The 288,358-nt window shown below is 41.7% G+C and overlaps 2 protein-coding genes and 3 long non-coding RNA genes across 8 annotated transcripts; 2 read left to right on the top strand and 3 right to left on the bottom strand.

Annotated features, from left to right (window-relative positions):
* Positions 1 to 12,570: 12,570 nt before the first annotated feature.
* Positions 12,571 to 17,240, bottom strand: LOC106048036 (uncharacterized). Its single transcript, XR_001214043.3, has 4 exons — positions 17,101 to 17,240; positions 15,987 to 16,040; positions 15,468 to 15,533; positions 12,571 to 13,900 (listed from the first exon to the last, which is right to left on the bottom strand). It is a non-coding gene; the product is annotated as an uncharacterized lncRNA (long non-coding RNA).
* A 57,962-nt stretch (positions 17,241 to 75,202) lies between these two features.
* FZD4 (frizzled class receptor 4) lies at positions 75,203 to 77,727 on the bottom strand. The gene is made up of 2 exons (XM_048076515.2): positions 77,407 to 77,727; positions 75,203 to 76,537 (listed from the first exon to the last, which is right to left on the bottom strand). The coding sequence occupies exons 1-2, from the start codon at positions 77,683 to 77,685 to the stop codon at positions 75,209 to 75,211; spliced, it is 1,608 nt and encodes a 535-aa protein (XP_047932472.2). The 5' UTR covers positions 77,686 to 77,727; the 3' UTR covers positions 75,203 to 75,208.
* Positions 77,728 to 83,835: 6,108 nt separating this feature from the next.
* LOC106048037 (uncharacterized) lies at positions 83,836 to 90,208 on the top strand. Its single transcript, XR_001214044.3, has 3 exons — positions 83,836 to 84,081; positions 86,358 to 86,548; positions 90,071 to 90,208. It is a non-coding gene; the product is annotated as an uncharacterized lncRNA (long non-coding RNA).
* LOC106048033 (uncharacterized) lies at positions 89,498 to 95,128 on the bottom strand. Of its 2 annotated transcripts, XR_010828427.1 has the most exons (3): positions 93,912 to 95,128; positions 93,346 to 93,459; positions 89,498 to 91,984 (listed from the first exon to the last, which is right to left on the bottom strand). It is a non-coding gene; the product is annotated as an uncharacterized lncRNA (long non-coding RNA). The 2 variants fall into 2 exon arrangements; XR_010828426.1 differs by having other exon boundaries at positions 93,346 to 95,128.
* Positions 95,129 to 97,030: 1,902 nt separating this feature from the next.
* On the top strand, positions 97,031 to 278,628 carry TMEM135 (transmembrane protein 135). Of its 3 annotated transcripts, XM_066989912.1 has the most exons (16): positions 97,032 to 97,207; positions 113,682 to 113,809; positions 118,088 to 118,180; positions 139,608 to 139,641; positions 175,606 to 175,671; positions 215,134 to 215,180; positions 250,961 to 250,993; positions 257,730 to 257,771; positions 259,268 to 259,414; positions 261,592 to 261,661; positions 267,185 to 267,352; positions 270,474 to 270,537; positions 271,299 to 271,375; positions 273,026 to 273,124; positions 274,570 to 274,637; positions 276,208 to 278,628. In XM_066989912.1, the coding sequence occupies exons 1-16, from the start codon at positions 97,067 to 97,069 to the stop codon at positions 276,338 to 276,340; spliced, it is 1,410 nt and encodes a 469-aa protein (XP_066846013.1). In that variant the 5' UTR covers positions 97,032 to 97,066; the 3' UTR covers positions 276,341 to 278,628. The 3 variants fall into 3 exon arrangements, with proteins under 3 accessions (XP_066846015.1, XP_066846013.1, XP_066846014.1); XM_066989914.1 differs by lacking the exon at positions 118,088 to 118,180 and having other exon boundaries at positions 97,031 to 97,207; XM_066989913.1 differs by lacking the exon at positions 250,961 to 250,993 and having other exon boundaries at positions 97,033 to 97,207.
* Positions 278,629 to 288,358: the final 9,730 nt, after the last annotated feature.

Genomic DNA, 288,358 nt, shown 5'->3' with positions numbered 1-288,358 from the left:
TCCTTCCTTCCTTCCTTCCTTCTCTTTCTTTCTTCCTTCCTTTCTTTCTTTCTTTCTTTCTTTCTTTCTTTCTTTTTCTTTCTTTCTTTCTTTCTTTCTTTCTTTCTTTCTTTCTTTCTTTCTTTCTTTCTTTCTTTCTTTCTTTCTTTCTTTCTTTCTTTCTTTCTTTCTTTCTTTCTTTCTTTTCTTTCTTTCTTTCTTTTAATTAATATATATATTAAAATAATGTTCTTTGTGGCAAAGGATGAGGATACTTGGTAATGCTCTGGGACACATTGAATAAAGTACATGATACTCTGCAGTTAAGGGGATATCAATGAGCATCAACCTTGAATTAAAGCCATGTGGACCAAGAGGATGCTCACATTTCTGAACTTTGGAATAGGCTGGAAATTGCAAACTGTTCTACAGGGATCCAGCTGGTACCCACACTGGTCAGTGGCACACGTGGAGCATGGCTTTATACCACAGATGATCCATCACATAAACTAAATCAGAAAATTTGTCACTAGTTAGTTGGGTGATTTTTTGAGGATGGGCCAACAGTCTCAGCCGGGATGGAAGTTATCTTTGTCCGTAAGCTACTCAGACACTTCCTGACAACAAAGGAATGGTTAAATTTAGCACTTTCAGATTCCAATCTCTGTCCTAATGAACAGAAATTCCTCTATATTTTCCTGCCAAGTTTTATCTTGTCTGCTCCACTCTTCTTTCTTCCTCATCACTACCATCTGGTGCTGGAGACATTCCACTTTTTGTTGTCTAAACTGATTTTCTAAGAGTTAATGAGTACCTGGGTAACACGGGATGGAGTCATGTTCTATCCTTCCCACACATCCTGTTTAGTCAGTGGGATTTCCCCCTCTTCACAGCTTTATTTGTGATGCAGTAAAAATAGATCAGCAAAGTTCCATGTAGTGTTGTGAGTGGAGTTTATTTTTAATCCAACTATATGGTCTTTTCACAAAATCAGTGATAAAGTTCCTAACCTTTGAAGTTCTTCGTACCCTTCAACCTCAAATGGTCTAGCTGAACAGATCCATTAAAGCTTTTAACTAAGAGATAAAGAAGAGGGGTAATAGGAGCTTGGAAACAAAGCTGGCTCTATTTCTTTTGGAGTGTTGAACAACTCTTCGAAGGCCAATAGGCATGAGCAAGCACAGCCTTGCAAGGGAAAGAAGATAAGGACATATCTGGATACAATCCATTCTCAAGAAGAAGGAAATGATGGGGGAGCAACCTTCTCAGAAACAAAATCATAGCTTTGTATCAAACACAGTGTCAAGCCCAAGGACTATCTTTATACAAAAAATGGAAATATCCACCAGCTGCTGTGAGGTCTCAATACTAGCAGGTTGAAAACAGGTCTCTTAAATTGTATGGGATTTACGTCTAGTGGGGTCCAACTGCGAGATCATGTTCCACAAAGGTAATACATGACATTCAGTATTTCCTTTGACTGATTGTGCAAACACCAAGAGCTTTTTCTAGTAAGGTCAAAGTTGCGAGATGTCTATAAAAGTGCTGGGCCAGGAGGCTGGGAAGAGTGGACCTCTGCCAGGAGGGGGACCACATGGAGGAGCTGATCTATAAACAAGTGAAAAGCCCATCCAGTCATAAAATAGACTTCATTAGAGATTAAAATAATGAGGTTAAGGTACACAGGTTTGCTGTGAATGATCCAACCAGAACCCTTCTCCATCCCTGCACCATTTCAATGTGAAATATTCCTCCCCTGCCTGAGTGAAACAATTAACCAAGGCTGCAAGTTCCCTGAGCACAGTCAATACAAAAACTTCTTGCTCCCATGCTCACTCACCAGGCTTCTCAGTCCAGTGCCATTCTCCTTCCCCAGCTGATCACCATTTTAACGGCTTTTTTCCCTCTTTTTAACCTTGCTGCTTCACCTGGGCTGGTTTCTTTCACCAGTGGTCTGAGATGTCTCCTCATCTCCCCACAGACACTGAAGAAAATACTGTGCTTGCCATGCATTCCCTTCTTCAGCTTGTATGTCACCTCTGCATTGATTCCAATGATTCTGTATCTTTGGCTACCTGTCCTGATACATATCCCCCATGTCATGGAGCCACACGAAAATTTAGATTCTTTTCAACTTCCTTGTCACATCTGCTAATCCTTCATAATCCTAAATTTTGAGCTCTCTGTTGATCCGTTCCCTTTTCCCACTCCTATTTTAATCATTTCCATGACAAAATCAAACACTTTCCTGGTGCTCCTGGGGGGCATCTGCCAGAAGCAGTCATTCAGAGCAGAACAGATACCAACTTACAACCCTTGGTTCCAGCACCAATGACAGCTTCCCGTTGTTGGGAAAACCCACATTTGTCCCTGTTGTCTTCAACTGGAACAATCTTAGAGGTCTGGTGGATTTGCTGCCCTTGCAGGCAGGTTAGGGCCGGGCCATGGTTAGCACCACACTCTCATGAGTGTGAATGGTTTGAGCACATGTGGAAAAAGAAGTAAAAAGTTAGAGCATGTGCAGTAAGGATGGGCTCTTCAAAGACTGTAGCTATTTGTACAGAAGAAACATCTGTAGAGCATATTTACATTTTTTTCTGAGAGCCTAGAGATTGATCAGATCTTGGGCAGACTACAGAAAACAAGACGCGACATATAACTGCTGCACATCCCTGATCTGCTAAAATATAAGCTCCCCTTCCAAAACCAGCAGCACTAGAGCAGCCTCTTTTATCCAAAATGTAACTAGCGTTTTTGTTCTATGCAACAATCTCTTTCAAACCGTTATTTCAACCCAGAAAAGAGTGAAGTCTCCAGAAATGTGTAAACAGAAAGCTGAACATCAGGAGCATCACTACCTTACAGCTTGAGTTTGCCAACTACAAGTTGGGTAGGAGTGGGTAGAAGCTCCTTCTATTCCCCACATGAATGGGAAAAGTTGCTCTACTAAAAGTGGGAAAAAAATGACATGAAGTGAAAGAGATATATATAAAGGGAAGAGAAATGCAAAATAACATTTTCCCTGGGAAATATAGTATTTTAGTTGAGAAAGAAGGAAAAATAAAAAGAAAAAACGTGAAAAAAAAAGAGAGAAAAAAAAATTACTGCAAACCTATTACCTGAGTGATGTCACCACAAAGAAATCCTATAAATTGTTTTCACCCTTCAACTAACCAACAGCAGAGCATGACACCTCAAACAGCTATACAGCTCCCGACCAGATTCAAATGTAAATACTCGGAAGCAAAGTAATCTGGGCACAGGTCATTTTAGAGAGATTTGGTGTGGTTCAAATTTGATACAAATTAGAGTTACGATTAAGCTTTCCATGATGGGACAAGTAATACAAGTCTGAGCAAGAATTCTAACGTAGAAGAATTACTGAGATTTGGCCTACTGGTAATATTTATGCTCTGTTGAACAGAAGAACTCCAACCATACTGGGCTGTCTGGAAAATTTAGTTGTAACTGAAAGAGAAGCTGAAAACAAACCATTTCTGATTTTGTATCAGGCTGTAAGAATAATCTAGCGATCATCGGTTAGCCTGGAATTCAGACCTAGATTTACTTCTCCTCTCTGTGTTCCCATGCACAGATTTGGAAGAAGATTAAATGTCATGTGCCAATGAAACAAAAGAAAATTAGGTCTCGGCTTTAGTTTCTCTGGTTGCAATTTGGGCTGAGTAAATGCAGATGTCTACAAAGTGATAAACACTTTGCCGTCAATGGAGAGAAGAAGCCATCTTGTAGGCCATGATTCAAGTTTCCCGAAAGCTGATGTATAAAGTAGGTCAGATGAATCACTGAATAAAATTGTTTCTCTCTATTGTCTCTCAGAGGAGCTGAAGGCTCCTAGTTTAGTTACAGGAGAGCAGAACTTTCCTGTTTTGGAAAGGTAGCTGACAGCTAAAAGTGTTAAATTTGGAAGGTACTCAGAAGCTGGTCTAGCAACATCAAAGTACTATAGATAGGTTTAATGGGTCAGCCTGGAACATTCTACATTTCCTCTTAAAATTCAAAGGGCTTTGAGTTAAATGTGTACTCTACAGCACATCTTTGGGGATTCTGCCCATCTTTGAGAATTGTTCTTTTTTTCTGGGATTCAGTGAAAATCATCAATACAAGGGAAGGCCTCAAAGGAAGACACAAGCCAGTTCTTCCCTCACCACACTCCATAGTCACCAGAAAGACAGGGGATAGGCCCCAGCACAGCCTTTCTTTTCTTTTGCCACTTGACTTACCTTGCCATGGGCTCAATAAATTAAGAAAAACTATAAATTCCGTACTGAAAAAAAATAAAATTCAAGTCATCCCTGATGAGTTTAGTTCTTAGCTCTGCATAATTCACAGGGCTTTGCATCATTTCATTGTACTTTGTAAGTGTACTTTCTATTCCCTCTTTCAATGCCTTCTTCCATTCCTTTCTTTCCAAGGTATGCTTGTTTTGTGCTGGTTATGTCACTCTGGATACGTGGCCCAGCGTCAAGGCAAACGCTCTGGAAACCACCCTGAAGTCAGGAAAACCATGCTTCATATCTAATTCCACATTTGGTGTTGTTCTGATCTTCTGAACACATCAAACCTAAGCAGAAACAACCTTATTCACCAAAAAGGCATGCCTACTTCCATCATATCCCCTCTGCATTGGTTCAGGAACAGGAAAATTGCTTTGACCTTCAGACAGGTTTTCCTGCTTTTGTGGCACCATTTTTAGGTGGCTGATTCTATTGCGAATCCATGGGATTTTTACAAGAAAGGCTCCATCTCTTCCTGCCTTGTTTCCTCCCAGCTGCTTTCTGCAGCATTTAGCCCCTAACCGTTTTCTCCCTCCCTCTCAGGTTCATATGTGACCTCTCCAAAGCCATGCCACATATTACAGCACAAATCTCCAAGCCACAGTATGTTCCGCTTTGTCCAGACAGCTCACAGCCCCTTTTTTTTTCCCTCCGTTGTTTCTTTTCTTATCTTCTCCTTTCGAAGTTGCTGCATGTGCTGTCATACAGGCTTCTCCAGAGCTGATGCTATGCACTATTTTAATATGTTGTGAAACCAAACATTATGGACGTATTGCAGGGTAGCGCTGTATCAGTAAGCATGATTTAATGCTGTGTTAGTGGTGGAGAAATTTACCCCCCAGCTTAAAAAAAAAAAAAAAAGGAGACATAGAAGGTTGTTTGTGATGTTCTTCATAGGATTGCAAGACTATTTGGGGAGGAAGTATGGGGCCTTTTTTTTTTTTTTTGCAGGTAGTTTGCCTCTTCTTACCCATGAAACACTGAGACATCTCGCCTTGCTTATCATAAGAAAGGAAGGTGACACCAAGATGCTCTGGTACATCCTGAGCAGGGATCCTAAGGCAGCCAGAGCTAGAACATAGGACTTCAAAGCTGTTCCAAATTTTCCTATAATAAGCTCAAGAAAAGGGCATTTGAATACAAGTTTTATTAGAGCACGAACAGCAGACAATGAAACAAGACTTATACATGTCTGCTGGGTCCTCATGACATGTCTGGAAGCAAGGTTTTGGCTAACTCTGAGATGTTTTGAGCTGCAGCAAACCACACAGAGTCCTTGATCAATGCTTTCCCTTTCCATCCCTCTTTTCTTTGCTCCTACCCCTCTCAGCTCCCTCACAGCCTCCCCACAGAGCTGCAAGACCCCAGTGCCGAGCTGTGACCCCAGCTCTCCCTGCCCATGCCATCTGGAGACATTCGGCTGCCTCCAGAGAACGGGTGGTTTTCCATCCCTTTGAAGGGATTACCTGCTCTGGCCACTGCAAATATGACATGACCTGGAGCAAGCAGACCTGAGAGGTCCTGCCCTTCACAAGCACGCTGGGTGGTTTTGTCCTCTAGGCAGGAGATGGTTTTCCACCACCTCTGTTGCTCCTGGTTCCTATTTCAACATTCTCTCCAGTAGCTCCTAAGCCTTTTTTTTTTTTTTCCTAGCAGTTTTGGGGAATTCTAAAAATTCACAGAATTACAATTTTGCCTGGGCTGCACAGTGTATCAGCAGGCCTGGCAGTTCCTTTGGCTTTTACAGCTGCACTTTTCTTCTTTTTTTTTTTTTTTTTTTCCATCGCAAGTCTTACGAGAGTCTTAAACGTCTCTTCTGCTATCATGTCCTTAGCAGCACTTTAATAAGTTTAGCATCACAGACAGTAATGGCAAAAAAGATTTATTTCATTATCTAGTTCATCCCTCTGCTGTTGCACAATTATTCCCCGGGGAGCACTTCAGGCTTCCGTCCAAGAAGTTTTTATGCTTAGCTTCAATCTCAAAAGCAGCTCTGCAAGCATGATAGTGCAAGGCTCATTGTCTGCCTTTCAGCCATTTCAAAAATTAATTTGCCCAAAGTACAAATAAAAGGTTATTTTTTTCCCCTCCCAACAGTCAGGCCCATAAACTGTTTAAAACATCAAAGCCAAACTGGATTTCTTCCGGCTCTAACTTCATTAACCAGAAAGAATCCTCAACTGGAAATGAATCTGCAGCTGTGTTGATGGTTTGCAACCCAGAATTAAAAAGAACCTCACTTTCTTATAGCTCCGTTAGCACTTTAGAGCAATCAGGAGGGGAAGATAAGGAAATCATACTGCAATTAATAAAGTCAGTAATTTTAGAAGAGCGCTCTTTATTGAGTGATATTTGTATATACCAGTATTTCAAGGAACTCCATTTTTTTTATAGGGTGCTTATCTCTGGCTGTCACTTCAGGTAAGAAATGCATCATAATTCATTCAGGTCAGGCTTGATTAGACATGCTGACTTTGTTACTGGTAAGCGGGAGCAGGGACAGGTGATTAACACGGCGCTGTAAGGCAGGAGACAGGCCTCTTGTCTCCAGTTCCCATAGGAGAAGCTACTTTATCGTGTCTTCATAAAGGGATATGAGGAGCCACAAGGACACAGGTAACCTCTAAAACCTCTTTTGGTTGAATATGCAGAAAATGAACGGTACAGCCACTCACCCCTGGGGGACACCTACCCTCAAAGAGCTCGTGAGCTGTTTTATGGGATTCTCCCCACACCCACTGTCGGGCCAGTGTGAGGATTAGCTCATGGGTGCTGAGTGCCGGACATCAGCAGCAGCAAAACTCACACAGCCAGAAATGGTAAAAACTACTGCAGAGACAAGATAAGTTTGAGACCTTTAAGATAGATTAATCTAGAGATAAATAAATACTGTGTGGAGGCTTTCCCGTTGCTTTGATCGAAGTACAGTTTCCTTATTGCTTAATTTAAGCCCACAGGACTGTTACCCACCCATCACCCACAGTTCAGCTGAAAATGTGCCGAGCCTGGAAGGTCACCAGATATCCCACTTTCCTTCTGTTCACCCCCCAGGGCATCTCACTGTGGCTGTTGCTTTGCTCAGAGGGTTTTATTCTGGGAAAGCCCCTTGTTATGGCTTGGCTTTGGGAGCAAGGCTGGCACGGTGAAGGGCTGGCAGGGCTGGGCATCTGTACCAAGGCTGGGAGGACTAGCTGGTGAGCCCTTGGTCACAGCCCTGTGATGGAGTTGCACAGACAGGTCCTTAATGCCATGGTCCCTTTTGTTGTTAGAGGTGTGGTGTGGTCAGCCTGGGAGTCCTCTCCTGGGAGACCCACACTGAATTTGCTGATGATGGCTCGAGTTTCACGGGGTGGAAGAGGTCTTGGATGGCATCTCTGACTGCTCCATCAAGAGCTACGCTCGAGCAGCTGTGCCCAGGGCTCCAACATGTTGTTATGGAGCCCTTTGTTGTGCTAGGAACTGGTGAACTACCTGTGCTGAGGGCTGGATTTGTCCTGCAAGCTATAAACCCCCTTTGTAAACGCTGTGCTGAGTGCTGCTCCAGTCCTGACGGTGCAGAAGGTGGGAACCTGAAGCTTAAAATACAATTTTCTCTTTAAACAGACTGTGCCCTTTGGAATGTACTCTCTCCTTCTGGACTGAGTGTTTGCAAAATGTTACTTAATAGAGACATAATGTAAAATCCCAGCTCCAGACGCACCCTCTGCTTGGTCCAAATATAATCAAAATCCGAGGCTGGAACCACATGCCAGTTTTGCAACTGGCTGCTTGACAGCAGTTGAACTAAAACCACAGAATCAATCAACCAAGCACTTTGGGAGGTTGAAATCCAGGCCAGATTTTGAAATCTGGGACCTCTCTTTAGTAATTTACAGCATACAAAAAAGAAATTCAATAATAAGCCTGGTTTAGCTTCCATAAAACCTTTGGGTCAACAGAGAAGCACTTCCACATGTTCAGATCTGTCGGGTCCCTACGCTTTCTCTGCTTTCTCTCCTTGCACAGCATGAACTCAGATGAGTTAGTATTTTCAAAGATTTTTTTGCTTGGATTTTGAGCTATTTCCGCTCCCCAAAGTTGGGGGGCATTGCTGAGCAAGGGGGCAGCTCTAAACAGGGACTGTATGTGCCACAGTCGAGCAAAGGACATTTCTTTGCTGAGCTGGTCGATGAGTTGTTTGGCTCTGCATTTGCTCTTGCAGCAGTGGCTCTTTCTTCTCTCCTGGGACTTCTGGGACCTTTGTCCTGCAAATATTTCAGAATAGTAAAATGCTTCAAAAACAAGAGTTACTACAGGATATTAAATGCTTGTTGCTTTTAAATGAGCAGATGGTACTTTTACCGAGTGCTATCCTTTTGACCATATCTTTATTGTGCTGTCATTTTTCATAGCTTATTTTTAGTGCAGAAAAGGCCTGTGAAGCAGCTGCCAGCAACGTCTGTACACCTGAATATCTCCTTAAATGATATGTAACATAAATCTATTAAAAAACATTTGTCTGGAGTTCAGAGGGTATTTCATGGAGGATTTATTCTACTGGAGCCTACATCTGCTTTCTTTATTAAAAGACAAAACTAAATTATTGTTAAAAAGAATACTTAAGAAGTTATTGGAACAAATGATCACCAGCTATCCTGAGTGATGTGGTAATTGTGCGGAGACCTGCATGTGCTGCCCACCTCCACCTGTAAAAAATGGGTTGCTTTAAAGCTGGGAGTCCTCTCACGTACACGTGTCCGCTAATGAAATGAAGTTGTGACGAACTTTTATATCTGCATGGGATAAAAACAATGAGAAGGAATAGCTTTTGGAGGTCAAAAGAGGCTCCATGTGGAAACACAAAGGATGCCATATGGAATATTTCATTTCAGATATCCTCAGCAGCAACCACTTCTCGGTGCAATGTCTCAGTGCATTGTCTGGAGGCAAGAGCTAGGATGTTCCTCTGCAGCTTCTATGAGAGGTTGTAAATCTTTCAGATTTGTTTCAGCAAAGAACAGCTACTGTGAGTTTTCCACCTTTATTATTATTATTATTATTATTATTATTATTATTATTACCACTAGCTCCTTCTCATTTTTTTTTTCACCCTCATCAAAGCACAGGTGATCATTGCATCATGCTCTGCTGCTCACATATGCTTTTCAGATGGCAATCTAAGTGCACGTCATACGAAGAGAGCACCCATCTGTGTTGCACACGTTCTTTGTAAACAGTAATGTGTTAAGACTGAGAGCAATTCTGTGAAATGATAAGGGACATTACAACCTTATCTTATTGCTGGGTAAATTAGGCTATAAATAGCATTGCCAAAGTTCCCAAATCTGATTTTGTGACTACGTGATAAGAATGTCTGGGTCCTTTTTTCCAAGCTGAGCTAGAAGAAGCCATGAATGTGCATGGATGTGTGTATATGAAGGTTTTTTTTTGTTTGTTTTTTCTTAGTTTGGATATAACATACAGCTTACCAGAACATAACTTCGTACCTTTAACCTGCTTATATCTATGTTCAAATCCAAGCTTTCACTTAACCCCTTTCTTCAGAGTCTAAAATTGGATGGAGAATTGTGTTGGCTGGCCTGCAACAGGCCGTGGGTGCTGTCACATAAATCTCTGCCTGACCTTCACACCTGCTCTGCTTTTATGCCATCTAGCCCTGTCATCTTGGCCTGAAGTCTCAAAAGCCCTGAGCCAACATCCTCGAAAGTATTTTGGATTCTTTCCACTGGCTCTGGTTTTGTCCAAGCCAGCCAGTTCATGGGCTCTTCCGAGTCTTCCAGCACTGCTGCCGAGCATTTTCCATCCACCAAGAAGGCCATCATCAGGGAGAGGTCCATGTCGGGTGACAGCCACGGATGTCTGCTCACAAACAACTGTGAGGAGCTCAATTATTAGAAATTAAAACCACACCAGGGAGAGATGCAAACAGTTCTTGCTGTAAGTGCAATGGGGTCTGGTAGCCAGAAGGCACTGATCTGCTTTCAGCCAATTCTTGCTCTTCGTTTAATCCTTTCAATTTATTATCCTTCTTGGAACACTTCTGGAATGACAAAATGATGAATCTGGCCAATGGAGCAATGTTTTCCTAGGGCTGAACCTGCATCTGATTGTGTTTGCCTTTTCCTGGCTCCAGGGAGGGCAGGAGCAGCAGTGTCCCCACGTCCCTTTAGCTGCCAGGGATCACTTTGTGCAGTTCTTTGGCTGAGGAAACTCCCCTCCCTGTCCTTGACCTAGATAAGGACAGGGGCTTTTATTTTAACAGGAAAAAGCCACTTGGCTCTATTTGTCATTCTTCATTAACCTTATCTCGGTCCTTCTTTATCCTCCTTTCTCCCATGTTGCCTGGTCACTGTAGCCCTTATTACTTCCTCTCTTGATAAAGATGTCCTGTTCAAAGTGTATTTATATCATTAGTTTCGACTGCCTTACTTGGCATTGTGATCCTTTGTGATCGGCTTGTTTGTTGTTTTCTTAATCTCAGTCTGAGGAGCAGGGTTATAAAAATACACTGGATATTTGGTGAGGCCCACCCCTTCCAAGGAGGCTTTTTCAGGCTTTCATCTGTGTGTTCTCCTATCACCCCCGTGGGATCACATGAGGTCTGCGTGGCTGGGCTGCACGATGGGGCACTCACCACTTAGTGCTCAACACTTCTTCAGCCCTGGCCCTTCAAGAAGCTTAACCCCAGGAGAAAAGCAAAGCACTCGTCATTTTATACACTTCTGAGCTCCATGATGCCTTTCCCAGTGAGCGCGAAGCCGAGTGCCGTGGGTGTTTCTGATTACCAGCCCTGCTCCAGCGCAGTTGCAGCATCTCAGCTGGCTGGGCTGCACGCACACGCCTCCCCCCGCGGCGGCATTCCTCACCCTCTCGGACGTTTAACTCTGAGGACCTCGGGGCTGATTTTCTGTCCCTTCCTGTCCTTTGTTATATAGATTAGATATTGCTGGGGGAGCTTTATGAAGACCTTAATTTCCAGCGTCACCCTGCAGAAACGTGTAGGTCCATGTAGCAGGAGCCAGCAGATTATAATTTCCCTACGGAAAAATGGATAAAACAAGGGAAGAAAAAAAGAAAAGGAAAAGAAAAATCCCTGAAGATTTCTTAAAATATTTGGAAGCTTGGGCCAGTTCTCAGATGTGCCAGGGGAGTTTGCAAGGGCTGGTAGTACACTGTTTGTATATGTTTGGTTTCTAAGACTGACTTTCATGGAAACAGCATGATAGAAAGTGGGTTTGGTCAGAAATCTCAATATCTTTAATGACAGCACAGTCCAAAGTAGATAGTCCAGGCTGTCAGGGCTAGTGCTGACTCCATTCAAGGTTACAGGCTTGGGGTAGAGTGGCTGGAAAGCTGTGCAGCAGAAAAGGATCTAGGGGTGCTGGTTGATGCTAGCCTGAACATGAGCAGGCAGTGTGCCCAGGTGGCCAAGAAGGCCAACGGCATCCTGGCTTGGATCAGGAATGGTGTAGCCAGCAGGACCAAGGAGGTGATCGTCCCCCTGTACTCGGCTCTGGTGAGGCCGCACCTCGAGTACTGTGTTCAGTTTTGGGCCCCTCACTACCAGAAGGACATCGAGGCCCTGGAGCGTGTCCAGAGAAGAGCTACGAAGCTGGTGAAGGGCCTGGAGCACAAGTCCTGTGAGGAGCGGCTGAGGGAACTGGGGGTGTTTAGTCTGGAGAAGAGGAGGCTCAGGGGAGACCTTATGGCTCTCTACAAATACCTGAAAGGAAGCTGTGGGGAGCTGGGGGTTGGTCTCTCCTCGCAGGTAACTAGCGATAGGACTAGAGGGAATGGCCTCAAGTTGTGCCAGGGGAAGTTTAGGTTGGAAATTAGGAGACATTTATCCTCAGAAAGAGTAGTTAGGCATTGGAACGGGTTGCCCAGGGAGGTGGTGGAGTCACTGTCCCTGGGGATGTTGAAGAAAAGCTTGGACCTAGCGCTTAGGGACATGGTTTAATGGGTGATATTGGTGGTAGGGGGATGGTTGGACTAGATGATCTTGGAGGCGTTTTCCAACCTCAGTGATTCTAGGATTCTATGATTCCCTCATGGTCAGAATCCAAACTTCAGGCTCACATTATAAGTGAGGAGATCCTGTTACCTGTAGGTACAGAGCATGGTGTAGCATTTCTTGCAGTTTGAGACTGGGTTGTATTTTTCATAAGGACAAAGCTAGAAACCCTTCTGTCACTTTCCTTTGAGATACGGTGTTCGCCTCTGGGGTTTGGTTCAGGGGTGCTTTGAGAACTGCAGTTTCCTTGCTGTGAAGAAATAAATGTACTGGGGGAAAAAAGCAGTGTGTACAAAGGAGCAACCTCTATACAGAGTGGGTGCACTTGGGATATGCTGCTGGTTAGACATAGCTTGAGACACGTCAACTACAGTTACACAAATGGTTCTTATTTTAGCGTTTGGTGTGGGATTTAGACAATAAAACACGTAAGTGTAGGTGGAGGACATGAGGACCCTCTATGCTCCCATTACAGTCAGTGGAGATCCAACCAACACAGACCATGGAGCCCCCAGCACAAATCAGTTCACCCTGAAGGAGTCACCTGGCAGTTACCCAATTGACTCATTTCCAAACTCCATGGACTACGAAGTTATTGGAGACTACATCCTTCTTCAGTATAATGAGAGCTTAGTCCCTAGTTCACATGCAGACACCTACAAGTAGATTCCCAAATCCCACCCCAGTTTCCTTTGTGGTACAAACCTTGCCTATTCATATATATTCATATATATATGCATGCCTCTGCCTGTTCATATATTTTATAGGAGTCAAAAGACATTAGCTTTTATTGTAATCCCACCACATGGATTTATCTCTTATGCACCTGAGTTTGAAAATCTTGACCGCTGTTGTTATTCTTGGATTTCACCCTTTGGACCGGTCAGTTTGTCTGGTTCTGGATATGGAACAGAAATCTAACACCAAAATATTTCTCCAACATCTGCTGGCTTCTCTGTGAATTCCATCATGTGTGACTCACACTCTTTGGCATGGTTAAGAAGCTAGATTTAAAATATGGTTTTGTACTTTTGATTCCCAAATAAAGTCTAGTGGAAAAATATTATTTATCCCTGCATTTTATGTATTAAAAATACACTGACTTTGTTGCAATAACAAAACTGTTTAATACCCTACATTAAAAAATGAAAAAAAAGGGGGGGGGGGGGAGTGCCAACCATTTTTAAGTCAAAACAAATCTGCGTAATTTTCCCATTAGTGCAACCTTTTCCCGTTAATCCCAGCCAGTGGAAGACTTCCCTGCTGTCCCAATGTCCTACAGCTAGTCTTGTGCTACCTGAGAGGCTGTTTGGGAAGCATCTCTGTGGAGATTAGGAGGAGCTGTAAAGCTTCTGACCTTTTAAACACTAAAGCAAAATCTGAAATCTCCTCTTGCAAGTATTCACAACATTAATCTCAAACCATGTTTAACCTTGTCTTTAATTGGACACTCGGGTAATATCATGGCAGAAATAACCCAGTGTGTCAGCACCAATGTAGCCTTCAGCAGCAGATGCAGACTCTGTCCAGCAGCCCGGCTTCCTCCAACACTTGAATTCCTTCTGTGTGCACTCAACTTCCCCACTGCTATCTAACACTTCACCCTGGGCTCCTGTGGTGGAATAGAGAAAGTCAGAGAGAAATTAGTGAAGAAAAATTTGAGCTTGATAAAGTTGCAGCCAGCACAGTAAGAAAGAGAAGACGAATGCCTTGTCTGCACTGTGTCAGGCTGGTCATTGCTGCTCTTCGCCAGTGTGCCCTGCTGCAACCCCAGCCATGGCCTCACAAGCTCCGGGTGACCTTAGGCAAGCCCTTTACGTGCTTTCTTCTTCAACTCTTGCTATCTGTTGAGTCATCCTTTCCCCTGCTCTTTGCTCTCTCCCTCAGCTACGTCAGCAAGGCAGAGGAACGCAACCTCAGCACCATGCCAAGGCTGTTGCTCAGCCTTCAGATCAAAGCTGGCTTCCATCCCACCTGCTCTGAGTTCTTGTCTGCCCGACGTCTCCCATGCAGATTTAGCCAAAGTGACCTAGCCTGGGTACTGGAAGTCATTAGTGAACCGTGCAGGTTAATTTATCCTCCTTCATTAAAGGTAAATGGTGTGTGAAAAGAAGGCTTATTATCCAGCTTCACTGACAGGACATTCAGCTATGAAATGCTTCAATCTCTTTAACATTAATCTCCTTGCAATTACAGGGATTGCCTCTTACTATAAGTACTTCACACAATGCTTATCTCAGGGGGGTTCTCATCTGAATTGCTTTATGTAGGTGCTATTGTAAGACTAACTATAATAAGACAAAGCTTTGGAAAAAATAATAAATGTCCTTCTTTTCCATGTGTAATGGCATTTCCCTCATTTCCTAGTGTTTAGAGAAATTCATTTTGTTCCTAGTAGCTGGTTTTAGCTTTATTTAGGAAGTTCAGCTTCATGTAAGTGACATTGGCCTGGAGGAAGGGATGGTTAGATCTGTGTAAATGACAGTGTTTTGGAGGAAAATGAAATGCCTTCGTCATTTGCCTTCAGACGGTGAATATTCATCAAAAGTAAGTATTTTCAGAGATGACCTTGCAGCTGAGACAGAAACAATAATTGCTTGCACTCACAGAGACTGAGTCACATCTTGACAGAGCTGATCTGGGCAGGAAGGGTTTACCTAATTTCCTAAAGATTCTCGGGGACTGAATTCGTCTGATCTCCTCTAATAGCGAGGGGAAAAAAAAAAAAAAAGTCTCTTTGTTTCATCTTGAGCTTTATCCTAGCTTTTCATTATTCCTGGGATAGCACCATGGTTCCAAAACCAAAATGGGCTTGGTTACCAGTACCAGGAGCTGCCTGGCAGCCAGTGGAGAGACTTGTGCTTGGAAGGTGGAACCAGAGTGAATGTTTCCCTGACACACCACCCAGGCAGAGGCCAAACGACCGCTCTGCTGGGCACCCCCTGCAGCACCGCTGCTGCAGTGCCGGGCGCTGGGGCATCCCAGAGTGGCAGAGGAGCCCCTCAGAAAGGAAATGCACCTCTTAGCAGAAGCCACAGCTATAAAAAAATGTCATTTTTCATGCTATTAGGACAGTACTTTATTTCCTTGTGAAGTGTTTTCATTAGTTTTGCTACTCTCAGAAGTCAATGACTTCCAAACATAGCAGAGGAATTAATAAAACTAGAAACTATATCTACCTGTTAAGTTTCTGAAGATGTTTTAAGAGGCTTTTTGGTTTCCTGGAAGAGATGCTGTGGTCCCAGCTGCAGAGAGAAAGGAAATATCAGCAAAAAGGCCCATAGCAGCTTGTAAACAGGAATTAGCCATTCTCCTTAGAGCAAGGAAGGGCAAAGAGGAGCAAATCACTTTAAAAATGTGGACAGGCTATCTTACAATGTTTATGAGAATTAGAGGTACAGATAGAAACAGCCAGCCAAACAAGTAGCCAGAACTGAGTAAAAATTTATTATTTCACATCCGGGCAAAGCGTAGACAACCATTTTGCTGAGCCCCAAAATATCAGCTAAAGCTAGGGAAGGCTTAATGGGAACAGGATGGAGTCTAAGATCCAGGTACAATTTTGTTCATCTGAAAGCATGCAGAACGTGGGGATTCTGTATATGGTGGTGGCTATGAAGTGACTATGGAAAAATGTAAACATGTCTGACCCTGGCTTATACAGCAGACTGAACTGCTGCATACAGACAGAACCTTACCAACTGACTTGGTTGGCTAAAATAAACTTGCACTGCTGCTTCTCCTTGCGAGCTCTGTAGAGACAACAAAGTTCACAACATTAAAGTGGGTTTCTGGTTTGTGGATTATAAACATTATGGATTATAAACATTAATGTTTACAAAATTCCAAACAGATTATTGCTGATGGAAAAGTAGGAAAGAGCCAAACCTGACTTCAGATTTGGATTCAGGTTCAGTTTACAGACTGCAGGAAGAACATTTGGGGTGAAATTTTGAAACCACCATTGCAAATGAAGATACATCGTTGGGTTCAATGGATCCATTTTCGATTTTCTCATAAACTTGGCTTTCTTGCTTCAGAGATAACCAAGGAACAAATAGCCCTGACTTCTATTCCCTGGCAGTAGCAGTGCACAGCACAGCTGACTTTTCAGGCTGAAATTTGTGACTTAAACAAGTTTGAAACAAACAAAATTAATCAGGAAGAAAAAAAAAAGTTTTCCATGGTCTCACCTGGTGAAATGTATGGAGACCAAACTGTAACAGAAATGTGGAGAATCAAGGAAAGAAGACCTTTTATTATTATTATTATTATTATTATTATTATTATTATTATTCCTATTATTATTATTATTTTGTATCATGTATATGAATAACCTTTTCCATATTCAGAGCATCTGTTTTATGCCAACACCTCAATCTGCAAGATGGTCCAAAAGGGGTGTTTATTTTCTTCAAGATGTTGGCTTTGATTTCTCTGAAACTTACTGTTATGAAGCCATCTGGAACTAATAAATTCCTCCTTTATTTACAGCAATCTCATTTTGGACTGCATTTGGACTTTGATTATATTAAGACTGATTCTTTGCAAAGACTCATCTCCATGTGACGCCTGGCCCTGCTTCCATCACAGGCTTCAGCAGCATTGCGGCTGCCCTAGGATGCTCCTGCACAAACTTCTCTGACTTTTCCCCGGTTTATGTGGCTTCAGTTCTATGCTGTTTTGCACTGGTTTCACTGCAACAATTAAATGTTCCTTGTGCCACTTGTGTCTCCATCAGGAATGCCTTCCCTGTTCCAGAGAAAAAGGGGACAAGGGAGCAGAAGGGAACAAAGGGAGGGGAGTACTTACCGACAGATGAACGTCTTCCTGGCTTCAGCTTGGCTCTTCCTCACACATGCTTTGATTTTGTCAGTGTTCTTCCTCCAGAAACATGATGCTTTTTGGAACCTGATCTGCCTGTATGGAGCAAAACAGACCTCCAACAGGATGACTGGGGAGCTGGGAGATGTCTCTCCTTTGGGATGATTGCTTCACGCTCTTTTGGAGGTCAGGGTGTGTAGAATAGCAAGGACTACCACAAGAACATATATTTATTGTCAGAGTTCCATGGAATTAAATGAATAATGCTTCAGACAAGGTTTGTTGGCATTTTCCCCAAGTATGATAGAGTCTCAGTCTTGGCATTTCACTTTGTGCTTTTCTAGTGTTGCAAAGGGGACAAAAGCTTGCCGTAAGAAGTTGGGTGCATGTGTTGGGAGCAGGAGGGAAGAGGCATAAATGCAGCAGAGCTGAAGCACTGTGTCACTACAAGAGCAGGCCCTGCTTTCACCACTGCAGCTTGAGCATCCTTTTAAGTGTCATATTTTATGCACAGCGGAAGGAAAGCAGAGAGGTGACTTGGATCCACGTTGACTCCCCACCTCCTTGTGACCCAGCCTCCTGGCAAGCACAGCATGGCTGGTATTGGGGCTTTAACCTGCCTGGATGCTAACAGAGAAGCTAGTGTCTTGTGTGAGACTCATGGAGACACAGAGAGGCAGTGCAAATATTTAGATTTCTAATAATATCAGTGGTGCTTCAAAGGACTCGCCTTTTCCCTCGACGACAAATGACAGCAGAAGAAAGGTGACTGGCAAACAGTATTGAGAACCCACTTGGCATTCTCTATTTCACTCTTAATGTTGCCTCTCTATCACAAAAATATTTTTAAAACAAATATGTTAGATTTGCAAAGGACATTCTTACTAAGGTCCAAACAAGCCTCAGGTACCTGACCTACTCATCTCCTGTTGCAGGACCCAGGTTACCTGCCAGACATTTTCTCCAGTGCAGCAGAGAAGGCTGGACCCATTGTGGTCGCTGTGGACCAGTGTGGTGTGGTGCCTGGTGGCTGTGCCCCAGCTGGCTGTCCCCAAAATGGGAGTGCAGCAGGCATGGGGCACTGCACACAAGCTCATCAGCTGTGCTTACAGCAGGGGTCGTTAGGTAAGAAATTGCACTGATGTGGATGTCCTGCTTTGCTGAACGAGCATTGTGTGCTGCTCTGCACCCCACTGATGTGTGGGCTCAGTGAGACTTAAATTATGGTCTTTTTGCAGTATTTCATTGTACCAAAACCTGCAGCCTCAGCTAGGACATCCCAGACTCCACAGCGAGGGAAACCTCGTTGGAAATGGCCTGTCAGCAGATACCTTTCAGATATGCTTCAAAAAAAAAAATATGAAAAGAGGAAAACGAGGAAAGAAACATTAGTTTAAATATGAACAGATTGTTAACACCCCATAAAAGAGACTGGGGATACTTACACTCAGAGATCATAGATGTTTAAGCCAACATTACCAACCCAGAAGGTCAGGGCGGCGAAGCAAAGGCCAGCTGAAGGTAACCGTCTGGTGGTGCAATGCGCAGCCACCTCCTGCAGCAGCTGAGGGGATGGTGACGGATAACCTGGGGGGGGCATTTCACACCCTAATCTGCCAGCGAGGGACATCAGACACGGACACCCCCGTTTGCCAAATTCAGGCTGACTGATGCTTCCCTGGCCTTGTCTCCTGTTACCATACGAATCCTCCCAGCACAGGAGAACTGGCGGCGTGACAGCCACACAGGCACTTCATCTTCAAGGCATTTCGTTCAGCATTCCTGTGAAAAGTGGGGGTACTGAGAGGCTGGGTTCACAGAGGAGGAGAGGTGACAAAGGGCTGTGCTCCGGGTCGGCCGCTTCTGGGGCTGGAATTTGGGCTCAGGAATGTCCTAACCCGCCAAGCCTCTCCTGTTCCTCTGACGGCTCCTGCACAGAAACAACCTGCTTCTTTTCTAATATTGTGGTGCCTTTTTTTTTTTTTTTTCTTATTAGAAAATAATCTCATCAGGGCAAGAATACCACCTTCATTTAATAACTTCTCCCAGCCTCTGCTAGCTTTGAGCTAGGAGTTGTGTCGAAGTACATAAATGGGATTAACTCTTTGTGCTCCTTTATTCTAATATAAATCAGAATTTGGACTGAGACGTCCAGAAGGGTGGAGTAAGAACATTTCTGCTTTTTATCTTTATTATTATTATTATTATTTAGGTTCATTATTGTTTTGTTATGGTTATTATTCTTATTTAAAGATTGCATTCTTCTTATTTAAAGATTGTATTCTTCTTATTATTGCTATTATTATTATTATCATTTAAAGCTTGTTCAAGACCCAGGAGATGCACTAAACAAAAGCTCTAGGTATTTTTAATCTGGGACATTTCCCTGATGCATTTCCATCCTTTGCCTGCTTTTTGGTGGCGGGGGGCACAGGAAGGGTTGGCAGCTTTTGTGGTAAAGGGATGTGAAGTGCCGTCCCTCTGGGAATAGCATTAAGGAGAAGTGGACAAAAAGGGTGCTTTGGCTGAAGGTGGATGGGTCCCAGAGGCGAGCTTCGTGCCAAACAAGGGATTTCTCCTGCGCTGGAGGGCGGCTGCGATCACCTCAGCCTTTTCTCTAGGGCAGAGCCGCAGGCCTCAGCCCCTGTCGGAAGCAGCCTGGAAAAAACCTCTGTCGGGTTTTGCCTCCAAACCTTCCCCAGGCCTCTCCCCAGCCCCAGCCCCGGCCCTGCGGCCCTCGGCGCCCCAAACCCCGCCGTGTGCCCGCGTCTCCCCCTGCTGGCTGCCGCCGCTGCTGGGAGGGGAGGGCTTCTGAGAGGAAAAATGCAGAGTTCTGCAAAATGGGCTTTAAAAGTCAGGATTAAGGGCAAGATGCCCCTGTGCGACACTGGTTCCTTTCCTTCCAGCCCTTGTGATGCCCGGTGCTGCTGCCTGTCACAGAAGCCCAGAAAGCCAGCTGTACCCTGGGCTGCACCAAAAGCAGCGTGGCCAGCAGGGCGAGGGAGGGGATTGTCCCCCTCCATTCTGCTCTCGTGAGACCCCACCTGGAGCCCTGCGTTCAGCTCTGGGGCCCCCAGCACAAGGAGGACATGGAATTATTAGAGCGAGTCCAGAGGAGGGCCACACAAGGATGATCAGAGGGCTGGAGCACCTCTCCTGTGCAGACGGGCTGAGGGAGTTGGGGTTGTTCAGCCTGGGAAGAGAAGGCTCCAGGGAGCCCTCACAGCGGCCTGCCAGTACCTAAAGGGGGCTACAGGAAAGCTGGGGAGGGACTCTTTGTCATGGGTGCAGTGATAGGACAAGTGGGAGTGGCTTTAAACTAGAAGAGGAGAGACTTAGATTAGATATTTGGAAGAAATTCTTTACTCAGAGGGTGGTGAGGCCCTGGCACAGGCTGCCCAGAGAAGCTGTGGATGCCCCATCCCTGGAGGTGTTCAAGGCCAGGCTGGATGGGGCTTTGGGCAACCTGGGCTGGTGGGAGGTGTCCCTGCCCATGGCAGGGGGGTGGAGCTGGGTGGGCTTTAAGGTCCCAGCCCAAACCATTCTGCGATGCTATGAATCAATGAGGCCCACACCTCTCCAGCTCACGTGGCAGCTGACCTGGGAGAGCAGCGCTTGCTGGTCTGCTCCCAGCACCAGTTTTGTGCTCTTCTCCAAAAGTTAATGGCAAATACAGGAACAAGTCCTGGGGAAAGGGAGCACTGCCTGTGCCTCCTGGGGCAGAACCCCACCCACCGAGCTGTTTCTGTTTCTTCTTTGGTGAACTTAATTAAGTTATTTGCCCAACGGAGCAGGTCCCGGTGGAGGAAAGGAAGGAAACTGCAGCCAAGTGGGTGGGCGTTGGGTGGGAAACGTTGGTGCAGGTCCTCCCAAACTGCAGAGGTGCTGAGCTGACACACAGCACTCCCTGGGAGGTGTTAGAACTGCTTTGAGGTGTTCGCCTAGAAGATCCATGGAAGAGTAAGAAATCTGGATGCAGCTGATGCAGGGGGACATCTTTGTTCATGGCCAGCTGTGCCCCAGAACAGGGTGATTGTGTGTCAGAATGAACTGGGGAAGAACAACCCCTCCATGTTTCCTGAACAGGAACATAGAATGGAAGCAACCAACCCAAACACATCAGTAACCAAAACTGTTTGGGGTTATGTATTTGTTTAGAAGTATTAGCCAGAAATGCTCAATATGTGAGAGAAGGTTTTAATGAAAACAGTCCAATCAAAGCACTAAGTACTGTGTTGTCAATATAGTTGTCAAAATACTGACAACTACCAGCATATATTCATAGCTGCCAGCAGAGCTCATGAGCTTTTCTTGGACTTCTGAGGCTTGCTGGATGATATTCGCAAATAGCTATCTGGTATGGAATGAAGCGCCATGGAAACTTTTACAGATAAAAATACAGTGGTCATTTTATACAAAGAAAGAGAAATCAAGATTTATTTTGTTTTCTTCACCAATATGCACAGCTGTGAAGTAGATTTCTCGAGGCTGGTCTTCATCTGACACAAAACCATTCTTACTTATTATTGACGCAGCTACATATTGCTAATGAGATACTTGGAGATTTAAGAGGCAAAACACAATATAGGGTGTTGACATGGCATGGTAAACATTTTAGTTTTGAGCATAAACGCTACTGATCAATTGCAGGTGAAATCTGAATAAAAATAACAAATTTTATCCACACAATGATATCCAGATCTGAATGCAGATCTGCATTGCTTTTTGTTGGCCCTCTCCCACAATAACATTGGTTCTGGTTCTTGTATTTCATCTCCACAGCTGGGATTAGGAGCTCTGGATGCCCAGGGGACACAGACCAGGCCCAAACCTGCCTGGCATCCAGTGTTGGCAACTCAGCTCTTCCAAAAATGTGAATTGGCTCAGCCTGCACATGCAGATTTGTAAAAATAAGAGCTAGTTTCTTTTTCAAATTTTCCTCTTGGGTGTTTCAAATTTCCCAATTTCAAGCTTTTTACTGTAAAAACAAAGACCAGAAGTGTTTAGGTTTTGTTTTAAAGGGGAGGGGGAAGGGGAGAGGCTAACATTAAGCAGTGTCTCCTGGAGACATACCATTGAAAGAGAGCAAATATAGCTGTAGTTTGCCTCAATGAACATATTAGTGATAAACAACACACATTTTGAAGGCGTGATGCAGTAGGTCTCAAACAGGGCATCTCTGGATATTTAAATTTATTTATCTGTACTTCTTTTGCTTTAGGAGCTGCATGGCAAATACCACAGTTTTGTTTTTCTTCCAAAACATCTTTTCAGTACTTTCCTGCTCAACTGAAGCTGAAGTGCCCCAAGAAGAGCATCTTTATTTATTTATTTTAATTTTATTTTTTTCCCCACAGCTAACGTGATTCAAACATGTTTCACTCACTGGATAGGACATGTAATTGGAGGAATAGCACTTGCATGGCCAGAATGCTATCCACTGAGAATTTTATAAAAAGGCCAATATAGTTGTAGTGCTGGCAGATGCCCATTAACAGCTTGGTTACATGGCAAATCAGGGATGTTTAAACAGCACAAAAGAAGCAACATATGGACTTTTAAAGATCTGCTAGTAACAGAAATGTATTTGTTCACATAGATTTAAGGTCAGAAGATCATTAGATCATCTATTTTGCCCTCTGACATAATGCAAGCTGTAGTGTATCTGTTACCTGATCAGATACCTGTTTATGGAGACCAAAGCCTCATCTCTGGAGCTCCAGAAATTTGCCCAGTTTGTCTTTACAGTTTCAAAAGATAGCAAATTCAGGTACTTCCCAAGGTGTCCAATCCTGCTCTCTCCTCCTCTCTCTCCCCCAGCTTAAGAAAGAATAAGAGAATATTTGGTAGCAATGGCAGATCTCTGGAACCGAGTCCATTATCGAGTATGAAGGCAGAGGGGTATCAAGAAAAATGCATTAAACCAGGTGTTATCCAGATTGAAAGACATTTTCAAAGAGAGACGAATAGTACTGGAAGGTGTATCCTATATTAGCAACTCATGAGAAAACTTCTGAAGATTAGCTATACGTGGGAAGAATCAATCACAGATACAAAGCAAATGGTGTGGCAAATCCCTGATATTAAGTAGGGATCTGTTAGTTGTTATTCACTGAACAGCATGCCTCCTCTGCTCTCTGATATTTCTTTTTAGTTCTAGGTATGCTTTACAGATATGCTCAATAAATCACCTGAGAAAATGCTGAGGTGGGATTAGACTTGTTCTTCAGACCTGCCAGGATCATGCCTTCTGGCTGGTACCACTTGGGTAGCTTTCAGCATCCGGAGCAGACGTATTTCAGGAAACATAAGTAGATATGATATGACGATTGTGACAATGATAATGACTGTGGCACTAAGATCTGGTGACAGCGTATTCTCCAGGACTGAGTGGTATCCTTCTGCTGCAGAGAAGGGAGGCAACTCCATGTTCTCACCTGGTAATAACAGAGCAGTCACACATCAGAAATCACATCATGAATTGAGCAAAAAACCATAACCTTTCACAAAGGTTGCTTAAACAAAGTTACTACTTCACAGAGGTACTTAAAGAAAGAAAGAAAAAAAAATAGGGCACATTGGCATTCATCTCAGTTAAGTTCAGATGTTTTCAGTGTACATGTGAACATCTGAGCTGGTTTCTCTTAGCTTCCTTGCGATGAAAACCAAGAAATGTGCTCTTTGGAGACACAGCTAATGTGCCTAATTCTAGCTGTCTCTAGCATGAGACAAATTTCTCCCTCAAAGTGCTTTTTCTCTGCAATGATACTAAAGGAAGTCAGAGGCTGACTAGCTTGGAAACAGATGGCTATATTTGGTCAAATGAATCCCACACATGATGTTTTTCATTCTTGGAAAAAGAAAATATAAAACAGCTATTAAACCTGGCTCTGTGGAAACATCCTTATGGGTGGCATGGGAATTAAAAACAAAATCAGTGCGGTGACTACAAGGATAGGCTGCTATAGTACCTGGAAATGTTGTTGGAGTCATTCCTGCTATTGAAAGGTAAGATGCTGTCTGATACCCTTTGACCTTGAATTAGCTTAATCAATCCATTTGGACTGTCCTTGGCACTGACACTTACCCGGGGGTTAGATGCTCTCTGCATGCAAGCAGTGACCTCTAGAACCACGAACACCCAGGATCTGTCACTTGGCTGATGCTCTGCTGACCAGCAGTAATATTTGGCTGCGTTTTTTTTTTATTTTTTTTTATTTTTTTTGCCAGTCAATATACCAGTTTCTCCTCAGAATCCTGCTTAAAAAAAAAAAAAGATGCACTTGTCCAGCAGCACAGACCACATCATTCTTGTCCACGGAGTTGCTGTTCAATGTCCAGACCAATGCCAATGCCCCCTGGTCCAAATCAGAGCTCTGCAATCCTGTCCCTGTATGGTCCTCGGTCAAGAGAGTGGGGAGTGTATGTGCTTACCATAAAATACTGTGCTTGGGTTAAGAATGTGATAAGACTGGTCAAAAATCTGTGTCTAAGCCTACTTTCTGTTTTCCTTTCCAGTTCCTGGCTCATCAACATTCCTGTATAATTCTGTACTTTATAGCATAGACATTCCTGCCTGTACTTTATAGAGAATATCTTATATACTGGTGTTATTTTTAAAGCTACTTGTTCACTGTCACAAAGAGTGACAGCCTATTTATCCCTCTGCATAGACAGTGATAGGTCTGATTTCTGCACAGAGACACTTTCTCATAGCACAGGTAGGACAATTTTGCAGGACCTGGCTGCAGAATCTTGCTCTCAAAGTCAGAGCAGAAACAAAACTCACTATTTTTGGTCATCTCCTTTAACCCTGAGCTTGTTTTCTTTCTTTTGGCCCAAATGATTTATTTTTCTATATATTTGTTGTGCATTCAGCATACCTATATTTCTCTGCCGACTGTTAGTGAAAAGAGGACCAAGCTGTTAGATTTTCCATCTGCAATTTCATCTAAGTTCAAAGGACAGCATGCTGTGTTTTCTAAAGGAGTTATGTACATTTCCCAGGGGAATCTATCAAAATGAGGAAACAGGAGCTTTAAATAGGATTCTCCTTTGAAAGCTGCACTAAAATCACCATTTTAATCAAGAGCTTTTCTTCAATAGGGGCCAGATTTTTCCATCCTTCATCTTGTGAGCAGAACAGTGATTCTGGTTAAAGTTTCAGAAGTCTGAAATAAACTGTGGCTTATATTTATGTTTCTCATCTATGACTTCTCTCTCCAGCACTTCAGCTACTTTAAATGGGAGGTCTCGAAGTGCAGCCACTGCTCCTACTGTGCTGATATCCCACTGATTTCAGGATCATACTAATTAAACACTCACCTCTGTTAGGATGCCAGACAAAACACTCCCCAGCAGAGTCAGGCTGTGGGAATGCCAGGCTTGATTCTGGCTACATCCAGTATGGTTGTAACTAGCTAAATATATAATTTCACTCTTACTTTCTCCTTTTCACCTTTATGTTTTCCCCTGTCCTTTGTCTTGCCCTGCGTACAGACCGTAAGCTGTGTTGTGCAGGGACTCATTAAATGGGTGCCCAGTGCTTGCTAACGAGGAAGGTGGGTCTGTGAGCAGGGCGACTTCTTGCTCCTGTCATACAAACATACAACAAGAGCAGCCCTTGCGTGCCATCAGCAGAGAAAGCAAAGTCAGTGCAAAACGTGCAGCACTGCCAAAGAATTCAGATCGTGACACAAGGACGCCTGGCATCTGTGAATGCCACAGACAGGTCTCCTTTTTCCTTTGCACTGTTCTCAGCTGCTCCAAGTATGGGTTCATTTTTCACCTAACCCATCTCTTTGCTTCTGCATCCGAGCAACTGTAGAAACGGATGCATGGCAACGCCGCAGAAAGAGGGAATGCAGCTGGCCCAGGATCATGTCCATCGGAGCTGCTGCTGGCATACAAGCCCTCTCTTTCAGCGAATAAATGATATGCTAATTGCATGCACAGATACAAGAAGTGGCTGGGCCATTCCCCCTGTTCAGGGAGAACACAGAGGGCTGTTCAGGCTTGTTCTTTCTCTGCAGTGTTGACTTTTCCTATGAAGTTTCTCTGCCCCCTGATTTAATGATGGAGTGATTGCCAGCTTGGCTACCCACAGGGCAGACCTTGCAGTTCTTTGTCAGCAGGCTGCTCCACCGAGGAAGGGAAAATAACAAGTCTCACCCTTACAGACCAGGATGGGGAGCAAGGCTGCGTGGGAGAGAGGAAGAGGTTGACCTCAGATTTCACTTCTCTGTTGCATCAACTACAAGTTACATGTCCTCACACCCAAGGACCCACATAGCTCTGTTGGACAGCTTTTGTCCTCTTCAAGTTGCTCCCAATAAAGCCAATTTTATACCATGTTCATAGAATCACAGCTTAATTTAGGTTGGAAAAGGCGCCTTAGATCATCAGGCCCAACCACCAACCTATCACTACCAAGTGCACCACTAAGCCGCGTCCCTAAGCTCTACACCCACACATCTCTCACATACCTCCAGGGACAGGGACTCCACCACTTCCCTGGGCAGCCTGTTCCTTTGCTTGACCACCCTTTCCATGAAGAAATTTTTCCTGATGTCTAATCTAAACCTTCCCTGGTGCAATTTGACACCTTTTAGTCGTATCCTATCACTTGGCACCTGAGGAAAGAGACCGACACCCTCCTCACTGCAGCCTCCTTTCAGGTAGCTGTACAGAGCAATGAGGCCTCCCCTGAGCCTCCTCTTCTCCAGACTAAACAACCCCAGTTCCTTCAGCTGCTCCTCATAACTCATGTTTCCAGTCTTTTCATAAGTTTCGTTGAACTTCCCTGCACACGGGTGATCAACTCCACGTCCTTCTTGTGGTGAGGGGCCCAAAACCGAACACAGTACTCGAGGTGTGGCCTCACCAGTGCCATGTACAAGGGGACAATCACCTCCCTGGTCCTGCTGATTCAAGCCAGGATGCCATTGGCCTTCTTACACACCTGGGCACACCACTGGCTGTTGACCAGCACCCCCAGGTCCTTTTCTGCCAGGCAGCTTTCCAGCCTCTCTTTCCCAAGCCCATACCACTGCACGGGGTTGTTGTGCCCCAGGTGCAGGACCCAGCACTTACCTTGTTGGGTGTCACACAGCTGGATATGGCCCATCGGTCCACGTATCCAAATCCCTCTGCAGAGCCTTCCTACCCTCCAGAAGATCAACACTCCTGCCCAACATGAAATCATCTGCAAGCTAACTGAGGGTGCACTCGATCCCCTCATCAAGATCGTTGACAAAAATATTAAACAAAACTAGCCTCACGCCGAGACCTGGAGAACACCACTTATACATTTGTTTATACTTTCCCATGTTCCTATTTACATTTTAAATCTCTCTCTGAGCTCATCTTGAAGGTTACAATCTTTCTCTCTTTGAAATTCCTCTTGAAGACCTAATTCTCTCTTCTTGTGAAAGAAATCAGCCAGCATATCCTGGGTGGAGTGGAGAACAGTCCTGCTCTGCTTGCACCATTTAAAACTGAAGAGTCCATAAGTGTCCTGATTTACCAATATTTTCCTATAGCTGAATAAAACCAGACAGCTCTTAGACTGTTGAAAAAAACAGGCTATTCACATAAGTAGAATTGTGTGTGCTTTGACTGTCTCTTCACCTATTCAAATTCTTCTGTGCGCCTTCTAATGCTGGAAAAATTTCCAGGACAAGACTGCCTTAATATATTTAATGTGTTACTGACTAAGATAAAGGCTTTGGTCATAGAAGGACACATCTACAGAATTGCAGGAATCTTGCTTTTTTATTTTATTTTATTTTTTTATATAAACCAATGCACTAAAACTGACCTCATCTATGAGTATGTTAAGTGATTTGGAAAGAATTTGAGATCAGCTTTTTAAGCTTTTTTTTTACAACTCCTTCCTTCACTGTGAGTACTGTCTACAATGAGTGGGATCAAAAAGTCTGAGTGCAGTAGAGTTGAAATCAGGCTAAGATTAAGCAATCATCCTCTTAAGGGATGTCCCTTCTCTTGGGACAAATTTTCTCGAAAGACCCAAGTTCTGTACTTAGCTCTTGGCAAAGTGGAAAAGACCAACACTGCAATCACCCTGCAGAGGCGTGCTGGTGGAGCAAAGCTAGCAAGTATGCAACCACTCTGCGCTCCTAAGGATTTGTCTCTTCTCTAGTGGCTTTCAGCACCAGTCACACCTAATATTTAGATCTTCCTGAATGCAAACCTCTCGTGAAGTCAAAGCCTGCACGTCGGCTTTGTGAGAACTGGCTCTTAGCATCAGGACTTTGTTGAAATATCCACGTGGTAACAAACACAGAGTTCATAGCCCAGCACTCGGGGAAAGTCTCTGGGATGTTGTCTTGAAAATAAACTAGTGGTGAATCACTACTTCAGTTCTGAGTCACTGGTTCTATTAACATATGCTTTCACTTGGATCCTGTTCATATCGGTATGACCCATGAAACAGAATTCAGTAATCATGAAGGGAATCATCAAATTTTGGGCATGGTCAGAATTCATTAGTCCAGCTAATTCCACTCCCTGCAGGGACCAGCCGGCGGGAAGAGGAGGTGGAGGCCAGGAAAAGATTGTGCAAATTCATCCTGAAATGTAAAAGACAGTATCAGCCCTACACCACAGAAATGCAAGCTGCTCCTTATTTATTACATCAAATGAGCCTAACTTTGTGAACTTCTATAAGAGTTTGTCAGACAATTCAGTCATTTTCACACTTAGAGTTTCACTGATTTGGCAGTTTTCATAGTTCTTTACCTTGTTCTGTGATTCTTTGATTCTATGATACTGTGTGTGCAAGGTCTTGCAGTCGTACTGCACTGAACCTGTAGTGCAGGGCTTACATGCCCAAAGGAATGAGATGTGTGTCAAGTGAAGCCTGACAACCACATTTTACCACACAATTAATTTAACTTTTCATTCCTAGGATAATGATACCTACCTTCAGGAGACTTTTAAAGATTCACAAAGTCCTTTCAAGATTCCTCAAGTGATAAGGGGAAAGACAAGTTTTTTGCTCAAATGTGATGATATGAAGAGGAGGAATTATTTCCCCCTTGAATGGACAAAAGGTATATGGCCCTGGGGAGTGCTCACTGAGTTCATGCGGTTCCTTGCAAATAATTCCCCCTAAACCTCTTCCCATGCAGAGGGCCAGCCATTTTCCCATCTCCTTGCACAAGGTGGATTTGATGCTCAGGTATTTCTGGCCAGCAGTCAGACACTGTAATTCCTTCTGTCACAAAGCTCGATGCCAGGAACACCTCACTAGAGATGCGATTAGCAGTAAAGTCTCCAGCTGTTCTCCAAGGTCCCTGCCTGCCATTTTCTCTCTCCAGCCCCACAATTTACCCTGCAGCTTGCCAGAGCCAAAGTCAGCCACCTGTTCATCAAATCCTGAATAACAGCGTGAGGCCACTTCTGGTCCTGTGGAGATGACTGTCCTCAGCAAGTCACTTGCTGTCTGCCACCTCCAGTCTATAGCAGTGATTTCACAATGCCTGTGATGTGTAAGGATGTACTAGGGGAGCAAAACACAGTAACTTTAGGTAGTCGATTGCTCAAAAATCATGCTATCCGGCTACCTGAAGAATGCTCTCCATGTATCTCCTTTACCTGTGACATGTTCTGCAAGCATAAAGACACACACACAAAAAGATTTCAGTCCTATCTGTAAATCAGCTGGACCTGGGAGAATTAACCTAACCGGTCAGAAGGCAGGAGATATGATCAGTTGAGAGTGGAAACAAAAAAGGGGAAGAAAATTCTGGAGATACTTGAGGTAGGAGTATCAAGAACATTTTGTGGAACACATATAAGAATAGGACCCATGCACCATCAGGCTGGTGGCACTAATAATAAGAAAATACAAAGGGATTTTGGGGTACTATGCTGTCATTAGTGATTGGTATCTAAGCAAATTACTGCAGAAATAGAACACGGATTCATAACTCCACTTAGCACTGAAACGCAAAGGATTCTCACCCTGGCTTGTCTACAAATCTTTTGCCTTTTACTCAAGAGAGTGAAATCCAAAGCATTTGTGAAAAACATTAAATTGTATCCTAATTTCTTATTTCTCTCAGTGTTGCTATTGTGCTAGAAAATCTGTGAAGCATCTTATGGTGGAGCCTGATAATGTTGTTTTGCAAACGGTATTGTATAAGAATGAGACTCTGCAGCTGCTAAAGAAATAACAGGAAAAATAGAAGTCCCCTCCTTGTATTTATCCAAAGCGGAATTTAACCACAACATGAAACAAGTTGCCACAGCTTTGTACTCATGAAAAGCATTATTGCATTTCAATGACTGGTAGGCAAACAGCAAAGATGCCAGGACAAACAGTGGGCAGCAATAGTGATTTTCCTGCCCTTCCTCTTCTGCCTTCTGTGATACAATAGCTTTCATTCCTGTGGAGTCAGTCCACAGTATTCAAAAACCCAGAAATATGGCTTAATGCTTTATTTTTCAAATCTGAACCAAGTAAAATGTGAAAACTCTCAGGAAGTGACTATGCTTTTGAATAAAGCTCCATAGATTTCTTGCCATTTGTGACCATCTTCAACAATTGAAGAAAATAACAAGTTTTTTTCAAAGCAACACTAATTTCCATGAAAAATCCCTTGAAACTCACTATTACTAACTGGAGGAATGAATCTGCCTTCTTTTAAGAAAAAAAAATATCTTTCTGATGGAGGACTGGATACAAAAGAAATGAAAAATGGGATTCTTGTGTTGGAATATCCATTATCTTATTTACTAAAAATGTTAGTCTAAGAATTAAAGAAAGAACAAGGGTTTCTGTAAATTGAGTAAGAATTTGATGTTGGAGCAGAGCAGTTGTCTTTGAAGGGTATTATAAGGCTGCTTTTTGCCTTTTAAGTTTCCTCTTCAGTTTTAAGGTAAAATTTTACTTATGATAAAATTATGTAGGCTCAGATAGCCTGCAACTGTAGAATCAACTTTTGGAGATATAAGCATCAGGTAGAATTACCAAGTTCAAAAGACCATGGAGCACTGGAAAAGTGTAAGCTCTGCAGATCCACTCATGGGCCAGTGAGTGAGCAAGAACTTGCAAAAATGAGGAAATCAGGAGCACTTTTCCAGCTTGTGTGCCCCCAAGCTCCTACTAACAGTACTGAAGAGTGGAAGAGGAAGCCCACCAAGCCTCCAACAGTAGCTTACTTCACCCTGGTGTAAGAGAACTGTAAAAGGCATGGCTACATAGATGAGAAATGATAGCCAGTTGTTCATTTTTTTGTAGTCTTCTCATGGTGCAGCTTAATTAGTAAGTATCATAAGATAATTGTGCAGCCATCTGGATTCAGGCTTTATTAAAACACCACTAACTACAAACGTTTGAGGTCTATGACACCAGTCCAAAATACTATGATGTTTTAACAGTATACATTTAAAATTTTTTAAATTATTATTATTTTGCTTTACAGGCTATTTTTGCTTGTCCATGAAACTGAAGGTCCAGTGTATTCGAGTTTCTCTTTGCAAACCCAAGGACACAGATATGAACAGGAAAGGTCAGGCTGTCACATAGACATATTGCTCCAGCACTTGGGACTTCAGAAAGGCACCATATTTCGCAAGACACTTAGAGCAAAGCTGACTGCTGTCCTTCTTGACTCTTGCCTTACATTTTTGGTTTGCTACCAAAGCAAACAGTAAGTGCCTGGAAAAGTCTTATTTCTCATTTCTAGTAACAATGTTTTTGTTTATTTGTCCTCAGTGCTTAGTTGAAACCCTATAATTCAACATATTAATATGATGGCTGATGAATCAACTATATCCATTTTTTCCAAAGGATGTGTAAAGTAGTAGTTTCAGGGTCTTATCCACGGGGCATTTGTCGCTGGAGTTAGCCACACTGGCAGCAAAAAGGCACACAGTGTTCTACAGGTGACGTGAGGCCGACCTGGCTCACTCCTTCACTCACCGTGTCAAGTGCTACAGTCTACAGATGCACAGAAGTACCAGGCTGATGTCTTGCACTGTGCTGGAGGGCTCACCGAATGAGGACGATAACCAGAAGGCATGTTATAACCACCAGATTTGACATTATTCTACCCTTAACACAGAGATGTTCATATCTCTAGGAATGTAGAGTTGCCTCAGGAAGAAAGCCACTTAGAGACACAGCCATAGAGCACGCGTCCATTACGTCCTGTACTTGGGACTTCTTTCAGCTGTTCAGTCTAGTTACCAAACATTTTTGATAATCCAGTCCAAAAAATATTCACTGTGCTTAGCCTAGCATGACAAGTAGTTCACTAATAGAGTTCCTTTTTCCTTGTCTACCATTCAGAGCACCTAAATTTTTGCCCCAAAGCATCCAATACTAGCAATGAAGAAACTCTCTTTGTGTTGCATTTTTTCCTCTTCCTGACAGTGGTACAGACCAAGAGTGCCCCTTTTTTGTTCAGTGCCAGACAAGCCAGACCCAGTTTGTGATTTCAGATGCAGATTGAAGAGCATATGGCACATGAGCAGGTGGCGGTGTCCCAACATTTCTCCTGGCCCTGTGGACCTCCCTGCTCCATGCCCATGAAAGATGTAGCCATGAGCAGCTAAGTCCTTGTGGCTTTTGTCTTGATCCTAAGGTTGATGTTAATGAGTGGAGGAATAGGCAACAGTCCAAACTCACCACTTGAAGAAGATATAGGCCAAAGCTCGTTCAATCCCTCTGTTGGGCTGCTAAGGTTTTATTTTTTTTATTTTGTTCATAATAATTAATGTGCTCAGCACAAAGGAAATAAAGAAAGAACTCAGGCATATTTCTTGGTCACTATAGCAGTTTGCCCCTGGTTCATTGTGTCCTGTACCTTTTTCTAGACTCCCTACCCTGGGAGTTTCTCCTAGAATTTAAGGAACTTGTTAATATGGAGACGTGTTTCCTAACCTGAGACTATGGTCTCCTGAGAAACCACATTTACTGACTCTGCCCTGGTACAGACATCATATCCAATACATGCTCCAGCCTGGAGCAGGGCAGGTATTTTGCTGCCTTCTGCACAGCCTCCCTGTATTTTAGATATGAGTAGTCACTGCTGAAGTGACTGACTAAGCTGTTGAGCTGGCCATCAAATTCGCTTTCATTTTTTAAGTCTGTCTTATCTCAGATACTCCCGACTTGACTTGGAGTGCACCAGGGTGTGAATTTAACACTGGCTTGGCTTCTCATCCTGCGTAAGGACTTGCATCTGTCTTCGTCTTGCCCATGTTATAAAGTTTGGATCCAAAGCGAAATCTTTTTTTAGGTAAGGCTTCAGACCTCCCCTAGAGCTTTGGGTCTGGGTCAGATACAAAATGGCCAGAGACTGTGCTCTGGATCTGGTTTATTTGTCCCAGAAAACTGTAGAAATTATCATGGATAATCTAATTTAGCAGGATGAGTGCAATTGAAAATGACTGACATCCTGCAGAAAACTTTATGAAATCATGAAATCTATGAATGGATTTTATTGTCTTGACTATCAACTTCCAAAAGAAGTTTGGTTCTTTACATTTGTTTGAGTTGCAGTAACCCAAGTTACTGGGTTAAAGGACAAAAATAAGACATTTTAAAAAGGTAACTTTAATCTTGGGGATGTCCCCTGTGATTACAGTTTTCTGTAAATTTACTCTGCTTGTTTTTTATGATTAAGAAGTTTTGTAGTACACTGGAATGGAAAGTATTTGATAAAAAATAAAGTAAAACAAAACAAAACAAAAGTAAAATTAAATTAAATTAAATTAAATTAAAAATATACAATAAAGTAAAATAAAATAAAATAAAATAAAATAAATAAATGCATGTAGTGGAATTTCTAATGGCTCTAATGGCTTCTAATGGAATAATTCCCCTTGATTTATCATCTCCATCGCTATCCCTTCTTGTAAAACAAGTTGCATTAGTCTTTCCTTCAAGTCACTGGTGAAGAATTCATCCTGAATCAAAAGGCAACACAGTAGATGGAGGATTTAGTCAGAACACTTAGCTGCATTCAAAATGGTAAGAGTCCCAAGACACATCTCTGCTTGCACATTTTTGGACAGTCACTGCAAATGTCCCAAGAGCTAACAGTTAACAGTCCTCCAGAGAGTAGGAAACAGAGGCTTTTGTTCCTCTTACTGTAAAGTTAACAAAATAAGTGGCTTAGTTGATAAACACTGCCTTCGTCTCTTAACAAAGTTTACAGTCCTGAGATTGATACCACCAAAATCTGCAGAGCACGTTTCCTGGCTGCTCTGCTGAGGGAGGCTCTAGGGCTGTTCTCTGCATGCTGATGTTGGCGGTGCTGGACATGCAATTGTCACAGCCTGGGTTGTAAATGAACCTTCCTCTGCAAAAAGACTTGGAAATGCAAAGTGACCGGAGACAAAGGTGCAGAAAACAGCTGGGAAATATAAAGATGCAATGGTTTATCTTTAAAAAAAGTTCTCGTGATGGTGATGGGGTAGCTTTGTCCTGCAGGGAAACACCTCTGCAGCAGCTCTCCTCCTTGCACATACACTGGTGCCACACTGAGCGAGTGGCCCAAGTTGGTTCACTTGTCTGTGATCCCTGCAGAGAGTCTTGAATCCTACTGCAGGAAGAGCTGCAGCAGTGGCTTCCATCTCCTGCCATTACAGAAGTGTCACCTGCTGAGCATGATTTTGGAGTTGAGGTGAGGGGGAAGGAAAGGCTGTGCTTTAGCTTCGGGACTTTAATGGCTTAGAAAGAGCTCCAGAGGTAGGTGAGTTAGCCCTGCTGTATGGTACTGAAAGTGCCAATCCCATGAAAAATAAACTTGTAAAGTTCTTCACACGTCAAATGTAGCTCTCCTGCTGTCCCCCTGGGTCCCACCTGCAGAACCTCTCAGGGCACTTTTTTTTCCTGGGTATTATCTCCTCTGCCCTCTTCATTGAAAAAAGATGTTCTGTTCTCTGTGTGTCCCTCAATACCAAATGTAGAGACTTCTAAAGACAGATAGATGGCTTCTGCCATTTTTATAAAAACCTGCAGACTTTCTTACTCTCAGTGAAGATTCCCCTTCTATTTCACATTTTATACAGTTGCAAAGGGAAGAAATGCCATGGAAAAAAAAAAAAAAAGGTAATGTCCTCATGCTAGAAGATTAAGGCAAATGGAGTGTAGGAAGGGGAATGTGTCGACTAGCCCCTTTTAAACACTATATCAGACCACCTACATGGTGGTTTTTTTTTGTTGGTTTGTTTAGAATTGTGTGGATTTATATCACAGCTTGGTTGCAATACTGACTTAGCAGTCCAGGTTAATACACTGTTCAGACGGGTGCCAATAGAGAAACAGAAAGACATTAATAAACTTGATTTCATTTGGAGCTCTTTCTTATCTTCTCTTATCAGATATTTGCAATACTTCAGCAATTAATTGCATATTAGTGACACAATAATGTTTATGTAAAAAAAAAAAAAGATTTTCAAAATTTAGCCACATATATCATAATTTAATGGCACTTCTAGGGAACATAGAAAGTTGCTATCATACAGGCGCATGTAAGTTTAAATTTCAGAGGGACGGTAGGCCATGAGGTAAGACTATGAGTAACAGGATGAAGTTATGCAAAGGAAACTTTAGGATGAATTACAGGAAAAAATGATTAGTTTCACTGAGGTAGTTCAGACTCATAGATTCCCAAAGGAAGCAGGAAAATCCCGACATTTGTCACCTGAAAACAATCCCTTAGCTATTCTAGCTAGAAGATGTTTGAGACCAGTCCCCTAGCAGCCTCTGGGGGTGACAGTAGATATGTAGTAGCACGTTTTAATCAACTAAAGTTTCCATGAGCCTATTTTTCTAAAGGCTCAACCCAGATTTTCTAATGTATCTGCATGCCTAAAGAAACATGGAGTTGCCTAGCAGGATTTTTAAAAGCACCTTGGAAGAAAGATTTTATGTCCTTCCTATCTGCCTTTTAAGTTCCTAAATATCTTTGGAGTGTAATCCCTAGTGCAAAGATAAAAAGTAATTGTGAGTATCGTTAAATCAAACTTGCAGGGGAGAAATTTACAATGGTAAAGGTAAAAGAACTGTTAGAGAGCAGATGAACAAAACACTACAGTTCAAAAATAACTTTGGAATTTCTGGTAATTTCTGGTATGACCAGTCATTGCTGTCCTATGCAAGAGTAAACAGAGCGTTTTAAATTGAAAAAGGTTTTCCAATTTATCTCCTCAAGTATGTAAGATTAAGAAGTGGCCAGTTATTGCTTTGGAGATATTTCCAGGCATCACCTGTTTTGTGGTCTGTGAATGATGAAAAAGACAGAATTTTCCACGGAACGGGATGAGGAAATCTGCTTGGCATCAGAAATCAGAAAGCCATTTTTTCAGAACCAGTAGAAAAATCATGTTGAGTCTAAAATGATCAGCAAAAAAACACCTCCAGCAGCTGCCAGTACATTACATTCTTCCCTTAACAGTTCTCAGAAACCACGTCCAAATTGCAGCTTATGATGAGGGCACTGAGAGATGTGAAATTACTACTGAGGGAGCCCTTCCTTTCCCACCCCAGTGCCAGGAAAGAAAGAGCAGCTGACTTCCAACACCAGGGACATTTAAAGAGTCTCTTCTTATTTCCATTTGTGTTGGCATCTATTTCTTCTGTGGTGCCTTCGCCCTTTGGCATGGCTTGGAGAGTTTTTCTGCTGGGAGCTCAGACACCATCGATGATTCTATGACCTCGGGGGCTGCAAGGCTGGTTCACACCCCTCTCTCCCAGCTGCTGTTGCACAGCAGTTCTTTTCCCTTTCTTAAATCTGCTCTCCCAGAGGCACAAACAACACTTATTGGCTCAGCTCTGGCCAGCAGCGGGTCCCTTTTGGAGCTGTCTGGAGCTGGCTCTGATCTGACATGCGGCAGCTGCTGGGCTCTGCTCACAGAGGCCACCCCTGAAGCCCCCCTGCTACCAAGCCCTTGCCACGTAAACCCAGTACACCGTGGAACTCAGTGTATGGTCACACAATCATAACTACCCAAGCTATTCTGCCTTTGGTGTTTTATGGCAACGTGTTCTCTGTGGGTTGGTCAAGTGCATGGGGGCTTTCTGGGCTCAGCTCAGATGCGGTAAGGTGTGCAGCACCAGAAACTCTGCTACTTTCTGTCTGTTTTACGCTCCTAAGAGTATGAACTTTTGAGAATGTAATTTGGAAGATGAAGTCAGTCAAGTGCTTTGAAAAGCTCTCTTTTTCTCTGTATATTTCTGGGGAGCTTTGAAAGTTTCAAATACCTATAAAATTACTCTTTAAATTCTTTGCAGGTCACATGAGTTTACAAGATCACTGGGGTACATTGTAAAAATGTAAAGGGAATGGATTTGATTTAGAGACTTATAATTATTTGTAGGTTCTAACAATTTAATTTTTCCAAGACCCACAGGAGGTTATTATCATCTTGATCCTATCAAACCTACTCCAAGCTGTATCCTGGTTTATATTGATTGAGAGCCCTTTGGGCTGTTAATAATTGAGTTTAATTCCTAAATGACTGAGAATAAAAATTGCAAACTGATCAAGAATAATTCCTCCTCCCCTCATATTCTGTGTTCAGCTACATTCTGTAACTTTCAATGTCGGAAATCAAGGTTATGTTATTTTGTACTACTGTCAATTAAAATAAGGGAATAAGTAATGCTGAACACGCATTATGTTCTGATATCAGTTTTAATTAGGAAAACAAATTACATATAGTGGTAGGTGTGATATCTTTAGCTGGTATAGATCAGCATAATTGCACCGAGTCCAGTGGAATTACATCTATGACATCAGTTCGTGTCAGCTGAGGATCTGACCCAAGCTTGTAGGGTGATTAATCTTTCCAAAGTTTATGGAAATTATATTTTTGTGTATATATCTCCCTTCAGCACCTGCCAGAAAGGTTAGCAAATACATTCACTGTGCTATAACCTTAAAGCTTCCTTTTCCTTACATACATAAAACATCTGCTGTAATATGTCATTCTTAACATCTGTCACCCGTATTTACTAAATCCTAACCAAAGATACACTTTTCCAGTAATCTGTGTTTCCAAATATTTCCTTTCACATGCTTCTTCTAAACTACTCTTTCCAGGTACAGCACCAGATATGACAGTAAAATTAGCCAAACAGGATTAAAGCTGTGGCATGTCCAGCATAACCCCAAAGGCACCGTGCTAATGAGGAAAATAAAACTGAGGCAAAGGGTCCCTTTGCTCCTACATGGAATTTGTGGAAGCAAAATATCTGAAGAGTGTTATTATCACAGCTTGTACTTCTACATCAACTGCTTTATTGCTCTTTTTATGATCTTTGTGAGTGTGGTTCCCCACTGCCTGGAGTTTGTACAAGCCTACGTGTCTATCTACCTCACCTCTTTGCATACGGATAAGGGCTCACCTCTGGCAGGATGAATAGTAAAGAATCCACACTGCAGGAAAAGCTTGGAACAAAACTCATGTTCATGGTTGCAGAGTCATCCAAACAGGAGATGAAAGGTCACAGGAGAGCAGCTGCCATCACTTCTCCCGCTCGTTGAATTACTTGTTTATGTCTAATTTCCAGGTGAGGCAGGAAACATTGAGATATCATCCCCAAACGGATTCTTCCTTTGGCATTTCAAAGCAGAAGTGGGAAACGAAGTAGCTGGCATCCTCCATCCCAGTTTCACACATCCCACAGGGATGTATCCAATGTGCAGCACTGGGAAAGGAAATGGGGAGAGATGGAACCACCATGGAGGTTCTGCGGTGACTCTAGTCCCTTAACCTTGCTCACATAACCTGGGATGTTTCTGCACTCTCAGGCCTTCAGTTTAAGACTTAGATTTCAGTCTGCTCCAGTGCAGGGAAATTGCCTCCTTTGTTAAGGCTGAGTGCAGCCAGATTGCTTCTTCTGCTTGTTCTTGTTTGATTTCCCTGCAGCTCCTCAAAGAGAAGTGCAGGGCCCTGCCCGGGGCGGGGGGAGGGTAGGAAGAGCCCCAGGCCCCAGGACATGCTGGGGGCCACCCGGCTGCGCAGCAGCGCTCAGAAAAGGACCTGGGGGTCCTGGTGGGCTCCAGGCTGAACGCGAGCCAGCAATGGGCCCTGCTGCTAAGCAGGCCGATGGTGTTCTGGGCTACATGAGGCAAAGCGTGGCGAGCAGGCCGAGGGAGGTGATCCTGCCCCTCTGCTCAGCACTGGTGAGGCTGCAGCTGGAGTGCTGGGTCCAGTGCTGGGCCTCCAGTACAAGAGAGACCTGGGCATACTGGAGAGAGCCCAGCAGAGGGTCATCAAGGTGATCAAGGGCCTGGAGCATCTCTGCTGTGAGGCTGAGAGAGCTGGGGTTATTCAGCCTGGAGAAGAGGAGGCTCGGGGGGGGTCTCATCCTTGTCTGTAAACACTTGAAGGGAGGATGCAATGAGGACAGGCCCAGGCTCTGTTCAGTGGTGCCCAGTGCCAGGACAAGAGGCAATGGGCACAAACTGTAACACAGGAGGTTCCCTCTGGACATCAGGAAGCACTTCTGTGCCGTGTGGGTGATGGAACACAGGCACAGGTTGCCCAGAGAGGCTCTGGAGTCTCCTCTTTGGAGATCTCCAAAAGCCACCTGGACGTGGTGCTGGGCAGCCTGCTCTGGGTGTCCCTGCTTGAGCAGGGGTTGGACCAGATGGACCCAGAGGTGCCTTCCTACCTCAGCCATTCTGTGATTCCGTAATTTTGTGATTTGGTTGGTACAAGAGTCAGGCAGGTCCCTGCTCCTCACAAACTGGAGAAATATTATTTACAAAAGAGTAGTGTGGACCTGCAGAATTCTCATATGCAGAGATGTCTGGTTCATCTGACGATTCTGATGGAGCAGAGATTAGTAGTGTTTGCTTCTCTGAGACTGGAAGCTGTGAATAAATGGTAAAGTAAGCCGAGGATGATCAGAGGCTTTGCAGTTTTCTCAAGGTAATTTGTGCAGTCCGACTGTGCAAATTTGTTCCACAGAAGTCTCTGGTGTCATCTAGTTAGATTTCTTCCTAGCCAATTAAATCATCTGCTACTACTTGCTTTTTTTTTTTTTTAATTTATTTACTCAGCCTTTTTGTTTAATTTTAGCCTAGCCCAGTATTTAGTTTATTTGATAGCTTCTTCATCTAAAATCAGATTTTTCCTACCTCCTCTGCAAACAAACTCAAGAAAAGAGTAAGTCTATGGCTGAGTCTGAATGTTTGTGTTTGTTTGTTTTTTTCGTACAAGATATGTGGAACATAACAGATAATTCTACTTAATTAATCTCCAATACTATATGAAACTTTAATCTATGCTTTCATTATTTTTTAAAAATATTGAATTTATTTCTGAATCTACAGTGGTCATCGAAATAGACATCACACATGTCTTTATGATGAAAGCAAGCTATACTGCTGCAATTCTTTCTGTGGGAGACATTCTTGAAAAGCAAAGATAAGGTTGTTAGGGGAACATTGCACTTATTAACAGACAACTAGTCCTCCACATATTAAGCAAGTAATTCAGATTGCAAAAGCTTATTAGGTATGAGGAAATATAATGTGTTATCTTGAATTTGTTACCTTGGTAGACTGGTGGTACAAGGGGAGCAGATGTTTTAGACACATAAGACAGAAAATAAGCTTGGATGTTAAATATTTATCATTAGAAATGAGACACTGTGGGGTGAACACCTACACACGCAGTTTTAAGCAGCTAACAATGTTAAGATGTGTTTTTAGTAATAAAAATTAAGACATGAAACCATATCCCTGTGCATTAGCGTTTTGCCAGTGTGCAGGATCACAGTGCTTATAGTGATAACTCTGAGAGTATTTGTGGCACTGTTCAGAAGAGAAAACTTTTCAGATCTACAAAATTCTAAAAATAAATCCATGTAAATGAAGGAGGGACAGCTTATGGCTTTGCCACTAACTTAGGACTTGGGAGAGCTAACATTGAGCCTCAAAAGCTAACAAATGAAGTGCCAGGGACAGAGCCACGGCCCTAGGACCACACGAACATTTGGGCTCCTATGCATGCTGTTAGGACAGGCTGCCTATATCCTAAAGGTGTGTGTCCCTGATGGACGCAGGCCACAGGGTCCAAAGGATGTTTCTCCATTGACCAGCCTCCGAAAGCACTTTTTCCATGGCAGCTGATTTCTTCCTGCCCAAATCACAATGCTCTGACAGACCTGTTGATATAAAAAACACACAAAGTGCTTTTTACAATAGGCAGCAGAAGGGACAGTAAAGAGCTAAACCAACACTGTTACACTCGGTTTATTAGGTGAATTGCACTGAGTTGTTATGGTGTCCAGAGGACCTATGATCTGTTCTACTAGGACTTGACAGGCTGATAACGATGTATAGCAGATATTGCTTGTGTGTGTACGATGCTTATAGCAGCTGTCAATGGTGTATTTATTTCATTCAAATTCTTGGCAGCGAAACATTAATTCAGGATATGATCAACAGAAATAAGTCCACAAGCATTCTCAAAACTGGGTTGTTACTTTAAAGCACGAAAGCTCTCCATGGCAATGTGTTTCATGCAAAAATATTTCTTCTTTCTCTCTCTCTCTCTCTCTCTCTCTTTTATATTTACTCTTTTTTTCTATCCTGTTTCTGCTATATTCTAGTATGTCACTGTTGGTGGTCTTGTCCTGGATTCTCATGGTGTTACTCCAGCTATTTCATTTAGCAGAAATGCTTCTAATCCACAGCCGTGGCTTAACAGGCAGCAGGATGGACCAAAACTTGTTCTTTTTTCATATTAGTTCTCTTATTTCCGTCAGCATTAACACTTCTGGTAGGCTTCAGTGCTATTTCTTGTAACAGTGTATATTGTGTATATTTTATGCCCTTTTCCAGTTGGAATGGTAGCTATAATTACTTGCCCTGAGAGTCCGCAATTAAACCTACTAGGGAGACATTTCACTTTCAGGCTACTGAAATCTTAATCCTGGAAATAAGTATATGGCTCTTATCTGTCTGTATGCTTCCTAAATTATGAGTAAGAATGTCTCCAACCACCACAGCTATATTTTACAATAATTATGCTATTTTATTCCCATCTCTTTCTAGGCATACAAGGACCATAAAGACATTTCAGCTGTGCTTTCCTCACCAAAGATCACATAACATTTCTTGCTTCCTTAAAAGAAGAAAACCAAACTGATTGGAGAGAGAGATTGAACTCTAAACTAGCACAGATGCCTGTTTGTGAGGTCCTGACAGTTTGAGTACCTGCAGCTGAGGGGGATCAGAAGGAGAAAGAATTGGGACTGTGGAGATCCATGACACTGCTCCCCTACCCTCAAAGCAGAACCTATGTGGCCGGGAGAGAAATGCATGGCTATAGCAATGCTTCCATCTTTTGCAAGTGGCTTATGGGGACAGAAGAGGAGATGAGGATGGAGAAGTTAACGCTGAATGAGGGAGGAAAAAACTAGACACCCCAGGCCTCTTGCTAAAGGCATCTCTCTAGATAAAACTATAACAGCAGTGCTGTAATTAAGCAGCTGAGGAGGGTGGTGATGGAGATCAAGGCTGCTGGATAGGGGGTTCAGGCAGGTTCAGAGGAGTCAGGGCAGGTTCACCCACTCTGGTGATTTTCTCATCAGCTTTTACCTCAGCAGTTGCCCATGCTCTTTGTGGGGTAATGTTAGGAAGAATTTCTTCACAAGAGGGTGGCCGAGCATTGCAAAGGGCTGCCCAGGTAAGTGGTGGAGTCCCTGGAGGGCATAAATCCTGCCCTATCCCCATAAATCCCTGGAGGTATTTATGAGACATGTGGACGTGGCTCCAAGGGACACGGCTTAGTGATGGGACTCAGGAGGGCAGGCTGATGGTTGGACTTGGTGATCTTGAAGGTCTTTTCCAAGTTAAATGATTCTGTGATTCTATGAATGCATGGGGAGAGGGCAGCAGAGGCAGCCGAGGGCGCCTGCTCTTATCCTCTTGCACTAATGCAGCACTCAGTGAATATGTAAGTATGCCAAGGCCCAACGATGAAAAAAGGGAAAACGAATACGAGGCATCTAGCTCTTGCCAAAGGACATGCTAGCATTTCCCAACAACAAGCAAATCAAAACCAATTTGCTCCCATCCAAATTTCTGTCTCAAGCAGATTTTTTTACAAAAATACAGAAAAGGCTTTGATTTAAAAAAAAAAAAAGAAAAGAAAAGAAACACCCAAAAGGAATAAATAATTAATTATTCTGTTGATTGTTATTTTTTAATCTCTTTTAATCTTCTAATTGCTGCCTTGGACACACCGCACAGGCAGGGGTGTCCACCTCAGCCCCCACCAGGTCAGGACTGGGGCTAGGACTTCACCCGGGGCTTTTTCCCCAGCTCTGTGACCCCGGGACATCCCCCAGCAGCAGCAGCAGGGGCAGTGTCTCAGCCCTGGCCTGCTCCATGGGACTGTGTCCCATCCTGTGTACCTGCCTGGCACTACATCCCCTCCCTGCCACCAGCACTGAGGGGGCCGTGTCCTCACAGCCACCCCACAGGTCTGGGGGTGCACTCAGTGCCACTGCCCCACAGGTGTGACAGAGGGGGGTGGCTGGGGTGTTCGTTCCAGCTGCCTGCCACACAGATGGAGGTCCTCACCTCCGTCCTGTCCTCAGGACAGCGTCCCATGGGAGGGACCCCACGGGGAGCAGGGGCAGGGAGTGACCGTGAAGGAGCAGCGGAGACGAAGTGTCAGGGACTGACCGCAGCCCCCATTCCTCATTCCCCTGCACCACTCAGGGGTAGGAGGTGGAAGAGGGTGGATGGGGGGAAGGTGTTTTTAGTTTGCATTTAGTTCTCATTACTCTAGTCTTATCAGTAGGCAATAAATTGCATTAATCTCCCTACGTTTAGTCTGTTTTGCCCATGATGGTAATTGGTGAGTGATCTCCCTGTCTTTATCTCAACCAATGAGTCTTTTTTTCATTATATTTTCTCCCCGTGTTTTTTTGGGGAGGGGAGCGAGAGAGTGGCATGGTGGAGTTCAGCTGCCCATTGGTGTGAAACCACCAAATCCCACAGTTGCTGCTGAGGACTGATTATAGTCTCATCCCTCTTCTCCTGCCCCAGGCTCCCCAGTGCTTTAGGGTCTCCTAGGCCTACTGTAGGTGGCACTGCTTGAGCAGGGAGGTTGGCCTAGATGACTTCCAGGGATCCTTTCCAACCCCAACCACTCTGTGACATCTCCCATGCTCCAGACCTTTCTTTCATCCTCACCCATCTAATTGCATGTAATGGGTTGGAAAGTCATGAATTCCTGACATCTATTTACAATCTCATTCTAAGAAATTCACTGTGGTTTTGCTTTTGGATATTTTTTTTTCTCTTGAAAAGCACTGCGAACAATAATAAGCCACTGTTAGCTGAAGGGAGGAAAGAAAAAGTCTGAAATGTCACAGGAAAGTAACTTGACATTTCCTAAGAGATTTGTGAGCACTTTTAACACAAGCCAAGAAATGACTGAGGCTAGTGACACATAAACAACTCTCTTTGCAGCGAGGTCAAGACTCACTGTTCAAAAACCTGAGCAACATTTCCTCCCCAGCACGAAAAGCATAGCCCAGACCCACAAACAGGTGCGTCTAAATCCTCTTCCACCCTTCACCTAGAGGCCAGGGCTTCTGCAGATTTTGTGGAAGAGACCTAAGGAGTGTTTGCCTCATGTTGAGGGCTGTGTGCTCTTGTTCCTTTCTGCAAAGCCGGCAGACGAGGTGTGTTTGCAGCCCCTGGCAGCACCGTGCCCGGCAGAGCCCCACGGCAGCCACGCGTGGTACGGCCGCTGGTCGCCCACGGCCGGGTGCTGGCCAGGGTGCTGAAGCACAACAGCCCTCGGACGGCCATGGGATCACAGAGTGGTCGAGGTTGGAAGGGACCTCTGGAGATCATCTCGTCCAACCCCCTGCCAAGCAGGATCACCTAGAGCACGTTGCGCAGGATGGCATCCAGGTGGGTTTTGAGTATCTCCAGAGACGGAGACTCCACAACCTCTCTGGGTGTGCTCCTGCCCTGCCACCAGCTCGCTGGTTAATCACAAGTTTTCTGTTTCAATGGTTTCTGTCAACCCAGAGCATGGCCAGTTCAATCAGCCCTCCTTTCTGTTAATGAGGGTCTAGTTCTGCTGAGGACCCCAGAGCAAAAGGGAGAAGGAGAATCTTGAGTAAAGGTCTTTTCGAGTCAGCAGCATATCCATATTTAGAAGGTCCTGCCCCAGTCCTCTCTAGTTCACTCCCACCTTGCCCTAGGCTAGAAGTTTCAGCTCATTTAGGACATTAACTGCTTGTGAAGCTGTGCTCCAACTGAAGCACCAAAAGCCTCCTATGGTGTATAGGATAGAAAGACAGGAATAGTTAGAGTTTTGTGTATAGGACAGAAAGGAAGGGTTGATAATGAAGTTGTGGGGTTTTGTGTTTGATTTTGTTCTGTGTTTTGTTTGTTTTGTTTTCCCAAGTTAGACACCAGCGCTTGCAATGTCAAATTAACTGCTGTTGGTTTTGTCATGGTGAGGTCTTCTCGAGGGAAAATGTACGAGTGACAGGGAGATGTGTCAGACATCAGTGGAGTTCTCAGTATTTACATTCAGTCTGACTATGCAGAAGTTATGTTAGAAAACCAGCAAGCAAAAAAAATGGTGCTCTCTTTCTCTCTGGAAACATAAAGAAATAACCACTGATTTGCCTCATTTTGTAAAATTATGAGGCATGATTCCTTGTAAAATGATTCCAGTTTTCACCCACTGAGCTTACATTTGTCTTCTTTATTTTCAAGAGGAAACAATGGTTTACTGTCTCACTTCACACAATATCAGGCATATTAAAGAGCAGCTCTGATGAGATAAAAACATTCAGCTAAAGAGACTGTAGCCATGCTTAAGAGTCCCGAGGGTGGTCTAAGTGAGATAAAATGCCTCACTTCCACCAAAGTCTGACATTGTGTCACTTCTTCCTTTGTTTATCAAGTCAATAGCAAGAAAAAATTGAAATTAGCATATTGTAATAGTACTTTGTTGATCTAAGTGTGGGACTTCGCATTTACTTGGAGTAAGATAGTAGAGTAAGGTCACATATATTTTATAGCTAATGTAGGTTTGCCAAGGGTAAACCATTTCTAACTTCTAAGATGACACTCCTACATCTGTGGATGAAGGAGGAGTGATAGATGTTGTCTGCCTTAACCTTAGCAAGGCCTAGGCACAATCTGCTACAGCATCCTTGTTTCCAAGCCGGGTTATTAAGCTCTGACTGGGTGGATTTTTATGGTGGGTTGAAAAGCTAGCTGGGCTGTCAATCTCAAAGGGTTCTGATTAAGGATTTGTACCCTTCCTGGAAGCTGATTACAAGTGGAGTTAGTCAGATATTTGTACTGTCCTTTTTAATATCGCTATCAATGACCTGGAAGAGGAGATAAAACACACCTCATCAAACTTACAAGTGGCACTAAACTGAGGGACAGTGAGGGGAAGAACAGCTGGTACACTTGTGGGCTGGGCGGCTGTTAAAAAAGGACGTGGACAGGCTGGAGGAATGGGTCGACCAGAGCCTGACAAAATTCAGCAAACACAAATGCAAAGTCCTCTGCTTGGAAATGAAGAAAAGAAATATATTACTGCAAGAAAAATGTTTTTTATATGAGTTTTGACAATTTGGGCAATCATAGAAGTATCTAATTGTCTTTGTCTTCTGCAACAAGGTAATTTGAAAAGTTCTAGTTTACAGGGCCGGATGTTCAGTGAAAAACTGCAGACAGTCTCACAGTGTTAACTACACCAAACAGTCTGCCTCATGCATTGGATTTCATCCTGCTGATTGTTTTCTGCTCAGCAATCAAATTAATTTTCCAGGAGTATAGAAATGCACAAATTCTCAGAACACAGTTGGAACTTCTGGAGACTGATGTAATTTTTCTTTACTGTACAAATGGTCCTGAGATATGGCTGTGCGAAGCAGTCAGCATTCTGGCCCCAGTCCAGCAAAGCATGTAAGTAAATGCTTAACTTCAACCTTAGATTTCAGTGCTTTGCTGGATCAGGGCCAGGGAGACTACTATGATGAAAATTCCTGCCAAAGGTATGCTTTTTTGCTAAACAAAAGAGACAGACATTTCAATGGCTCTCCTTGCCTCCCTTTTCAGCTGCATTTTTTAAAATAAATAGATAGATAGATAGACAGACAGACAGACAGACAGGCAGATAGATACATTATAGATAGATAATAAAATAAGTTGTGTTTATTTTTCTGATACACCCCAGCATTATACTGCTGTAAATAAAGGCTGTAAGTGATCATGTTCACACATAAGCTTAGCTCATAGCTGCATTAAATACAAGCTTGCAGTAGATTTCCTCCATCTCTATATGGGTATATAAATTATAACTACGTTTCTAGACTGTGTGCATGAAGAACTCATCTTTGTGCAATGCAGCTATATATTGTTGAGTTGCAAAGAGCAGGAATTCAAGTGCTTTCTGAAGGCACGCAGCTGCTCCCGCAGCAATTGAACACGACGGCCTTACTCTGGGAGCCAGCATTGCCAAAGAAATACTGCACAAACGGATACTCCTATTTGTTCTTGCAATTTACAGCCAAACACCGCTAGATGTCCTCTGCTGCCAACCCTGCTCTTTCATATGCAGCTAATGGATTGCTCCCATACCCTCTCTTTACAACGATGCTCCTTGCATTGAAAAGCACATTACTACCAGGTTATTTTTGTTAGAAGAAGTGTGATTGCAGTATGTCCTGAACACTTGTCCAGAAGAAGTGGAGGTTTTCTGCTTTCCTTTCCTTCTTCTCCTTCACCTTCCTACCCACAGTCACCATCCCCCTTTTGGGGACATGGGAAATAGCTGGAAGGTCTGAGCTTTGGCTCCGCACCAGCAGATGACTGACCAAGATCCAACCATCGGAGAGCTCTTCCTTTTCTTCCCAAACTCAAGCTCTCCATGCTGATCATCACATCTCAGCTTTATACCTACAAAATCATTTGGTATTTTTGGGTTTGTGCTGGAGCTTGGAACAGAGATGAACCACGCCTGTTATGAACCAAGCCTTTCCACATGTTTACAGCATGTGAAAAAAGGGACAGGACATTTGGGAGGAATATAGGGACACTGTTAGAGTATTCAGGGATACGACAAGGAAGGCCAAGGCCCATTTTGAATTAAATCTGGCAAGGATTGTCAAGGACAAGAAGGGCTTCTTCAAATATATCAGTAGAAAAAGGATGACTGGGAAAAATGTCGGCCCACTGCTGAATGGGGTGGGTGCCCTGGTAACAAAAGATATGGAAAAGGCAGAGTTGCTGAATGCCTTTTTCGCTTCAGTCTTTACAGCTAAGATCAGCCCTCAGGAATCTCAGACCCTGGAGACAAGAGATGAAGTCCAGAGAAAGGAGGACTTTCCCTTGGTCAGAGGATCGGGTCAGAGATCACCTAAGCACACAGTGATCCTGCTTGGCAGGGGGGTTGGACTAGATGATCTTCAGAGGTCCCTTCCAACCTCGGCCATTCTGCGATCCTGTGGTTCTTGTAATGGTTCTAAGATGACAACAAAAGCTGTGACGTGAGCTCGCGGTCTGTACGATAATGAAATCCATGCATGTGGAATCCATACTTACGGTGGGTGGGGAGGGGACAGGCATATTTTACAAAATAGTTTCTTAGGTACACCTCAGCAGAGAGGCCTAGAAAGCTGTACGTGCACAGGGAGAGTGTTTGTGTTTATACAGAATAATGTATCACTAATGGAAGTAAAAAGATTTTCCCAAGTGACAAGCAGGTTTTTTTGTCTACAAACTTCTAGGAATGCACATTGCGGGTGACAGTCTGGGGACAGCTTGTGTCTCATACCACCTGCTGGGTGCATTGGTTGAGGCTTTCACTGGAGAGGGGGATTACATCTCATGATTGTTTTCATTGAAAGTGCTGTGGGCTCAAAGCACCACCACAGAAAAGTTTCTCTGTGTTAATGTTTGGAAAAATTCTGTTATTTCAGGTGAGAGAAGGGAAAAGATTTTCCCAAAAGGAAAACATCTCTCACTCAAACATTCAGGCATTGAACTATTTTTACATAAACTGGTGAAAGACTTTTCATTATCTGATTTTTAGGTAAAGGGTCTTTACTTAGTTCAGGATTAATGATGAATTACTTGTGCCTTCAGTTTGGCAAGCCTAGTTTTGCTTGATGAAGCAAGTGATGTCTTACTCTATAAAATCTTTTCCCTGTCCACGTATTTTTACTATCTTAGTAAATCAGTTGGAAAATGGAACTCAGAAATTACTTTCTACCATTTTGTGACTTGAGTGCTTATTTATTCTTTACAACATTATACTTATTGTTTGTACTGTGCTTGTGCCTAAATAATCTTAATTTATTGTGCCAGGCATTACGGAATACCTAGCTAAAAGATACTGTTTCTAGTCCAAATAGTTTGCTACCTGGCCAAGAAGTCATAAGCATTAGGAGGTTGCCATTAACTTGTCTCAGAACAAGACATCTTAAAAAGCCTTCCACAAGCCAAAATAAAAGCAGCTTTACTCCAAAGTAGATAGTTTACTACTTGAAAATTGAGGGACCATTTTCTCATGCTTTGTAGTAACTCCTTGAGTGTCTCCTTAGCTTCTACTAGTGTCATATACACCAGCTAAATGCCTTAAGCTCCAATGCTTGTTCATAATATAGCTTGTTCAATGTATGTTCATGGCCACGGCTGAGGGACAGCAGGTAATTACAGCAAATAGTGGGGAGTTTGAGTTGACCAGGAAGCAGACACAGTCTGAGAGATCAACCTGAATTATCAAAATGGTACGTTGTTATCATCTGCATTTGCAGGTGTAAATGAGCTACAGTGATGCACTGGAAAGTGGAGTACAGGCTGGAATTTTACAATCCTCCGTTCCACATCATATCTAGCGCTGGTAGATTCCCAAGATACTGTACTGTTTTCTTTGGTTTGTTTGTGTTTTTTTTGTTGTTGTTGTTGTTTTGTTTTTCTCTCTCTTATTCTGTCATTGACAGCATCGTTTTGATATTGGCAATGATTTCTCTGGTTTTTGTTTTGTTTTTTTTTTTCGTTTTTCTTGATGCCTTTCTTTATATCTAATCACGCTGTCTCACTTTACATCTAGCCTTCTCAAGTCATGCAAGAACTCATTTAATCTCACTAAAATCAGTGATGTTGCATCCCCTCTTGACATTACTTCAGTCTCTGTCACCTCCTGTTAAATCAGGCGTAGAAGCACCTGGCTCACTACAGGCACATTCCTGCAGACACAGGATGGATGCACAAACTGCCATGGCTAGTTGTGCACATGGTTTTGGCACCTGGCCTCAGTCACCTCGCGTTTAGTACTTCTCTCCATGAAGCTGCCTAACCTTTCAGACACAGTCCAATTTGTATGCTTGCACTTACATCAGCAACTATTAAAATCAGCTGAACTGATAGATTTTCTCTAGCTCAAAAAGCAATGCAGAAAGAAAAGAGGTTGCTGCCTGCGGCAACACTGGGACTAGTCCATTGAAGCAATGGTTTCTGCTTTGTCTTGACTGTTTCAGAAAGGAAAACATTACTGTATCACTACCAGCCCCTTGGTGGCCACATGGAGACCAGAGCTGAGGATTTCTTTCCTACTGTTCCTCATCATATAGGCTAAATGTTGTTTTGTAAACATCAGGCTTAAGAAATATCAATCTAATGCCAAGAAATAACAAAGATCGTTCTAAGTGGATGGATTGTAAATATTGACTGAAAGTCTTAAGAAAGGAAGCACTGAGGGTTCTTTAATGACTCACACAGACTTGCAACCAGCTATATCACCTTTCTAATGTCCTCTGTGTGGATAAGGGCAGAACCTCAATAAAGGCATAATAAGAAAACAAGATGTGTCCTGGCAGAACCCTTTCTTTCAGGGTATTCTTTTGGACTTAAACAGGGCTTCTAAGACACCCCTTCAAATGGTGAACATTACACATGAACAGAATAGAATAGCATAGAATAGTTCAGTTGGTTCAGTTGGAAAAGACCTTCAAAAATCATAGGGTCTGCTTTATTCAGGAAGCCAAGTGTGAGATTCTCCTAAGAAAAATCCTGAAAAATCTAGTGGCCTAAATTCTTACCATAGGAGCTGTCAGTGAGGATCCTGAGCCATTTCCACTTGTGGTTAAATCTGGGATCCTAAATGAGTTGTGACTCGGTTCATTGTGAGGTCTCTGTGCAAACACTCTACACAACTACAGACCTAGAAATGGTCTTTTTAAACCCAACTTTTCCCCCTCAAAACATCAAGATAAAGGATGTGATCAGCTTGCTAGAAGATCTCTAACTCTGTTGCTTCTTGTGTATCCATCTAAGGAAGGCTAAGTGTTCAGTCCAAATCTCCTTTTCTGAAAGAGCTCAACATAGTCAGGTGAGTTAAGAGGCAATCCCCCTCCGCAAGTCACATTATCTCCTTTGCCTCTTTACTGAGTATGGCTGGAAAATGTAATGGGGCAGGAGATTCAGACTGACAGTATGGCATAACCATTGGCTTTAAAGTTCCTCTCTTTATCCTTTATTGCCTCATAATTGAAAACTCAGTGGTGAAGACAGAACTTGTAGTCTGGATCCATCTCATACTGAATTCAGCTTCATTCCTTCTGTAGATTTTAATGAAGGTCATATCAGGTCCTGACCCTATAAATATTCAACCTCCCAGGCTGTTTCATGCTCTCAAGATTTTTATTTTTTTTTTCTTGCTTACCATGGAAAAACTAATCTGCTGAAGTACATATGAAATACAAAATGCTGCCAAGTAGAAAAGGAATATTGAATGTTAGCTGATAACTGCTCCGAGGGCACTAGTCTGAATGAGATACAAGTTGCAGTTATCATCTTCTCTTGCCACATGCCTTCATACCTTAAAAACTGAGCTAGGAAAAAAAAATCCTTATAGTTTGTCTAATTATCACTTACATACCCTTCTTTTCTAATCAGTGATTGTATATTAGGTAGACAAATTGCTTGTCACCATGCCAACACACTTAGAAAGCCCTTGGACAGGAAATACAGCCAGTGAGGGACAGAAGTTCATGAGAAAGGGTTTCCAACATTTTTCCAGCTGACAGGAAACTACAGTTACCGCAAAGGATTTCTTGACGTTTTCACTCCAAAACATAGGTCAACAGTCAGACACTCGGCTCATGACTCAGGCAAGAAAAATGTCAAACATCTGGCCCAAATCTATGCTATGAACATGCTGTAAGGAGTTTCATGACCTTAACCTAAAGGTTCATCGGATCTACTTCTAAGGATGACAACTTTTGTTTGAAGAACAACCGTGTAGGAGCTTTCTGTGGTATTCTAGTTGCTGGGACTGAAGCAGTAATTCCGCTATCAACAGCAAACGGAGGAGTATTAGAATATATTTTTGTTTTTGCATTACTTGAAAATAGAAAAATAGTCTTTATTTTTCCATTCATTCCATTGCATTAGGGCTTATTTTCTTCATTTTCTTGAAGTTTCGAATAAATAATGACAATCAAATAATAGCAACAACAACAACTGCATAGAAGCTGAAGCTAGTGGGAGGACTTTTCATTTACATGGTAGGTGTTCACTTTCCTCGCAATCACTGTAATAGTAATCTAGTTCACAAACATATTTCACATGACTTTTTTTTTTTTTATAAACCCTGCTTCAGGTGATGAAATATTCATTGTTGATTTGCATATAGAAGAATAAAAGGCATACCTGAAAACAGAAGCAATATTTGCTGTGTCAGAGAGCAGACCCAAAGCTCTTCTGAGAACATCTGAATAAGAACAGGGCCCAGCACTGAGGCAGGATCCCTTAACATGCCCTCAGTCCGGAAACATCGTTTAAGGAGAAGATATTCTGAAATGCAGGCAGGATCACTCAGTCACAGACAAATCAGTGTCAGCATCAGAACTAGATCTTGGAAGATAATTGTGGAAGTCCATACAAATGGATATAGACCTGACACAGTGAAACCACATTAGCATACGGCTGTTAAAATAGCTTTGTAACTATTCAGCCTGTTGATATTTGTCTATCTGAGAACATAGAAACGCAAGCTCACATCTGCCTGTGTGTGTCTGTGTGACATATCTATAAATCCCAGTCTCATGTCTAACTGTTTAACTCACGCTGCTTCATCTGTAATGACGCAGAAACAAGTTATGGTATCATTCCTCACCATCCCTCACACACCAAGACAAAGGAATGCAGAGGAGCAATTTCGGTTTGCTCCCTACGTTCAGGGCTGATTTTCATGTACAGAACTATGATTATGAGGCATCTGGAGGAACAGCACTGCCACTTCAAAAAGGGCCTGTAAATCTGCCTGACCACGGTCAGTGCCTCTCTCTGTTTCTTTTTGTGGCCATGCAGGACAGGACGAGACAGTTGTAGTGGGCACTGGGATCCAGGGGCTGTGTGATTTTTAACTTCTGATGCATTCTTTTATGCATAATCAACTAGTGTTTTGATAATGGATTCTTAATTACTGGAAGAAATACTTGTAGAATATCTCTAGGTAGTGCATTTCAGGCTATTACGGTAGTCACCCCATGAGCCTTTCTTTATGCAACATGGCTTTGTTTTGATTTTTGTGAGTTTTAGCCATATCTCTTCAAGCAAATTAATTTCTTTCCCCTTGTTTCTGCTTCTCAGCGAAACCCCTTCCATGGGGGGGCTTGTCAATGGTTTTCCCTGTCTTGGTGATAGAAATGCCTTTCTTACATTAGTTACCCTTAATTTCCTTCACAAATCAGAGCAGAGCTGAAGTCTGGGGGGCAGTGTTCATTCAGCAGCAGGCTTTGTGCTGGTTAGAATATAGCATTTAATGCAAACATAAATGTAAATAGGGCAGACTCAGGAATGTGTTTTGAATGTGTATATTGTTCAAGATGAAAATATTCCCATGGGAACCAGTGCATCAGCTGTTTCCAGCCTGACAGGGAAATGCAATTTGGATGAGGACAGGTGGAATTCTTCCCAGCGTGAGTCATTTTTTCTTTGGCTCCCCTTACTGACATTGGTACAGATCCGAATGCAACACACACTATTCCTTTTAGTTCTTTGTTTTGCTCTGAACCCAGTCAACTGGGCAACATGCAGGATGACTAAGCTGGCAGACGGGACTGTATTTTTCAAGGCTGTTGATTTTGGCTGAAAATGAACTAAGTTTTGTGTCTTTGCTCTAATAAAATACAGATGGGTAACTTGGGCTGCAGATAATGCTTTTTTTTTTTTTTTTTCTCAAGAAAAGAAGAAAAACTCCACACATCTATCCATTATGAGTGCTGTTCCTACAGATTAGAAGAAGGAAAACAAAAATATAAAGTAGAAACAATATTATTCAGTCTTTCCTAAATTGTCAAAATCTGATAAAAACTTGAAAGTCAGATTAAGATCTGGCTTCACTAAACATCAGGACTGTCTGCATGTGATTTTTCATTTCAGGTGAATTCCAGGTCCTGGAGAGGCTGATAAATCCTGCATGGAGAAACAGATTAAAGAAATTAAGCATATCATGCTCCTTTGTTGTCTTCTTTGCTGTTCCCTTAATACTTTCTGCCAAAAAAGCTGGGAATAGTACAGATGTTATAGCACAGTACAAATGAGATTTAATGAGAAATATCTAACACAGCAAGACAGCCCAACCACTAGGGCCAGCAGTGTCTCTTCAGTTGACTAGCTTGAGTTTAGTCCTGAAAGAAGCTTGTTTCTTTATTGATTTTTCAAGCATGGAGATTCATCCCAGGAGAGAGAAGCGAGGAATATCATATATTGAAGTACTTGTGAGGCAAACATAAGGAGGAAAGCTGCAGCATGAAGCTCCCTGTGCTTGTGGTTTCTGCATCTGACTCCTGCTGGCCCCCTCCCTTCCCTACTCCCTCCCCTGAGGTGTCTGAAACATGACAAAGCAAAGGCCCGGAGTCTTCTTATGAAAAAAAATTTCTCCAGATTTTGAAGGGAAGTAGCATGTGAATGGTGAAAGCTCAGAATGCTTATAAAGTGAAGGTCCTTTGTTTTTTTTTTCCTGGTGCAGAGTAGCAGGAAGCATTGGTAAATAGCACATCTTTTACTAGATGCTCCAAGAGCAGAGCAAGTGCTTTTGAGGAATCTTCCCTGACAGCAGCTTTTTTACAGAAATGATCTTCCCATTAAGGAGTTTCCGTCTGTTCTGTGTGATCTGCAGTGCAGAGCCTTGAGGCTGTTGTTGCAGTCAAGGTTCTCCTCTGCTTTGAAAGGTGTTTGTTTTGCCTGGATGAAAGATTGGAAACATTTGTGAACCGTGAGTATTTTCACAGGGCAAGATAAACATTTCCTGGCCAGCCTTAAATATACCCCACAGTTAGAGGTGAACTTTGACTCAAGAAAATCCCCTGGTCTGCAAGCACTGAGAGTGGAGAAAACAAGTTCTTTTGTCCCAGTTCTATAGGTGGCAGACAGGTGCAGACTTTGAAAAACTCACCCAAAATTACACATCTATGCAACAACTTGTAGGCTGCCAGGGGCTTTTGTAGGCTGCCTCAGATTCAAGTACTGTACACCTGTGGCATGCTCCAGCCTATCTGAGAGGTTATATGTCAACAAACCCATGTCAGTCACTCACCCCATACGGGCAGCAGATGGGGAAATTGCTGGGTGTGCTGTGCTTAGAGCCGGCATCATACCTGCTTATGAACTGTTGCACAGACGTGCCTGTGACAGAACTTGAACCTAATTCCCACCACAGAGCATCCCTATATAAGCATCCTTCATATTCTTTTAGATAGCATGAGTAGGTGTGTAGGTCATGACCTGTATTTAAAGTCTGGCGAAAAGAAGTTTTATCCAACTACAGAAATGTTCAGAGTTTCAGCAAAGTTCCAATTTCTCATCAGGATGAAACCAACACCTTCAAAGCTGGAACAGAAATAAATAAAAGCAGCTGCCGTGGAAAGCCTTGAACTCTCTGGGTCTGTTACTGTGTATGTGGGAAATCTACATTTCAAAAATAAATGGGGAAAATATGTATTTATGTGTATACACTTGTATATATTAACACAAATCTTCTTCCAAACACAGTTGAACTTACAGATGCAGGGATGCTGATATCTAAACCCAAAGTTGTTTTAACAGAGAATGACATCTCTGGATACAAATGTTCTCTCTGAACTTTTTCCCTCTTTCCAGAATAAGTACACAGGCATATAAACCTCTGGTGAAACTCTGTGAAATTTGTTGTGGTTTAACCCGGCCGGCAGCTAAGCACCACACAGCCGTTCGCTCACCCTCCCCCACAGTGGGATGGAGAGAGAATCAGAAAAAAGTAAAAGCTTGTGGGTTGAGATAAAGACAGTTTATTAGGACAGGAAAGAAAGAAAAAAAATCATAATAATGATAATAGTACTGCTAATAATAATGTGTACAAAACAAGTGATGCACAATGCAATTGCTCACCACCCGCTGACCGATGCCCAGCCTATCCCCAAGCAGCCGGCCCCCCACCCCGGCCAGCCACCCCTATATATTGTTTAGCAGGACGTCAGATGGTATGGAATACCCCTTTGGCCAGTTTGGGTCAGCTGTCCTGGGTCTGTCCCCTCCCAGCTCCTGCTGCACCCCCAGCCTGCTCGCTGGCAGGACAGAGCGAGAAGCCGAAAAGTCCTTGGCCTGGTGTAAACACTGCTCTGCAACAATTAAAACATCAGTGTGTTATCAACATCATTCTCATCCTAAATCCAAAACACAGCACCATACCAGCTACTAGCAGGAAAATTAACTCTGTCTAGCCAAAACCAGGATAAATTTTTGTCCCATTCTCTTCCATGTTAACAGCTTTCTTCCAACAGTATTGGTTTCTTCTGAAAGCTGAAACACCTGTTACAGTGAGCACTCCACGTGCTGCTGTACTGCAATGAATTTCTAAAGGCTGCCATTAGGGGGACTTGCCCTGAGTACAATGCATCTCGAACTGAGTTTGACAGTCCTTGCAACTTTTGTGTGAGCATTGTGGAAAATCCAACAGTAAGCTGGAAATACAACAAAACTAATAAAAACCCATACTTATAATGGAAGAGAGCTACAAATTCTGTCGAAAGTTCTGATTTCACATTTCTACTGCAGCCAGCTGTCTAGCACCACTGCCAGAACTGCCTGGAAGGAAGGCTTCTGTCCAGCCTCATCTGTGGTCATGGTTGCCATGGGGCACCTGAGACCTTTGGGAAATGAAAAGCCTACCCATTAGTGTTGGAAAGTGGTTTAAAACCTCTGCTCCTGCCTTTCTTCTCTGTCACCCAGCCCTGTCCCTCATCTCTGACCTCGGCTATTTCATTAAATGGGTCTTCTCTCTTGTGAAGAAAAATTTTGTTAGCAAAATTTTTGAAAGGTTTTCTGAATTTGGTCACACAAACACACACAAGTGTTCATACAAGCAGCTTCGTCCAGTCCTCAGATTAAAAGCCACTGGGTAATTGTTGACAAGTTTGAGTTCTGTCCTTGGCTACTGACTAAAGAAATCTTTGTTTTTCTCACTTTATGTCCTCAGCTTGGGAAATGGAATCCAATTTTCTAAACCATCTGTTAAACAAGCTAAATGTTAGCAACAGAAACATACATCTGATTTCCAGGAAGAATATAAGCTGTTATGTGATTGTATTTTCTGTGTTGAATCAGAGGGGTCCTGCACCTTCAAACAAGTGGCCCTCCTCGTCCTTAGTGATATTTGGCACTGAATCTTGACACATTTTTGCAGTCTGCAAATAGCACAGGGACTCAAGACTGAAAATGATAAAAATCCATGAGAGGACTGGCTGCCCACACACATGTACAATACCCTGTGGAGTGTGAGAACATTACTTATACGCTGTACTTTCCATTGTGTTTGCTTAGTGTTAGGATCTGCTGCCTTCTAAATTTTGTGATTCATTTCTGGGGATGTAAGGTTATGCTGTTTAAGTTATATTGTCATAAAAGGAGCAAACACAGTCCACATGTAAAAATCATTCCTTCCCAAACATCTTTCTGAGTTTTCCTGTAGACAGGTGTGTTTAACATCATCAGTGGCCACAAGTCTGTTTTTCAAATCTTTTCTTAAAGCTTCATCTAACATAAATGAGTAAAATTGACTATTATGATTCATATGTAAAAAGAAACAGGTATATTTATGTAGCAAAGTTCAGCAGACTTCCATTTTAACTGTCAAGCACTCCGTCTAGAAAGGAACCCTTTGCAGAGGGCTTCCTGTCTGCAAGATTTAATTGTAGGCGCCTGGCAAATTATTCCCAAAGTGAAATGCGGCAAGTTCTGTTCATTTCTCACATCTCTTTAATGCTGACTTCCTTGTGTTTGCCATGTGAAGTCATCCAAATACATTTGCTCACTCTCTTGATTTCACACAAAGATACTGCCCTGGGATCCTGGCACCTACATGGAACAAACATCCACTGGTGCTTCTGAATCAGAGGAGCTTGCTATATTCTCTCTCAGATCACTGATGTTGATCTGAGATTGTCCTACTGTACCAGGTACTGCACAAACAGAAATGAAAAGACAGACTGTCTTATAAGATGTGGTGGAGTGATGCTCAGAGGTGCAGAGAGATTGAACAATTGGCCAACGGTCACTCTTTAACAGAAGAGTGTGTTCAGTGCTTTCTCTGTCTACCGTAACTCCTGGCAAAATGCCATTAATGAAGGCACAAATTATGGAAGCTGAATGTAGTCTGTACTTGCATCGTGAAATGACAGTCTCCTCTCTGTTTTATTCCACAGCTCCTGTTCTTGAATGCCTAATCATGGTGAACCATAACAGCTAGTCCAATTAGTGACGCTTGGAGGGAAAATGAAAATGTTTCATTTCATGAAGTTGTCATCAGAAATGATGTATGCAGTTAGAATAGCTATTAGGATGCCCAAAGGCTTATGCTGGGAGGCTCCCTGCTGTGTGCTCCCTGTGCTGACTGACTTCAGTTTTCTGAACATGTGTGTGATAACTGAATGGGCTCAGGAACTTCTTCTGAAACAACAGGAGGATAAGGATGAGTGATATTCAGGCCTGTCAAGCACTGCCTATGTAATGCTCATTTTCTATTGCAATCATTATTCCTGGGTGCTAATTCTGCCTGATGATAGACAATGGAAGTTAAATTCACCCATAATGTAACTTTGCCAAAGGCCAGCAAGCTCTGCCACCCGAGGATTAGTCCCTCCTAAATCTTTTTCACAGTGTTGGCTGTGCTGCAGCTGATGTGTTAACAACCCTTGACATACACCGCAGGAGCATCTTTGCAAAGCAAGTTACAGGGAATCTGTCGCATAGCTCAATTACTATTAATTTACATTACTGGGATGTGTTGTGCATCTCCCACATGCCAGCTTGAAAACGGATGCCCAAAAGCTTTAATAATGATGTAGATCATAATGGGGAATGACTGATAATCCTGGCTCCAGTGATGGAAAAGGAAATTTGGAAATTTTGGGCTGGAGGCAGGCAAGTGAATGATGCTGGAGAGAGCAGGAGGCATGTGGGGGGCTTGACAGCACGGCATCGACTGCTTCAGACACAGAGTAAAGGATTGAGCGGGCTCCTCCTCACAGACAGAGTCTGGATGAATAAAGTCTCCAGCATAAGCCTGTTTGAACAATTAGTGATGAAAACCATCATAAAAAGGACTGAATAAACCTCATAGCATAACACGTTTAAGGACTGGGAAGAAAGTCCATTCTCTGTACAACACCTCATTTATGTTTGGGGGGGGGGGGGGGGGTACTGGGATTTACAGAAAGTATTTGACACTTTTCACTTAGTTACAAAGTGGAACTAAAAAAAGGGACTGGGGAAATTAATTCTGACAAAGTCTACACAGAAAGGGAAAGCATTTGATATTCTGTATTAAGAATATTTATACACCATTGTAGAAGGCACACATGAAATTTAAACTGAAATATGGGGTACAACTCTGGTTGCTTGAGCTAAGGCAACACTAAATTTTCCTGGAGGATGTGCAGAGATTGTAAATGGAGACACCTGCGGAATATAAAAACACAGTTTTCTGACAGATTTTGTCTTATGAATCCACTTCTGCGGGCCGAACTACACCTCCAATTGCCGGCTCCTGGTGCGCTGCCAGGACAGCCCATGGGCCTGGTGGCACCCCCCTCGGAGGCCGGGTACAGCCGGGCATAGTTTACACCTCCCTCGTCTGGTTTTGTCAGGACTGTGTGATTTCTGCATGCTGACAAGAGAGGGACGATCTCAGAGCGCTGGGACAAAATGGCTTCTGTGGGCCAGCCGTGACACCTAGCGGCCACACACTCGAGGGCCTGGGCAGCAAGGAGCTGCGGCCCTTGGATACTGCCAAGCCGACCTTCGGCTCCTGCCAGGCATGGCAAAGGGCACAGGGTTTCTGTGGGAGCATCGGAAGATATTTCCAAAGTATCTCCATGTATTTATGGAAGATTTTGCTCTGCTCAGCTTCCTGTGGGATTTCCTTCTGAGGGATTCCATCTCCCCACCTTAGCCACGTGTTGAAAGCCACTCTTGTCTTTGTGCACGCAAGGCCCCATGGCCTTCATCTCACCGCTAAAAGGGCAAAAATTTTGTGCTCAGACTGTCTAAGCAAGCAGGCTTCCTTGGGGCATCCTGCCTGGCTCCTAGCTCCTGTGTTAGGGTGCCTCAGGTCCCTGCGGTCCACCTGCTGCTTTGCTTGGCAATGACTGCTGTGCTAGCCCTTCTGACGCAACTAAATCCAAGGTTTAGCAGATATGGTCAATAAATGCATCAGTGTTTGCTAGGTTTGCATCAGGCAAACAGTTCGTTTGTTTATCCTGGTGGATGGTTTGTTTTCTAGAGGCTTACCTCTATTATATTCATTTTACCAGCAACAAGATGGGCTGCTGGTCTTGCTTAGCATTCTAAAACACAATTTTTTTATATTCAAAACTTCTCTGGAGGGGGCAGTAGTAGAAATTCCTGCCGCTAACCTCATCCAAGCATTCAAAAACTAGGAAAAAAATAAGAAGAGACTGAGATGCAGCAGTGCTGAAAGGTGTAGCATCTAACTTTTAGTTCACAGGTGTCCAGACTGGGGTCTAAGCACCAGCTTTAGGTGCAGGTGTTGTGGAGAGCCTGCCCATGTCCCAGTGATGGTGGCTGTGAGAGCAGTGTTTAGAGAAAGGATGTACATCCCAAGAAATCAACACCGGTAGTCTACGCTCCTCCATCCACATGATCTACCACCCACTTTCCACTTCCGTGCAGCATAGTTCATGTCCAGAGCCTTCCTAATTCAGCCAAGAACCTGCCGTACTGAAGATGAGGAGCAAGTGCTGATGTAACAGAGGACAAGGAGATCTGAATGAGACACCAGAAAATCTGGGGAGTCCAAAACAGAGCAGGACTGCAAGTGAGCTGTGCAGGATACAGTCAGTGCTCTGTGAGCCCTAGGTAAATCATTTGCAGGCAATGGCAGTGTGATGAAGGAGCTGCAGGGGGAAAAGGACAAATTAGACCATAGGGAATGATTGACTACAGCTGAAGGTCACAAACCTTTGTAAATATGTGGCAGAATTTGAGTTAATGTGGTGAAACATTTACAAAGCCTGAGTAGGCATAGAAAGGAGGAGGGTGGCAAAACTGGGAGCAGTATAAAAGTTGAGAGTCATGCCTTAGCTGGAGATGAGCAGCCCCAGCAGATCCTCGACATCAAAGAGCAAAACCTAAGTTTCCGCCTTCAGAAGTGACTGATGGCTTTGGAAGTCCCAGTTGTGATGGTTTGTGGAAGTCTTCATGTCCCAGACTGTCACAGTCTTAACAATCTGTAAAGCACCTCCGTTCAGCTCTCCATGTAAGAGACCCTGCTAAGGAGGTGCATCAGAACTGTCTCCCCAGAGGCCCAGAAACTGTGTAAAGGAACAGCTGAAAAAAATGAATGAGCAAGAAATACAATCCGAACAGAGCACGAGGACAAGAGGAAGGAAAAGCAGCTTGCCTGGACTGGGCTACAAACTGTCAAAGAGGCACACTGAAAAGGCAAGCAAAAGAAAGAAGCAGTGTCTTGGGATCAGCCCAAACCTCCCTGCAGCCCTGTAGGTCTCCATCTGGGGGGAAGGAGCTGGAGAAGCTCCTCAGAAGGTGTGAGAGAGCAGCACTGAGGCATAATTCACACCACTGCACCACTGAGAGCAAAATGCAAATAAAGTAAGCTGGTTGTGAGCAGCTTGCTGAAATACACCACGTGCAGTTGACATGACAGACCCCTTAACAAAGCTGCTTTATTTGCCTGGAGCTAGACAAAGTCTGCATTTATGCCACTGCAATGGAACAGTAGACAAACAGTTGTCAGCTATCATTGGTCCCAGTGTATTCTGGTTTTAGAGTTGAGCATGCGTTGTGCTTTGTCTGACGAGGTGACCTTTGGTGGGCCTGGGCAGTGTGTTAGCAGCACTGGTCTCCAACGGGTTCAGTCCTTAGACTTGCACTAGGAGGAAACCATTCCTTAGCACCATATCTGCCCTGGATCAAGAGATGCCAGAAATTCCTGTTCTTCAAATACCATTTTCTTTTAGCTGTGTATGGAGGAATAAAACCTTCCCTTGAAGATTTTTGTGATCACTTTTAAGACTTGAAAAGTATACTTTGCATACTAGAACTTACATTAATATATTTTTACTTCTAATTAGTGTGTTGTATTTGTCACTTCAAAGTGGCAAGAGAACAAGGTCCCAAAGGGTGTCTGGAGCTGAATGCCATCAAACAGAATGGAGAAAACGAAGAGGCAGACAGGGTGACATCTCAGAGTAGCTGCTCTCTGCTTGCAGACTCCACTCACATGCCCTGAAACCATGAGCATAAGCTGAAATCAGGTGAAATTCCAGGCATTCATACTTTGCTTTGACAAATTCTTTCCTCCTTATGAATGGCCAGATTTGTGCCTTGGGATAATGCTGTCCTTTCACTCCTGAGGGACAACCTCTTCAGTTTTTTCAACAGAGAGTAGTGCTAATGCAGAGAAGAGATCTCCTCTCCAATGACTTCTGAGACACCAGCTTTCTGCACAGTCCATATAACTGAACGTTTCTTTCTGCATGGTTTCTGCCAGCAACAGGTGATTTTCCTCAGCTTGCTCCAAGGGCACAGTGGAGGGTACAGGTGGGACTGTGCCAGCCTGTGGCCACCAAGAGAAAGCTGCTGCTCAGAAGCGAGCAGCTCCTCTTGATTTTATACCTATTGAACTTTGATTTGGCGAGCACACTCCCCGTCAACAGGGTGGAAAGAAGATTGACTTGAGGATAGGAAAGAATTTTGGTGTTCACCACCAGGAAATTTAATTTCCAAGTCATAGCTGGGAGGTCTCTCCCCCTGTCAGACCTGAAGACCTGACTTCGGCAGGAGTCCCACCTGGTGTGGTGGTGGTGGCTTGGGCAGCCTTGATTCTGCTGCCCAATGGTGAATGTAGATTCAGAGGGAGTGTTTTCTCCAAACTGGCATTGCCAGGAGGGAAAACCCCACTCCCTTCCCTCTCACTGCCGCTGCCTGGATGAATGAGCAGCGGGTTAGTGGGCAGTGTGGTCTGCCGAGCACACATGCTGGGTTCTCACATTTCGGTCGGGTGTTTTCTCCTTTCTGCCAAGTAAAAATAATGTGTTTCTAAGGGACTTTGAGTTTTGTGATGTGGGAAGAACCACCTGCTAAAGAACACCAGGGAAGTTTCCTATTCATTTGTCAAAGGCAGGATTTTAATTTATCTTCCTAGAAAAAAGACCCCTGAAATCATCGAGCCAGCCCCTTGCTGAGGGGCTTAACATGTGGCAAAAGTTACTGGGGCTGTCAGGAAAGTGTGGCGCTTCATTAATATGTCTTGTGGCAGTCCACAGAGGTCTCTCTTGAGGACAGAGACTTTTTTTTTTTTTTTTTGCCTCTCACTGGAAGGGCCTGACATTTGTGGCTTACAGAGGAATAAAGCTTTCCCTGGCTCTGAGAAGTTAGGTGGGAAGCCCTATCCCAGACTGGGCAGACTGGTTATTTAGCAGTGTAGGGTACTGAAGCTGGACAATGCAGGCTGGAAAGCTTTTCTTTTGGCTTTTGCTGCCTTGGGACACCCTTCTCCATCCATGGGTAGGTGGCTCAGCAGGCAGAAACCCTGGGCGATACACCCATGTATGGGCTGTGCTTGGCATGACCACATGGGAGCACGGACAGAGAGCAACGCTCCTGCAGCAGGAATATCCTTGGCTCCCAGACACCTTCTCAGCATCACGTGGGACTGACCAGCCCATTCCCATTGCACAGCAGAGCTCCATGTCTGGTCTGTATAACATCTAAAGTGGATGACACACCTGAGTCTGGGAAAAGCTCATCTGGCCCTCAAGATCTGAAAGTGAGTTTTCAGGACCCACTGTTAGAAAAAACTTTCTGTTTAGAAAAAAAAAAAAAAAAGCATCTAGAGCCCAGCTTTGGGCTGTACCTGAGATCAGCAGGACATTGGTAGGATTTTAGGTCTCAGCCAGTCCATTGTGGTGTTGATATGATGTCCCCACATGCTGCCAGATCTCATGGCTGCTCAGCTGAGCAGCCACGTCTCCCAGTAGTACAGATGCAAGCAGATCTCTGCCTTGGCAAACTAACATTCTTCTAGAGGTTTTACACTCAGAGATTTTGCTGAAGCTGTTTTTGAAGAGATTATGGCCACCTTACACAAGGTTATGATTAGGAGAACTTTTTAATTAAAAACACAAATGTGTGTATGTATATGTAATCTGTGCATACTGCTTACCAGCTTACTGTGTCTGTCCTCAGAAACAGAGGTTTCCACATCTAGCCATTTCTTATGGTAGATCAAGAAGGTCTGACATATACCACCGGAATCGTATCAGTTAGTTGCTATCGTAAACAATAATTGTAGGGAAAAATTCATAACACAGATAGAGATTACACTAAAAACAATACATACAGAAAAGTACAGTTGACATATTCTGGACACTTAGAATATTTGGAAAATTCTGCTTATTTGCAAAAATAAAATGCTATTTTGTTTCTTAATTCAGTGCATGCTTTCTTTCTTTTCTTTTCTTTTTTTTTCTTTTTCTTCTGAAAACCAAAAATCTGTTACTAAAGTGTTGTGTGTATTTGCTAATTACAAGCTAATGGTTGTTGGAATAAAGGAAGCGCATTTTGCTTCTTCCATGCCTGTCCCATTGACTTTGCCTGGAAATGCCTACGAGGAACTTTTGTTTGCAAAACTAGTCACAGGGAGATAACAGTGTGAATTCTGTTCTGCAATGTTTGCACGAGCACTGGCAGCGGAACTAACACAAACATTCATGGGAATTTGTTTCTGCAAGGTTAATGTCACAAATGATTTACTGAAGCCTTCCTCCTGCTCACCAGCCTGACATCCATCAAGGGAGTAAACAATATCCCCATGAATTCAGAGTGCTCTGACGCTGGTCACTGAGTAAACACTCCAGATCAGAGTCAATATTTGGGCAGTAATCAATCAGCTGGTATTTATTCCCACAAAGTTTAGGTAGAAATACCTTGAATCGAGAGTCAGAAATCAATGTTTTTGAAGATAAATCCATTTGTTCCTATTGATTCATTAAAGTTGTTCAATGAAATTGTTGAGATAGTTGATCTAACTAAAGTTATGCTTACATTATGTAGAATGATTAAAAAAAAATAAATCAGCTTTTTAATGACAGAAAAGAATGTGCCTGTCCTCACATGTTATCATTTCAAGAAGAAGGATGTGGATTGTCTTGCCACACATTTTTGCTATTGTCCCTTCTAATTGTTTCTCCATTAGTCTTGGTTTCTGAGAGTTCAGTACTTGTTAAAAAGGTCTTTTTTGGTTTTCTCCTTCTTTCTTTCTTTCTTTCTTTCTTTCTTTCTTTCTTTCTTTCTTTCTTTCTTTCTTTCTTTCTTTCTTTCTTTCTCCTTCTCTCTCTCTCTCTCTCTCTCTCTCTCTCTTTCTTTCTTTCTCTCTTTCTTTCCTTCCTTCCTTCCTTGTTCTCCACTATTTTTATGAAATGCCCGGTGAATTGAATTCTTTCTATTCCGGCACAAACAATAACTGGATGACAGAGCCCTGGGACACTGCAGGTAGAGTTTCCAGAACCAAGCCCAGCCCTCATGGAATTTAATTTATAAGGTGACCAGATCATAACCAATCCTTTTGGCCAAGTCAGTGGTTACTGAATCCACCCATGATGGATAGTAATTATTTTTTCTGTTTATTCACCAGACGAATGGTCGTTACCTCCATGGATATAACATGTTACATTCTGGTCACAGCCAAAACCACTTTCCCTCACCCCCAGCAGATGTTAGGCAGTTTTAAATATCAAGCAGGAACTTGGGTCAGTGGCTTAAAGTTGATAAATTCCTCCAAACCAACATCAGGTTGAGTTGAAATGCTGAATTTGTCCTGTTCAAATGTAAAATTAAAATGTTCCTTTTAGTCTCAGGACATGATTAGAGCATATTAAAGCCATGAGAAAAAGAGAGCTACAAGTATCAGATGTGGACAAACATGAATTGTGCAAATGGCTGTTGTTATTGAAAATCTTTTGCATTTTGAATAAGGCAGATTCCTCCCATTTCCCCATGGAGGAAATCACTTGCCTTCCTTAAATGAGTGGTGATGAGCCAATGCACACAGAGGGGAATGAGATGAGAAGTGACAGGTTTTTGTTTTGCTCTGAATCTCTTCGCATGGAGAATTGTCTCCCAATCAGCCCATTCTTTGGGCCTAAGACCTCTTGGTCTTTCTTTTGCCATTGGGATGTTACTTGGATGGTTCTGGGATTGTAGGGAAAGCTCTCAAACCTGTGCTATTCCACCAACAACATTTCAAAACCTTGTGCTTGTTCTTCTTCAGTTGCTTTAGCAGAGATGGGAGGTCTGGGTGTCCTCACATACCCACGCGCCACCTTCCCCTGTACACCCTAGTACCAAAGTCACCACCCCGATCCCAACAGCCCTGACGGATCTTGGATCCTGCTCTCTGCCAGTCCACCTCAGCCAGGCCTTCCTTTGTGACAGGAGACAGCAGCTTGGTAGTAGGTTTGGGGCAGGGACCACAGACCCCTGATGGGAGCGGGCTACAGGAGGGCGCTGCGGGGTGAGCAGCTCCTGGAAAGGCCGCGCATTGAGGAGGACTGGGCTGGTGGCCACGTCTGTCAGACCTGACTTTTCACAGCCAGAAAGGAAAAAGTGTCCGATGTCCTGAGGGCAGAGGAGGGATGAAGATGTGTTCTGCATCCTGGAGATGGCAGACGCGCAGGCTCCAGAGACACAAAGTCTGCTCCCAGGCATTACGTGAAAGACCTCGAGGTCTTGCAGCAGCAAGCCCCAGAACATCATATGCCACACTGAGGGCTGTCTTTGTCAAGGCTGACAGGATGAATTACTGGCATGTCAGGATGAAACCTGCCCCTTCCCCTGTTCCACTTATAAAACTGTTCTCCAGGGAAGGCTCTTTACTTCTTTTGGCTTTGCTCAGGCCACAGCTGTAGAAACATAATTGTTCTGTGAGCGGAATGGTATTTTATTTGCCATCCTTTCACACACTGGGGCCTCTCTAGCTGATTTTTAGCATTATATATATATTCCCGCCTCCTCTGAGATTCACTCTTTCCATTTCCAGGCCTCTCCCACACCCCCTACCTTTGAAAAAGATGCTACGGTTTTACTGTGGTTCTCTAGCGCGTGACTCTGCAAATGCTTTCTGCTCTCTGCCTGAGGCCCGACACTTCCTCCCACCACTGCCAAACGGCAGCCAAAAGACTAAAGGCTACCTCAGGCTGGAGGCCTTCCTTGCCACTGCGCCTCCCTGGGCCCTTTCCTTTATAACATGACTAGCGTGAGGTCCAGGAGGGGACCGTGTTAAGTCTTTCAGGTGAACTTTTCAGATCTATGTGATGCTGGCTTCTTTTACCAGCACCTTCCCTTGCTGCAGCCAGGGGAAAGAAGTCCCTTTGGCCTTCATGTCATTTTTTTTTCTCCCTCTGTGAGCGACATCAGCCGCCTGCTGGGGGTTGCCCTGAGCCCAGAGCTAAGCAAGAAGAGGTCGATACCAAAAGGCCTTCGGCAGGGCAGCAGAGCTGGGGCTGGGTCGAGGGGCAGCTGCCACTAGGTGTCACCGGCTGCTTGCTGCAAGCACAAGGCGCCCGAGTGCATGTATAAATAGATAAATAAATAAAATCCAGCCCTGAAAGTCCTGCGTTTCCGCGGAACTGCAGTTATAATCCCTTCTGAAGCGCTTGACTAAAAGCATCTCTGGGTGAATCGCTTCAGTTATGGGAGAAAATACTTCTGCTGTTACCACAGTCTCACAGTATGGTTGGGGTTGGAAAGGACCTTAAAGATCATCCAGTTCCAACCCCCTTGTCCTGTCACTGCACCCCCTGACAAAGAGTCCCTCCCCAGCCTTCCTGTAGCCCCCTTTAGGTACTGGCAGGCCGCTGTGAGGTCTCCCTGGAGCCTTCTCTTCCCAGGCTGAACAACCCCAACTCCCTCAGCCTGTCTTCACAGGAGAGGTGCTCCAGCCCTCTGACCATCCTTGTGGCCCTCCCCGCTCTAATACGTCCATGTCCTTCTTGTGCTGTGGGCCCCAGAGCTGAATGCGGGGCTCCAGGTGGGGCCTCACAGAGCAGAGCAGAGGGGTGCAAGGTTACGGTTGGCTTTCTGGGCTGCAAGTGCACGTTGCCAGCTCACGTTCATTTTTTCATCCAGCTCTACCCTCAAGTCCTACCCATCGGTCTAAAATGCTTAACGTCAGGCTGGTTCTCCATCTAACACTTTTTAAAAGCTTAACACTTCAGAAGCAGATTCTCAAATTATTTGCGTTTTTTTTTTTGCAGGAAGGATGTTTTTGCCTTCCTCAGAATAAGCTCAGGAAATGAGAGAAACGGTCAGGAAGCCAGCTAAGTGCTGATGGAAATAAAAAATGAAGAGCTGTATTGACAAGTCATGGGTAATTTTCTTTAAATATTTTAAACCATTGATTAAAAAATGACAAAACTGAAGTTAAGCCTTCCTCTGAAGCATAACTCATTAATCTGCTCTTTTGCTTTTGGAAAGCATTTGCAGCAAGGAGCACAATCAAAAGTTAAAAATTACGGTAAAATTTGTGGTGCAGCAGTGTTTGTGTTTGGGATTTAACCTGTTTTCTCTGATGTTGTACTCAATATCTGGCAGATGGAAGGTCCCCACTCTCCAAAAACACCTAGGAAAACAGAACAGTTTATCCATGATCCCTTATCGTGTGAGCCCTCGACTGCTGCCCCTACCCTCTGAGCCACCTCTGTGCTCTTCCAGCCCTGTGGTGCCTGCTCGGTGGGCTGCTGGCAGCACAGAAAACAAAACATCTGGCTGCCAACAGCACGAAGCTGTTAAACCAGCTGGAGTTTGCCAGGGTGCCAGAAATCCTCTCCCAGCCACAGGAAGCAGTGGGGATCCAGGATCTGTGGCACAAAATCAGCCAGATTGGCAAGGAGCCTCCTGCCTGATTTTATCGGAGAGGTGCAATGGGAGCACGGCATGACGCAGTGCCAGCCTTGTCACTCTCCCAGCCAGCACGGGCTTTGCAAGCAGGAAAAGATGCCCTGCTTTTTATTCAACCTACACAGATATTCGATTGAGCCCTTTGAAGTTGAGACAGGGGATGCAAACTCCTGGTGTATATTATGAGCCCAATTAGCCCAAACGTACCAGAATATGTGCTGCAAAGCATGAGAGCCGCAGCTGCTGTGGGGCTGTGCAGTGGGGCTCTCACCTATGGGCACGCTGTTCGAATCTGGACTCAATCCCCAGCCGAAGCACCAAACTTTGGGAGTTACCAGCAGCCTCACTGAAGGGTTTGCAGCTCTGGCCTCACGGGGAGGACGGGGAGGGCTCAGGGAGCAGCTCTGCGGGATGCTGCCTGCAGGAGCCAAGACAACGCAAGCCAGGCAGTTCATCCTGCCTCGTTTTTGTCAGTTCGGCCCTTTGTGGGGCTGCCACACGAACCAGGTCACCGACATGATCCGAGTTAAAAATAACCTGCATAAAACAAACAGAAAACCCTGGTGGTTATTTTTAACCCAGGTCTTTTTTGCTGATGTTCTCTGCAGCTCAGCCCTACGAGTAGTTGTATGGCAAAATTAAGGAGGAGATGAAATGAGATGCAGTTACGGGAACTTGATGCTCTTAAAGGCCTTTCCCAGCCTTGATGATTCTGATTCTATGAATGAGTGGCTGAGGAAGGATAGGGTGTGGTGGAGACCTCCCTGCTGAAGCCAGCTTCTCATGATGCATTTCACATTACCGCATTACCACATTTTTAAATTAACAGAGCTTCTGATTTCTGGCTGCAGAACTCCGGTCTCCTTCGCTATGAATTCAACATTTACTCTTTAAAGAGAGCTTTAGCAAAACAAGACAAAATCAAACATTAAAAACACGCAAACCCAAATAATAAAACAACCACAAAATTTCCTGATAAAGGCTACTCTTTTGTGAGGTTTGCAGACAGCCAAAACCCCCCCTCTGTAGGCAAACCTGGGCTGATTTCCTCTTCATGGTGGTTCGTGGAGGCTGTCCCCAGGTTGGAGCAACTACAGCACTGCCATCTGACTGGTGACACTCTGAGATGCCTGGTTTGGGATGACGTGTGGGGCAAGAGGCCATCAGAGGGACCTGGAGCAGCCAACACCACCTTGAACATTGTATCTGAGGTTCTTTGTTGGTGCTAACAGCTCCAACAAGAGGCAGATTCCTCTCCCTTCCCCAGAAACTTCTATGTTTGTTATGTTTAACTGTAGCTATATTAAAGTCTCCTAATTATAAGTTTCAAGTCAGAGATCTCATTAATCACCAGCTAAGAACATAACAGCGATGAGCTGCCAAAGGCATGAGGAAATCACTCTAATTATCAGTTTTAGATGCTGCTCTTCAAAACTTGATTAGTTATAGATACACAGGTGATAATTCCTACTGTCTTCTTTATAGCACATCCTCACTATTATCCACTGTAGTCTGATTTAGTTTCTTATTAGAATAGCATTATGCTAATTAAGTAATCCTGCATACAGAACATTTTGTGATGTAGATGATTAAGTGGGTTAAGATGGTGACTAATATTACAAGCTGTATAATTGGCGTCAAAGAAAGTGGTGAAGGACATACACAAAAACAAGGAACTCTCACCTAACTGGTGAACAGAAGTGATAAAAGAGGAATAAAAAATAAGCAGAGCATTAAAAAAGCTTATTTAAAAAAAAAAAAAAAAACATTTGAAAAAAATGTAGATAACAGGTTGAATCTGTTCTCTGAAGGGCTAAAAATACCCTTTTTGAGTGAGCACATTTTGAGCATGTGCCTTTTCCCAAACCACTAACAGATGTTGTACCCTCAACAGGCACGTGGCTGTGCTACCCTTCCCACCACACACACAGCATCTGGATGCTCCGTGCTTCTCTGGATGCCCTTACTCCATAATACATGGAGTAGAGGAACCTTACATAGAGCCCTGCTTTCCCCAGAAGCACTGCTACAGCAGCAGTGGACAGTTGTGTTTTTGCTTCCGTTTGGTTCTGGTGGCACACGGAGACAAGCACAAGCCCACCAGAGAACAGCCACAGCCTGCGGCTGCTTCCACAGGCTCGGGGACCTGCACGCTGCCTTTGAAAGGGTTTCTTTCCACCCCATGTGCAAGCACTGAAACACGTACATACTTTCACTCTTGCCCAGTGATGTTTTGTTCTCAGCTATTTCCAGTTGGCAGAGGTGCTTTTGCGACCCACACGAGATCCAAACTGTGCTGTTTTAACCCATTCGGACCACGTGTCTTCTTCTGTCAGGGGAAAAAAGAGCATGCAACAGCGGTATAGCCAATTCAGGAAACAAACTCACCAAAAACATGAGGGCTGCCAGGAATACCTTCGTTATCCACAGAGGTTAAAATTTTATTTTGATATAAAAATTAAATAGCAAGGTTTTTTTTTTTTTTACAGTGATAAATTAGAAATTTACAGTACATACATCAGAGCAGATATATTTTCTGTACACCCCAAAATAATCAGTGTCTATTTCCTTAGAAGCTCAGAGAAAGGAGCTAACCTGCCTGTTCAACGCAGGAGCCAGGCTTGTACCTCTCCGGCAGATGCTTCAGAAACGTGCGGTCAGAAGAGCACGCACTGGGGTGGGAGAGACGGGCAGACGGAGCTGGAGGGAGCAGGGCCCGTGCCAGGAAGGTAACCGCCGAAAGGTTTCTCGTTGTACAACCACAGCAACTGCACTTCCGAGAGAGGATTAGTCACACATTTTTTGGCTTTAAATTCATAACAACGCTGAAACGAGAGAACGGACGAGTTGCAGATACCCGCTCTCCGTGACTGCTGGGTTTTGGGCTGTCTGCTGTGACTTCCCCTTCAGGCATCCCCGGAGCAGAGCAAGGTGAATGCAGATGGATGGGTACATTCGTGGAATGGTTTTGTCACTGCAAGAGCTGGCACAGCGCCCCCTGAGAGCTTGCGAAAGATGTTCCTCCAGGGACAGCCGCTGGTGTCTCTCCCCTCCCCTATCCACAAAATCTGAGTGCCTCACACTTTAAAGTTGCTCAGCTCCCACGGGGCTACGCAGCGCTGTCCTCAACCACCTCATTTCCAGTGTCTCAAATCACCAGGGACACCCATCTGTCACAGTCCGCGGTGCCTCAGTCAGAGATGGAGGGATCTGGTAACAGGAGTGCTACTTAACATTCGCTTCTGTGTACATAACACAGTTAAAAATGCTGTTTGTTGAATCAGTCAGGTCAAGCAGGAGTCGTATCAGCCAGGAGAGTATCCAGGGCGCTTCAGACTGAAGGACACTTGAGTGAACGTGACACCTTGGCACAGGCCACGGCTAGGTTACAGGACGGGGCTCATACTGTGCCCTCACCCCTTGAAAGTCAAAATACAGCTGCTGCTTGTACATCCCTTGCTGTGTCAGCCGACAGATCGCATCATGGAGAGTCTGAGCCATCTGAAGATTTCGTATTGCAGAACTCCTCGTCCACAGAGGAATAACCAGATCCAAGCACAACACTAATGGTGAGAGACTTTATAGAGAGGATCAAAAGGCTCAGCTGGTATGCAGCGCTGGCCAAGACAACAGTTGTACATCGAGCAGAATGTGTCAAGTTGTCACTTGTTCTGCTAGGGAGGGAGCCCGACCACAAAGACTGCAATTAGGGTTTGTTTGGTTGATTGTTTGTTTTTTAAAATATGCTCTAGCACATGTTTCAACATTGACATTGAAACAATTCACGCTTCTGGGACAGATTAGCGCTCACGGCCAGAGCTGGAATGAATTGTGGTTTGGGAAGCACATGGGGCACCTGTAGGAAAAGTGAGGACTGTACTAAAGCAGTGCACGTTCTCAGTTGCCCTCGAAAGTCGTGGGAGTCTGGGCACTGGGGCGACGCTCAGCAGCCGAGCAGGTTCCACACAAACAAATGAAGCAAAAGTTTAGGGGTACACAGATAAAACTGAAGGTCCTTCAAAGGGACAGAGCATCGAACCAGTGTCCTCTTAAGTGCTTGTGGGCTACCACTGTTTGCATCACCTTTCTTAATAGCCAAACCAGCCCCAGACACAAGGTTCAAGCTTCCCACAAGCACGAGCCAATATCTCCACAATTAAAAGGATAAGGCAACTTGAAAGCTGCTGTGAAACATTATTCAATCAAGAAGTTGGATCTCTTCTCTTTGGATCCCTTTAGAAAGCTGACAGTGTTTCTGTCATTCCTGAGGAGTGAACGCCTGCTCGCATTCTGTATGCATCGATACGTTAAAAAAAATATCTCCATAGCTGTCAGTGAGCAACTGGAGCCTCGTTCTGAGGCAGTCAGCTGTACTGCGATGTCATGGACTGAGAATGTTCTTTTAATTGTAACTGACACACATAATTATACAACTGATCTGTGTGAACATGAGGTTGCCAAGGAACTCAACATTTCGCTTCTCCCAGACTGGCGTCTGCAGAGATACCATCGCACCGAATGAAATATATTAAGACTTAATTGCTTCATGCAATGGGTCTCCAGAGAGCCAGATAAGTTTACTTGGAGAAAACTGACATTGTTCTGAAGAGACCCTCAACTCATTTTTCTCTTTCCTGTAGGAAGGAGCACTATAACGTAAGACTTCATTTAAAGCTATTAAACGCAGCAGAATAAAGTAGTCAGCTGGAAATAGCAGGAGCACCTGAAGGAGTGGGAACAGAGGCAGGCGACCAATAAGTGATGCATAACAGCACGCACAGTTTCCAAGCTCCCACATATTCCTCTACTTCTGACAATGACCTTGAGTAAAGCTTCTCTTAAAAAAATATGAAATATTGACAGAATCATACAATACTTCAGGTTGGAAGGAACCTAGGGAGGTCCAAATTCCTGATCAAAACACTCAGTTCAGACTAGGTTACAGACAGTAAAAAGGAGACAAAATTTGTATTAGACCATCAGATGACTTAAGAGTCATCCTCACTAATACCTCACTAACTCGTTCTTAGTTTGGGTAATTCCCAAGTTTGGGAAAGTCCACTTAATTATTTGTTGGAGGATCTAATCCTTGGCTGACTCGTACAGCATACGGGAGCAACAGAATTCCCCAGGGTGTAGAGACAAAACCCTCAGCGAAGGTCTGAACTCAGAAAGAAGACAACTAATTGTGGCTCTGGGTGCTCCATCTCTGGTAACTGGACCCTAAATCAGCACCGAACTTGGACCCAGACTGCCTTTCCTCCTTCAGCTGTAAGATGATGAACACATGACAATATCCCACAGCTGTGGGCTACAGTCACACTGCTTCTAAAGACTTCAGTATATTGCATCCTACTTTATAAAAAAAAGGAAGATAATGTGTTTGGATATTTCACAGCTTTTAAAGCCTCCCTGGGCTTTCCTATTTTGGGCAGCATGGTTTATGGCTATTGTATTTGCAGCATGATTTTTTTGTTTGTTTGCTTATTCTTCAAGGCTTTTTTTTTCCTTCCTCAAGAGACAAGTTTTACTACTGTCTCCCCACTCTGCTCCCAGCATTTACACTGCAATGCTTATACACAATCAGTCCTTCAGGTAAGGCAGTGACCATCGTCCTTTTCTCATACCACAGTCTCGTTCCCTTTCCCAGGTTTCACCCAACCATCTGCTCTCTTCTCCCGTTTCACTTTCCCTGAGTTCACCAGTCTGTTCGAGCACTTCTGCCACGTGTGCAGAGTTTTGGCTGACCAGATCCACATACCTGAAGTGATACCCACCAGGAGGGACATGAAGATTTTGAGCATCTCCACTGCCATATTGGAATCATCGGCCGAATAGCGGAAAATGGCCCAGTTGGAGATTTCGTAAAAATAACAGGCAATGACACACGTTGCTGGGACGGTGTACAGCACTGAGAAGACACCGATTTTAACCATCAGTCTTTCCAGTTTGTCAGTTTTAGTTCCATCTTTCTGAAGATTAGACCTGATTTTAAATAAGGCCACTAACCCAGCTGCAATGAATAAAGTTCCAATAACCAGGTAGGTAAAAAGCGGAGCAACAACAAAGCCCGTCAGCGCATCCAGGTTCTGGTTCCCAACGTAGCACAGGCCAGTGAGCTCGTCTGCATCTACCAGTCTCATAATCAAAATAACAATGGTCTTCACTGCAGGGATAGCCCACGCTGCAATGTGGAAATACGAACTGTGCATTTCTATAGCTTCATGGCCCCACTTGAGTCCTGCGGCCAGAAACCACGTCAATGTCAGAATAACCCACCAGATGGAGCTAGCCATCCCGAAAAAGTACATCAGCAAGAAAATTATAGCACATCCTGTGTTCTTAAGACCTTCTTGGATAAGAACAGGTTCTGCTGCCTCTTCAAAATCACAGGATATCCTTTCCCGGCCCACAGTTAGCCTCACAATATAAGCAATGCTATAAATATTGTAGCACATGCTCAAAAATATGATTGGGCGCTCCGGGTAGGAAAATCTGGATGAATCAATCAGGAAGGTCAGGACTGTGAACGCAGTTGATATGAAGCAAAGACTAGCCCACACGGCCATCCAGATATCTGTGAATTCCTTCGCTGACCTGCTGTAGAGCCCAGCATCATAGCCACATTTGAGGACACAGTTCAGGCTCCTCTTGACCCAGATGTACTGATCGGAATTGGATCCCATGCTGTGGCACTCTTCTCCAGGCTGCAAGGATGTCTTGCTATGAAGGGGAACCTCTTCATCTCCCGGGCCCTCCATGCACATGTGGTTGTGATCGTTCTGGGGTGGGAATTTGCTGCAGTTCAGGCTGTCCGGCCAGGCAAATCCAAATTCTTTTAAAACAGGTTCACATCTTCTTTTGACAGAGAGGCACATGCCACCACAGGGACCTATGGGGATGTTAATCTTCTCTGTGCACATCGGGACGTAGACTGAACAAAGGAAGAACTGGAAGAGAGAAACACAAATCGCAAATGCGTTAGGAGAAAATTCAACAGGTCAAAACATAACAAGTTTTCTTTTTTGCCTTTTTAGCAGTAATTTTTGGTCCTTTGCCTTAAAAAACAGGAAGCAGCATAAAACAAATAAACCAAGAACAATAAAAACTTGGGAGAAAAAACCCTAAAAATGCTGCCTTCTTTCAGTTCAAGTGTGGTCCGAAGCCAAAGCCTGAACATTTCACTCCCCAGATTAGCTCCATGCAAATTTAGCCCATCACTTTCAATAAAGCGAGTGGGATTTAGCCAGATGTAAACCTCAAGGGTGCAATTTAGGAAAAAAAAAAAAAAAAGAAAAAAAAAGTATATTTTAAAGCGGTTTAAACAAATACATATTTTTGTTCAAGGCACTGCCTGGATATCACGGCTAGCAAACAAACAGAAGAAAAGGCATTTACTGAATCACTTCGGTTTGTGATCCTCCTGGAAGAACGCGCCTCTCTTTCACCATCGGGCCACCGACGGGCTCGCACCGGCCATAAAACACTGCCGCTCGCTCAGCTTTGGAAACACGGCGATTTTGGGGGCCTGTGGCCACACCGGGGGGGCTTCAGGGAGTTGGGGACGCGGGGGTCCAAGCTGGCTGCTGCCGTGGAGGTGTCTCTGCGGGCCGGGCATGGCAGGACCCCCTTTTTTCCCCCCTTGGGAAGCCCACACAGCGCTGCCTTGTGCTGCAGCCCGCTCCCTCCAGGCTTTGCAGCGGGGGAGATGGGGGAAATGTCAGCACAACGCCCAGCTCCCGGTTCTGGAGAAGGGGGTTTGGGGGGGGGATTTGGGGGGTTTGGGGAGGGTTGGGGGGGGGGGGGGTTTGGGACCCACCTGGAGCTGGCTGGAGCAGCCGTACTGGATGAGGGGGGTGAAGGTGGTGAGCTGCAGCTCGGCGTCCGCCTGCAGCTCGTGGCCCACCAGGTTGGGCATCTTGGTGACATTGTAGCCCAGGTTCTGGCACATGGCGATGCGGATGGCGTCGCAGCGCCGCTCCTCCTCGTCGCCGAAGCCCCGCGTCCCGCCGAGCAGCAGGGCCAGCAACAGGGCCAGCAGCCGCCCGGCCGCCCCCTTGCCGCCACCGCCACCACAGCCACCACGGCACCGTGCCATGGCCGAGACCCCCCGGCCCCCCACCTGCCCCCGGCCCCGGCTCCGGCCCCGGCCGCGCCGTGCCGCCCGGGCCGGCTCCAACGGGGAGGGGCCGGGGGCGGCTCTGCTCTTAAACCGCCGCGCCGAGAAACTGCCCAGGGGAGGGGACGGCGCCTCCCCGAGCCCCGGCCTCCTCCCAGCCTCCCGGGGCGGGCACAGCTACGGCCCCGGCCCGGGGGGAAAGTCCCGCTGGGTGCCCCCCGGAGCCCCCCGGAGCCCCTCGGCCCTGCGGAGCCTCAGAAGCGTCCCCCCCACTTCAGGCACGGCGACCCCGCTGTGAGCAGCGAGCGGCCCTGCCCTGCCTCCCCCCGGGCTTGGTGACCCGGGGCTGGGTCCCCGATGTCCCCACAGCGGTGAAGGGCGGCGACAGGGCCTGAGAGGGGCACCCCGAGGTGCCCAGGCCCAGGCCTGGTTCCCCAGGGGCAGGCTGAGCTGATCCATCAGCCTCCTCCCTCCTCTCCCTCCTCTACCTCCTCTCCTTCCTCTCCCTCGCCAGGCCACAGGGCAGGTCTCTAAGCTGCCACCTTTTCTCCCAACACATCCCTCACTTGTACGTCTGGCATCTCGGACACATCTGGGTGGTGGTGGTCCTTCACGGGGACAGAGAAACCTAGGGTGCTGCTCCAAGCACCTCCTGGTGTTGGCGTACCTCCCCTAAACACGTACGGGTGTAGGGTTTGTGTACTTCTCCTAAACACATAAGGATGTAGGGTTTGTGTACCTCTCCTAAATACGCACAGGTGTAGGGTTTGTGTACTTCTCCTATGCACGTACGGATGTAGGGTTTATATACCTCTCCTAAACACGTACGGATGTAGGGTTTGTGTACCTCTCCTAAGTACAGACGTAGGGTTCATGAATTTTGAGGGGAAATTGAGCAGACCTGTAGGGTGTCCCCAGGATTAAGAGCGGACACATGAGGCTCACACTTAAACACACTCAGCGTTATTTACACCTGTAATAAAATCTGGTTGGGCTGGTTGTGCCTTTAGCAAAAATATGTCATCTATTAATGAATTGTTTGTAAAGCGCTTTGAAAATGTTTGTAAAGCCCCGGTTAAACAACCTCTGGCTGGGTGCGTGTGTGTGCACAGTGTGTGACATGTGCGGGTGTCCTGAGCACGGCCATCGCCAAGAGCCATGCATCCGTATGTGTGTGGCCATGCTGCAATGACTGGTTTTCCTCTAGCACGAGGTGTTTTAACCAAGGTTTCATGAGCACAGGTATTTACAAAGCTCTCATCACCGTGATAGTTTATAACCAGCTCCAATAAACAGCGACTGCAGTCTTACAAAATCCTGGCGAGGCAGACAAGTCGTATTATCTTAACTTTTTAAACACAGAGCCAGACAGCGCTGCAGTCCCAAGGTCGTGCAAGGAGGCTACGATGCAGTCAGCAACGCAGCCCGTATCTGGTGAGGTCCATATTTACTCATAAGCGTTGCCTTCTGTGACTAGCAGTGCTCCGCTGCTAATCTCGGTCGGCGATAATGCTGTGAATGCACACACTGTGCTGCAAACGTCCGCCAAGCTGTTCCCAGCCCCACCAAGTTTATGATCTGAATCAGATGGGGAACGGGTGCTGGGCATTCTGCAGTTCGTACAGGCAAACAATTAAAAAAAAAGATAAAACTCCTGTAGGAAGCTCTGCCTCCTGCTTTTTTGTTTTGTTTTTTTTTTTATTCTGTTTTGGTCCAGATTATGTAGGAAAGACAACTGGAGGGAGGAGGATCACAGTGACCTTAAAACTATGAATCTTCGTCTTAGTACATGAAAAACCTTTCCATTTGCAGTCTTCTGCAGCAGTTAGGCACTGAAGCAGTGTTGACTGCTACCAGCGTAGACCTTTGCCTAATTCCCATGAAACAATTTGCCTGCTACCTTTTCAGCAAAGCCCTCTGCCAATGGACCCGGTCCTTTGACTCAGTAGAGGGACAGGGAGACATTTTAAAGCTGCAGCGGGAGACAAGTATCGTTTTAGAAAAAGAACCACCATGTGCCCCCTCCAAAAAGAAATAACTACCACTATTGCTTTTTCTTTGGGAACACAAAATAAATATTAGAAAGTGCTACGCTGCTATGTTTGCTTTGGAAAGTCTTTTAGATAATGGGAATTAGTTTTCAAAACAAGAGCACTGGCAAATCATACCAGCAGTCTGAGCTGGAAAAAATGGTAATTACCCTGCTTTGAACCTTATGCATATATTAACAGTGATTAAATGTCACCATGATAAGCATGTACATAACAGTTTCTTTAAACAGATCAAAGTAAGAAACCTGCTGGATAGTGGGTTTATAGATTCTTAGATTTCCAGACAGTTGTGAGATTCTGGCCTGAATCCTGCACAGCACAAGCCTTGTTAGTTCCTTGTTTATTGTTTGAATTACAGTATATCTTTTTTCTTAATAAATCTGATTTTGAGGTTGCCTTCATTAAAGCATCAGCAACTACCTTTCTAAAAAGCTCTAAGCATTATTTATTGTGGCCACCAATAATTATATTGGGTTTCTAGTCTGAGTTATCTTCGGCTCTGACTTTTGTTGTATCTTTACCGGCCGGGTTGAGAAGTCATTACCAAGATTAGCCCTGTAGGTATTGTCAGACTGTGGTTAAGTCACCCCTTGGCCTTTTTGCAGTAAGCAAAATAGATCAAACTTCCCGATTTTCTTACTGTAAGGCATCTTTTCCAATGCCTTGACCATTCTTTTGATTTTAAAGGAGCGAGATTCGAACCTGCTGTTCGGAAAGTACATTCAGCTCAAACCATCCTGCCTACCTTTAAAAGTCTTGAAGGAATTATCTGACTTAGCAGCCTAAGCACCCTCGGTCCCTTTAGAGATATCTAGGATAGGCAGATACTTGCAGAGGGCAACTCACGTAATACAGATTACATGAGTATACAAAATCTTACTTATAATCTATTATCATCTTGCTGCTATTACAATTTTCCTCTTAAGTTTGTATGTGTTTTTTGCATATTTGTAAAAGTTGCAAACACATTTCTACGTTACAGAAATAATAGTCCCATTATCTCTCAGACTCATAGCATCTCGCAGGAAATTTGAGAAGGTTTATAACTCTATTTTGAACATTTTCAAAGCATCAGTGTTTTCCTGAACTGCTATTAGAACATGGTTTGGCTTTCCAGTAGGAATGACACTAATGTCAAACATGCAGGTGAAATAACCCCTCCATTCCTACACAAGACCATCCTGCTTATACATCCAAGGATGCTATCTACCCTTTTGACCACAGCCTTACGCTCAGAGCCACAACGGATGCCTTGTGGGCAGACCTGAGAAACCTCAGGCACCCTGTTGATTTTTTAATATGTGGATGGCATATTAGGATGTGATTTTCATAACCAAATTCACATGTCTACTTATGGTCAGATGAATTTCATTCAATAAACACCTCTGTCTGTCAACTGACGGTGAAGAGAACATAGGGTGACTAGCCCCGAAGGGAAAGGTGACTGAGAGGTGTCTAATGCTGGATGAGAGCAGGTCTCTGCCTTTCTGTCAGTCTCCTGGGTCCGTGACAGAGGGAATTGATATTGCCATCCCACAGATTTCTTATGAAGTTCTTGGATAAGAGTTACCTAAACATGTAGTTTTTTTAAAATGTGCAACTTTTAGAGCTGTTTTGGGACATCATCTTTATATTACCATTGAAATGGTAAGATCACATTAATTACATTAATTAATGTCAGTTCTGTCTAACATGCCATGTAACTTATTCCATATATGTTTGCTGAAATGCAACAAAAATATCTGTTGGACATGTCTGTCACCTGCATTGCTTATTGCCAATTCCGCAAATTCCATTTAATAACCTATTGGTACCATTAGTGACGTTTTCTTTGTCTCGGTTTATATAAAACTCAGTTGTCTTTGACCATCTGTCCATTAATTGTCTCGTTTTGCTTATTTTATCACATTCTTGTAATTCCTTTTGAATTTGTATTCATTCAAATCAACGTCTTCTTTCTCCTGTTTGTCATCGATACTTTTCTTAACTTTATATATTATTTAATTTATTAGAGATGTTTTCTTTATTTTTTCCATCTATAAAATCAGCTGATTTTCTTAATCAAGGGGCATCGCTTTCTTTGGTCAGTGAAAGCTTTTCAGTCATCCAGTAACATACTTAAAATTGATTTCTAGTTACTATTCACATGCTTAATACAAATTATCTCCTCTACTTCTGTACTTTGTGAGGTTGACCCTTTTAAAGCAGGAAGTATGTCTATTTCCTGATTTACATTTATTCTGCTGTATTTATTCATTGTAATCAGCATTTAAATTGTCCAGTAACAACGCAAAAGAAATGATTTGTTTTGTCATGACACTTCAAGTGCACACAGCTCTATGTGACCTCTGGAAAAAAACACTGCAGTAAGCTGTGTATGATTTTGTGTGTCTTTACATGTATATGCAAATGCACACACATATCTATTTTTATATAACAACATATTTATCAGTGTGAGTGCCAGAGAATGGGTGCAAGCCTAGCTGTGTACACAAAGTCGTGCACAGAGTGGCACTTGATTCAATGACGATGAATCAATCAACATCGATCTCAATGGGGCAGAAGAATGTATCCCAGACCTTGAAATGAATAACATAGGATGTACAGATTTATCTGCCACAGAGCACTGCAGCGCCCTGATCCAGCTCCTGTCTGAGTTAGCAGTTGGGTTTGCTGAGAGATGGCCTGGGTCCTAATCATATAGGGTGGAGTTTGCTCTCGATGAGAGGTGCTTCATTTAGGTTTCTGCCTCTTGGTCTTTGCATGTGAGTCAGGGGGTTCATTTCTCTCTGTGGTCAAGGAAGATCCAGACAGTGCAACGCAGGGCAGGTCTCCTATCACACTGCTAGTCTCTGTTTTCATGCAGAAAACATTCAGCCTGTAGCCTCCTTTACGGTACTTCCATGCAGCTAAACTCTGACACATCCGTACCATATCTGGATTCACATGTGTAATTCCTCGCATGCCAGCGCGGGTCACCAATTGCTCCATGACCCCTGAAAGTCAATAATATTAACTCGGTCTGCACAGAGAATTCAGGCTTTGTTTTTGTAGCGTTGTAAACAGGAAATTTCAGTGCTATTTGATATACACCACTTCAAATAATCATTTGCATTTAGCTATCGTCAAAATGTGTGCCAGTGCAAGAGGATTTCTGAGGTTACTCGTGCAGTTAGAAATCTAAAAGGCACAGCTGTATCACCCACAACATGTAATGGAGCACCTGAGAGCAAAGGTGGCTGTAACTTTCATAGATGAAAGATGCTCATACACGGGCCACTTTATCTTCGTGCTAGTGTTTTTCACACATGTATTTCTCTTTCTTGGCTTAAGAATACCTTCAACTCATTTTTTTGTTGGTTTTAACAATATTCCCAATGCCAATTTCCTCAAATAATTAAGGGAATCATGTATGTCCTCAACCAGATTAGCAGAACAGACAAGAAGTTACTTGGCAAAGACATTTTCATGATCTGGAATGACAAAAAACATTTTGACAATGATTTTTTCAGAGTGTAGTTACATATATAAAACACTGTGCTAAAACACAAAACCAAAACAACCAGCCTCCTTCCTTGCATGATTTTACCAAACTTCCCAGGAAAGCTGTGCTGCAGAGATACAGTACGCCAAATTTCAAGAAAATCTGTTCAGTCTGGGAAAATCAGTGGACTGTGGTTTGAACATCAGACCCACGGTGGAGGCAGAATTCAGCCTGCACTTTGGAACCAGTGCTGCTGCCTCCCAAAATGGCTTTCAGTTTGAACCACTGCTCATATTTGCTTCCATAGTGCTCAGAGATTTGCATTTTGGCTTGAAATTTCCCATACTTGATCTTGGTCCAAGGGACTTTTTTTTTTTTTTTTCTGGAAAATGATAAACAGTTTTCTTCTCAGAAAATTGGTCAGAGGCCTTTTTTTATACTCAGATAACTTCAAAACAGCTTGGTTTTATAACTTCAGATTTGGCATGTGCAGAGTGCAATCCTGAAGGAGGAATGCACTTTTTGCCTTGTTTGAAGAAATTTCATTTCGCAATAGCAAATTAGTCCAAAACTTTGGAAATAATAGCCTGATCGTTCACAAGGCGTTATTTAACCATGGTGGAAAATGACAGACTGAGCTCTATTTCTCCGAGAGGTCACGAGTCTTGCTTTATAAATACAGCTTAGTTTCCTTTTTGCAGAGTCATCTTTCCTACTAAATCTTTCTGTGTCCTGTTTTGCTTTAACTCTGTTGCAGCATCAGAGGTTATTTCCGCTATATTTGCTCTCCACGAGCTACACTGTACTTGGCTCTCCGTGGCATTTTGTGCGTCCTGTAAGGTAAGCTGAGCTGGACGGGATTTCAGAAGCGCTCTTTCTGCCTCCCCCTGATGCCTAGCATGCCATGCTGAGCTTCATTACTGCTCTCCATGCACCCAGCTTGCACCCGGTCCTGGTTCAGCAAGCCAGTTGTCACTCACATCACACAAAACTTCCTTTTGGACATAGGTGCTACAGATTTTTTGGAAGCATCATAGCGCGCTTTCACCTCAGATATATTACCCGAGAAGTAACTACTAACCCTTTACATGTAAGTAGACTTTGGAAGTTAAGTTAGGCTGAGATATAAATCCCTCAAAATAGGAGCTCAGAAGGCAGATTTGCTGATACGCTTCAGCTGTTTTGCACTGCTCCAGTGATAGAGCAACAAGCTGGTTGAATCAATCGGTTATTGAAGGCTTAAGGTTGTTCTGTGTCACTGGAGCAGCACAGAGCTGTGAAGCGTGCTGATGGATCTGGCCACAAATCTTAAAATGCGCTATTTTTCCCATTAAAAAGTCCGTGTGAGCTGATATGCTGTGTTTAATTACATAGCAGCAAGTATTGACTTGCAGGGGCATGGCTGAAAAAAAAACACCTTCTTTGTATTATGTTAGGCAGGCAGTGGGTCATCCTCCTGGGAAAGAAATTTAACATCTGCCAGGAGTCGAAGTTGGTTAGATTCATGCTGCTTTTGTGGAGTTGGTGAATACACAAAGGGCGACTGGGTACAACACTGAAATCTGTCCCCTTGCTGATAGCGGCTGTTGGCACGACTCTCACAAAGAGCACTTTGCACGCCAGCAAAGTGGCACTAAGTTGTACACACAGCTACATGCGGGTCCTGTTAAAATCACAGAGAAGTTTAAACAGGCAGCAATATGCAACTCCTCCAACTCTAGCAGGACTGCCCAGTTTACAGTGGCACCGGTCTTTATTTTGTGGGCCATTTAAAATATAGCTGTTGAGTGCTAATTATTTCCAAATTCCAGTCTCCCCAGCAATTCTTCTAATTCTTGGATTGCGTAGAATCACAGAATGGTTTGGGTTGGAAGGGACCTTAAAGCCCACCCAGTCCCAGCCCCCTGCCATGGGCAGGGACACCTCCCACCAGCCCAGGTTGCCCAAAGCCCCATCCAGCCTGGCCTTGAGCACCTCCAGGGATGGGGCATCCACAGCTTCTCTGGGCAGCCTGTGCCAGGGCCTCACCACCCTCTGAGTGAAGAATTTCTCCATATTTCTAATCTAAACCTACCCTCTTTTAGTTTAAAGCCATTCCCCCTTGTCCTGTCACTGCACCCCCTGACAAAGAGTCCCTCCCCAGCTTTCCTATAGCCCCCTTTAGGTGCTGGCAGGCCGCTGTGAGGTGGCCTTGGCGCCTTCTCCAGGCTGAACAACCCCAACTCCCTCAGCCTGTCTTCACAGGAGAGGTGCTCCAGCCCTCTGATCATCCTTGTGGCTTCCTCTGGACTTGTTCTAATACTACCTTGTCCTTCTTGTGCTGTGGGCCCCAGAGCTGAACGCAGGGCTTCAGGTGGGGTCTCATGAGAGCAGAGCACAGGGGGACAATCCCCTCCCTCGCCCTGATGGCCTTGTTGTTTTTGGTGCAGCCCAGGATACGGTTGGTGTTGTGGTTTAACCCGGCTTTCTGGGCTGCAAGCACACATTGCCAGCTCATGTCGAGCTTCTCATCCACCAGCACCCCCAGGTCCTTCTCCTCAGGGCTGCTCTCAATCCATTCCCTGCCCAGCCTGTATTTGTGCTTGGGATTGCCCCGGCCCAGGTGCAGGACCTTGCCCTTGGCCTTGATCTCTTTTTAAACAGTCACAGTATACACTCAGTTTGAGTTGGTATAGTTATTTTATTTAAGCATGTGATTTTTTTTTTTTTTTGCTGATGTATTTATACAGATAGTCTTTAGCATGGACGTAGTTGCAGAAGTTATCTGCTTTATTCTGTTCCCTTTTCCAGTACAGTTTATCCCCCTTCCTCACACAAACAGAGCTGTTGTTCTATAAACCATTTGTAAATGACGTTTGGTTTTCACTACCTATTCCTATATAGGTGAAGGCAAATACATAAAGTTCATTCCTGACCGTGAGAAGGACTGGTTTGGCAAGTCTTTGGCAAACAGACGTCTTAATTTCTATCTGAGTTGGCAAATTAATCATATGGATTGCTGTTACACGCAATTGAGGACCTTCAAAATTAGACTGAGCGCAAGTAATAGCCTTCACTATTGTCCAGAAGCTTTGCTGCCTTTTTGTATTTACCTTGTATTCCTTGCCTGTGTACAGGTGACTACACAGGGTGCAAAGCAATTCAGAAATGGACCTACAAATCATATCTGTCTCTGCAAGCAGTCCTTCATCTGTCCGAAGCACCAATTCCATGACCATTTTCTGACCTGAAACGTCATTCCTGCGGACCCACCCTGCTCCATGTGCATTTCTGCTGCTCCTCTGACTCCTTGGCAGGGAAGGTGAAGGTACTAACTGTCAAAAAACTAACCGAACAAAATAAAATAAATAACCTTGTGGTGACGAGGAGGGGTGGTGTGACCACAAAGGAAAACAGATCAGCTTAGATTGGCTTCAACTGTCAAGGAGCCGCACCCTTATTCTTTTCTACTAGTGCTGATCACTAAGGCATTTTAGCACAGTACGGAGGTTTTGTTATCAATGGAACAAATACAGAACTTTATTTTTTATTATTACTGGACGAAGCGTTTGAGGATGTAGTGATCTTTCATTCTTGGGCAGTGTAATTTATATTTGGACTCTGACAATTCGTCTCGTTCCCAATAGACATATAGATGAAGTTAGAAAATAACAAGAGTCTATGTGAATTCCGTTTTTCTCAGGCATTTTTTATTCCTCAGAGAGACTTCCATGGGGCCAAATTACCATAAAAACTAGAATACCATGATATTTCAGTTCCGTATGGTAAAAGTTCATGTCATTCATTATTGTTGACACTGTACAGATATCCTTGGGGAGCTATGAAAAATATAAAAAGAAAACTCCCCAAAAACATGCATTAAAAAATCTAGGGGAGCTGCCATTTAACTCAAATATTCCCTGAGCAAACTGAAGCCAATTATCTCCCAAATAGAAAAAAAGGCTCTGTGCTGCCCCACAGCCTGCCTCTTCTTCCTGTGCATCTGATGTGGCTGTTGTGAAGCCAAGGGTGAGTTCATCTGTTATTAAGTTTTTCGGTAGGTTAGTTTGCCACTGAATCCTGTGGAGTCAAGGCAGAAAGAGAGAGCCCAGTTCAGATCTACTGAGGCCTCACTGGAAGTGCTCCACTCTCCCTCGACTGTCGGAGATGCTTAGGATGTCTGTCTCACTCCTTAGCTTCTCAGGTCATTGAGTAAAGTTAAGAGGAATTAACATGGGCTGAAGTGTAATAAGAAAGTGGAGATCTGAGGGTTTTTTTAATGCAAGAATCCTTGGGCAACAATGTGACACTGCAGGATAAAAAAAAAAAAAACAAAAACTTAATTTCAGCCCAGTTAGAGGGTCATTTTAATGTCTTTGACATAAGACTTGCACATAAACTGTAATGCCGTGCTGCTGCAGCCTCAGAATTATGAAGGATGAATTGGGTCCCAAGTCCGTGATTTCAGTGAGTAAACAGCCAGCATTTCAAGCGATCATTTTTTAAGCAGACTCATGGGAAAAAAAGAACTTTCAAAAGTCCTCCTAGAAAGTGGTACTGGTAAGAGATGGCCTTGGGGCAGAATTTGTTTTTCTTCAGCTAGAACAAACTGAGATGCTGTGTGTTAAAGGAAGTTTGTCCTGAGACCACGAGCTTCTGGTGAGCTGTACTATAAACCTCTATTTCTCTCTCTCTTTTTTTTTTTTTTTAAATTAAATAATTAATAATTATAGCTCCTTTACACAATAGTAAAAACCGTATACTCTTTCAAAGTGTGCTGTTTTGTTTACTTAAAATTTCCCATCATCTAAAAATGTGATTTTCTTCACTGTCTATTGCTAAGTGCAATTGTTCTCCCAGAACAGAGATGGATGCAGTTCAGTGGAAGTGGGAATGCTAGGAGGAGGGATAATTTCTTGGATAATGATGATTTCTTAGGTAGTATTTTGTATAATTGAGGTAATATTTCTTGGATAATGATGATTACCCATGTAAAGTTTGCTGAAGTTCTGGTATGAGGGAATTTTGTTGAAATATATCATTTGGGTTAATGCTGCTTCATGGTGCTGAGACATAAAGTGCTCATCCGTGGACATAGGTCATTTACCGTCCGTAGTGCTTTATTATTAGGTGCAGTAATATTATGGCAGCCAGGACTGTATCCGTTCCCTCCCTGGGTTTTTGATGGAAGTGAGATTTGTATAAAATTGCATTGCATCTCTTCTCCCCAAAATACCAAGAAAAAAATCTTTTATATTCCATAAATAGGATGTAAAAGGAAGGTGCTTTCCTCATGTGGGTGGGGAATGTAAAACAATACCATGTCTGACCAGCCACCTCATCTCTATGCACATGCATATGCACATGCATACTGAACTCTGGCCAACACAGTAGGTTTTCTGCTCCCTATCTTCAAAGTCTTCCAGTGCTAAAAAACACCATAAAAATATCAAGAGAAGCTTTCTTGCAGTGACATACGTCAGACCGTAAAAGGAACTCACCCGGTGAGTGGTGAAATCCCTATCATTTATGTTATAAATGTTATATCATGTTATAAACAATAGTAATTCTTAACATGATGCGCACAAAGCTGGACAAATATTTGATATTCAAATATTTAAATGATCTACAGAACATGGCTTTGAGATATTACTGCTACACAGAGGCATGGGTGGGTTTCTGAGCTTAGCCAACCCCAAAGAGCAAAACCAATCCCAAGAAAGAATTTACACTCAAGCTCACGTCTTCTAGCTAGGTACTCAGGTACGAAGACGACACCAAGAGCCTTTATTTACAACTAGACAAAACACAGAAAACTATTCTCTGGAAGATAATACTGGGAGGGACAGAGAAATAACCTGTTTAAAATAGCCTTTAAGAAGGGGATTTTTTAAAAGAGGCACCAAGTTAGGTGTCCAGCCTGCACTGAAATCCAATGGGATTTGAGCAACTCTCATGGGTTTCTCTGAAAATCCTAATTTTCAAACGCTAGATTTTTATCTCGGCTATGCCAGAGTTACAATGAGGGAAGTCTCGGCGGGAGACCTCTGTAAATGAGATCAGAACTCAACCATAAAATGCTGACAAAGTCATCTGGAGCATAGAGCTGTGCTCAGTGACGAGTCTACCATTTCATTACTTTTGCGCTCATTGCATTTTTCCATGTGTTGCTTTTGTTTTATCTGCACTTTGTATTTTGATTTGTATTTAATTATAATTTACTTTCATTTGATAGTTCTCAGTCTATTTACAGAGAACAAAAGAATGCACAGTGCAGAACAGTAGAATAATAGTGTTTATTTTCACAAGTTTGGAACGATCAAATAACTCACAAGTCACAAAGTGGAACCATGCCTGAGGTAGGTTAGGTCATCTCGAGTGTGTGGAAACAAGCAGAAATATCCCATTCTTCACTATTGTTTATTATATTTATGCCACTTGGGAGTTTTAACAATACCACATATATAAAACATTTGTTCTCGCTTTCTGCGCTGTTCAGAGTTTTCTCAAGGATCTTTGGTGCTTTTTTCATAGGAGCACAGCGACGTTGCTATGCTTTAGTGACTTTCTCAACTGATTTAGCAGAAATGTAAGAAACGGCCCCTAGGAAAGAGCCAGGAGTGCTGAAAAGGAGGTTTTGTTCTCTGAATGCTTCTGTGTTTAAAAACGGTTCTTTTGAGAGTTTTAACTGGCTTATTTCAACTTCTCCATTCTTTTTCATGTGCGTTCAAAGCCCAGCCCAGCAGAGAGAAACCAAAAGCAGAGTCTGCCGGTGTGATCAGCAGCTTTGCAGTCCCAACAAATCCACGACCGATTTTGATAATTTTCATACTGTTTTTGCTTTTGACAGGAGGTCCAAACACGGATGTCTAAAGCCACATCTACCGGTCTAAACCCAGTATCCGAAAAACTAATAGTAATCATGGGAGCACTGCTTCTTTCATTTGCAATTTCAAGAACTGTCAAGAAGCCTCACAGCAAAGGGTGACTGAAAATAAAGGCAAAGGGGGCAGCTTGCCTAGAAGAGCCTCCTCCAAGCCACTCCCCTGGCTCACCGTTTTGGATGCCCAGAGTCCTGCTGAAGGTCAATGCAGTTTGATCAACCCAGCCTTGCAGGATAACCTAAAATCACAGCCAGTTTTCTTGGAAATACAAACCTGCAACATGCGGTGATTCAGCAGCTGCTACTTAGGCAGTTGAGTTTTACTGCTGGGATGTCTGAGAGCTGGCAGCAGGAGTGATCGGAGTCCTAAGGCTATTTCAACATGAGCATTTGAAAATTAAGTCACTGAAATTTACTGTTCATTATTCCTCCGGAAAACTCAGGATTAAATTGAAAGACTTTTCAAAAGTGCTGGGTTCCTAGAAACTATCACTACTTTTCAAAGGAGCTGTTGGCTGCTCAGTTGCTTTAGAATAACTACATTTCATCTGTGGTCTTAGCAGCCCAACTTTATGGACTGACAGTTTTATTACAGAAACTTTAAGTGTGCTAGGACTTCAAACAGAGAAAAAACAGCTCCTTCTGAGTCTTTTCTTAAGTTCATGAAGCTATTCATGACTTTGAAAAAATTCCTGTGTTTGAAGCATAAATAATGTTGCAGTAATAACCTCAAATAAGATGGGAATGGGTGCAGAGGCAGAGCAAACAAAATGTTTTACTTAAGGATTTCATCATTCATTCCTGCCTCCTTTTTCTCTCCCACTTTGGGAAAGATGCTCTGCATCTACGCGGCTGAAGAGCACGGCCAGCAACTGGCTGCTGCTCCCGAGGGCAGATGGTGATGACTGGCTTGTATCTGCCCTACTTAGGGCCGGACCTCTCCATAGCATATTTGTCTCAGAACTCATTCAAGAGGCCCCAAAAGGAGCTGGGCAGTAAATTAGCAATCAGGAAGCTTTGACGATAGAGGTCCAGAGCTCTAGTTCACTGCTTGGACTTCAGGATTGGAGACCCAACTGATGCTGCCTCTGAGGTTGATGTGTACAGCAGCGTGTGAGCCCTGCCCGTTCTCCTCCTTCCCACTCACGTTCATAGAAAGGTGAGCACCACCTGCATGTTTGAAGGCTGCTGCCCCCACCTGGCACGCAGAAATGGAGGACGTGGAAGCTATGCAGGACAGGTCTTTCCTGACTGCTGAATTTGATAAACATCGAGAAGGGAGGATGATGGAGAAAGGAGAAGAGTTGCAGAGACAGCACTGTGACTGCAGAGAGCGTGGGCAGACATACGTTTTGATAGCACGTGATTTTTCCACCATAAAAGATTTTTTTCCATCCAGGTGGGGTAAAAATGGGTTGAAGAGGTTACAGCCAAAGGAAGGCAGAGACCCAGCCTTTATTATCCAGGTGAGGGAGTTTCAAGCAGGCTGAGGCACCCGGAGGATGCGAGATGTGATCTTGCATTCCTTCCAGACCTACAGAAAGCACTTTCTTGGAAAGCAGGAAAGGAGAGAAGCAGCTGCTTCTTTGGGTCCCAGCTCCCGTATTAGCCTGCTCCTGGAACAGCCTCCACGTGCACTGCCTCTCAGCAATCCCAGTGGCACAATTTAGCCTTTAATGACTCAATTTAGCCAATTCTGTCACCTGATTTAGAAAGAATAAATCACTGTCTCCAGGAACAGACGGAGAAATACAGTCGAAGCACAATTCTACCGAAGCCAGTAACATGAATATATCCCAGGATGTCATCTCTTGGGTCAGCCTGCAGGATCAGCGTGGTGAACGTTATGGGTTTGTTTTCTTGATGTAATCCTTGGTACCCCTGTAAGAAAGACTGCAACATTTATGCCTGGAAACAGCCCAGCTTTGTATCAACTGGAGGACATTATTGTCTGTATGAAAATGTTCACATGGTATTATCCCACAACCCATCCCATATTTATTTTGGAAATCGTTGCATCTGGAAAATGGGAAAACTTCCAGTTAATTCTTTTACCTTGAAGTATCAGCAAACACAAGGGTATTTTGAGATTATTCCCTGCTAAAAAAAAAAATAAAAATGAACAAGTAGCATTCATGACTGTAAGCCAAAAGAGAATCCCTCTTCAAATAACGCAAAATGGTTTAAGTTTACAGTTTTGGGGACAAGGGTGAAAAGGGCTTCTTAAAGGGTCCTTCTGTCCTGTCCTTGGAGGAAAGTAAAACCAGCCCAATTAATGGCCACTCGCTGCTGTCCTAGACAGGCATCTCAAGCATTAGGGAAATTATTTGTGTTGTAAGCTTGGGGTTTATGTCTACGAAGCTAATTATAGAGTGTACCTATCGCTTGTCCCAGATCTCGAGAAGAAATAGAGATGGGTGAAGCTGACTGTCCCTAGACATGACTGATGGCGTGAGACTGCAGGCCTTCAGCTCTCTCCAGAAATTTGCTCCTTTTTGCAAATGTCCTGGCGATATTCTGACAGCGCCCTGGAGAAAACACAGCGCAGCCACATCTCCCAGCTCTGGCACAGCGTCCTGAGAGAAGCAGATGTCCCTCATCTACACATTACCTCTGCTGACCTGAGCTGAAGGATGAATCTAAGCCCTAACTTTTGTAGCAGCATGATAATTTTTCGAGTAAGGATTTCATGCAATTTTATAATGGAGGCATGAGACAATCACACAGATGGCAGGAGAGCAAGCAGAAGGAGAAAAACAATGAGAGTGGAAGACTGAGAAAAGGAGAAGTGACTGCAAAAAAACCATCCTGCTAGATAGAGCTGGTCTTAGTGGATAAGAAGAGCTACTGGCAGAAGTGGGGTCAGGCACTGAGAACTGCACAAGTAGCAGGGGAAAGCTGGATCACCTGTCCCGAGGGAGAAAACAAATACATGGCAAAAAAAAAGCACACAAGTTGGAAAGCAGTATGAGAGCGGAGAGGGCAAAGCACTGCATTGCTTCCAAGTTAAAATGCTTCCAGATTGCTCTGATACTCAGAAATGTTTAGCAGGAAGAATTCCCAGATCCCAATGCACTTGGAACACAAACCCTCCTGCAACGTGAAGTTCCTTGTTTGGTTTTATTTCTCCTTCCTTCCTTCCTTCCTTCCTTCCTTCCTTCCTTCCCTCCCTTCCTCTCTCTTTTTCTCAGATTTGTTCCCAACCAGTTAAACGCTCTGCCTTGGATCCCCACCTCGCCTACCTTGTAACGCCGATGCGTTCCCACCGCAAAGGCAGGTGAAATTCTTCACCCGTCCAGCTCCCGCCGTGGGCTGAGCTGTGTGATTTCACTTGCAGACGTCAGATTAGGCAGACACTGAAGATGACAGCGAAGAATATTCTTAGACCACGAGGCCCGCTGACGGCTGGACAGGCGGGCACTGCTGTTCTTCACGCAGCAGTGGCCACCCAAGCCCCCCAGTACCGATGCCACCCAAGCCACCTGTACTGCTGCTGCTGACCAGTTACCAGTTAGCGAACCAGTTAGCACCAGCACAGGTAAACCGGAGGACCGCAGTGCTGTCCAACGGCTGAGGGCTCTTGCTAAAGACTGGGAGGAGCGAGTGGCGCCCGAGGGCAGCTTTCTGCCAGCCCGGCTGCAGGCGGGTACGTGGCCATCTGGAGGAAAGAGTCACAGTGGGACTCTGCCACATTGCTCCCGTGCGTGGCGCAAGGCACGGAAACCGGCGACAGCTTCTTTACCCGGCCGCGCTGGTACGTCTGACACTGCTGCACTAAGGAGGAGCAGGGAGTAAGCTGAGCACTCACCCCCCCGCCATTCATGCTGGCGGCGATCAGCTCACGCTCTGCCGCTCGTTTTGGGACCGGGAGAAGCGCTCTCGAGGACACCCGGACGTTACAGGGCAAGGCCTGGACAGTCCGTGCCACATCACTCAGCCTCGTGCCAAGGGACGGATCCCTGGCGTTCGTTTTCGTAGCGCTACAGCCAGCCTGCTATTCCCACTATGCAGCCAGGACAGCTCCCGAACACCCCGGGTACTTAGGGAGGTAAAACTAAAGGTCCTCAACGCTTTTTTTAACCCCAGTGACTCTTCTTTTCCAAAACGATGTGGTCCCAGTTCCAACCGAGGGTAAGCTCTCTCCCAGGGCAGAGTGACCCGGCACGGGCCGTCAGGCGATTCCCATGCTACTTTTACCCCAGGGCTCCTTCCCAGCATACGGCATTGCAACCCCATGGAAAAGGGCCCGGAACAAGGTCAGTTCTGTGCCTCCCGCATTAGTGCGGAGCCAGAGTCGTCCTTGGCTGGCAGAGATCCGAAAGCCTCCTGCTCCGGGCTGGCAGCGACTCAGTCCCACCAGGGCACGAGGACGGGGCTGGGTCCTCCTCCATCACGAGGCGTTTTCCCAAACCAAGTCCTCCAGCGCCGGGACCGGCTGCAGAACCGTGTGTCAGCCGCGAAATCGTCGGCTTGGGCGATTATCGCTCCGGTGCGTGCCTCAATTCCCTGCCCACAAACGCAAGGCAGCGAGCGAGCCTCGAGCCCGGAGCGGTACCGGAGCCAAAACACGCAAGCAAGAGAGCCAGAACCCGTATCTTAGGCAATCGTTGCCTTTTCTGCCCGCAAACGGGTCTCGAACAGAGCACTGCAGAAGCAAAAAGCCGAACTCGGGGCTGTGCCCGGGGTCTTCCCCCAGGTTTTGGGCACCGAGGCCCCCGGCAGTGCCCTGCTGGCGGCCGAGCTCCCTCGACCGACCCGGCATAACCGAGCCGCTTTGCCAGGCCGCTAGATTTGAGACGCGAGCACGGCCTCGCACCCTCCTTGGAGGGAAGGAGGAAAGGTTTGGGGGAAATTAAGGGCAAATTTGGTGCCGCTGCCCCCGGGGGGGAGGGGGGGGTGATGCTGGAAAGCTGCATGGCCCCCCCCCCGCAAACCGAGGAGAACCTGGCCGTCCGGGGCACCGACACGCTTGGGGAAGCACACTGCAGGGAGCGACTCCCCCGGTTTGCACCCCCCATGCTTTGCAACCCCCCCCCCCCCCTCAATACACAACCCCCGATGTTTGCAAACCAACCCCCGGAGGTTTTCAACACCCCCCCCCCCTTTCCTCCCGTTTTCAGCCTCCCCCCCTAAAGGTTGCAACCCCCCCCCAAAAGGGTTTGCAACACCCCCCTCCTCCCCTTCCTCCCAACCCCTCCCAAGGGTTTGCAACCCCCCCCAGAAGACCCCCCCCAACATCCTCCCTCCCCCCCAATTGCAGCCCCCCTCCGGGTTTGCAACCCCCCCACCACATTTGCAGCCCCCCCGGGGTTGACAACCCCCCTCTAGATTTACAGCCCCCCCTCCATTTACAGCCCCCCCCCATGGTTTACAACCCCCCCCCTCTCAGTTTGCAACCCTCAAGCCTTGCAGCCCCCCCTTCTCCCCCCCCCAGGATTTAGCAACACCCCCCCCTTCCCCTATTTGCAGCATCCCCCACCCCAGGCAGGGTTTACAACCCCTCCCATACATTTACACCCCCCCCCCCCCCATAGATTTGCAACCCCTCCCCCCCTCCATTTGCAGCCCCCCCCCCCCCCCAGGGTTTACAACCTCCCCCCCCTCCGTTTACAACCCCTCCGCCCCCCCACTTTGCAACCCCCGGGCCTTGCAGCCCCCCCAGGGTTTGCAACACCCCCCCCCCCCTTTTCCCCTATCTGCAGCCCCCAGGCTTTACACCCCCCATACATTTACAGCCCCCCCCCCCATACATTTACAGCCCCCCCCCCATACATTTACACCCCCCCATACATTTACACCCCCCCCCTTTGCAATCCACAGCCCCCCCCCCCCGGGTTTACAACCCCTCCGCCCCCCCCCATACATTTACACCCCCCCCCCCCATACATTTACACCCCCCATACATTTACATCCCCCCTTCCATTTGCAGCCCCCCCCCCCCCCAGGGTTTACAACCCCTCTGCCCCCCCAGTTTGCAACCCCCAGGCCTTGCAGCCCCCCCCAAGGACTTGCAACACCCCCCCCCCTCCTCAATTTGCAGCCCCCAGGCTTTACACCCCCCCATACATTTACACCCCCCCATACATTTTACATACATTTACACCCCCCCCCATTTTTCATTTACACCCCCCCATACATTTACACCCCCCCCATACATTTACACCCCCCCCCCATACATTTACACCCCTCCGCCCCCCCCCATACATTTACACCCCCCCCCCCCCCCCCCATACATTTACACCCCCCATACATTTACACCCCCCCATACATTTACAGCCGCCCCCCCCATACATTTACACCCCCCCCCCCCCCCATACATTTACACCCCCCATACATTTTACATTTACACCCCCCCCATACATTTACAGCCCCCCCCCCATACATTTACACCCCCCCCCCCCCCCCCATACATTTACACCCCCCATACATTTACACATTTACAGCCCCCCCCCCCCATACATTTGCAGCCCCCCCCCCCCCCAAGGACACGCCCCCCTCCCCCATACATTTACACCCCCCCATACATTTACATTTACATTTGCAGCCCCCCCCCATACAACCCCTCCGCCCCCCCACTTTGCAACCCCCAGGCCTTGCAGCCCCCCCAGGATTTGCAACACCCCCCCCCCCTTTCCCCTATCTGCAGCCCCAAGCTTTACACCCCCCATACATTTACACCCCCCATACATTTACCCCCCCCATAGATCCCCCCCCCCCCCACTCAGCCCCCCCCAGGCTCTGCCCCCCCCCCCCCGCACCCCTCCCGCGCCCCGCCCCCCCCTCCCCGGAGGCCGCCGATTGGCTGCGGGCCTCACGCGAGCCCGGCGGGGGGGCGGGGCGTGGAGGGGAGCGGGGGGGGGGGGGGGGGAGCGAGAGCCGCGGCTGCCCGCGAGTAACCCCGGCGGCGGGCAGCGGCCGTGACGCGCTCCCCCCCCCCCCCCTCCCCTCCGCGGCGTCCCCAAGATGGCGGCGCTGAGCAAATCCATCCCCCACGGCTGCTACGAGATCGGGCACACCTGGCAGCCCCGCTGCTCCCTCGCCGTCCTGCACGTCACGCAGGGGGCGCTGACCGAGTCCCTCCGCATCTACGGCACCCTCTACCTGGTGGGTGACGGCCCCCCCCGGGGCTGGGGGGGGGGGGGGGGAAGAGGGGGTGTAGGGGGGGTGCTGGGATGGGGTTTGGGTGGTCTGCAGGGGTAAGGGAAGGGGGAAGGGAAGGGGTAAAGGGAAGGGGAAGTGGTAAAGGGAAGGGAAAGGGGGTAAGGGAAGGGGTAAAGAGGTGTTTGGGGAATATATAGGGATTAAAAGAGTGGGGGGAGTGTGCTTTGGGGGTGTGGGGCGTGCGAGGAGGAGCAGGGAGGGGGGTCTGTGGGATGCTGGAGGAGGTAAGGTAGGGCAGGTGTCGGGGGCAGCAATCAGCTGGGATGAAAAGGGTAAAGAAGGCTGTTTTGGAGGGCCTGGGGGGTGCAGGGTGTAAAGGGGGGTGTAAAAAGGCTGGTTTTTGGGGGTCTGGGGGTGCAAGGTGTAAAAAAAGGCTGTTTTGGGGGTCTGGGGGAGCAGGGTGTAAGGGGGATATAAAAGGCTGTTTTGGGGGCCGGGGATGCAAAGTGTAAAGGGGGGGGTGTAAAAAAGGCTGTTTTGGGGGTCCGAGGATGCAGGCTGTAAATGGGGTGTAAAAAATTGTTTTGGGAGTGGTCTGAGGATGCAGGGTGGAAAGGGTGGTGTAAAAAGGCTGTTTTATGGGGTCTGGGGTGCAGCTTGCTTCCAGGGTGTAAAGGGGGGGGGTTTGGGGCTGGTGGCAGCAAATGCTGGGGGGGGTGAACCTGGTGTGGTAGGAGCGTGCTGGGTGTCTTCATCGCTTCTCTGTGCTTAGGAGGCCAAGAGCAAAGCCTGCGTGTGGTTCTGTCGGTGCCACCTTGGAAATAGAGTCTGGATAATCAGTGCCTTAGGATCGAGCGAGGTTCCACTGCGTAGTAAAGAGGCAAGGCTAAAAACACATACTAAGGCTGGAGGAGTTAGAGAGTACCCCACAGGTGAGGTGTTTCAGTCTGTGCACGCAGTTAGACTCGGTTATATCACCTCAGTCGTGGCTGGCTTGCTTCCAGCAAGTTAGGGTGTAGGTAGGGGACTGGGATCTGTTTGCATCCATCTGTGTAAACGTATCCTGAAAGCTCATCTCAGCTGGGATTGCTGCAGGTAAGCACTTCCTGCTGTCCCCACCTTTGTGTTTCTCCTGTAACGGTGCTCAGGGGGTTGAGCAGGGAGCTGGCTGCAAACGAAGTCTAAAATACAGAAAAACAGGTCAGTGAGTCTGTACTTTCCACTCTGTACCAGTGCTGGTGCAATAAAACGATCAAGACGTGAAATACACGGGAAAGAATGGGATTGCAGCAGTCCTGGCGTAATGAGTTTAAGCGTACCTTTGACTGAAAGTTGTGACAATATCGAATGCCATGCGAAGAAAAGTGAACGATTGTTTGGTAGCAGCGTGGACCTGTGCAGTTGCCCTGTCTGGCAGTGAAGGTTTGCACACCGAGCTGGCACAAACGGAAGTGGCAGCTGTTTGTGTGAGGGCACGGTGGGCTGGCTCAGGATACGAATACAGAGAAGAACGTTCCCTCTTCTCCACCTCCCTGCTGTGACCCAGTAATTTGTCCCTTGGATCTGCTTTCTGATCCAGTTTGCCGTGCAGAAACGTGAACACCTGTACCTGTAGAGAGTGGGCCTGATGTGAGGCGTGAGGTGTGGTGATCTGTCAGGTCTGGCGAAGGAAAAAGCAGCTTAAACAGCTCCCTGGTTAAATCAGAGTTCTTCAACCTTGTAAGTAAGTCCTGCTCGTAGCTATGTCACAGCTCCTGCAGGTGTAGGTTTGGTGGAAAGCTCCCCCTTTTTTCTTTGAAAAGGAAAACAAACCCCCAAATCCCCATTTTTTTTCCCATTCTGTATGACTTTGTGGACCCACAAACGTCTTGTCACAAATCCAAGGTAGGGTGGGAACCTTTCCAACCGGTGTCATGCAAGATGCAAAATGACTGCACCAGCTTTTTACGCTCCCTTATTGACAGCGCTTAATTTTCTGAAGTCTTTGTTAATGATGTTTAACCTACCAGAGTAATCTAAACCTGAGCTGCTCTGAAATCTCAGTTACCTAAAGAGGGAGGAAGCCCTCACCTTCCTGTGCTCCCAGGCACGTAATTGTATTCCCTCCTTCGTGTGGTCTCGGACTTGATCATCGCCCTCCGTGAGCAGGTTCGTTCACTAACCCAGGAGGAGGTTACTGCCCTGCTTTTAGCTGAATTTTCAGCTACATTAATGAATTGAATCAACTCTTTATGAAGTTTTATAGAACACCAGAGCCAGCAGAAGGTGAAGAGTGAAAGGGTGCAGTAGGGGCTGCAGAGGGTGAAGGGGAGGCCTTGCACACTAAGTAGCTTGGCAGGGAAGGAGCTCTCCTGAGTTATGAACCATCACTAAGTAATTCTTTGTCAGACTTAAAGCTGTATTTGAAATCCTTGTATTTGCAAATGAAACGTCACAGTCGCATAGCACAAACATTCAGTCCTACATTCTTAGAGTCACGTTATGGGATGAATTTAAGTTATTTTATTTCTCTAGTCATATCCGTGGATGTTCAGAATGTTGCTAGTTCTACTTAGTCTCCGTCTGACAGCACAGCATCAAAAATTGCACTTTTTTTTTCTGTCGGGCCTGTAAAATAGCTTCCGCTTGTTTGTTCCTCCTGTTGCCACATGCTAATAACAAAGAAAGGTAGATGAAAGAGTTGGTGTGGAAAGGAAGTAGGTTGAGTAGAGGAGAAGTTGCCAGAGGTCACTCTGGGAGAGAAGTGCATGTGGTTAGGGACAGTTATAATCCAGAGCCCAAACTCGTAACATCTGCACCCTGTGTCTCTGGCGTTTTGCTGCTCTTCAGTCATTGGGACACCGATGGAGCCATGCTTAAGCGGTGCTAGTGCTTGGTGTGTAACACGATGGCTTTCAGTAAATAGCTAGAGTCTTTGCTATGAAATAGTGCTGCGTGGTGGTGGTTTTTTAATAACAGTATTTAAGTATTTTTTTTGGTTGCAAAAATAAATCTTCAGATAATCATACTTTCACTGTCTGTATTTTGCTCCAGTACTTGTTGATTGGTTTAGCAAATGTAGCTTTTATATCTAAATTGAAATGTCACTCCCCAAAAGTATACTTAGCAGTCAGATAGTAATTAGTAGATGCAGTGAGCGACCCTTTGTTATTTTTTCCAGATGCTTAGGTCTGTTTGAGAAACTTCAGTAATATGTTTGGTGTTGGAGGGAAAGACAATAAAATAAATTTCCCTCCTTGGAAGGGTTGATATAAGGGGCAGAGGTGGCAACTGAGGTGGAAGAAAGTGGTGAGAAATGCTCCATGTGAAATATTTCCATATCGTACTTAGCACTAGAGAAGTTATAGAGTAGTGTTTGAAATACTCGCAGTGCCGTATTCAATTTTAATAAACGCTTTCAGTGTTACAGTGAGGGTTTCATAATGTACTCAAGTAATACGTAATTAATGACAAACAGTGTCTTCTATGCTGTGTTGTTAATTGCATTATAATTAAAATAAATAGGGATTGATTTCTATGAGGATTTTGTTTTTAGAGAGAATTCTGTAGGGAAAAAGTACAAGGGCTTCTGTTGCGTGTTACACTTCTTTACATTCTAGGCTAGAAAACTATAATGCAATTTTCTTTTGAACTGACAGTTTATGCTTTCAATTTTCAACACTTCAACTCCCTTTTCTGTTTTAGGGATGTTTCTGTGTGAGAAAAGTTATGCTAAGGTAGCTTCCCATGCAGTGCATCTCCCTTGGTGGCTCTCGTAACCTCTTGTCCTGACAAAGTATTTATGAGAATAAAGTTCTTGTAATTGCGGTGACGTTTTTTGGGACCGAGTAGTTGTATTAATTCTGTCCCTTTCGTTTTCAGAGCATCTTAAGGAGTACTCCTTCCCCTAGTACCATGGATTTGGCCACTCTCCAAAGAGATCAGAAGACAGTGTGTGTTTATGTTGTGTTTAGGGTGTGTAGGCTGTGTGTATAAACACCGCTGTACCTCTACCCACCCTATCTGTCCATCAGTAACACACACCTGCGGAAACATCCGTGTCTCCATTATTCCTTAATACGCGAGGGCTTATCTATTAGCTATACCAGTACTTCGTTAAATGCCATCCTTTGGGGAAAAGGATCTTCCTAGTGTTTATGTGCTGGGTAATGTGGGTTTTATTGGGGTGGAGTTGTACATCCGGCTGGTGGCTCTGCTCGGTTTGAAGCACCCCAGGTAACTCGTAAAATCTTTTAGATCCAGAGATACCTGGATGCTTGAGCAACCTGAAATGGCTTCCTGAAAAATGACAGTGGTGTCCCACTGCTCCTCAGATCCCTGGACTTTGGCTCAAGTGGAGCAGTGCCTGGATATAAGGGTCATGTTTGAAAACGTCAATCCACTAAGGTGTTGAGCTGTGGATTCCTTTGGAGTAGGTTTTCACTCCTTGCTTATGCCTTTTGCATGTTGTGTCAGTGCAAAAAAATCAAGTCCTGGGTTTATAGGTAATATTCTGACATCTTATTGTGCGTTTGGAGAAAAAGTTGTTATATTTTTTTTTTGAGTCATTAAACTTCTGAAGTGTCTTGAAAATAACCTGAAAGCTTTTAGGTTTATAGACCACTTGAGTAAAGCTGCAGATGGAATGAGAGGGTAAGAAGCTGGTAGCTGAAGAATTTGGAGATTGCGATGGGTATGCGGCCTCACTAACATTTTGGCCATGTGTCCTGATGTGGAGTGGCTGGCAGGAATGCGTCTTTCATAACTAAGGCTGCTTGCATTTCCCAAACCAAGCGTCCCTGTGCGTGGGTCTTCTGAGAGGCCTGCTTTTGTATGTATTTACAGTTATGAAATCCACCAAATCGATTACTGCAGCCGCTTTCAGTCATGATCTTGTGTCTTAGCTGCTCGTGCCTTCTCACACCCAAAGGCGAGAGATGCCTTTTGTACGTTGGCTAAATAACTGGACATCCAGGTGAACTCGTGGGAGAGCAGAGTTCTGAGTCTTCCTCAGCCCATACAATGGAAACTCCCATCTTCTGTAGGATTGTTGTGACCAGCAGGTTGGGGACAAATGTGTGGTGTTTCTCTTCAGTCCTTATTTTGGAGCTGTGCTATACAGTAGAAGAGAACACAAACTTTGAGGGCTCAAAGAGAGTGAGATGCCACAGGTGCTGCATATTGATACACTACTCACCAGAAAGGTTCTGAAGCTTTGTCTTCAGTAGTTATAGTATTTATTGAGGCTCCCAGGTGAAAACACTACGAGGGGGAAAAGAAAAAGTTAAAAATTGCTGTCTCAAAAATGAAAGACAAACAACCACCAATAAATATAATTATGCTTATTTAAAACTGCCTGCCTTAATGTCTTTAAAAAATGTTGCTGAAAAAGGCCTTCATCGAAAGCTGATGTATTCTCTCTTTGTGTCCATTTTAGATTAGACAATGCTAAAAAAAAAAAAAAAAACAAAAAACAACAAAACACCAATTTGGAGGTGTGATCTTATATTATCAGAGTTGAAGAATTTGGGCTTTCCTAGAAATTCTGAGTGTAGAGTATGACTTCACGGTTAGGTTGTATAAAGCTGGGGGATGAAGGGCCCAGAAATGAGTGGCTGAAATACCAGGTCTGAAGCCTTGGCTTCTGTTGCCTTTGATTTCCATTGACCTCGCATGGGAAATCTGCCATTCGTGACACGCGTTAGGGCAAAGTCCTCTCTTTCCTGAGGGTTTGAAGGGTTTTGGCACTTGTTTGATGGTGGTACATGTTTTCTAGTGGATGAAAGTGCTTGGTCAGTGATAGGAAGTCTTTGTTGTGTATCTGAGGTAATCAGATATGATGGTGATGCTTCCTCTACTACAGTAAAAATTGTCTGATTGCTGCTTTGCTGTAAAGCTCATTCTTCTGACTTCTTGCCAAGTCATGTGTGTCCTTCACCTCTTCGTTTTCCTGCTTTGGTCATCTGTCCCTGCTTAATTTAAGGCAGGATCCTTCCCCCCTTTTCTGACCTGACCTCCCCGGTGTCCTGCCCAGCACCAGCTCCCTCTGCCTTACATCTCCTGCCCTTCCTCTGCCCAAAACAAATTGCTGGGGAACGGCTCCAGCTGTGGTCCTGCAGTGGTCCACCCTCACGGTCAGTGCAGCTCTGGCTCCAAATACCTGTCTCTGAGACAGATCTACTGGCGCAGGAGGGAGGAGCACTGGACCCAGAGCAGGGTGGATGCCAGCGGGTCCATTTGCCTTGTCCTCTGGGCTGGGGGCTTGCTCAGCCATTATTTAGCAGAATAGGTATATCCTGAGCCTGCCGTTCCACTGTACTTTTAATGGTCCTTGGGGCTTGCTGTATTTTATTGATTTCTTTCAATTCATTTCGTCTTGTACATTCTTCATAATTATTTTGGTCTTGCTTTTCATACTCATTTCACATTGATTTTGGTCTAATTTTTGGTATTTTTCATGCTCATGCCATGGCTGTTTCCTATTGTACTTGTAATAGCCTTCATAGCATCACAGAATGGTTTGGGCTGGAAGGGACCTTAAAGCCCACCCAGCTCCACCCCCCTGCCATGGGCAGGGACACCTCCCACCAGCCCAGGTTGCCCAAAGCCCCATCCAGCCTGGCCTTGAACACCTCCAGGGATGGGGCATCCACAGCTTCTCTGGGCAGCCAGTGCCAGGGCCTCACCACCCTCTGAGTGAAGGATTTCTCCATATTTCTAATCTAAACCTACCCTCTTGTAGTTTAAAGCCATTCCCCCTTGTCCTGTCACTGCACCCCCTGACAAAGAGTCCCTCCCCAGCTTTCCTGTAGCCCCCTTTAGGTACTGGCAGGCCGCTGTGAGGTCTCCCCGGAGCCTTCTCTTCTCCAGGCTGAACAACCCCAACTCCCTCAGCCCGTCTTCACAGGAGCGGTGCTCCAGCCCTCTGATCATCCTTATGGCCCTCCTCAGGGCTTGTTCTAATACTTCCACATCCTCCTTGTTCTGGGGGCCCCAGGGCTGAATACAGCACTCTTACCTCAGTTTCTTAAATGCCAATTGATTTTTTTGTCTTACCATTTCAAATTTGTTCTCCTACTTACCATTCCAGTGCTGATAGCTTCCTTTGTCTCTGTTTGACCCCTGTGTATCGCTATTCTTTTTCTTAGGCTTATTTATTTTATCTATCTTATTTATTCTGTAAACTCCCTAGGGCAGTGTTTTATACAATAGCATTAAATATACGTGTTATCAGCAAGCATATAAGAATAAATCGTTTTCCTTTCTATGTAAACACGGGAGGGCTCTTTGTACTGCTAAGAGCATGGGCCAGGTAGTCTTGCACGTGGACGCTGGCAGGTCTCTTCACTGATTAGTCACCGGTCAACATCAGGCCACGACAAGAATGAACCTATTTAGCTAATGAATGATTTTCAAAACTGCTGGATGGAAGACAGCATCACCAGCCAAAGATCAAGGTGAGACCGAATCAAGTGGGAGTGGAGTCACGGCGCTTTCCTGGCCGTGTTTACATCCCTGTGGGTTAAGGCCAGAGAGCAACCCCAAGGCCGGACGGTGCCCATGGTGCTTCAGCCTTGCTTCCCTTGTGGTGTCTCGGAGGGAGAGCTCCTTGGGTTCATCTCGAGCCCAGTCTGGGAGTTAGCATGCACCAAACAGCCCTGGCTTACCTGGCTCTATAGGTACAGTCACTGTGTGGCATCTTTCTGAGGTGTGTGAGAGGGCTGCTGGCCAGATGGTGTTCTAAATTAGTGCAGAATTCCTGCATATGTTAAAATGCAATTAGTTTGTTGTTATTTTTTGTGCTGTGAACCATTGCATGCTTGGAAGGCGCGCTCGTTCTCTGGAGATATTCAAGGCCCGTCTGGACACCTACCCGGGCAACCTGCCCTAGGGAACCTGCTTTGGCAGGGGGGTCGGACCCGATGATCTCCTGAGGTCCCTTCCAACCCCTACAATTCTGTGATTCTGTGAGATTCTGTGAAGTAAGGTGGGGAGGCTGAGAAGGATGTTAGCATTACCTGTGATTGTGTTTCTATACGCCAGCTTGGGTCTCTGGGGTGGGCCATCAGGAAACGTGACGTGTTTCTGTCAGGGAGGGTCGTGGAGTCGCTGTGGTTGCGTTGTGCTGGGACATCTGGTCGTCTTAGGGCTGTGCTGTCTCCCATACCTCCGGGCTGTGCTCTGAATGACCTACAGGTCAGCGTGTTCCTGCCTTTAGCTTCTTCTGCACGCCAGTTTAATGAGGACTAAAGTTGGCTTAAGTGTTACTAAAGAAAGAACCCGGTTGCAACATCTTCATTCCTGGCTGGGACTGTTCTGGTCTGTTGGGGTGGCTTTCAGGACAGACCAGTAACATCCTCTCATAAAGAGAAAATAAAGAAAACCAGTCCTTTGGTGAGATGTTTATGTTTCAAAGGGGCAGAGTTTGAGAATTTCAAAAGAATCACTTAAGTTCTTCAGTGCAGCTGAATTCATTATGCTGAAAGGTGCGAGGAGCAGCCTGGAGCCTGCATCTCAGTAGTGGTGAAAACCAGGGAAAGCCCAGCCTCGACTGACCGAACAGATCTCAGCAAAGGCAGTGCGAGCACTGGGAGCCAGCAAACGTGCTTAAAGGGCTGCTTATAAAGCAAACGTAAGTCTGTTCTCTAAAGCTGGTACAGCTGAGTGCAGGAATTCAAGGTAAGAAGTAAGTTACTGAAAATTGTACCGAGTCAGGCATTTCAAAGAGAATGAAGGATCAGCCCTTACTTTTTTTTTTTTTAAAGTATAAGGGAAACAAGTGGCGAAGACAGGCCTCCGTGGAATGAGAATGATGCCAGGACTGAAGGTAATTTAGATGTCATTCAAAGAGTACATGAGTGTTCCTATCTGTTTCTTTTTTTAGTTGGGTGGATGGCACGGAAAGTTTAAAAAACAAAACAAAAAGCAAACAACCAAAACCAAACACGAGAAAACAGCCCAACCCCCTAATGGTAATCGTCATGTAACATCTCTCAAGGGACAGAGGACATCAGAGGAGAGAGCAGCAGAGCGCAGTCTTCCTCGGAGTATTGCAGGAGCTGACTTAGGAAATAAAAACATCTGGAAGTGAGGTTTTGTAATCTGTGAAATCAGGGCGGGACCAGCTAATTGAAGAACGGCAAATTTGAATGTTTAGGAGGAGGCATGTGAAACAAGTTGCTGATTTGGACAACAGTGTCTTTCAAAACGCAAATGTTACCTGAGGGTGTTTTGAGTTTGTTAATTCAAAAATTAATTAAAAATCATTTTTAATGCAAGGGATTAATGTCCTTGAAAATTAAGAAAAAATAACAAAAACATATAAGAGAACATATAATTAACATACATTTAAATGTTAGGTGTACAAATATTTGCATATAATTTAGAAAGATATCTGACAGTCTGTAGTTCTGCCTGTCACTTGAGTGATATAAGGGATTTTCTTCACTAGTTTAAATACTGAGGATAGCTTTGCTTTTAGTTTTTTCCCTGCAGCTCCCTGAGGAGGGAAGCGCTGAGGGAGGTGCTGCTCTCTGCTCCCTGGGACCGATGGCTGGACGCATGGGGACGGCACAGAGCTGCACCAGGGGAGGGTCAGCCTGGGCATGAGAGAAAATTCCTGTGCCGTGGGGGTTGTCAGATGCTGGGACAGGCTTCCTAGCGAGGTGGTTGATGCCCCGTGTCTGTCAGTGTTCAGGAGGCATTTGGACAGTGCCCTCGGGAACGTGCCTTAGCTTTTGGTTAGCCCTGAAGTCAGGCAGGTGGACGAGATGTTGGACAGCATTATTGGTCATCTCTAAATTTGCATTTTAAATGTGCCCAAACCTCATAGATAGCCACTTCATGAAAGTCATTGAGTTTTGAAGTCTTGGAGATTTGGCTAGGTGTCTGAATACTTCTGTAGCTCATATTTTATTTTTTTATTTTTAAACATTTGTTATAATCTACTTGATTTTAGTTGCTGTTCTGAAAGAACGAGAGAGAAATGATGATGCTTTTTCAGTTTCCATCAGTCAGTGTTGTTTGTGTGGGCTAATTTCACTTTGAAGGGGTACCGTTCTTAAAGTTTGTACAAGCTTAGAAAATGGGGGCTTGATGGAGGAAGGAGAAAAAAAAATTGTGCTCAGTACAGCAGAGTTGGTGCAAGTTGTGTGTTTTATTGGCCTGCTGCATAACCCATCAGCTTGGGTATATTGGTCAGCCTGTTAGCAGGTGCATTACGCCAAGGCAATGCCTCTTGGAGAGTCTGTAGCTAAAGGACATAGGTGAAAACTGAGGATACCAGAGGGGTATGTTCATGACTTTTTGTGTTCTAGTAGAGGGGTGGCCCCTTCTTCCAAATCCATTGTCACATAGTATATTGTACATAAAGGTACAAAAAAAAAAAGTTGTTTCTTTCTACCCTCATTTCCTTTCACATGAAAACAGTCATAGAGATACAGTAGCTTGTATCCCCTGCTTTTTCCACCAGTGCTAAAATTACAGAATCACAGAATCATCTAGGTTGGAAGAAACCTCCAAGATCACCTAGTCTAACCTCTGACCTAACACTAATGAATGGATTCATTTAAAAAAAAAAAATGCTACAAAAGTTTTTCATCTATATGAAAGTTTTCTATCTAGCTACATATTTCAAGATTGCAGTGGCCGAAGTGGCGTAGTGAGAGCTAAATCAGAGCTTGTTTTAAACTTTAGGGAAACTGGGGTGATTAGTGTTGAAGAGTAACTGTGTTTGGTTTACAGAATGAGGAAGGAGGAATCTTCCAGTCTGGGCTAGGTGCATAAAACATAATCAGCTGTTTAGGGAATCCTTATGGTGCTTGTGTATTCAAGGATTTTGGAGGACAGGTAATTGTGTCTTGCTGTGATCTATTACTCCTGCTGTTCCCTTCATTTATAGGTAGTGTAGGTATGGGATTACCTTCAAAAGTCTTCTAATATTGCTAAAGACCTGCATTGAAATATCTGAATTTTGCGTTTCAAGTTTTGACTAATTGTGTGCAGAAACGAGGAAAGGAGTTGTTTTTCTTACAAACAAGCTTTCTGTTTTCAGTATTTCCACAGGTGGGTACTGGGACACTGCAAAGTACTGGATCAGTCTTGCAGGTAGAAAGAAAACATTTCCCACATGCCTGACTTAACTTACTCAAGAGGCTCTACCTGATGATATTCACAGCATCAAACTAATTGTTTTGGCTGGGGCCAGAAATATTTTCTCTGGAGGTAAGGCTGGCAGGTCTGGCTCCCTTTGCCTTCTTTCCAGTGTGTGTGTAGGGCACAGAGGGCACAGGAGTCATGCAACGAGAAGCGGGGCATATTTCATCAAGGCATTTCTTAATGCTGTGCAGGTCTTAGTCATCTTGTCTGACTGTGAAAGCAACAGTTCAGTTGTCTGAGGACTGAAGCATTGTGATCGATCTGGATTTCACCCAGATTCACGTGTGCATACCCTTATACTTGTAGTATCCAGTGATACACATACTAGGTAGTGTAATAGGCTCTGCCGGGGTTCAGTTGCCAAGTTAAACTTATGCAGAGATGCAACAAATGCAGCAACATAATGATAATTAATCTATACGCACTTATGCTTCTAATTCTTTACTTTTGTTGCCGTGAGGTTTTTTACTTCCTTCAAATTTCAGCTTACGGTTCTATATGAGTTACTCAGCTGTCATTTAAATAACAAATGTCTACCCTTGTATGCAGGACAGGCTTGAATTTTTGTCTTTAGGGTTTGCAAATCACTGGAAAAGTAACAGTAGACGTTCAAAACGGTATGTTGTGATATTTGAATTCTTCTGCTTTCTTAATATTTGAATATATCTGATTTTTTTCTTTAGAATTCAGTCTGTTACTTTCAGTTTTTTTCCCTCGAACTTTCTCTCTGTTATATTGTACTTCCAGCCCTGCTGTTCTGTGTTATTAATCATGAAATATCAGGGCTTCTTTTTGCTTCATCCTTCTTCAGCAGCATGTCTGAATTTTCTGCAGCCTGTGTTGCTGTGAAGGGAGATCAAGAGCTGTAACTTGTGGATGCAAATAGAAGGAAACTGCGAAGTCCTGAAATCTTTGGACATTCTTAGGCCATCTGCCTTGTGGCAGTACATGATTAGTTTTAAATTCCCTTTTGCTCTTAGTCGTTGTGCACTTGTGCATCTAGAAGAGTATTTCTTATATACCCTATATACTTATATACAGTGGAAAAGCTGGGATTTATTGGTTAACCCTTAGGAAGCCGAGAGTACAAAAACATTAGGAAATCTGGGCTCCTTCTTCTATCTATAGAGCCTCCCCTGGTTTGGAGAGAAGAAAGGGGAGTGAAACTGCAGGAAGGGCGATAAAGAAGACAAAGACTGCATCTGCAAACCGTGATACTACTGAAAGTTTCTTTAGTGCCTAAAAATTAATAGTGTAAAAAAAATTCCTTAAGTTGTGGTGAGAGGATGTCAGTTCTAGTTTCTGAAATCTGGGTTTTCTTTATTGATTTTCAGAATTCTGGCAAATTAGGTGACAAGAAGTGGTTATGTTCTGCTATGACACAAATGCTTAATGCCTACTAGGGTTGAATTTTTTTTGATGAATAAACGAATCTTTAGTGTTAGGTATTTCAAGTCTGAATATTCTTTACCTGCAGAGAGCAAATCTGCCTAAAATGTTAGTAACAAGGTTTATGTGATGGGGTCTTAATGGCATATCAGATCTATATCATGGCATTGGTTTTATTAGGTCTTCTGTTTCCTTTTTTATTTTTTTTTAATGGTTGATATGCTATATACATGGAAATGAGAAGTACAAGCCACATTGTGCCTTTTATTTGGAATGGAAAACAGCACAGCGATGTCTTTTAGCATCTGTGGAACTCTTCCATGGCCTTACTGATACGTGTATTTTTTTAAAAAAGGAAAAGTGATTCAGTACAGAGAAGGGTTATCTTGGTCAAATGTAAGTTCCATTGAAGGGTGGAGCTAATAACAGGTTTTATCCTAGGCAGCTGAATAGTTCTTTTAAATATCCTAGGGCCAGGTCATTGGGTACATTGAAAATAAGACATTTTAAGAGTAGCTCGGTGTTTTGTGGAAAGCCTGAGTAGGAGGTTGCAGCAGATCTGATGTATTCCTGGCAGCTGGTGTTACTCAAAGGAGATGCTGGAACATCTCTTTTCTGAGAGCATCATTCTTCCCTCTGATTTTGGTAAGGCTGCATTGCTTTGGAGAAGTCAGGAGTAAGTGAAACCTGGGTGATAATCCACTGGAATTTGATGGAGTCTCCTCCTCCTGGCTGCAGATGTGATTTCGGGCTTGTTGGTGCCTTCTCATAGGCAGGAGAAACACAGTGGCCTCAGAAGGAAAGCAGAGGGAGAGCCAGCGCCGACCGTGGGTTGTACTTCGTGCAAGACTCTCCCATGGTGTGAGGGGTGTGTTGGTTCTGTGCCCTGCATTGCAGCGAGACCTCGGGGTTAGGAGGAGAGGTGAAGCAGCACAGGCTGCTCGAGGCGGAGGGGCAGCGGTGTGGTGTCGGGGTTTCATGCAGTGGCAGACACTCGTAGCATTATCTAGCACAGCGTTGCTCCACTAATGTTGCAGACATACCATGCTGTCTTACTAAAGCTGGAAATCTACAGTATTTTGTAAGTGCTGAAGAATGTTATTTTGTAAAGGTCTTGTTACTCTGTCTCCAAAAGGCGATAGTGAAACTGAGAAACTGTGGAGAGGGGTGAGAAGAGCAGCGGGGAGGTACGGAGCTGCTTTTGGCCTCCTGGATTGCCTGGTAGTGCAGTATTTGGGACAGTGCGTTGACTCCAATTGCAGTCCTTCGTTCTTGGAGTGAATAACTCCCCAAACCAACTTTTACATCTGTCAGCACTCGGGTCCTGATACAGACCACCCTTAGGTGCCTAAATGAAGGAGTCTGAGGATTCACGTGCTCCCTTTACGTAAAATCACAGAATGGTTTGGGCTGGGAGGAACCTCACAGATCCCCTAGTTCCAATCTCCTGCCGTGGGCAGAGATGCCAGCCACTAGATCAGGTTGCCCAGGGCCTCATCCAACCAGGTCTTGAACACCTCCAGGGATGGGGCATCCACAGCTTCTCTGGGCAGCCTGTCCCAGTGCCTCACCACCCTCTGAGTAAAGGATTTCTTCATTATATCTAATCTAAATTGAACCTCTTTTAGTTTAAAGCCTCATTAGTTTAAAGTCCCTTGTCCTGTTGCTGTGTGCCCTTATAAAGAATCTCTCTCCATCTTTCTTATAAGTTACCTTTTAGTACTGAAAGGCTGCAGTGAGGTCTCCCCGGATGGTGCTGGAGCTCTGAGACCATGCTTTCCATGAGATGTGCATTTCCACATGTCCGACTCTACGGGGAGCCTCGTGTAGCACAGGTCGCTGGACAGCCTTGTGCTAGGTCTGTTAGTGCGCTCTGTGTGGAAATTAATGCCAGGGAGATGGCTACGGGATGTTTTGTGCCCTCTCCTTCGCTGCTGGTATCTGCTTCTGCCGTCTGCTGCTGCGCCTTGGGCAGTGGGTTTGTTGTTAAGGATTTGGCCCGCATCACAGTAACCTCCCAGCTCACCTGAGTGGTGCCTCCAGTGTTTGCTCCCTCTCAAGCTGCATTGCTTTCATGTGCATAGCTCTTTTAGTTGTTACGTACAGTGCTTCCTCAGACCTGTTTGTGTGTCGTTATTTCTGGTTCCTTTCTTTCACTTGGGCGTAGAATAGTAAAGAGGAGGGAAAGCAGCAACTTAAAATAGTATAAAGCTCACTGGGGGAGCTACAGAAATAAACGTTAACTTTGACATTAATTTATAAGATAGCAATCTTTTTTTTTTATACTCCTGGTACTGTGAGGAAAAAAGACTTTACACTTCAGCTGTAAGAGCTATGTTCTTAAAAAAACAATGTTCTTCTGTTCCAAGTGTTCACGACCTTTGTACAGTAGGCTAGAAATAACAGAGGAGGGAGCAACTAGTAATCTGCTGTTTAGACTGCATTAAGACTTTGCTTCAACAGAAAGATTATCTGGATTGCATTATTGCCTAATCCATTATGGTTTAAGCAGTCGTGACACTTGATTAAGTATTGTGCAAATCTGTTTTCAGAAGTGTGCTCATGCATATATTGCTCCACAATTCTTAGTTCAAGCTTCATTTTGGATACGAATTTTGGTGGCACTCTCCTGCGGTTTGTTCTAGCAGAATCCTCATCCCGTTTCTTTATCCAGAACACCTTGCTCATCAGTGCAAGTGGACAGATTTTGAGAAGAGCTCACTCCATGTTTTTAACTCGAGGAATTGAGCCTTTGAGAGGTGTTGCTGAGCCAACAGGTCGCCTATCGTCGTGTTCATCAGCTCTTTAGAGAGAAGCACTCTCTGTCTACAACTTCTGTAATTCTAAGAATTGCCTGAAAATTCCTGCTAGTTTTGAGAGTCCCTGGGAAACCAGTGCAGATGAAGAAGATATCGCTATTTAAAAATAAAAATCTACTTCACAGTGCACCCAAATTATAATCTAATGGCAGCATGGGAACATGGGGGTTGGAGGTGCCCATGGAGGCCGTGTGGTCCCAACCTCCTGCTCAAAGCAGGGCTGGCTGGATGCGCTTCCTAGGGGCGTCTTCCAGCTTCAGCTTCAAGGACTTCCAGTGATGGAGAGTCTACAGCTGGCAGCCTGTTCAGATATTCAGCCATCCTCAAATGAAATTTTATTTCTTACGCCTAACATGAGTTTTCCGTATTTCAGGTTGTCTGTTATCTCTTGTCCTAGCCCCACGTGCCTCTGAGAGAAGCCTTGCTCCTTGTTCTTGCAGTTGCACAATTTCAGTGGACAAGAAAGATTTGAGGGCCTGTTGTGTTTGAGTCACTAACAGCTCTTTAAAAAACATGGAACATGAATAAAACTGACCAGGAAGAGCCTTTATTTTTTAGATCCAACCTGTTTTCTACAACAGGCAGTTTTCAGAGATAACATACTGTTTCTATAAAATTTGTCAGGAGTATGTTCTTCTGGCACATGGTGAGATCTTTTTGGCAGGACTTGCAGTTGGTTAATTGGAGTATAAAACCTTTAGTAATGCCTAGTCACCTCACAGACACTGTGTAGGGCCTGTATTTGGGTAACTTAGTGATGTTCTGACCTTTGTTAGGAGATGGTTTAATTGCCTTAAAGACAAAACTCCGTGAATTTATTGCATCTTAAAGTTCTGATATCTGGCAGACAGCATTTCTGACTATTATGGCCAACGGTAACAAGGTAATAAAATTCCTCCTATACTTTGCATTAAGGCTTGTTTGGTGTATTTCCTGATATAAATATTGTAACATTTGGAACAAGTTCAAAGGAAGTGGTATTGTTCATAAAACCGGCAAATTTAATAGGCTTTGATTTATTGTTTAAGTGGGCATATCTCATTTTCCTTTCTTGATTTTTTTTTTTTTAAACGATGCAAGAAAGTCTCTGAATTAAAGTTTGTCCCCTTTTTTTTTCTTCCCTCCTCCCTCAGATTGCAGCTATACTCAGGAAAAGAAAACTTGACTATTATTTGCACAAGCTGCTACCTGAGATCTTGCAGTCAACCTCCTTTCTGACAGCAAATGGGACCTTGTATATTGCTTGCTTTTGCATTCTAAGGTTGGTATACTGTCCTAAAAATTCAATGTAATATGAAAGCCATTTTTATGAAGCTTTTTAAATTTATATAAAAACTTGTCTTTTTTTTAATACACATTTGTAGCAGTTAGGAGTAAGACAAGCGATAGCTGTGCTTTCTGGTTTTACCACTTGAATATGAAGGTTCTTTTTTTTTCCTCCTCCATTTGTAAAGTCTTTTAAATCAGTAAACGAGACAATGTATTCACTTGGTTCCTTTTTTCCTTGTTACTGATTTCAAATACGTAGTTGCATGAAATCCAAATATATCCTAGAGAGTATGTGAGAAGGCCTGATCTTTCTCTCCTAGAAAGATTTGTTCCAAATGGACATTTCAAACAAACAGTGGATAACGTGATTATCAGAGAAGTTATACCTTCCAAATTAATTCGTTTTTTTTGAAGGATAAATACGTATCTAAAGATGCGCTGGTTGATGCATGATATATGAATTCCCAAACGGCAAGATTACCAAGATTGCTTGCTAGGACTCTTTAAGAAGAAAGATTCCCTACCTTCCAGGAGTTAGGAAATCATTAACAAGCAGTTAAAATGTCTGAAACAAAAGAAGGAATAAATAATCGGTTTGCATAATAGGAAGAGGTTGCCAATAATGTGCCTGCTATGTTCTTTGTCCTGCATACACCTAACCAGTCTCGAAAAAGGGATGAAGAATTGTGTGAGATTATTTGAGGCTATTTAGGATATGGAAGTCTAAAATTGACTGTCAGCTATTTCAGAAAGATCTGTTGATTAAAATGGCTTATGAAATTTGATAGAGGGAAAGCGCAAAGCAATCCACTGGAAGGAAAAGAGCCGTCCTATCCTGGTCACGCAGTGATGAACTTTAAATTAGCTACTGTGTTAATCAGGAAGATGTTTGAGTGTCATCAAGGGTAGGTTCTTTGAACAAGTCACTTTAGTACTCGAATAGGGTCAGAGACAAGTGCTATGAAGAGAAACTGAGAACGAGCCAGGAAGCAGCATAAATACACGATATCTTTAAAAGCTGTGTACAGTATGCCTTTATTTATTTTTTAAGATCTAATTCTGAGTTCAGAATGTTGATAAGTCCCTCACTTGGAGTGTACTGAATATAAACATTGTCTGGCAGCTTGAGCCATGTGAGCTTCCTTCTCTAATCTGCTCTTGGGTGGGTGACAGGATAGAGATGTGCATGTGAGACTTCTCTGCTTTTTTTAACCACTTGGTGTGCAGCTGTTTTTTGTGTGCGCTTGTATGATTCGTTGAATTAATTACTATACAATACGGGAGATTTTTTGACTTTCAGTAGCCCCTGAGAGCAAAAATAACGGTGTCGTTTTCCAGCCCAGAATGCCATTTGGTATTGTATATTTTAATCCATCCAAGGAATGGCAGAGCACCATAAATATATTGCTTAACTGCATCCTAAATATTTCTGAAGTCAAGTTTTGACCATGCAAAGAGATTGTCTGAGACTTTGGAGATCTAGATCCTCTAGATCTGATTCTAGATAGTGGTAAGAGATTAAGTGCGATAGATTTGTGTAATCGGATGTGTGCTGCAATTTTTGTATCCTTTTTGGTGGGAAAGCTTATTAAACCATTTTTTGGATAAGATCGTCTCAGTCCAAGTCCCTGTTTTTGTTCTATGAATGTCTATCCTGGCCAGAGCTTTGGTTTCATCCAGGATTTCCTGCAGACTTTATCCTCTGAGTGGGAGAGCTTCCAGAAAGCAGGAGGGGCAGTAACTCAGAAGCAAAGCCGTCCAGCAGCTGGCTCCTGGAATTCTAGAGCAAAGCAACAGATTGAAGGGTTTGTAGCTGGACACGTTAACTCGTATTTACCTGCACAACTCTTGGTTTGAGAAAGAGTTGCCTTGTTTCCTTCTTCGTAACACCAAGGAGGAGGTGTGTTGGCAGGTGTGTAGGGTCTCCTGGATAATGTGCCCACTTCATCTGTTCATACTTTTACCTAAGTCCCAGTGAATCTTCAGTCACTGTCTAACGCTGCATTATGTAGAAAATACTTCTTTAGTCTTCCGGTAGCAATTAGAAGACCTAAATATGAAATGTAATTGTTGGTGAGAAGTCTGACTTGTGCTAATGTGTGTTTTTGGTGCTTTTGTAATACTTCCTTGCTTTCCATCAGGGAAAACCACCAAAATGGGAACAACTGCAATTACTTTCAAGGGTGTAATATTTTAAACAAGAAAATTCAAAATAAATGATTTCCAGAACGGTTTAATATTCTCTCTATTTCATAAGTGGCTAAAATTTCCAAAGCATCTAAGCCCCATTTCAGCAATGGCTTAGGCTCTAGATAGATGTTCTCATTCTAGAAGGCATTACCAAGCTAAGTTAGCTGACTCTTCTTTTTTTTTTTTTCCTGGAAATAAATTGGGGAATGTGGGCAGCCTGCTGTGTTGGCAGAGCAGAGGAGGTGGTGATCTGTGTTATGGGCGTGTGACAGACCAGCTGGGGGTTGTAATCCCTTCTGCTGACGAGCTCCAGAAGCCTGCATCTGTTTAGGCTTCAGACGGAAGTGCTGGGCTCTTCTGTTGGCTAGCATTAAGTTGGTTAAAAGATAAGTGTGATTTTTAGGTTTTCAGTTTTATTAAATTAATGCAAAATCTCATGAAGACACGATCCTGTTAGTCTAGCGACTAGAGTAATTGAGTTTTCCCACATACAGCTTTACGTTAGCTTGCTTAAGTCAATTCAACCTTACGTGTCAACCAGCTTTTCAGCTTTGGATACAGTTGTACGGTGAGGAATTAGATGTGTAACTTAAAAGACAACCCATTTCTCATTCCAGTATCTACCTGTAGACCATGTAAAATAACCAAGTAAATAATAACGAAAACTTGTTTTCATTTATTCCAGCAGAAGTTTAAATGTTTCACTTACTGGTCAGGTGCTTTAATTTTCACTGACTTTTACTGTGCAAAATATATACTGTTGCTTCCTAAATCTTATCAAATTGAACATGTACCATTCACAGAGGGGGCGTAAACCGTGCAGAAAGAACAAATTGCCGTTTCTTTCCCACAGAAAAGGCATTTGTTCTCTTACTTAACAGGTGTGTCTGATAGGATGTGTTCATACTTAAGTTGTTTAAAATGGCCTCTCTGAAACCTCATACAGTAATTGCTTTCCAAGAGAGTCCTAATAATGAACTTTAGCTCCTGTGGCATTTGGCATTGTCATCCTGAGAAATTATCCTTTTGCAGCCGTGGGAATGAACTGTGTGTGTAATTGCCATTACATCACTTGTTGCTGATACACTGGCTCTCTTTTCACTTACGAACATAAGCTGGCATTGCTTACTGGTAATGTTACTTTTGCAGCGGAAGTGTGAAGTGAGGCTAATCATGCCTTTTACAGCAAAAGTGCTCTAATCCACGTGGTACCAATAATAGTAATTCTTGCTTTCGTGTTATCAATATGAAATTTCATCTAAGATGTTTTTTTTCCTACGCTTCGTTTGGCATTTTGTTTGTTGTATTTTATTCGCTTTATTTTTAGAAGGGGGAGATTCCACCATAATGCTATATTTTCCTTAAGTGATGGCGCTTATCAGTTTAGCAGCACCAGTTTAATTGAAATGTGTTTCAAGTTGGAAGAATTTTGATGCTTGACATCGTGTGGACTCTCAGAGAAACACAGATCTAGTTGCAAAACGTGAGAGCTTTCCCACTGACCCTAACACAACTGGGATTTTGCTGCTGGTTCTAGTTGTAATGTGCAGATTAATTCCCTGGCTTACTGTGAGTGAGTGATTTACTGTTTTTAGCAATAGTTTCTCTGTCTTCAGAGCACGATGTATGCTGGAATAATTTGATTTGATTCGTGGCTCACTGGATTACATTCCTACATTCCACAAGGCACATCTTCCTGAAGATGTATTCAAACAAGTACCAGAGAAAAGAGCAACTATTACTTATTCATTGATAGTTTTTTTTTTTCCTATAATGAGCGTCTGCAACTTTTCAGAAACATCTATTGAAAGCACCACTTTCTTTAAAGTAATCCTTTAAATGAAATGGAAATGCTAATAAAGTAGTTCAGATGTTAATGTTTATGTACCCCCCTCTGAGAAGAACTATCCAACTGTAAAAGTGAAATGATTAGTGTTTATTTGTAAATATTGATTAATATAAAGGGACAAAATTCATTTTAATGGAACATGCATAATTTTATGATAAAAGTAGAATACAGTGTTGGATGTCAATATTTTGTTTGCTCTGCATGTAATACGTGTACAAATTACATTTTCAGGAAACTACTTGGAAAATTCTACTTTTGGTCTCCTGGTTTTGGTGCTGCTTTACCAGCTTCTTACATGGCTATTCTCATTGAAAGGAAAAGCAGGTACAGCTTATCTTTATGGATCTTCTGTTTCATATAATAATATTTCTTGGTTTTGTCATTTGACAATTCAGTCATTTTGTTTCCAAGTGCTGGAAGACTACTTTGCTTGAAATAGTGTCTTTTGCAACCTTAGATTTAAGTATAGGAAGCTAAAGTGAAAACGCACATTACCAGTGATCAGTTTCTTTTTTTGTGTTTCATTTTCCTTGTTTGATATGTAATTGGGTTGTTTAGGACTGCCTAATGAAGCTGGGTGGTTAGGATTGCCTAATTATTTTGTTTTGTTTTTAATCTTTTAAGACATTAAAAGATTAAACATTATTTATAAGATATTATTTATAATGTTTGCAAAGTCGCTGCGAATGAAATTGTTAATGGAAATTGCTGATGGCACAAGCTAACAATGTGACTCTAGTGAATGTAAAGGAATAATAGGATGTCATGGGAAAAAACTAACTTGAAGAGCTGACATAATCCAAGTTGGACGAAATGTAACGATGCAGAAGGCAAAGCTTTTCGCTTACAAAATGGTGCTGAAGCTTAGCTATCAAGGTTGTTACAAAAAGCATGAAGCAGTGGGGTGGAAGCTCTGGGAGATGCACGGGTAGCTGAAAGCTGCCATTTATGATGTGGCCATGAAGAATGGCAGATGAAATCCGGGGTTGTAAGGTTTTAATGGTTTTGAAATGCAGCTTACATTGATAGCTTGTATCAATAATGAAAACTATAATGCTTAATTATTTTAATAAGGAATGAGATGTTTTAGTTATCTAGTTAGTGTGCTTTATTTGAAGCATAGCTGGAGACAAAGGTGTCAAAGAAGGGATTATTCTTTAAAAGAGAGGGGGCTTCATCCCTAGAGATGATGGCAAATGCAATTCTGATTACTACGAATGTGAGAAGCTTCTGCATGCAGTCATTTCAAAAGAACTGCAAATACATACATTTTGAGTTGTCAACTGACTGTCAGGCCCCATTCCTAAACTTCAGTTAAGGAGTAGGCAAAGCCCAACCTGAGTTTTAGGTAAGACTCCCAAAGTTCTGTCCTTTGAAAATAATTCTTTTTCCGTTGTTTTTGGAATTTGAGGGATGTTCTTTTATATATAAGAATTTCTGGGAAAGTGGGAACACTTGTGAGCCATGTTATTTAATGCAACAGTAGCAAAAAACCACAAACATTATTCTGATTTATTTAGGAAGTTAAGTTATCCATTTATTTATTTACAAGTCCTTTCCAGCTGACTAGTTCTCATCTTACTGCAATTACTTCCAAAAAGGGAGGACACATTTTGGTAGAACTTCTTGTATTTCTGTAGACTCCAGCATTGTGTTGACATCAGTGTTTATTTTGCCGTGCAAGCAAATGCATTTTACTCTTCTGATCAGGGACACTTAACTTTTCCTACAGACCTGTTACAATGTGAAGACTTCATGTGTCAGGCTTCTATTATTTCTAGATGACAATAGATAGACTGCCAGACTAATTTCTTCTCATTTATAAGTTTCCTGTAGTTTTCAGAGTGTTCCTCAGTCAAGGAGGAATCAATAAGTCACGTTTCAGTCAAGAGCTGAAACCGCTTGTAAGTGCAAACCATACCGGCTTTTTATGTAATAGTGGAACAACTCTGGAAAACTTACACAACTAAAACTTCTGAAGTGTAGCAAAAAGTTCATAAATATTATGTTAAATGCCAAATTTTGAAAGTCTTAGTGGCAATGCAAGAAAACTTTGCCACGTTAACAGGCACCTACTTAGCTTCTGAGATTTGGAAGTAATAAAATTTGAGAGACGGGTGTGTACAAATGACAAAAGTAGGTACCACGTGTATGTAATGCATAATGCTAAAATAATTAATTCTTGCATGTCATGAAGAATGAAAAGTGTGTGTCCTAATGTAACTTGCCTAAAAAGTTCACTTTACATTTTATCTGATGCAATATAAAAAGAAAGCATTGGTATAGCACCATAAGGCATCAAGTTGAACTTCTCAGAGAGGCATTTTATACTGTGCTGATTAAATCCTCATAAAGAGGTAAAATTGCAAATATTTATACACAGGAAACTGTGTTCTTATTCCTCCAGTGCTGATAATATTGAGAAAATGTTTATTGCATCTTTATCATCAATTTGGGAAAGAAGGATATTCATATGTAGTTCTCGAGCAAATAAGGTGATCGTGCTGTTAAGCAGGAGTATGATTTCCACAGCACGCTTAGCAGGCATATTTCCATGACTGCTGCGTTGGGAGCTTGAAAATGTGCAGTCACTGTTATTAATGAAAAAATAGATACATGAAATGAAGAGACAGTTGAAAGTTTAATTGTTTTTAAGATAAAAAGATGTTTGGAATGTTATTGGATGCTAACCATGTAAACTGCGTGAAATGCTGGTGCTGACAGATGCAGTGAAATACGACTTTCTGATTCCAGATCCATTCATTTGTTAGCTTTTGTTACAGGCGAGATCAAATTTTAATAGGCTTTTGTGGTCTCTTAGGAAACTGACTTCGGACATAGAGAGACAGCAGCGTTTTCAGTCATTTCCCGAGTAGCTTTCAACAGAGCGTATTGAAGAGTCGGGGAGGTGGGAAAAAGTCCTGATTTTAGTTCATAAACATCTCCAGCCCTTTAAATTGCAACTAGCAGCTGGCAGCACCATCAGACTTAATCACTTAATCTCTTCCCAAGTGGAGACCCTATTTTAAGTGCCTCACTGGCATGTGCTTGCACAGCACCCGTCAGCCCTCAACTTGGGAACAGCATGCTTGTAAATCACATTTTCCTGAGTGTTACTGTACATGTGTGCCAGTAAATGTGTACATTTAAAAATTCTTATGGAAGAATGGGAGAAAGAGCTGGGCAGCTAGTCTTCCAGGGACCAGCATTGCAATCGTGAGGGGGAGTGGGTTTTCTAAGGTGTCGGAGAAGTGGTTTGGTTATAGTTTGTGTAACGAGTAACTTAAATTTGCATGGCACTGGCAAAGGAAAAGGGAGGTGGGATTGAGCAGAAATGTCAAATGTACTCAGAAAATGATCTACGTTATATTATACCACTACTTTTCTATGAAGATATACATTGCACATTAGTATGTCCATGTGGATTCTATTTTGTGATTATAAAGCACGGTTATTCTGTGCATGAAAGGTAGTTTATTAGGATCTGTGGAAAGGCCAAGGAATAAAAACACTTGTAAACTTTTCTGTATGCTTGGGATCAGCATGTATGAATGTTCTGTGGTTTTACCAGAGAAGAACATGTCATGGTATGATTAATTAATGTTTTGATAAGAATGATTTCTTAGATCGTAATTGAACGTAGATGCATAAACATGGATATTTTGGTTTGTGATGTGTTGATTCACATTCTGCCCCTTTGGTGCTCTGACCCTGCAGGAGTAACTTGGAATTTTTGCCTTTTTATGGTGCTTTGAAGCTGCGTTGCCTGATAGGGTTAGGAGGAAGCATCCTCACCAACCAATACAGAATTTAGAAATTGAACTCTGATGTATGCTAACTGCATACCTGGTAGACGTTTGATGTTCTGAGAAGTGCTAAGAAGGCACAGGGTTAGATGTCACCAAGTTATTAGTGTTAGTCCTACCGTGTTATTTCTTTTCTTTGCATTTGCAGGTGCTACTTCTATATTATGTTTTTTCACATGGATAGAAAAGGGCCTTGTATGTAAGGAAAGTATTCTCTTTTCCTGGAGAAATGTAGAGTTCATCAGAATATACATTTTTCTAATTCCTTTTGATTATTTGGCAGTGGCTTCAACGTTTTAATTACTCTTTAGGTATATATTGTCATATTAACAATGGTTATTAGTGGTTATTAATACAACATACAATTTCTTTTTAGTATTAACAGTATTATTAATGTTAATAATGGTTGTTGTTATTAGAATAAGTAATCTCCTAACAGGTGCACTTGCACAAGTATATTTAAAATAACATGGTTTTCTTTGCAGTTTCACTTTTTTAATCTCTTGTGTGATGCGTCTGCAGTTCTTTTGTCACAATCGATTTTTATAGTATAGGATGCTAAAAGGTCTGTTAGCGACTTCATTTTGGTCACGTTCATTTCACGAGGCTTCCTTAGGAAATCCCTGCATTCATTTTATTGACCTCCGTATGGAGTTGTTTTACCAGCGCGCTCCCTGCAGGGGTTGTTTCAAGCTCTTGGTAAGAAGCAATTCGACTGAAAAATGATTTTTTGCAATTTGGCTTTTGTGTGGAATTCTAAGTTACTCTCGTATACCATCTAACAGATGAAAATGACTACGAAGAAGACTTGAGCATGTAGCAGAGGGGGCAGCGCATGGCTCGGGCTGAGCGGCATCGCGTTGCCCTGCGCTGGGAGCGCCGGGGCTGTTAGCAGGCGAGGCAGTAACTGAATATACTTGTTAAAATTGCTGTGAATGAAGCTGCTGAAATGTGATACGAGGCTTGGCTGCAGCCAGTGTATTGCTGGAAATGGGACTGGATGGGTTGTACCTTTCCGATTTCTAAGACAAAGAAGTCTGGTAGTTCAGTGAACAGCCAGGATTTAAGATGTCTGTGATTAATTATTCCCAAAGAAAGGCGTGATGCTCTCTCAAGTGTTTTGTAAACCTGTTAATGCTTCAAATCCATTTAAGTTACGTTTTCCTGATAGCTAAGTGGCAAATTTCAGTTTGTTGGACTCTTGTTTAAAAAATAAAGTACTAATGAGTTTCAATAGCTATTTATAAAGCTTTAACAAGGGACACAGCTACAATTTTAATGAAATTAATTGTCTCGCTGCCTGGCTAACATTTTTTTTTTCCATTTCTGCACTCGGTAAGCAATTAAGAAAGCCCCCTACAGCCCTCTGCAAGCTCTGGGGCAGCTCTGAAGGGACCCTTCTGGGGTTGCCCCCGCACCCCCTTGGCCGAATGACTGTTTACGTACTGGCTGTTAACATTATAGCGGCGCCTGTCTCGTCGCTACAGTTGAGACTGTGTCACTGATGGTATTATAAAACCTGAGATTTAGGGCTTTTATAATTTGGTTGTAAAATCTTGCTCTGGGCTACTATTGGCAGCATGTTTTAGTAGAAAACTATGGATGTTTTTTCATAAAGTTCAGTGTACTAGACTCTGAGAAAAATATTTAAAGCATCTGTGTTTAAAATGTGATACGGTACAACAGTGCACATTTACAGAGAATTCCTATGTACGTATATTAGTGTTCTTGGAAACAAATGTATTACCATATATTGCTTCGAGAAGCGTCAGAAACATTTCTAGAAGTACAACGTGGAATTCTTAGACTTGTATCTTCACCTGATAGCAAACTCAGTTGGTATTTGGGGCTGTTCCCTTGCCATGAATGCCTTTAGTCTAAATACATTGCAGAGGAAGAATGTGACGGCATAGTAATGGTAATAGGTATTGTATATGCTGTAAATAAATACAGCGCTTCTGTGGTTTGCACGGAATTCTCCATTCAAATACAAGTTTGTTGGTATATTTTTGTATAGTGGTATAGTATATTTAGACTTGAGATGACGGTTTCCTTTCTCACAATGTTTTATGGTTATCCAGTTTGATGCATTTTAAGGAAGCCTGTAAATTCCCAGTATGGGGGGAAAAGTGGGCAAAACAGGCAAACAAAATCTTTTAACACAGCAACTGTTCTTACAAGCGTTAGTCTTACTTGCTACAGGTAAGAAATCGAGACAGCAAGCTGCGCTGTGGGGATGGTGTTTCACCTGTTTTGTATGGTGAGAAAACCTCAAGTTCGGATCGCTTGCATGAGTATTCGGTGCTGTGGTCTGGTCAGCAGAGCTAGCAGGGAAACAAATTATTCGGGAGTTGTATTCCTGTGGAAAGATTATTACTCTAAAATGCAGAAACAAGCTGTAGAAGTGAAGTTAGCAGGAAAACTTTTTTCTAAACCAAAATATGTTAAAATCCATTGCACTTCAGCAACTGCTTTGGTGAAAGCCAACAACTGAGAGATCTGCCTTTTTATAGGAACAGCTTGTAAACATTTGAATGTGCTTTGCTGAGTGCTTTAAGGACTGCTACTGCTATAGTTATCAAAGGGAGGGAAAACATGTATTTGTTTTTTTTTTTCCAAGGCTGTCTGGGAGAGCAGAAATTGAGCTGGAAGATACTGTGGTTGTGGGAACGCTGTCAGTGGTGGGTAGGTCAGGACTGGCAGCTCCTGGTGTGTGTGTGGTGTTTTTTTTTTTTTTTTTTGAGGAAAGTAGCATCTCTTGCTGACTTTTAATACTTTTCAAAAGTGAGGCCGCCTCACAGCCTCCTCCGCACTGGGCACCCCAAGGCTCCTCAGCCTCTCCTCACAGCACATGCCTTCCTGCCCTTTTATCAGCTTTGTTGCCCTCCTCTGGAGGCTTTCAAGGACCTTAAATCCTTTTTGTATTGTGGAGCCCAGAGCTGCACATGATATTCTAGGTGAGGCAGCCCAAGGCTAAACACAGCAGGAGAATGACCAGTTTGGGCAGGGTGGCTGTGGAACACCACAAGTGACCGGCCGCCAGCCAGATGCAGCTCCATTCACCATGACTCGGAGCTCTACAACTGAAATGTTGCAGTATGTGATCACCCTCACGGTTTAAAAACAAACAAAAAAAAAAGCACATCAAAAAACGTTTTCCTCTGTTCAAACGGAATTTCACAATTTTGTGTGTTTTAATATGTACCCATGGCCTCTTGCCGTGTCACTGAGTAGCGCTGAGGAGTTTGTCTCCCTCAGCTTCATCCCTCCCGTCAGGTACTTAGGCACACTGTGAAGACCCCTCTTCATTCGGAGGAGTCCCAGCTCTCTCAGCCTTTCTTTGCAGGAGAGGTGCCCCAGGCCCTTCGTCGTCGTGCCGGCCTTGTTGGACTCCGTCCAGTATGTGCGTGTCCCTCGTCCTGGGGAGCCCAGACCTGCAGCCAGGGCTCCAGGCGCTGAGCAGCAAGGAGGGATCACCTCCCTCGGCCTGCTGGCAACGCTCTTCAGAGTTTCTGAAATGCCTCACAGAGTGCAGCTGTCATTAAAGTTAGAGCTGGATCGTGAAGCAGTCCCATATCAAAGGGAAGGATGTTCTCTGATGGTGACAAAAAGATGCTATGTTACTGGCAAGATATAAACTGTGTACTTCATTTGGAAAAAAAATCTGCTGCATTTAACGAACTGTGGGGGACCATTCTTTTCTTTAGTAGGAAAGATGGAGCGGGCTTTTTGTCAGGGGTCAGCTGTATCTGCAGAGCTTTCTGTCTCGGAGGGTGTTGTGGTTTAACCCGGCCGGCAGCTAAACACCACACAGCCGTTCGCTCACCCTCCCCCCTCCCTCTCTGGGATGGGGGAGAGAAACGGGAAAGTGAAGCCTGTGAGTTGAGATAAAGACAGTTTATTAAGACAGGAAAATAATAATGACAATAATAATGATGATAATAGTACTACTACTAATAATGTGTACAAAACAAGTGATGCACAATGCAATTGCTCGCCACCCGCTGACCGATGCCCAGCCTATCCCCGAGCAGCCGGCCCCCCCCCACCCCGGCCAGCCACCCCTATATATTGTTTAGCATGACGTCAGATGGTATGGAATACCCCTTTGGCCAGTTTGGGTCAGCTGTCCTGGGTCTGTCCCCTCCCAGCTCCTGCTGCACCCCCAGCCTGCTCGCTGGCAGGACAGAGCGAGAAGCCGAAAAGTCCTTGGCCTGGTGTAAACACTGCTCTGCAACAATTAAAACATCAGCATGTTATCAGCGCTCTTCTCATCCTAATCCAAAACATAGCACCCTACCAGCTACTATGAGGAAAATTAACTCTGTCCTAACTGGAACCAGGACAGAGGGAAATGGGCTGTCTGGGCTCCAGTGTAGCTGCCTCAGACCTGCATCTGCGACCAAAGTGCTCTGGTTTCATATCAGTAGTTTTCTTTCCCCACTCTGTTCTTTACCTTTTCATTAAATTGCAGACTCTTAGGAAAGGAGTTTGTCTTCCTGTAAACAGTTGATTATGATAAAACACACTGTAAAATCGCCCCATAGTCATAGATACCGATGTTGTTTTGATGAGTGCAATGGAACACCCTTCTCTTGATGCTGTTTCATAACTCGTCTTCTATCATGTATAGCTAATGATGTGACAAGACACGGTTTTGACCAATACATTATTCTAAACGCTTTCTTTGAAAGCCTGTCCTGCTTTTTAGGAGGTCAGTAAATGTTATGTGCAACTTACTCAGCCTTGAAAACGTTAATAGATCACTTTAATGTTTTTTGTAATGTTCTAAATTCCAGCTGTTAGTAGTCAAAACTCTTGGAATGGCTGTAAATTACTTGGTATTTGTTTAAATGCTTGGAGTTTTACAAAATCAGCTTTTACACAAGTTGTATGTTTCTCAAACATAAATTTAAGTGGCTGATCCTGATATAGGAAGACATGATAATGCCACATCATGCAGGTTAGATATGGCTATGATGAATATATTTTGATCGTTTCCTGTTCTGTTAATTTTCCGAAATAAGCTTGCAATTGCAAATTTTCATAATTAAATAAGTTAACAGCAATTTTTCAGCCTCAGCATTTTGCTTCTCAGATTTACCCACTTCTAGTTTATCAGTTCTTTGTTTCAAGCTTCATTCTTCTGAAAGCGTCTGAGTGTTATATGGGGTGACATGAGCGTTGCTGCTTCGTCTTCAGGAGGTTCAAATTCACAGTGTGCTTTCGGTGCCTAGCTGTGTAAAGTTTTCCTTAGTATTATTGTTTTGTACTTTTGCTTGTTTGTTTTAATTACTCTGTGGTTAATACATTACAAGAAAGAGTTCTGAAACAGAACTTGAAACAAATCTGTGAACTGCCTGAAACAAAACAGCTGAACTAAGAATACCACCGGGGTGTCATAAAGCCTTTGAAGAGCAAGAGGCAAGTTAGATGTATTAAAATCCAGTTGGCATTGATGGGGGCAAAAAAGTGCTCGATTGTCTCCAGGAAGTGATTCCATCTCTTTTGGAATATGAGGAATTGCCCACTTTCCAGGGACACGTGAAGCCTGTGTAATCGAATGGCTAATGTTTAGACTTCTGCAGATAGGAGAGAGAGAAATTTCTGTCCTGGGTAACCAATTCTGTCAGCGACTGGAATATTTATCGTGCTTTTTTAGAGAGGAATCTGCATGCTTCAGGCTACCCAGTTTAGAAATCAACTAGTAAATGCTGACTCTTGTGTAAGTTCTTGAGATAAGGTCATCAGTTCTCTAGAGACGATATGGAGAAGTATGCTTCTCTGCACTTTTTTGGTTTACAGTGTCTTAAGATCTTGGAACATTCTGTAAATTTCTGAAGTAGCTGGAAGCTGTGGCTAACAGGATGTTGAAGAGTTGTGAGATTGGAAAGGAGATGCTTTCTCGTTAATTGCTCATAACTATTTCTTCAGTCAGCCTAACCTGTGCCCCCTGACCTTTAGTCCTGGTGATTCTGTTTATGCATATAAAACATAGGTATGAGCCTTATAATTCTGCATACCTTTTAAAAGGGAGTGGTCACAGTCAGCACTTCAACTTAGCTGAAATGTGTGTTTCCATTGCATGGTTGTCATCTCTTCCCAATCAGCTGAGAGAATCACCATTATGGGTCTGTTACACAGTGTAGATTACTGTCGTAAACTGTATTTCATCCACTTAAAATGGCAGAAGTTTGGCAAGGTGAATCCCACAGCTGTACCAAGAGCTAGAAGGCTCCTTGGGGATCAGTGATTCCAGTCTTATGCATTTATATCTAATCAGTCCAGGCTATAAACTATTCGTGCTTCTGAGGAAGTGTAACTATGTCTGCAGAGGTGGTCAGTAACCAACCGTCCAGAATTTCCAGTGCGTGGCATTCAAATGTTGGAAAAGTTTCGTCCAGCTTGCTAAGTGGTCCTTGAAGTCTTGCACAAGGTGAAAAAGCAGGATAGCAACAGCTTTGTAGTCGAAAATCCATTTTCTGGGATAACACGGGTAGAGAAGGTAAGAATACTGGAAGAACCCATGTAATATATTTATCTGTGATTCTGGAGATGCTGGAGAATGTGATGCCAAAAATCTGGGTGGGTCCATACAGACTGGATTTAGCTGATCTTTCTCTTAGTGTTACAGTCAGGGCTGAGCCGGATCACCCAGGACTGTTTGGTTGTGTTTGCTCAATGGTCTCCAGTTCCCTGAGTTTCAGGAGGACTTCCTGGCTTAGGCACAACACCAGATGTGAGGTTTCTTCATCAGTGATGATGTAAAGACATCCCAGGCAGCAGCCATCAAGCTCTGGACTATGTCTATCAAGTTCACATGGGGCTAGCCTGGATGGACAAAGGGCAGTGCTAAGGTCAGGCTACGAATTCTGATGGATCCCAGGTGACTCTGTGCAGCCAACCCTTTCTGCGCTATTCTGTGAGTAATTGAGATTTTCTGATAAGAAAAGTGTTTTTTATTGTTATTGTAAGGACCACTTCTGGCAAATCTGTGTTTGTTTTCACTTTGTAGGCTGAAAACTAAGGAAAAGTGATTTAGTCATCTGAGTGTGAATAGAATTTTGTATTTTGTTTTTTCAAAATACATAACGACAACAAAATACATTACCAACGAGAAAAAAAACTCCCCACCCCCAAATGTTAAAACGTTTTTGAAATGCCTATTAAAAAAATGGTAGAATTCAGACTATTGTCGATCATTGGACTGTTTTGTAAGTCTGAATTAGATTCAAGCAGCGCAAGCACTGGGTTAATTACTCAGTTCTGTCTGTTCTGCGCTAGCATACAGGAGATGTTCATTAGGACTTCCTTGACTTAAGCGAGCACTTAATACATCTTCTGTGTCTGAATGCTTGTGCGTACGTGCAGCTCCCAGAGGGGAGTAACAGATACTCTGCTAGTGCAGAGTAAGCTGCAGGTGCTGCCTGGGTGAGCTGGCTGTAGTGCTGGCTGCTGTGGCAGTGCAAAGCCTGACGTTTACCTGGAGAGGTAACATCCACTCTTCCCGTGCCTCTGGTGTAGTGGCTGAAAGTCTTGGATGGAATCTCTCTGTGATAGGTTCCTCGGGCCTGCTGGGCAGGCTGTTGTTTTTTAGATAGACCAGCTGAGAGGAGCTTAAATCCGTATGAACTGTAGCTATAAATCCTCTGTAAATGAAGTGACTTTCTGTAGCTTTATTGCTCCCAAGGAATTCATGTTGTCTGTAGCACCTGCAGCAGGGAAAGCGTGGAGGTAGAACCCTAGAAGGGTATAATTTTTCTATATATAGCCATGCAAGGTATTTCTGCAGTGAAGATTACAGAAGCGTTCTGTGGTGAATGATCTTTCATCCCCTTCTTGCCCTTTCTTCTTCACACTCTCCATTTCCTTCGGTGGGTGCTGTGCATTGCATGTTGTTTCTTGAAGTCAGATGACTGCAACTCCAGATTGAAACTTTTTGATAAAGTAAGCAATACGCTGTTAAAGATGATCTGTCTGACAAGCAGGAACAACAGAGCCCACGGAATTAAAGGCAAACATAAAACAGGTCTCATGAATTAAGGCCAGTACCTATCATCCTAATCCAGACTGTTCCGACTGTGGTGAAAGACTGAACCAGTTCGCAGTGTCTGGTAGTACAACATCCTTCTGTCTGCTTAAGGGAACTTGTGTTTGCACCATCTTGCTGAATCTCTGCTGCCAAATCAGTGCTTCATCAATTACAAGTTTTTTTTTTCCTTTTTGAGCTCTTCTTCAGTGTCTGTTATTCGTTCTTTTGAGCGAGCTGACTGAGGAACTAGAAATATGTTCTCAGCTCAGCTGTTGTTTTTTTTTTTGGATCTTTGAGCTTAAAGACAGAAAATAATTGGTTAAAACTGGACTTGGCAATAGTTTCCTTCTGTCTTTGGTAGGTGCAATGTCATATTAATATGTCTGTAGTATCTGATGCAGTTAAATACTGATATCCTGACAGACAGGGACTTCTCAGTCAGTGGGGATGTGTTGAAATGATTCAGTCAAACTTTAATATGGATTTTCTACCTTTTTGGAGAAAGTTTACTCCGGTTCCTTCCATCACCTTTCTGGGGACCCCTTGTGCTTCAGGCCCTTATGGATGTAGGCAAGCTCCTAGCAGCATTAGTACATATTCTGCATGGCCAACTCGTAGTTCCTAACTAGATGTGAAGCCTGGTTCTAATACAATTTAATATGCTGTCATTTGGATTCTAACGGGGGAGAAAATAAATGGCTTTGTATGTTGGCAAGTCAAGTCTAACCCCATACCCTGTTTCTGTTGGAATAGTCTGCTCCTTTGTTTCTGAAGGTAAAGGCACTCTGAAGTTAATTGCACCAGGGGAAAAGTTGCAGCTATCTTCTGTTTGGGTTGGATTGACTTGCCATGTTTGCTTTTTTGCATATTGCTTCAGGTATTTTGGGAACGGTGTTATCTGATCGCAAATATAATCGATCATTAAAGCAATGTGAGCCTTACAAGAAAATTAGCTCTAAATGTACAAAGAAAACAGTAACTACTGGTTTTACAGACTAGAAAAAGAGACTGCTCAAGTCTTTTGAAACAGATGAGAAACTGATGATTTAAGTATCTTAACAAAAACTTATTGTGGAGTGGATTTTCTCAAACGGCACAGAACATGGGCTGGGGAGGGAGAAGGGGAAGGGAAGGGCAGCCCTTTCCACAGGGCTTGTTAGGAAACCTCCGAGCTGCTGCTCAATGAGCCGCTGGGGCTGGGTTTGGGAAATGCAGACAGGAGACGGTGAGAGGCTCTTAGCCTAAGGAGGGATGGGGGAGAGGTGGTGGAGAACAGGTCACATACTGGGTGGGTTTCCACTGGTGTTGTGGCAGCCCCAAGCTGTCTGATAGAGACCCTCCTACCTTCCACACCCCCAAAATGTACGGAGTATACATGCGAGGCAGTGCATGTTGCACATCTCTACAACATTTTCCATACTTCCTCCTAATTTTTGTTAACAGTCCTGTCCGTTCTGTCCTCTCTTTGCCATGATACAGTAGTGATTGCTAGTGAAATACAACAATCCCTCTGCTGCTAGGTTCCCCAAAGCGTTTTTTGCTCAAAAAGCGTGCGTTTGCCTTCTGACCTGCAGGCCTGCCTTGCAGGCCGGGCGGCCAAGCAGCACATGCTGCGTTCTGACTGAGAAGGTGCCCAGAAACAAACCAAGTGTTTTCTTTTTGATCAACTGAGCTGATTAAAAACAATTCTCTGTTACAATCCACAGTCCAAAGAGATTGTTATTTGGGGCCTTATTTAATGCTCAGTAGGCCTTCTATACCAAGAAAGTTAATGTTTTAAAAAATTGCTGGAAGTCCTTCGTTTCTTCTCCTGAGATTTGATTAATTTGTTATTCTTCTTTTATCTACGAGTCAATCTTTTATGAAACTAGTAAGCATTTTGGAATCTGATTTTTATCTCTTCATGGAATCTTGTGAGGTTAAACTGCACTCAATTTGAGGTCCCCCCCATAGGTTGGCCATGGCTTTGGCTCTGTAGACAGCATAGAGAAGCTGGGAGAGGAGGAGGAAAGGAATGATGAAAGAAAATCTGTATAAAAGAGTATAGAACGGTTCAAAAATTAAACTGTAGATGTTATCTTGGGTTGTACTAGCTGAAAACTCGGTAAGAGTTATTGGTACTAATTTAGCAGGAATGTATTACTGTAGATATATTTTCTTTTTGGCTTCTGTCCCTTTCTGGTTTTCTCATACCCTTTCTTTGGCATACATTCAAATCATAGAACATGTTGAGTTTACTTTCTTTCCTTTTAAGAACAACAAATTCTGAGTATTGGCAAGAAAAATAATAGCCATTGTACTTAACATACAACATGCTCAAAGCGGGTATTACCGACTTGCAGTTTTGAGCAACTTTAAGCTCCTCAACTCTAAAGTGTCTGTTTCCTACTTGAAACAATCCAAAATTTAGAAAGAGAAAATCTCTTAAAGAGAGTAGTGGGGCTCTGGGGCCTTAAACTGTATCTTTTGACATGAAGTTATGTGCCTGAACATTATCTTCGTGTGAAAAACTTGCTACCGGTATTTATTAAGCTCGAAAAGTAATCATTTTCTTTTCTGAAAACTTATTGCTTAGGTCTGTTTTCATAATTTTCGGCATTATTTTGAAAGCTTATCTGTTCCTGCTGATTTTAAGTGAACTTTTGCACCAGGATTTCACTGCTGGCCTCCAGCTGTCAGTAGGAAATTGGTGGGTGTGAGAGATTAACGATACCCTAAACATAATCTGTAGTTCTTGTGTTATTACAGGGATGCAATCACAACTCTAGATCTGTCGTTGGTTAGCTTTTGGTGTCAAGCTGCTGTAGAGCAGAAAGAAAAACCTCTTCATTTTGACCTTTTTCTTTTTGGGGGAAGCCTGTGATTTGCATGTTTGATTTAATTCTGCAGGTTATAAAGTGGTGTGCTTTACAGTGTGGGGGGGGAGGAAAGGGGGGGGGCATTCTTCCTGTTTTTGCAGACCACAAATCCTGTCTGGGGAGCCATTACAAACTATTATGTTAGCTTCTTAGTTTATGCTCAGAAATTAAAGCCAGAGTTAACTCTTTCTTTTCTTTTTGCCTTTACATTTATTTGTTTTTATTGTGAGAAGGTACAAGGTAATGGCTTCAAATTTTAATGTAGCAAATCTGTTTGGCATAAGCCGTGTCCATTTTACATTCCACTTGGTATTTACCTTTGAATCCACTGATTCCTTTGGAAGTAGTTGTGTATGTGATTTTAGAACATACAGAAAATGATTGTCAGCTAAAGTAAGGTGATAAAAGTCAGGATATACAGCAGAGCCAGTGAACAGCGGTATTTATGAAATTCAAAGTTGAATTTGGAGGGAACTTGTTAAAAGTACACTTTTTCATAAAGATGAAATTTGCTACTTTAAAGCCACGTATAGTCCAGACCTTTTTGAATAGGTCACAAGAAGAGAAGTTTGACTTGGTTCGTTTTAGCACCTATTGACTCGAATCAGACCCGTCACTTTGACAACGCCAGTGATTTTTGGACAAGCAAAGCGTAAGATTGGAATATTTGAAACATGACCTCTTGAACTGGGGTTTGAGTTAAAAACCTTTATAGAAAAGCTAAAACAATCCTTATCTTAGCAATGTATCGGTTATTTTTTCCCCTCAACTTTTAAAATTTACTATGTACAGGGACAAATGTAACCCATCAGTGAGGCTGCTTAAGCAAGTTAACATTGAGCACATTAACATGTGCTCTTAATTGCATGCACGAAGATGTTTAACATGCTGCTTTATTCATCTGCAGGCTCCTTCCAGCCATCTCTGCCTGCTAACTGTTGCTGTGTGCTGGGGCAAAGACAGCCATTGCAGGTTTTGGGGCTGGGATGTACTTGCCCCGTTGTGTACCTTGCTCCACAGTGTGATTTTACTAGCTCATAGTTACAGCTAACACCTACAGCTATTCTAACTGAAAGAGGTGCCTGTTGAGTCGATTTATGTGAGTTTTGTACGTAATGGCATTCATCATGCTGTGGTTATTTTGAGGTATTTGTGACTTGGTCACTTACTTTCACAGGAAAAAAAAATGTGATTATATTAAAAAAAAAAAAAGTATTTAGTTTAAATTTGTTTGTTTAGTTGCAGTAAACATTTAGATTTAAAGGTGTCTACTTGGAAGGATTTGTAGTTTTGTTTGAACAAGGCAATACAGAAAACATGATTTAAACTTCATGTTGCCAAAAAAAAAAAAGTTACTCATGAGAAAGCCGCTTGACTGGCATGCTGTGTATTAGATATATAAAGATGGAGAGAGGAAGGCAAAAAGTAAATACTCAAAGGAGGAATGAATATCGAGAGAGAAGTAGTTTTAAAAAATCACAAGTGTCTACCTCTCAGCTGTGGCTCTTCAGAGAAAAAGGTGATGTTGGCTTTGTTGGAGATCTTATCTTCTTGAGTGTGGTTGTGCTGCTGAAAGGCTGCGCTCCACACTGATGTTCTTTGAAGCATCGTAGGGTCCTTCAGCGTGAAGTGAACAAATACAATTCATTTATAGTAAAAATGACATGAGCATAAGGGTGTTTTAAGGATTCACCGCACCTTCAGGCAAAGCTATTCTTTTTTAGCTTAGCAACAACTTTTTTTTTTTTAAGGAAAACCATAAATATATTGAAGGAAAACCATAAACAAGAAGGGAGAATTGGCAGTAAATTTCATAGGAAAAAATGTCCTGGTTGTTTTTAAAATTGGAATTTTGTATGCCTTGCTATTATATTAAGCCAAAGCTCATATTACTTGTGAGAATAAAGTTATTTGTTGAATTTTACAATGTGTCAAGCCAAGCAGAAAAGTATTTCTTAGCAAGCTGTCACACAAACAATATGTTGGCATGCAGATTTGGACAGTTGTTGCTCCTGTTGGGTGAATAGGTTCTTTACCTCATGTGTAAGGCAATTGCGACTTTGGCCTCTATCAAATATGTTTTCCAGAGCTTAAACCTGTGTGAAAGTGTAAATATCTTGCTCACAGGAAGATGAACTCAAAGTTTGAGATTGGCACTTTGATTTCTTTAAGATACTGTTGGTTAAACAAAGAATAGGAAATCTTTAATCTGCTTTCTTTATTTCCTGTACTTTCTTTTCAAGACCTTGAAGATGACTTGAAGTTTCTGAAAAACTGGAACAGCTTCGTAAAAGGAGTGTGTTCAAAGTCTTAGGGAACATGATGCAAAAACTGAAGGAGCTCAGTTTTTTGTTTAAGAAATTGTATGTGGCTGGTTTGGTTGGGCTCTCACTAGTGTTATCGTGGAGGGACAGATGTAACTGGTTTCAGTGACTGGAGAGATTTTTGTCTAGAACTAGGAAGCAAATTGTAAAAGTAGCATTCAGATAAGCTGTTACAACCACTGATAATCTCATGGAAAAAAAATTTAAAGACAAATTTGAGTGATTTTTATTCCTATTTTTAAAGCGAGTGACTAATTCATTAATGAAAATTTATTTTACATTAGGAAGTTAGATTATTTATTGCAGTAAACTCTTCTGATTTTTAGAAACTTTGGAAGAAATGTTGTCTAATATTTTTAACTTGCTTTCTGCCTTTTTTTTTCCATAGAACAGTGGAATTACTGAGCTGGAGAGGGCTGAGGGAGGCCATCTAGCGCAGCTTCCTGCTTGGAGCAGGATCAGCACTGACTTGGGACCAGGTTGCTTTGGGATTTCTATAGTCAGGCCTTGCAGACCTCTGAGGACAGAGGTCCTGCAACCCCTCTGGGTCCCTGTTCCAGTGCTTGACAGTCTTGAGGCAGAAAATACTGTTTCCTCATTGCAAGTCAGAATCCCCCATTTTTCTGTAGCGTGCTTCAGAGAGGCTGGTTCTTGCCCTGGTAACCTTCTTGTGGTGCTGGAGGGCTGCTGTTAGGTCCCCCCTGTGACCTTCTCATCTCTGGGATGAACAAGCCCACGTTCCCCATCGGCTTCTCGCAGGGTGAGTGCTGCAGCCCCGGCCGTGCTGGTGCCCTCCCCTCGACTCGCGCCAGGCGCTGAACTCTGTCTTGGTTGGGGGACCAAAGCAGGCCTAGTGGTCTGTGTGATGTCTAACGACTGTCAAGTAAAGGGGATTAATCACTTCCCTTGACCTCCTACATACACTTCTGTTAAGACAGCCCAGTGTGCTGCTAGGCTTCCTTGCTATTTTTGTCCTATAGCTTTTCATTATTTTTTTTAACAGTTATTTTTGACTCTTTCCTCTGGGCAGTACAGTCACAAAAATATGTTGTTCTTTGAGCTTTATAGGCCATAGTTGAAGAGCTGTTGGTATTAGAAGTTGGTCTGAATGCTACTGAGTTGTCCAAAAAGCAAGTTGTATCAAGTGAAACCTTTCTTTGAGGAAGCTACAAATGAACAGAAGAGTTATCTTCTGGAAGAATGTGGTCTGTTATTTAAACATTAAGAATTGTAACAATGAGATTGGAATTATTCAGCCCCAGATGACATAAGCTGTATTGAATAATTGCACTTGGAGACATTGCTGGCTTATTTCTCTAGCAAACATACAAGAAAATTCATGTGAATTTGGGAATGGGGAAAAAATTAGGTGAAACAAAATGGAAAGTATTCTAGACACTACTCCTCTTTGAAGCTTTAAAGGGTGATTCAAAAATGTGTTTGCTTTCATCCAATCACTCTTTTCAGGTAAAAGAAACCAGTCTTGCTAAGACTTCAAAAAAAAAAATGTTTTTCTTAGGTTCTTTAGTTTAACAAAGCAGCCTGGCAGAATCGAATGGGACATACCGCCCCATTTTGTGTCCCACTAATGCAGCTCTATTGGATGCTGACTTTGCGTCCTTGTTCTAGTTCATCACTGGTCAACCTTGTCAACCTTTCGTTAATTATGTCCTGGTTTGTGTGTGTGTGTTTATTTCCTTTCCCCAAATTAAAGATTGTGTGTCATTGCGAAGCTGGTCAAGGGAAGGGATTGTCCTTCTCTACTCTGCACTGATGCAGTGCAGCCTCACCTTGAGCACTGTGTGCAGGCTTGGGAACCCCAGTATAAAAAGGACATAAAACTATTAGAGCGTCCAGAGGAGGGCTACAAAGTTGATGATGAGTCTAGAGGGGAAGATGTACAAGGAGCAGCTGAGGTCCCTTGGTTTGTTCAGCCCAGAGCAGAGCAGGCTGAGGGGAGGCCTCATGGCGGCCTGCAGCTCCCTCACGAGGGGAGCGGAGGGGCAGGCGCTGAGCTCTGCTCTCTGGGGACAGCGACAGGACCCGAGGGGACGGCATGGAGCTGGGACAGGGGAGGGTCAGGCTGGGGGTTAGGGAAAGGTTCTGCACCCAGAGGGTGGTCGGGCACTGGGACAGGCTCCCCAGGGCAGTGGTCGTGGCACCGAGCCTGCTGGAGTTCAAGAAGCGTTTGGACAACTCTCTCAGCCATAGGGTCTGATTTTTGGGTAGTGCTGTGTGGAGCCAGGAGTTGGACTCGATGATCCTTGTGAGTCTCTTCCAGCTTGGGATATTCTGTGATTTGGAACTGTCTAGGATATGGGAGATAGTATCAGCTGAAAGATGGAATTGAAGCAGTGGGAAGCTAAAATGAAGATTTTGGTGAGATTAACTTCTAAATGGAAAATGGCAGAGATGAAGAAAGCACAGAGGAGTAAAGGGAAATAAAAATGTGTGTGTCCACGCGGGCTTTCTCTTAGTGACCCTGCCTGACCATCACTGGTGTAACTACCTGCTGATCTAGGTCCTCCAGAGATTAACCTTCAACACTGGTTCATGGACTGGGGGGGTTAAATGTTAGCCGTTTTGTAGTGTCTTTAAGCCTCCAAAGCAGGTGATTACACATGGCAGACTAATTATTTCTGTTATTTAATTATTTCCTGCTCTTGTAATACTATTTCCCAATTATATGCGTCTCTTATTTACCAGCTGCAGCTTTAATACAGTCCTTGGGTTGTATCAGCGACCCTTTTGTTTGGACCAGCTCCATCCTTCTGTCCTGTTTTCCATCAGCTGTCATTGTTACAAAATAGTGCCACATTTTCTGAGCTTCCACCCACTTTTTACCAGTTGAGTTCACAGTTGGGTTAGGTTTGCTGGATCACATTTGCACAGGGCTGGGGAGAGTTTTCTGTAAAAAAACATGGAGATATTTATTATTAAAGCAGTCACAGAATGAATTTGGGGGAAAAAAGACTTTCTGCTTGGAGTTAGCTGAGGTCTTGTTCAGCAGCAAATGCAGGCAGGCTTGCTTCAGGCACTTTCAGATGATGTCAACTAGCAGCTTTCTGTATTTTCAACTCCAGAAGTTATTTCCTTGTGTGCTTTCATTGTCTGCATGTTTTTCCTCCCCTGACCACCTACTTCTTGTATCGGTCTCACTGCAGCTGCACTGTAGCTTCTTATTTCTTTCCTTCCTTTTCTCTAGCCCCTTTTCCTTTCTTTGTCTTTGCGATTGGCAGGTTGCATTTAACACTTGGCCAAGAGGGACCACAATAAAAGCTACGAATTTGACAAGATCAAGCTCCTGGATTTTTAGTACTTGGAAAAAGAAAAAAAAAAAAATAATCAGTGGGAGGCCAAAGCACCTCGCCTGCATGTCATCCCAGCCTGTGTGATACAGATACTACCAGAGAGAATCCATGAAGTAAATTGTGCAGTAGCCAAGCTGTGCAATACACACTATAATACTATTGTCAAAACACTCATTATACTCTTAAAGCAGTGAGAGCTTAAAAAGCTTAAAGATTCATTGGTTGTTCGTGGACCTGTTCAAGAGTTCAATTCATGTACTGTACAAGGTGAATTTTCATTCCTTCCTGGTTAGAAGCAGCATGCAGGATTGGGGGACTTTATTGTGAGTTATGGAAGTCTCTCTGCTTTAATGTTTCAAGATACAATTCGCTATATGTTGTCTGTTTGGGTTTTTTTGTGTGCTCCATCCGCACCAAATATTTAGATTTGGGCTTTTTTTTTTTTTTTATCCCTGAGGTTTCTATGCTGTGATCTTGTTGGTATTTTTTTTTTGTATCTGCACATGCAGAGTGGTAGTAGGTGGGGAAGGTATTCAAAGAGGATTTTTTTTAAACAATCTGCTTTTGTTAGTTAAAGTTTTGAGCTTCAACAAAATTTGAATCTTGCATGTGAATAGAGAGCAACCTGTGGGACTCGGGATGATGTAACATTGCTTCTTCAAATTCAAAGTGATGTGGAAGCACTAGAGCTTTTAAATGGGATATATCCCTATGCCTCACATACCAGTTGTGAGAAATGTAAATCTAGATGCTTTGCTTGGCAAAGTTATAAACACCTGGACTTGAGGGTTAGAAAATACTGAACAAGATTTTTTCTTTCCTTTTCATTTTTTTTTTCTGCTTGCTGCCTTGGAACCATGCAATTGGAATTTATTTCCTACTGTGTGTGATTTCGTGTCCTTGTATAATTGCACTGATTTCAAGTTGTTTTGTTAACATACAGCCCTCTTAAGCACTCTATGCTTAAAAACTTAAAATATCAAGACAAATATACAAACTTGGGTGGGTTGGACCTTCTGTCATTCATGTTTGTAGCAGCGTTAAAAAAAATCCCAAATGGTGTGAAGACAAATGAGTTCAGCTTATAAACTCATTTTCATATTAAGTTTAACAGTTAAACATGATGGTATGATATTTGAGGCTTTCACTTTGTGTTATTCAAGGTGCCTTGCCCCTTCATGATGACTTCATGACTCGTGCAGGCCAATCACTATATATAACTCTGTACTTATAATTCTTCACTGCTTTGATACTGTGCTATGAAGGTACTATTTTTGGTTTCATATGTATTTTTCTGTAGGGTAGCAATGATCCATCCTAAATTCTGTTCTTTAATGCAGTATTCTAATGCTTAAACTTTTTTCTTCATTTTGCAAAAAGTTATTAATTTATTCACCAATTTTATAACTTCTGTTTCTAGGAGAGGACTCCTCACAATTTACATGGCCAATCAAGTAAGTAGTCCTTTATTTCAAGAGTAAAAATGTGTAATATCGTTGGAAATGTATCTTGTTTAAAATGGATTAGTGCTGAGATCCATTGACTTCTTAATCCTTTGAAGACTTTTCTGTTTTTCAATTGAAGAATTACGTGCTGTTAGGTAATGAAAGTTATCTTAATAGGAAATTGTGCTCTTAGGTGTTTCAGGAGTAGCTGTAAAGCACATGCTGAACTGTAGTTTGTTGTATTATGTTGAAATTTCTTGTATCATAAACCCAAGAAAATGGATAATTTTATGTCCCTTCCTTAGTAGAATGACGTGGTACTTTCAATGATCATTGTTTTTCAGATAAGTAATCCAACAATATATGCGTCACTTTTATTATTAATCATTCTTCAAACTGATATAAAATATTATGCAAGCAAACATTTTACCAGATGGTTGTATCAATTTAATTTTGTCGTGTTCTTTGTAATCTTTGTCAAATAACAGTAGTAAACTTATGTAAATACTTTATACTTTAACTTTTTCTAAATATGTACTTCTGTAACATGATTATATTTCTTGAGGAATGATTGTATTTGCTAGAAGAATTATCTAAAGATTTTTTATAGTGAGTTGTATAAAGAGTCATATAACAAGAAGGAAAACAAAACTAAACAAAAAACCCAACCAGACAACCTAAGAGATGTTTTAGAACACTATAACAATTTACTGGAGCCTTGAGAGAATCATATGAACTTAAGACTCTTTAAAGATTTGTAAGTAAAAGTGTTGAGACAAAGACAATTTATTGCAGTACAGATTGGAGTGATAACACCAATACTTTCTCTTCCATTCTGGTAAAGCCATTGTTGATAACTGTTGTAATTGTGACGATACTTGGAATGCTTTTGGAAAGAGATGATATTTCACGTGCTAGCAAGTAAATATCCTGTTCATAGAAATATTTCAAAATATAGCAAAACCCATTATAGAGTTCTATTTCAAATTCTAGTGTTTAATTTTTTTTAGGCAGGAATTGTTTCTTACTTTATTCTGTATTCATACAGTGCCTGTCATTACAGACTCACTCATGAGTAGAGTTTACAGAATTCAGAAGAGAAGAAATTAATTTTCACCATTAATTATATTGAAATCAACTACTTTTTACTGTTTTAACTTTTATCCACTTGACTTGGATGGCTCATACCCTGTCCATTAAGTTTCCTTTTTGTTTGTGATTTTTTTTCCTAATTTGAGAAGAAAATGAGTCGTCTCCTTGAAATTTAATTAGTTATATGTTCAGACCCTCAATAACACGTAGCAACAGCATTGGATTCCTACGGGGATAACTTTGGTTATCACTAAGGACTGAATTTGTTCTTGAATTAAGAAGAGTAGGTGTGTAAAAGTCTCTCATTCAGGAAGCATAGATTATTATAAAAGTAGTGATAATTAGTTGGACATCTCATTGTTAATTTGGATCGGGCTTTTAAAGAGAGAGGGGGAAATAGGTGTGCTTAAATAGCAAAATCTCTTGAGTATCCTAGTAATGAGAAAGCTCATTATGTCCATGGCTCTTAAGTTGTGATGCCACACAGCTCACTTGATGTTGGACAGTGTTATAAGGGAAAAGTCAACCACTGTAGTCAGATTTGTAGTCAGATTTTATGGAAGCCATTTATTGCCATGAATGTTCTCTTCAACATAATGGTTTATTTTAGTAACTAGTCTTTGAACTTGGGACAGCCAACGGTTTGGTTCATAAACTGCCCTGATCATGACATACTTAGCTTGTTAGCAAGCTGTGTAGTCACTGCAAATATTTTCCTACTTGCATTGCTTATCTCTGGTTGAGAACTTTCTATGCCTTAAGTTTTACTCATAACTTCACTGTGTCCTTAAAGTATTTGTTACCTTTAGATTGCAGCATGTTCTGAGAGCCGTCACACTTTAGTTGTTAATGCTGGTATCTAGATTTCAGACCTGGAATGCAATGTGGCTTAAGCTAGTTGTCAGGCCATGAAAATGGAGAATGGATATGAAATGGGAAATTACTCTGCATTTCTTGCATTTTATAAAAACTGGTTTCAGAACCTATTCACATATTCTTTGAACTAAATGTATTACGTTGTTTTGTTTCATGTTTTGCTAAAGTATATTTTATAGTCTGAGCAATAACTACATCTTTTTTTGTGGTTCTTCGTGAGTGCCTTTGTCTAGTTGGGAGGGGGGGTAGTTGTAATTAGGGCTATTGGTTATAAGCAATTATCTTGACTATTGCTGCAGTGAATTTTTATAGCCATTCTAGGGCCTTTAATATAGTAACCTTTAAAACAGGAAAATAGTTTTTATATTGGCCATGTTGACAGTGCTTGACAGTTTGTGCGCAGAGATGAATTTACATGGTGAAATGGGCATGATAGGTGTGAAAGTCTTCATGTATGGCTGCCGTTGAGGAGCGAAACACAGGAGAGTGTTACAGGCAGAAGGGTTAAGGACCTTTGTTTTGAAAAGGCAACATCTTTATTGATTTTTTTTTTTAATTACTAGAAACATACGAATAAGTGTCCTGACGAATTTTAAGTAATGCAGGGACTTACATGACCCAGAACTCCCCAGTTGTATTTTCTGACTACTTACAGGATGAAATGACAGGTTAAATTGTTTATGCTGTATATGTTCTGTGGAAAAATTGAATGAAAGTGCTTTCTTAAGGTAGCTTTCTGCTAAATTGAGTTTATTAGAACAATGCATGTGAAAGGTTTTTTTTTTTTTTGACTTAAGTAGAAGAAATAAATATAGGAATATATGATATGCAGTCTAAAATCAACTTCTGAGCTTTTTTTTTTTTATTAGAAATAAACTAATATGCCTGAGCCCTAACATGGTTGAAAATGTGGGTTTGGAAGTTTTTAACTAGTTACAGTCTGAGAACTGATGTTTCTGTAATACCCCAGCGGAGAGCTGCGGTAGTCAGTGCTGGGGACCACACAGAAGCACAGAGCCTTTCAAGTTCTATTTTGGATTGCACATGTTAAAGTCAAGACGTTTCTAGGATTGTAAGGGATGCATTGGTAGTGAACGTATAAGATAATCCTTTATGGTTAATTTGAGATCAAAAGGAACCCCAAGATTCCAACAAAAGGTGGAAACTGAAATGTAATATCTTCAGTTATTTTTATCTGGAAAAGAAGATGATGTTAATAAATGGGCGGCCGTGAATGATACCTATAGCTCTTAAGTTTCAAAACAGTTATGGCATACTTCATTGTGAACAGCTTAACATTTGAGTTGTTGCTTTGAAGTTTAAGAAACCATGTCTTTGAATTAGTTTTTTTTTTTTTTTTTTGTGTTGAAACTAAACTGACTAAAAGAGGGTCTGACTAAAAAATAAAAAACAACCTACAAGATAGAAAAGAGACTAATCTGGACTAGGACCCTTTTTTTGTTATAAAAGTTTTTGAGAAATAAAAAATTTTGAAAATTGATACATTGTCATTCAAATGCTATCCCAAGACACTTATCCTAGTGTATGCTCAACTGTACAGTGTTTGCTCTGCTCTGGAAAAAATGGAGGTGTATTTATGTTTTGTTTGAAATTCAAACTGTGCCTCGTTATATCAGACTTCATTCATTTTATACTATAATTTCTAATGGATTTGAGTAGAATCACAGAATAACTTAGGCTGGAAAAACCCTTAAGATCATCAAGTCCAACCACCAGCGTATCACTACCAAGTGCACCACTAAGCCGTGTCCCTAAGCTCTTACATCCACACGTCTCTCACGTATTTCCAGCGCTGGGGACTCTGCTACTTCCCTGGGCATTGGAATCCCATACTTGCATTGCATGACCACCCTTTCCATGAAGAAATTCTTCCTGATGTCTAATCTAAACCTTCCCTGGTGCAACTTGAGACCTTTTAGTCGTATCCTATCACTTGGCACCTGAGGAAAGAGACCAACACCCTCCTCACTGCAGCCTCCTTTCAGGTAGCTGTAGAGAGTGATGAGGTCTCCCCTCAGCATCCTTTTCTCCAGACTAAACAACCCCAGTTCCTTCAGCAGCTCCTCATAACTCTTATTTTCCAGTTCCTTCACCAGCTTCGTTGAACTTCCCTGCACACGGGTGATCAACTCCACGTCCTTCTTGTGGTGAGGGGCCCAAAACCGAACACAGTACTCGAGGTGTGGCCTCACCAGTGCCGTGTACAAGGGGACAATCACCTCCCTGGTCCTGCTGGCCACACAATTTCTGATGCAGACCAGGATGCCATTGGCCTTCTTACACACTTGGGCACACTGCTGGCTCATGTTCAGCCAGCTGTCAACCAGCACCCCCAAGGCCCTTTTCTGCCAGGCAGCTTTCCAGCCTCTCTTCCCCAAGCCCATACCACTGCACGGGGTTGTGGTGACCCAGGTGCAGCACCTGGCACTTACCCTTTCTGATTGTCATGTGTGGTGTTATACATACAAAATTGGAAATGTTAACATTAACAAGTTGTTCTTCAGGGTCACAGGTTAAACAATGTAAAGTTCAGGCGTGAGATCAGACAGCTGGATGCAAAAGGCAGAGTGGGAGTGTTGGGGGCTGGCTTTTGACTGTGATAGAAGGAATTGATGTAGGAATCATTCCCAACCATAGAGAGGGCGTTAGGGAGTGGAAAAAATACAAATTTGAAAAATAAGTTGAGAAAGATCAAGAAAAGAAGGCAGCAGTACAACCCAAAAATGAGAAATTAGAACTCTTTGTAGCAAGAGACATGAAGGATTGGAGCTGAGCTGATGTAATGAGAGTTGGATTGTGGGAGTGTTGTAGGTATAACAAGTGGAAGATAGATGGGAGAACATAGAGACTGTGCTACTTAAAGCAGAAAGCAGATGATAAAGAAAACGATAGGTTTGGAGGGAAGGGAAGTAATGAATTTTGCTGCAATGAAGAAAAATTTAGCAAGAGCCCGGAGAGAGAGAGAGAGAGAGAGAGAGAGAGAGAGAGAGACAAAGAGGGTACTGTTGGTGTCCTGAATATGGGAGTTGGAGAAAATGTTGTCAGCAATAACATCTGGATGAATTCTACACAGAAAAATGGCTAGTCCATGTTGTACTTACATGCTGTCCTGATGTTAGGTCATCAGTGCATCTATCATTGATGAAGTATTGAATATAGGAGCTCATATACCAAGGAAGAGATACTGTTTTAAGGTAAGAAACACACGGCCGCCAGTAGTAAGAAAAGGGAGCGTTTTCCTTTCAAACAAAATTTTGGAGGAAGAATGCATCTTCCTGGGTGTAAAGTAAAACAGTGATCACCTGTTACAGATAATATGGATTAAGAGAAATATTGAGAGAACAGCAAGGAGTGTAAGATGACTACAATAAGGGGAAGTCCTTCAAAATTTTGTACGCTTGAACTTATGACATTTTTCTGGAAAATCTGAGGGCTGCTGTGGGTGTTCAACAGCCTGTTGATGAGGCTGGGAGCCTGCTTACTGTGGTACTTACTCTTCCTTTTGGGCATACCAACTCCTTCCTTTCCCTGTGTCTGCTGTTACAGAAATACTTTTTCAGTTGTATTTCAAGTCCAGATAGGAAAGCATTAAAGCTAAAAAAAAATACTGTTGACATTAAATACTGAATAGAACAAGTTGATCAAAAGTATTTGAGTGGGTGTTGCTCTGTTTCAGTGTATGATAGAGCACAGGTAGTATAACTGAGAATGGTTTCTTTCGCTTTTGAAGAAGTGCAAGCAGTATCAGAGTTGAATTGTTTTTCATTTACATAAATAGTCTAAATCTGGCTTCATTTTGGCCGTACCTTTGTTTACTCCAAGCAAGCAATGTGAAGAACAAGTATTGTGCTCCTATGGCTTGAGCTACTTGGTCTAGAAGCAAGCAAGAATGCTGAAGCACAGATCCACAAAGAAGTCCCTCTGGATCTAATGGAGAAATGAGTATCCAGCGCTCTTTAGTCACAGCTTAACTCCAGGTGTTTGTATGCTTTCTTACAGGATGGAAGTCGTAGTGATTCAAAATACCGCTAAATCTTCATGCTTTGCAGTACTTAAAAAATCAAAACCAGTAGTCTAGTGTAAGATACGTGGTACACTTTGGCAGCAAACAAAGCTTAACATGAGTATAGTGGAACATAAAAAGTGGTTTGAATGTTTGAGGCCAAGGGCCCTCCAATATCACTTTCCATGTACACTAGATTTGTTGTTATTGTTTTGTGCCTTGTGGGGAAGGTATGTGGAGGGACAAAAGAAGGGGCAGAGACTTGCTACGGCAAGAGGAGCAGCAACAACAGAAATCTACTTTTAAGCTGTGCTGTTGCTGATCCTGTTCGCCTAAAGGCAAAATGGTAATATTGTGAATGAAGATAATTGCATACAAGAAGTACTCTGCCGCTGAACATTCCTGAGTGATTTTACTAACCAGCTTATCAAGTGCTTTCTGTACAAACTTGCAAATGAGTTGGAGTTGTTATGAATGTTTCAGTACCTTGTGCCTGTTACAATTAAATATATGATACTGTGAAAATACAGATTCCAGTTTTTTTCCTTGAGTAATGTGCTATATGACTATAAAGTCACATTTATGTTGTGTAACTTGCAAGTCATTTGAGAAATTATTACCTAATAGTGTTATATACTATAAAACATTATGTACCAAAATAGAAATATCCTTAAAAATAAGGTCTTGTCATTTTTTTCAACGATAATTCTGTGAAATAATAGGTGTTTGAAATATCCCATTTTTTGGCAGACCATTATATTTGGTTACACAGTTTATTTACTGTAACACAAAAAAATGTTTTCTGTTTAAACTTACTAAATTGACATTTTATAAACAAGGCACCAACTCCTTTTCCATTGGGAACAACACAGTTTTAATCAAAAGATGAAGACAATGCAGACTGAAGAAGGCCAGATGGCTTTACATTTACCCAATAAATATTTTAGAGTTTTTAGAAGCTCTGGATTCTAGGAAAATGGATTTTCCCACTCCTCTGTTCTCTTTTTAGGTAATTAAAATTTCGTTGTGTGCTTTCATGGTATTCCTTTTTTATTAACATTATACAAGGACTGCTGGGATGGGGAAACTCACCTCTCTTATTTAGTTTATCAGCCAAGGTATGAATACCCAGATTTTTTTTTTTAACTTCTCTAACATCTAAGAAGTGACCTCCATAACTGAAAATGCATCAAGTAAATGCTTGAAACACTTGTCTCCTTGGAGTCTAGCTGTTTTCCTGCCACCATCTCTTGGTTTGTCACGGATAACTGCGACCCTCTTCTGAGGCGACTGTGGCTTTGGTTACAGCAGCTGGAAGGGACCACGTGTATTTATTCTCTAATGTTGCCCAGGCTAGATAGCCCTTTCATTCCTTCCATTATTAGCTTTTGAGTTGATACTGTAGCAGTTTAAGAACCATTGCTTAGTTCTTCCTTATGGGCAAAAAGAAAGAAAAAAGTACTATGCTAACTTTTTTATTAGAGTAGTAAAATTCTTATTTTCTCAACGTTATAATGTATTGGTAGAAAAGCATGAATACTTTGATATTCTGCTTTTTGACTTTCTGGTTAACTTAGAGGAAAAAATGCAGTTTGAAAGCTTGCAGGGAAGCCCTCTGCTTTTCCTCATTGGAAGCCGTGCTGAGGTAGAGGTCCAGATCCCAGTGTCATTCCTGGCTGGAGGACAAACTCCTGATGTTGTAGTAGTGCTCTCAGCTGAGGTACGTGTCTGTCACTGCTGCCTGGGTGAGGGAGGAGCAGAGAGGTCAGTATTTAGTGTTGCCTGAAAAAAAGTCTCAAGGACTCATGGCATAATTTCTGCTGTTGCATGGACAAACTGCCTCAGATAATGATGTGCTGCTGGCTGTAGTTGATAAAGGCTTAACTTCTAACAGGCGTGCCAAAACTCGTTTTAGTACTAACAAGAAACCAATCTTCTCTGGTGTCAAGTTAGACATCGATATCAACTCAGCAGTGTTTTTTCTGAGCCTACAGTTTTAATACATGTCCTCTTCAACACATCTTAAGTTCGAAGCTCACTTGAGAGTCCTGAATCCCCGCTTCTAACAGTAGCATTTTGGCTACTGGGAGGATTTGTTTGCTTCCACTTGTATCAGGTCATGCGATGTTCTTTGGTAAGACCTGCCTTTTGTTGAGGAATGGTATTTTTCTGCTGTTCCATCATCTGGATTTAGTAGGAAAGCTCCTTCCTTAACTTCCATTTCTTTAATGCCTGGAGCTTACTGGAAAAAGAGGGTAGAAGAGCTTGCATCTTTTTCATTTCATAGAAGACACAATCAGATGGAGCTCATCTGACATTTATTCTGTGGCCTTCATATCACATGCTCTGTCTTAATTGTGTTATATTTCTGCTCTTGTGTCATTCTCTCAGCACCCCCAGGTTACAGTTCAAGAAGTGATGCTGTTAATACCATGTACCAATTGTAGACTGGAGTGGGAAAGTAAATAAAGTGTTAAATGTAGTAGTAGGAAAAGGATGAAATGTTTTTTATTAAGATGTTAATAGCATTACATAAAAAGGAACATAATTTTGTGAGTAGTTTGGAGGAATATGAAGTTACTCAAAAGGAATGGTTACTCTTTAATGCCTGACAGTAATGTTCAGGTCTGTTCCACAGGCACCTAAGCAGAAGAAAACTTTTACCCTTTCACAGAATGCTTGAGTTTATTTTGGTGACTGTGCAGGGAAAGTGTATTGTATGATCAACATTTCCAAGCTCCTTGCTTAGAAATTAAATGCAGATGTTTTCAAATAATCAAAGACTTAGGCGTGTTTTATTCTAGTAGATAAATGCTCAAAACACTTTCCAAAAATTTTATTTTGGAATTCAGAATTAGATGCCATAAATGGGTAAGCTATATACTTTACACATATCATGTTCTGTGGGATAGGCAGTTTGGCAACTGAAACAGGCAATATTGAAATAAATTGCTACTTTTAAATATAAACTTTACATAAAACTCGTATGAGAAGAGAAATACGCTGCAGTCTTACTCTCCTTCAAATAGAGCATAATGTGGACTAATTTGATTAACAGAATACTTCACGTAATCAAATTATGGATAACTGATGGCTCTCTAGCATGGCTTTAAAAGGTTGAAACTTAAGGTCACTGTCACTACCCCCACGTGAAGTCTTTAAGAGGCAGGTTTTAAAATTAGGAGTCATGTGAACTTAAACACTGCTGATGTCTTCACTTTTAAGTAATACAGTAATAAAGTTAGATCCTAGCAGCTGGCGCTCTTGCGGATTGACATGGCTAATTGGCTTTGGCATCTTAGCCTCAGGAAACCTCATCCATCACTTCAGAGCAGGACGTTTGGCAAGAGTCAGAGAAAACATTTAATACTTTGTCTCTTGCTTTCTATGCAAAGCTGCTTTGCATTTTTGAGCTTTCCAGTGTATCTTGTTAAACGCTCAATGCAATACTTATTTTTACGCTCCTTTAACGAGATCTTTTACAGTGAGTAGCTACTTGTTTGACTTTCTAGAATTACCAAAAATGTCAGTATTACAAATCAGTTTTGACACTTCTCTCTCAGATAAAACTTCTGTCTTTTATAGCTTATGCAAAATTCTGGATCAGAAATACTGTGTTAAAGTTAGATGACTTTTTGCTAGTCAGTAACTGGGATTAAAGGAATGTTTAATTTCAGGTTATGAAGAACTCTCAGAAACCTATCTCTAGTGTGAAAAGCATTTCTAATTCTTAGAACTACTGTAGGTGAGAATTTGGTAGATTAAAAAAGATGGGTCAGGAGGTATTTCAAGGCTTCCCAGCAGGTGAGGTCCAAGTAGTGTTTGAGGAGAACTGAGGGTTTTCCTGGTGAGAGGAAAGGGTTTCAGAGGTCTGCTGGGGGAGGCTTGTGGGAGCAGGAGTCTCTTACTCTTCCTACACCCCAACAGTCTCAGCAGTCCTCTCCCCTTCTGCCAGCTCTTCACATTGTCAGGCATTCATGTTTGCTCCTCAAACCTTGAAGAAACACAGCTTTCACCCCCCTCTCCAGGCTCATCCCAGGATGAACACAAGGCAGGAGGGGGAGGCGTTCATGAGCTGCAGACCTTGGAGTTCTGGGGAACCGTTTGTGTGACCTTTTCTTAGATATATTTACGAGAAGCACTCTCCATTTAGTCAGCTTTCTCTTGTTGGGGTGCAGAGGAAATGTGGAAGGACCTTTGCCCTCTCTCAGAGATGAGCCAGCTCCGAGCATTCAGGGCCAGCAGCAGAACCGCTCACTGCATGGTAGGCCTCGTCCGTGAACCCCTGCTTTACCTCTTTCTCTATGTCCCTCTCTATAGCCGTTTAATAAAACTGGGAAGTTTTAACGTATAAAATTTTGGAAGCTTTAATTTTTGAGGTTTTGGCAGTTCCACTTAAAATCTCCAACTGTTGTGCGGGTGATGATAGTTGTTGTCACACTGCTTCTGGAACTGATCAAGTGTTAAGACAGCTTGGGAGTCGTGGCATTCGGATTTCATTTTATAAAAGAAGAAAACTTTAATTCTGCGTTCAAAATACGCAGAATGAAAGCATTTCGAAGAGGAATGCAGTTTACATAAGTGTAAGCTCATCCTGCTAGTTTATGACTTAATTAAAAAACACCATTTTTTTTACACGCTGTTAATCTTAGCATGGAACTCTCTGATGGAATGGGGGTGTGTTGTTCCTGATTAATCACATCATATTTAATTATTGCTTTCCGTGCTCCAAATGTTTTGTTCAGAATTAAATCCTTCGTGCTCTTAATTACTGATATCCCCTCCTATAGCATGACTGCCAGTTCCAGTGTGATATTGTTCCTGACGTCAGTTATAGGATAATGATAATTAACCAGAGCAACAGTTTCAGCCCAGAAATCGTTTTGCTCCTTTTGAATCCTTAAGCTTTCAAAATAAAAGTATGTCACACGCTTGCAGTACTTAAATACTTGTTCCACAGAACGTTTTGGAGAGAAAGAAAAGTTGTTTAGCCTAAAAATTATAAACTCCACACAAAGGCAATAATCAGTGAGTCGTTTCGGAAAACAGTACAGCCAGCTTCTGTCTTCACGGTATCGGAACTACAAAACAAAAAATACACCTTTGCACATACAACCTGACAGTGATTGTTTTCATATTTTCACTTCCATGTTTTGAAGAAGTATTTTCTATGTTAAAAAGTATGTGGCATGGTTATGTACAAAAGTGATTCCCGAAGTCTTATTAATTCTGTAAATAAGTAAATATTTTAACCTATATTTATAATCAGCTGTAATGGATGTGCTGGTGTATAGCCATAAGCTTGTGTAAACTGGCAAATGTTAACACGTGGTGGTTTAAGTTCTTTATGTTCTGCTGTTACAGGATATGTAGATTTTAAACAGTGCCGAGACTAAGTTTTTTAATTGTGTAAACAGTCATTGGTTTGGCATTCAGGGGGAGGTGGTTCATTTGAAATCTTGTCTCAGTGATATGCTCCTTATGCCTTTAATAAGGTTAGAAAAGTGGAGGAGGACAACTTCTAGCACAGCTTGTAAATGTCAGTCTGGATGGGAGGCAGTTCAGCTTGAAAACAATATTGGTGTTGGAAAAGTGAAAGGAGAAAAGATCCCTTCTGGGAACTGTTCTCCCACGAGGAAAAACTGTTTTAAAAAATGTAAAATTATGATCGTTTTTGGTAACGCAGAAGGCAGTAGTTCTGAAATACCAAACTACGTCTAGTAAACGTGGGGAAAACCAAAGACAGAATAAAATTTATTTCGGCTAGGTCTAAAGCCGCCCGGTTTCCTGAAGGCAGTATTTCACCTTGGCTTGAGCCCTGTTCACACGTGAAAATTTCCAATTAACGTCTTCTCTTTAAGACTATTCCGTCTTTGAAAGGCAAGATGACTCAAATAGAATTTTTACAGGAAAATAGAGATGATTGTGGGAGTAGGACCCGCTTTTGAATCTTCTCCCCTTTTCCAGGCTACGAGATAAAGGTCAGCAGCCGAAACCACTAGTCTCTGTGGAATTTCAAGGACGCACCAATAACCATACCTTACTACGATATTCTGTTAAATAGGGTTATTTCAGAGGAGTTGCACCATTTGATGTTGGTCTTGTATGGTCACTGCCATGTCATGTGGCAGCTGTAAATTTCAACAGGGCATTTTGTAGCTAATCTTTCATGTTCGTGTAATTTGAGTGCTGTGGTTCCCTGAGAGTTTCTTTATGGTTCAGTAACCTCTCTCCGCCTGCTCGGAAGAAATGGAGTGCTTCAGTAGCTGCTGCTCTTCTCAAGTCCGGTAATTAGTCTTGAAGATTGCAGGAGACGTTTGTGGATTTTGTTAAAATTAGTCTGTATTCCACACCCAATATTTCTAGGGAGAAGAGTGATCTGAAGTGGGAATCAGGAGAGGGGTAGAATGCTTTATATTTAACAACATATTTTTCTTCGCTTTAGTACCTATTTTACATTGATAGAACTTTTGTCAAATTGTTTTGATTTGTTTTGTTTGAATTGCTCATATCCAATTTTTATGAATTTTATTAGGATATCCATTATAACCCTAGTTAGAAATAATGTAAGCATCAGTTTCAGTGATTGTGTCAGACTGACTTTCTGTAACTTTTACATAATTTCATAAATGTGTGGTATTTGTTTAACCCCCTTCCCCTCTCCACAAGTAAACCCTAATGAATTTGTGTCTTTGAATACTTTTTTAATTGTAAATCTTTTCACTTTGAAAACACATGCTGTCATTTGTAGAAAGTAATTCTTGCTGGTAACCTTGGGTTACTGGTGACTTTAGTGTCTTTCATTCAAGTCTACGTGTACAACATTCTGCTTGCAGCGTTTCATGTATGTAATTTGATGTGTGGTTTTGCGGATCAGTGCGTTGATTGAAAGGTCTTTACGTTGTCAGTCAGGTTGCAAACATTCCCAAAGAGCACCTGTACAGTTGTTTGGGAAATATGCACTCCACGTATGTGTGGGCTCACCTCCCCTTTGTAAACAATTTATAAACAATTCTGTGCTTAGAATATTTGGAAATTTAAAATATTTTAGATGTTTGTGTAGGGAAAAAAACATTCATTTTTTAAAACAACTGTATATCTTTCCTTGCTTCCTGGCACGCATGCTGTTTGCCTCTGTGTCTGTCTGCCTCTGTCTTTAGGGATGTTTTTATTAGCCAGCAGGAGCTTTACAAATTATGATTATTCTCCCATATAAAAACATGTGGCTATCCTTGGTGACAGGCTTCTATTAACATACTGAAATTATCTGCCATCCAGAAAATGACTTACTGGGTAAATCGTTTCCTTTACATTTAAACCCTAATGTTCACCACATCTCTTATTCTTAGCCTAATAAAGGCTGCTGGGAACTGAATGAAGTCCTCAAGCACGTTAAGCTGTACGAAGTAGCCCCTGGAGTCCCAGGCTGTGACTGTGGCGTACAGTGTAAATCATTTTGAACTGAAACGGGTGCACTGAACTTGAATATGGGCATTGTTTGATAGCGCTTGCAAATCACAGTGGGACAGTGGCCTTAGGCAAAACAAGAGGTAAAGGGAATTCGGTGCTGTAAATAACCTTGTTGGAGACCTTCATCATGCTTATAAATAACAAAGCTCTCGGGCATCTCCCTGTCATGTGTCCCGTCCCCCACCCGAAAATCCATAAGATTTTTGTTAATTTGCGTGATTGCCTGCTTATATTTCATTTATGAATTTGAATATACCCGAGTTTGAAGGTATTTCTATTTGAATAAACTTTGGGGTGAGGCCTCTCACTGATCTGTGAGATTTGGGGTTTTACTAACGGATAAAAATCTGAAACTTTTCTCAGAGTTCTAGCCTGTTTGTAATGTAGGCTGTGTATTGTGCATGTGGAGGCTCGAAGAATAGGATTATAGGATTATTTTTGGAACTTCACTGAGAGGAGTTACTGCAGTTTGAGCAAGAACTTAAGACAGTCACCCTGGTCTGTGTTATCCAGTATTCCCTCTCATACTGAAGGGGGATTGGGAGGAAGCCTCAAATACAGGTCTGGTATGGAAAACATTTAATCTCTACAGTGCAAGTTATCCAAAATTGCCGCTAACTGAAAACAGAAGTGTTAGGAGCAATACTAGGAAAATACAGCTACAGGAATTTCACCACTGCGTTAAGAAAGGCCAGCATGACAGTCTGCCCGTGAGCATCATGACCGGCTCTTCAGTTCAAGAAGCGTTTGGACAACACTGTCAGAAATACGGTTTGTTTTTTGGGTGGTCCTGTGTGGAGCCAGGAGTTGGACTTGATGATCCTTGTGGGTCCCTTCCAGCTTGGGATATTCTATGATTCTGTGATTCTTTTCCAAAAGTAGATGATGAGTTACTTGAGATGTAATGAAATCCTCTGGTCAAAGAAACTGTTAGGCATGAAAAAGAAGAAAATGAGTCAGATAGCATTTTGCAATACCCTAATAAGCAAACATTTTTTTCACTTTTGCATTTTTTTAATTTTTTTCAGTTAACAGATCATCTTGTATACAAAATCATCAACAATCTGTACATGTGAGTCACATGCTAAGCGTATATCTAAATTCAGTCCTAGGGTCATGCATGTTTTGGGGCCGTTTTCGCTGTCATCAACCTACTAATTCTACTTTTTACTTACTTCAACAAATTGCAATGATTATTTTGCAAACAGAATTATTCTGTTTTGATCTGTGGTTACTATTGTTTCGTACTCTTTTGCTTACTATGTATTTTTCAGTGTAATTCAGAACATTGCTTTCAATTTGGACTTGTTATTTTGAAATGCGGAGAATTCATTAAACTGCTACTTCACTGATATTTACCTGTTGATTAGAAAAATAGATGTTTCTGATCCTGTAGAGGAATTAGAATAGCTTTCTTCTTGTCTCCAAAATCTTCCTAAAATGGAAAATCTCTCTGAATACAGATTCATCTCATTAATAGAAATGAGCTTGCAAAATGTACCTATGTTAAAGTTTAGTGGGTTAATGCCACGACAAGCAAGGAAAATGTTTGCTTATATTGCTTGCTTTTTAAAGAAAATAAGTGGAAACTAATGGAGCAAGAGTTACAGATACCTTGAACAGGTAATTCATTTAACAATATTTCATAGGTCTGACAACAGTGCTAATGCTGACTTTTGAGAACAAAAAAAGCTATAGAGGAGCTCTTGATTTTGTTTTGATAATCATTTAGTGTCTACCAGATTGATAAAATTAGGATTTTCTGAGGTATTATGTGATGGCTGAGGAAGAAAACTGAAGGTGAGTGTAAGGAAAAAACTTTTACTTGTTCATAAACAGAACACCAAGACTGATTGAAAAGCTGAGAAAAATATTCCTATTTTGCAGTTAAAAATAGAAATATAGAGAAGATGAGAACAAAATGTCTTTATGTCAGCGTATGTCTTTATGTTGAACTTAGAAGCACAGAATCTGCATTGTTTTTCTTTGTACTGCTGTTTTCACGGAGCCACGCTCGCTAGCTCCATTTCTAGTTCTTTGAATTCAGCCACAGAATTTCAGGCTGGCACTGCAAAAATGAAGATCACAATTCTTGCAAAATACTCGGTAATGGGGAAGAGCGCTGATTGTCATTGTCGTGAATGTTCTGGAAAAGAGGAAACTGAGAAGACAAGTGCTTTGCTATTTATAATCCATGTAGGACTGTGAAAATGAAAGCTGGCTGTGGAGCCTTGCAAAAGATGTGCAGCAACGCATGGGCAGAAAAATCCTTTACGTACACAGTGTTGGACTGAATTGCTGCTCAGAGGGACGCGATGTTGAAATTACGATGAAAATGTCAGTTCAGCACTTAATAGCTATTAATCTCCCTCTTTCCCCCAATTTAATATTAAGGATTATTTGGAAATGAACGGAGGATAAAACAAAAATCATTATCGTGCCACTACGTAAGTCATGGGTGCGCTGACAGGTTTACTACTGTCTGCAGTTCTGGTCCTCTTTAAAGCGTAATAGAAGTAGGGAAAGTACCCCATGGAAAAATAAAGATGCAAAGGTGCTGAAGAACACATGTAAGTGGAGGAGCTAAGCTATGCGAATTTAGCCCAGGGGAAGGGACTAAGGAGGGATGGGAGACGAGTGTGTGAAGTGACGTGTGCGTGGGGAGGGTGGGTAGTGCTAGCCTATTTACTCGTAACACAGGAAGCGAGGGCTGCCAAATAAAATTGTTAGGTGTTCAAACTGATGTGCACATGGTGCAGAGCTAAACTGAGGAACTCATTGACACAGGAGGTTGTGCATGCCAAAGGCTTTCTTGGGTGCAACAAGAAAATAAATCACTTAAGTTTCCATTAGGGGCACAAAATGCGAAGATCCCGGATCTTGTTCTGGCGGCTCTGCCCTGTAGCTTGCTGAGGCTCATAGCAGGGAGGAGGGTATTTTTCAGGTGTTTGTTGCTGCTAGTTGTTAGAAGGCAGATACTGAGCTAGGTGGGCACTGGTCCTGCTCAGGCGTGGCCGCTTTTGTGCACTTGGGTGTACTGCAGGTAGCGCTGCTGCTGCTTTTGGAGCGGGAGTTCGAGGAATCCCTGCGTCTCCAGGAGAGGGGAACTTCAGCCCTTGGGCCACTTCAGCTCCAGCAGCACTAAAGCATTTTGCAGTATGCGTAACTTGAGAAATGATTCCATTCATTAGCTAATTAACCCATGAGATTTCAAACAGTCTGTGAGGAGCCTGCTGAAGCGTGCTGCTCTGCTTCCTGTTGCATCTCAGGGTGTAGCCTGTTATTTCTGTATTTGCTCCTCACAATCCTAGCCATCCATGCAATATTTAATGGAAATCAGCGGGTTTTTCTCTGTGCTTAATAGTTTTTTTTTTTAAGTGTGCAGAACAACCAGGCATCTTGTGCCAAGCAGTAAGAGAAAAGAGGCAGGGGAGCAGTGTGGAGTTCGGGGCGTGCTTGGTGGTTCCTCCAGCCACGCAGCGTGTTTGTCGTGAGCACGGGTTATGTAGAGACAGTGTGCGCCTGGGAGAGGTGTAGCTTACCTCCATCAAGTCCTTTTGTAGGGTATTTGGATGTCGACGTGGGCATTTGCATACAGGTAATGGAAAGTTCTCTCTGCAACCAAGGTTATTTCTCTCTGGCACAATTTGAGATGCAGATGGTAGAACTTTTTAGCCCTGTGGCTAATAAGACCTTCCTAACACAGATACTGTGCTTCTTCTCTACTTTACTGTAAAGAACAAAGCAGATCGTTTCTCTTTCCTTCCTCACTAGTTTAAAGTGAGCCCCATTACTTGCCATAGGAACTACTTGCCACTTAGTCCTATTAATTGCCACAGAAGTTGTAGGCAGTGATAATAAAAAGTGAGAAATATAATGAAATATGGGAATGTTTTAAAGAACTATAAATGCAATTAGCTATTCTATTTTTGTTTAATCCATTATGTAGTTAGAAACAAACTTTCAGGAGGCGTATTTCTTCTTCCAGGCTGTAGGGATGGGAAGGAAGATGGCTTTGTGCTGAAGGAGGGAGGAGACAGTTTCTTTTTAGAGTGCTTTTCAGTCACAGCGTGTTTCTCAGCATACTTTAAAGTAGAAAGATGAACATACTGTATGCAGTGTCTTTGTGAATATCTGAAAGTATACAGCATTATTTAATCATAATGGGTGTGCCCTAAGTATTTATAGCAGTTAATGAAATCACTTGGGCAATTACGACTGTTACATCAAAGGGTTAAATAGTACTTTTGCTGTAGACTTTTAATTAGCATCACATTAATTACGTTAACGTTTCACTGAAGTTACAGATATGTCCTTCTATTGCTCACCTGATTCTTTTGGTAGCAGTATTAAAAACTTTGCTAATTTGAGCCCGGAATAGTGAAAACGTTAGGCTTTATAAACTTTACTGTATAAGACGTTAGAAGTAATGGAGTTCTTTTGATTTTGATGGGTTTGAGCATCTTTTCCATATGGCTTCAATTCACGTTTTAATCAGAATGTGGAAGTCATTACTCTGACATCTGAAACTGAGGTAGCAATAAAAAAAATTATCACAAACAAGACAGCAGACACAAATTATTTTGTGTTTATTACTGGGTGGCCCTTTTGAAACTTTCCCAAAGTTAATTGGTTCCAGATATTTGAGGATCGAAACTGTATTATGACAAATTTATTTCTGGTCATATTTAACTTGTGTCTCCTCAGCAAGGCTGGTTTAAACAAACAAAAAAGTTGTCAACCCACTCATGTCTGTCTCCAGTTTTTGTTGTAGTAGCTTTAATCCTAGTGATTTGGTTTAATAAAGACCACTGAGAAAACAAACACTGGTAGTTACTGCCCTGCTTTTGTAAATTATTTATCATATCTCTGAGATTTTACTGTGGCATAAGTGCTGCTGCGTTAGCTTAAATTGTTCACAAAGATGTCATGTCAGATTAAATGCCCGTGTAGGGTTTATATATGCCTGTGAGCAATGCTTCCTGCTGTATTTGATTAGAAAGTATTTGGGCACGTCTGCGTACGTGCAGACCTTGCCGAGCTGTCATGGGGAGCGACTGACCAGAGCAAGCGAAGCCACGCGGTCTGTACAAGTGATAGCTGTCTTGCTGTGACGCACAGCATGGTCCGTCTGAATTGTGCTGGGATGGAGGTCCTGGGCAGTGGTTAGTGCTGGGCTTATTCGTGCCGCGTCATGGTTGGGTGCGTGGGGAGCTTGGGGTCCTCACATGAGAGCTGGGCGAGTCCGGCGCGGGGCGTGCAGCACCTCAAGGCCTTCTTGTCGTGAGTTAGTGCAGTGCGTTTGCTGTGGAAAGTGTAGCGTAGATTCATCGATGTTGGAAAAGACCTTCGAGATCACCAAGTCCAACCATCCGCCTGACCTCCTGAGTCCCATCCCTAAGCTGTGTCCTTCAGTGCCACGTCCACGCGTCTCCTAAATACCTCCAGGGACCAGGGACTCCACCGCTTCCCTGGGCAGCCCGATGCTTGAGAACCCTCTCGTGAAGAAATTCTTCCTGATATCCAAGCTAAACATCCCCTGGCACAACCTGAGGCTGTTTCATTGCATTCTGTCACTTGTCACCTGGGAAGAGAGGAGGTTAATTATGGCTACATGGCATTTTAAATGCATATCGCATGTGCATTATTATATATGTTCTTTATGTGCATGCTTTTGTGTAATCTATTGCTTGTTTATGGAGTATTCTTATACCACTATTGTGTATCAAACTCTTCAATAGCTGCATTTTTCCCTTTCAAAACTAAATATAGGGCCCCAAAAAGCCATTATAAGCCAAATCAGACTTACCTTTAATATGTTCCTTAACTACCTGGCAATATGTAACCCGAACCTTTTTTGTTCCTGTAAGAAAAAAAAAACTTTTTTCAAAGTAGCTGAACTTTATTACGGGTGTCATTTTTTCCTTCTTAAAGACTCTTAGCATCTGGAGTTAAATAGCTAATAGTTAAATAGCTAAAGCTGTTTCTAACAAGTAACTGAAATAAGTAAATGAAAGTCTTTCAACAGCAATGTCAAAAGTGGATATGGCTGTGAGTTAATTAACTTAATTAACCTTCTCTTAATGAGGAGGTCTCATTTATAGCTGGGCAGGCCACAGCTTTAGAAAATGGTCTTTCTTCTGTCAAAGACTGCATTATCCAGGTATGGCGTGGGGGTAATAGGACAGGCAGACACAAATTACACATTTATATGTAAACTTTGAAAACATCACTGGTGAGTGCAGAGAAAGCCTTTGCCCGTCTGCATGTTTACCAGAGTTATCAGTAAGTTAAAAATGCTAAAGGAAACATTAGATTTGTGGAGTGATGGTTTTAATTAATACAAGTCTATGCTCTGTAAGTGTTGTGTTTGTAAAAATTATGAAAGAGCACTAAACTGCATTAGGGTAATTTATGGGCCAAATAAATGTCAGTTGCTATGGGAAGCTGGTGTAGGAAACAGTGTAACTAGGAAAAAAAAAAAGGTGAAGAGCTAGAGTAAATTGTAAACATGTAAGAACAGTGATACAATTGTTTCTTTATATCCACCCAAGCAAGTGTAAGTTCATTTACAACATATTTATTAACAGTCTCAGGCCAATAAAGCAACACTTACAGAGCAGTTTTGAAAACTTTCCAGCTCTCTGTTTTGTGTAGTGACAAGTCAGACTAGTGCCTTTTTTTTCCCTCCTCTTTAATAAGGAAAACAAAAAATCTGTATTCCTGGCTCCTTTATAAGGCTGTTAACTTCGCCGGTTGGCGTTGCAGAGCAGCGTTTGCATTGTGCTCAATTAGTGCAGATGAAGCACTAGGAGCGCCAGGTTCAGAAACATACTTAATTACTATAAAACACTAAGAGATCCATTCATTCGGAGTTTCTGGCTCTGGGGGTGCCAGCCACAGAGACTCCAGCAACTTCTGAAGCCTAATCCTGCTTCATGTCTCCACGTTTCTGTGGCACTTGCATTTTGGAAGCTGTAATGCGGTCTGGCTGTTTACGATCATGTGTTGCCGTGCCTCCCATCTGTAGCATATTGTGGAAGTGAAAGCTTGGTGCATAGAAATAAACTGAGAACGACCTTCCTTGGTAGGGTTCAGAATAATTAAAAGTATAAAACGGCACCCCTTTTTCGGGGACAGGGAGGATTGAAGGGTCTTTTTCAGATAGCAGGGCTGTGTCAAAACTGATTGATTTTGGAGTAGGATTTGCTTGCAGCTCGCAGTGGCTGTTCTAGGTTGATGGTTAGTTTGGTGACAGACCTCTCCCAGCTCGATGACAAACCTCTCCCAGCAGCCAGTAGTAGAGGCTTCTGGTTGAAAACTTGTTTTTGTACACAGCTACTTGGCCTCTAAACCAAGACTTTGCACAGATGAGCATCTGCCGCTTCCCGTGATAAGAGCAGTGTATGAAACAAGAAGAGCGCACCTCAGTACTCCAGCTGAAGCTGTTTTATCCAGAGGCTTTCGTAAAATGTTATTTCACCCTCCTTTTTCTACTCTGTGAAGGAGCTGGCTGCTATCAGAAAGTCTTCCCGTACAGGTACTTGTGTTAGCATTGAGCCTCTTAACACAGCTGTTTCTGGAGAGCATCTTACTGTTGACAACTTGTGCTAGCAACTCTGTGGTTGCTGCAATTTATGCAGCTCCTTTAAATGCCAGTGCTCTCAGTCTGAGCAGCATCAGCACCAGGGTGGTTTTTTTTTCCTGTCCCTTATGTCAGCAAAAAGGTGAGACTTTTAGCATCTGATGGGTGAAATGGGAAAGCTTGTAGTGAAGACCTGGCACATGGTGGTTTAACCTGGTCTTAGCTACTCTTAGTGTTCACAAAACAGATGCATCATTTCTTCAGCTGTGCTCTGAAAGCTTTGTGTGAGTCCGGATGAAGGCATCATAATGGTCTGATTTACGAGCACTTGTGATGTTTCTGCACTTACCAGGATTAATTTGGTCATTTGGTGGGCAACAAAGCATATTTTGGGCTCAGTTGATTGTCTGCCATGGTCTCTAAATTGTTTTCAGTATTGCTACATTCCTTATACAGTTCCTTCTTCTGTGTAATTTATGTTCTTTTTCCCAAGAGGTATGAGCTATTATTTGGCTGTGCTAATGTACAGGATGTTCAAACGAGCATGCTTATCCATGCAGTCCAGTGCAGTTTATATAATAGACCGACTACATGTATTTGTTACCTTTAAATCTTGCCAGGAATAACTGTACGTTTTGTTCCTGGTCAAAACTCCTTTTCCTTGTTATTTTGTACTTGCTGGAAGCGTGTGTTGTCAATCTCAAAATCTGTGTAGGCTTCTCAGCTTTCTTACATGCTTAACGTAAAGAGAACGGGTAAGTGTAGGGTGAATAATGTTCAAATATAAGGGGTTCTGTGGTTTGCCTGCCCCTCAAATGGGGAGCAAGAACTTAGTTTCAACTTCAGTGTAAACTCAAGCCTAACTCCTCATTGCTTTCCCTAATTTTCCCAGTACCGTGATACAACTCTACAACATTTGGAGTAACCTAGGACCATGCCAGACTTTCTGGATAGTAAATCTACCAGGAGATTTACAACCAGTGGGATCGAGTGCACCCTCAGTAAGTTTGCAGATGACACCAAGTTAGGTGCGTGTGTTGATCTGCTCAAGGGTAGGAAGGCTCTGCAGGAGGATCTGGATAGGCTGGAGCGATGGGCTGAGGCCAACTGTATGAAGTTCAACAAGGCCAAGTGCCGGGTCCTGCACCTGGGGCGCAACAACCCCATGCAGAGCTACAGGCTGGGAGATGAGTGGCTGGAAAGCTGCCTGGCAGAGAAGGACCTGGGAGTATTGGTTGATAGTCGGCTGAATATGAGCCAGCAGTGTGCTCAGGTGGCCAAGAAGGCCAACAGCATCCTGGCCTGTATAAGAAGCAGTGTGGCCAGCAGGTCTAGGGAAGTGATTGTGCCCCTGTACTCGGCTCTGGTGAGGCCGCACCTCGAGTACTGTGTTCAGTTTTGGGCCCCTCACTACAAGAAGGACACGGAGGTGCTCAAGAGAGTCCAGAGAAGGGCGACGAAGCTGGTGAGGGGTCTGGAGAACAAGTCTTACGAGGAGCGGCTGAGGGAGCTGGGATTGTTCAGCCTGGAGAAGACGAGGCTCAGGGGCGACCTCATCGCTCTCTGTACGTACCTTAAAGGAGGCTGTAGAGAGGTGGGGTTGGTCTGTTCTCCTACGTGCCTGGTGACAGGACGAGGGGGAATGGGCTAAAGTTGCGCCAGGGGAGGTTTAGGTTGGATATTAGGAAAAACTTCTTTGCTGAAAGGGTTGTTAGGCATTGGAACGGGCTGCCCAGGGAGGTGGTTGAGTCACCATCCCTGGAGGTCTTTAAGAGACGTTCAGATGTAGAGCTTAGTGATATGGTTTAGTGGAGGACTTGTTAATGTTAGGTCAGAGGTTGGACTGGGTGATCTTGGAGGTCTCTTTCAACCTAGATGATTCTGTGATTGTGTTCCTGCGTTACCCTAAGAAATGCATGAACTCAGCTCCAGGCTTCAAATCTCTTGCTTTGTTGTTGCTCCATGTGAACATCATATGTTGTATGTTGGGACGTGCAAATTTCCTGCTTTCATAAGTAATATATTTTACAACGAGAGCAGACTATTATGACAAAAGGTACACACATTTAATGCGCTACCAGACATCTGTTAATTCTTGTAATAATTCAATTAATACTGATCATGTGCTGCTAAATTGAAATGTGAATGCAAAGAGCATGTCTTCAACTGACTGGGGTATTTTGGTGTGTTTTGTTCTTTGATTTTTTTAATTTTTGCTGGATGTTACAGAAAATTGAATATATTTTCACAGAAGGATAAGAAGGAAATTTAAGACTGAGTGTTGCCCTAGCAACCACATTTGTAGTTAAATTTAGGTCCTTGTTTAAAAGTTGGCCATAGTGGAGACCTGTGCTTAACAAACCTTTTCTATATAGTAAGTGATTTTTTTTTTGAAGTTTTTTTGTAGTTTTTTGTTTTCTCTAGATTTCTAAAATTAGATTCAGGGATAGTTAGTACTGTTCTTAAAAGTGTCATTCTGTTAATTACACGATGCTTCGGCCTTAAGATTACATATCTTTTATAATAAGAGAGTTGAGATTAATACAGTGTGAGTAACAATACTAATACTGATTAATACAGTTCTTTCTGTCATTGTGAGAGAAATTAATCTGGGAGTGCAAAATATTTCAGTTGTAAGGTTCACTTATGCACATGGGAAAGTTATTTTTAAAAGCAGGACTGAAAGAGATTGTTTTCAGTCCAAAGTGAGCATCACATTTTTTTGTGTATTTAAACCTTCCTTAAAAAAGAGATTCTCATCTCCCATGGCCTTTTCTCTGCTCAGCTGTAGTCTGCAAATAAGTCACAGTAAAAATTTATCCTCATCAGTCAATTGTAAAGCGGTAAATGCAGTAATCATAGTTGTCTAGAACTGTTTGTTCTGCTGGTGTTCAAAAATAATTTGACAACTTGTTGTGATTCAGCGTTTCCTACACAGCTGACACCCTGGTCACTTGCAGGGTTCCCCAAGGCTCTATTCTGGGGCCAGTTCTCTTCAATGTTTTTATCAAGTATCTGGATGCAGGACTCGAATGCATGCTAAGTAAACTTGTGAGTGATACTAAACTGGGAGGAGCTGTTGACTCCCTCCAGAGCAGAGAGGCCTTGCAGAGAGATCTTGACAAATGAGAGGGCTGGGCAACCACCAATTGCAGAAGTTTAACGAGAGCAAGTGCTGGATTCTGCACCAGGGAAGGGACAACCCTGGTTGTACATGCAGATTGAGGGATGAGAGGCTGGAAAACAGTCTTGCAGATAGGGATGTGAGGGTTCTGGTTGCCAGCAAGTTTATCACGAGCTAGCAGTGTGTCCTGGCAGCCAAAAGGGACAAAATTGGGGTGCATCAGGCACAGCATTGCTAGGTGGGCAAGGGGGGGATTGTCCTGCTCTGCTCTGTGCTGGTGCGGCCTCACCTTGAGTACTGTGTGCAGTTCTGGGAACCACGGTATAAAAAGGATATGAAACTACTAGAGATTATCCAAAGGAGGGCTACAAAGATGGGGAAGGATCTAGAGGGGAAGACATGTGAGGGGCGGCTGAGTTCCCGTGGTTTGCTCAGCCCAGAGCAGAGCAGGCTGAGGGGAGGCCTCATGGCGGCCTGCAGCTCCCTCACGAGGGGAGCGGAGGGGCAGGCGCTGAGCACTGCTCTCTGGGGACAGCGACAGGACCCGAGGGAACGGCATGGAGCTGGGACAGGGGAGGGTCAGGCTGGGTGTTAGGGAAAGGTTCTTCACTGACAGGGTGGTCGGGCACTGGGACAGGCTCCCCAGGGCAGTGGTCACGGCACCGAGCCTGATGGAGTTCAAGGAGCGTTTGGACAACTCTCTCAGCCATAGGGTCTGATTTTTGGGTAGTGCTGTGTGGAGCCAGGAGATGGACTCGATGATCCTTGTGTGTCCCTTCCAGCTCAGGATATTTGGTGGTTCTAATTGCCCCTCGCTCTTTCTTGATCTGCTGGTGTATCTTTTTTAGCATATTGAAATTTTAGTGGTCTTCACGTTCTCAAGTCAGTGGATGGAAAAAACCTAATTTAATATCCTTTATTACTTTAGGTGGTGATAAATATCATTGGTCTACAAAAGGAGGAATTACCATGGTAGTACAATCAATAGTAGATTTTTGGACCTCTTGATTTCCCACCCTGGGAAGAGAAGACCACAGTGTGTTTGTTTACAGGGAAATCTTCTGTATTTTAGTTGTCTTGTCTGATATCTGGCAGGAGGAACAAAAGGTAAAATCCTGGTCTTTTGCATAAGCTTACCTGCTTTACCAGTAATCTCTTAGTGTTTCTTCTTGCTTTGCTTATGATTTGCCTTCTGAATTTTACAGAAAGTGAAGTAGGGTTTTTGCAGACCTGGCATTGATCACCACAGCACCGTCTGTACCAACCATCCAAATTGTATCTAAGGCTAACATTCGGTGAGAGGACTGATGTGTGATAATAGGAATCAAGTCCTACAGTTTTTGTGTTACAGTAGGCAAAATTTTCTCCCTTAGATGAAAGCAAGTCCGAGTATTGTTATGGTTAGAAATCTATCTGGCAATAATTACACCTCATTTTACACTACGCATGGATTTTTCATAGTGTTGAAGACAGTTCATAGCAGCAGTCTGGGCCGTTACAGTACTGTTGAACAGGCCTGACCAAAGACGTTTTGGGACCTTCGTGCATTTTAGGAAATGGAGTTTGTAGCCAACTTTATCCTTGTAGAGTTTGAATCTGGCCAATGTCTTGATTTTAAGGACATTTTACTAATTCAGCTTGCTGGAGGCAATTTCCCCCCACTTCAAAGTTGGTCTACAAGCTCCAGCCCAGTGCTCAGCAGAAGGAAATCCTGCTCCAGGTATCTTTGGTGCATGGACAGCATTCCAAGATTGGGAGAGAGAAGTATCCAGCTCTGGCATGATGGAGACAGAAAGGAAAGATTTCTAACATAGCTACTACACATGGGTGAATTCTGCTCCTTTTTTTTTTTTTTTTTTTTTAATTCAGAATTCTTTAGCCACAAAATTAGAGGTGGTGAGTTTATATTTCTCATAATTTTTGTGTGAGCACACTTGACAGACTTTACGATGTGTCACTGTTGTATGATGGACTAAGGTTTTGAAGATTGTGGGTAGAAGTTAGGTCTAAACATTGATTATTTAAAACTGAGGCTTCTGGAGCACAAGTCCACTGCGACTTCTGTCAACTGGCTTAGCATTCAGAGCAGACATGGCCCTTCTGGTAGCGTATGTAAAGTGTGACTTCCTTCTGAGATTGGTCTTCTGATCAAAATCTTCATGCCTTTCTTGAAAAAGAGAACAGTCTGCAAGTGTGGTTTGCTCTGGGCCCCACACCACTTGGAAGAGAAGCCTTAAACCCCAGAGGTAGCAGCTGCTGGTCTTCCAGTTTTGAAGATGCTTTGGAAGAAGCAATCCTGCCTGTTCACTTTCTCTGAAACAACTTCAGCTGCAAACTCATAGCAAGCTTTCTTTGAGCATTGTACAGCCTGTAAATGAAGGTTTCTACATGTGCTTCTATTGGTCAAATACTCAGTTTTCTCAAGAACAGGAAGAGGTTGACCAGCACTGCTGCCAGCACTCGAAGTATTGCTCTAAGGCCTGAAATTTGTATCTCTCCTTAAAAAATCTCCTACAAAAAAATTGTTTTAAAATAATGCAGAATACGGCATTATGCAAGTTAAGTGTTAGTTGCTGTTTCCTGTATAATACGTACTGAAATTGACTTCTGAAATTTCTTGTTGATTAGTTTAATTGGTTTTAATCGGTTACAATCAGCATTTTGTTTTTATTTAATTACTGTGGACAACAGTATGCGATCAATAAAATCACACCAATTAATTTTGTGATGGGTCATCTCTGCGATATGCTTGCCCTCCATTGAAAACCATTTAGCTGCTGTCCAACACCAGTTAAACTCTTCTAGACAAGGGGGGATGCGTTTTTATGAGCTGCCCCCAAAATGAAATAGCATTAACCTATGTGTCCTGTTTCTAATTAGCTTGGAAAGATTATATGACACACACATGTTTAAACAATAAGATCGGTAAATGAGTTGAATGTCTCATCCAAAATAGATGCAGTCTGTAATACTTATTGTTTACTGCATGGTGATGATAAATCACTAGTTTGAAAATGTTTTTTGGATTAGGTTTGTATCAGTTTAACTCGTAAGTTCTTGGGTAAATTACAATACATAGAAGCAAAACAATTGAGACAAACATTTTTTTTTTTCCGTTTGCAAAAACTAAGAGCTACTACTTAAAATTGCTACCAGTTGGGAAACGTAAAAGATGAGGTAATCCCCTAAAGGAAAAAAAGGACCATGGTTGTGAAACACATTAAACATAAATCTTGTAAAGCTTGTAGAAAATGCACTGAATTGAACCCACTCAGAATTCATGCTAACAAGAAATTCTGGTCATCGAAGGCAGATAAAGGAACTGTAAATTAATGTATTTAAATGAATCTGGAATTCCAGAATACGCACTTGGAAAAAATGAAGTAACGAGCACTATATATTTAGACAGCTTTAATTTAGTGGTTACTAAAAAAAGTAACTAAAAAGTAGTGAAACTTAAAAATGTCAGTGTTACAAGATCCACAGCTGCCGTAGCTCGCCTGTGTCATCGAGTGCTTAAATCCAAGCCATTTTTTCAGGAGTTAGAGCAGAGACTAGGGATCAGGAGCCTGGATTTGCTCTCAGTTGTCCCAGCAACTCAATGAGCATCTGTGGGTGGATCACAAAAGCTCGTCTCAGTCAGCTTTTACTTGTACCACGGAGGAATTTGACTTCATTTATGGCCGATTGGGAACTAATTCCACAGGAAAATCCCTGTGCTCATTTCCATGTCGTACACCCATCCTTTTCATGCATCTGCTTTATTTCATGGTGATGTTCTCCAGTGCTTTGCTGACCAGCGGGGCAGCTACGTCTGTTAGGAAGTTGCAGCGAGGAGCGAAAGCGGACTGGCAGGCAGTCGTATTGGAGTCTCCTTCTCTGGAGATATTCAAGGCCCGTCTGGACACCTACCTGGGCAGCCTGCTCTAAGGAACCTGCTTTGGCAGGGGGGTTGGACCCGATGATCTCTCGAGGTCCCTTCCAACCCCTTCAATTCTGTGATTCTGTATTTAAGTATATGGCGTTGGAGGCAAGTACAGCTGGGGGCTGAAGGCAGTGCGTCCCCGTTCTTTGGCCATGTCTGTTGTTCCTGTGCCTTGCTGTCCCTGCTGCCTCTGGCCAGGAGACAGAAATGCCCCCCATGCATCCGTTCCCAACAGGGGGAGGTTGGACATCGTCCCCCCCATCCGCTCGGGTGGGTGCACGTGCTGCTCCCCGGTGTTTTGGAGCTGGAGATCCGAAGAGCACGCACCCCCGGTGCCAAGGGAAGGAAGCGCTGCTGCCTGCCTACCAGTGTGCGGGCACATTCCCAGCCTGGCCGGGGTGGTCTTTCAGCTCTTATCTTTTATTCCATCTGACAGCGTTACTAGTCAAAGCCGTTTTTGACACTTGTCAGGTGCTTTCTGCAGGCCGGCTGGCAGTTATTTTCCATCCGTCTGAGCTGTGGTTGCAGAGGAGGAAGATTTTAGCTGGCTTCAGTGGTTTGTGTCTCAGATCCAGAAACCCGTGCTCTGTGCCAGTGGTGGGACTCCTTTCTCTGGCATTTGTGTCAAGGCAGAGGAGCTTAAATACCCTACTTCTCTAGTTTCCCAGACTGGCTGCTGGCCTATTTTATGGGTAATTCCAGCATTATACTGCTGTGTGTATGTGTGTCTGTATATATATATATATATATATATATGGTTTCCTGATACTTAATTATTTATAATTGCAGCTTTTGAGAGAGTTGAGGAGTTCACTCCTTTGTGTGGAGAACACAAGAAAAGGTAAAAGTCAGTTACAGGCTGGGACCAGGAATCCCAATTAAATACCAAGCATTGCTGCTTTCTTTGGGAGGAGGGTGGGAGGAAGGAAAGGGAGAAGAATGGGTAGAGAAGTCAGGAGAAGAAAAAATTATCTTGGAAAAAGTTGCAAATACCACAACTGCAGACTACTGGGTTCCGATTAAGATAAATAAATAAAAATGCTTTTATTTCATACTCTTGGCAGTGAGTAACGCTTGATTATTTTTGCACTTGGTTCACTCGTTCAGTGTGTGTTCTGCAGCTGGAAGCTTTACAGCTCTTCTCAGGAGAGGCTGAGGTTCGTGAGCTGGTCGGCAGCAAGGGGTGTTCTCGCAGTGAAAGCCAACTGCAAAGTGGATTTTGTAGTTTGCTTTCAGGCTTGCCATCGGCCTTTTCGGTGTGATAACAGAAAAATTTGCATTTTTGCTTGCAAAATGCAAATTGGTTTGAACAGTGAGCGCGGAAGGAAGAAATGAGTTTTAGTACAAGAACTCTAAAGTGGTGTCTCTTGGACACTGCCGAAATACAAGCGCTGTGCTCTCAGCTGATTGCTGACTGGCTGCAGCGTCTCCATGACATATATTACTTTTGGGGTGCTATGAAGATAGGGTAGGTTAATTAGGAAGAGTATTTGGGGTATCTTAGTACCCGAAGAGTCTTAAAGTACGGATTTAATTCAGTGAGCAAACAGAATTTGGCAATGTAATAGAAATGGTATTGAATTGATCATATATATGTGGGTTAATTTTGAATCTCTGTTTAGACCACAGTTCTGCAAATATTCTAAGGTGCCTATGTTATTAATCTTGTTAGTTTTAGTACTGGATTATGTATGCAGTGTTATTGATGAATTTTACAAAACCCCAATCGTCTAGTAAGGGAAATAATGTTCTTTTATTATTTGAGGAGGGAGAACCATTTCTAGTTAGTACTTCGGTTGTATAAGATACATGGCCAGGTGCGTGCTGTATTTCCTTTCTGTCCTCTAATCTTCGAGGTGGGCTTCCTCCCTCCCCTGTAAATTAGAGCAGACTTGCCCCTTCTCTTGCTGTGTGTCCCACAAGCTAGTGAATGCTGTGGCTCGTGCAACTCACAGATAAGTGTCTTTTTTCTCTTTGTGCATCTTTCTTTTCCTTTGGGGCAGGCAGTAAAACGCAGCATTAAATACTAGAATAATATTTTCCATCTTCTAAACTTGCACAAAGTCATACAAGAAAGCAAAGGAAAGTAAGATGTTGTGAAAGGATCCTGGTGCAGCACGTTCTCTGGGAGCCCACATTGTAAAAGCTGACAATGAAAAAGTTAGAGAAATTTCAGATAACTAGTGCAAGGCTCTCAAAATCTCTGTAAAATATCCTTTATCACAGAGCTTAAGTTGTGTAGTTTGGTTCATAGGGTTCATATTTTAGTTGCCTGTATAGCAGGTGAAGGTAAGAAGTGATTTGGTCTGCTGATGACTAAGAGGAAAGAACTTTATTGCAGTGCTTTTCATCAAATGTCATAGCCATAAATAAGCTAATCAGTTAAGTTAAATACGAATCATCTGGGATAAGGTTTAGATCTAGAAGGTTGCCTTACAGTTGATTTCTTGGGGAAGGAATTATGAAAAAAATTGATTTCAGAAGCTTCTTGTACATTGTCCTATTCATTATTGCTTCTGCATCTTACCAAATCCCTCCTCTTTTTTGTAACACTTGTGCTTGTTTTCAAAAGCTGTGTGATGCGCAGCTAATAAGGGCTGTAACAATAGTTCATTTGCAATATGTAATCGAGTTGAAAAATGTTATTGATGATTTTGGATAGACTGTCATGAACCTTTTTTTAATGTCATTTGCTTTTTGAAAACAAACACAAATTTTAAAGGCCGGAGCTGTGAGCCAGCTATTTGCAGCCAAGATCAGCAAACTTAATAGGAGTGAAAAAAAGTCTTTTGTGTTATTCTATCCATTTTTGTATTTTTGTTCTTAAAACAAATTGCACCATTTCCATTCTAATTAAATCTGTAAATTGCTGTGAATGACTACCAAAGATCTGTGCTGTTCAGGACATATCTTTAAACATAATTCCTTTTTTATTTTATTTTTTTGAATGCAAGTGTAGAAGTAGATGCCAAAATTTGCCAGGTAATTAAAAGCACGTGAAGCATGTAGTTCTAAAATTAATTTGCTTTAGCAATCCCCTGCACTGCTGGTATTTGCAATTTTAACTTTGGTAAAAACAGTAACTATTTTGATGAAGTATTATGAGACCATCTTATTTTTGTGAATACCTAGAAAATTCAAAACATCTGCAATCTAAAATAATGCTTTTCTTTTTGTTTCTCCTACAATTTCCATCAATAATGCACAATTATTTTCCACTTCAGTTCTGATTCACACAAGCAGTTTCTCTCTTTTTTTTTTCTTTTTTTTTTTAACCCAACTGCAAGGAGTTTGAAGAGAAACGACTGCTTCCTTTGAGGGGGAACACATCTTTGTCAATCGATGACATTAGAAGTTACGAGACATTACGGAGTGGCAGGATGCATCAGGCTGCCATCTCACCTCACATATAATCTGACACAGTATGCATTCCTTAAAATAAAGTACAGTTTTAGGATTCGGCAACTATCAGCTTGGCAACACATTTATTTCACACTGAGATCACTAAAACCATCTGTTGATGATTTTCTTTCTTATGGACCTCTGACTCATGCCTCTGAATAGAAGTTTCTAAAGTCACTGCCTAGGCCTGTAATGATTCTTATTTAGGGCTTATTGAATTGAATGAAAATAAATATAAACTTTTTACAGCTTCGTAAAAATCTGATTACTAATGGAATACTTAATGCTAACAGAGACAATTAAAAGTGATTTAAATTCCCAGTTTACTGTTTCTTTGAGAACAGTATTCATATTTCTTAGATGGACAGTTTTGTCTTTTTAATTAGTTATTTGACATGAAGATAAATCCTATCTCCAGTCAGTTGTATTTCATAGTCAGAGTTACACATCCTAACATAAAACAGAAGATTATTTTAATATTTTCAGCATAAAAAATTGGCATCACGAATGCGGTATTTTCAAATTAGGAAGGAATAAATGCAATTGTATGTAGAAACCTGGCAGGTAGTGGAAAAGCGTGTCATAAATATATGCAAGAATGCTGACATTACAACCAAGTAATTAAACTTACTCTAAATGGCGTATAACTGTGGGTGTCCCTGATCAAGGGTACTGTGAATTGTGAACCAGAAGAGCCGTGAGAAGAGTTTAGTGGGTGTTGTGGTTTAACCCGGCTGGCAGCTAAACACCACACAGCCGTTCGCTCACCCTCCCCCCTCCCTCTCTGGGATGGGGGAGAGAAACGGGAAAGTGAAGCCTGTGAGTTGAGATAAAGACAGTTTATTAAGACAGGAAAATAATAATAACAATAATAATAATAATAGTGATAATGGTAATAGTATTAACAATAATAATGTGTAAGAAAACAAGTGATGCACAATGCAATTGCTCACCACCTGCTGACCGATGCCCAGCCTATCCCCGAGCAGCCGGCCCCCCACCCCGGCCAGCCACCCCTATATATTGTTTAGCATGACGCCAGATGGTATGGAATACCCCTTTGGCCAGTTTGGGTCAGCTGTCCTGGGTCTGTCCCCTCCCAGCTCCTGCTGCACCCCCAGCCTGCTCGCTGGCAGGACAGAGCGAGAAGCCGAAAAGTCCTTGGCCTGGTGTAAACACTGCTCTGCAACAATTAAAACATCAGCATGTTATCAGCGCTCTTCTCATCCTAATCCAAAACATAGCACCCTACCAGCTATTATGAGCTACTTAACTCTGTCCTAACTGGAACCAGGACAGTGGGGGCAGAAGGGCAGTTCTGCCCTGATGACTAAAAGCGTGCTAAATTTTTCCAGTAGAAATCTATTGCTGAAGTCGTCCAAGAAATTATTTTATTTGGTAGCCTTTGTTGAGAGGTTAATTTCTGACAGAGCAGTACTCTGCATGCTTTTTTCAGATACATGTAATCATATATGTGTTGAGTCTATTGAAATGGAAGGTCCATTTCTTTAAAGTTTGTGTTCCATTATATATGAGCTTTTTCAAAATCAAAACAAATTGTACCTGAATTTTATGCTGCATGAACATTGGCTGTTGTCATACCGATAACTTTGGTAGATTCAAAATTAAAAACTAAGTATACAAGACAAGATGTGTTCAATGAGCTGGGTTTTTAGCCAAAATTGATGTAATGACTTGTAATGATCCTTTCGCTATTAGCAAGATGTTATCACGTAGGGAATTTCAGAAAGGATGCGAGGTGGGTGTGGGAGCATGTTGTTCTTTTTTTCCCTGATACTGTAGGACTCTTCCTTCATGTAGCTGTTTTCTCTTTATTCTGTATGGAGCATTAAGCGTGACGGAATTTACCGTTTCAAAAAAAAAAAAAAAAAAAAATAGGGGGCTAAGTGTAAGGTTTAAGTTTAGGTAGTGGAATAATATTCCTGTTTTTAGCACCCTACCTAGCTGATATTTCTCTAAATTATCCAGTTCTTTTGACTTCCACTTCCCAGTGTATGTCTTGGGTTTAGGAGCTTCCTTGCCCCAGTCCCCCTTTAGTCCTCTAATCCCTTGTCCAAATCTCCTTTTCCCTTCTCCATCCCTGTGTTTATCCCTCCATGTTCAACCTGTACAGCTTGAATGGCAGCAGGGTGCTTTGTGTTTCGGGATTTAAACGTGGCTCGTCTTGTCGCAGCTGGATACCACAGGAGGAAGGCCAGCCTCCTCAGCTGCTGTGAAGCATTTCCACTCCTGAAGGAGAATTTGGGGAATTAGGCTGCGCTTCTCTGGAAAATCTCTGCGGATCAGCTGTAAATTGCAGTTTTTCTGGGACTTGCCACTGAAAAGTTTGTTGTGCAATGCTGGAACATGTTGATCAGGGAGGCAGCAGGGCCTCCATCCCTGGAGATGGCCAACGCGTGGTTGAACAAGCCCTGGGCAATGTGCTCCTGGCCAACCGATGGCCCCAGCAGTCTCTGTTTTCTGTGGTTTACCGAGGAGAAAGCTGGAAATGGAAGACGTTGCGGGAGTTTGTCCAAAATGGAAGTGTTACACATAAGTTCCCATTTTAAGACTGGCAGCCTTTTCCTAGCCTGATCAGTGTAATCATCCGTTTGTGTGATGTTCGAGTTTTGTGAAGCCTGGGTCTGATCATTATCCTTTTGAACGATGCAACTTCGCTAAGCTTTCCCTTGGATTTTTGCGTTTTTTTTTTCCTTGTTTCTGAATGGCTTTGACATCTGGCATGAGCTATGGGAGTACAAGAGTATTAAGAGAGATCTTTTACTAGTAGACACGAAAAGAAAGTCACACACACCAGTGGTTTTCAAAAGAAACAAAAGGAGCTTAGCTGTATTGACAGAATGCTCAGCTCGGTTGAAACATCCTTAAAAACGTTGGTGGGGAGAGCTGATGAAAGAAACCAATTTGGGGAAATACAAAAGGTTGTGTGAGGTTCACTTCACCTCTCAGAGGATAAAGGTTTGGGAAGAAGAGCCCCACTCGGGCACTGCCCCGCGCTGTTGCGGGTGTAAATGAAGCAATGCGTATTGCAGCCCGTGCCCGCAGCTCGCACGTTCATTTATCATTTACAGGTGCTGGGGGGGGGAACGAGGCAATTAAAAGCTCTTTTATAATGTTATTTTCTGCAGGTAATTATTTAGAAAGGTGAAAACCACCTCATCTGCACCTGGGAAGACCGAGCAATTAATCTCAGTAGATGTTTTTGGTACTGCATTTGTTGAGGTACAGCTGTCTTGTAGGACTGCAGCATGAACCCCCAAATCTTGCAGTCACATAAGCGTTGAGCTGCTTATTTTTTAAATTGCTATTTTAAAGACAGTCAGATACTACTGCGGCTTCAACTTTTTAAACATTTTTTCAAACAGCCTGATAATTACTTTTTAACATAGATCCCTAAATGTTAGAGTAATTTTTTTTCTATTAGAAACAGATATTAAAAACACGTTTCATTGCAGCTGAAATTGAAACCTGCTTCTCTACTTGCTATGGAAACAGCTCTTTGAAACAAATCTATTCTTGTGTATAGTGATGTGCCAATCCATGTTTTTATGTAACCAGTGAATTCTTTCGCTCCTTTTCCCAACCAGCTTGTAAATATAACAACATGGCAATTTGGCATACTTGTACTTAAAACCAAAGTTGAGAAATCAACAGAAATACTGGTCATTTATAGAAACCATTCTTTGCGCATTGCAGTCGTGTTGGTGGGTTGGGTTTTTTATCAGAAGGAAATGTGATACAGAACCTATCATTTTGTATTACAGCCTGAATTACGAGTCAGTAGTCGATGGTTATGTCAGAAGTATGTGTTTGTTGTCCCACCAAATTAAACAAAGGATGGGACAACTAGCAGAGGAACATGTGCAACCTAATTAAAGCCTGACCTAATTACAGATTTGCTCAATGTTGTGTTCCCTGTCTTTTACACATGAAGAACGTTGTGTTTTATGATGCCACAATTCCTGGTGTCAAGAGGGGCACAGGTACTTCAAGGAAGAGAGTTTCATCATACTCTTGTTTGTTAATTTAAGGCTATAATATTTATCAGCCATTTAAAAAAATAAATTGCTTTCATGATTTGTAAAATACCATGCAGCTATTTTTCCCTTAGCGACCTGCTTTCGTGTGACAGCCTCTGGAAGACCATTATTTGGGGCTGAGCGTCTCTAATGTCTATGAAGAGACTTTTGTAACTACCACAGTGTCTTGGGAGGGAACACGCGGTTCAGATGGCTGGTTTGCTGAGGATTTTGGTCTCTTCATCACCTCTCACTTTGTAATAAACCTTTGCCAACCTGTGCGGACTTTTGTAATTAACATACTGAAGTGATTCAGTTGTAAAATGAATGCTGAATGTAGCTGACATTTAAAGAAAAAGTTAAATTTGAAACAAATCTTCATGAGCTGGGTTGTCTTTTTAAAAATATCTAATCTGTGTGTGTTTGTTAATGCAGGCCACAGAAACGTTGTTCCGAATGGCAGTAGCAAGAGGAGCTATTACACCTTTAAGACACGGAGAAGTAAGGCTAAATACATCTTTTCTTTCTCTTTTTTTTGCACATGTGGTATAAAGTTTTGTTAATGTAATGCTTTCAGAATTCCTGGGGGAATTATATTGCCTTCAGGTAAGTGAAGAGGGCTGGATTATATGTAACTTGCATGTCTATGTTAAAGGTTTTTTAAACAAGAGAAGAGGATTTAAATCCTGTCCAGTGGGAGATTAAATATTCTTCCAAAAACACTCTATTTTTCTCTCTGCCTGAATCATAAATTAGCATTATAACACAAGAGTCTCAAGTGAGTCCTTTTACCCAGGTAATTGTTCATTGGGTTTTCTATATTAAAAAAAAAAAAAAGCAGAATCCAGAGAAATTCACATGAGGTTGAGCTTTGTTACAGGGTAGCTCTAGAGAGTTTACTTCATTCTTTGTCTGTTTCTCTTAAGAAATGAGTAACTTCAGGTACTATGTGAATTACTGTATGTATAGTAATTATTATATATAGTTATATAAACAATATAATATACATTATACCTAATGTGGGTTAATGCATTAAATATTTGAACTAAGGGATATTTGAATATTATGTTGCTTATACATAGTTCTGTTGATGGCGAACATTTCTTTCTCTGTCGTGTTATCAGGTTAACATTTTTCTGAACATTGCTAATTATGTATCTCCAATACTAGGGGATGCAATTTATTCTTAGCTTGAATTTCATTAAAAAAATATATACTCCAGTTAGTCATGACACTCTGGAAATGAGAACTGATCTGGGCATTGCCACAGCTGGATGTCACAGTACAGTGATTTTAATGTAGAAACTTTTTTTTTTCATGGCAATCTGATTTTCATCAAATTCTTATGTAACTCTGTGAAAAGTTTGTGCATTCAGTCTGGAACCTAGGCCAAGACTTACCTTGGGATCCCAGCTGTGCTGTAAAATGTTCCTTACACTGATGAAACTGCCTTCATTTTCCTTTTGAAACAAAATGATATATCTTTGCATCAGTGTCTGAAGACATACCTGAGATTTCCTGCTCTGACGTTGTTCACAGCTTTAGCTTTTCTGAATTTGGATCCTTTATACTTTTTATTTTCTGCTCTTCATTTTTTCCTACAGGAGAGTGTAATACAACTTCCAGGAGTGCTAGTTGTGGAATATGTGCAATGCTTCCACATTCTCTCTGTTTAGGTTTTTCAGTGAAGGGTACTTAATTTTCTATGTTTTAATGAACAGGTTGCTCAGAAAGTTTGTGGAATGTCTGTCCTTGTAGTTACTTGGTGAACAATGTGAATTGTGGGGAAAAAAAAAAAAAGAAATGATTCTTTTAAGATTGTTACTAATAATATCACACATTTAAAACACAGGGACATCACGTGTAGATGTAGAACTCGGTAGCATAGCTTAGTGGTGGACATTAATACTAGGTTAAAGGCTGGACTAGATAGTCTTAAAAGTCTTTTCCAACCTGAATGATTCTATGATTCACAGGCATAACGATCTCTGTTGTGAACAGTGTTGGTCATTTCTCTATCTGCTACATCATATGCTGTAGAAATGATGTGGTAGAAAACGTTTCAGTTGTTTCTTCAGATATTTCCTCTGATCTTTATCAATTAAACTGCCTCAAGGGCTAGAGAGAAGTGGTGAGAGGTTGTAGCCGTGATTAGGAAGGGAGGAACTGGGTGAAAGTGCATCCGTTTGGCGATGGGGAACTGATATGCTGGCATGTCGTGTCCCGTGACATAGCCCGGGTTGGGCTTTAGTGCACGTCATGTAATGTTAGAATGAGAGAAATAAAAAGGCCTTTTTTCTCTCTTATATTTTTTTCAGGCTACATGCAGGGGAAAAAATATCTCGGCTCAGGGAAGATCTCTTCCTTAAATTCCATTGTAGAATTAGAATTTATTTAGTTTGAAAACGAGGAATAACAATCAAATGAAATTAATTTTTCCAGAAGAAACATATAATTATGAAGAGTCACATTAAATTTTTTAGCTCTTCCAAGGACTTGCTAAACATTTGCACAGCGCATAAGTAGAAGGGGAGCCAGAAAAAAACCAAATTGAATGTGAACTGAAGTTCCCCGCATTCTGTTTGAGAAGTGTGAACTTGGCAGCTGAAATGAAAGCTGAGCAACTTGTTTGTTGGCAATTCCAAACTCCGGGGGCAGCAGTCCAAATGTGCAAAAGTGCTGTTGGGCTTTCACAGCAGTATTTAGAGTGTAGTCCCGTTTCACGTTTAGGAGGGAGTAGAAGTGTTCGATACTAGAAGGAAAAAATAATGTAGATGCTTAGTTGTTTTAAATCCATTTAAAAATTACAGTATTCTGTCTGCACTGCTGAACAGATTAATGGGCAGATATTTCTTCTGTGCAGACAAAACAGTTATCCATTTTAATCCAGTTGTCATCAACAGGTGGATTTGTAATATTCATTGCTTAGGGCAAATGCCTCTTCTCCTCCTTCTGGCCGTTCCCTGTTCCTTGGGACTCATCTTCTCGAGGCTGTATGCTTATAGAATTTTTAAATCTTGTTTTAATTATCCTTGAAGGAATTGAAAAATGAGGTGATTCTAGATATTTGACTTTTGGATGTGCTTTGTAAAATTACCGTTGAGAGTTTAGAGAATCATGCTGCCAAAAGTAGTTATCAAATTTGGGCCCGTAATGTTAGTAGTTTTTGAACTGGAGGATTCAGATCGTGAAGGTTCCTGAAGAATCTTCTCAGCAGTTGCCTTGCTCCTGGTTTGACCAAGTGCAGTAGCATCCATGGGAGGGAATCAAACCCCGGAGTAGAATTCCTCTTCAGGAATCAATACGTTGTTTTTCTTGTTAATTAGTGATTTCTGTCGGTTGCTTTGTCCTGGGGGGCGGAGCGTGGGGCAGAGCCTCGCAGAGTTTACTCATTTCTGTTAGCACTTCACGCTCGTTCCAGGACGATCCGAAAGCTGTACGAGCAGATGTGATCCCACCGAATCTGCGGCTGCGCTTGCGTGCAGGAGGCTCAGGATGCGTTTCATTAACTCCACGAGCTTTCGAGTCAGGGCATAGCTGCGAGCTGTGCGCTCGGGGTACCTGACACCACCGGGGGAACTTGGCCAGCTGTTTGCGGTGCTCGTGCAGCGGGCTGGGATCTCCTGCCATCTGCTCCTCGCGCCTTCCAGCCGCTTCCAGACGGTTCCAGCTGCCGTCTTCCTGGGTGCCAGCTGATGTGGCAGCAGCGGCAGAGATGCGAGGAAACAAGAGGAACTGCAGCCTGCCTGCTGAAGAGGATGAGAAAGGGAATAGGAGGAGCCTGGTGCCTCAGGTTTGACAGTTCACGCTTTCTTACCAGTTTTGCTCACCAGTTCTGCGTCTGCTGGAGCTTCTGCTGTTGTATGCTCATCCTGTCCCCAGGGGGGACTGCCAGAAGATGGTTTAAGGGTTGGTAGTGGCTGTGAGAAGTCATTGGATGCATGGTAGGGAGACGGAATGTGTTTGACAGGCAACGTTGAAGTCTGTTGACCATACACAGAAAACTTTTCCCTAATTTTAATTGAAAGCGACCAGCTTTATTCACACTGAGCAACAAAGGAGTGATAATTGGAAGCAGTGTGTCACAAATAACGCTTGTATGTCATGTGGAGGTGCTGAACAGGACTGGATGTGGGACTGGGCAACCCTCTTGTTGGACTGGATGCCCCCTCATAAGCAGGGCATTGGACCAGATGACCACCAGCATCCCTTCCAGCCTCAGCCCTCCGTGGTTCTGGGAAGGAGGGGTCTGATTACGACAGAGTTTGCAGGACCGGTGTTAGCAATCCCTGTGGAAGAGGCTAACAGAAATGCATGCAGCCCATCCAGAGAAGGAGCAGGCGGATAAACAGAGAGGGTGGAACGCATAATGGAAAAATACCAAGAAATAGGTAGGCTCACGTGGACAGCAGAGTTGATGGCAGAGGCAGGATTCCCAGAGAGCCAGAAGTGATAACAGCCACGTTTGAACTCTGTGGATGTTAACTCATTTCTTACAACATCTTTATGAGTCTGTAAACTGTCTGGCTCTTCTGGGTGGAAGAATTCAGGTATGCATCTTTAGAGTTCTTCAAGTCAATCAGCAAAAAAAGCATTGCTGCTGCAGAGCTGCAGAAGAGAAAGGCTGTGCCCCAGGGGTTGTGCTCTTCCATCTGAAACATTAAGGCATAAGGGGGACCTTCAGTATGATGGAAGATTCTCTTCATGTAGGGCTTTTGTGCTGGGATATACAGGAAAAATTAATCTTGCACAAGAGACAGACTTGTATAGGAGAGTCAGAGCAAAAAAATAAAAAAGAGCTTAGGCTATACGATAGGCTCCATTTTATAATTACTGCAACAGCTGAGATGTTTTGAGAAGTTTCAAAGAAAGAAATGGAATCTTCAGTCTGTAGCAGTACCAAAGAATGCCATTAATTTAGGATATTTGCTGGTTTATTCCTTTTTTTTTTTTTCTGCTCCAGTTATACAAAAGCCTTTGTCCATGAAATGCCAATGGAAACAAAGTATGAAAAGGGATTTCTAGACTGTGTCTGTAAGTTTCAATGGGGTTCAGTTCACAATAACGTCTAGATTTAGCTGCAGTGTCCGAAGAGAGATCTATCCAAGTTGACATTGATTTGCCAGTACTTTGTTGTAAGAAGGCATGTCTTTGCTTTCCTTTAAAACTGTGTTTAATAAATCTCAGGATTACATTTTCATTCTGAGTATTTTCTGTAAGGAAAATAATATGAAGCACAGAGTTTTATGAACTTAGCCCAGTTACCTATAAAAGGTGATTTTGATGGATTTGTATTCATACTAAATACCTGTGATACACTTATGATTAAATTTTTACCTAGACGTTAATCAAGGGGATTTGTAAGGATCTTTAACATGCAATTTCTTTTATGTTTTTAGAAGTAAATATATAAAGGTGGCAACAGCAATACGAAATACTTCATTATGCAACAGTTCTCTTATTAGTTCCACAGACCTTATCCTCTGCTTTACAGTTTGCACTTGGGACAGATGTAAGATGACACAGTCCAAGAGCCACAGGTCTACCTGCATCACTTGGGTTCAGTCTTTGAAAAAAGCACTGGGACAACTTTTAAGATAACATCAGTTTGTTTTGGTTTGAACAGGAAGGACCTTAGAGAGGACCTTAGTAACAACAATGCAGTTATTTCCAAATGAGCCATCCTTATATTATTGTGATGTTTTATTTTGTCTTGTTTTGACAATCCAATACTCCAGCAGAGTATTTTTTCTTTATAACTCAAAACTACAGATTATATGAGAGGATGCATCTATATTTTAGAGTAATGCTATTAAAGTCAATAATAAATTTAAAAACATTATAAAAAGCTGAAGAAGTTGTGAAAGCATTTATTTTTTGCTATTGTGGGTTGCACTAACCGATAAGTAACTGTTAAATCACAAAATTCAGTAGTCACTGAAGTAACATTTCTAAAACAGTTTTGTATTTATATGTGTTTATACATGTGCATGCACACATATGGAGATTATACGTTCTTTTTCTTTTTCATTGTGAAATTTTCTTTTTTTTTTCTTTTCTTTCTTTTCTTTTAAGATAGAATTTCTACCTTGGAAAGTAGGGGAAAATGTTAAAATGGGAGTACTAGCTCAAAGTTCCTTGCCCTCTTTCAGCCCCATACACCGCATCAGAGCAGAATGTAGTGCCGAGTCCTGGAAACTTCAGGAGTGTAATTAAGACAGTTAGACAACAATTTTTATTATTAGTAGCAATAACTGTAATCACTTTTTTTTTCACAAGAAGGGACTTCCTGATTTTGCTTGTCGTTAGAGCAATTTGAAAGAGATCTTAGGACACATCAATTACTTCATTTAGGTCTGTTTTGTAAAGGCGACAGGGTGTAGATTGGTCATTTAAATGATGATCTCTATTCTGTATGAAGGGATTTATTCTAGAAATTACGGAATTCTAGATATGATTTTTATATTTGGGGTTTTGTCACAGTGATGTGCCTGCTCATATTTTTAGCCAGCTTCATTTGTAATACATGAAACACAGGAAGACTTCAGGATTGTGGATTGTGAAAGGTATTGTGAATCACTTGAGATTAATTTCCATTCAAATAAAATTGCTTTGGGCACTCTGTTTCCCGTGATTTTAGCTCGAGGGCATACCAGGCCTAATCATTTACAGGCACGTTACAAACCGAACGGCAACGTGATCCTAGACATCTGATCCTCTACCCTCTTGCCTTCCTGTCACAAAGATGTCATTATTGCCGGGGTTTTAAAGCTCTGCTCTCACAGACTACACTGACATCTCTGATTTCCATTCTTTTGTCTTGAATACTTCGTTACTGTCATGTTAATATGTGAGGAAATATGTTTGTTCAGATTTACATAAATCTTACAGCATGGGAGCCACTCGAGTTATGTCCCCGATGGTGCTCTACTTTTTAAGCTTTATGTTGTAGCCGAGGACACTTTTTAAAAGTGCTGTTGGTCAAAATGAGTCTTGTTTGTTCTCATTGCAAATTAAAATTCTTCCTAGCAAACTGTGTTTGACATATACAAAAGAAATCTGGTTTGGTACAACAAAACTTAAATTCTTGTGAGGCCATGTCATAACATTCATGGACTTTTCCTGCCTTCAAAATAGCATTGTCAGTCTCTTGGATCTTATTTTGTGTTTTCTTTCCCTCCTGGTTGAGGGTTGCTAGTAGACAGAAAAATGAGTATTTTTTTAAATTTATTATGTTGCAAAACAATGTCAATTTAATTTAACCAAACCATATTTTCTGAATGCATGGTGTAAGATCTGAAGTGCCAGTATGTTTCAGTATTTGCTTCTCTTATGTTTGCACTCTTATTTTGGAAAGGTATTACTTTGCAAAATTACAAAGAAGCAGTTACTTGCAGCCGAGTCCCTTTTCCTTTAAAGGGAGGCCATTCCTTTCTCTGTCCCCAAGAGTCAGAAAAATCAGATTTCCAGCTTTAAGAAAAATTGTTTTTAAATAGTAATAATAAAGAAGTAGTAGCATAGATCAGTGTTCTGAAGCATCAATTAAAAAAAAAAAACCAACTTTGAAATTAAGGACATACATAGCTCTACCTTTCTTTTTAGTGAAATCTTTTTTGATATTGAGCCTGGCTTTTATAACTTGTTGAAAAAGAGCAGCAAATTGGTAAAACATATACTTTAGAATAGAACTGTTTTGTAGTCTACTTACCTCAGGTTTCTTTTTGAGATGATTGTCAGAACTGTTGGTATCTGGAAAATCCTTCTGGTGGGTCAGAATTACTGACCAGTTCAAAAGTAGTTTAATTGCTTGTCAATAATATCTGGAAGTAATTTAAAAGTAAATAACTCTTCTGATTAAATACAGTGAAAACTGAAGCTGGAGGGAAAGAGAATGCCATAGGTCCCTAGAGAGGAAAATCACCAGATTCCCTTCACATTGTTCCATCGTTCACGGTTTGAGTGTTGTTTTCGCCACATGTTTGGTTGTGTAAAGGTGGTTTGTGTCCACATCGCTAGATCTTTGGTAATAGATTGTCCTGGGTTATCCTTTTTATGTGGTTTAGAGACATTTTTAATCGTGAAGAAGAAAGTAAATTTGTCTCAAAACCTTAGCTGAATGTAAAGAGCTCTGCTGCTCTTTTAATAGGTGATTTGCTTAGAGATATTCTATTTCTTGCTAAAAATCATCATGAGGCTTGACAAATACTCATGTATTCCAGATAATTTTAAAGTGGAGTGGTGGGATTCATACATTTCAGGTATTGTGTATGCTGTAAATTTAAGGTAGAAATACGTGAAAACAGGATAATGGCTACATGTTCCAGAATATGGAGAGTTACCACTTAAGAACGATAACACTCACGTTTGGAAACAGAGAACTTTTGATTTCACTTCTGTTTTGAAAGTCATCTAAGCAAGCTATCTAAGTGATTTATGTTTTTTATGTTTTTTTTTTCCCTTTCTTTTTCTTTTAATGTATGGGCAATGTAGCCTGTCTGCTTTTCATAAACTGGAACAATGGGGTTTAGTACTTAAAATGTTTGACATATCATGCTATGCATTCATTTTATTGTAAAGTAGATCTTTTAATGCAGGCTGATAGAATATATTTATATTATTATAATCATAACTTCCCCTTTGTGAAGTAAAACATGACTCTAAAATGCATATTGGATTATGCTCTCAAATATTTCCCAGATATCATCAAGAAGGTTTTGACAAGCAGCAAGGGAAGGAGGGAGTTAGCTCTTTTAAAGATTTTGTTCTTTCTTAAAACTTTCTTTTACCTTCCCTTTATATTGCACATTTGTTATTTTTTCTCATAACACATAACAATAAAAAATAAATGGACATCAACTACTTCATTGCTTATAATATATGTAGATTCACTTTGAAGAAGGGATACTTTCAGTGGGAATGTTATTTGCATTCATTCATTCCCAGCTAATGATAATTAGTATTCCTTTAGGAGAACAATGCAAATGCAAGAATCACACTTAAATGATTGTTGGTGTTTCCTGCCTGCTCTTTAGAATTATCACTGAATTCAGTTAGCTGAGTAATGTCTTCCCATTTCTATGGCAGATGGAGGAGTGGCTCATGACCATTCTTCAAAACCCCATCGAGGAGACAAATCAGTTTGACAAGAAACAAAAACCAGGACAGATTGGAATGACCGAGGAGTCGAGAATAATTTTCGACTTTGCATCATAGCTTTTTCCTCTGGTCAAGTGACTGGGGATAAAAGGAAATCACTGTATTGCTTCATGTCCAGTTACATTTTTAATGCTCTCGTTCTTTCTGCTACCTCAATTCCAGTTATTTTACACTCATTCATACGTTAGGCTTCTAAAAGTATTGTTGAGCACACATGAAAAAGTAGCCGTCTTTAACAGTTGTTAATTCCTCTGTGTATAAATAGGTTGCATAGATCTAAATGTTATTTGAAACGCTTTTCTTTGGCTTTCTGAAATAAGGATGAATGTGCTGCAGTCAGCAAGCAAGCTCTTTCTGCTTCCTGTTTGATGTTAAAAATTTGGGGAAAAGCATACAAATCAGAGTTTATATTTCCTTATTAATGAGTAATTTTAGATAGTAGCTGGTGAACGGATGAAAAGTGAAACTGATGACAAGTAAGGTTGGGACGGATATGAAAAAAAATAATAAGTAGCAACAATTAATACTTCTGGTTTGACGCTGTCTCCCACAAGATCCTTGCAGAGAAGCTGATGAGGCAAGTGCTGGTTGGGCAGACGACGAGGTGGATGGAAAAATGGGTGAATGGCCAGGCCCTGAGCGTGGTGGTCAGTGGTACGAGGTCTGGCCGGAGGCCCGAAGCGAGTGGAGGAGTACCCCAGAAGTCAGTACTGGTGGACCACGAGTTGGACCTGAGGCAGCGATGTGCCCTTGCTGCAAAAGAGGCTAATGATGTGCTGGGCTGCATTAGGGGGTGTGCTGCCAGCAGGCTGAAGGAGGTGATCCTGACCCTCTGCTGGTGCGCTCTGTCCAGCTCCGGGCCCCTCACTACAAGAGGGACGCGGAGATCCTGGAGCGAGGCCAGCAAAGGGCCGCAAAAGTGATGAAGGGCCTGGAGCACCTCTCCTGTGAGGGCAGGCTGAGAGAGCTGGGGCTGTTCAGCCCGGGGAAGAGGAGGCTCAGGGGGATCTCATCCATGTCTATAACACCTGAAGGGAGAGTGCGAAGAGGCCAGAGCCAGGCTCTGTTCAGTGGTGCCCAGTGCCAGGACAAGAGGTGATGGGCACAAACTGGAACACAGGAGGTTCCAGCTGAACATCAGGCAGCACTTCTCTGCTGGGCGGGTAGTGGAGCACTGGCTGGCACAGGTTGCCCAGAGAGGCTGTGGAGTCGCCTTGGAGATCTCCAAAAGCCTTGTGGTGCTGGGCAGCCTGCTCTGGGTGTCCCTGCTTGAGCAGGGCTGGGACCACATGGACGCAGAGGTGCCTTCCAACCTCACTCATTCTGTTTGTGTACGAAGTGCTAAATTTTGAAATCTTGCTGTGCATTTCTCTGTATGTGTAAAAATAGAATAATGGCACTTACATCACTTAAATATGCACCCAATAAATAGTGTACAAAATTTAAAATTTAAATATTCCATTTATTAACTTATTTTAAGCCTCAAAAAAAATATCAAAGTGCAGTACCTAGCAACTCCAATTTATATGCTAGGGGTTTTAGGATGACCCCCCAGAAAAGTGAAGGTGTGTGAAAGCGCTCTTTGTTTTCACAAATCTGTAGGGAGGTTGTCTATCCCAATTGGGAAGTGATACCCCAAAACAAGGTGCAGTATTTCTAGTGTAATACTAATTGGTTACAGGAGGGAAGAGACTCTGGAGCATCTCTGTCATATGACGGATCGGGATCCTCATTTGGTGAGAACTTTTTTGGACGCCGCAGATCCGGTACCGCACTCCAGTGATCTGAAGTCAGTTCATACTTCAAATTTTTGTTCTTCATTTAAAAGGAGGAAGGAGAACTTTCATGAATTGGTTTTGGGAGGCCAGCCCTATGCCTGGAGAACAGTCCAGCCTCAGACAGTCAAATACCGCTACAAATGTAAAGGAAACTCTTTGTTATGGAAAAGGTCAAATGCCACTGCTCAGTGCCCAAGTGTGAGCATAGAGGGCACTTCAAGAACCAGTAATAGTGGCTGTTAATTGAACTTCTTTGTTTAAAGTTCTCTGCTAACTCAATTGTAATATTTTTACAGGGTTAAATTGCTGTCTTCTCAGAATTAAATTCTTTTTCTTGACTAGCATCTTAGCATGAGATAGGCTGGCTGCGGGTCTGGTCTGCCGGCAGGAAGAATGTCAGCATGAGCAGGCTGTTGGAGCAGTTCTCCCACTCTGAACCATGAAACCAATCTGTTCCTGTCGGTTCCAATTTTATGGAAACTAATTCTTTCTTGATGGAATCAGGTGAAAAATATGTGGTTCTGATTAACAAACAGTATGCACGGTTTCTTAAGGTCACGGGGAGCATTCCCCTGGACGTGTGCATGCATTCAGGTGTGTGTGTGTATGATTGTGGATATATATCAAGATAGGCATCTTTGTGTATTAAAAATGATGGGCAGTTTTTCTTTACGTACACACTTGTTTTTAACTATTTGTAATAAAGCTGATAAACTAATACGACACGATGTAATTAGATTGTAACTTAGATGTTTATTATAATATTTATTCAGTTCACTTGTTTCTAAGTTTCAGAAACTCATCTTTTTAAACTCTGTAACCCGCAAAAGAATATTTAGTGTAACCATGCAACATAAACCCAAATAATGAGCATTTTTTAAGCAGTACTGTTTTCTGTAGGAAATAAGTATTATACAAAAGACTGCCTGAACAAAATAATGATCTTTCATTTTTAAGTACCCCGCAGAGCTGAAGAAAATAAACCACTATCTGCAGTCTGCCTAATGGACTGCTCACCACATCACCACATGCAATTAAGCATAAGTGATTTTTCTGCTCAGGACAAGCTCAAGACTGATTTAGCAATGAAACTTAATTACTTCTAGCCCTTAGAGAAAATGGCTCAACAAGGTTGAGGTTGTTGGCAGGGCAATGTGGGAAAGCAATTGCTGAAACTCCCGTCACCATTTCTGATTTTCTGTTAGCAGTACTTAGCAGTGTTAACCTTCAGTTAAACAAATATTCCCACAAAATTGTGCATTATGCCATTTGTTTCTTTGCTACAGGTAAAAGGCAAAGGGAAAGATAATGAAAGATAACTTAAACACAAGTGATGTGAGCATGTCAAAGTGCTTCAGTGTATGGGTGAAGTTCTTCTGTGCTAATAAAAAAACCTTGCAGATTAGCTCTCAGATGCCTGTATGTGTAAGGTCACCATCCTGGACATAGAAATCTCAGGCTAAAAGCTAAAACTAAGTGTATTTGTGCTTCTTCGCAACTTAGGATGCCATAGTTAAATTAGTTTCTTTAATTTGTACTAAGGTGACAGGAAAAACGATGAAGGAACTGAATAAAAAATTAATCATATTAACGAATGACTTTATTGCTTCATCTGAGTTTTTAGGAATGTGTTATTTAAAGGAAACAGGAACTTCAATTCTGTGACTCCAAGGAATACATCTGGAATAACAATTCTGAAGGACATATGGCATCAATTGGCTTATATTTTCCTATATGGAGGTTCTGATTGCAGTAAAGGGAAGGACTGTTCATTAATTACGCAGAATTAAAAATACAAATACTGTGTTGTTGTTGATTTATATACCCTGCTGAAGTACAGTGAGTTCTGAAAGAAAATGTGGGAGTTGAGCAAAGAAAATTGCCTTTTCTGCTTGTCAGCTGGGACAATAGCTTGCTTTACTTTTGCAGTTTATTTTTCCCCTGAAAGGTTTTGACTCCCATACTCTTTATCTCTTCCTGTAGATAAATCTCTCGTACACCTCTACGAGCATTTTCATTTACAAAGAGAAGTAATATCGCAGTTGTAATTCATTCCATATAGTCACCTTCTCAGTAGTGTTCAAAGTCTTACTCCTGCTAACAGCTATGGACATATTTATCAATGGAAATACTCATGGTAACAAAATTAACGTGTGCTTGAATATTTGCAAGAGTGTGCAGCACTAGGCACTAATTCCCGAAGGCACATTTAGCTCATGCTCTACTGCTTTACTCAGTAGGGAGTCAATTTAAGTATGTGTATATGTCCCCTTAATTTCAACAGTATTTAACAAAATAGCTGACTTAAACTTTTCACTAGATAGGAAATAATAATTCAAGCGTGTTCTTCAATGCTGTTGATTTTTTTCATTATTATTTTATAAATTTATTTGAATTCAGGGCTTTTAAAGACTTGGAATGAACTGTCTTAGGCTTGTATTTACCATCCCTAGAAATCAAATCGGTGTATCTGGGTATTTCTCGTTATAAAGGAGTTGGACTTTTTGGGTAGTAAACAGCTATTTTAAAAATCATGCTGAATTTTCTGCTTTAATGCGTAAATACAGCTTTCAGTAATCTATAGATTGGCTCGTAGCAACATTAGTCCCTTCCTAAGCTGTATTTCCCTTGCATACACTCTTTAAACTGCTTAGGCTTAAAATTTCTAAGCCAAATGAGGCTGGTGCCCCTCAAAAAGTTTGCTTTGCTATACAGTCTTGATTCACCTCCTCTCATGAATGAGGCTGAGGTCTGGCAGAAACCGCCATGTGACTGAGTAATTCAAGACACATGCGCTCAGAACTGAATTACAGTTGCACCAGCAACATGTGTCAAGAACCACATGAACTTAATAAGGGATAATTCCTGCCCCAAACAGTTAACTACCTAAATAAATTTGGGAAAAGGCTGGAGAAAATGTACTATTAATATCTCCATGTGTTACTTGAGTAGGTGTGTGTTTAACTCAGTCATACAAAAGTGAAAAGTACACTGCTGTTCTTATCTCTTCAGCTGTGAGGCCAAAATATCACTGATTGTTTTGCAGTAGGTCACGCAATAGCTTTATTTAATTCCTATCTTAAACTCATTAATGGATCTTGATAACCCAAGTGCTCTCATGCAGTTTTAGGTTGCAGCGGACGTAGGTCCCGGTGGTGTGCTCATCTCTGGTTTCTTCAGCCATCCAGTGATAAGGTGATGCTTGGGCTGCCCTGTAACTATCATCTTTCAAATTTTGTGACTGATAATATGGTTGGGATCATATCACTGCCTCTTTCTTGAATTTCATTGAAGTTTGGAAGCCAAGCTTCACCCCTTAGGAGAAAAGACTGGTGCAATCTGCTGTTTATTTGGAATACCACCAGTAGTACTACTGTCTGCTTTCATCTATTACCTAAATGTTTTTAACATATGTAGAGATGAATTATTTTGTTTACAAACTTCTTCTCTGTTTTTATAATTTTATAAGACAGGTACTTTGACTTCCATGCATCTCCTGGATTTTACTCCATTAACTTGTTTGTAAAAAGAGCTCACCAGTCATTTTTAATTTACTTCTCTGAATTTTCTTCGCTCCAGCTGAGCTGTGTCATTTTACAGCCTGTGCAGAATAGAACTGAACAGAGGCAGATATGGAAATATTTCTTTTTCAATAAGATATTTTGTACACAATGTGCTCCTCCTGTGGAATTCATTACAGCTCGATTTTCTGTAAATTCAGGAGAAAACCCTTAGACGAATGCAAATTCCATCTCTCATCTGCCTGCCCTTGAACTCAGTTTTATTTTAGAAGGACTGAGTGTCAGAGAAACATGCACGGGTATGATTTTCCAGAAGATTTTCCAGAAGGTTTGGGACATCATGAGAAAAGTGTTTTGAATTCCAGAAATTTGGAAGTACACACATGTTTACTAAAATATTTCTTTAAAGAAAAAACTCTCTGAAGTTACTGAAACTCAGGACATTCCTCCTGCAACTTTTGCACGATCAAGTCTGACCCTGCAACTGCTTTTTAGAATTAGTGTCCTTTGTTTATTTTTTTATTTGAATGGTAGTGATGATGTGTAAAGGAAAGGCTGATTGATTCCTGTTTCCATGTTCTTGAGATCCACTCAAAGTCCTGAAATTCATTCTCATTTCACCTCAAATAGAAAAGAGCCAATTAAAGCAGCATCTCATAAACACACAGTGGCTATCAAGAAATAATTTAACGTGAGACATTAAATGTCTGTTTTGCAAGCATGTCTTTCCAACAGTTAACTGTACTCACAAAAACTGTCCTAAATGAGTATTTTTTTCATTTCAGTATGCTAGTAGCTTTGAATTGTATCAATACATTATATGTAATATATAAATTCTTTCAGTTCAGGTATATGCAATTTCTAGAAACAGTATTCAGTGATGAGGTTCACAAAATATTTTGATTATTTTGTGATAGTAGTGTGGGAAATATATGTTACATGTAATGGAGCTGTGTACACAAAAGACAAAATATACCATTACGGTAAATAGTTGTCATGAGCTTGGTGTGGACTGTATTAATTTCAGTATGGTTTCGACACTAACTACAGGATACTGCTATAAAGGATATTGGATATCCTTATCCTGGATAAGGATAAAGCACTACTCGGTAGTGCTTTGCTAACAATGTGTAAATTGCTTATATGGCCACCGAGCAGTTAATGCAGCAACAATTCATTTATCTTAAAATACAAAATAGATTTATTTTTTATTTCCTCTGATATCTAGTAAATGTTTAGGGCTAGGCTCTGCCAACATACATTAAAATATTAATGTGGGATTTCCCTACAGCTTATTCTGGATTGCTGTTTCACAGTGGCCATGGTGACTTATGAGGGATGTGGTGACATCTGAGGGATGTGGTGACATACAAGTGGCTGAGAGAAGGGTCCTCCCCCAGTCGCTTCCCAAGGCATTTTTGTACAAACAAGATTATAATTCGCGGTTATGTTATAGATGCTGGTAAAGCACTCCTGGAATGAAAAGCAACAGCTGTTTGATGTTTAAATGCTGTGCTCGTGTCTGAAGCAGAGAGAACAGTTTGTGCCTTGGAAGTTAGGGAGAATTTTAGAGAAGCTGGGCAGAAGGGCTCAGCATCGATTAAGTGTCACTCGAGTCCTACTCATGCTTCCAGCTACGTCCATAAGGGTTTGTAAGGATTTTTGGCCATCCAGCATGGGGTGCCGACGCTGGTGCTCTCCTCTTGCTGTCCTCTCCAGGGTGTGGACACAGCGGGGTTTGCAGTGGGGACGTAGCCGTCCTACTAGGGACAGGACCCAATACACGGCACCTGGTGCATTTTTAACAAGTCTCAATGCCATCTTACCCAGCGTGCTCACGCCATACCTCTACTTGTCACTTCAGAGATACTGCCCTTCCTTTTGTTATGGCCCGTGCAATGGCCATAGTACAAGACATTTCTAAGTTTTGCCTCGTGGTGCTTGTATTGTTTCAAGTGTTTGCGCAAAAATCTTTGCGTGTACCCTTCCTTTTGAAGACCTGCTATGCCAGGTAGGTGGCCAGGCAGAGACTTGCAGCCTTGAAATCCCAGCCCTGCCGGGCAGCCGTTATTGCGTATTGACTGAAGGACTGGTTCCTTGATTCAACTTTTATTTTCTCCAGTATTTCAACAGGCTTTTTTTAAGGTCCTACCAAGGCAAAGTTTTTTCTTGTAATAAGTAGAAACAGCCCATCAGAGTTGTGCTTTTAGAGCATTACCGCCAAGGGTAGAACAATGTGTAGAGGTTAAAGCTGCTCAAACCTTGCTGCAGTGGCACTAAAACGACTGGGCCAGCCCACTGTAGGCCACTCTTCCTAATCTAACTGCCAAACTGGTCAGGAAAAGACTATGGGAAAGCACCTCTGTAAGTTACAACATGATTTTTTTCAGTGCTAGCTGCTATTAGGATGTCTCATGTCCCACAGTGCTGAATGTTAAAAGTTTCCCCAAGAAGGAGTTTTTGGAGAGCTGAAATGAGACAAAGCTGCTTTTATTGCTGGAAAGTTCCAATTTGTCTATATTAATTCACTTCAGGTATGTAAAGGAATTTTATTTGAGATAGCTTAAGAAAAATGTGTTTTCTTAACATTCCTATCTGGCATTATATTAAACATTTGAAAACATGTATTAAACATTTGGAGATACGCTAATGAACCAGAGTTCCATCAATTTCTCTTTGACCTATTCCTCTGTTGTAGGCTTACAGTTTATAGTACCAAAATACTGTAGTAAATCACTTCATAATTAAATTCTTTGTTGATATCTCAGAGGATTGAAATTCCTTTGGGTTTTCCCACCACCACCTTTGAAGATAAGAGCTGATTTGTAATTTTCTTCCACTATTCTAAAGTAGTTTCAGCTCAGGTGACCTAGCAAACAGATAAAAACAGTGTCATCCTCAAGGCACAGAAAAGATCTAAGGATTTTGTTTTATATATCCGTTCATCTTTTTTGTTTCTGTAGAATTGGCAAGTTACAGCCTTTCAGAATCTCCAAGATTTTGTATCCAGTTATATAAGGCTGTCTTTTTATTGATTGCCACCTTTCTAGTGCAAACATTTTTTAATGGAAGAGAAAAATCTGTGCTAGATTCAATGTTTATTATAGGCAAGACCTGAGGAGGCTGTTAATTTTGATCTCAAGACTGCCCAATAGAAGGCATATTTTCAAAACAAACCAGAAGATAAGAAGATTAAATCCTAAAGGATTTCTGAATAAACTCGGTTTTAGTTGCTTAATCCTGTCTATTTTGTGTTGTTGATTTATTTATGCTTTGAAGCAGAGGGCACTCAAGATGGATTCATTTAGGCATCTTGTATTAAATCTGCAAGCATTAAGCCCTTGCTCTGCTTTATTACAGTTTGTGTTGTGAGTTCGGTTTTTCTTTCAAGAAACAGAAGAGTAACAATGGTCTGTGCGTTTTTTCCCCAGAACAATGTTTTCAAATGTTGCTCTCCCTGGTAGCGTGCTGCAGCGCTGGTCAGTGTTTGAAGAAGCATTTATTTCATTGCGGGTAGTGAAGTAGGTGTCGTTCAAGTCCGATGAAGCACTGCCAGACGTTCTGGAAGTGATCTGAGAACTGCTTTGAAGTTACAGTATTTGTACATGGGTACCCAGTTAAGGACCTCGACAAGCCTCACTTTTTTATTTTTGCCATTTAAACTAAATCTCTTCGACACAAAGGAAGCAACAGAAAGCCCCTAACACATGTTATTTTTTCACAAAAGCAAGGCAGCTTGTAATTAAGGTTGAAAAGGCCTTTTAATGGTGTACTAATTTATTCCTGTTCCTTGTCCTGACAGGCTTAATTACTCCTAAATATCAGTGAGTAGACTGATGACTAGCCCAGAGTTGACCAGCTCCATTGATGACGGAACGGCAGTAAAACTGTTCCTGTTGTTGTGTTTCATTCTTTGCAAGTCACACTAGTGAGTTATTCTTCCTCAGGTAACCTGTGTTTTACTGAATTGTAAATAAGTCATCCAGACATTTTTGTTGGATCTAACGGGTCTCTTCAACTCCTCTGTGATCATACTGGCTGCAATTTAGAGGGTTTAAGTCAGTTTTACTAGGTGTACTCTTTTCCCTTAAAGTTGTACTCTGACTTTTTTTTTTTTTTATTTTAATAAACTAAAGTTGCCTCCCCTTCATAATATTTCTTTCCTGGATTCCTTGCATTTTTTTCTTAGCTTAAAGCAACTCACCACGTTGAACTTGTCCATATTGTCTCCATCAATGTCTTCATCAGTATTTCCTTTTAACTTGTTGCTAAAGGAAATGCATCTTTCATGTCACACTCAGGCTAAGGAGTTGCCAGTTTATACAAAGAGCAAACCCTGCCAAAACCATCCTCTGTTCTAATTTCCAGAGGAACCGGCCTCCTTTTCTGCCTCCCTGCCAACCTGCTGCTGTGTTTTCCACTTCACGAGGGCTGTGCTGTTGTCAGCCTGCTTCTGTGTGATCATCCCACCTGATGAACAGCTTCTGTTTGTGCACTGGTCTGCTCGGTTTTCTTTCTGAAGGAACGTGGAAAGAAGCTGATCATCAATTTCACGTTTTTCAGGGGCTGAACATTCCACGGCACCTGACTATCGTAATTCCACAGTTGCGTTTGATGTATAGCAAGCCTTAGGAGTAAACGTGGGGGTAAAACTGCTATACTGGGAGAACAAAATGGATTACTCTGTTAATCAGTGTAGATGATATATGTACCGAGTCTTTATGGACTGGCCTTTTGGGACAGCCCTTGCCCAGGCTGCGTTGTCCCCGTAACAGAAGCAAGGCGATTGCAGCGAGCAAAGCGGCACGGGCGAGTGCGGCGAACGCAGCGCCTCTGCAGAGACCTATTCTGAACTCGCCGGGTGCCGTGCCCTCAAACTTGAAAGCTTTGTCATTACTACAGTTCAAGGGGAAAATTACAGTGGTTGGTCTGAAGGTATCACAGCTTGCTCGAGGAGGTGGCCTTCTGATGTTAGAAAAAAACCAACATAAAAGAGCGTGTGCTTGCACTTGAAGTACTGCAGGAGAAAACATCGGAAAGGCACAAGCTTATGACCTGAAACATTAATGTGTTATTTTCCCCTTGGTTTGTATTTTAAACACCTTTGTAGCAGTAAAGGTTAGACGTTTTTCTTTTAAGTTCTTCTTTTAAGAGGCTGGATGTAGTCAACAGTGAAGCTGTGTGCTCCCCACCACTGGAAGGCGGCGCTGGAAGTTTGTGGCCGGTGCTTTTACTTTACTTCATTCGTCCTCTCTGCATGAGTCCCTTTATGGGACATCGACAGTGTCTTCTTTATTCGTCTGCTCACCAAAGAGAATATATCTGTCCTATGTGCTCCTCTTAACAGCGTGTTGGGTTCTCTGAATATTTCCTTTGTTCTCAAAGGGAGCCGTAACCAGTGCCACGCCAGTGATCTTAAGTGTTAAAAACAGTAATGCCTCCAATGCAAGTGATCTGCTGTTACTGTCTGACAGGAGCATTCTGAATGTATGAATAAAATGTCTTAAGATATTATTTGCAAAATGTTTATTCAAAGGAGACACCTGTGAGCACACTACTTCCTTTTGGTTCACCGAAACTGTATTTATTTTGAAATTTTCAGCCAAATATCCGTAACATGACTGATCCATTAGAGGGTTGTCCACATTAAAATTTTGTGCATCACAGCGTTGTATTTCTACGAGGCTTTTCTGTAATTTGATAGCTGAAAATATCAGTCTGTGTTGTACACCGGTGTATACTCCCTTGGATACGTGTAATCTGATCTGGCCATCCGAATTTTAGGTTTGGTGGGACATGTGCTGCCTGCTCTGCTCTGCTTTTGTCTCAGTTGTTTTCCCTTTTGTAGCGATTCCCTGTGGTCCGCGAACATTAAGGTCCACGTGAGGTCAACCATACCTTGCAAATAGTGACAGTGGTGCAAATAATGACAAATATGAGGGGTCACACGGTGTTTCCTGTTTCCTGTATTTAATCCAGAGGCCAGTGATTTGTGAGCAGCCTGCAAGGAAGCTGCACGTAGTTTAGCCTGTCTTTAGGCTCAGCTTTGCATCTCAGAATGTTCTCCTGTTCCCGACCTCCTTTTGTTTTCCATTTTCCGAGCTCTTCCTGCAAAGGGAGCCTGCCTGGGGATGTTCTCCCTCGGATTTTGTCTTTTTTTTGGTGTGTGTTTTGCACATGTTTTAGTTCAGTATTTTAATGGGTGTAGTTAGCCTACCCAAGCTGTTTCTGTTTAACCACTACCTGAACTTGGACAGCGTGAAAAGGAAATTGGTTCGGCTAAGGAATAATTCTGGTCATTAATGATGCTGAGAGCCCCTGTAGGGAAGGGGCTGCAGAAAGAGGAATTGAGCGAAGGTGAGAATACCTTTGGGAAAGTAGGAAGCTGTGAGCTTACCTGTACCTATACACCTTAGCTTGTAGGTAAGCGTGGAGGATTTGTTGTCTCCACCAGGTGATGCTAAGAAGTAATATAATAGTGCTTGTATCAGTGACAGAAGGTAGTGAGGCAATCAGGCTATGCTGAAAAGAAAATGAAAACCACAGGTATCACAAAGCTCTCTCTTCTTCCTCATCTTTTTAATAAGCCTGTTCCATATTTGCAAGGTCGTAGGTTTCTGCTCATGTTCTGACAGCTTATTGTTGGCTGATTGAAAAGAAAGAGCTTTTGGATTTCTTTGTGATAACCCTGTGCCTGTGCAAACTGTGGTGGGCTGGTGTGAAAATAAAATAAAGGTAATTCTCTTGTTACTTTTTGGGATTTCAGAGAAATGACTAAAATCCCTGAAATCTCTAGAAATTGTCACATAACATTACTCAGAGACAGATTTCAGGAGTATTTATGAAAACGTTCTTTAAAATATGGAATAACAAAATTTTATATTTTTTATTAACATATGCTAGCAGGTAAAAGTTTTTGTTTCAGGGTATTTCTCTTGCGTGCCCTATTGGGAAGAAAAAAACCCGCATCTTCTGTATGTAACCAATATTTGATTTTATGCACTTTGGCATTTTGCAGAGTAGGGTGTGCAGTTAAGCTGTTTTACAGGAAAGTTTTGAGACTGGGGAGGAAACAGACCAGAAATAGAATTATGCAAAAACTGCTGACTTTTTTAAAAAAAGAGTGTCTGGTGATAAAAGGATTTAAACTAAAAGCAGTTTATTTTTAATTACTTCGCCGCAATTTCCAGGAAAGAAATTTTACCTTTTTTTTTTTTTTTTTTAAATCATTGTTTAAATTTGTATGGGTTTGAATTAGTTAACCCATTATTGGTGAGCTGGGACGTTTTGTTCAGCTCTTGTTTTCGTCATTAATGATGGTAAAATGCTAAACCTGGGCTTTACGGGAATTACTTTTTTACTTCAGAAGGGCACGGGAAAGCCAGTTTACTTCTAACCAAGCTTACTGCTGGGAAGAGAGGAGCCTGCCTTTGTTGCGTTGCGGTTAGGTCTTCTCATTCCTTGCTTGTGCTGTTGGGTATAAGGTCAATTATGCATTTTGGCTGAGCAGGGGATGCCTTACAGATTGTTCTTATTCCTCTTTTTGCAGACACAGGACAAGCTGAGAGATGGATACAAGGATATGAAGGGTATTTGGTTTTGTTACAACCATTAGTATTCTTTCAAGTATTTTGTATCTGAGTATCCTCAGATACTCAATCCTCAGTATTTCCTGAGGATAATCCCATTTTGAGTTCCATTTTACTTCGTTAGTTACAGTTCATCTGTGGACACTCCTTGCTTTAGGAAATTCAGAATTTCTCAGCGGTGATTTGAAAAACTTGAATCGTTTTAACGGAGCAAATATTTAACAACCAGCTCTGGGTGCCTTTCACCTTTTGCTGTGCTTCTTTCAAAGTTCCTGTGACCTGAAAGGTTTGTCCGTCCTGTTAGATAAACAAACCGTCTGGTCTCCTGCGCCATTCGTGGGCTGTAGGCGCAGAAGGTGCAGAATCAAGTTACGCTTTTGGAAGGAGCGGTGTGCGGAGCCCTGTAATCTTGGCGAGGTAAAGCTCGGTGGCTGGGTGCTGCCCAGCAGGACGTCACGAGGCAGTTCAAAAGGCCAGCAGATGTCTTCTGGGGAGCGTAAAAAAATGGCTCAGCTCTTTGGGGGTGTGTTTGGAGATGTTTGTGTTAAATCAAAGTGTTTTACACAGGTCGGTGTATTGACTGATTTCAGGGTGTGCTTTTCTTCAGTGTTTCTTGTTATTATATCTTTTTAGAGTTACTGCTCTTGGCTAGAGCTTGTTCATCCTCTGCTCTGAACCAGACAGAACAGGTCTTTCGAATTCACGTACTTGTGCTGTGGTTTACCCAGCGAGCTCGGATGAGGTGGACGCTGGAGACATTTGGGACTAATTCAGTGCCGAGAGTTACCTGTATGCAACGTCAGGAAAAGAATGTCTCGCAGCACTTAAACTCAAGAAGTATCGGTGTGTTAATCGAATTGTGGTCCACACAAAAGACAAGGTAAGGAGAGGATCACATATATAAGGAAATCCTATAAGCAGAATTCCTATAAGGAAATTTCCTATAAGGAAATCTGCTAGGCATCCACAGTGCCATCTACATGTATGCGCATCATTCACTTCTTACGGTTCTGGCTTTTTGGAAACTTTGTTAGTACTTTATTGGTCAGGAGATTGATGTGAAAGTATAATACGTGTCATTCTTAGTGCTTCCATAAGCCAGGACCTACTTTACCGTGATGCTTATTACTTTAAAAATTCATTTATGACACATCTGTAGATTTTATAGTGAAGAATAGAAAAAGTATCTGTTTCCTGAAATTTGCCTGTCTTTGAAAGGCAGCTGTAGCTCACTAAAAAATGAAGTATTTGTGCAGCACACTCATCTGCTTCAAGAAAAATATTTTTGCATAAAACATAAAAGCTCGTTAGGAACAAAAGGGGTTACACCAGTTACCACTTTCTGACAAAAACGTTGATTGTGCTAAGATTTCACATGTATGGCTACTTTTTGTCCAGTTCTCATGGACTTAAATGGTAAAATTCAGATTCGTACACAGAAATAATAAAAAAAGAATATTTGCTTTTGGAAGAGTTTGGGAAATGTCTGTGGGGTAGTGCTAGAAGAAACTGAAATTTTTTGGGTATGTTCCTGAAATGTGGTTAGAGGCTTGAAACAACTGCGTGCTAACCTTGGAGACACTGCAATAATGTCAAGAGCTCATTAAATTTAGCTGTGTGATTGATTGTATGGGCAGTTACAAATGCTGCTAATCTGCCCATAATCATTTTTTCATGTTTCCAGTAGATAATTTTATGGGGACAGCACCATATTCTTAGAAGTGCATGCTGTCGACAGTTATGTCAATGGATTACAGAGCTATTTTAGCAAATCAGCTTTTAATTAATTTCCGCAATAACAGTTAATTTTCTTAAATACGAATAATTTACGGAATTTAATTGTTTTAGATCTTGGTGGCCAGCTTATAGCTTTGTGCTTTCAAAGACTTGCTGGGAACTGTATTTAACAAGGTTCCAGGGTTTTTTGAGCTGTTGTGCATACAACTGAAAGTGATAATATTTGAATCTAGTATCATTTATATTTAAAAAAAATCCCCAAATCAAGTAACATCAAGCGTCCCAGGTACTTGATACTTAAAGTTCTTGAGAAACAGACCAGTAAGAGCTGATAGACCAGGAAAATTTCTGTCCCTTCCCAGCCTTTCCCTGCAGGTCCTCCCACCTGGGACTCGACCCATTGGTGCTGGTACTGGAAAGATGTCACCCGAAGGGTGGGACGTGCCCCGAGGAAGGATGAGGGCTGAGGCAGCTGAAGGTGTGGATCACAGCAGGCACTGGCATCATCTGAGGGAAACTGTGGGGATTTTAGTAGTCCTCCTACGTAACAGTTCCATATTCTGTCCTGTACGAACTGAGATGTTCCTGTGGTACTAATGCCATAGAGTATAGCCCCTAGGCATAAGCATCTGTCAAGCTTATAATTATATTAGCCATGTTTCACATTACTTTTGTTGGTTTAATATTATTTTTTTTTTCCGTGCAGGCTTTTTCCTGAACCTGTGTGGACATATAAAATGTTAAGAGCTCTCGTTGCCCTGAGGAGTTAATTGTATCTTTCGATGACAGCTAGTGTCAGCTGTAGATTACGGAGGCATCTATCTTGGGAAACGTGAGAGGCATCTTTTTAGCTCCTGGTGCTATTTCCCCCTCCTCACGTTCTCAAGAGGCTGTTACATGCAAAGAAGCGCATGTAGTTCATGATGTTATTGGAAACGCTGCCAAAGCTGTAGATAGCTGCCAAAATGCTGATGTGACATCATATGCAAGTTGCCAGGATTTATGCCTAAAAATAAATTATTATAAATAATTTTAAACAGTTTAACTTCAATTAGTAAACAGCAACATACCACTGTATGTATACATGTATGTGTATATATACAATAAAAAACATTTATAGTAGGTGTGTGCTCGTGCCGCGTGGCTGTTAAGAAAAGCGTGCAGTTTCGGGGAGGATGGGGTTGCTCAGCTCCATCCTGTTCCTGCCCCTCTCTTTCCCCAGCAGAACCGAGGGCAGCTGCGGGCTCGAGGCACATGGACCAGGAAATTGTTGAGGCTGAAAAATAACTGTTTGTGCAGGGTTATTTTTCAGGCAGATCAGTTCCCTGAATTTGTTCATCACACAGCTGCACAAACAGCGGTGGAAATGAGAACAGGGACACGGACAGGAATAAGTACCCAGATGGGGGACGCTGGACAGGTCAGCACTATGGCCAGAAGAAGGGACTGCTCCTTCCTCCGTTATCCGCAGTCATCTTCTACTGTTGTACGACCTCTGAGTGGCTCAGGTGATCGCCTGGGTTCCCTTCAGAAAATACAAGCGCTACTGCTAGGAAAAAAGAAGATGCCAAGCAGATTTCTATCTTTTATTCTACTATTTTTGTAGGCATCTTGACCTCTCTAGGTGCATTGTCTCACCGTGTTTCCTGCAAATGTGCAGAGTCAGGGTTTGCGGATAATCTGTGTTCCTTCCACTCTTTCTTTTTTCCCTTAAAAAATCTCTATATATACATGCAGGGGGATTTGTGTGTGTGTATGCATATGTATTTAGCTGTATCTTTGGGGGGGGTGGATAATAAAAGCAAGGCAGACTTTATTTACAATCTTTCCTGTAGTATGTGGAAGGCAGACAGTAGTGAGAGATGAAAGAATCGTGAAAATCTAGGTTGGAAGGGACTTCAAGAGGTGATCTAATCCGTTTGTCAGCCACAAAGCAAGATCATATAAATCTAAGTTGTTCCTGAAAGGGTTATCTAACTTAAAAATGCCTGATGGTTCTTGAACTCGCTACGGTCACCTGCCATCATAGAGTGGAGGATTTTTTAACAGTGAAGTAGAAAACAGAAGCTATAATTAGAAATTGTTCATTTAAGGCAACAGGAGAGAAGCTGAATTTGATTAAGGAAGAGGTCAGATTTTCTTCGATGATTGTTTTTGCAAGCAGCTCTGGTCCAGTTTTTTAATTTAGGCAAATTTGTACTTGGCACTAGCTTTCAAAATATTTTTGGAACTTGTAAACATATTAGGAAAAAGGTCACAAACAACAACAAACAGAAATCAAACCTAGTCATTTCCATTTTTTCTTGTCTAGTTTAAGTGGTAGAAATTAATAATATAGAGATAAATGAAACTTTTTCACCATGTTTAAATGTATATAATTATTTATGCAATTTAAGAGAATCAGTACTTGAGTTAGGCTATTGTCAGGTGCTGCTGTGCAGTCTCAGATGTTCATCTGCTACAGCTTGTTGATCGAAAAAAATATTCTTCTATGTGGTTGGAAGGAGTGTGACATTCATTGCTTCATGCATACATTTAATTTTTTACGTGCTCCTGGAGCATATGTGAATCCCAAGAAATGCAGAGACCAGAGCAGCTTGGATGGAGTTGCTTGTAGTAAAAGAGGTAAATGTAGTCTGTCCTTGTATGTAGGTGTTTTATGTGTGTGTGCATCTGATGACTCCTTTTTCTGATTATCTATAGATGCTACTTTTATGGACAATTGAAATTTTATACTGAACACGGAGGTTAAATAGCTCTGTTATAACTGATTACGGCTCATTGCTGAGTTACAGACATACATCTCTGAGAAGTTTTAAAAAGTTTTATATAGATTTTCTTTCCCGTGAGCACATGACATTTTGCACAGCAAAGTTGTCTTTCTGAGATACTTTTACCCTGACATAGTGCATGTATTCTATCCTCACATAATGCAAATATACAGGGTATGAATTAAAGTTGAGGAAGTTATAACAGTTTATAACTTTTAAAGTGCCTTTGTACAACAGTTTGCAGGAAGTGATATTTTTAGAAACTCTAAGTTCCAGTCTGCTTCTGTTTTTCTCCTTCGCTGATATTTTAGAGATGAGAAACTGTCACTGTCATTTATGTGATACCACCAATGTCTTCAGCATCGATTTGAGTTAATCTTCCTTCATATATGCCTATCATCAAGTTACCCACTTAATGAAACCTTCAGGTGTCCTTGTAACTGACTTGCAATAAGGCTGAGCATCCTAAAATTTCTTTGAAATTTTTAAAATAGCTTACTTTAATTATCAAATGCCCTTCTAAAACTAATTATTAGGCAGTTGTAATAGTGGTAAAACCCTACTGTATATTTTTGTCAATTATGAAAATACTTTATTTCTACTCCTTTCAACCTATTCCCGTACTAGTTTTTAGTGCTTTTCGGAATTTCATCTTGTTCTGGTATTATTTGTAATTTTTACCAGTGCAATAATAAATATAAATATATAATAAAATATAATTTTCACCATTATTAGTGGATACAGGGACTTTCATGACTGTACATTGCACAGAATCTTACGGTAGGAATATTACTTTAATACATGTGCTTTGCAGCAACAGAAATATTTCAACACCTGTAAACTTTTAAAGACAAATATCAATTGCAGTTCCTTCTTGGATACTAGGGTAATATCAAACCTTGTAATTCAGTGATTATGAGCTCTGGAATAAAAAGAGGCAGGCAGAAATCCTCATGGTGGAGATGAAATCTTGGATGATATCCGTAACATGAGCTACAGACTTATGTTCAGAAGTCTAATAGGAGACATCTGCACAGACTACGAAGAAAATTTATTGTTTTTCTAGTATTTACTACATTTGTAATATTCTTGTAGGATAAGTAACCAGATTTAAATTTCAGCTTACATATGGGTTTAATATTTAGAGATGTTAGTGGCTGTAGCTTTTGTTTGTAGCATTATATTTAAAGGACGTTTCCAATTCTACATTTCAAATGCATCCTGATTTGACTAATTCACAGGCACCTACTTCTCACTTTTATTCTTCAAAGTTGTACAGAGAGAACGTGCAAATTGTGCTGGTTGAAATGTCTGCAGTGTTAGGAGGCTGCATGGTGTCTCAGGCTGTGATTCGATCTCGGTGTGGTTCATGCTGGTTTAGGCTGGCATTGACCCCAGCTGCATGTTCCCGCCTGTGTTCAGTCCTTGGGAGGGGAAAATAGTTGCTTTCAGATGGATCAGGTCTCGGATTCATTTTTCTGTGCATCTCTATGTCAGCAGAATACACAAGGTGGTGACCAGCAAGTAAAGGTGCCACTGAGCAGGAGTGGTGCCTCTTTAAGCCAACATTGCTTGAGAGGCATTCATGAAGCTTCCACCTGAATTTGCATAGCAACATGTGTAGCCACCATGAAGAGCTCATTAATTTATATTACTATTACAGGGACCCAATCTTAGAGTTTAAATGTAGATTTAAAGTGTAGATTTTAAATTTGGTTCAGTACGGTTCAGTGATATATGAAATGCTGGTACACATCGTCTGTGAATATCTTGACATTGTTGCTTTTTGGACTCTGTGTTATACATAAATACATATGTATATGTAAATAGATATCTGAAATTGAAGTTTATAGTAATTTAATAGGTTGTTTATAGTTCTGAAGTGAATGAATATTTAAAACAAGAAAAAGCCCTATATAGCCTATTCGAATTTCAGGGGGCCCAAATTCACTTGCATGGGACCGTTTCAGGCATTTCAGAAGTACTTGCTCCAACATGATGAATTAAAAGGGAAGTGGAAAAGTTTACTCCTTGTAGTTGATATATTTTAAGGCTATTCTTGGCATAATGTAGGATAAAGTTGGAGTTATGTGCAAAACAAATGCAGAAGTGTATTTTTCTTATCATTGAAATTTTCTTGAGTGTGTGTGAGGGGAGGTTTGGTGTTGTATTCAGAAGCACTGCATGTTATCTAGAGTGTTATTTGACATAAAGTAATTTATTTTGTCTGTTTTTTCCTCGAGTCAAAGCTGCACGTATAAAATACAGATGTTAACTGTAACAATTTTTGACAATTTTACTGAAGAATAGCAGACCAAAGGGAGGAGATGACTTCCACATGAAGTCTGCAAGCTCTTCCTGCGTCACGGGCGCTCATTTTGGCCTCTCTCCATTCCCCAGATGCCAGTTTCAGTGAATCTTGCAAGAATGTAATTCTCTTTGAGAAGTGGAGCTTGGATGAATTTGGTTGAAACCAAGTTATGAATTCTAATATTATAGTTGAGCGCTGATAGGAAGATAAATTCAAAAGCATAGAAATGCTTTATTTAATGCAAGTCTATTAATTGCCAGAGTGAATGGTTATAGATGTAGTGTCTGTGCTTCAGGCAGACTGGTAAGCAAACTAATATTATTTTGCTTGGTTACAAAGACGAAACTAATTTAGATTCTGGAATTAAGAAGTGAGGATCACTTCAGTGAATGCAAGAAAGATGTCAGGAACAGATTTTCTGTGAAACATAATTTCAGCCTTGAGTTCTTGAGAAAGCATTATTATTCCACAACGAAAATGTGCATACGTGGAAGTAAGGTTAGGAGCATCTGTATGTGACTTGAGGATGATGGAAATGACAGTCGAGAAATGCTGCTGTTGTTCAGAACTGAGCATTTTAAGTACAGGAAGTTTGGAGCTGGACTCAATGTTCTTTGTGGGTCCTTTTCAGCTCGGGACCTTCTATGATTCTGTAGCTGAAATCGCATCGATAAGAAAACTGTGAGTGCTAAAAAAAGGGAAAAATGACCTTAAAGCAAGATGACTAAATAACTCATGCAAAAGATGATAATACCAGAAATAAAAATTAGCATTGGTGCTTACAAGTTAGATTTGAGAATAGAATGAGGATTAGATAAGCTCAGTGATTTGGTATCATTCCACTTTAAATTACATTCACTTCTATTCATTCTGTGGTCGTAAATACCCTGAAAAATTATGTTAAGCTTGAAGTGTTATAAGCTGGGAAATGTTGTAAGCTGTTAAACCCTATAGAAATACCAAAATACCCCAAACCAAAACAACCCAATACAAAATCAACCTTGGTTATAGAGACAGGAAAACGTTTCTACATTATTTTTGCCCAGGTTCTTTGTGCAGGAACAGAATGGTGTGGATGACACAGTCTATAAGGGTTAATCACTGGGATATTTTACTCTTTCGAAGCTTCTGGAAATATTTGCATCTGTAAAAAAACAGTAAGGAAATCAACCACTTGCAAGGTCTGGTTATTGTTTGGGAGTACAATCAACTTTTGAAATCTATTTGCATTCCAAATTTTACTCCCAACATTTACTTGACTGAATTGCAATTTCATTTCTTTGGCACTATTCTAAGCTACTTATTATTGTGATAATAAGCATAATGTATGTCTGTGTATGTTAAATTATGTGGCGTTCTTTGTTCTAAGCAGTTGGACATTTTTCTTTCTCATTTGTATTTATCATTGATTTAGAAAAATCACTAGGCAAACGGATACATCTTTTTAATGATTATGGGGGAAATACTTCTTCTTATAATGTAGCTCAGTACAGGGTGATTCTGTGTAGGGACATCACAGGCGAGCTGAGGTAGGGAGGCACCTCTGGAGACCGTGTGGCCCAGCCTCCCTCAAAGCAAGGCCCACTGTGGCCTGCTGCTCAGGGCCTTGTCTGTCTGAGCTGAGCACCTCCGAGGGCTGAGGCTTCATAGCCACCCCGGGCAGCCACTTGTGATGCCTGATAACCGAGGGCTTCTGCTGGGGTGTGATGTGGAGCTGTGGGGGCACCCAGATACAACCTGGGGCTGGGGGAGGGCTGGGAGCGGTGCAGCCCTACGGCTCCGTGCCAGCCTTGCCGCGACTGGGTTGTCCACGGAGCAGCATGCACGGTTGGTTTCAAAGGGCTGATTGCTTTCAGAAAAGAAGTTTCAGAAGATACAGTTCCTTTATGTTGTACTTCAGCCTATCACATGCTGTGTGCTCTTGAACAGCAGTGGGCTCTCAACAAGAGCTTTGTGAAAGGCAATTCCGTTGTTCCATTACGGCATGCTGCAGCTTTGTTTGCTGCGGTTAAGGCAACATGAAAAACGGGGAGAGACTTGACAAGCGCTTTTTGAAAAAACAAGTGAAGGGTTGCTGAAGTGCTTAACTACACGTGTATATGTGGAATTTGTGAACTAGAAAATCAGAGGGCTTAATTTTCTCTTTCATTCCCTCATGCTGTTCTGACACTGGCAGGTGCTCCCTGTCTCGGCTCAGTGACATTCAATGTTTGCCAACTCTAAGTATTCAGTCGTGATCGAGCATCAGTGTTTTATCATGAATCTACATAATCTCTTGTTTAATAACACTTATTAGTCTTTCTTTTGATCTTATCTGTTTAGAGATTGCTTGAGGCTTGCTGACAGAAAAATTCAGGAGTCTCTAGCAAGCTGAAGGGGTGTGGGTGTAGCTGAGTTGGCAAAACACCTGATACGGATCTGACAAATTGTTTTATGTGTTTTCATAAAGCCTGTCAATTTTGAAGCAGTAGTAATATTATATTGCTTCACAGGTTACTTAATTTAAAATAGAAAACTAACCGTTATGTGCGTGACCAAGATTACATCAAGAGTTTTCACTAGTACTTTTGATAGCTCATGAAATTTTCTCCAACTACAGTGGATTTCAAGTACAAAAGGACACCATGTGTTTGTAGAGTTGTTATAAATGTTACCATTTAACAGGATTTACCATGGAAAGGAGGTAAAACATTGCAGAACTTGAAATGTCCAGGGAGAAGAGGATCTGTCTTAGAACTGAAGGTGCAGATCAATGTGCTCATGTCTTCTGGGATCAGTAGGAATTTGATCTTGGTGAAAGACAACCACTATTTTCCACAAATTGTCATGCTTTTGTACAAAAACAAATCATGTTTTCAACATAAAATATATTCTTTCTTTCAAAGCTTTACTAATGAAGTTTCAAGTGAGAAGTGTGACTTCTTTAGTAAGCATCACTGAGAGACAAATAGTCCGTTTTTGCTATTCACTGCAGTTCTCAGGAATTCAGAGGCACCGTTAATAGAGAAATAAGGGATATTATAAAGATTGTTGTTCTAAAGGTAGTAAAAGCTAGAAAGTAGATCTCATATTTGAATTAGAGTGTAAAAGAGAGGTAGCATATGACTTCAGAGAAGTCAGGCAGAGTCAAACTCTGTCAGCCCGTGGCTGCACCCAGCAGGTACTGAGAACAGTATTTGGTTATGGCGTATGTGTTTTGTTAAATCTGTGTCAGACTCAGATTATCAGTTGTTCCCGAACAGTTCATTCCTGCAGGAGTGCAGAGTGCATGGCATTCCCCGCTGGCTCTTCACCTCTCCGCATTGGATTGAAATATAAGGGGGTTGGGGCTAAGTACAGAGGTCAGTCGTTGAAAACTCTCTGCCCCTATTTAATGGAGCTGGCTTGTTCCCAAAGGTGTTGTCCACGAAACAGCTCTGCTGAGAAAGGCACGAGGGATTCCAAGACAGAGAAGGTGAGAAGGTTACAATAGTGTGGAGCTGCTGCAGGATTTGAAGCCTGTTTTCCCTTTAGGCTTCCCCCTTCCCTTTATTTTCCCTGTAGCCTCAAGGAGCTGTTTGACAGACCTGAGGTATGTATTTTGTTCAACACGCTTAAGTTTAAATAAGGAACGGTGGATTTGAGAAACCTTTGCTGTGGTGTGTCCAGATGCATGTTTTAGTATTTGTAATGCAAATTCATTTTGAAGACACACATCAGCAATACTGTTTTCATGAATACGGACACCTCAGGAGGCCATTAAAATTACACAGTCAGATACTGGTTAGCACTGACCAGTGAATCTCACCACATTCTGCATTGAGTGTGTAACTCATGATACACAAAACAGTGTCATTGTGTTTGGTTAATCTTACTAACAGGAGAAGAAGTTGCCATCTTGTTTTTCTGAATCTGGCAGACTTCAGGTTCTAGCCATCACGCGTTTGATTTCTGCACGTCTTTATCCATCCAGGCTGTTGGAGCGGCACTCCAGCCACCTCTGCGTCTTCTCTTGAATAACCCAAAAGTGTTGAGATTCGGGCATCTTCAGTTCCATTGCAGGCCATCTGTTCGGGGCATTGAGTTGCTCTTTGTAGCTGCCTATTCTGCTTTTTTAGCTTAGTTACACCAGTGTGGCTCTCAGGAGAATCTGCTGTGCTAGCCAAAACAGATTAGAAGCTTAAGAGGTAAGAAAAATAAACGTGGGATGCAACAAAAACCTGACAACTGTGCTTTGTACTCCCATGGGACAGCATGTAGAGAACTGTGGTGGAGAGAGGGAGAACAGGTGGAAACTGGTTCAGTACTCAGGAAAATCACTTGCCAAATCCATTGCTGATATACTCTAGTAACAAGCATCTGTTACAGTCTTCCTCTACCATGTCAGGGTGTAAATACGATTTATAGCAGTAAATTATGGAGATACAGTTGATATTATTAGCAGGTTGTGGTTTTAGGGCTGAAGTCCTGCTCTTCAGTTCTGTATATGTAAAGATGCAGCTGTCATCCATAAGAACTGCACTGTCAGCTAACGGTGACTCATTCCACCAGATAATTATTTACTATGATAACTTCTTGCTTGGGGCATGAAATAATAACAGAAAATATCAGCTCACATTGGTAAGACTGGTCATCAGATCAGATTTCAAGTGGCTGCAGGTAATGAAACTTGACAGCTATTTTCACATAAATTATTTTCGTACGACTTATGGTATCTTTGTGTAATTAACGGGAAATTTTCAGTGATTTCCATCCATCTCCTTTAATTACCATAAAATTACAAAAAAAAAAAAAAGCTTTTAAAGATTTTATTATTGGAAAAAAACAACACAGCATATCAACTTTATAGAGACAGTTAATTGACTAGAAGACTACTGTTTCCATGATTGTAATGTGGAGGTAGAAAAGAGATAATGCCATGTATACTTTTTTCCTTGATCTTGGAGTGTAGGGACATTACATTAATCTGTATACCTATTTCTATTGTATTATTTTTTATTTTTTTTAGAAGGGAGCTTCTATATGGAAGAATCTTAGTCATAAGAGCCACAGAAAGCATTTTATATTGGAGCAATAACATGTTTTGAAATAAAATTGAGGAACTACAGGCAGCAGTTAACAATTTTCTGTGATTTATACCAATTTTACTTACAGTGCTGTTGTGTAGCTCTGTGGTTTTATGGTTCAAGCTAGGTTTGTTTGTGCTTTTCTCTTTGGTTGTTTTTCTTCATTAGACCAAATAATTTGTATTGAAAAAAAAAACCAGAATGGCTTTTGGGCACAAAAAAATACTCCTCGTGTCTGAAATAGAGGTAAATCTGGAGAATGGATTGTGTTCTCAAAAGTCTGAAGGAGTATGTTCCTTCAGCCCTGATAAGGTTGTTTAATATAATAAAAGATGCTACAACCACCCTACCACTACTCAACTAGATGCATAAAGGTCAAAAGAGTGCTTATAACCACGATCGGCAGAGAAAGCAGAAGGATCTTCTGTGGATAAATGGCAGGCTGGTTTATTTTAAGGATTAAACCGAAATGTGAAATGGCTCTTTCTTCTGGATCATGTAATTTAAGAGTAAAAATCCATGGCCACTACACAAGATTCCAATCATGTGTGTATAGATCACAAAGTGCTTTTAAAACAGAAAATCTTAAATAAAAAGTAGTAATTTAAGAAACTAAGCACGTATTAGTATTAAATTATTATTATTATTATTATTATGGCCATACTTGTAGAAGTAGCAACTAGTGACCAATTAAAACAACAACAAAAAACTAAATCCACCTTTCTTTGTAACTTTAGGAAAAAAATGGCTCAAGTAACAGTTATTGGAGAAACTCCTTTTAATGGACCTGTCAGTCAAGTGTTATCGGAGTTTTTATTTTAATTTTCCTTGATTTTTGCCAGTAAAATTTTCCTCAGACACTAGCTGATTGTTCCTTTTTTCTGCAGCGTACAGCCTTCAAGAGCTAGGAGCAGTCACTTTTTTTATCCCTAAGTGTAGCTATCGCTCTCACATGAATTGCTAAGTGCTTGATCCAGAAGGTGATGGTTTTCACGTCTTGTGAATATCCTTGAAGTCAGGCGTTGATGTGCCAGCGGCTGAAACAGCTTCGTGTCCTCTGTGAGTTGGATTTAACACTGGCCAGTGCTGAACTGTAGCTCTGACACTCTAAATATTTCAGCCAGCTAATGTCACTGACTTGTCCCTTTGCACAGGTCACAGGCATCTTCAGTGCTTTTTAATCAGAAAGTTTGTGGTTCTGTCTGTTATCACAGACTTCTCTCCAATTCTTCTTCTGACTGGACGGGACATCAGCAGCCTCCAGTTAGAGACATGGTTAGCCCAGGAAAGCTGACTATTACCGCCACGTCAGCTATAAGCAGATGGGTGTCATCTACAGGAGGGAAGCTTCAGAAGCTACATATTCCAGCCCAAATAACACCCACCTGGTACCTCTGGGTCTCTGTACCCCAGCAATCAGAGCAGCCCCACTGCTTTCAGCTCATTTTCCAGGTAAATCAGCAGCCCCTTCCTTGGCCCTAATTCAGGCAATGCCCCGAGCTGGGTTTTGTGCTCAGAAGTAGGAACCGCTGCGTGTTGCTTCAGGATGTTGTTTATATGAAGGCTAAACTTTCTTGAAAAAAAAAGAAATTGGTGTTGTCAGCCCACAAAGATGTGAAAAAAGTGCCTCTAAGTTTTGTATCATACCTTTTCCTCTTCTCTATTACAGTTCAGTATAGTACAGTAAGTAAGGTACAGTACAGTCAACTAAATTACAGTGCTCTCCTTACACACCAACTCGGCTAACCTACCATGAAGCATAGGGAATTTTCCTTGTAACCTCTGTGCATTTCTTTAGAAATGTTAAAATATTTAGGGTGGATCACTCTCATTAGAAACATTTATGTTGTCTGCTTGTTGTAGCTGTTCCTGCAGCTGGAAAGTTTCAAGGTCCGTGTGTTGCCAAGCTCAATTTGTTGACCTTGTACTGTAAATCAAAAACTGATGGACTCTGCAAGAAAATCCCAAAGTAGACTTCCTGCTCGCTAGCTACTATTTTAAGGCTTAAGTTCACTCAGTATTTAGAATTGTAATTCTGTAGGCTTTAGTGTGTTTTTTCTCTTTTTAGTGTAGTTGTTTTTAAATTTAAAATAGGCATTGCATATTGTAGATACTGAGGGTGCTGCTTAGATACAACAGGGAAAAGTTTGGTTGGAAAAAAGAGGCATATTTTGAAAACAGCTTAATTCTGGAAGACAGCGACCTTCCGTGTGCTGGTACTACAGTAAGACAAGGGCTGGGCTTTCTGTGTTCAGCTGTGCATGTCATGTTGAACTGGCTGCTTCAGCTGCACATTTTACTGCCCTTGAGTTGTGTAAATGCCGGGCAGAAGCAGTGCTTGAGCAATGGTGTCAAACGTAACCAGAGCGTAGCTAAGAGACTTTTGCCTCTACTGATTTTAAACCCCTCTGATAAAGTTGCTCACAGGCTACTTAGAATCACAGAATCCCAGAATGTTTTGGGCTGGAAGGAACCTTAAAGACCATCTGGTTCCACCCCCCTGCCATGGGCAGGGACACCTCCCGCCAGCCCAGGTTGCCCAAAGCCCCATCCAGCCTGGCCTTGAGCACTTCCAGGGATGGGGCATCCACAGCTTCTCTGGGCAGCCTGTGCCAGGGCCTCACCACCCTTGCAGTGAAGAATTTCCTCCTAATGTCTAGTCTAAATCTATCCTGTTTTAGTTTAATACCATTCCCCTTTGTCCTGTCACTGTCTGCCCAAGTAAGGAGTCCTTCTCCATCCTTTTTATAAGACCCCTTTAAGTACTGAAAGGCCACAGTGACAATGAGGTCTCCCCAGAGCCTTCTCTTCTCCAGGCTGAACGTCCCCAGCTCTCTCAGCCTTTCTTCACAGGAGAGGTGCTCCAGCCCTCTGATCATCTTTTTAGCCCTCCTTCTAGATTCGCTTTTACAGCCCCACATCTTTCTTGTGCTGGGGCCCCAGACCTGGATGCAGGGCTCCAGGTGGGAGTTCTGGTTGCAGTGCATTGGTGCCCTGTGGAGAAAACTCTGTACCATCCATCGTCCTTGCAGTAGGCTTGTCTCACCTCTTTTCCTTCTGTGCAGGTGGACAAGACATTTGTCAGTATGTGGTTATGACTTTGTGCATATTTGAAAACAGTTATGTTTGTCATCAGCTGCCTCTCTTTAGCTTAAGCAAACACAGTTCTTGATTTTTCCCAGCAGTCGGGTATTTCATGCCTGTTATTTTCATTGTCCCTTCTGCGCTGTCTTGCTTTGCCTGTGCTTAAAGTCCTTTAACAGCGGTTCTCAACATCGTATTGCAGGGTGTTTCTAGCACCAGGCTGTTAGTGTAATATGCTGCTATATCTCACCTCCTCTGTTTCTGAAAGAGTCCATAATTCTATTTTACAGTGCTTTCTGCAGCATCGCATTGCTGGCACATATTGATTTGTGATCTGTGAAATTTATTATACCCTTGTACTGCCTATGCAGTTATTTCTTCTCGTGTTTTTTGTGTATGTGATTTCTCCTGCCAAGTACTTCGTATTTATTTTTGTTGAATTTCATCTTGTTGACTTTGGGCAATTCAGCCACTTTGTGTGAAGACTGAGCCTCTAAAGGATTTTGTCAATTGGTTACCCAGTATCTGTTCCATCATTAGAATCGTTACTGAAAAGAAAAGGGAAGCAAAATCTCCATAATGACCTCAGTTAAACGTAGCTGAATAATGACCTGCTAACTTAAAATTTTCTCCTGCAGTGTAGTTGAGCAGCTCTGTGCCAACTTTCTTAATTTACATGTGCAACTGCCACAAAGGTGCATTCACGTTCATATAAATCACACCTCCTCCTTTCCTTAAAGCATCTGTCAAGTAAGAAAATCACAATAGTTTTAATTTATTTGTTGGCTGTGTTGGTTGTTTTTTATCATTTTATCTAGGTGTTTATAAACAGGATGTTTCAAATAATTGATGCTGGTATTGTTGTGGATATTAGATATGGCCTGGCTGACCGCCTAACACTGTTTGCAGATGATAAAAACTGGGAGGAGTGGTTGTCCTGTCCCACCAGGTAGTGGTACTGCCATCCAGAGGGACCTGGACAGGCTGGAGAGGTGGCTGGCAGGAATCTCGTGGAGTTTATACACGATGTGTATAAATACTTGTTAGGGTGTTATTGCAAGCATGTTTAATGCTACAGTGAACTAATCGAGTTGTAATCAGAGAATGCTAAGAAAGAAGAAGAAAAAAAAGGAAAACAGGCTATTTAATAAAGTGAGTGCTTTTAGTATACAAAAGCATACTTTTTTTTTTTTCTTTTTTTTTTTTTCCCCCCTAGGAAACTGGTTCTTTGCCATTTTCACATATTTCTCAATATCATTGCCCAGGGCCATCAAAGCCACCAGGACTTCTTGTCCCTTCTGTCTCCCAGAAACGGCACCAGAGAACTGGTGATTGCTGTTTGAATGGTTAAATGTGGTTTGAACATCAGAGGGTTAGGGCAGATCTTTTTAAGCAGAACTCAGGTTTAAATGTAAGTCTGCTTTTGCTGGTCGTTTGAACTGAAATAGATCATTGTCCTTGCTTCACCCAAATGCTTTTATATAAAATGATTTCAGATGTTCACATTTTTGATGCAGAGTAATGAAATACGATAGTACTGGTGAAGGAAAAGGAATAAAAAATAATGTTACAATGTCTTGTCTGCCATAATTTTAAGTCATATACCAGAGGGCATTGAAACAGGAAATAGTCTTGTAAGATTCTTTTCTTCTGAAACTCATTGTAAACTTTCCCTATTCAAATTTTTATCAGACTTTCTGATGTCTATCAACATGTAGCAACCTAATCTACTGTTCTACATGTGTTTATAACCTTCAAATGTGTACTTCTGCCAACATTTCCCGTTCTTTTCCCGTTCTTTTCACTTACATTTTCTATAGTCTATCTTGTTAAAAAACCTCTTGAACCCTTGAAAATAAGTGCAATTTATCTGTAAGCTATTTTTCCTCATAAATGCTGGGAATGTGGGACACTGTATTTGGTACAAAACAGTATTTTCTCACTCTCAAGCTATATCTGGCAAAGGTATAGAGTGGATTAAAGCAGGTTATGAATTTAAAGCATTATATGATTGTTACTGCCTATGCTGTAAGTGCAAGCAGTTCTGCAGTCAAGACACAACAGCTTGTTGCTGTCTCCAGACTTCATCCTCTGTCTCTTCTCCCCTGCTCCTGGCACTGAGGTCTTCCTCCTTTCCTTTGCCTGTGCCTGCTCTGGTGCTTTTAGACCCTTCCAGTGATCTTATCTCATTAAATTGGGGGAAAAAATTGTGTGTGGGGTTTTTTTTTTTGTGTTTTGTTTTTGTTTTTTGTTTTTTCTCTCCTTGGATTAGCTTTCTTCAGCATTTTTGAGTCACTGGGCGGGTAGTGAGGGAGAAGTAAGCATTGAGCAGGTAGCTGAGGGGATGGAGGTGCAGGACTTTCCCTTCTCAGTGGTGGAGAGCTGCTAATTTGCTCGCTGACTCATGTACGGTCACGTTGATCTAGAGCAAGATTGCATTATTGCAAGCATGTTTAACGCTACAGTGAACTAACAGAAAGGGTACTCGTGTGGGAACAAGGCTGTCTGCTCTCAGCCTTGCTCAAGAGTAGTTAAGCAGGAGGAGCAGGCATCTTACATTTTCTGCTCTTTAAACTGAAACCATCAAGACAATGTTTGAATAAATTACAAAAGCAAAAGCAGAGAGAATATGTTTGTTTTCATTCTATTGTTTTATTATTATTTTGTTATTTATTAGTATATTCCAGACTATTTTAAATGGCATCCTTTGCTCTGTCTATCATTCCACTACCCTGGTTTGGATTTCGTGTATTTTTATTTATTTTTTTTAATTTCCATAGGACCAACCAAAGCCCACTAGAAACAAGAGAATCCTTTTTGGTGGATTCAGACAAGCTGTTATGTTCATGCTGTTGAAGCATATATAAATAAAGCGTAACTTCTGTAGGAACATTTGTGAAGTGTTCACGATCCAGAACATACAGTAGTAGTGTGATGGCTGATGCAATAACCCTCTTTCTCCTTCTTGTAGGTACTGTTGTTCTGCATCACAGCTGCTCTGTTCATGTTCTTTTTCAGGTATGTTGCTTGTATGTCTGTTTATGTTTGTAAAGATTATTTTGAAAAGTGTTTCTAAAAGCTTACCTGATTTTTGGTATTCATATGAAAACTTATGTGTATTCTGGACTCGAGGCTTCTAAATCAAATAGAGTTCTTCAATGGCGTTAAAAACCCAGGGCTATGAACATAATTGGTCTAAAAAGGGAAATACTAAGTTAAACACTTCAAATCTTCTGGAGATTATACTGATTATTTAAGGAGCCTCCTCTCATCTCATAATTAAGACCCTGGAGAGCTAAGATTGCCTAGTATGAAAGCTGCTGAAATACTGCTTTTCATACGCATTCTCACATACCTTACTGCAGGGGAGATAACATTTTTTCTTCTGGTGAAAATGCAGGTGAATAGGCAACTGAGGTTTTATAGTCTTAAATAATACCAAATGTTTGACATGCATGTGAGCACAACTTTCACATTCTTTTTTCACAAGTATCTATATTCCTTTTTTAAAACATTCAATAGTGTGCTCAGATTAAACACTGGTTTTACAACTTTTTTCTCGCAGTTTGCAAGAGACGTGTTATTTATCTTTTCAGTGTTTCCTTTTCAAATGCCAGACTCCCCCAAATTACTGTATTATATCTCTAGTTGGACAGCTGCTTGTTAGAGCAACCTTTGACTACAACCCTTTGCCTTGGAATTTTCTGTGGCGTGTAGCCATGGCTGATTCTTCAAGCCATAAGATCCCCTGACGATTGCAAAACTCGAGAAATTGCAGCTTGTTTTTTGTAATTCCATTACTTACGAATTACTTTCAGCTATTGGCCAAAACCACTCTGTGGATAAGGGAAAGCTGTTAATTCAAAAGTTTCTGAAAAGCATTCCTCCTTTCACCTACCACCCATTAAGACCCGCGTATCTGCAGTCGTCTTGTTCTTGTATAACAGCTGCTGAAAAGTTTCCTGGGAATGCTGAAGTTGGACACCCATCTGCATAGATGCTGATTAAACAAAGCCAAAACTCTGGAAATCTGGTCAAAGGTATAAATGTTGTATGATTCTGGAGGAAACCGGTTGTCTCCTGTTTATGTCTTGATAACGAACCAGTGTTTTACAGACAACCCGGAAGTTAAACGAGAACTGACCAGAGCCCAGAAATATTTGGTGAATTCCTTCCTGACCTGACAATGCGATGCTGACAGTAGTTGAACGGGTTCCAAACCACTTTCTCTTCTAAAATTAGTCCCTCCGTGCCAGGGGTGACGGATATCCTGTTGAGCAATCATCAGGAACATTTAATTCCTTTGTCAATGTTGTTGTAACAGAGGAATTAAAGTATGGGGCTGGGAGGTATAGGTCCATTAATTACCTCTCAAGAAAAAATACCAAAAAATTTTTTTGTAAACACCAACAAAGATAGATAAATAGATAAATCAAAGTAAAATTATTGAAAAATGATTCGCACCGACCGATTTATTTTCTCTCTCTTTTTTTTTTTTCTTTTTTTTTTCCCTGAGTTTAATCAGTATAGTGAATAGAACAGCCTTGCAGGGATGTGGTAGTTTCATAAAGAAACCAGACCTGGATCATCTGTGTAGGCAGGCATGTAGATGATGTGTAGATAAAGCTGTTGGGTGGGACTTCAGTTACTTTGCAGAAGAGACTTGGAATTCAGATGGATGCAAAGTGGAGATAAGATCTGAAAAAATATGAAGCCGGTCACTGATGACAAGGTTGAAGTAATGTACTTGCATGCGGTGACTTTGGAGAATCAAATGATTGGGGAGCAGTTCCCTGAAAAAGAATCCAGTGGTAACTGTTTGCAAACCGTCAGTGAGAGTAAGTCAATAATGTCCCATTCCTGCAATAAAGGGAAGCACTGTTACAAGATATGTAAACAGGATTAGTGCTTATGAGGTATATAAAGTTGTCTTTTTGTTGTACTTAAGGTTTAAGAAGTTCTCAGTGCTTTTTGTGTCTTTGGTTATTACATTCCAAGAAGAATATGGAACTGTCAGAGAAACTTCAAGAGTGTGATCTGGAGTTTAGGAAACAAGATTTATTCAGAAGGATGGATTATGGTTGTTTAATTAAAAAAAAAAGGGGGGGGGGATGGAATAGCTGTCTTCAAGTATATATAAGACTGCTGAAAAGAAGAAGAGAATAACAGTCTGTTCTCCTGGCTGTGATAGAAAGAACAAGAGAGAGCAGAAGAAGACATTTATTCTTACAATAATAAATTGTACAGAGATTAATTCACATAGATAGTGACGAAAATCCTAAGCAAGCAGTGAAAAGATTAGCTGGCGAGGCTGCAGATGGTCTGTGCTTTCAGGTATGTAGCAGCAGATTTCGGAAAACATGGGTAATATTGCTTGGGGAAAGGAAGGAACTATTTTGTGCCCTGAGTCTCTTCCACTTTTTGATTCACACCAATGGCTGTCTTATTGAGAAATACTTAATGTAATAAGCTGTCAAAGACAGTGGCTGTAAGTTCTTGGAGAATAGCCTTGCTTGCCTTGTTGAATGCAACTTAAAAGATACACCTGGAAAAAAATCCATATTACAGCTCTGTGAGTTAGATACCACTGCATCTTGTAGAATGTATGGATGGGGACAGGTGAAAAAAAAAGGCAGAGAAGGTGTAAGAGGTCCAGGTGGTCAGGGGCATCTCTGAGAATTAGCAGAGTGAGAAATGCAGCTATTCTACCACACGCCAGATTAAACAGTTCTTCCACAATATGTAGTCATGGAAATATAGTAGGAGAAAAACCACTCTTCGATGAGAATCCAGACAACAGAGAGGTCACTTGAGCAACTCTTGGAGTTGTTGGACAGTTTGTCTGGACTGGGATCGTGAGTTGGTCATTGTCTTGCCCATATGTGAATTGATCGCTTCAGGTAAGGTTTTGGACAGCCCTTGGAAGAATCCTCTCTGGATCTACCCAGCCTTCTGGGGAAGATAATCTTCCTGTCTCTCTTGTCATATAAAATAAAAAAGAATTGGAAGAGTCATTGCGCTGCATTTCACGTGTTTAGCGAGTCAGAATTATTTCAGCCTTTTTCTAATCGTAAACAGATCTTGCACAAATAGTGGTAGAATTATAGTGCTTTCAGAAAAGTCTCAGAAAAACTTTATTCAAGGTAGATCTGCTTACCTTGTAGAATATTTTGCCATTGACTGTGAAAGCTCTTTACTGCAAACAAGCATTTATTGACCTGAAAAACAAGCAAAGTCCTTCTTTGCTATGTCTCCAAACTCTGTTTCCAGGGTGGTGTTTTGTCCTCCCCACCCCACCAAAATGTCCAAAGAGGTACAGAGAGTAGTGGCGATCTTGACCACATGATGGTAATATATAATTCACTCCATCATTAAAAATAAAATCCTAATACACTATCTAAATGGTGTAACCTGAAGCTTAAAACTTTCTAAAAAGAGACTAAATATTAATCTATCTCCGTGCTGTCAAAATATGACTGATACTTGGCACTCAGATGACAATAATGAGAACAAAAGCAAAATAGTCTCTGTTTTCTGAGTTCGTAGAAATTCCCTCATCCAAGATTATTAGGATCTCTGAACATAAAAGTGATGGCTCGCAGTCAGTCGTCCTGGTTGCCTTGCCTGTACTGCCACTAGCATTCTTGCAGCTCCGTGGTTAACTGGTTGACTGCAATGAGCCAACTTTTTTGCCCTGTGCAGTTTGGATGGGTTTTGCCCCGTGCAGTTTGGATCCTGCCCAGCTGGATGGGTTCCCTCCCACAGCTCCTTCAGTGATGCACTGTGGGGCAGCTGTTGGGGGTGGATGGGATGAGCACGGAAAAAGCAGATGTGCTCCTTTCAGCACTAGCATGGACGTTTGTCACCGTAAAGTGACTGCATCTCATCATGGCCTAAGGTGATCTCTACAGAACCTATAACGTGAAAGGTTACTTGAGCTGGAAGGTTCAAAGCTGTCATCTGCATGCAGGAATTAGGATATATTCTATACATCACAACTTTCAGGATATCATTTGGGTTGGATTATTAGGTTGAGCTTGCTTTTTGTTGATTCTGGAAGGAAGTGCTCCACTTGATAGGTAGCCACTAAAAGGGAGCAAAAGATGGCACATAATTGTAGCATGGTCATATCTCTCCCTTGATGGACACTGGTTGGAAATATTGCTATAACAGTTATGTGATTTGTGCTCCAGGGAAGGGCAAGTTCTTCTCAATTTATTTGAGTGATTCCTTCTTTAGGAGGAAGGACATCAAGAAAATTGAGGTGCTAAATCTCAGACTCAAAAAATGAGGTTGCAGGACTGACATAGTACAACTAAAACCGGGAATAATTACTCCAGGAATGGGTAAAGTGAAAAAGAAGATAGAATGAAAGGTAAATTCAAAAGAACAATATAGGAAGGAAGAGGGAAGGGAGGGAGTGACTGAAAAAGAAGAAAAAAAAAAAAGATGATGTCAGCAGACAGGACAAAAAATAGAAGAAAAAGAACTAGGAAAATAGCAGCTGAAATGGAGATGATAGGTTTACAAGCAAATGTTATAGACAGAGGAAGCATATTTTAGTCTTATTTTTTTCGTCCTTTCAATCCTATTTTACAGTAGTTTTCTGCTAACTTATACCTCCATTTGTTTCCATTTTGTCTCAAAATGTTTCTGCTTAGCTCCACTGAAAGTGCTGAAATTATGCATCACTCATTCTTGGGTAATTGTAGTATACAGTAATTCATATAGTGCAGTCTCTCAAGCATTCATTTATAAAGAATTTATATTAACCCAGTTGAAGCCTGATTCTTTCCCCTCCTACCACCTTTTTTCTTAAAAACTTACAGAATTGTGTGTAGGGAGAATAGCGTTCCCATGTCTTTAGGAATTAATTTTCAGATGACATTGAGCTCCATTGGGACTTAATATTTATCACTCCTCGAAAAATGTTTCTGATGTTAGATGCTGTCATGTTGGATTTTTTTTTTAATGGAACTTTTCTAAAGTATCTGGGAACAGAAGCACACTTTTCTTTAATGTTCCTATTTAAAAAATGTAATTTATATGGAATTAAGGTAATAGGGGAAAGATGTTGATTAAACCGTGAATGCACGTCATGTTATTTCAGTTTGACTAATTCAAGGTAATGGCTGTCAGAGTAGTGCTATAGAATAATTGAATAGAATAAAATGAATAAGCAGGAGGAGTTCTAAAATGTGTAAAATAAAGACTAAACATGAATTCTGTGAATCTTAAGGTATGTTTGTGGGGGAAGGGGGATGCAGTGGCTGTGCTCTTGCACATATTTGCAGAAATCCACGTTAACACGGAACAAACTACGCAGTAAGTGAACATGACCATATAAATGCAGTCCACACAAATGCAGAAAATCCAGCAGTTTGGGTGAATGTATGTTGTCAGACTACAGCACTGGTTGCTATAGCAGTTAATCCCTCGACTATATGCTATCAGTTTATAATAGACACGCGTTAATTCATCTGCTTCGAACACTGGAAAGGAAAGCTCCCTGTACAAGCTTTGGCTAGCTATTATGGGAAATAAGATGTTTCTGATGATTGATTGATCGTAAGTTGAGTATGAAGTCTGCCTTCCAGGGATAAATTTTGAAGTGTTATTTTTCCAAAGCATGAGTTTCAGACCATCAGAAATAATTGCTGAGCTTGCACAAAGCTCAGGAAAAGAAAAGCATGGTGTTTTTCGTAACTCGGGGTTTGCAAGGCTCACAGCAGAAAGCTCTTGATCTCTTAATGTAATTTCTGTAATTTATTGATGGAAAGCAGATAGTGAAAAATACAATGGAAAGTACATCTAAGAAATGCCATATACTGTCATTAAGACAGAATATTGAAACTTGTATAAATTCACTGAAAACCTTAAGAAAGGTCCTTTTGTTTGCAGAGGCCTTTATTCTATCTCATTAATGAAATCCTAGCCTCCCAAATTACAGCTATTTACTCTTCTTTCCCAGTGAAACACATATCCTGTAATTTATTCAGTATTTTTGACATGATATTTCAAAGTGTCTTTATTTACTTTTTAGAAATGCGTGGCACTGGTGCCATGTCAGACTCTTTCATTTAATTACCTAAGCTCCCTTTTGAACAGAACCAACTACTTGAAAAATATTTTTGCCTTTTAATCCTGCTGTTTTTTACTGTAGAATAAATAAGCTTAATATTTGGAGTTGGTGTTATATGGATTTATTATCCAATACTATTCCCCTTTCTTACAAAGCTTGTCTTTTACATTTGCTGTAGAATTACAGGAGTACATAAAAAACTCCTCTGCTATTAAATTTTTAGGTGGTAAATTAGAAGAAAAAAATAGAAGAGATTTTTTCCTCATGTTTGTTTATATGTTTTTAATGTCCTTATATGAACAACTCAAAGTTACTGGTTCAAAGCGTTGTTTTGGTAACTTTCATGGAACTTGATTTCTGCGGTATTTTGGGTGACCTGGTGAGTAGTTGAAAACATTCAGTCTTTTAAGAAATGCTATAAATATCCGTTGTTTAGTGTCAGCAAAAGTAAAGCATGGTAGCCCAGCAGGACTTTGTGGATGAGGAGATAACCTTGTAGGTTAACCCCGAGACTTCCCTGGCGGAGCATTGGTGTAGAGTTGCACATGCTTACTTCAAATGCAAATATCTGTAGAAAGGTGAGATTGTCTGTTGTCTGCTTGGATAGCAAGAGAATACATTGCGAGAAAGCATTTTAATTTTATTTGCATGGAGTACATTCTCTCTTTTGCCAGATTTCCACTAAATCAGTTTTCCACTGAATTGAGGTTTTCTTATATATATATATATTTTTTTTCCCCATTTGCAACTTGTAATACCATGTAGTTTTGCTTGGTTTTGGTTGTAAGGGAAGTAGCTCCAGAGGTTTGCAGAACTGCTGCAGGAAATCATGGGCAAATCCCACCTTTTCTGTTTCTGCGTTCTTATATTGGAAGGTACGAAGCACTGTTCCTCAGCTGTTCATTTGGATGGTGCAGGAAGAATGAGGAAATAATGGTATTTATAAAGGAAAAAAAAAATCAGGTCTGCTTTGTAATCTAGCAGTAAAGAAAACCTTACGACAGTTAGATCTCTACCATGTCTGGTGCCTGCTGTAAGTAGATTTTCAAGACTTATCTTCAATTTTCAATTTTAGGCACCTGAGATGTTTAAGTTAGGACATACTAAGGAAGAGATGGGCAAATCAAGAGGGCAGTTCCCACCTTGTGTGGGCTTAATTTATTTTGCGGAGCTGCCTCTCTCTAATTAATGATATAGGTGATTGTGCACCCAATTTACTTGTGTAAATCTAGGTGGAGTAAGTCTAGACTGATGGCTTTTCTTAAATTTACCTGGAAACTATATTAAAATAGTTCTGAGAGGGGGCACGTGTGTACAATTCATTAAAGTCTGATCTTGGAAAGTGATTTTCTAACTTATTCTGCATATGTGGCTGGTATTATCATTCTGTTTCACAAATCCATTTTTAGTTTTAATATGAAGAAAATTTCCTTGTGCTCTGTTAATAAGAGGAAAAAAGGAAGGGGTTTTATATGTGTATAAAAGTATTGATTCTTTTAAAGTCTTTGGATGAAAATGACAGGAAAAAGTATCACAGTTCAAAATGTTTTCCTGCAATTTAAAAATTATGTGAAGTATTAAAAAACCTCCTTCTGAATTCTAAATAAAATAATTTCAGTTTGTACAGTAGCATAAAGTACAAAACTAAAGTGAAATTTGCAATCTTTCTGGGTCCTTGTCAACTGTAAAAAGAAACTTGTGTTTTTGATGCACACTAGACATGCATCTCATGATTTTTGTTTAAATTTGCTGATGATAATTTTTGTATTTTAAGAAATAATGCTTTAATAACTTCGTATGCGAAATGAGAAAAATACATGACAAAGTTGACTTGCTACCGAATTTCACATGCATTTTCGGTAATATCCACCTGATGTCTTTTCCATTTTTCTCAAAGTTTGTAATAGCATTTAAAGCATTCCTTTAAAAGTGTTGTTAGTGCCATATAAATTTTGGTGAGAAAATATGTGATAGCAATATAAGAAGGTTGAGGGTTAGAATATAACATTTAATATTCATGTTTACCTTCTGAGTATATGTGTTTATGGTTTTAAAATATTACCATATTTTAAATACATGACGTACATGCTTGAGTCTTAAGATACCAGGAGTTATCAGACATCCCTGAAATATCCTTAGAGAAAACTTTCGACATTTTGTTCACGGTAGTTAATTTCTTGATGCCTGTTGTATTTACAGTTTCTTCAGAGGAAACATATGCCACGTTGTTTTTTATTTCTTGTACTCATTTTATTGTCAGTCACTGTATGGTTGTCATGCCAAGCCGAACGATGGTGCATGCAATATTGTTTTAAGAAGTCCATCTCTGGCAAGAGGTTACAGACTGCACGTCTGTGTGTGTTGCAGAGAACAAAAACAAACCTACAAATCTATATAGTATGTAAGAGTCTGTCTGTATTGTATTCAAAGGGATAAATACCAATATCTGTAACCTGGTGTAGCTGCTTGCGGTAAATAGCCCAGGTCTCAAACTCTCCTCTTCATCAGTAAGTGCTAGGAGGAGAGCAACCTCTCGTAGGTGGAGGAAAAAGGGCACGACTGGGAGCGATGCTTACCTGGTGCCGAGCCGTGCCACTGACCCCATGTTGGCACCGAGTGCCAAAACCGGCTGTTTCGCCTTTGTGTGCTCTCGTTACAGAGATGCTGCTTTGCCAGAAAGAAAAAAGAAGCATGAGGAGGGGAGACAGGACAGTGTCCATGGTGAAGGAGCGAGAGACCCAACAGGACAGGGCTTCCCCAGGCACTGACTTGCTGCAGCTCAGGGCATGGGCACTGCCATGCAGCTCTGTGCCTTCTGTTTTAATAAAGCCCTTCAGCGAGAGTACTGATTTAAAACCATATGGGACCATCCAAGGTCCAATTTGCAAGTTTCCAGGTCATTTTTTACTTTTTTTCCCCCTTGATCTGATACAGAAAGAACATACGCTCTCGCAGCACTTTGTGTCGTTGACCTCGTTTTTATTTACCTTGCCTCTTCTCTAAAAAAGATGGATACTGCCTTGAATCCTTTGAAACTCTGTTGTTTGTTAAAAGAGGTTTTACAGTCCCAGTTCATACTGTTTTTCACTTTGTCTTTCAAATTAAAAAGGTGAGAGTGGAGTGAAATAGGTAGGCAGGTATTTTATTGCTGTGTTAAACTCTCATCTTCAAACCAGCTTTTGTAGCCTGAATGCATACGTGAAATTAGATGGGATCCAGACAAAGCTGAATGGGAGCTGAAGTCTGTCTGGTTTTTTATTTTTAATTTTTTATTATTATTTTTGAAGCACAATAGGCTTCCTCACCTGTCGTGAGTGTGGAAAATACTATTCTGTCTAATACCCATCTCTCTGAGCTTAGTTTGTGGTTGCAGCTTTTCCTGCTGAGATAACGCCGATCCATCTGTTCCTTGGTAATGCCCATTTCGATAGTTGGGGAGATGCACTTAAAGTGAGTGGATTCTCTTTCTTTGGAGTTTCATGCTTTAAACAGAGACAAAAACAATTTTGCACTAAATGCAGGTGCTTTGTTGCTTCCTGTGGATTAAGTACTACAAAAGCTGGGAAGAAAGGGAGATGTTCCGATAAAAGTACTGTGTTTTCCCACTGCCACTTTGCACAGTACACATGCCAATCTGCATGATGGGAAACAACTGAAATAGTGATTTTAGGACTGTGCATGTACTATTAAAGTTGTAACTAAACTTTTTTTAAAAGAAATAGTTTCTTTAGGAGTTAAAATGAAACACCTGATTATTACCAATAGTTTGTTGCATTTGCTAAATCAGTATTTACACTTTCATATAAAATGCTAACTTTTGAATGGAACACGAGAAATTATGTTTAATTTCCCATGTTTGGCCACTCTTAGACATACGGTAGATAGACTCCTGGAATTTACTGAAACCTGTTCTTTCCAGCAGTAAATCTCGTCCTCGTTTTAACAGACGGCTGTCCGTGTGCTTGGATCCGGTTGCCCAGGCTCCTCAGGAGAGGAGGCGCGCTGCCTGCAGACAAGCAGTGCAAGAATTAGAGCTGTACAATAGGGCGTATTTTTCCACCATTATCACTTTTCAGTGCAGATACTTTTTCAGAGACGGAGCAGCGACTCAATGAACCAGGAAGGTGTTTACCTGCAAGGTGATCTGGTGGTAACGGGAGAAGCTTTTGAGGTCTAAAATTTCAGGCGGCTCTGTCCAGAGCCATCCCCAAAGGAAGGAGAAGTGTGTCCCCTCCCCTCTGTTAGGTTTTGTCTGTCAATCACAAAGGGCTTTTGTCCCGCCGCTGTATTGATGTGTCTAGACTTGGGCTGTGTAGCATGTTCCTGTCATCCTTAAACCCAAAATAAAAGAGGGGGAATGGTTCTCAGGCTTGGAGAATCAGCTGCTTGTAGCTGCTGGGGACCTCGGCGCCCCGGCTGCCCTGGCATGCTTTTGGCAGCGACCTGCTGGCTGGCAGCGTGGTGCTTTCCGCAGGTGGCCCCGAGTTCCTCGGGGAGCACGCAGAGCAAGGCTGATGCTGCAGGGCAGGCAGCGAGAAAGCAACTGAGCTTCTCAGATCTGGTTCCTCTCTTTGATCCTGCCGTGGAAGTGTCCAGGTCTCCGAGGGGAGGCGCCGTACGGACTCAGCTTCCACCCGCTTTAATCCATTCGCATGGGTGGAATTTTATTTTTACATGATTTCAAAAGATATGTAGATATATTTTGCCTATGCCTATGACTCACTGCCAAACCCTACGGAAAGTTAGTTTCCCCCCCTCCTTATTTAAAACTATTCTTCTGTAAGATTTTTTGTGTGCATGTTTTCTACAAAGTAGACATTTGGCAGCTAATTAACTTACCCGTTCACATATATTTGAGGCACTTTACATTTCACAGACGGAGGACTAAGGCAGAAGATTTAAGGAATATGCAGGAGGTCAGACACAAAATTTGTGGTAGCGATGCTGTTGGGCCGTGGAGTCCAGTTCTTAAATCACAAGGCTGTCGTTGCTGCATTCCTGCTACAGTACCTAATTTAACGTTAAAAAGTGGAGCACAGGACAGAAACTGCTGTCAGAGAATTAACGTGGGAAGTGCTGTATAAGCAGCTGTATAACAAGGTAGAGTTTTAAGCCAAATAAACAGTAACTCAGTAGATTTATTCTTCATTTCCTTTTTCAGCAGAATCTGATACTTTTATTATATTTTGGCTTTTCTGAGAGAGTGAGAACACGAAGTTCAATTTCCTAATATTCTCTTTTTTTTTTTTTTTTTCAAATCAATCTGAAAAGAGAAAGGGAGAAGGGAGAGGAGGGAGATGAACAACAAATAGACTGCAACAAGAGTAGTTTTCTTTTTACTTTTTGTAGCTACCTTATGCAATGTTTTCCTGGGGAACTTTGCATGCCAGTTAGGATTCTAGAGATGTGCTTCTGTGGTATGGTGAAAGTGAAGTTGATTTAAGGCTTTTCTACTCTGATTTCTCTTGTTTCTTTGCTTTCCCAGCCCTTTGGCTTAATTTCTTTTTCCGAACCGTTTCCTGCCTGTTCTTCCTGTTTCTGCTGCTGCTCTATTAAAAATAGTTATCTAGTTGTGCTGAGCTGAGGGATATATACATGTAGTTGTTCATTTAACTTCAAAAACCAAAATTCTCCTGAAATTAAAGAAAGAAAGAAGAGATTCATTTGAGCAGTGGTTATGCAACTGCTAAGAATTTATTTACAAAATGCATCTAGGAGAACAGAGTCACACTAAGAAATAAATCTTAACCTGTAGTGGATGGATTAGATTTCAGAAATCCCAGCTTGTCATTTGAATGTTGCCTGTGTTTGTATGACTGCTGCAATGCTTTGCAGGCAGACTGAGCTGTAGTTCTTTAACTTCCTCTCTGCAGCTCTTGTTAAAAAAATAAAAGCTGCAGTTCTTGCAGACGCCAGCATGGTCATGAAATGCAAGTCTCAGACTGGTAACTCTTACGCATCACATGTTTCTGATTTGATAGCAGTCAGGGCAGAAAATCTCCATTCCATGAAAAGCAGAAGGTAATTACATAACGTTAAAATCTACATGTTTGGCCATGTATTTGTAAAATAAAAAGCCTTTCTGTTTACGTAAGGTTGTACACAATCAGATATTTTATGTGTAATCACTGTGTGGCTTCAATATATTCATATTCTATTTTTTCCTAGGATACAGTCTTAAATATGGTTTTAACATATGACATTTACATTTCATTTTAGAAACATGCATATTTTTAACTATAGGCATTGGAAATACTTGGAATTCTGTTCCTGTGAGCTAATTGCTGACTAGAATAGGAAAATAAGAGCTACTTTGTGGTTGGATGTTTGTGGTCTTTCTTTTGGCTTTTGGCCCTAAGATAAAATGTCAGGGGAAACACACTAACGGATAATGGTATCAAACTGTGTATCCTGGACATAATTTTAAGCCTGTCAAATGTCCGATACTTTATAAACATTGAATTACATCATTCTTCTTCGTTCTACCTTCTGCTTATACATTATTTTGTTAGAAGAGTGTAAATTATGTCATAGATGATTTTCACAGACATGCTTCAGTTCATAAAGTCTCCATTTCACAGAAAAAGAAACTGCTGCATAAACCCAGCTTCTGCTGGGAAACTGAGACTTTATGGGCCATTTCAAGGTTTCTGAAGAATGAGACATTCTTTATTCTTTTTCATATGCTTGATATATGGACTAGAAAACATACTGAGAAAAGTTTTCGAGTAGTGTATTTTTAGCTGTAAGGGTTCTTGCCCCGAACTAACCAGACCTGATTAATGTTATAGCAAACTAACTCAGAACCTGCCTACATCCTTAATGAAATTGTATAACTGCATTAATATCAAGCTATGGGTCTAATTGTCAGGTGAAACCATCGTTCAAAAATTCAATGGCAAATTTTCAATGCATTTTTAGGAAATTTGAATTTCATTTATGGTGCAACTGAGAGCATTGTATAAATAGTAAATGAGAAAAACCTCAAAAAAATTACATTTAAACAATCACATAGTTAGTGTCTTGCTATAAAGAGTAAGAAATAATGCATTTTTAGGTTAAAATTTGTATTTTTTAAAATAAGAAGAATGCACTAGGAAATTTAAATAGTAATTCTCTGCTATGTCAGGATACTGTGGGACTTTTTTCTATATAAATTTATGTGAAAGCACATTTAAATTTTTAAGTGAAATATTAAAGAAGTGTCTGGCCCAGGATCATGCAATAAATGGTTACTCAAATACACTCTGTGAAGACACTTAAAAGAAACAAGGACTCAAATGACCACATGCATAGGTATTTGTCAAGAATAAATTGTGTCAAGCCAATCTGCCTTTCTTCTGTGAGGATAACAGGCTTTGCTGAATCAGAAGCAATAGAGGCTATCGTAAATCTTAGCTGCAGTAAGTCTTTAGACAGACACTCATAAGCAAGCCCTTAAAGTATGCTGTATTAAAAACCACAAGGTGGTTTTTAAGCTGGTTGAAAAACCAGAATACTGCGTTTAGTATCAGAGTGGAAGCGTCACCTGGGGATACTATGTTTCATCCATGGATTAAATACCAACTCTAAGTCATTATCCTGGTCATTCATAAAGTTACCAAACAGTTAGACCTGACCACTTGTATCTTCCGAGATGTCTGGTTTTATCCACAGATGTAATAAAAAAAAAGAGTTTGACAAGTTGGAGAGAGATTTGCAAAGTATAGGATGCAAGTCAATGACAAATGAAATGTTCTGCGCTTTGGAAGAAAGAATTTGGTGTACCAGTAGAAAATTTGGAGCCTCTTCCCAGGCTGCAGTTCTTCATAACAGTGCCTAGGAGTTGTATTACAACCCGAACATGAGTAAAAATACCATGATGTGGAAAAAAGCAGTTGTGATTGGATATATAAATAAGAGTACAGCATGCAAGGCCGTACCATTCTCTTCTCCTTAGCAGCAGCTGGAGTTAAAAAAAATAAAAGCAGTCTATATGTGGACAAATTGTGCAGAGACCAGAGCAGAAGGAGAATGATGTGGCATTTATAGGCCATATTCTTTGAGGAACTTGAAATTATAGGAAATGTTTTGTTTAGTCTAGGAAAGGCCTAGACTGATAATCGTCTTCTGATGCGTGCCATGCTTCTCTAGCAAGGAAAAGAATAACATCCCTCTTCAGTTAAAAGTAAAAGAAATAATAGACTAAAAATGAAACAAAGTGGTTGCAGGTTGGAAATAATTATATTGGAACAACTTTTTAATATTAAGTCTAGCTAAAGAGTAGGACAGTTTATTCAGGGATGGGGGGATTCCAAAATTGTCATCCAGCATGGCAGACCGGGTTAGACTTGAGCAGTAGAGCTGTTGTCCTTCTTTTTCATGCAGGATGGACCGTGTGGACTTAGGAATTTCTTCTATTCCTACTTTCTGAAGTTTAATGTGATTATTCTGTATATGTTGTGATAAAACTGGAATTGCTATAATAATAACCCTCTGTGGTTGCATGTTGATACTGAGCTTGGGAGGACTACTTAAACAGGAAAGGATTTGAAAGTGAAGGCTAACTGGGTAGCATCAAGGTAACATATAACTTCATGTATTTCATATTTTAAAACAATCAAATTTTTATTGCCTACAGGATTTTTTCCTGTGTGAGAACTGAGTGATCATGCCTTAAAGAGTATCCATTAGAAATGTTATGTTTTGTGTATGTCACCTAGGTCCTGGAGAACTGTAAGAGGTATTTAGCTGTTGAATTTATGAGGAAGGGCTGTTGGCAAAATAAATAACGTGTCACTGAAGCATCAAAGATTAGCTACATGAGGGAGGAAGCATGTTGAGGAGTACCTAGAACACCTTTGTGATTTAATGCAACATAAACACGCGTGTTAGTGGTCATATATTGCCTGGGTCTCTGGTACTTGTCTCTATTATAGGAGTCCAAGGTCTCCTGTATAAAGAAAAGAAAGATTGCAGCCCTGATGTGCCTTTAACAGCGTCTGTAAAAGGCTGTTTGAAATGTTGTCAATCTTGAGCCCTCACCAGTCGTACAGTGGAGATACCAAGTAGCTTAAGGTTTTGCCAGATTTTCATTTCCTGTGTTAGAGTTTTTCTCTGCCTGTTGGTTAAGAGCTCAATAAATAGATAGCTGCTTCTAGTACTTGAGGAAAAAATAAATGAATCAAATGCTTGAAACTGGAATGAGGAAATAAATGGACACGCTGCTTTTTGGAATTCTGTTTCAAGTTTATTCGTAGTGCTACTTTATTTAGAGCTAGTTTCTTGCTGACGTGCCTCTTTCCACAGGTGCAAAGAGTAAGCCTGATGTTGAAAGCTAAACATTCAAATCTTTCAAAACGTCTGGAGCATTATTTGTGGCTGAAGTACCATTGTGATAAGAGTGTGAAAGTCTTCCCTTTAGTGTGTGTGCTGTCATTTGGAGTCAAGGCAGCATCACTTGAGTTCCATCAGCAGAAAACCCAAGTCTAATGAGGAATACTGTTGGAAAGACCGAAGGCCAACATCCTACTCTAAATCCATTGACTTCTCTAGGCTGTTACCAAAATCGTGTAATGTGTTTTACTAAATCTGTAGGTTTCAGTCTGAAATTGGCTCCCAAGGTACATCAACAAATAGTAAGGGAAGGGGGGCATTCTTGTCAGGCTTTGGTCAACCCTTCTGTGTGCAGTGCAATATTCATTTTCGTCTGTGCATCAATATTATCTTGCCAGGTTGTTATCTTAGGTCGTTCTTGGTTTCCCCAGCCCCATAAAGTTTTCCAGCAACATCCAGACAACTCAGCAACTCAGTACAGTATCCCAAAGTCAGCTTCTGTGTATTGTGGTGTATCAAAAAGCAAACATGTTATCCTCAGAATTTTTAACCTCTGGTCTGACCAAGTTGTACTGATTTTCCCATTAGATACATGCTGGAGGTTTCCTGTTCACAGATGTGATGGTCTCCTACGCTTGTATTTTCTGTCATTTAATTTTACTCGCAAAAGCAGGAAATCTGGGAAAAAAAAAAACACAACGCTTTAGCACTTCAGAAGATGTTTTACTTAACTTCATAGCTTATGGATAAAATTGAGTCATGTCTAAAGTGCTCCGAGCTGTATATAATGAAAGATCATTTTTTTCTTGTGCAAGTTCTCCTTGTCATACTATTTAACATCAAACTGATACTAACCATCAGCATGGTGTTTAGACATACCTCTTCTGTGTGACCACTGCGCAGAGTGAGCGGTCTGCAAGGAGCGGGAGCCGTCTGCCTGATAGTACTTATCTTCTTCGCTTAACTGGAAAAGATTATCTGGCACACGTGGCATTCGTCTCAGGAAGGGAACGCCTTCTCTGTTCTGCATGGCATACTTCTCCAGGGCTTAGGGTGTTCTTGTCTCATGCCAGATCTAATCCAGTGCAGATATCTTGCTTTGCGTCTTATCACAGCAGGTAGGAGATGGATGGAGCTTATCTGCATTTTTACGTTGACAAAGGTTTTCCGTTAATCTCTTGATCTCCAAGAGTTGTCAAGTGCTGTTAGTTTAAAATGTGCTCTCAAATGGCCTTTCTAAATAGCAATTGCCGTATGTTTTATTTCACACAGCAGGATTGCAGCATAAAAGGTAAAGATAGGTGAAAGAAAAGAAAAATTAATAAATGGCATCATTTGTACTTTAACAGGGCATCGCCACTTAAGATTCATCTAGTTTTTTTTAAGAATTAATTTTAAATTCCTTTTTTTGAATACCAGGTGTTGTAGTTCTACAAGTTTCTTGAATTCTCTTAAGACCTTTTAAATTCTGATATTGATGATGGAAATCGTTAAAAAAAAGGGCAAAGGAGGAAAAATGAGTACTGCTTTTATTTTCTTTTTAGTTAAAGTAGTCTTTGCTGTCATTTGTTGGTGTAACAGATAATCATTATTTTTAGATGGATTTTTTCTAAGAACTACTTTAAGTGGAATATTACCTGAATTATTTCACCAGCTGTATTAAAAGCAAAACTTGGGAATTAAGTTTTTAATCTAATATATTAAATGTTTTCTGATACTTATGTCTAACAAACACAAATTACTCATCTCTTGCTATCAAGTAAGAGCTGGTAGTTGATAGCGAACGTGGCAGTGTGCCCTCGCTTGAGGAAGACTCAGTAATGCAAATTATTCCTTGTTTCATTTACAGAATTATATAATGAGTATTTCTTAAGTAATGTGCTATATATAGATACACACAGAAAAAAGATGCATTTGCATCCTGTGAAATGTTTTCTATAACCAGATAATCGTCTGCTCTTTTCTATTAATGGCCAAAATTTCTTGAACAAGGCAAAGGTAGTACAGTAGACATGAAATTCAGCTATAGGGATCGATTCTGTAATTTCATTTGAGAAAAAACAAAGCCTAATAATTGGGTTTGTCCAAAAGGAGCGGCTCCTTCTTGCGGGAATAACTTGAAATCCAAGCCTGCCGACCCAGAGGAGCACCTGGTAGATAACGCAGTGATTCCGCCGACACATTTCACCATTTCAGTCCTCCGCAGCTGCCTCTGGAGCTAGCAGCTTGTTTCCAGAGCCTTATCTTTCAGCAGAACAAACTCAGTTTACTTTGACCTCGGTGCTGGGGCAGTGCTGGGAGAGCGAAGGCAGGGCTGCAGCTTTTCCTTCTCATGGTGTGATCGGTGGCAGCTCCAAGTGCGCGGTGATGCCAGCCCGAGGTCGGGAAGCCCTGAAATGCCGGTGGGAGCTGAGCTCCTATTGCTCTGAGGGCTTTGCAAGGACAGCTTCAGCAGCCTGTCTGCCAGACTCGTTTAGGAGATGCTCAGTCAGTCCTGAGCCTGTGAGACGTAACAGTCTCTGCCATGCGTGAAGGACACGGGATGAGGGCTGTCTGTTGTGCAGAATAACAGGAAATTTCTTTAGCTCATTACAAGGCTTTCTTTTTTTTTTTCTTTGTTTTGGAAGGTGAAGTCAGTGAGCTCCTGCCCATGCAATAGTAGAGAGTTATTCAGGCTCTCTAAGTATTTGCAGTTGTGGCTATTTCCATCTGTACCTGAGTTCTCTTTGTGTTTGTGTCTGACCTGATTGAGAGGGGTTGAGGTAGAGTTCAGAAAAAATGTCCAAGGGCTGGCCATCTTTCTGCCTACATTTTCTGATATTTTTCCCCAGATCAATTTCATTTTAAACACACAAACACAAATATACAGCACCAGTGTAACTGCACAACTTAAATAGAATTCAGCATTTAGAGACTGAAAATTATCTGCCTGAGCGCTTTGCTAACTAAATGTGTGTTCACATTTTGTATAGATTCTTCCGAGGTTATGAACATGCATAGAGATTATTGTACTGGAACAGATCAATGATTCATCGAGTCCTGCTGAGAAATGCTGGTGAAGCGTGCCAAAACATAAATCAAGGACTTGATCGGGATTTCAAGTCTGTCACGCAATGCTTAACCCAGCTGGAGACCTGGCAGCTGAGTTCAAGTCATGGGTGACGAAGCTCCCCCCACCTCTATCTTCCTCCCCATGGGAGGTCTCATTCCTTCGTTGGCTTAAAAAGTGTCGGTACTGGAAGGTCCTTTCAGAAACATCCTTAGTGGAGCGATGGTGTTCTGGGCTGTGCTTGGCACAGGGATGCCGCTGCTTGTAGGCATTGGCCCTGAGCTTACAAAATTGGATCGTGTAGCCAGGTCTGCACCTCCAATCTTCTCTGTCCATCCTGCCCTCACCAGGAGGTGGCCTGGCCTCCATAGTCCTTGTTCCCAGGCCTGCAAAGACCTGAATGAAAGAAAAAAAGGCTGATGTAAGTTGAAAGATGTGTGCATTGTATAGTCCAGGTGGAGACACGTCATCTATAAACAGTAATTTTTAAAAAGTATATAATTTTTTGTCCAAATGTATTTCAGTTCTACTAATTAACAAGCATTGCCCCTCTCCGTGGAGGAAGATGCTTAAGAAATGCTTAAATAGTGACCTCGGATGTGCTGAGTTCTGTGCTTTTGGGGTGCAGTGTGTCCTGTGGAGGTGTGGGGCAAATCCAGGTGTGTATCCAAGTCTGCCTGTCACGACTGCAGGGAGACCCCGTCATGTTTAAATAAGACTACGTATGGTTGGTCAAGGGTTTAGGATGAGTTGTGTAGATGACTTTCCTCTTGAAAACTTGTGTAAGGGATCTTCACTTTGATCTAACACCTATTTAAAAGTGATGGAGAGCAGGTCGCTGAGGTCCAGGGATGTGAGAGTTGGGACTCCTTTATAAGGGGAGGGGAGGGAAGGATTTCCTTTTCCCTCTTGGAAGCAATTAGGAATAAACATTAATAATGTGCTTGAAAACTTGACTGTTGTAGGTTGAGGAAATGGAGAGAAAACCAAGTGGAAGTAGTCCTGCTGTGGACCTTGTGGGCTACCCTGGCTGTTGTAGAGCTGGAAAATTCTTCAATATTGAAGGCACGAGTGCTGTAGTGGATGATGATGGTGCGGGTTGAGGTCATGGTGTCCATCTGGGGGAGGAGTCATCTGGTAGACTCAACTGGAGTCCCGCTTACGACAGCACACGTTGTGCTTGCTGCTCTGGGCTCTGGCAGTGACAGATTTTGCTGGCTGTCTAATGGCCCCGTAGCTGAAGGGATGTTGTTAGAGATCTGCCACATTAGCAAGTGACGTTCTGGTTAATTTGAATCGAACTTGATTGGGTTCCAAAGCTGTTTGAAAACTTCCTAGTGAAATAACCCATTAATGAACGACTGGTGGTGAAAAGGTCGACGCAAGTAATATGTATGTTGATGCCAGACTTGCAAAAGAAATTGGGCTTTAGATTAATTCTTCCCCAGCCCACTGCCATTTATATATATTTTTTTTCATACCAGGTGCCTATGACAGTGCTTCTGTAATATTTGGCCAATGCAGTACAGTGTTTCAATCAATTAATATGGATGTTTACTACAAGGTTAAAGGTGACATACTATGGAATTTGGTCCGAGTATATTAAATACTATATTTAGCACATTTAGTATTCAGATATTTTATTCATATGACCCAGTAAAACAGGAAAATAAAATACTCTGTCAGTACTTAATAGTGCTCAGCAGTTGGTCCCTGTGTAGAAATCAGATGTAACTGGGAACTAGGGAACATAAAACAAAAATTGAAATTAATTCATTTATGAGATACATAATCAGAGGTGTTGTGTGACCTACCCAGATTGGATCCAGTTGTCTCTTCATTTTATGTTACAGTTAAGAATTCATGAGGTGTTGAGACAGAAACACTGTGAAGATCCTTGAAGCACTGTGCACATGTTCGTTTTATTGAAAATTTGATTTTGTCACAGAAAATGTTTTACAAAAGATAGTAGCTCGATACTTTGATTTCTTCATCAGTTCATGGTGATTCTCAGTTTTATAGCTCTTTTCTGTCAGATTTCTCCTGCCTTCAGCAGAGTTCTGGCTAAAAATGAGCTCTGTGCCTCTCACCTAGCTAATTTTACAGATTGAATACTGACTTTTTTCATCTTTAGGACACGATTAAAATCAAATTTTCAGTGCATTTGTAAAGTTGTAAAAACCAGCACCTTCTAACTTTTTATCCATCTTCCAGCTGCAGTCATAGTTTTCATAAAGTTTTCATCATTTTCACTGTTTTGAATTGAAGAGACACGTTGATACAGGTGCTACACCTAGGAAAATATGTGGAGAAACAGTATTGTCAGATACTATCCTGTGATTTTAGTGCAAAAGTGGATATAATTTATTTGTTGAAGAAATCAGAAAAAAAAATTATTTTGAAGGTGAGCCAATTCTTATATTCCTGGACACTGCACAGACCACCCAAATCTGAAGTCATGCTTTACGTCTCTTAAATCTAAATAGATTCAATGCAGCCTCAAAGTGTTTGCCGGGGTCCAACTGAATACCTCGTGCTTGGAAATGAAAATCCGCCTTTTCATCTCCCTTTCTTTTTCCATCTTCTTTAGCAAAAGGCTTCTCAGCGCGTGATCCTGATGAGTTTCTGGAATAATGTCACAGCAAAAGGTTTGTGTCTCAGAAATGTAGCGTTCCTTGTGCAGAATCAGATTTACTTACTCTTGCCGTGATTACACTTGGAGTATGGCACTCGAGAGGAACAAGAGGCATGATCCTGCAATATGTTCTTGTTCCAACATGATGCTCAGGGCAGACTTTATTGCTCTCTACAGCTACCTGAAAGGAAGTTGTGGGGAGCTGGGTGTCGGCCTCTTCTCCCAGGTAACTAGTGGTAGGACTAGAGGGAATGGTCTCAAGTTGTTCCAGGGGAGGTTCAGGTTGGAAATTAGGAGACATTTCTTCTCAGAAAGAGCACTCAGGCATTGGGACGGGTTGCCCAGGGAAGTGGTGGCATCACCGTCCCTGGGGGTGTTCAAGGAAAGGTTGGACGTGGTGCTTAGGGATTGGTTTAGTGGGTGATACTGGTGGTAGGGGAATGGTTGGACCAGATGACCTTGGAGGTCTTGGAGGTCTTTTCCAACCCTAATGATTCTTTGTCTCTGTGTTGCCACAGTGTGGGCATGCCACCTAACAAACTTTGCTAGTGAGGACAGCTACCTCTAATAGAGGACATGAGAAACAAATGTATGTATTTGTATAACAAGGCTGGCTCTTATCCGTGTAGGAATCTGCCAAAGTTCTGTAAAACCCCACACCTTTCTGGCATGCCCTATGGGATGAATGAATCAAACATGGTGTGTTCTCCATTTAAAAAGCTGCTTTTCACAAAACAGCAATAGAAAAACAGGGTAGGTTTCTCTCATACTTAAAACCTCATTTGAAGAGGAGGAAAATGAGAATGTCCTAAACCTAAATACTTTCCTGTTTCACCTACATTTCTGTTTTATTCTGCAAGGGGAAAATGTTCTTTAAAGCGTTTGCTTTCATATTACGACTGTGTAGTTGATGGTGTGGTAATAACGTGCTCTCTCAGCTAATCTGACCTGGAGCAAAAGCATTTCCCAACAATACAAACAAGGAACAGCACCAAACAGCAAATTTTCCTTCCTGCAATAGTTTCTAAAATTTCATTGGGACCCATCTGGTAGAAATAAGTAGATTTTTTGCCAGTAAAGTTAATCATTCTGTCTAGAAATATAGACATGAATGTATGCATAAGATACTCATGTACAAGCCAGTGTAATGCTATAATTTTTAACATACCAGTGGGAATTGAGAAGGATGAGGAGTGTAGAGTAATTTACAATGTAAATATTTTATGTTAGGTCCACAGTTAGTGTTTTGCAGGGATGTATTACAGAGTGTTTTGTTTTGTTTTCATAAAGCAGTTACAGCTCAAGTCATCCTACACATGCAGCAGGGCACTGATGTAGGAAATGGTGGAAACCAGACTGCTGCAGTTCACTATCACTCACCGTAGACATTCTGGAGTGTTTCCTTCAAGGTTTCACAAAAGGGGAGACACACTGTTACGAAAGTCATTGTAGTTGTGGTGAATCTGTTTTTATAAAAAATAAAAATAAAAAAATAGATTTTTAAATTGTCCATTTGATGCATTTTTAAGTGATAAATAGGCAGTGTGATTTTCAGTTTCACTGTGGATTTAAAATTAAGCTGCCATGTTCCTACAGGGTGATGTAGTCTTGAGGAAGAAAAAGGGTAAAAAAATAAAAAAAAAAAAAATGAGGGTCTCCATCTCAAAATCTAATGTATTGAATTTAATACGCAACTTCTGAAAATCATATTGTGAACATATGTTAATAGAAACTTTCCACAAAAACAGATGACGAGATGTGAAAAAGATAAGATGCAGAGAGTTTGTTTTTCTTAAGTTTATCTTTTTTCACGTTAACCTTTTAACAGACATCATTTCTGTCGGGGGAGATAACTGCACAACTTCAGGTATGTTTGTCAAGTGAAATCCTAACCTCACAGCCTTCCTTAGTCCCATTTCCTAACAAAGAGAGATGTTTGCAACAGAGATAACTTATGCTCCTGCCAGGCTCCTTCCTAATAACCTTTGAACCCCGTAGCCAGTTTTTAGTCTTACTTGTGAACGCATAAAGTTCCCAAAGATACAGAAAGTTCTGCTTTTTACGTGAAACTACGCAGCTGCTTGGACAAGACAGGAGACTTGCAGGGTGAGCCTGGTAATGTGCAGACCCCAAGCACCACACCAGGGTCTTGTACCCAAGGTTTGCTCAGCAAGCTGCTGGGAAATCAGGCTTGAGGGGCAGCTTGTTGGTTTAAGTGTTAATGAAAAAAGGCAAAACCTCTTTCACCTTAACTGTTTTTCAACTTTGCTGCTCTCCCCTTGTTTAACCTAGAAAAGGTGAATGTAGATGGTCAAAATGTCTTAATAAATGGCATGTAAAAGTCATAAAGATGTAACTGCTTATGTGCATGCTTTTCAATATAAAATAAATAAATGGAGAAGAAAATTTCCTTTATAGAAAAAGCAACTTGAAGGGTGAGGAGATGCTAATTATGATATGCTATGATGTGCTAGCAAGTTAGGTAAATAGCAATAAAATGCTATTTGCATTAAATAATAGCAATAAAATGGTATTTGAGTATCAAAATCAAACTCAAAATCTAAGTTGTACAGGACATAAAAACATACAGGTTACTCGGGATGCCAAATTAATTCAAGTATTGCTGCACCCTTTCATTAAAAAAATCAACTTTGTTAAAAAACAAACAGAAAATACTATTTTTAGTTTCACTGATAGGTTAAAAAAAAAAGTCTTTCTTGGATCAAAATTAAGCCTAACACTGACAGCATGTCTGAGGTCATCTTTCTCTCCTAATCCCTGCCTCTAGTCAGGGGGCTGTAAAAGAAGCAGTTTGCAGAAGCAGCATCCAGTCTTCCCTGTACTGACCCGGGGGAGAGATAACAGGGAGCAGTCCTGTTTGCTGCATTCTCTGATGTTGATGTGATCTTCTTTAAAAGAATATAGTTCTGTTTTATTTAAATAGAAGAAAAAAGTCAGAGGGTGTGCTTAGTGGTGGGAGGTACTGTTCATTGAACTCAGAAATAGGTTGTTTCAGAGTTTAAACATTGAATGAATAAATAATGATGTTTTGCATGGAAATATCCAGTATCAAAAATGTGGACATACTTTGTAGTATAATTATGATGTATCAGAACACAAAGTTGGTGAATATTGCTAGTTCTTCATTTAATTTCAATCATAATTTCAATATCAATTTTAAAGTGAATTTATCATGAGTAGCCAAGCCAATTCCATATCAATGGGACGATGGAAGAACTTTGGGTACAAGCCTCAGAACAAGGTTAGGCAACTTCAGTAAAACAATCTGAGTCCTCTAGGATTATAAATCTGAGAGAAGACAAAGGATGTCTCTTTTCTCCATCGTCTGTCTCTACGGCTTCATGAGACAAAACGCCAGCAGCTCTTAGTGTGCTTGCTTTTACTTGCCTTGCCGTTTCTCAACACTTTGAAGGCTGTAATGGCAAACAGTAGGTTTAACGCAGAGGTTTGGGGTTAGTCATTGGCTTTGACACTAAGACTACAAAGCCCTCTTGCATCATGATGTGCCTTCCACGTGGGGAAAGAAGTTCTGCAACTGGTGTCACTCATCTGCAAGATGAAGGAAGGTCTGGGATGTGTTATAGCTAAACAGCGAGGATGTTATACAGTCCCATCAAGGAGGAGCTAAAACGTGTATGACCAAACCAAAATGAAGACAAGGGCTTTGGAAAGTCCCTGTTACTTAAGCAAATATGGGGACTGTTATTTAATTAAATATTCTGAAGCTTGAAGCCATGCACTGCTTTATTGAGTTCGTACATAGAGAGCTCATGAGTCTTCTAGACATCAGCGTTACTCCCTGGTGTTTGGAAGAGGCTTACCTCTGGAATATGTGCACTGAGAACAGGAATGCACAACGTCTTGAAGGATTGCCCTCCAGAGCAGGTCTTCTAAATAGTGTGATTGTATCCACATCATAAACATGGGAAAAAAACGCTTATGAGAACTGTTCCTGAAACAGTGCAGAAAGCACTGAAGCTATTCACTGCAAATTACTTGTAGTAAACTTACCTTTGCTCCCTATATGCTAAATGTTCTTGTGCACATTTTCTTCTGGCCCGTATGGATGGAACATGCATCTGAAAATGAGGAAAGCGCTAATGAGAATACTCGAGTAGGCTTTGGCATGAATAAGACAGCTGTTGGTTATTTTATCCTTTCCAACTGTCAGTTTAGATACTTCTGCTTGGGCTGCAAGATATGGCCCTTGACGAGGACACGTCTCTAAGGGGGTTAGATCTCACCATTAGTGGCAGGATTTATATGCACTAGAAATACACTAGCAGACCCTAATGAAGTCCAGAACTCTGATATTCTGGACTAGAAATGGGACTTTTTACCCCAAAACTCACTTGGCAGCATTCCACCATTCCATTTGCTGTAAGCACATCGTGAGATGCATTCACTGCTGATTGCTGTATTATGTTGTTTTGCAAGACGCAAATGCACATACTTTTATTTTAAACATGTACTTATAAAAGAAATGGTTATACTTGAAATACTTAACAAGTAAGTAAATACAAAAAAGAAAATATCCCAAATCCCCAGACTCCACCCTTGCTCCATCACAGATAAATCAACAATGTAAAATTGTTTTTTCCTCTAGAACAAAAGCTTCACAGCTGTATTTAAAAGTCTGGTGATGAAAAGTGATTCATAAGGTGAAGTAATCATTTTTGTACAGTGCATTTGGCAGATTTCAGTCAAATTACACCATAAAAGAAATATTATATTTGATAGCAAATTGTTTATGCAGTGAAACTTGAGAATGAAAGCTGATCGCCCGAAGACTTATGACTGTGCTGCTCTCTGATGCTACTCTCTTCTTTTCTTCATACCCAGTTGTGGTCAGTATGTGTTGTTCCTGTCTTTGTTGTAGGTTTAAGCTTTAGCTAAATTTTTAATGTCCTTCCATTGTGAAATCATTCCCATTTCTTTGATTTAAGCATTATTGCAGGCTATTATGTCTAAGTTATCTACTACTTGAAATTCTTACCATCTAAATATAAAAGGAATTAAACTCAAAACGGTTTGGGCTACCTTCAAGGTTTTCAAATTATGCCTGTTTTGTCTATTGTATTTTTGTTTGAAAAGGACATGCACGATTCACCAAATTACTGTGTGTATAATGCTATATGACTTAAAACTGTAACAAATAATTACAAGGATTTAATAGAATGGGGCAAACCTCTTTATCCCCCTTTGCATGAGTGACTTGGGAGCAAAAGGTTGTGACCTGCAGGGTCAAGAATACTGAGTGGAGTGTTTGAGTGCAGTGGATTTATCAGACAATCCTATTCAGTCTCAGCTTTCCCATTGAAGCTGTCCTGATGCTCTGCAATTAGTATAGACCAGTTACCAGAGTTGTAATGTTCTTCCTGGGTTTTGTTTGTTTTGTTGCTTGTATAGAGTACTGATTAGGGCTTTTGAGTGTGGAATTCACTCACAAGTGATTTATTTTGTATCTCTAGGATGGGTTCCAGCTGTTCAGGATTTTTTTTTTTCCCTGGGAAATCTTGGTTTCAGATAGCAGCCAGGGTAGCAAACTTGAGAAGTTACAATCAGCTCTTGATAAACTTTTCTTTGCAGGATGAGACTTTCATTTTCTACCTATCGTTAACGTTATTTCTGCTTTATCTTCCTTCAAAATCAGTTCCAATCTTTTACTGTTTTAAACATTAAATGAAATGTTGATAGATTTATAAGAACCTATTGAGTAAAGTTAGAACCGAGGATGTTACCAAGTCCGTGTATTCTAGGAAACCCGTGGGATGATTTACAAAAGAATGTGCCCTAGCTTAAGCTTCTCATTCAGAAATTAAACCCCTATTGATACATAGAAACAGACTCCTATTCATATGTTCCATATGATTTGTAGCATCCTAATCCTTGCCATGAATCCTTTCCTTATTCTCAGTATTTTAGACTGAAACACATCATTTCAAAACATGGCTTCTTCACATTTTTTTTGGAAAACGTCAGCTCTTCATTGATTAAAGTTCTAATTGTCTCTTTTCACAAGTACCATGGGTTTCCTAAGGCCTGTTGAAGAGCAATTTATTTTTAGTTATATAAAAACTGTCTTCTGTGAGTATATATTTAAAAGTTATTATGAATCTGCACATTCATACATCTACCTAATTTCATAAACCTTTAATTTCTTCCACTATTACCAGTACTTATATTTCTTACCTTCAACAATTACTATCTTGTTTGTGAAATGTATAATGCTACTGTTCTTATTCAATGTAATATGCCAGTAGCCAGTGGAAAATAATGAATAAAATTGAACTTTAGTAAGTAATTGGTAGGCTTAACGATCTTGCAAGCTGGTACGCATTGCCTGGTTTGCAAACTCAATAATAACTTGCTCCCCTTTTAGCATAATTTTGTTGACTTGTGGTTGTTGCAGTAATGTACAGCTATTGCTGTAGTTACTCGCTGGATTACAAGTGAAATTTTGAAACCATAATAAGTCTTTCCGCAGTTGGCTTCTGCATGAATTGCACTTTGTAACATTATTATAAACACTTGGAGTGGTGTAGGTCCAAGAATCGCCATCTGCTATATGAAGTTTGTAAAATTGTTTACTTAACATCGATGAATGTATTCAAGTTGTAAAAAGAGGCCAAGAACATGTCACTAGAACTTAGATTTGTCTCCAGCTAATTACTGCAAATTAAAAATTAAGCAGCCTTGTCTAATCTGCTTTCATGGCTTTGCAGCATCCAGAGCAGTTTGTGAGTCAGCATCAGGTGCAGTTTGAAAAAAGACGTGTCTGGCCTGGGGACAGAAAGATGGAGAAATGTAATTCTCTGAAGAAAATAGTCCAAATGTCCTGGATATTCATGTAAACTGAACTTTTTCACTGGAAAGCTGTCAGGGCTAAAGGAATCGTTCATGGTGCAAATCATTTGTCCACTGATTATCTTCCGCTAAAATGTGTAGTATTAGCAGGTCCAGTGTGCCAACATTTATCTTTACATATTACACTCTTTAGTTTGCTACATCTTGTTGCCCTTAAAGGAATTAAAGGGATTTTTCACTGGAAATTCATGATACTAGTTTATTTATTTTTATTAATGCCCTATAAAGAGAGCTTTTCTCAGAAGCAAACCTGGGAGATAAATGTCTCCTGAAACTCTCCATACAAGAAAACTTGCAGCAAAAGGAGGGAACAGGTGGCCTGCTTAACCTGGATGGATGCAAGCACAGCCCGCATCTTTGTTCTCAGGATCAGTTCACAGTAGGTACATTTTCTTATCAAATGTTGACTTTGGAAAAAGTGCCTGGCACAAGCAAGTAGAGCGGTTAATTCTTATCGCCTGTGCTCTTCTATCAATTACACACATAGCAGCAGAAATGCCCAGTGGCCCTCCTATGTATGCTCCTCTGTCACTCCTCCAGATGCGTGTTGTGGCCATATGGGGGGCACTGAGGGGTACTTTTTCTTTGTTTTCTCGTGCTTGAAGTTATGATCCCAAACTGACCTTTACTTTCGGATAACAAACATAAAGCAACACCTGTTGTTCCCAGACTTGCTGGGATTGCAGTCGTATGAAGGTTTGTTTGCCACACCACTCTGCTTGACTTCACATTTTCAGGGACAACAGAATAGGTCTGTTATTGCGCTTTTAGCGCTATCTAAATCTAAAATGAGGAAAACAAATTTCCTTCTGGGAGTACAAAGCATTGCATTTGTGACTTCAATATTAGAAGTGAAAGAAATTTTAACACAAAACAAATGCAAAGTTAAGAACCACCTGCTGTCAAATCTTTTTTTTCTTGCTGTCATGTAGTGTTTCTTTGAGGCTTTTCTCAGCTGAAGGAGCTAAATTGTAACCTCAATAGAAGAGCACCTTCAGAGCGAGGGTCCCTCTTGCACCGGGATGATATTCCTCTGTTACTGGGATGTTAGTGAATACATACAAGCCTTCAGGACAGTTCTGGAGGATCTTCACTTTTCCTTACTCCCCTTAATAATCAGCTTAGGCTCTGTAGTTGTTTTAAGTTTTGGATATTTGAGATCGTGAAAGCTAAGCATTATTTAAACTTTTCTGTCTCTTAAAATGGAATAGCAGGGCTTAAAGAAATCCTGAGAAATCATCTAGTTTCACCTATACCCCGAGGAAGCACCATTTAACTACATTCCTGTCAAATGTCTAACTCGTTCTTTAAAAATTCTAATAGTAGAGAGGCCATGACAATCTATTCCAGTTGTTTTTGACCCTCCACAGTTGTTAGAGCACGTGCTGAAGAATTGCTGAAGATTGTTCCTCCTTGCTTTCCATTGTTATTTGTGTAGTTGGTGGTTTCCACTTGTATTACATTGCACAGGCAGTCGATGGACAGCATCCTGTTTTTTTCTGAGCATCTCTTTTCCACTTGTAGTCCTTTTCTGCTTGTTATTGTCTACACATGTAAAAGGCCTCCTTCTGCTCTGTCATCTCTCTCACTGCTGAAATTATTGACTTGCAGACATCCAGGAGAGGTGCTTGTGGAGTAGCACTTGGTACATCCTTCCAGTTTGTCAGGAAGCTACTGATAACTGCTCTCTCACTGCTCGTCTGAGCAGTTTTATATTCACTATGAATGCTTTCCATTAGACTGTGCTTCCCTGATTGTTTTTAAAAGAAATTGTCACATGCTTCAGGGTCCAAAACATGATTCAAATCAGTAGTGGATGACACATACTGCTTTTCTTCTCCAGTCACAAAATGTTACACAGTGTTAAGCAGGTCTTATTTATGTTTCTGGATAATTGAATGTTGATTGTTACACATATCCTCATGACTGTCTTCCAGGTGCTCACAGCGCCTGTTTACGTACGTTGGTTTCTCACAGTAGGCACTTTCCTCCTTAGGAAGGCAGTTGAATTGTAGTTTTGTCTAATTCCTCCTTTTCTGGCTCTGTGATACATATTGTTTAACTTTACTAAAAATATCTTGTCTAAAGCATCCTGGAGTTACGTTAGCTTTTCCCCTCCTACAGGCAGAATGGCGGTTCCTACTCATTCTGTGATTGTCCTCTAGCAATGAGATGATTTGCTGCTGGGAAGATGAAGATGATGCTACATATTTATTAGTCAGCAAAAGCAGATATGAACACATCACAAGTATGCTATTAGTTATGCTCGTTATCTATGCTTACTTTGAATTTAAGATCTTTTTCCCAAAATAGCAAAAGCTTGCAGGACTAGGCCCTATCTCCTCTAAAAGACCAACTTCCTGGGATTTTCCAGTGACACGTTCATTTTGTGTGAGGTAGATGGAGACACAAGAGTTCATTTCAGTTGACTTGCTGTGTGTCTGTGACCTAGTAGAGGCAGGTAGTGCTAGAGCCCAGTTTCCAGGACCGGTTTCATCCCTGCTCTTCGCGGTAGGACCCACTCGCCCAGGCGTAGTGTGATGGTGGCATGGACGGGAGGGCTTCAGTTTGGCCACAGCTCACTTGGCAGGTAGATCCATGGGAAGATGCTCTGATGATGTGGATGTACCCTCCGAGAGCTGTCTGCAGGACTACCTCAAGGGGATGAAGTAAGGATGTGTTCAGCAGCAAGATGCTCTAGTGCCGTAGTTTTGTAGGAAACTCGACCACCTTCCTTGATGGTGATAAAGAGAAGATCCCCGTCTTTGCCAGTAATAACTTCTCCCAGAAACTGGCCACAAACTTGATACATTGCAAGGAAGTGACAAGAAAAGGCACAGAAGAAAAAGAAAATACATCTGTATTTGTTGTATTAATTGCTTGGGAATTTAGACATACATTTTTCTTCTCAGTTACTGGAGTGGTGGCAGCTGCAAAAATGCAGCTTGATGATGACTGTGCTTTAATGTGTTTTAGAGGCTATTCAAGAGTAGAGGTTTTAAGACTAAAAAAGAGTTAACATCAAGAATTTTCTGACATTATTTCTCAGCAACAGTGGTGATATGTTAGCATATGCAAGTGATTTGCATTCAGTCTTTGACTTGTAGACCTAAAATGAGCTTTGGCTCTACCTTAGAGGTTCTGGCATTCCTTGCCGTAGAAAATACTAGCCAGAACTTCTGGATGGCTTGTTTCTGCTTTGTTAACGTCCCTTATTTATATTGCCAAGTAATTTTACATTTGTAACATTTAAGTTCTGGCTTCCTAGTGTGGTGTCAACTTTTTTATCTCAGCTAGTTAAAGGTAATAGATGTTTAAAATAGTTGAGAAATGGTGAGAGGAGATAATGTTTCTATAAAATCTCACAAACTGAACTGGGGTTAATAATACTCATTTCCATCTAGTTTGTGGGCTATTTTAAATGTTTATCATTGCCTATAAATCTTTTAAAAGGCAATTGAAGGTTAGAAATACCATAACATGCTTTCTCTACTTATATCATCTTATTCCTGCTGAAGTGGACGTTAATTCTGGCTCCCAAAGTTGCATTAGGATAGTATATTGCACTTCTCAATCACTTCTGGAAGCATGAATGTTCTTTTTAAAATTGCGTATTTTTAGTTGACGTTGATATTTGTGAGAGTTACTGAAACCCAGGTTCACACACAGCTCAAAATCTGCCTAAGCCCCTTTACCTGTTATGTTTGGGAGGATGAATTGCAGAGGAATATACTGTGTTTAAAACTTTCTAGGCTTTTATAAGAAATTGGATGGAGGTAAAACAAGGCATAGTTTAAACTCTAGAGCCCCATTCCCATTATCAAACATCACTGACAATGTTGCCATTGTGCTAAAATCTCATCAGTGGATGTTAAATACCTAATTAATTACAGGTTTTAGGAAAAGGCACTTCAGTCGTATGTAGATGGATATTTTGATGAAGCATTCTAGAAATGGAAAACCATGTAATCACATGCATATTTAACATATCCATATTTAACATATCACTAAAGAACCACAGCATATACTTTGTATATGCAAATGGGGTTAAAAAAGTAGCAGAAGTTTTCTAGTGTTATTTTTTGGTGGTACAGTCTCACTGGATTGTATTTTTGGCGTGGCTGCATTCGCTCAGCTGCCTGGTTTAATTTTAGTGGTAAACTAGAGAAGTAGAATAAATGCTCATAATAACATGCCGTGACATATCTTACTTGCACAACGTGGAAATTGAGGCTGATATTTCTTTCATTGATCTAAATGCTGTATTTTTTTCTGGCTGCAGTGTGTGAGTGCACAGGAGTTAGCCAGCACCCAGAGCTCTCTGTGCAGATGAAATGCAATGGAAATTCTGTGCAGTCTCAAAGTTTGAAAAACCAACACCCCCCAAATCAAACAAACAAGCAAAAAAGCACGACAGTGCCTCCCCCAGAAGCTGTCTGACTAACTAAGCATCATGAGATATCAATACGTACGCGTTAGACTTATGGTTTCTGATTTCCTTAGCCGTATTCTATCCACATGTTCATGTTTTGCGCCTTGGAGGCACTAGAAATAACCCTGAGAGAAAATGAGATAAAGAGAGGTGCTAACTTCATGAAACCCAGCCAGCTCGAGAAGTGGGACTCCGTGACAAAGCCCAAACACTCTGGCAGTCTCAGTGCAGTGAGATTGGCAGCACTTGGCTATGGGCTCTGCACAGTAGCCGTAAGCATCACTCCTGTGTTTGCAGAGCAAAAGAATTGTAGGAGGCTTTACTGAAGTCGTAAACAAGGATAGCAGCAGCAGTTAACTTCCCAGCAATAATTTTGGGAAGGTTGTATTCATAAATACCATCTCATTTCACTAAGTTAAATTACTTAATCACAGAAAGTGTTTTGTGGTACCTAATTAAAAATAATACGATTTTCTTTGTAATTTTGGGGGGATTCTGTGTTTTCCCTGGTGATTGCTCACATTTGTGGCATGGAGTTCATGGTTTTTGCTGTTGTAAAAAAAAAAAAATCAAAATCAGAAGCATTAGGGTTTTTTTGTTGTTTTTCAGAGGCCACATTTAAGTGATTATAAGAGTAGGAAAGGACCAGAAGTCTGTTGCAAAGGTGACACTCACCCCATAGCTGTCCCCTGTAGGCTTGGCCTTTGCGTTACAACTCTTACGAGCAGTTTCTCAAACTTTTTTTTTTTTTTGATGATGCAACTTTCTATTTCAAATACTGCACCTGGATGTGCAGCACTAAAAATACGATCTATTTGAACAGCACTGCAGTAATTTAAAATAAAGCTATGTTAGAATAAAGTCTGTCCCCTTGCTTTTCTAAAGTATAAGCCAGCAAGGGAACTACTAAGGAGTGAAGTTCTGTAGCAGCACTGAAATGTGGTTCTCAAAATAGTGTTTTCTGAGACTATGCACAAATACTTTATTCACTCTGTGGTTCTTCAGGCAGTTTTGAGAATTTAATATGTTTTCAAGACTTCCTGTGACACTTAGGAACCTCGGAGGCGTGTCTGCAGAGCACGGCATCATGCCAGAGATGTGTGTGTAAACTCCGGGTAAACCCACGTGTTGCAGTCATCGCAAAGAAACATTATATTGCCAGAAATACAAATTCAAGTTTCAAGAAACTTCGCAACATGGTCATTTAGCTTGACTGTAGCAAGAAATGGATGCTGTCCTAATGCTTGTGGCGCAGTACCTAATTATCACAATCTTGGTGATTTCTGCAGCGTTTTACATTATAGACAATAAGAATATTTTTGAGTAACAGTCAAAATCTCACTCCAAGTCAATGTATCACAAATAACAACTCACTGATCTAAAAGGACAAGTCAGTGTATTACAAATAACAACTCACCGATCACAACTCACTAAAAGGAATGCATAATTTTCAGTGTGTAGCCTAAATCGGCAAAGGCCATGACGTATTCAAAACGATTGCTAACTTCTTTAAAATCTTTTTATAGCTTTTCATTTCATTAAAAGCTTATTCTGGTTAAATATGCCCATTTTATTAAATGTCAGAGATACCGCTAATATAATATAAAAAATATAAATGGATAGTCTCTTCATAATCACATTTTCCTCCTATTGAAACGAAGCAAACAGCCAAACATTGCCCTTATAATCAAGTTACAGGATCATTTGGGAAAAGCAAATGGTGCATCTATTTCTCTTGAATGCTGGAGTTTGTCAATTAATCTCTGTAAGAGAGGTTTGTCTGACTGAAATTTTGAATCACCTGTAAATAGCATGAAGCATGTTTACAGAAAACAGCTCCAAGAAGCTTAGCTGCTTTTTTTTTTTTTTCCAGTTGCAGAGAGCCAGTAGAAACCAGCTGAAAATTTGGCAGTAGATAAATTTAGCAGAGGTCTCAGCGTAACATAGAATTGCTGCAGATGCCACCATGATTTAAACCGAGCCAAACCCAGTATGAATTTAAAATCATTTGCTTCTTAATGTCATAACAGCATGTCCTGTTGGCGACAGCCTGAGTGTCCTTATTGTTCTAACAACAATAAACCAGCATCAGTGCAACCTAAGCCCCTGAGGCGGACGTGGTTTGGTGCATGTGTCAAGGTACAGTGCGCTGAATCCTTATGCCTCTAGAGGCAGTTGACTTCCCATCTTCATGCCTGCGAGTATTTTTTTCTGTTTCCTATTTTTGTTCTGCGCCCGATTTGGAGAGTGTTTGGGGTTTGTTACAGCAGAAGGTTACCATTTGCTTGGTTTACAAAAAAAAAAATCCAAAAGGTTAAAATTGGGTGGTGGAAAAATGACATCACTCTTCAAAATTCAACCAACCCAATTGAACTAAGCAGATAAGTCCTGAACTTTATCATTTAGTCAGCTCTTTTAGTTAGTTTTTAGCTTTCAGCTGTGTGAGGCAGGGGCATGGATGAAGGATTTTGGGGAGAGGAAGTGGCAGCTGCTGGAGAAGTTGGTGTGCTTCACCTGCCTGCGCCTGAGCCCGCAGCACTGCGCTGCTGTTACCCAAAGAAACAGAAGGGCTGCATCCAGCTACAGTAATAAAAAATCATTTTTTTCTAATCTGAGAGAAACTGTGTTTACCTAAAAATGCACATTTTGGGAACATTAATCTCTCTGAAGAAATGAGAACATTGTAAGTAGCAGGGTAATTAACATCCCCAGAAATCTGATTTCAAGTTTGGCAGTAACACACACAACTTGATTAACAATCAGATGTAAAGTGTTGATTGATAACAGCTTTGGTTTACAATTCAGAATCCAGTATTGTGATATATAGCTGTGGTATACAAAGCTTTCTTTTCAATTGCAGTGTCACGTTCTTGCCAGAAATACATATTTTTTTCCTAAAAAATGTAATTCCCTGGATTTACATGAAAGCTTAAGGGGACCACAGTTCGCTGTTGACTATATTGTTTGCCATCTCCATTCACTCTTTCCAAGTATTGTAAATGATGCATTCGGTACAGATCTAGAAAAAAAATGTCTTCTGCTCTGCTGTCTTACTCCTTCTTGAATGCTGCCCCTGCTTTCTTGTTCTTTCTTCATTTAGATTTTTTAGGTATTGTTTCATATTCACTGCATGTAAGAGTTACAAAACCGTAGTCTTTTCAAAAGATCATTTGATACTGCGGGCACGGCTAAAGAAAATGTCATGGATACGTTCTTTTGCATTTTATTTAAACGCACAAAGTCAAACTATCAATTTGTTTTGGAAACGTAAGCAATGAGATTTCTCTTTGTATTCGAATCCCGTCTGCGCTGCACATTTAACGGTGTGAAATATAATTTTTATAGGAGTTTCAGCCACAACTCTTCTGACTTCAGTTATTTTTGATCCAATTTCTAGCACGTCTTCTGAAAGCTACGTGGTGTCCGTGGGGTACGTGACTACGTTTTTGTTATAATTGCCCCTTGCACTTTTTTCATCTTCCTGGATTGAATAGGCAAGACCTATGAGTAACAGGAGAAAGAAAACAAACATTTAATCCAGAAAAGGGGAAATTGAGAGAGAAAATACAGTTGTAAATCATTTCTTCCCTTAAATTTGCCTCTGTGGATTTCCTCCGCACAAATCACAAGTTGTGCCTCCTGATGCCGTTCAGTTGCAGAGGAGATGGCCGCGAGCGCGGTTTCAACGCTCTCTGTGCCTGTAGCTGTTATGCTTCACAACGCCACCCTCGGGAAAAGGGGGGGAAGAAACGGTTTTCCATCGATTTCCACTCCTTTTTTTCTCTTGCTGAAGCAACCTCAGCAGTGCTTCTGAAGGTGGCTTGCTGGCCCCAGCGTGCCTCAGCAGAGGTGCTGTGTTCAGGATGCTCTGGCAGTCAAAGAGCCTCCAAGGCAATAGTAAGAGAAGCTAATCACAGTCTTGGGGAAAGATAGGATATGGAGATGTTGCGTGAAGGGAGGGAGGGCTTAGGTTTGATATTAAAGGGAAATGTTCATGTTCGTGGCAGCTGGTGAATGGAACAGACTGTTTTTGCTCTCAGCATGTCCAGGTGCCTTGACATGATGATTAGTTGGTGTCTCTAAGAGAGGTTGCAGTCTGTCCAGATGGACAAAAAAGTACTTGCATGTTCGTGCAGTGGACCATAACTTAGTTTGAAATATGTTGTTCTATTGGTGGTAAGGTATCTTTGTGAGATATGCAAGTTTTGTCTTTAATACGGTATAGAGGTGATAAATTGAAATGGCCATAATTACAAAGAGCAAGTAAATCTCATTGAATCAACCATGTTAAAGCAACCTAACCATCTGCATTTTGGGTTCCTTTGCTTGGAACTTGATGATCTTCAAGATCCCTTCCAACTCATATTGTTCTGTGGTTCTGTGATTTTGATCTCCAGTTCCCTGTGTAGTTGTAGATCTGGAAAGGAACCTCCTTTGTGTTTACATGCTGCTCATCTGCAAGTAGAAGCTTGGATCCAATGGAATCGCACCTAAGGGCCTATCTGCTTCCAAGTAGGGTGCTGCAATTTCAGCTTTGATGTGCTTTATTTCTGATAGGAAAATAAATAAATAAGCAGAGCATTCATTTTTTAAGCTGATATGAAAGTCATGCGTAGCTCCTGATCTCAGAAGAGTCACATGTAACCAAACCTACAAAGATTTGTAGGAGCCAGCTTCCCATAGATTTACCTAAGTGAGGACGAAAATGCCTTTGTGCAGCCTCGTTATAAACAATTAACAGCTCTGTGGAATTGGGTGTTGTTCTTAGCACAATTATCATGTACTTCTCTGGTCCCTGAGGAGGACATGGATATTGTTTAGATACTTGGAAAAGTCACTACAACTCAGTAATGACAAGTCAAAATAGATTTAGTGACATGTCCAATCATAATTTCTGGAAATCTTTTCTTCCACTTGAAAATGTGTGTTCTTCCGTTAGGAAAAATACTAGTAGTACATATTTCAGAAAGACATTTGGTTTCAGTTTCCTCTTCCTATCAAACTTGACTGCATTAGCTCTTCTGTTATCCTGAGCGTTAAAATATTTCATTTCAAAGTAACTTTTTTTTTCTGCAGTTACTTCTGTGAGGAAGATCTTACTGGTTAGGAATTATTCTTGGATCCCAAAGCCTTTTGGAAAACTTATTTCCAAAAGATAGTTTTATTTTACAGTCCCCACATAAAAAGTTAGTCTCGGAACAATTTAGAACTGGGCTTGACTAACTCTTCTGTTTCTGTAGTTCAGAATGATTATGCATGTCCCTGATTCTTGTCTTGCTTTATAATCCATTTTTTCAGTGGAGCTTAATCTGTACCTCAGTCCGGTAGTCACAACCCACCTGATTAGCAAGGTAGAAAGTACCAGATCATGAGAAGGTATGGAGAAGGTACTGACTCTTTGTTCGTTTTAAGAAAAAGGAGCTTTTGAGAATAATGTTTAGAAGACAAATGGAAGGGGAAGCAAATACAAAATAGGAGTTTGACTGGGAGGAAGAGACATATTGTCTGATTTTTGGGTGGTCCTGTGTGGAGCCAGGAGTTGGACTGAATGATCCTTGTGGGTCCTTTCCAACTCGGGATATTCTATGGTTCTAAGAGAGAAAAGCAAAAGAGGAGATGGAAGAGGAAAAAGAGAAATGGCTGCAGAAGACAGCTCAGAAAAATGACAGCTGTTGCTGTTGACTGTTAGCCAGGATGAAACGTGTAGACAGAAAAACAAAAGCAGGAAGGTGTAGTAACCTCTCTAAGCAGCTTCGAACAGAAAATAGATTATCCTGTATGCTCACAAAGGAGCGTAGATAGCCTTCGTTTCCTAATAGCAAGCAATTTAATAGAAGTGGCTGTAACTGGTGTGCTCAGACACAGTCACATTTCATCAGATGATCCTCCCTTCCCTGTATAGCAAGACACCTTAACTTGGAAACGCGGTCCCCCCCAGCCAGCCCTAACGGGCAGGATGTGCTGCAGTAATGTGCAAACACATGTCCTGTGCTTGCAGTGCTTCCTTCCCACATGGCCATAATGAAAGCTCTGTAGAGGAGTTTCTAATTTACTCTTACCCTGAAGGATAACATAAGCAATATGGGAATGTTGTTAAACATGGCATGTGTTGTTGCTGTGAGCTACTTTCTCCTTACGAGTTCTGTGGGTGAAAAGTGACTTGTTTCCTCAGAAGGCTTCTTACGCAGAGTACATCAATTGGTCACGGAGAAAATCATTAGAAGGCTTATGACAAGGCGCCCTAATAATAAAAAAAACCAAAACATAATTGCTGGCACTCAGCCTCGCAGCTCAGTGTGGGAACTTCTTCCCACATGATGGAGGGAGAGCAGTGTAAGCCCATGTACAGCACCTCTTTACATACACAAACATAAATAATTATAGTTAGTTCATGTCTTTTTGGAAGTGTAGTTAGTATCGTGCCTTGGCTGTATTCCACTCTTGATGTTTTCTTTATGAAAAAAGTAAATGTGTGTGTGGCCCTAAGTTAAATTTATGTTATAAATACACGCGATTAAAATTGACCCTATTGCTCATGTGCCAAAATTACCCCAGCAGGGGAATATGGAGAACCAAATTTATTGCTGTGGCTCCTCAATTCTTCTGCTGCTCCAGCTCCAGCCTCAACTCTCGCCAAAGCCAGGCTGAGAGCAGCGAGCGTTTCTGCTCTGTTATCAGGTACGCGGTGCCGGACGGGGACAGCTGGCAGAGTCATGGGCTCTTCTGGCTTTGGACCAGGGGCAAATTCCCCTCTGATGGGAAAATTCTCTGCCGGGCAGTTGTAACCAGATTATGCGCCCTTTAAACGCTTGCTCGCTGGGCAAAAACTGGTGCCGCCTTCCTGCAGCCTGAGATGCTGTCCTGTGACCTTCAGGGCGGTGGGAACGGCAGCAGAGATGAGCTGCGCTGAGTGTACAGCTCACCCGAAATCTCAGTTCTTCCAGGCTGAATAGTACCGTAAAAAGAAGCTTAAACATAATATGGTATTGAGATTTTTCCTGGCTCAGGGGAATCTGAAACACTAGGCACATGCAATATTTTTTACTGTGCTCATTTGCAGCTTGAATGGCTCTTTGGGGGTCAGCAGCAGAGCAGGGACTCTTTCACCCCTTGAGCAATGAAGCATTAAGTAAAAGTTATTTTTACCAATTAGTAGTGGCCTGTATGAAGCAAATCATTAGTCTTCAGTTATTAGCAGCCAGGTGTTCATGAAAAGTACCATGTGCAGCTAGCATTGTACATTACTGTTATTTGCAGTTGGAGTCAAGGCCAGTTGCTGAATTTGTGACATCTCCAGGCTGTCTCTGTGTGTTTCATTTTCTCCCCCCAGCCAAAAAGAAGCACATTTAGAGTCATTGTGGAGGTTTCTTTTGTTGCTGCTGGTGTTGTGTGCCTCATGAGTGAATAAATAAGGGAACTGCAAACTCTCGATCAGTATTCTGAAGTCCTTAATATACACAGTTCATAATGTAAAGATAAATATCATTATTGGTTACAATTTCATTTATAGGAGCAAAATTGCCGTGTCAGAGAAGTGAAAGTTGCAGTGCAAATTGCCCTTAATCAAATTGTTTCTCTAGGGCAAGATTTTCACATACCCACTGGTCTGCATCATGAAGGAAATTTTAGGCAGCCAGCAGCATGATTTAAATTCTATTTAAGAACTTAAATAGCTCTTCTATACTGTGTTAAAAGTAAAAAGTGAGGAAGTTAAAGGGCGAAAATGGAATTGTATCTTTAGTGTTACTTCCACATTGAAATGCATGTTTAGCCTTGGTGTGTTTTGCAGGGGGATTCAGACCTATAGCTCCATGACTATATAGAATAACTAATAAAAGAAGAACAGTAAGAACAACTAATCAAATTCTGATACACCAAGTACTTATTGTGCAGAACTGACTTGAAACATGTAACTAGAAGGGCTGCTAGAAATCCTTGTTCATGTTTCTTGGAGTTGTGACGAGGGGCTTGGAGTGCGGCTTTCTCTTTCAGTACTTCAGATGTCTTATGATTTTCATCAGTGGCGAAGAAATTTCGATGGACGCCCTCCTTGGGGATGGTTTAAGGCCGGCGGAGGCAGGATGGTGGCGGGCCAGGCCGCGGCCTGTCAGCAGCAGCTGGTGAGGGACATCTGGTGGTGCGATCCGGCAGTAATAGCCGCACGCTCACGGCTGGAAATGCAGTCGCACTGTAGTAATTAAGGCAAAAATGTCATTACGTTTCTAATGTGATTACTTTTCCGTGTCGATATTACTCTAGAAACACTGAAGCATGTTTACATTTCAGTTTGTGTATGGTTTTATCTTACTGGGAAAGTAGAAACTAAGGCCCTGTTCTTGAGCTGGCAGCTTGCAGACATAATGTGTCCAAAACCCTCACCTCAAAAGACACTTAACTTACAGCCAATTGTAGGTTTTAAAACGTACTCGTGATATTGGAGAGCAGTTCTGTGGGTAGAGTGGGTATATGTAAACCCTGTGCCTTTGGGCTCGTAGTTCTGCCAGGGCTTTGCTGTGATCTCTGGGTAAAGCTCCTTCCCTTTGTTTCACTCTGTCAGTCGCTCGTCAGTCCATCCCTCAGTCCATCGTTTTGTCAAAGTGCTACAGTAATTTTCAGCTTCTGAATCCCATAGGGAAGGGATCGTAACAAGTAAAATGTTTACGTGTCTTTGCTTTCAAAGTTCTATATTAATTAAAGATACAGCAAACAATTTATTTGGGCAAGGTTACCTTGGACCCCTCTAGATCCTATATACATGGCCAATATTTTAGGTGCCATCATTTTGAAAGAGAAACTCTTCAGGATGGGTTTTCTGGTGTTCTGTGTAACTGTGCCAAGTACTTACTTAGCACTGTGCACGTAGTAACAAAACCAAGTCCTTTGAAATGCATTCAGGGCCTTACCCATGGGTTGAGTGCTGTGAGGTTTTACCACCACCCCACAAGGCTCTCACCTGCCAGGACAAAGCCAGACTTTGTTGATCTGTGAACATCTGTCAGCACAGAACATGTCTCAAAGCTTTCCGTGACTTCTGTCTTCTCCTGTCCAGACTTTCAAGTGAAGAGGGAAGGGAAGCAAAGGACTCTTCCTTCTTGTTAGCACACGCAGTAACAGTTGGAGTGATGGTCTGTCTGCATAACCAGGGAAATGGAGCCCAATTCAAGGCCAGTATCATCAGTAACGCTGAGCTGGAAGCAAGCCACTCTTTCATTATGTTCCTCCTGCTGTTCTTATACATCCAGCCATCAGCAGCATGCTCTGGCCACGTGTGCCGCCTTCTGGGAACCAGTGCTGTCTGGGGGGACAGGCATAGACTTCCCAGGGACGTCTTGGTCTTTGCAGGCAGAAGGAGAAGGGTTGTGTTTGTCCACTCTTGCTTATGAAGATCCTGCAACTGCTGTATGGTTTCCTCTTCAGTAAATGAAGTGGTGATGTTGATAAGTTACTAGATAAATATTGTGTCAGGAGTGCATTTTTACAATGATGTATTCCCCATGCAATTTCATAGAAAGAGAAAGGGGAAAAAGTACAAGTGCCAGCTCTTTGCTTTCCTGTCAGCTCGGCTCTGGTGCTCTGAGAAGTCTTCCAGGAAGGATCTGTAGCAGCTGCAAGCTTCAACTGCATTCATAGTATGTTGTTCAGAAAACAGTCAAAAACACGAAACTTTCACAGCCAGTTACAGACTCTTTACTGTGGTTATTCATATAAGAAACCTTCTTGTGTGCAAAGTACAATTATGTCAATATCAAAATTAAGTAGAGTGGGTTTTCTATTGAGGTTCAGTCCTTCTTTGTCTCCTTGCAATAGCATTTATGTTTTGTAAAACTCATTATTTTTTTCCCGTAAAGTAGCAGTCCTTTGTCACATTAAATTCTTTTATTCCCCCAGCGATTTCTGTCACCATCCTTTAAAAATTTCTCCACTCTTGGTTTTGTTAAAAGAGAGAAGCACTGGCATTTATATATGTTTTACTCTTTGTTTCTAAGATGTTCCAAGGCTGTGGTGACAGCTATGATGTTGGGGATAGCCGCAGCGTTGTTACAGACTTGCTGTTTTCCATTAATGAGACACTGGTGTTCATCCGCAGCCTTTCAGCGTCATACTTCATCTATAAAACTCATCTACAAGCAATCCATTATAAAAATATTGTTGTTTTTATATTTCAGGTGCAAAGATGGCTTGAAAGGATTTACATACTCTGCACTGAAGTAAGTAAGGAAAGTAGTTCTGGGAGTATGTAGCTTAAAGTGCATATTTCAAGGAATTGTGCGTGGTGAAAGCTGCCTTGTATGAAATGAGTTTTCCTAAAAGTTTTCCTAAGAAAAAACACACTGCTCTAAAAATTTCCAAATGGGGATATGCAGCATATTTTAAAGAAAGCATAATATGCTGGCAAGAGAGGAATCTTTTCATATTTTGGGCTATTATAGAAAGGAAATACAGGTGCATGCTTACATATTTTTGAAGGAGTGCTGTCTTCTCTTTTTCTAAAACTGGGATTCATGATTCCTACTATTCTCCTGGAAGCAAAGGGCTGCTATGCTTTTTCCTGGAGTTTATTTTCTGTATTTACAAAATGTTGAATGAATACAACAGTAGTTGTATGACCAGCACCCAAATGAAGCATGGACTTTTAGCATACTCCTTTGAGATATCGTGTGCCACTAAACCTTCTATCTGTCCTAGTAATACTGGCTCTCCTAGAATTTACTGTGCAATGGGACTTCTGGTGGTACTCACCCATTTGTGGAGTTATACAAAATTCTCCTTTCTTTGTGCCTTATGTCAAAAGCGTGAAGAGATGTTATTTTATCTCTCCCTTACATACTCTGCTACCTGTCTCCCACTAAGATAGCCCAGTGCATGCACAGTATCAGCTTACAGGTGAAGAGAAAAACTGAACTGAAGTCAAATAAAAATGAGCTGTGGTTGGTGGTGGAAAATACAGAGCTTGCAGCGATAGTTAAATAGTTAAATAATTAATTGTGTAATCCATAAATCGGGACATGAAACACTCCTATGACAACCTGCAAAAACAGTGTTCTCTGAAATTTGCTGAGAAATTCTGTCACAAACCAAATGACAAAGTTTTTATACCTTTGCCACCCTCAGCGAGACTACCTCATGACAGTGTAGCTTCAAATACAGTGCAGAGTGTTAGGAAACAGTATGTCTTATCATCATGACCTCCTTTGCCCTTGATACACAATAATTCTACACGTAGGATGAACCCGTATATTGGCAGTATCAACTTCTGGGCAGAGAAAGAGGCCTGAAGATGATGCCAAGCAAAATGAAGCTGATGCTCTTGGTGAGAGCAAAAACATTTTGAAGATTTAAAAAAAAAAAAAAAAAACACAGATATTTTATAAAAATACCATAGTAATTATCAATCTTTATGCAACCCCATTTTGCTGGAGACTTCCCCAGTAATGTTCATGTGCCTAGTTTTAAAAAGAATCCTGGCAGCAATGTTGGCCATTATCTGAAGTTTACCTAAAGTTTATGTCAGTGGATTGGTCTTTTCCAGGAGATACAAGTTTTGGCACCTGTTTAGGATGCATCTTCTTTTGCATACCTGTGGGTAACTTCAGGCTTGTTGTAAAGACTTTTAGAGTTCTGTATTAGAGACTTCAGAGCCTTTATATATTTTTGAGTTATTTATATTACTGTTGTTTTGTTCTCTTTTGTTTCTTTCTTTCAGGTTCATTGTAGGGAAAGAAGAAATCCCAACTCATTCATTTTCACCTGAAGCAGCATTTTCAAAAACAGATAGAAAGATAAAGCATTGTGAAAAAATATCACAACGAATGAACTTATTGGCTCTAACAAAAAAGCTCATGGACAAAGTGTGAGTCAAAAGAAAACAAAAGAAAAACAAAACAAAATGAGTCATTTTTACTTAGCTCCTTTTAATGTTTTGTTACACTGTATTTGACAATTTTACAATACTTTTGCTTTGCATTTAAGTGTTTTGCAATTCATTTTTACTGGATAATTAACAGTATCAAATTATGAACTCTAACAAAAATGAAATTTAAGACCTGTATGTCATATCAGGGATTCAAAACGACTTGCAGTGTGCAGTTTTCTAACAAGGGATTGTAAGTTCAGCCCATTCTAAATGGCAGAGTGGTATTTGTTTTTTTGCTGCAGGACTGGCTCATGGCATGGTTCCAGTAGTGCTGGTAGTGATATTAAGAAGGGAAGACCACACAGCAGCACTCCTTATTTAGGTCACCTTAAGTTACCATAACATCATCTTTTTTGGGACCTACATCCCTGTATTGCATAAAGTAGTACTGCCTAAGAGCAGGACTCATAACACTGGGCCTGCCTCCTATGTCAGGAAGTTCCCAAGCAAAAGTGAATCTACAACTGTTTTACCCGAGGTCAGACCTACGACATCTGAAGTTAGATAAGATCGGTTCCTTCCTGTCTACAGAATGCAATTTACTGTCCTTTACTATGAGCTTAAAGAAGTGACATCAGACAGCTTTTCAGGCTGGCACGTTCAAATGTTCTGCTTCTGCTGTGCTTGATTTGTCTGCTTCAGACACATTCGGTACCACGAGGAGACACTTGCTATAGGGACAGCGGCATTACAAATAGAGTGGGGATCTGATCATGTCACACCTGCGACTTCACTTCCACTGACTTCTTCAGGAGCCAGATCTTATTTATGGCCAGATCTTTCTCTACTCAAGCACAAGAAAGAAGTCTGCAAAGTGCAGTGTGTAGTGGCTTACCTTACTTGCTCGCATAATGAGCTAACATGAGCTGGCCAACATCAGGGGGGGACTTCCTATGATTTGTTGTGTCTTCAACTTGAAAAATATGAGGGAAATCAGCAGTGGCTTTTCAGGCAAGTCTGTAGTAGATAAAAAAAAAATCTACAAAGAGAAAAAGCTGTGAGCTGTGCGCAGATTCTTTTAGCTGAGTTGTTTATAACTGTTTTGTCTTAAATACTCCATATTCAGTTTGTTAGTTCATAGCTCTTCCACTAGGATTAAATACTAGGATTGAGGGACTGTGTGTGAAGAAGAATATGTTTTCTTTAAGGTTTTGAAACTCCCTACTCAGATGTTCAGAAAACTTCCAATTTTGAGTCCTAATGCTCTCACAGCTTTCTCTTCCATATGGTTCTTTTCAAAATAATTGAGTCTAAATGCCTGTAACCTGATCACATTCTCATTACAATTTTTGCTACATAAACTGACCTCACAGATGATTTATAGCCATTAGACTTTATAGTACATGATTCAAAACTTCCAAGATATTTGGCACAGTATATAAATTGTGTAATTTATTTCGTATTAAAACTTGCATACTTGGCTATAGCAAAATATAATGTTCAGACCTGGTATGACATTACTTCTTTATAATTCTACATAATACAGGGCTAACAACTGCATAATCCATGAATCTCACCATCCCAAGCCAGTCTCTTTTATATGCTGAAGGTCAAATTTGCAGTCTGAAATAAGAGCCACACAAAAATCTGTGCAGGAGGAGAATTTACCCAGTAGTGAAATGCTTATAATTGAAGGAAGTCTCACAGGGTATCTCTGTGCACTTGTATGGTCTATATTGCCTTCTAATAGACCTTAAAATGCTATGAAAAATGTAAGGACACAGATACTCAGTCAAATATGCTTCCAGAACCATGGAATGCAGACAGACCGGGAAGGGTGATCCCACTAGAGTTCTGTCCCATAGCTTCTCCTTGTTGAGAAGCAGAAAATTTGTTGCTTAATTTTGTATTTATAGGTATGGCGTGGCAAGAAAAGAGATTGGATCAACATAAGTGTGCAGACACTTCTGGTGCACAACGAGAGTATTGTTTCTTTTTATTGTCCTTTTATGGCATCATAAAAGCTCACAGTGCCCTTCAGTAGGTAATGGGAAAAATTGTGGTGGGAAAATAACACTTTATGTATTTTTAGGCAAGTAAAATTTATGAAGTCTCCTGTTGATTACACTGAAAACAGCTAAAAGTTAATATGTGTTTCATTGTGCTTTTTGCAGGTGCAAACATGGCCCAAGGCATAGATGCTGTAAACACTATGAAGATAATTGCATTTCATATTGTATTAAAGTAAGTGCAGAAGACGTTAGATTGACAAACTCTGGCAAACACAGGGTAAAAGTCTTTGGTCAGAAAAAATGTATACTTCGGAAATAAGAAAGGAGCCTGTTACTCATTCTTTCTCCATTGAAAATGTGACAAGCCTGAAAACAGATTTTCTCAATTTAGGATGGGACAGGGGTTAAAGTTTTCTCATCTTTAGCTGAAGTGAATGAATAAAGTAAAACGTGTCAGGGGGAAATGGACTGGTGAGCCAGGAACGTGTTTAACTATGTGATGCACTTCGCGGCTGAGCCCACTTGTGACTCCACCCGAAATAAAGCACCTGGAATGTGCTGCTTCGGCAGGCAGAGCAGCAGCAGCGTGCATACAGTTGTGCGCGTCTGGCACACTGGGGCTGGCTTTGGGCTCACTCTCCCATTCGTTTATTTTAAGGGGTCAGGGTAATGAGAGATTGCTCCCAGTTGCTGTGCACAGGAAGAGCTAGCCGTGCCCAGTGGCATAATTTGTCCTCCTTTACAATGGGATCAGCGCATATTTTTTCAGAGGAGTGCTGTATAGAGGAGGCTGTTTTGGCTGGCGTTAGATTGGCACAGGTGGTACCACCTGCTATGCCTTTTTTCAGAGCTGTTTAGACTACAGAAGATCTTGATCTCTTAATAATTTACTAATTTTTATTTATGGAGCAGCAGAAATTGATTTGAGCATTTTCAGATGCTTTATTTTGAAAGACAATTTTTAAGAATTTTTTATGCAGTTTATGTTATCTCAGAAGAGGTGTGGTTATGTTTACCATCAGAAGAGATCTAGCACATTAAGTATTTGTATGTAGTGTATCATTCTGTGTTGTTCACACTGCAGTATATTAGCATACCACTGTGTAACATATATATAAGTTGCACTGAACTTGGCGGGATCTGAGACAGTGCTTAAGTGTTCTGCCGAATTAGGATTAGAAAAGATAGTAGAGCCTTCACAAACAGTTTAGCGTAGTTTTGTCACCTTTCTGTTGTAGGTATTATATATTTAACAAAAACTTGAATAAAATAATAATTTTGTTTTGGCCTTGGAACTAGGAGGAGGAATCACCCACCACCTTATTTACCGTTACTCTGTTCAGAATTTGCCTGTCTTGAAAGCTGTTGCATTTTATCTCTTGTAATGGCACACAAGGTATTAGCAAAAATTTTGCATGGCTTCAGTATAGAAAGGTCTTGTTCAGGGACTAACTGAAGACAGCAATCAAAAGGCAGTTACAGGGTATATGAGACTAGAGTGGATTATTTCCATACCATTCTTTGCTTAACAATTTATTCTATAAAACAGTAATTTATATTACATTTCTTATTGGTGGCACCCACATACAACCGTCAAGATAAGTCAGCATTATACGCACAGATGTAAAAATAGTGCCCAACTTCCTAGGATCTTTTGTTTCCTGGTTGCATGGTAATAGATCTACAGAGTGCTACAGGTTTGGCAGCTGGATAGGTTTGTGAAACTTTGCTGCATCAAATTAGGTTTTTCTTCTCAACCTCTCACCACTGTCTCAGTCCATTTGCTATCTCATTCATGGGTTGTGCCTTTTCTTTAGGGTGTTGTTTTTTTCAAGCTCAGCACCATGTGGGTATGCATCTATCAGTACCCTCATAACCCTATATTATTTTAGAAGCACTGCTAGAATAAACATAGGGATTTCTCTTTGTGTACTAGTAATAGAATTGATACCTCTTCTCCATGGAAAACTGTCTTACTCTTCTAGAAGACTGTTTTTGCTTGTGACTTCGTAAATAAGAAGAAAGGTGATTCTGCTATTACGGAATACAAAGAGTTTGAAGTGCCTTTGAAATAGAAGGGTGACCAAGGAATAGGAGTTAATAGTGTTGAATCATTCTAGTGGAGGGACCAAATCTCATTTCAGGTTGAGAGTTCCTCAAATTACAGCAGACTGGGCCCACACTACACCCCTTACTGTTTTTTGGGGGTGGGGAAAGGGAGACATGTTAATGATGAGAAGAACAGGAAAAATTTTAAAGGGGGTATTCAGAACTGTCTGTCCACTTCAGTTGTTTATTCAGCATCATTTTGTTCACATTTCACATACCCGGGGGGATGAGGAGAGAAGCTATAATGAAAACCCAGCATTCAGCTCCCATTGGAGCAGAAATAAATCTTGACCTGACTAAAAATGAAGAAAAAAAATAGTTTCAAAGGCTATTATCTCTGTAGAGAAATCAATTATGCATTTGAACTATACTTCATACTTGTATCAGTCTTGTATAATATTATAGCATAAATCATTCTTGACTGCAATAATATAACTGGGGAAATACCAATGAAGTCAGATCTTTGAATTTCCTGCATTTCTCTGACTGGTTTTTATTAAAATGTGAGGGAAAAGTGTTATTTTTATGTATTTGGGTTTTTAAAGGTCCAAGATTCTGAAAGCGTGTTCAGTTCTCTCAAGGGCTCTACTTGCAGTCAGCCAGTAATAACTGTCTGGAGGCACAATTTAATCATGGTGTTGCAGTTCTAGTTCTGTAACAGGGGTTTCTAATCTGATACTGATCAGATGAGCTGTTTATTGCCAAAATTTTCCCTCTGTACTATATATTCCCTTACCATTGAGCATCTTGTCTTCCCAATATCATATCTGTGCTTAATTGCCATTGCATGAGCTTTCTCTGCTGCTTCATCCTTCAGTGCACATTAGTAGTGGACATAATACATGATAGCTTTTATGTAGCGTCTAATAATGACGTTAACACCTGATTTCATCAGCTTCCCTTCTGATTCTGAATACGTGCAATGCAAAATACCTTGGTTTTGTAAATGCCTGAGGTGAGCCTGACAGGCTAACGGAGGCAGTTGAACTGTATTTTTCTTTTGTGATTCCTATTGATTACAATGAGGAAAACTTAGCCAGGAGCAGTTTCTTTTTTTCTGTCAGTGCTGCAGATGATAACAGGTGGCTCACACAAGGTACCCGATGAGGAATATGACCAAAATGAATATGAGATTATTTTCTAATGATTGTAGCTGGATATTCTGTCTCTTGATTGAACATGGGCTACTGTATACCCAGTATAAAGATTTTTTATTTTTTTTTGCTGTACGTGAACAGAGTTATTTTAGATAACTTAACTAATTCCTAGTACATTGCAACAGGTTGACTCGGTTTTGGTATGTTCCTGGACTCTGTTTATGTGCACATGTGTATATCTGGATGTGAGTTATAGCCAATATCTTGACTGTATTATTAACTTTCTAAGAAATATATTTCTCAAAAGAATTATTCCATGAGTTTAGCAGATATGTAGTTTTACTGTGCTGCTACATCTGGCTGATCTGAGTCCCAATTTTAAATTTCAGTGGAGAAATAGCTTGTAGCAGGGTTTACTTATCTCACTTAAGTTTATTATGGTTTCCTACATACACTTTACAGTTTCCTACCTCCTTTATTATTTGAGGTCTTTTTATGGAAGATAAAAGTAACAATATCATGCATTGATTACATGATCTAAAATGTAATACTTTTTGTGACTTTGAAAAGCACCTATAAATATGTGATATGTATTCGCCTGGTTGATTTAATGAGCTAAATGGAAAGACTTTGTGCACTACTTACTGCTGCTTGCTGTGCATCAAAACTAAGCCTTAATCCTGCAGTTCAGCACTTCTAAGTTTGCAACTCATAAAAATAAAATGGTGGGTATATATTTGACTCTTTGCCAGCTGGAACTGAAGTGTGTCCTAATGTGGTGTTCCTCATCCCATCTGAATGGTCTTTCCTACAGCCAGGAAAAAAAATCAAATGTACCTTATTGTTGTTTGTTCTCATTGGGCTTTGATCATAACTGGTATTTTTAGGACTTTCTTTTTATATAATGGTACCTGGTACTGTGATCATCTCTTTTATTTTTTAATTTTTTTTTCAAGACGAGGGCTGTGTACTTCATGCTAGATTACGTCTTCATTTGAGGTGCGGATTTATGTTCATCTTAACTTTGACATTTTAACTACACAAAATTCACAGTGCACTTAGAACTCTGCCTACCCATACGTACCTTTCAGTCAGCATTTTCATTACATGATCACAAAGCACTGGGTCAGTAGCTGTTCAGTAAGTACAATTTACGTACCTTTAAAAGTAGTAGAAGAAGAAATGGAAAATTTTCATGCATAGCTATTGGATCATAGCTGTTTCACTCAGAGGGTGGTGAGGTACTGGAACCCAGCGGAGCTGTGGATACCCCATCCCTGGAGGTGTTCAAGGCCAGGCTGGATGGGGCTTTGAGCAACCTGGTGTGGTGGGAGGTGTCCCTGCCCATGGCAGGGGGTTGGAGCTGGGTGGGCTTTAAGGTCCCTTCTGAGCCAAGCCGTTCTATTATTCTATGATATGATCACCAAATGACACAAAATTGTTTCTTCCACTTGATTCCTGTAACCACTTATTGAGTGTTGTCAGGGAGAGTAATTGTTTCAAGAAGTTTATTACTGGATGTTTAACCAGAATAGTTTTATGAGCTTTATGATGCATTAGAAAGTTCTACAGGAGGCAAAAATGTTTGGAGTTTCTGAGTTGGAAAGGTTGCTCAACTGAGGCCACTGTCTCTACAATTATCTGAGTGTCCCTGAGTACGCTCTGAAAAATGGACTGGAGAAATCATGAGCATTGGGTCCTGCCTTATTTGCCAACGACGAGTGCACGGCATTCGGATAGCTTTCAGATGAGGTATCTTCCGTCCAAACAATGGATAGATTTTATTCAGAATTCTCTAAGAAGTTCAGCCACAGGGTAAGAATGATGATAGGAAGCTTTGGAGGAAGTTACACGAAACCGGGGAAGAGGATTTGGAAAGAAACAGTCAATGTAGTTTTGTGATGAGATGTAAAATAGCAGATTCATATCTGAGGTGGAAGAGGAAGAAAAAATCATCTGAACCCACATTATCTTTTTTCAGTATTTCTGGACAAAATCTCCCCTTCGGGTCTGTACTTTATATTGCTGCACACTTCCCGAAGCCTCCAGTTTGGTTGAGGGAAAGTACATGAGCATGTGCCAAGCCATCAGGGTCGATTTCTAATTCTCCCACTTTCTGAAATTTATTTTGTGTGGAATTTTACTGCTTTAGTGCTTTCTCCAGACATTTGAGTGTAAAAGTGCTCTTTTTTTTCCCACTACATTACTTTCCTCTGTGTACCCGTTTGTGGTTAAAAGCTGGTCAGTAAGCTGGAAGACACCAGGATTCTTTCAAAGGACAGAATTTTGGAGCAGAAGACAAATAGGGTTTGTCCTTTGAGGCTTATGAGATATTCATACAAACTAAAGGAGAGTCAATTGTTTATGATTTTATTGCTTTTGCTGTTTTACTGGGGAATCAGGACAGGAAAAAAAGGTTTGAAGATGGAAATGCATTTTCTGTAGTATATGCAGAATGGGTTTTAAACTGCTCGCTGTCAATAAGTACTTCTGTAGACATTTTTTATTTATCTTCTTTTTAATTTGTGGTTTCTTCCTGTTCTCTCTAGGGCTTCATTAGGATGTTTAGCATTGGTTACCTGATCCAGTGTTGCCTTCGGATCCCATCCACCTTCCGGCATCTATTTACAGAGCCATCCCGGCTACTTTCACTCTTCTACAACAAGGAAAATTTCCAGCTTGGAGCTTTCCTGGGATCTTTTGTCAGTATATACAAAGTAAGCTTATAACATACAGAGTGTCGAATGCCACTTTTTTTATTTTGCTTTTCAGAACATCAGGATGAGGTAAAAAGTCTAGCCACTTCATGTTACTGACACTGGTTTCTACAGAATGGCACTGACAAATTCTGTAGCGTTGTGATAATCAAACCATAAACAGCAAACAGATCTTCCATTCCTTCTATTTTTTCTGTCATTTCTGGATAAACCAGATACATTTTGAAGCATGACATCAGTATCAGGAGATAGGCATACTTCAGAGAAAGTGAATTCAGATTTCAAAGGGACTTTCTTTTACACAGAAGCATTTTCATGCAGACACAAGTGATGACTGCAGTAACAGCATTATTGCCAAAGAGATGCCATTTGGAGATTTTTTGGCTCAAATGTCTCCGGAATCCTTACTTGACGCTAAATAGCAGGAGCTTGCAGAACATACATCATGTGCAACTGAGACATAGCACTTACCACTTGGAAATCGACCCTTCTGCACCATTATAAGATGACAGATTGTGAACTGATACACATTCATTCAACATTGTTGAAGTTAATTGAATTATGTGTATTAATGCCAAACAGAATGTAACCAAACACATGCTGTAAGGGAGAGTATGTTACATACTGCAGTGCTGAAGCGGCTTGTGCGCTTTTATGTTCCTAATCACACATGTAATTTTTCAACTGCCATTTCACTTCTCTCCAAAGTTAAGACAATTCTGTATTATTCTGGGTGAACATTACTTACTGATTTTTTTTTTAAAAATCTTATATATAAGCAAAACAGAATCTTGCTTAAAGTGCGGTTGGATTGAAACACAAGAATTTTTAAGGTTACCGAGTTTAAAATTTTTGATGTCAAAGTGTAAATGGCCTATTCAGAGTTTACTTGAAAATTAGTTTGTTGCTCAAATTTTAGGAAAAGTGCCTCCAGAGAATAAAAGTATTTAAACTGCAAAAACTAAAATGATTTTGATTTGTTTTAAAACCTCCAACTACAGCTGAAGTATAATTTAGTTCTATGGATGTTAATTTTATGAGGGTCAAATACTCTGACCTTTATTTGTAATTTATTAAGTAGGTGCTTTCTGTTGTTGTTTGCATTCCATAAATTTGGGTTGCATTATGTTTTTCTTCCAGTTTGAGTTAAGCATGTAGGGCAATAGAGATCCTAATCAGTCCAAAAGATTGAATCACAGCCAAAATATTTCTTGATGCATTTTGAACCCAAAGGAATTATATTCTGCCTTACTTTAAAAAAAAAAAAAAAAAAGTCAATCTTGTCCCCGAGGGCAGTCTGAAATGCTTTTGTAGAATTGCAGTAGCTGTACTATTAATATTTTGTGTTCCCCTTACTGTTAATTATTGTCAGCAAATAGCAAATAAGGTTTTATAAAAAATAAGTCAGCTATGGTAGCCTGGTTTCCTTTTTTAAAATAAGATTTAAAAAGTAAATTTACTACTCAAATTTGAGTAGTAAAGTTGACTGTTGTAATTCAATTTTGGGACACAGACTTTTTCTTCTTGTGTATTTTTTTCATTTCAATGTATTGTTCAAGACTTGGAAATCATAGAATCATTAAGGTTGGAAAAGACCTCCAAGATCATCTAGTCCAACTGTCCACCTACCACCAATATTGCCCGCTAACCCATGTCCCTAAGTACCAGATCTACCCTTTCCTTAAACACCTCCAGGAATGGTGACTCCACCACCTCTGTGGTCAAACAGTTCCAGTGTTTGACTGCTCTTTCTGAGAAGAAATATCTCCTCATATCCATCCTCAACCTCCCCTGGCACAACTTGAGGCCATTCCATCTAGTCCTATCACTAGTTACCTGTGAGAAGAGGCTGACCCCCAGCTCCCCACAGCTTCCTTTCAGGCAGTTGCAGAGAGCAATAAGGTCTGCCCTGAGCCTCCTCTTCTCCAGACTAAACACCCCCAGTTCCCTCAGCTGCTCCTCATAGGACTTGTGCTCTAGGCCCTTCACCAGCTTCGTAGCCCTGCTCTGGACACACTCCAGAGCCTCGATGTCCTTCTTGTAGTGAGGGGCCCAAAACTGAACACAGGTGCGGCCTCACCAGAGAAGAATACAGGGGGACTATCACCTCCCTGGTCCTGCTGGCTGTACTATTCCTGTTACAACCTGAACTAGCGCAGTGAGTTCACCTGAGGGCCGCTGAGTTGATTTGAGGACTGGGTCATCTGATGTGCAAGGAGAGACTGGGAGAACCAGGTTTTAAGCTGGAGAAGGAAAGGCTGATGGGAGATCTCACTACTATTTATGCCTCCTGGGGGGTGCAGAGAAAACAGAGACAAACTGTTCCTGGAGTTATGCAGTAGCAGGATGAAAGGGGATGGATTCAAGTTGAAATACAGGAAATTCTGATGAAGTATAAGGAAATATTTTTTCCTGTGAGGGTTGCCTAACGTTGAAACAGGTTGCCTGGTAAGGCTATGTGGTCTTTGTCCTTGCTCAGAACTTAATTGGATGAATTCCTGATCAACCTGCTCTAATGAGACCTGGAGGTTGGACCAGATGATCTCCAGAAATCTCTTCCAATATAAATTATTCTTTTGTTCCATGAAAAACACACATTAGATGGATTAAAAGGCTGACACATACATCAAAGTAGATGTCGGCAGGCCGTCATGCAGAATTATATAATGTTGTCCCAGTGCCATCAGCACTGGATCTGGCCCTGCTAAGCAAGTCTCCAGCTATTTGGAAACAAACAGAAATTTACCAGGGATAAAATTTGGCAGCAAAGTATGGATTTCCAAAACAGTTGGAAAAAACAATGCAAAGGATGTGACAGACTTCTCATGGGAGAGTCAAGACAACTAGAGCAAACGAAGATGTTCTCAAGTTTAGCTTTTCTGAACACACGTGAATTAGATTGTTATTTTAAACTAAATTGTTTTGCTCTCTGATTCTGAAAAGAACAGAAACAGTAAACAACTAAAAATAAAATTCTTCAGGTAGTGTGGATTATGGGTATTGTCACACTATATCCTTAATTCATGCTGTGTGCTGTATTACTAGTTTACAGCAGGATATCTCCAGTCTGTGAATGCTGAAAGAGAAATAACTTGGGCTAATCCAGCTGTTTGACCTACAGGGTACTAGTTGCTTCCTGCGCTGGGTACGAAACCTAGATGATGAGCTTCATGCACTTGTAGCTGGTGAGTCCATGATAAGAAGCCCATATTGCCTGTGTCGGGATTCTGCAAGTATTTCTGTAATGCACATAACTGAATGTCTGTCCTCCTGTTCCCTTTCCAGAATTATGTGATAAAAATAGTACCGTATACATTAAGGCTGCGTTGGTGGTGTTTCAAGTAGTGAAACACACAATAATGTTACAGGTGTTTTCAAATAAAGTCTTTTATTAAAATTGTAAGGTAAATTAAGTCAAACGGTCTGTTTTTTATGTTCACCTTCAAGGACAATAAATTATTGTATTCACAAATGTAAAATTATCCTTTATCTTCCAAGCGTATCAGTGTGAGGTTCAAATACTGGCTCTTCTATATGTGACAGAATACACATTTGAAAGGATGAGCTCAACTGAATCTGAAGAAGGATTGTTTTCCAATAAAATATGTGTAGTGTTGCAGGCCCTTCTCTCCTGTTTGTGCACCTATTGCATTGGTGAAACCTCAGAGGTCTCTCTTGTTTGTGGGATGAGAGAGGAAATTTGAGGCTGTGCTCCTGATCACTGAGCCACAGTCTTGTTTCACAGTTTCAAAATTCCTTTTTTTTTCTTTCTTTTTTTTTTTTTTTAGTGGCACGAACCATATTTTGATAGGCAATACAGGAACATCACTGAACTTTGTTGTAGCAAAAAAAGCATCGCCTTGTGCAACATCTGTTGAGCTGATGTACGGCAACAGCAACAATAAATCACAATCTTAATAATGCTTGTGTTTTCTAATTGTTACAGGGTGTCTAGCAGGAATTTCTATGATGTTCTACAAAAGTACTACTATCTCTATGTATCTGGCATCCAAATTAGTAGAGGTAGGATGTTAACCTTGTAACAGAGCTCTTTATTGTATATATTTTTTCAAGGCAGAAAATGAACTTTATAAGCTTTGTCAGAACATTGCAGAGTAATACAGAGTTGTATAGTGGTGCTGTGTTTTAGTAGGTACACGCTGAGTGGCAGTGCCATTCTGTGGTCTCATTTCTTTCTTATTTTCCTTTCTGTGTTTCATTTTAAAAGGTCTTTATACTCTGGTCTTCATGTATATTCTCCATGATTTTTGGTAATCTTTTCTGATAGCTCGTTGCTTTGTAGCTTTTGCAGATTTTTCAATCTAAAAGTTTCAAGAATGCGGATTTTGTCTATTCTGCCAGAAACATAAATCAAAAGTAGCCCTTAATTGCAGATTTATTGCCAAAAGCTACAGCTTAACTTCCTGCCTTTGTTCCCTAATTTTGGCATTCAGCAATCTAAGATAACTCAAAATAGCTTAGGTTTTAGTCTATAGCTGAAGTTGTTTGTCAGTATGCTTCATCTGATTGAATTCCCGGCTTTGCAAAGAACTTTGTTCTAATTACCATTTATCCGGTTTGAATTATTTCTATGAACTTGTTAAAATTGGGAGCCTGTAGGGGCAAAAAAAATTGAGAATGTTTGTAGAGTTTTCTATGTTGGTTATACTTTGCTAACCAGCTTTTGATTTCTTACTGTGATTTTTCCATAAAATCAAGACTTAGTCCTGGTTATTTCCCCAGCAGCAACACTGGAATAAGTTGACAGTGTTCTCCTGTTATGCGTCATCCCTGAATCACAAAGCTTTCTCCTGCAGACCTCAAGGGCTTCATTCCCTAGTAATATTTATCCATCCCCTTTATGGGTGCAGAATTCATTTTAACAAGAATAAAAGGAAGGAATGTATTTTTCTTTTACGTATAAAATTAAACATAAAAGGGAAGTTATACTCTGCTTATTCCTGTTCCTTGTAATCCTAGACTTAAGCTCTGAAGGTAGTTCACATAATGGTTGCATAAAAGCAACTCTAAGTTGTCCATATTGACTTTTGGAATATCAGATGGAAAAAAAACACAAATAGTATCTTGTATTGCTGATGGTTTTCTCTAGAGTTTGAGACATTGTGGCTGCAGTGAAATAAGAAAAGTGCTGTGTGTTCTTTCTTTCTTTCCTTTTTTTTAAACTACTTTTATTGTCTTACGCAAGCCAAGGGTAACTGACCAAAGAGGCGTGTGCTGCTTTGGAAGGTCAAGCTGTGCTCAGGAAAATAAACTTTACATGTTTTCTCAGAAATAAAAGTATGTGATTTCAAGCTGTTTAAGAACAGTGAATATTCACTTTGTTGGAATAGTTATTGTATTATTCTTCTGCTTTTTTTAAATGAAGAATTTAACATAGCAAACTTTCCCTTTTTTATCTTTAAGATCTATACTACCCTTTTAACACCCCAGATGTTGCTAAGTCTTGTTGTGTGCATTGATAGCCATTTGTTCTATTGATCTTGGATAACTTCTATAAGCAAGCTCAATTAATAACACATTTATGGACATATACAAAATTATATGGGCATAGATTAGTAATGTTGGCCTGTTACTTTGAAAATGTATAATAAATATAAAAAGCTACGTTAAATTTATTTTGTTTTGTTCAGAGTATTTTGTTTATCTTTATAGACGATATACTTCAAAGGCATTGAAGCAGGGAAGGTTCCCTATTTTCCTCATGCGGACAGCATCATCTATGCCATTTCTACGTCAATATGCTTTCAGGCAGTAAGTATGTTGTCTTTGAGTAGCATATGAACTTCTCCGAGTTTAACTGAAATGTTGAACGGAATGAGGATACAGTGAAATAGGAAAAATATCATGTAGTAATTTCAGCAAGATGTTGTGAATCAGGACTTTTTGAGTGTCACTGTGGGAAGATCATTTCTGTGACTCAAATTTCTCATGTGTTTGTAACTCAATACGTTATGCAAAGCTTTGAATTCTTTGGAAAGGATCTCAAAACACATTGACCCAGGAGATGAATATAAATGTAGGGACTTTCACAAGCATATGAAAATACCATTTCTCAAGGAGGCAAACAATTTATTGTAATATTACATTTTTTTTTTTTTTAAAAAAGGGAAGTTTTCCCTCTCAACTAAAAGAAATAAAGTTAGCTGTTTGAAAGAATCTGCAAAAATTAGCAAGGAAATCTTAAGTCCTACATTTGAAACAAGCTATTTTATCCTTTGTAAGTCAATTATGTACTCTTTATCTTCAGCCCCGTTATTGGCTGCATTAACTATAAAATCTCCTTTTCAGTGGCACCCAATTACTCTCTACACTATTCCACTACATCTGCCCCCTTCTAGAAAATGAAATCAGTTTTTCTGCCCCTCAATAAAGAGAAAAACATAAAGCAGCTTTCTGCTGTCTTGTGCCTAACAGAAGAAATCCACTACTCCTGCTCCTCATTGCTTCCATTTATTTGGGGTTATTTCTCATTCTAATGTCAAAGTAAACTAATATTTTTTAGTACTGGGGATGTGCCAGACAGTCTGTGACATTGAGATCTCAAAATACTGCTGGCAAGGATCATCACATGGAGCTAAAAGAAATAAAGTTATTATGAAGAAAGAGGAAAGGTTTTTTTTTTTTTTTCATTGCTTAATGACTAGTTGAAAAAGGAATCCAAGACTTGAAATAAATTACTAGGTTTAGTGGGGAGGAAGGAGGGAGAAATTAGCAAAGGGATCTATACTGAGGAGTTTTTTCCTCACTATATGCATGAGTGAGATGGAAAAGTAGTCAAATAGATTATTTCAGATATGGAAAGGGATATGTAAAGGTGACTACACAAAATATGATTAGAATTATTTGTGCTTTCTCTACACAACAATGAGATCTAAATTAATTGCCACCACTTTTGAAAGGTAGTCTTCTGGGAATGCCGGTATCTACTGGTGGTGCTCATATGGAGCATTGAATGCAGCTGTGAGCAGTTTATCTGCTGCTAGTGTTGGACATTGTTGGATGATCACAGTTGCTTTTAGTTTAGTTTTTTATGAATCATAAGAGGAATTCATATATGTGTGTATAATATATAACATATATATATATGTTTCTGTAGCCATCCTTTAATGATCACTGCTTTTGGCAATGCAATGTACCAGATGAGGCTCTCCCCTGACCCTTGCACAGCTGGCTCTTACAGATTATTCTTCTTGCAGGCTGTCATGGAAGTTCAGAATCTGAGACCTTCATACTGGAAATTTCTTTTACGACTAACGAAGGGCAGGTATGTAATTGGGGTATGTTATGGCTTGCCTAAACATACCATTGATCACATTCAACTTTCTGTGTCATTCGCTGTCAACAGCATAGCTGTAGCAGTACATATGGGCTAATTTCCTGTGTATTTACTTTGCTTTTCAAGTGGCTTCCAGTCCACTTGAAGTTCTTAACTGCTGATTTACTCTAATGACAGGAGCAAAGACTTAAATGTGGTTAAGACTGTTCAGCAGATGAGAGTTTAACTAGAAGGCTTTTTTATCTGTTTTGACTTGGAACGGTGGAATGCTTTCAGATTTCAGTGGAATATGAAAAATCCAGTAAACAAATACAGAAATTGAAGAAATCACTTAATACGTTCAGTGGCTTACAACATGGTATTTCTACATGTTTAAAAGTATTAATAGAAATATCTGAATATTTCTTATGAGTGCTTTGAAGATTCAACATTTTTTTTTATAGAACATCTATTTCAGTTACGAAAGGATTTTTTCAAGGAAAACCTAATGAAAAATTTTCAGTGGTAAGCAAGAATTTACACTCTAATGTTAAAGTGCTTACCTTTTAAAATAGATTTTGCTGTAATTGATTTATAAAAATACAGTTTAGTGAAGTGTGCATTATTATATGGATATGCTATATGGCAGAACCAAGGCATCCAAATCATGGTGAAGATCAGTTTGTGAATGGTAAAAAAGGTAACGTCTGGATAAACCTGAGAGTTCCTTTCAGTCCTTTCGATGCAACGTACTGTGATTTAAGGGACAGCATAGAGAAGAGATTGTCTCTGTCCAGACTGTAAAAATAGAAGAGAAATCAGAGGCAAGTCCCTGGAGCATGTTAAGCTTACACACCCCATGGCACAGCACACTATTAGCTGGACATTCGGTGACTTAATACATTGCTAGACATGGTGGGAAGCTTTCCTTGGGATGCCTGGAGGCAATCCGCAGGCAACCTCTGAGGCTGTACAAACATGATATGGTGGATGATGTCAGTGCAGATGTCCAACTTTGGCTTCATTTTTCTCTCGTATTAATTCTAAGATTGCTTTAGTTGAAAGAGGAGAGGGAAGAGAAATTCAGTTCTGCTCATTTATTTCCTCTGAAGCAAATACCTGTAATAGTAATTTTGACACTCTCCATAGAAGCAGATTATTTTTGACATTTAGAAGGTCTTTCACTCAACAATTTTGAAGAGTAAAGAGATGGAAATAGGTTGTAACACCCATTAAATTGTTATCCAGACTTACACAGGCATGGCCAGGTTATGTTTCGCTTGAGTGGAAAAGACAGTAGTATAGTTTGTTTGGGCATTTTTTGTGGTGTTAAAAGTTTTTCCTTTTGCATAAGTCATGCTATATAAAGCGTATCAACTCAAAACACTAGTGATCAGATTTGTCAAAGGTATTTTTTCACATCTTTTTTGCCCAAGGTGAAAAACTTGCGATCTGTAAACAGTATAGGCTGAAGCCTGCATTTCAAAGATTTGGATAGTCTTTCACGGAAGTGAAATAATTTTAATAGCAATATTTTTTTTGTTTAAGTGAATAATCTGTTCACTCTCTCATTTTTCAGGTTTGCTCTGATGAACAGGAAAGTTTTAGATGTATTTGGTACTGAAGCATCTAAGAACTTCAAGGATTTCACACCTAAGCTTGACCCGAGATACACTGTTGTACCACCAGAGCTACCTCTGGAGCTATCTTGAAGATGATAGTATATCTTGTCATTGAATGTGATCAGCGTTTTGTCCTGAAAAGTTAATTAACTTAACAGTCATATATATGGAGGAGGGCTTGGGCTCCACTTCAGTATTATTTCAATGAGAAATGCTTTTTACCAATCAAAAATACTGGAGCTTTGTAGGAAAGTGTGGCTTAGTGATTAAGCCCCTTCCACATACAGCATATATTTCTGGGTTACTGTAGTTGGTTGACAGTATGGTAGATTCCTGAATGAATTAAACAAATGAGTAATATATTTAGAGAAGTAAAACATACATAAAACATAAATATGCATAATAATTTCAAAAATTCTATAGTCCAGACCAGTAGAATATTTCTTGGTAAAACTAAAAGCAATTTTGGGTTTAGAAAGGAAGACATAAAGCATAGGTTAGGTCCAGAATTGTTCCTGATCTTAAAACTATTGTAGTCTGGTAAAAATGTCTCCTTGTCTTTCTAAATTGCGTCGCTGATTTATCTGAAACGAGCCACTGCCCACTCATTATTTAAAAAGACAATATTTTTACAGAGCTATGGTTGCAAAGTAAGGCATTCCTTAGTAAAAAAAAAAAAAAAAGAAAAAGGAAAAAAAAAGAAAAAAAAGAAAAAGCATATTAGTGCAGAAATCACATTCCAGGGCTGTAAATCCCAGTGACGGTATGGATAACAGACAAGGAAAATAAAAAAGGCAATACCAGTGACTTGTGCGCCATAAGGAGCAGCAGGGTGTGGTGGTTTGTATCTGCCAAGTGGAAAATGACAAAACAGGCAGGGGAAGGAATGAAATGTTTCAGCCTCCGAGATGGTGCTGGAAACAGCAGACGGTTACAAAAATAAAAAAGCCAAGAACAAAACAAAACAAAAAAAATCCTCCAAAATATCCTGAAATTAAATGTTTATTTTTAAAGGGCTTGACATTGTCCATTTAGATGGCATTGGCTTGTTTGTCAAGCTGCATACCAGCTAGCATTTCCAGTGGCCTTTAAAAGGGAACTGACCCCTGAGGTTAGATTGTTTTGACGATCATATTAATAGTATTTTTACCTTGTACTTGGAGAATGGTTTTCTGTTGGCCCATCAGACAGCCGTGACTGTGACAGTTACTTTAAACTTAATATAGTACTCAATGCAAATAAATACCTATTCAAATTCCATCTCATTTTTACCCTGCATATATTTCTACAGATAATAGTTTGTGTTCTAAAGCAAGACCTTGACATGCTAATTGCCTTTTTGCTTTTGGGGGCTTTTTTTTTTTTTTTTTGTTGTTAAACTAGAGTCCGTTCAGGTGATGCTGAATGGTGTTTGCTACCTTAGAACTTAATGGAAAGATGATGAACTATGTTCACATTCAACTGAAAAGACACATGGCAAGCTAGGGAATAAAAATTACAGTAGGTTGCATGTATTTTAAAAAGAAAAACAAAGAAGTAATCAGTGTTTCTGTTGGAAGTCTTTGTCAGATAATATGAATTGGATTAATTAATAGAATCTTTGTCTTGTAACACTGTAATCCTACCCCAGCCTTACGCATATTTTAATTGCCATTAGTTTAATTTTCTGTTACTGACTAAACAGTAATTTTTATTGGATTTACAGAGATGTCATGAAAATTGTACCAGTCTGTGCACAAAATCTGCTTCTTCATCAGCTACTGCAACAGTGATGCTTTATCATTGTTTCTAAAGGTGCTTCAACCTTTAAAACAGCAGTTGTCCAGTTAGCGCGAATACAATTCTACAAGCTAGTTTGTATGCAATATTTTATTGCTTGAAATATTATATTAAAATTCCTCAAAAGGAAATAAAAGTTAATTCAGCAAGAAGTTTAAGAGGATCGTAAAAAATTTGTAGTGTTTTTCCACTGGAATATGGTCTAAAATATTTGACCATGTAAAGTCTGAAAAGTTATATATTTTAGGTAATATGTTAGAACTCACACAATATATTATAAATACTTTCTAGTGTAACTATGTACTGTTCTCAGACTTCAAAATATTTTATAAATGGATTAATTTTCTTCACTGGAATGACAATTGTGATTGTTTCTCTATTTGAGTTTAAAAAAATGCAAGTACTACATCTCAGCAGCTAAACAAGTTTTGTCTAAGTTTTCTTGCTTCCAGAATTCACAGTCCTTGTTTTATTTTCATGTAATATAAAAAAAAAAAAAAAACTTAAATTATTTTTATTCAAATCAAGTATATGTAAGAAAAAAAATAAAGTCCTAATGTTTTTCCCAATAATAAACTGTTGCTGCTTGAAAAAAGTGACATTTTGTTAATGTTGTTGTTAATAAGCTATCTGAGATCAAGAGTGAAGTTTCCTCTGGTTAAGGAATGCTAGGAATGTGACCAACCATTAAAGTTGTGCTTATTTTTTACAAAATATAAAGCCCAGTGGAAGTGAAGAGGTAAAGCAAAAGCAGTTCATCTGACAACTTCAGCTCTGTACTTTCACGGACAATTGTACAATATTAGTTGACACCATTTAATCTCTCTCTTTTAAACAGAGAAAGCCACATAACTAGTTATCAAGCACGCCTCCAGCTCTGGCTTTACCATGTGGCCAGATGGTTGGGCCTCATGTGACTCACACCATGATGTTTCCTACCACCTGACATGGCACGGCTTTATTTTTTTTCTGATCATATGACGGGTATGCCTGATCGCACCCAACGCCTTGCAAAAGAAGTTGATTTTGCAGAGAGGAGTACCGGGGGAGACTTGCTCAAGAGATGATGGGAAGCACGGGTCAAACGGAGACACCACAGTTCCTTCAGATGGAGGTTTGTTGGAGGGAGGCTGCGCGGGATGGTGGTGCTGACCTCCCTGCAGGCATCTCAAGAGCAGCAGCATCTCCCGTGGCTCATGGGATTCAGAAGCCAGTATGCCTGTGATGGGCTATTTTTTCACCTTTTCTTGAGGAAAGAGCTGCATGTTGTTTGCATGCAGGGCTCTTCTGAGGATTTAATGGCCATTGCTGTCCCTACTGCTCTTAGCAGGCAGGGAGACCCAGTGCAGGCAGGCTTTCACTGCTTCCCTTGGTTGGCAAAGAGGCTCTGGCAGCAACTAAAATACATGTGCAAAATCCCAAAGGGAAGGTTGCGGTCATTTGTGCATGTTCTATGATTCTTCTAGTGTTTAATATTGCGTTATATATATTTTGCAGAAATCCCCTTCATTGTAGTTTCTAACTTGATGGATGGATACTCACTATTATTCTTTGCCTGCTATCTTTCAGCGGGTTTTCAGACCACATGTGATTGCTCTCATTGCAGACCATTGCTTTTTTTCCAGTCCTTGCTAGAGGTGACTGGAAGGTGTTGACATCCGAGATCCACTAAAGAGGATTTTTTTTATAGAATCATTTTCATTCTAGCACAAGGCTGAAATTAGTGCAGATTTGCTGGATTCATGCACAGTAGATACTTCTACCAGTAGAAGTTTTGACTTTTAAAGCCAGTAATAAAAACAAAGGTACCTAAAATGACACATTTTTATACATAATGCCATCTCAGTTCATGAGGAAGGTAAATAAAATGTCTGAACTACTTCAGTGTAGATGGAGTGATTTCATTGCTGGAGGTAAAGGCTTGAGCTTCCTTGTATTCTCACACCTGGGTCTCCAGGACAATCTCAGAAGCGTGGTCTTCTGCAAAAGGCATCTCCTGGCAAGGTGCTCTTAGAAAATACCAGTTTCTGTTGCATGGTCAAGAAGCTTCATGTTCCTTCCTGTATATAATTTCTGAACAACAGTTAGCCAAGATGCGTTCCTTATTGTGGACAACCTGCTCTCCTTGTAGGTTCCTGCAATCTCTCATCTTGCAGACCCGGGACCCTTTCATTCCCCATGGTCCCAGCCATCTTAGATTGGACAATTCACCAAACTGTCAGTAAAACTCCATTTTTGGAAGTTTGTTAGGTTGGTCCTTTTCTCCTGTGAGAGTTTCCCTTCTGTTTACCAAGGCCACTGTACTTCTGTGTTTTCAGGTAGCAGGAAGGGTTTCATTCCAAATGCTCGGTGACATCCCCAACAGGTCTGTCGTTTCAGCTCACCTATGCTTGGTGAACGAAAAATTCAGGACAGCCTGTGTAGAAGTATTTCAATTTCTAACTGTGCCTGCAGAAAATATTTCTGGCCAGGTGGTCCTGGGATGGGTATAGGCACAAAAAGAGAGCAAGAAAATTGGTGATGTGTACACAGCCTTTACTTTTTTATCAACTATGGAGCAGAAGCAGGGCATCAGGGCTTTTTGCACCAGCACAAGGGTTGTGAATCCTTGTTGTAGCACAGAAGAAAGATAGGACCAGAGAGAGGGCAGGATGTAGCAACACCTGATTGGAGCACGTGGAGTCGTTCTGGTGGACGTAGCTTTGTGCCTAACCGTTGGTTTGGAAGTTTCCATTTCCAGATCCACATTTCTAAGCAGCGAGTGTCATGAAGGAGGCTCGTGTTTCCCAGCTTCGCCCACTGCTGTCCCCCAGGAGGAATCCACCAGAGGTGATTGCAGGTGGGGGTCTTGCTTTTACAAGCTTCTTCCTTTTACAAAACAAATAAATTTCCTCCCACTCATTTGGGGATATAGCAGAAGAATTTGACTCTTACCTTTGGGCTACACATATCACGAGTTTTCTTCTCAGAAGTGACTGAATATTTTATTTCAGTTTCCTGTAGATACATTTATATTAAGGCATGCATGTTTTCTCCCCCATAAGGAAAATAAAATTGCTATTGTTGACAAACTGGCAAAACCTCTGCCTTTAGCCACATGGAAATGGGATTGTGTCGCTCAAGGCATAGCACTCACCATTTGTAGCTGGTAGATTTTGTCCTTCCATCTCCTTCAGATGCAAGACTCATTTTACTAACAGGCTCCCTTGAACACAGCAAGGAACAAACGTGAATTAGCATCCACTTTGATCTGGAGGATTTTTTTTTTCCTGGCACAGGCCAGGGAGTTTTCCGCTTGCTCATTAAAAGAGAGGGAGGTCACAAGAATTTTAAATATTAATGCCAAGGCTTTGCCCGTGGTGGAAGAAGCTGGTTTGAAGTCCCGGCGGGCAATTAATCTTCTCAAGCCAGTGAGTGGAATTCGATCGAAGTTTTTCCCCTCAGCTGCCACAGCAGAGACATGGATATATGGCCATAGCCGTCGGAGCAGGCACTAAGGGGGCTGTTCCCAGGACTGCACGAAGGTCACAACACACCCGACCACACGAGGTCAAGGACGAAAACGGGGGTTGTTTCTGTATTCTGAATGCACTGTTTTCCTCTTATTTTAAGTAAAGACCTGCCTCCCCGCTTCTGGCAATAAAAGCTTTTGTCCTAAGGAAGAAGGGGCAGGTTGGGCTGGGGTGAGCAGAGCTGGTGTGTGAGAGTCCCACGTTAAAACACTGCTGCTTGCACTGTTTTGACGCAAAAGTACGTAAATAAAGTCCTGACTGATCCAGAAGTGGTGTTTTGCTCATTGTTTATCACCCTTTAAAAAAAAATCAGGCATTTCCAGCCCTGGCAGCCTGTGATTATATTCCCAAACGGATTCCATGTCTGTAACCATCTTGCACTGAGATGCTGTTACGTCTCCTTGGACACAAAAACATAATATCCTGTAAACAATTTGCAACCCGGGCAGACAGCAGTCCCCTGGTTCCCCCCATGCATCCCCCGGCTGGTGGCCGCAGCCCGGTGGAGGTTGGGCCCCTTGCACAACATCCAGCTCTCTGCTGGAGCTTCTCTGCCAACAGTACTTTTCCTTTGCTGGAACATCTTCTATTACGCATATAATTCATATCAGACTCTGACTACTACCACTGTGGTGTTTTTCTACTGACATTCATTTTTAAGAGGGAACAAAGCAGAGGACATCATTTGTCACCATATACATTCGTGGGCTACGTGCCTCAGTGCTGCATTCGGATCCCTCCCTGCTTCCCTGTCCCTCCTCGTCTCAGAAAGGCGAAAATGGAGCAGGAGGGGAGGTTGGAGGCATGGAGCAGTGTCCGTGCGAGAGGCCAGGCAGCCTTGGGCTCTTCAGACCGGCAAAAGCCAGCAGGGCAGGTACAGAACTGGCCTGCGACACTGCAGAGGGTGCAGGAAGGCGGCCCAGGGCACAAGCCAGCTCCCCCTGTAAGACCCAGCAGCACTGAACAAAACTTCAGGCTGGCAGATTTAAAACAAAGCACTCAGTTAGAGCAGCTTTGGTTATGTTGTAACAAGGATCAGGCACTTGGAGAGCAGCCCCCTCCTGGCACGGCCTGGGCAGGGGCTGCATGCAGTGGGGCAGGAGGGCCGCCATCGGCCCACCACATCTCCTCAGGCCCCAGAACCGCCAGCCCTTGTTCTGGGAATGGCATGGCCAGCCTGCAGTAAAATTCCCTATTTCTCAGCAGCTTCTTGGCACCCAGGTGGCATTTCCCTGCTCTTAGGAGGTGCTGATGCCCACAGTGCTCCTGATGTGTTTACTCGCTGAAGGAAACCAGGTGTACCTTCACCACCCACATCGTCCCCTGAAAGGTTGTCCCTTCCTTGCCCCCTTACCTATCCCTCCACGTGTTTCTGGTTCCCAACCCTGACAATCACTCCGTGTCAGCCCCATCACGCTGGGCAGATGATTTCCCCAACGGTGAGGGACACTACTGGCATCCTTGCTGGGGTCTCCAATGGCGATGCACTGGTCTTCTGCATGGAGCTGATCGAGACCTATTTGCTACAGACCCAAATTTGTTATTAATGGACTTTTCCCCATTATCCTGCACTTAACTTCAGCCAAGGCAGGTCTTTTGTCAGCACAGTGTGGAGTGGGACTTGGCTTGGTTGCATTTGGAAGGAGCCTAGCAAGCTGTCACAACTGCCGTTGGGTCTGCCAATGCAAATGTTCTCCTGAAGTGGCTTATCAAATTTTGGCTTGATTACATCTTTGAAGACACATGGCCTTGATTTCTCAAGCAACATATCTGGGTGATACCCCAGATCCGGGTGGGTTTCTGCAACAGTTCAGCTGTACTCTGTGGCGTCATTGCCAGTAAGGAGGTGCGCAGTACATCAACCCCCTTTAGGTGGGTTGGTCTGTCCTGCAGCCCAACCTTCACTGAAGTGTAATCCCAAAGGCAAAAAGCAGTGCTGCTCATGTAGGGGATACTGGGGAAGTGACAGAGCTGATAACTCTTGATAACTCTTCTTCATGATTGCAGGCTTACAAGGAGTAAAAGTCATCAAATTCCACGCTTTTTTTTTTCTGAATGGGACCGGCAGCAAACCACCTCATCTCCCCCCTACAGTCTGCTGAAATCAGGGCAGGAAACCAGAAGCCCACAAGAACAAACTCAGGATCATTCATCTCAAGGCCACTCACCACCACAGGGCTTCCTCTGACATTTTGGAGGCCGTTACACAAGGAGATCCTGGAGTGAACCAGGGACTGGGCTGATTAGATCAGTCCTAGCAAACTGGACGGAGCCAGAATCCACGCCACACGTCAGAGACATGCCTGACGGCCTCCCACGGTGTACAGTTTGCCCCATGTAGAACAAAGCTGCACTGATGGAAAACCTCCCCCTTTGATAGTGCTGCTCACATGGTAGCCAGCCTGGAAACTTGGCTCCATGCAGTCTCGGCTGATCAGCTGCTTTGTGAGCACAACCTCGGGATGCACGTTTGCAGCTCCAAGAAGCAGAGAGAGCCCAAAAAACAGAGCTTGCAGTGCTGCTGCTGGGAGCCCTGTGCTCAAGTCCAGCTCACCCCAGCAGAATTTCTGCTCACCTGCCTGTCCCCCGTCACCCTCATGGTTCTTGTTCAACCCCAGCAGTAACCTACAGTCTCTGAAGATTATCTGTGCTTCAGGGCATGTAAAATCCAACCAGTATCTAACAGGGCAAGTTCAACCTTTTTGCTCAGCTGGGAACAGTGTCAGCAGGACTGCCTTTTGCAGCCAAGGATGTGTTTGACTGTAGTGCTGGCTTTGATCTGTACGTAGACAGGGATGCTGGATAGGAATTATTGCTTGCTCCAGCAATCATAATACCACTCAGCATGGGGTTAATATTTGATTCAATGAATTACTTTGAAATTATTTTGTTTTAATATGTTGGAGTGGGAGGAGAGTATTCTCAAAGAGATGAGAATAAATCCAAATTAAACAGCATGCGTAGCAATGCAAAGTAATTTTTCTGGGATCGTATGTGAGCTGGGGCCAGATTTTCAGCCCCTGTTTCAGCTCAGGTCCTCAGACCAAGCGTTGCTTTGAGCTCTTGATCCTCAGGAGTTTCTGTGCTACAAGGAAAGAGTGACCTTCTGCTTGCTGTGTTGGGAAATATTGCCCAGGACTTGGCAGTTGGAGCGCTATATGCCATCACGCAGAAAAAAGATCTCCTTCCACTCCTGTCTTGCTCTCCTGTCGGGGGTGAGAGCACAGACTGGATGCCCAGAGAATTTAGGAGCCTGTTTTACCACTTGTGTGTCAGCCCCAAATCATGCTCAACATCCACCCCCCTTGCTGTTTAACTTGCCTTTGGTGTGCCATTTTCAGGTGAGAACATCTCTGAGGACCTTGTGCATCGCTGCTGTGCCCACACAGATTTTCTCAACCATGCTGGTGTTAAGCAGCTGCCGCATGCTACCTTCCAGACATCACCCAGGGCCTGCTGGCCCTACACTGATCCCTCCTGGCCAACAGAGGCCATGGAGCTTGTCAAGGAATTAGTGCCAAGAGCCTGCCTGTTCCTGGCCCAGGGACGTCCCCCGTTGCCCTTCAATTTTTGGCTGCGGATGCAGCATCAGTGCACGAGGAGGAACAGGCCTTTGTGTGCCCCAGCACGGCCGCTGGGCCACTCCTGCACTCACTGCAGAGCCAAATCCGGTGTGAGGGGCTCAAAAAAGAGGCAAGGCAGCCTCCACCGGCTGATCTCCAAAGATCTTGAGGCTTACAGGCTTAATTCCTGACGGGACTTGTCACGGCAACGCTTTGTCCCTTTGTTTTCGCAGGAAGTTTCTGATTCCTAGTCATCGCTAACTGCTGTGGCAAGGGAGGAAAGTGAGTCATGGCATTTCCTACCGGCCCAGGGAGATATGCAGAGAAACGACCTGCGAGGGGCTCTGCCCAGACAGCCAAGCGCCGGGCAGCGAGGAAGAAATCAGGCCAAGAGATCTCGGGTTCATTAGCACGGCTGCAAATTAATTGCCCGCACCAGGAACGGATATAAACACATTTCCCCCGTGGGCGATCACTCTAGGAGGGATCGACGCTGCCTTGTCAGAGGCCGGGATTAGACAGGGCCAGACGCATTTTATAGCTTCCACCTCCACAATTTACCACACGGACAAGGCAGGGGAGGAAAGCGGATGTGTGCAGAGGGAAGATGGATGTGCCCGTTTCCCCTCGCTCACCCCTCCGCCTGCTCTCTGGGAACCGTGGCCATTTTCCAGGAGCTGTTTGGCCTGCCGAGAGGGGACATTGCAACAGCCCACCACCTGGGGCTGGGGCTGGTGCCATTTTAGCTTCCTGAGCTGTCCATTCTGTTTCCTTAGGCAGCCTTTTGCTGCTTCTTCTTTAACCAAAATCAACTTTTTTGCTTTCAAGCTTAAGAAACGAAGGAGGAAAACAAGTCACTGCTGCATGAGGGAGAACAGCCCTCCTGTCCCGCCAGCGCCTCCCCATATACATAAGATTTCCAAAAAGCTGATGGTGGGTTGAGAGGGCCTACGCTCACCCTGCAGCGAGGATGATCATACCTTTTGTGCTAATAAAAATGGGAGGAAGCACAAATTTCTCAGCCTGGCTAGACACAAGGACTGGAAAGGAGGGAAGGGCTGCCTCCAAGGGCCAATTGCTCATGGGCATTTCCCATTTCTAATTTCTCTTGCAGACTGGCTGGTTCCTCCTTGTGCAAGGGTACGTGAAGCAGGGGAAATACTGCTGCGCAGGTTTAATTTTAGTGGGTGCTGCGGGCTCTGCACAGGCCATGCAGGAAAAGGTGGAGAACCAGCATTACGGGGCAGGCAGCGAACAGGGGCCAGAGCAGCTCTGGGGATGAGAGCACATGAATGTGGTCCTGTCTTCAAACCATCCCTCTGTCTGAGAGATCACCCCTTCCTGGGGGAAATCCCACCTCTCATCCAGAGGTTTTGTAAAAGCTCATCTTTCAGACCTGCGACATGGGGCTTGGCCCCAGCTCTCTCCTCCTTTTAAAGGTTTGCTCCAGATAAAAGGACCGAAGAAATAACCTTTCATATTACAGATCTAGCTGCTCATGTACCTCAGAGCCAGCCCTGCTTTCTGCTGGGAGTTCACCCATGGAAGGTGACAGCTTTTCACCACATGCAGGGTTCAGATGCCAAGGCAAGAAATACGTCTGCATCAATAAACACGTTTCCAGAGCTCCTCACCCAGGAATCCTTCACATCCCTAACTGCCCTGATGCCATGAGATGTCTTAGCCCTATATAAATACACACAGGCATGTATGCACATACAGATGACTATAGTGTAGGGAAAAAAAAAATTGAGACTTTGCTTAGTTTTGCTTCATGTTATTTAACACAATGTTCCTGTGAGAAGGGACATTTGGGTTTCTCTTTTAATCAAAAGAGAATTACAAAGAAAGTACATTTTTAATAGAGACGGAGGGTGTATTAATTTCTTTCCCACCTGTATTTCTCTCCCACCTTATAAAAGCCTGTAACACTGAGTATTGATACCGTTAGTTTTCTGGTGGGGTTACAAATTTTTATTCAAAATGAAACAGAGCAAATAAAACCAAGCAGCTAACAGAATATTATGTCTGCCAAGTAACCTGTGGCTGAGACTTACTTTTTGCACTGATGCATGAAATGCCCTGTCTGTACTGATGCCCTGTCTAATCCCTGTCCCTCCTCGGCAATGTTTTAGGCAAGGATTATTTTTTTTTTCTGCATGAAGTCCTGCCCCACTGAAGTCTTTGAATTCCCTGAGGCCGAAATTCTACCGTCCGATTTTGGGTTGTCGCTACTGAGCAAGGGAGTGTGAGATGGGTTTGCTCTGGATGCTGCCTCCCCTGGTGCAGCCACAGAAGACTTCCCTCCAGCAGGACCCCAGCCACTCTGTGAGAGTGACCCAACCCCCTCCCGTCTCATTGGAAATCTTCATGGTCACTTTGTGATGACCGTAAAAAACTCATGATTTTCAAGTGTTGATAATAAACCCTGAAAAAGAAGGGATCTAATTTTCTGTCTGTTAATTCATTTTCCTAATGACTGGCGTGGATGCAGGCTGTTGATGAACCCCCCCCCTGGAAGGCAGGATGGGGTTCCATCAGAAGTGCTTCCCCATGGTCCCAGGTACCAGGGTGTGGGTGGGTTTGACCTTGGGGTGTTCAGTGCAGTGAGTGCCACCTTTTGGCTCCCTGAGCGCTCTGCAGGGGGGTCAGGGCCCACCACCTGGGTCTGTAGGCACTGGGCTGCCCATGGTGAGGATGCACTGAGGTGAAGAGCAAAGCATCATCAAAACCATAGAATCACTAATGTTGGAAAAGACCTCCAAGAGCATCTAGTCCAACTGTCCCTCTACCACTAATATTGCTCACTAAACCATGTCCCTAAGTACCAGATCTACCCTTTCCTTAAACACCTCCAGGGACAATGACTCCACCACCTCCCTGGGCAACTTGTTCCAGTGTTTGACTACTCTTTCTGAGAAGAAACGTCTCCTAATTTCCAACCTGAACCTCCCCTGGCGCAACTTGAGGCCATTCCCTCTTGTCCTAAAATCATTGTGGCAGGAGGGAGAGGAGCTGTCTCTTACATGTACAGGATGAAGCCCAGCTACAGTTCACACAAAACCAAAAGTGCCCAAGAAATATTTCTGAGCTCTGCTCTGCTGTGCTTCATTTGTGAGGTTTTGGTACGACAAGACTTTCCCTTGCCTGATCGCAACGGAATGCTGTGTCACGTCAATATCCCCATGGGGACTGCTCCAGAAAAGGGTAGAAGCAGGGGCCTGGGCCCACCATCAAGGGCAAAGTGCCTGACA

The sequence above is a fragment of the Anser cygnoides genome, chromosome 1, assembly GCF_040182565.1.
Source record: "Anser cygnoides isolate HZ-2024a breed goose chromosome 1, Taihu_goose_T2T_genome, whole genome shotgun sequence".
NCBI lineage: Eukaryota > Metazoa > Chordata > Aves > Anseriformes > Anatidae > Anser > Anser cygnoides.
Note: the sequence above shows the minus strand (reverse complement) of the source record. Positions and strands in the feature narration are given on the sequence as shown.

Excerpts from the sequence above, each read along its gene's own strand:
- FZD4 (XM_048076515.2), bottom strand. The coding sequence starts at position 77,685 with ATGGCACGGTGCCGTGGTGGCTGTGGTGGCGGTGGCGGCAAGGGGGCG. Across the intron at positions 76,538-77,406 it reads GCTGCTCCAGCCAGCTCCAG|TTCTTCCTTTGTTCAGTCTA; the intron begins GTGGGTCCCAAA and ends TCTCTCTTCCAG.
- TMEM135 (XM_066989912.1), top strand. The coding sequence starts at position 97,067 with ATGGCGGCGCTGAGCAAATCCATCCCCCACGGCTGCTACGAGATCGGG. Across the intron at positions 139,642-175,605 it reads CAATTTACATGGCCAATCAA|GCCACAGAAACGTTGTTCCG; the intron begins GTAAGTAGTCCT and ends TTGTTAATGCAG. Across the intron at positions 215,181-250,960 it reads CTGTTCATGTTCTTTTTCAG|CACGTCTTCTGAAAGCTACG; the intron begins GTATGTTGCTTG and ends TCCAATTTCTAG.